Here is a 261413-nt window from a genome sequence, read left to right as displayed (position 1 = left end):
AAATGCATTAATGTTGCCATCATGTGGTATGATATAGTTAATACAGTTCATTTTCAGGTCCATAGTTCTAGACAGCAGCAACAGCAGATAGGATTTCTAAATCATAACTTAACAGTATGGGATAGACCCCAGCTAACACATTATGAACCAGCAACATAACCTATCAGGACTTTTTGTAGGCTATTGGAGTAGCTTCCCAGGTGTGTTCTTGATTGCCATTATTTATTCAACTCATTCTTCTTTTTCCGCCCAAAAATAAAATACAATAAAACACTGTTTTCCAACACATGCAACGCACTAATGATGGATTGTTCAGAGCAGAGCAGGTGATGTCACCAACTGTCATGTATGACATGTAACACAGTTCTACAAGCTGCAGTTAATGAAGACATAATTATTTGTAGTATCAACTTTTTATATAAGAAAATTTAATGACAGGATTATCAGAGAAATGCTAAACAGGAAGTCTACCTCAGCAGCTATGTAAATAGAGAGCCTAAGTCCCTCCCCTTCCGCTGTCCCCCATGGGACCTTATTTCGGAAAAAATATGTACGGTAGTCAACGGCGAGAGACAAATAATTGTTTGATCCCGTTTGAATTGTGCCATGACTTACACATATGATGTTTTGTCAATTTAAAAGATAATTTTGCAAGTCAAGAAAGTCGCAGTTTGTTGTAAAACAGTACAGTAACGTTTAGTTTTGTGTGAAACCGCTCAGTGAACTACATCTCTCGTCTCGCACAATATACGTCACCAACACCAACATGGAACGAAACATAGGAAACACACAGGCATCACGTTAACGTTAGCCCTCACTGTACTAAAACTATCCTAAACCAGTTTAAATCCATTCTTACTGTCTACCTTCCAGGTTGTTTATAATACTCCTGCTATCTGAGAGGGACTTAGCTTCAGCGGCTCTGGGTAGCTTGTGGAGAGAGGAAGTTACGTCACTTGCGCGACTTTTGGGTGTGTAGTCTTTCTAATTACGTATTTTTACAGTCTTATAGTTCAACAGTTTTACGACAAACTGCGACTTTCTTGACTTGCAAAATTATCATTTAAATTGACAAAACATCATATGTGTAATTCATGGCACAATTCAAACGGGATCAAACAATTATTTGTCTCTCGCCGTTGACTACCGTACATATTTTTTCCGAAATAAGGTCCCATGGTGGTCCACCGGAAGGGGAGGGACTTAGGCTCTCTATGGGCTTCTCAATATGAAGTTGACTGGAACAAAGCCTGGACCATTCCACACTTTCTCTTTGTTATTAAGGTCAAAGAAATCTCCTTTAAGATTAAACACAGATACTATCCTTGCAATGAGGTGATCTCTAAATATTGTGTATAGTGAAGTGTTGACCAATCACAACAGCCCCTTAGTTTTACGTCCGGACAGTATGGCGGATTTTTCCAAAAGTACCTTGCTACAGCTCATAGTTCAGCCTCAAGCAGATCATGAGCTGATGCATCAACTTTCTTTGATACTGTCCACTCATTGCACACCTTCATGGGTGGCAGTCCACAACAAGCTTGTTTCCTCGACACACAAAGGGAAAAAGTACCCTGATCGGAGACCAATGGAATTAGAGTGAGGATACAACGCGATACAAGGTGGAGGTCCAGATCGACAGCAGCATGTAAAGTGTTCACTCTTTATGACGTAATTCTAGAAGTCAGAATATGCAGAGGAGGGCACAGCCATTACTACAGCAGACAGTTATATTCCTCCTTGTACTCTTTAAAGACGAGATGAAATGAAAAATGCCTTTTTAACCCTTTTAGATCACATCCCCGGTCATATTGTGCACCTATTTAACAATATATGCCAAAAAAAATACCAAAAATCAATTTCATTGTATTCTTATATCAAAATTCAATCATGTTTTCTTCCTGTAAAACAAAATATGCCGTGTGCTTACGTAAGCATGCCCGTAACTAATTTTAACCAATAATATCATGACATCCACCCATCAATCAATCTTCAACTTTTAGCGCACAGAGCTAAGAGGCTAAGATTCATTAGTTAGCTAGCTAGCAACAGCATGGTACTTCGGTGTGTCTTCGGGTGTTATGACACACCCACTTTTCAACGTTCAATTCAAATTCCTCCCAACGTTATGTCCCGCCTGTCTTTCCTGTTTCACTCGGAAATACGTCACGATACGGAAGTTAGATACTCTCGAAATGCCGTTTCATCTCGACTTTAAAAAACTGTTCAATAAGTCAGACTTTGCGACCAAAGGCCGACAGTCCATCAACGTATCAGTGTCAGACACAGTAGATTTGAGTGAAAATCGTAAACAATCACTGATAGACAGTGGCGTAACATAATTGTGATTGGCCCTGGTGCAAATATTTTTTCTTGCTCCCCCCCCCCCCAAAAAAAACACAAGCGCGCACACACACGCACGGACACAACCACTCCAGACAAGGGGGTCGCGGATGGGCCGATACAGCTTCACTTGTGGAGCTAGATGGCAATGGTGAGCTAACGTTAGCCTCCAGCTGCAGGTCAACATTGCTAACGTTAGCATTCGATGAAGCATCTAATTTCGTCAGTTTAGCAGTACGCTCATCCTGTTCTATTTTTTCCTTCCTCTTTTGAGCGCTGCTTTTTTGTTTGGGCTTGCTAAACATTATTTATGCTGCTAACTCATCTTCTATTTGCTGAAGAACACTTGCTTCTTGCAAAAAGCTTGAACCGTTGAGAAAAAACCACGCAAGTTATCACAAATGACAGGGAGCAAGGTCATTGGACAAACAAATTAGCATTTCCCAGCCAGCCTTCTTCCTTCGTAACTTTTGAGAAGAAAACAACCAAATTAAATAAGTGGTGGGTAGAAATAATATTTATTTTTAATAAAATATGCAGTTTTGGAACATTTCAATAAGGACAAATAAAAATACATAAAAATAGGCTATTACTCAAAACCGTAAGTGTTAAACACAAGGTGGGAAGGTGGTATATATAACGTTAGCTATCACAGTCACAAGTTGTGATATCCTTGAATGGTTACTTTGAAGAATGTGTGAAATGGTATATGTGCGAGAGGGCAGGAAAGCAGCAAAAGATCGCCTTCCTACATGGCCCCTGTTTGTTGCACTGTCGATGTTTACGCCAGTGCTGATAGACATCCGCTCTACTGACGTAGGTGACAGTGGATTCGCTGCCATAAACGAATGAAGTCATGAGGGATGATGTAGCATCATCGCACAGCATAAGACCTAACTGTAAAACCCACAACTCACAACAACAAAAAAAACTCAAACATTTGTTTTAGACAAATATATTGTGATTTTTTTGTATTGTGTGCATGTGTGAGTGAATGTGTAAAGGTGTAAGAGTTCCCTAGTCCTTTAGAATTGAAATCCTAGGAAACAACAACAACAAAAAAAAGATAGAAAAATATTCCCGTCTTGAAGTGTACTTACAGGTTCTCTGGTAAGTCAGTCAGTCACGTCTGTCAGGTCACCTAGATCCACTATGGCTTTTGGTTATGACTCCCAGGTAGAAGTTTTCACTTCCTCAACAGGTGGATAGTTCTGGGATTGGCATGATCTTCTTCTAAATAAATCAAACAGATGGCAGGGCAATGCTACGCTTTACAGAGAGCTGTGAGGGACTTCACAACTTCACTCTTTATGGAGTGAGAGAACTATCAAAAAGACATGCAGACGTGCATACAGTAAATACAGTTGTTGCATACAAAATTGTGTTTTCGTACACTCTTGTACAAGTAAAGTCATACATAAAACACAAAGTCGTAAAATTGTGTGTGTTTTTTGTGAGAGTACGATTCCAAAAGCTATGACTTTAAAGATTTTAGGATATGACATGGATTTTTACGGCTACGGCTTCTTCATTATGAATACGAATCAAAAAGTGTAAAACAACTGTCAAAAATACGTCACTGGGGTCACAGGCAAAACGCATCGCGCAGAAGATACGTCGATTCCATGCTCTCGACTGCTGGTGGCAAATGGCAGACCATGCAAACACACCAATATCTCAGGTACGTTTTTATTCACCCCTGTATCATACAACATTATTTTAATCATATAAGTTTCTGGAACTTAAGCAAAGTGCACTGCCATCATATTTTTGGCAATTCGGGCCAGAGCAGCAAGTTGCAGGTAGGCTAAACGATAATTTTGACTTTTGAGTTGGCATTTAAACGGGTAACTATGGAGGCGCGGAGGTGAAATGGTGTTTGTTTTTATTTTGTTTTTAACTCGTGGGAACGAGATCTAGGTATACAGAAGATATGGTAGAAGATATGACAGAAAATATGTTCAAAGCAGTGGCATAATTGTGTCTATAACATTGAGGGGGACCAACTGAAGGTCGGGGTGCTGGGGGCCCTCCCCCAGAAAATTTTACTAATTTTAAATGCATTTCCTGCAATTCTACAGACTTTGGCATCATGTTGAGCTTTTCTTGAATACAGTAAAAGATAGACTAAATCACCTTCACCAAAAAAGGAAAACGTTTTGAACACAATTAAAACAGTTTTTTAATACCATCCTTTTCTCTATTAGTTATATATTTTTTCTTTTACAGTGTAATGTGTCTACTTGGAAAAAAGGGTAACTACATAAATCTTAACAAAGGACTAAAATAAAAAAAAATAAAAAATACATCTTAACAATGGAGTAAAGATCAACACAACCAACTATCCTACATGAAACGTGCATGACAGCACACATATTACATTCTCTTGTTTAAAGACCAATAGCATTGCATTGTGGATCTGTAGTGCTCCATTAACTTACATTTTCACATCTACCAAGTTGCATGAGAGCAAGCTAATGAAAAAGCACATTAGAATATAATCCAGAAGATAATTAATGAGAACTTGAGACTGATGCAATTCAAATTATTCAACAGAGTTTATTATTCCCACCCCACCCCACAGGTACCATAACATTGTTCGTGTGTGTGTGTGCTAAATGTTATTGAAGTGATGCATCTATTCAAACAGCAGTCACCATTAGTGTTTGGCTACAGGTGTTTATGGTCCAGCTATTAGACAGCCATCATGATCACTGATCAGTGAAAAAGATTTTAAAAAAAAAGGGCTTGGACGGTTACGCTACGGGTGCACCTGACATTGCCAAGCAACCAAAGCCAACTAGGACTTCACACACACAATTGTTGTTAGTAGTTATCTAAAATAATGGATTACCATCGCCGTAAAACTGTCGTAGTAGCTTTATTCTTGATCTACATATGGAGCAGAAAAAAATCTTGCCATGTCTGAATGCATCCCTATCTCCAAGCCCGCAAAAATACAAGAGTACGGAGAATATCACCGGTAGATCCTGGACCTACGTTTGGATGGTGAGCGATTGCTTATTTCAGGCTTTCAGGCTATGTGACATGCGGTGCGCTTGCGGCCTTCCAAAAAATTGAGATATTTTTATCTCAGGATGTGATGGTCGCGCTTGAAAAAAAAGACACCTCGCAATGCATGCGCACCGTGACCGCGCCGCTCTCACTTTTCAGTGCGTCTGCATCGCGCCCATATTGAAATTAATGGATTTGCGCGTGCAAAAGACACCACATTATGGCAAAGCACTTCCAATGACATTGACAAGTCTGTACTTATTGAAAGAGTTGCAGTCCCCTTCCAAAACCGCAGTGAAAAATACCCAGCTTCAGTCCGAGATAGAGCGCTTGGTGGGAACACTAAAAGTTTTGCCAATGAACTTCTGAACTGTACATTGCCAAATGGGCAGAAAGTTTCTAGACAATGGCTACTGTACTCACCCTCAACAGGTTGTGTGTACTGTTTTGCACGCAAACTGTTTTCCAGCAAGCTTGGTGCTTTTTCTCAGGGGTTTAGTGACTGGAATCACTCTGAAACAATAGGGGAACATGAAAGGAGTGCAGAACACAGATCATGCATGCTTGCCTTGCACCAGTGGACAAAGGGCAGTGCTATAGATGCAGATCCTATGAAGCAACTTGATGGGGAACGTAAATACTGTAGGGAGATTTTGAAAAGAGTTGTAGCAGTGATCAAGTTCTTGGGCGAAAGAGGACTTGCTTTTAGGGGAGATGATGAACGGTTTGGGTCAGCCAATAATGGTAATTTCCTTGGCATCCTAGAATTGCTCTCACAATTTGACCCATTCTTAGCTGAATATATTAAAAGTTTGGCAGAAAAGGAAGAGCACAGAGTCCTATTTGTCATCGACAATATGCGAAGAACTCATTAATGGGTCAGGAAACCCGCCACACAATAGCAGATGAGATTCAGGATGCCAAATATTTTTCAATAATTGTTGACTCCACCCCAGACCTGTCACATGTGGACCAACTGACATTCATATTCAGGTTTGTTAACAGTAGTGGGAATGTTGTGGAGCGCTTCATGGGTTTTGAGCCAATTGAGAGCCACACTGGTGAGAGTTTAGCTGAGTGTGTGACCTCTATGGTGGTGAGCCTAGGGTTGGACCTCTCAAACTGTAGAGGCCAGTCATACGATAATGCAAGCAACATGTCTGGAAAATACAATGGGCTACAGGCCCACCTGAAACAAAAAACCTTTTGATAGAGTATGTGCCTTGCGCAGCGCATTCTCTTAACTTAGTTGGTGTTAACTTAGATGGCAGTAGCCCAGAGGCTGACCAGTTTTTTGACATATTGTAGTCACTATACACATTTTGCTCTTCGTCCACACATAGATGGGGGAAAGTCTTTAGGAACACAGATGTCACTCTGACATTAAAATCCCTGTCAGGTACTCGGTGGAGTGCTCGAGCAGACTCTCAACCAAAGCACTGTGGAGACATTACACCCACATTAGAGAGGCCTTACGTGGTATGTGCAATGATGCTAACGAGAAAAGAGAGACTCCAACTGAAGCCGCTGCACTATGTGCTGAATTGGACACATTAGAGATGGCATTCATGGCACATTTCTGGGACATCATACTTGACTGTTTCCATGCTACAAGCATGCACCTACAGAAGCATGACATTGACATCTCTGTAGCGACACAGCTTTTGTCTTCATTGGGGGATTTTGTGGCGGCACAATGAGACAGCCTCCAAAGACATGTGCCCAGGGGCCTCGCGGGACCATGATCCGGCCCTGATCTTCCAGCGTATGCGTGAACTCGGGTTGTCCACAAGATCTACATAAAGCAGCTTATCTGACAGTGAATTGGATAATGCTGTATTGTCCATAAAAAATAGAATGCCAAATGCGGGATACAGAATGGTAAAAGGTTGCCTGCAAGCAGACCGACACAGAGTTCAGTGGGACCGCATCAAGGAGTCCATGCACAGAGTCGACGCTGCTGGAATTTTGGAAAGCATGACACAGCTGGGATGCATTGACAGGAGAACGTACTTTGTACAGCAGCCTTTGTCCTTAGTCCATGTGAACACAAATCACAAGCTCATGAGGTAATTGTTAATGTAGTATTTTTACAATTTACAATAACAATTACAATTTCCCATTTGGCAGACGCTTTTATCCAAAGCGACGTACATATGAGATTTTAATACAACACAAGCAAGGATCTAGTCAGGAGAGAACAACGAGAGTAAGTGCCATAATGCAGAGTGCATAGAGGCAGATAAAGAGTTGTTTTTGTTTTTTTTTTAGATTACACATTCCATCAGGTGAGAAGGTGTTCACTAAAGAGCTGGGTCTTTAGCCTTTTCTTAAAGATTGAGAGGGACTCTGCGGATCAAATGGAGTTTGGTAACTCGTTCCACCGCCGAGGAACCACAGAAGAGAAGAGAAGAGAGTGGCTAGAGACTTAGGGCCTTGTTGTGGTGGCAGCACCAGGCACCGTTCCTCGGCAGAGCGTAGTGAGCGGGAGGGAGTGTAGACCTGAATGAGGGAGTTCAGGTAGGTAGGAGCCGTTTTGGTTGCTGCTTTGTAGGCGAGCATCAAGGACTTAAACTTGATGCGGGCAGCGACTGGGAGCCAGTGGAGGGATATGAACAGCAGAGTTTTTAAGGGTATTATTACGCTAATACAGCTGGTAACACTTTCTATGCTTTTACTTTATCCATTTCCTGTCTAAACGGAAACACTTTTATTTTGAAAAGGATGTATTGTGAGTTGCAACCGGAAAATTTACTTATCTGTAACAGTCTGTCAACAGTCGTCAGTAGCAGTAGTAGAGCGCACGTTTTGATTCACGGAGAGAAATCAGTAAAACTTGTTGAAAGCATAACAAAAAATAAAGACTTGACATGGCTTTAATAGTCATTGTGACATTGTTACACTTTACTTACAGCCAGCAAACACTTTACTTACAGCCAGCAAATATTTCTCATAAGTCCTCATAATTGTGTTATAGTATCATACAATTGCTAATAACCTCATACAGTGCTGTCACTTTACTTAAAGCTTGCAGTCATGCTATAGCGTATTACTAATATTTATAACACATTATTCCATCTCAGAGACTTAGAATGTATAACCTGTTATGATACATTAGAGTAGTTCTCTATGTGTCTTTATAACTGGCAAAGGTTTGGTAGTTATAATGTGTTGTGTAACTCAGGACTCAGATTCTTCTTTCAAACACTGTTACATGCCCACCACATATAATCCTTAATATACAGTGTCATGCACGACTATTTGACTTTTGTGGACATGTTATGTGTTGTAAATATGTTGCCGCTGCAGTTTTGTTGCATACTAAAACATTATTTTTGTGTATAGATCATGTACCTGGAACCAGCAACAAATAACTTTTTTTTTTGTTTTTTTTCTGAAGGCAATGGAAAACTATGGCTAGCCCTCCAGGTAAATAGTGCTATCAGTTTGTGTTACTGTCTCTAATCCCCTTGTGCTCATTTCAGTAATGTTCAATGGAATACTTAATTTATGCTATTATGGCTATGATGGAGACTTTTTTCCCCCACACTTTCAAGGGTCAGGGGTGATGAAGGTGTGGAAAATGTTGCAATAGCTGAAACCATGTTCAGTGTTAAAGGCACTGGAAGAGGGAGCTTCATAGCCAGCAAAAGCGTACATAATCAAAGGTTACAATAATCATTTACAGATTTTAATAGTAAATAAAAAAACTTTTTTTTTGTTAATGGATTATAAAAAAACTCAGCCTATTTAAATGACAAGGTATGACTGCTGTTATTTCACTGCTTTAGAGTCGAGCGTCTGTGGCGCGATTTCTGGGCCAGTGTAACTTACCTGTACTACGAGGTTCTTCACAGCCTGGAGGAAGATGACAGATGCCCTTCACCCCTTTACAGAAAGCTGGGACAATCATACCTTACGGTCTGAAGGTGGACTCACCCCTAACCAGCTCTGGGTTTTGGGACACATGCTGAACCCTTCTGGTGACACTAAGGAAGATTTGCAGGTTTGTTTAAAATACCACTCTAAGCAGTCTAGATTGTTATACCTGTGTTCTTGGCTGTGTTTTCCAGTATTATCATATTTATTCTTACTTTAACAAACTATTTTAACTCAACTCAAACTACAGTAGCAAAAGAATAAAGACCTGACGCGTGTTAACTGTATTCCCTGCATCTGAGACGTCGCAGGCATCAGCCCAAGGATTGGTAAATGACGTCACCGTCATACCAACCCAGTCTCACGGCAGTTCGTGAAATAGTCACGTAATTTAATCTATCGATTCGTGTTCATGGACACGATTTTTCCATTTTTTTCATGACACCCAGCACGACTTTCAAACTAATGTATTTCAATTGGAAGTATCTTTCGTGCCTGCAGCACGTTTTTTTTTCTGTCAGTCGGGACTAGGGAGCACAGAAGCCGTAACATAACCTTCGATTTTAATGATATCTTTCACATTTCTCAACACAAAAACACAAAACTGTCAACCAAATTGGCAATGCAAATCAATAGATTATATTTTCCTTGATTTTCATGACTCACAACTTATTTAACAACAGAGCAATACACTCCTTTATTTAAAGGCAACAATAATTACATATTAAAGTCAACAATTTCTGTTTAAAACTATGAAGATCAAACAATCTTCATTTAACCTTTATTCCTGTAGAAAACAAGATAGCTGTTTAGCTTGGAGGAGTGAGATTGATCAAATAAAACAAAGATTCAAAGGAAAAATATTTTAACCTGTCAATCACCAATAACTGATGAAAAACAATAATTTGATTCTGTCTAGTTAAATATCTCATTCATTTCATTTTCAAAATAAAATGTCTGTTCTTGTACATGTGATGTTAAAACTCTGATCAGTTACCGTTCACATACAATCCACTCTGATCACAGTGACTGATGGATCATGTTTGTTTACAACGACATGAGCAATAAACCTATATGAAGATGCAAATGTTAATATCTCACTTTAAGGTGTGTGTGTGTGTGTTCCTGTCCAGAGTGAACTATCATTTCAGCAGCTGTCTTTGGTCACAGTGTGAGTGTTTCTCTCTCCTCTATCTGACACAGAGACACTGAGGAACCAGACCCAGACCAGAACCCAAACCCAAACCCAGGGTAGAGTGGTTCAGTGAATGTGGAGTGGAAGGTGTGGATGTGGATCAGTGTGTCAGAGGAAACTGTGTAGAAGGACAGAGAGCCAGCAGGCCAGTCCAGATACACTGCTACTCTGTTAGAGTCAGAGGAGAGGGAAGGCATGACTGTTGAGCTGTTATTGTGACAGGCAGAGTAACTGTTATCAGAGCAGAACAGACTCCAGGACTTGTCATCCCATCCAAGCTTGCAGTCAGCACCCTCTCCTCTCCTGCTGATTCCTCTGCAAGTCACTCCTATATGAACCTCTCCTTTCCTCTCGACCTCCCAGTAACAGCGACCAGTCAGACCATTCCTACACAGCAGCTGATCACAACAGTCAAATCTCTCTGGGTGATCAGGATATGGCTGCTCCTCTGTCACCTTTCTGTTGTCTTCAGACAGGAGGAGCTTTCTGTGTGCTGTGTTTGGGTCCAGTGTGAGTTCACAGGCATCTGATGGAGAGAACAAGACACAATACAGCAGCAGCTTCTCATCTAATAAACCTGTTGTGGTTATTTGTTGATTTATTGACAGTTCATTTCTTAGCAGTTTCATGACGGCACATGATGTCAGCCATCATCCTGATTCACAGTAGGATCTGAATGAATGGATGTGACATACTGTGGTGTAGATGGACTTTCCATCTCAATAGTTGAATGTGTGTTGCTTTGTTTTCATGAATCAAACTAAATACACACTTACACTTCCTCGGACCGGGTTTCAGCCACTGCTCTCCACCATGTTCCACACTGGAGAAATAAACAGGGAATAAGTCAGATCAGCAGATTCTCTTTGATGATGGAAACATGGACATTTAATAACCTTCAGTATGAAGGATTTCCACTCATATCCTCCATTAAACATGAAACAGTATTCCTCAGCTTGTCAGTGTGACAGAGAAAATGTGTGTGAGCTCTCAGCCTTCTAGCAGACGTTGCCCCTCCATACCTGAGAGAGTCTAGTCTCCAGTGTGGATCCTCCAGTCCAGCAGAGAGCAGCTTCACTCCTGAGGCTCCTGGATGATTGTAGCTCAGGTCCAGCTCTCTCAGATGGGACGGGTTGGAGCTCAGAGCTGAGGCCAGAGAAGCACAGCCTTCCTCTGTGAGCAGACAGTATGACAACCTACACACACACACACACACACACACACACACACACACACACACACACACACACTAGCGGTTTGACTGGTTTGTTTGGGGTGCTAGCCAGCCTCAGCCTGACAAAGTTTGTTTGATTCAAAGTGCATTCAAGTGAAAAAGGAAAAAAAAAAATAGTCAAATCCTACACAGGACACAGGAATAGACATCAGTAAAATAACCTTCATGTACCCTAACAAGTACCTGGGTAAAAAAAATTGGATAATGAACACTTATTCAGTCAACCACTTGATACACCAAAACAGAATAAAGAAAACACAGCACAATGAGACTTACTTTCAGCCAGGGAATTATATTGTCCCAAAAAATGTGCACAACACCGTATTTAGTTCAGTCCAGTTCCTTTAAACAAAAATAATCCAGCACAGGTTTTTCTACCATCTGGTCAGCAAGAATATAGAAAACAAAAACCAGTTAATAGTTCAGTTCATCCCAGCATCCCAGCTCTGTGACATGTTTTTAATCGTTTTTTTAATACAATGGAGTTCTATGGCTGCATTGGGGACCGGCTACATGGACGAGACTTGCTGGCAAAACAAAATCATTGCTGATTTTGTTATTTTCATAGGATTTGTTGACGGTAAGCAATGCATTACAAAAACACCAGCCTTATCCTATATATACACACACACCGGTGGGCTACTCCTGTAAAATACTTCATATCTTAATAAAAGCGAAGCCGGACTGTACGAACACAGCTGACAGACGGAGCAGCAGAGGAAGCAGGAGCCTCATTCCCGATGCAGAGCTCAGAGGCGCGTGCTTGGCTCATACCCTGGGGTGACGTCACACACAAAAAACAGCCTTTTATACGGCTCTGAGTGATTTAAAAAAAAAAAAAAAAAAAAAAAAAAAAAAAAAAAAATCGACCTCCATGATTAAAAAATACATAATTCAAAGAGTGTTGTTTGGTCTTGTGTAGTGTTGTAGGTATCTTAACAGTTTTAGAGGACTGTCTTTTGTAATGGCCGTCTATGGGAAAAACGCTTTTTGGGCCGCAGGTGAATTTTAGGCTGCAGTACCACCGATGGCCACCATGTCACCACCGATGGCCACCATGTCAAATTGGCAGCAAGGCTGAGACCTGACCCATGGGGGCTGGATACAGACGCCGAGGCCGGTCTTGCCACTTTCTCACTGGATGACGCCATTAATGTAAGGTGTGTCCACCATATAATGAAAAGGGATGGGTTTGAACGGCCAGAAATGCAGTAAAAGAGAATGGAAGAAGAATTTTCAAAGGCAACATGGTTGAAAACGTATTCATGCACCTAACCTTGGGTTATCCAGGTGTCCACAACACACACACACACACACACACACGCAAACAGCTACACAGTGTTGCATTTTCTTCCAATGATGTATAGTTTGTAGTGCTGGGTGATAAAACAATAATGATAATTATCTTGGTTAAATTTTCCTTGTTCCTCTCTTAAAGCATAATTCTAGTTATTATCAACCTGGGCCTTATTTTCCTAGTTTTTCCATCATGATGATTGATTGTGTTCAAAATTTCATTACTTAGTTCACTGTAGACCTTGACATAGCTTCAGTTAAACAGGAACGCTGCTCTCCAACAATTTCGCTCCTGCTTGTTGTCTGTTTTATTACTTTTGTACAGGTTTTCTGAAAAAGAGATCCTAGCTCTCAGTGTAAACTCCTTGTTTAAAAAGAGATGTTGGATTTTCTCATTAGTACACTGCGCTGAAATCAGTTATGATAATGCAAAAACTGTAATTGTCTCCAATGTTAACAGTTAAGGATCTGGTTTGTGATTTCATTTCAGTTCTCGACTCAATTTGTGACAAGTCCTTTACTTTTCAACGTTTCAACAGAGGGAGTAAGGAGAGGAAATAATGAAATATTCTCACAGAGGATAGAAATAAGTGATAAATGTTGGTATCTCAGCTGCTTTCAAAACTCACATCAGCAGGAAAATCCTACAGAGGTCAGGTATTTTCACTGACATTAAAAATGGTGGTCTGTTGAACAGTATTATACTGACCTGAGAGTGTCCAGTCTACAGTGTGGACTCTCCAGTCCAGCAGACAGCAGCTTCACTCCTGAATCCTGCAGGTCGTTGTGACTCAGGTCCAGCTCTCTCAGACTGGAGGACTGGGAGCTGAGAACTGAGGCCAGAGCTTCACAGCTTCTCTCTGACAGTTTACAGTCACTCAGCCTCAATGGACATGAAAAGATAAGGAAATGTTATTCTCTTATAATTTCAGTCAACCAACTCACGTAAACAGATTATAGAGAATGAATGCAAATATAGATACAGAGGTTAGTATGGTGTCTAGGCTCTGATGCTGTCACGATAGGGAACTTCCCCCCCCAAAGCCGTGTCAGATATTAGACACCAGCTAGTAATTTCCACCATGTGGCCTAACTGATATCCCAAATGCAAGCTAGCATCTTAGGATCAAGCAAGGTCATTCTAACATTATGTGGAACCTCAATGTGTGGGCCGGGCACCAGCCGCCGTGTGGCCATTCCCCTGCTAGGCACCATTGACCATCGAGGGGAATATACTATCTAGTGAACCGCAATATGTGTGCCACCCCTCTAATGGCAGCTTTCCAGTGGGATACAGTCTGCTTACCCAGCGATCCACCTGATATGCAGCAGCAGACCAAAAGTAAGCTCACACTTTCATGGGAGTGGGGTTACCGATAGGGGGCGCCACTGAGTAGAGTTGAAATGTAATATTTTCTGAAATTCTCCTGCTTCCCATTAAGATGGCTCAAATCCAACAAGAGATTGGTTTTTCCACCCTCAAATGTCAAAGTCAATTCCATGTTTACAACGTCCACTATGGGAGAAACAACAATAAAACTACAATACCCACACAGCAGGGCATTTATTGTGAAGTGCTTAACAGTGCAAACTGTAGTTTTTCCGGGTGGCCTAAGGTTACGGTTGTGGAAAGGCAAACTGCTCAATATTACAAAGATGCAATACAATCTGAACCAAAAAGTTGATGTTATAAGAGGATATAACCAAAAAAATTACAAAAATATACTTTTATTGGCGCTATTTTGCCGTGATTTCATCAGCTATGTTTTACAGCAGAAAGGGGTATGTTCAATGACGAAAACAGGTTATGCAATGTTTAGAAACAGAACGGCTGCATTCTTCTACTTAAATTATGCTTATTGTAAAGTAGAGGGTAACAATACAGTCGTTATAAAGTGCTATCTTTTATGCAGTTTATTGAGATGCCACTGAAATAACTTGTTATATAGGTTATATTTATTTATTTAGCAGGCGACATCAAACGCTAAAATGCAAGCATTTTTTTTTTTTTTTACATTTGGACTCAAAAATGATCTACAACCATATTTACGAGTTTAAAAAAAAAAAAAAAAAAATCAATATTAGCACCAAAGAGCTCAAGTAAAAGAAATGCAGCAAACTGGAATCCCTCATTTGGGTAGAGAATGTAGGCCAGACTATGTAACACCTCCATGTTCCGTGGTCTAGGAGAAAAAGTTGTAGGCATCCAGTACTGCCGTGAGAGGTTTTACCATGGAGTCTATTGAACACCCGGCGGTGTGTCCTATACAGATGCAAAAGGGAACCGTTATAGTGATGCCAAGGGATTTGACAAAGCGTCAATATAGGACGAGTTGGGAATGAGAATGGGTTTTTACTACTACTAACAGACTGTATTCATGTTACCCTTATCTAAAAGCAGAGTTTACAGTGTGCTTTACATGGTGTAGCTCACTGAGTTGAGTGTGACACTAACAATGCCAGAGATGCTGGGCTGCGGTCGAATAGTCTTTTTTGCTTAGGAAGGTTCCTAACTGAGTGAAATGACCCGGAAGTACCTAAGTGGCAGCCATGATAAGAGCTGTTCGAATTCTCTACATGCTAAGGAAAGGTGCTTCAATGCTTCCTTACTTAGCTCCTTTAGCATAGGATACACTGGACCATCCTTTACGAAAGGAAAGGAGATAATGCCGTCCCACAATTCTTTGCAGCAGCAACGACGCACCATTCGGCCGTTCACGAAAACAAACGATCATGACCGACAAGGGACGCAGATCATCAAGCAAGTTACCGTTGCTTATTAAGCATGTTCCATCTTATGCCATAACTTGCTAATATGCTTATATGTTTTGAACTGTCAACAATATGTTAAACCCATAGAGGCGAACTATGAACGTTACGCTGCTGTCGTAAAATGATCAAAGTGAAGTTAACGTTGTAGCGTAACCTATGCTCAGTTTGCATTAGTTATTTCTTCATTCTGAGCGTTGTTGTATTGCCAGCCTTTAGCAATATCATTAATTAATTTTACTTCAGTCACAGATACTGAAACCCTTGCCTTAATAAAGGCCTGAATCAGCCATAACAACTTCAAAGCACAATCAAGTCAACATTTCAAGGTGTTTACTGAGTTGTGTGGTGGTTCTTAAGCTATTATATGCATAGGCTTATAATCAGATCATAATCAGCATATTAACCATAACACAGAAGTCTGTCTTTCAAGAAAAAGGGATATGAGACGTTTTTAGCCAGATGATGTTTTTAATTCAACATGTTTGAAACTTAAGAATGATGATATGTACAGTAGTAGATTTGTAGGCCTAACAAGTTATGCCTATCTTGTATGAATTTAACAATAATTTTCATACAATCATACTAATTGGGATTCATGTCGATAAATATGAGTGGACAGGAGGGTGAGCAACCATTCTCAATGTGACAACCATTTCGTTTCACTTTTGTGACTGGTAGCCTATATTCCTTTTTTATTTCAATTACAACCTTGGTGATGAAGTAATATTTTTCACTGGGTTGTCCACGTTTATATAGCCTGCATGAAACAACACGGTAAGAAGGCACGGGGCGAAGTATCTAAGATGCGCTTTTAGTAGTCCATCTCCGGAACATTGTAGTTTCACACGGCAGACCCACATCATTAACATCCGCCGTTGCATAATTACGTAGCCTAGTGTAAGTGCAGTCGGATTCTCTTAGCACCGCGGTTGTCTTTTCCTAAGTCCTTATGAATTCTCCTTCACATCTTTCCTTGACCTCATGACGTTTTCCAACGAGGTCAAGGAAAAGTGGTTAGGAATAGGAGTTAGGACGTATTTTTTTGACTATTCGACCGCAGCCCTGGTTTGATTCCTACTGGGGTCACTCATGCCAACAATGTGTTCACACATGGTAGTGTGTGAACACTACACTAGGTGATTTGATAAATAAATCCACCAAAAGGCATATGTAAAACTAGCGATAAAAGAAAACAAAAAAATAAAGTGGATATAAATTAGGCAACACTTTAAGAAGAGGTGGTTTGATATAATAATATAAACATGAGAAACAAGATTAAGAAGGGAGGAAAGACAAAAAGCAATCACACAAAAGCAAGTCAATATGTGTTTTACAAAGAGTTTTAAAGACAATACTGAATCTGCTAGCCTAAGTCCCTCAGGAAGGCATTCCACAGTCTAGGAGCCCTGATGGCAAAATCACCTTTGTCTTGAGTCTAGACTGAGAGAAAGTCAGAAAGACCCGAACATCTCAGCTTGCTCTCAACTAATCAGGAACTAAGAGGTCCGCAGTGTAATATGGGCCATTAAATGTGAAATTTTAATATTAATTCTATATCTAACTGGTAACCAGTGGAGAGATGTTAAAATTGGGGATATGATGATGTTACCTTACCACTGGTTAAAATCCTAGTTGCTCTATTCTGAACCAGCTGGAGATGTGACAGTGAATTATGGCTGAGACAGGAATAGAGAGAGGTGCAGGAATCTAAATAAGATACCAAAGCATGAGGTTTGAGGTCAGTTGCTGTGTATATGAAGTAAAAGTCTGAAATCCTGATGTACAACTTGCAGGGTCAACCTTTACAGATACAGGAATACTGACCTGAGAGACACTGTTTTGAGAGCACAGACCTTAGTTTGGAGAAATGTGTCAAATCAACTGAGAAAAACTGTAAACTGATCTTACCTGAGAGTCTCCGGTCTACAGTGTGGACTCTCCAGTCCAGCAGACAGAAGCTTCACTCCTGAATCCTGCAGGTCGTTGTTACTCAAGTCTAGCTCTCTCAGATGGGAGGGGTTGGAGTTCAGAGCTGAGGCCAGAGAAGCACAGCAGCTCTCTGACAAGCTGCAGCCACTCAATCTGAATAAAGAATAAAGCATGTAGCTATCAAATAAAATATGCCTGAATGCTTGCAACAATCCATTGTTTCATAATCCAATTATATCTGTTCAGGTTCTAAATGTGTAGCTCAACATTGTTATGCCCTAGACAATGGACTTTACCATTTTGTTAGTGTGGATCAGCATAATATCTTAAACAAGGGAAGCTGAGTGGACCCAAAACGCAGAGATGAGGCTGGAGACAGTTGCAAGTAAACTTAAGCAGAACTGTACTGATTGACTAGTAGGCAACAGTACAAAAAGCTAGGGATTGAGGTCACAGCACTAGGCATACAAAAAAAAAACTCAAGACTAAGCAACAAATGAAAAACACCACAGCACTTAAATAGGCCACTGAGCAGGTGAAACTAATGACTAAATGATAAACAGGTGAAAACAATCAACACAAAGATCCTCTAGAGGAAAGAGTTCATGCTGCCCCCAAGCGGTCATCAGAGGCAGCAGCAGCTCTATCTGAAATCAGAAATCCATCTGAAATCAGACAGGCTGTCACACCTACGTATGTCTCACAATTGGTGCATTTTCCTTGAACACATTCTTTAACCAACCATATGGATAAATCTGGAGTTTGGGCCCTGAATGCCAAGTAGTTTCAAATAAATAAAGGTTTAGTTAAGGTCCAGAATGGATAAATCTGCTATATCTTCATTGGTGGAAAATCACGTGTGCATATTTGTTCAGCCTCAGAACCTTTACGTTTTACAGATATTTGTATGCATGTAATGTAAGGATGTAAAGAAATTTTCATTATCCTTATTAAACTCCCCCATGATGAAGTTACCATTTCAGTTATAAGCTCTGGTTTCATGTATATTTTAAGGCATCAGGAGTCATCATCAGTAGGAGCCACAGTAGCCAAAGAGCTTGAAAATGTTGCCCTACGTCTCACTGATATTCAACAGGGAGTAAATATCTTCTGGAACCTACATGAAAAGAGTCCAGTACCATTTATGGACAAGGAAAAGTTATGGGTCAAATGGCTGCATTTGCAGTCCGGCTAAACTAGGCTAAATACCTAAATAGGTTTCATACTGTCACCAAATCGTACAGTAATGTGGGAATAAGAAGAACACACATCGGATCATAAATTTGACCTACTCATGTGAATCAATGGGCTATTATGGCTCAGTATATGTATGCCAACCGGTATATGTAATGGCTGTGCGTAACAATACACTGACTGTCAAAGCTAAACTAGAAAATTTTCATTGATTTTTCATTTTAATTGCAATAATAAGCACACAATTTCTATTTAAATCAGGACAAATTAACAAAGATTCCACCATGTATTAATTACAGCTTGGTTTGTGAAGGTATAGGTGCAGAATCAAATTCATTTCTAAAATAAAAAATCCTGTCTGATTTCAGATGGAACAACTCTATACAGATGTCCTCAAATTAAGTGTCACCACAATATTCATTTAATATTGATGTCAGCACAGAAATAAAATATGCTGTCTGACCTGAGAGTCTCCAGTCTACAGTGTGGACTCTCCAGTCCAGCAGACAGCAGCTTCACTCCTGAATCCTGCAGCTTGTTGTTACTCAGGTCCAGCTCTCTCAGATGGGAGGGGTTGGACTTCAGAGCTGAGGTCAGGACTTCACAGTGAGTCTCTGAGAGTCCACAGCCAGAAAGCCTGTGATCACAGATTTAATGTAAGATTAGTTATTATGAAAGCAGAGCTGAGACTAAGCATACCAAACAAAACTACACAGCATACTACTATTACTACTACTACTACTACTAATAATAATAATAATTATGTCAATAATTTGTATTATAGAATTTGAAAAGTTTCAAAAAGTGCTGAACGTGTAATATAAGCAGAAACCAAGCAGAAAATAATACATACATGCAATTACATGACATTAATTATGTAAAAAGTGTTTAAAAAACCTGATTTAAAAAATGATAGAGATTTTAGCCTAAGCTTCACAGGCAGGTAATTTTAAATTCTGGTAAAAAAAACACAGAATTAACATGGCAATCCTATAGATTAAAAAACAACAACAACCATATCATGTAATACTAACAGTGATGTAGACACTGTCCACTGGAATATACTGCTGTCTGTTGTGATAAAATGTCAGTTTTCAAAACTTTTTAAGCACAGCCTCTTAACTCCTGAAGCTCCTTGGCTGGTTTGTATTAAGCCACCTTCATCCCAAGGAAGATAACTATAAAAACAACACTTAACTGTAAAGTCATAGCAATCATTACAGCTAAACAGATTAACTAACATGATAGCTATAAACAGCAACAACAATTTTGCAACAACAATTCACAAATATTTTTAGCTTATCACAACTGAGTTGTAATCTTTGGAATAAACAGGTGTAACACCAGTGTTGGAGTCGTTACTGGAAAAAAGTAATGAATTACACATTACTTGTTACTTTTCTTAAAAGTAATGAATTACTTTACTTATTATTCCCTGAGAAAAGTAATTAGTTACCCTACTCATTACATTGTTTTTGCGTTGCACACTAAAACGATTGTGCTAGGCTTACTTGCATTCATTGGGCCAATAAATATTGTTGACCTAAGCCACATTACCAGCAGAAGTATCTAAATGATGACAGACACAAAATCTTCTTAAGGTTTTTAGCCTACAACATTAAATTCAGACTTTCCGGGATGTATTTCCCACTCTGTTGGCTTGTTCTACTTTAATTCCAATATTTACGACATGACTTGAAGACAGGATAAGACGAGGGGAATCTTTCATAGATATTACACCAATAAAGAGGTTAAAGAGGCTAAAGATTGAAACACAAGTAACGACCGATCTGTTAGACCGGTAACTGTAATGTGATTACTGAAACTGTAACAGTAATGCCTTACTTTACTCCGTTACAGGAAAAAGTAATATGATTACAGTAACACATCAATTTGTAACGTGTTGCTCCCAACACTGCGTACCACTGCTATGTAGAACAACACTTTTATAGTGTGTATGTTTGAGGAACTATATATCTTTATTGTAATTCTTATGGCGTCAGGTATGAAGGTCGCTCTACACTGTAGATAATGTTAATATTCACATCAGGACTAACCGAGCCTTTCTGCAGTTCCTCACAGCTGGGATCAGTCTGCTTTGTCCCTCCTTTGATGTGTTGTACGCCTTCAGGTCCAACACATCCAGAACCTCCTCTGATATCTGCAGCATGTAGGCCAGAGCTGAGCAGTGGATCACAGAGAGTTTCTTCTCTGATCTGTTCTCTGACTTCAGGAACTCTTGGATCTCCTGATGTACTGAGTGGTTGTTCATCTCCATCAAACAGTGGAAGATGTTGATGCTTCTGTCAGGAGAAGTATTGGAGGTGTTCATCTTCTTCAGGTTGCTGATGGCTCTCTGGATCCTGTCTGGACTACTCTCTGTCTGACCCAGCAGGCCTCCTAAGAGACTCTGGCTGGACTCCAGTGAGAGGCCATGAAGGAAGCGGACAAAGAGGTCCAGGTGGCCATTTTTACTCTTCAGGGATTTGAACATGGCTGTCTTTAGGAAAGCATCCAGTGATTGGTCACTGCTGTCATATTTACCCCAGTCTTTTCCCAGGAATATGTCCAGTACCTTCTGATCCCTGTTTGTGAAACAGTGAAACATGTAGACTGCAGCAAGAAACTCCTGAATGCTCAGATGAACAAAGCAGTAGACCGTCCTCTGGAAGAGGACACACTCTCTTTTGAAGATCTCTGTGCACACTCCTGAGAACACCAAGGCCTCTCTGACATCAAGACCACACTCCTCCAGGTCTTCTTGGTAGAACATGAGGTTGCCTTTCTCCAGATGTTCAAACGCCAGCCTCCCCAGCTTCAGAAGAACTTCCCTATCAGTCTCCATCAGCTGCTGTTGACTCATCTCATATCTCACGTCATACTTCTGCTTCTTTCTCTTTGTCTGAACCAGCAGGAAGTGTGAGTACATCTCAGTCAGGGTCTTGGGCAGCTCTCCTCTCTGGTCTGTAGTCAACATGTGCTCCAAAACTGTAGCAGTGATCCAACAGAAGACTGGGATGTGGCACATGATGTGGAGGCTCCTGGATGCCTTGATGTGTGAGATGATTCTGCTGGACAGCTCCTCATCAGTGGATCTCCTCCTGAAGTACTCCTCCTTCTGGGGGTCAGTGTACCCTCGTACTTCTGTTACCCTGTCAACACATGTAGGAGGGATCTGATTGGCTGCTGCAGGTCGGGAAGTTATCCAGAGGAGAGCCATGGGAAGCAGATTCCCCTTGATGAGGTTTGTCAACAGCACATCTACTGATGACATCTGTGTGACATCAGACACAACTTCACTGTTGTGGAAATCCAATAAAAGTCTGCTTTCATCCAGGCCATCAAAGATGAACACAACTTTACAGACAGTGAGCTTCTCTGCTGTGACCATCTGTAATGTTGGATGGAAAACATGGAGCAGCATGAGAAGACTGTACCGCTCATCTTTGATCAAGTTCAGCTCCCGGAACGAAAGCAGAATCACAAGATTGACATCTTGATTTTCCAAGTCCTCTGCCCAGTCCAGAGTGAACTTCTGCACTGAGAAGGTTTTTCCAATGCCAGCAACACCCTTCGTCAGAACTACTCTGATGTCTGTCTTTTGGTCAGGTAAGGTTTTAAAGATGTCATGGCACTTGATTGGAGTGTCATGGAGGGTCTCCATCTTGGATGCTGTCTCGAGCTGCCACACCTCATGTCGGGTATTAACCTCTTCACTCTCTCCCTCTGTGATGTAGAGTTCAGTGTAGATCCTATTGAGGGGGGTTCCAGTTCCTGCTTCAGCAGTTCCTTCTATCACAAATTCACATCTGTTTCTCAGACTGATCTTATGCTCACCTAAAACCTCCTGCAAACCGTCGTCCGCTGGTAGAGAAGAAAGAATAAGCAGGTGTTTAACAAATATGCTATTGTTTCCTCGTTTTAGAAATGGTGACAACAGTAGACAAACCCCCCGTCTTACATTGTGCAATGCTGGTTTGACTGGGTGTCTGCAGTGTAGGTCTTGTTCTGGACCTTTTTCCACACTGGGGACAGGTGGAGTCTCCTGATGAACCAGACTGGTCCCAGTATGAGGTGATGCACTGTGTGCAGAACCAGTGTCCACAGCTGGTAGAGACTGGATCCCTCAGGACCTCCTGACACAATGCACAGCAGGACAGCTGCTGCTTCACAACACCTAGACTCCTCTTCTTCTCTCTGTGGAGATGACTGATTAGAAAACATGAAGATTTAACTAAAAAAAAAAAAAAAAAAAAAAGTTTGAACTATATTTTGTTGAAATTGTAAACTAAATATCAAGATTTTGCCCATACTATCTAAATAGATGTTCAGATAACATCATGCTGCCACAACATGTAAAGTTTATTTTCACATTTTTATCTGTTATCATAGTTGTAGTTTAATCAGTCAACACTGCACAACCATCCATTCACCCATCATGGATAAATGTCACTGTGGCGATCATGGATGAATGCAACATCCATTTGGGAACAAAGTGTATGAATATGTTGAAAACCATATAGGCTACAGTAATCTAACAGCAATGATCTTAACAGGCAGTCAGTGTTCCCGACCCTTTGCTATTGCACGAGGTACCCTCCGCACTACTGTTTGCCCTATCACTTGAGCCCTTAGCACAAAAGATACGGAATTGCCAGGAGGTGAGGCAAATAGTGGTGGGTGGTATAAGATATCCCTTTATGCAGATGATTTATTATTATTTCTTGATCATGTCCCACTCTCACTCCCAACTGTTCTGAATATTTTTAGGGACTTTGGGTCAATTTCTGGCTATGAAATTAACCTGAATAAATCTGCCTTATTATCATTGAATGCAGCCATGACCAACCTATACCTTGAATCAGAGATACCTGTACCTCAGGTACTTGGGACTTGATATATATTCTTCCCTGGATGCAATTGTTAAGAAGAACTACAAAAGGCTATCTAGGTCAGTAAAGGACGATCTGGACAAATGGACAAATCTAATGATATCCTTATCTGCCCGCATTTCTATTGTAAAGATGAATATACTCCCAAGAGTGAACTTATAATGCCAGTATGCTTCATTTACCCCCAATAGCTGTTTTTTGGGAAAAGATTCAAGGTTGGGTTTCCAACTTTATATGGACAGGCCAAAAAACAGAATACTCCAGGGTGACAAAAAATCTGGTGGTTTAGGAGTATCTAATGTTGAGCTCTATTACTTATCCTTTATGCATCGTCCCCTGACAAGATGGTTTGAGCAGGACTCTGATGTTGCCTGGGTTGAATTGGAAAAACAGATCATATCGCCATATACCTTTAAAGATATTATTTTTTCTGCTTTAATGGATACTTATTGTTGCACCCGTTTTGGACCCTTAGTCGCCCATTCAGTTTATGTTTGGCAACTTGCTGAAAAAATGGGTCAGTGGGAGACCAAATGGCATATTGACACACCAATTTTTAGGAATAACTCATTAAGAATAGGGGGAAAACCCATCCTTTTTCCGCAATGAAATAACCAAGGAGTTCACACTCTCTCAGACATTATTAGTTATTATTATTATTATTATTATTATTATTATTATTATTCTCATTATTATTATGAAGTATTTTGCTGAAAAAAACATATTTATAGTTTCTGGCTAACATAATCCAGATGAAGATCCATTTTGGTTGAACAGCTGTATTGCAGAGCAGTGAGCAGTTATTTTTCTCTTTCCAGTGTCTTTCCTTCATATCCTCACTACAAGCTTTGCTTCATGAATACAATCCTCTCATAGTGTGTAATGCAACAGTGAAGAGAAATAATTCTAAATGACAGAACAGAAAATGTTTCCTTCATTATTAATCAAGTTTTATCAGGTAGGCTTACAGTATAACCAGTCCTCTTACTTTGTGTCTGAGGGTCCAGGTTCATTACTGAACCCTAGAGGGTTTAGATCTTTAGACCAGTCACTCTTCATAGACAGACAGCTGGGTACTGGAGACTCTGCTCTCTGCCTGTGGTACTGACCTCTGGAAACAGAAATGTTTTATATCATTAGTTCTAGTAAAGACAGACAACAATGCATGTGACGTTGCATATTGTCACTGTTTCTGTCCATCTGGTTCCTCCATCTGGAGTTTTTGCTAAGGTGAACAGCTGGTTATGTTCATATCCTAATCTGCACTTTCACAATCTGCTCTGTGCCAGACTTTCGCTTGTACTGATCAGCTCTGTCCCAAAGGTTCTGGCTGATCGTGTCGGGTCCAGCACTCTGTACGGACTCTGCAGAGTCAGTCAGTCTTTCATCAAGACCGCTAACCGTGACTCGAGTGATTCAAAAGAAAAAGACAGAATCTTGGTCCTTAAGGATGTGACTGCACTGCTCCATGTTGTTTGCTTTGTAAATACAACATCCAGGTTACTGCGTCTGGTGACCTTTGACCTGTTCAGTTTGAAAAAGCCAAAAGAAATCTAAGGTGTTTACATGCCTCAATAGATGGAAAGATTGAGCAGAAATTTAGCTGTGTTAACCAGGTTCTGCTTACTCTGATTATGAACTTATTCACTAACAATTATCTTGATTCATATTTGAATTCAATTTGTATTTTCCTACAGAAACCACATGCTCATTCACATGCCAGTTGTTAATAAACCAGTGGAACAAAAACAGTGGTTGCAGATTCTCTCTCTAACCGGAGTGCATAGCCAGTTGGATACACCCATTTATTCAGCATACAAAATGCACAACCTGTTCAGTTTGAAAAAGCCAAAAGAAATCTAAGGTGTTTACATGCCTCAATAGATGGAAAGAGTGAGCAGAAATCTAGCTGTGTTAACCAGGTTCTGCTTACTCTGATTATGAACTTAGTCTGATTAAGAGAATCAGATGAAGGCCTTAACATGACACTTTCAGTCTTAGTGTTGCCTTAATTGGGCTAAGATCCAACTATTAGTGCGCATGTAAACGTACTCTATGTAGGAGCAGTTCAGTGGGTTAATCAGTGATTCCAGTAGTGAGAAGGTTTCAAGGAGGGACCACATGAAGAAATGAAATAGAATTACAGTTAAAATTAAGTTTAACTTAACAAGTGAGTTTTATTCGATTAATTAAATGGCTGTAACGGCTGATGGGTTTTCTATGGAGCCGGGAGTGGCCATCGGGAGAAAAATAATTAATGTCGTGGTCACGATTTACTGTAACATGAGCACAATATGCAATTTGAACCCTCATTTTGTTGTATTCATGCGCACAAGATACAATTCGTTCCCTCGATTTGTGCTCTTGACGTGCGCTCAACATGTAAAACGTACGCACAAGTTGCCAAATTTGAAATGTGACGTTGCCCTGGCTGTGTTGACAGTAAATCACAAGAAAAGTTACAATTGTGGGAACATAATTATTTTGTGCGCACAAATTATGAATTAGTAGGAACGAAAAAAATAAATTGAGGGAACAAAATGTATTCCGTGCTCATGAATTTAGCCAAACCGAGGGCAGGTATTAACCAAATCTAGGGAATGAAATGTATCTCATGCGCACGTTGTTCTATATCTTGGCCTGCATAAAACTTTTTTTCTCTCCCTATGGCCACTCCTGGGCTCTGTAGTTTTCAGGACAATAGTGTAGGTTATCAAATAACATTTCCTCATTACAGTATAACCAGTCCTCTTACTTTGTGTCTGAGGGTCCAGGTTCATTACTGAAGTGTAGAGGAGACCCTTTAGACCAGTCACTCTTCATAGACAGACAGCTGGGTACTGGAGACTCTGCTCTGCCCTCCTCTTCCTCCACACGAACACTCATCTTCTGGACTTCAGTCTGAGAGGTAAATCAGTAACACTGGAGACACACACACACACACACACACACACACACACATATACACACACACACACACACACACACACACACACAGACATACAGTTAGTATCACCTTGTTTTCTTTAAAATGTCTAATTAAAAACAGTGTGTATTAAACAGCCAAACAGGGTGACAACTGACTCAGACTTTTACAGTAAAATAATAATACTGTTGTAATAACACTCACCTTGTATGTTTCCTTGTTTCCCTCCTTCTGCTCTGCTCTGTGTCTCAAAATGGAGTCTGAACTAACTTGCTTCACACTTTCACTTCCACTGTTCCCTCCTCTTGTCATGTACCTCGATCACCTGATCAGTGTTGCTCCTCCCCGCTCCATTTCCTGCAAATGTCTTCTGATGCTGAAGTCACATGTGCATAACTGTGTATGTGTGTGTGTGTGTGTGTGTGTGTGTGTGTGTGTGTGTGTGTGTACTTTTTGTTGAGATTTGTTTATGAGAAACTCTCTTGTATTGAATACGACATACCTGTCAGATAAATAACAGAAAAAAAGAAATAACCCACAATATACATAACACAGTAAATAGGTACAGTATTCACCACACAACCAACATAACACAGTAGACAAGACGGTACAGTATTCACACATTCAGGGACTCAGTCTTTGTTCAGCAAAGCTCTGCTGGTGGATGAATGACCTGCTAGTATCCTGTATCTTGGGCCTTTCACGGGTCTTTCACTTTCACTCACGTGACCTAAAGAGGTGAACAGAGCTACCGACCGACCGACAAAGCGTTCCATGGAGCCACTGCTGTCCCAGGGCTAATAAAAATACTGAGTGAACATCGTCAAATCGTAGTCAGTGGGTTCAGGAAACAGGCTGCAATAGCAGGGTTCCTCCACTAGATGGTAGAAGAGCTCTCTCTCTCTCTCTCCCTCTCTCTCTCTCTCTGTCGTACATTCCTGTGTTGCCAAAGCAAGTTAAGTACACAGTAAGTCATCTGTCCTACAGATAATAAATACATACAAACAATGCATACTATTTGAACATATACATTAGGGCTGCAACTACTGATTATTTTCATTGTCGATTAATCTGTCGATTATTTTCTCCATTAATCGATTAGTTGTTTGGTCTATAAAATGTCAGAAAATGGTGAAAAATGTCGATCAGTGTTTCCCAAAGCCCAAGATGACGTCCTCAAATGTCTTGTTTTGTCCACAACCCAGAGATATTCAGTTTACTGTCATAAAAGAGTAAAGAAACCGGAAAATATTAATATTAATAAATTTAAGAAGCTGGAATCAGAGAATTTTGACTTATTTTTCTTAAAAACTTACTCAAACTGATTAATCAATTATCAAAATAGTTGGCGATTCATTTATACTGAACAAAAATATAAACGTAACACTTTTATTTTTGCTCCCATTTTTCATGAGTTGAAATAAAAGATCTAAGACTTTTTCTATGCACACAAAAGGCTTATTTCTCTCAAATTTTGTTCACAAATTTGTTTAAATCCGTGTTAGTGAGCACTTCTCCTTTGCCAAGATAATCCATCCACCTGACAGGTGTGGCATATCAAGATGCTGATTAAACAGCATGATTATTGCACAGGTGTGCCTTGGGCTGGTCACAATAAAAGGCCACTCTAAAATGTGCAGTTTTATTACACAATACAATGCCGCAGATGTCACAAGTTTTGAGGGAGCGTGCAATTGGCATGCCGACTGCAGGAATGTCCACCAGAGCTGTTGCCCATGAATTGAATGTTCATTTCATTATAAGCCGTCTCCAATGTCGTTTCCTAGAATTTGGCAGTACATCCAACCGGCCTCACAACCGCAGACCACGTGTAACCAGGCCAGCCCAGGACCTCCACATCCGGCTTCTTCACCTGCGAGATCGTCTGAGACCAGCCACCCGGACAGCTGATGCAACAGTTGGTTTGCAAAACCAAAGAATTTCTGCACAAACTGTCAGAAACCGTCTCAGGGAAGCTCATCTGCGTGCTCGTCGTCCTCACCAGGGTCTTGACCTGACTGCAGTTCGTCGTCGTAACCGACTTGAGTGGGCAAATGCTCACCTTCGATGGCGTCTGGCACTTTGGAGAAGTGTTCTCTTCACAGATGAATCCCGGTTTTCACTGTACCGGGCAGATCATGGCAGACAGCGTGTATGGCGTCGTGTGGGCAAGCGGTTTGCTGATGTCAACGTTGTGAACAGAGTGCCCCATGGTGGCGGTGGGGTTATGGTATGGGCAGGCATAAGCTACAGACAACGAACACAGGTGCATTTTATTGATGGCAATTTGAATGCACAGAGATACCGTGACGAGATCCTGAGGCCCATTGTCGTTCCATTCATCCACCGCCATCACCTCATGTTGCGGCATGATAATGCACGGCCCCATGTTGCAAGGATCTGTACACAATTCCTGGAAGCTGAAAACATCCCAGTTCTTGCACGGCCTGCATACTTACCAGACATGTCACCCATTGAGCATGTTTGGGATGCTCTGGATCGACGTGTACGACAGCGTGTTCCTATTCCTGCCAATATCCAGCAACTTGGCACAGCCATTGAAGAGGAGTGGACCGACACTCCACAGGCCACGATCAACAACCTGATCAACTCCATGCGAAGGAGATGTGTCGCACTGCATGAGGCAAATGGTGGTCACACCAGATACTGACTGGTCTTCAAAAAATGCATATCTGTAGCCCTAGTCATGTGAGATCCATAGTTCAGTGCCTAATAAATGTCTTTTTTCAAGATAAAACTGCACATTTTAGAGTGGCCTTTTATTGTGACCAGCCCAAGGCACACCTGTGCAATAATCATGCTGTTTAATCAGCATCTTGATATGCCACACCTGTCAGGTGGATGGATTATCTTGGCAAAGGAGAAGTGCTCACTAACACGGATTTAAACAAATTTGTGAACAAAATTTGAGAGAAATAAGCCTTTTGTGTGCATAGAACAAATCTTAGATCTCTCAACTCATGAAAAATGGGAGCAAAAACAAAAGTGTTGCGTTTATATTTTTGTTCAGTGTAATAGTTGACAACTAATCGATTAATCGTTGCAGCTTTAATATACATTATATCATATTAAACCACATAGAAATAGTTTTTAATAATTCTATAATATAAAGTTGTACATTGTTCCTGGTATTGTGGCAGCAGCAGACACGTTTAGCTGCTAAGTGCTGTGATCTTCCTACAGAGAAGGAAGCTTATTTTCATTTGGTAGGTCATGAAGCCTGGAATAACTTTTCTAAAGTTGTGGAAATATTTAGTCCTCATGTCTTTGTGTTTGGGACATGTACAGAGGAAATGCATTTCAGTCCTTGTGGCAATAGGTGCAGACAGAGAGGAGGCTCTGAGTCTGGTCCGCTGACTGTGTTGTTCAGTTCAGTGAACTTCACAGCCAGCCCATCTAGAGGCTGGACCTCTGGGCTGTGTTGATTGCTGAGGAGAGCTTTGTATGTTCTGCCTCATTTAGAGGGCGCGTACCATGTCGTAGCGCTCTGCCGCTCACAGTATTGTGTGCGTTGTTGTCGGCATTCATCAGCGATTGTAGTGTGTCGGTTTCGTGAGTGTTCTGTGTTCCGAATTTCTGCATTCTAGTCAGTCTGTATGGTTTTATCTCAAGCATTTTATGTTAAGAATTGGAGTTTGGAAATAGGGCCGTTGTGTCGCAAATGCCAGGGCCGTTTTTTGATCCCAGTCCGTCACTGATCATGCAGCTAGAGTTCACACGGGAGACACGCACCCCGAGCACGTGGGACCAAACTTGGGTATCTGGAGAGAGGTGAGATGACGGTGCAGCGGTGCTAAAACACACACACACGCCGACACACGCCCCCCTCCCCCCCCCCCCCCCCCATAAGAGGAAAGATTAGGAGCCCGACAGGTTAGTCATCAACCTAAACTTGGTCCTTAAACTAAAAAGGTATTTAAGGTTAATTAACTTGTGTTTAGCAACACACCGGAATGACCTGTTGCCAGCTGAAAAGTAACTGAAAGTAACTTGAAGTTATTTTCAGTTACATCCCTGTTTGTAACGAATATATAACATGTAAATAGGCCTACTTTAGTTTTGATTGATTGAATGGGTCTTGATTGTTTGGCTTCTCTTCTAAATTTGCCCTTTTTTTTTTTCTTTTTTTTTTACAGTTGAGCACCTGCCCTCCTAAAAGTCTGTGCAAGGCCCTGCTCCCAGCTACCTGGATGTATGAATGTTCTACAGTGAAGTAAGTGAAATTTAACACAATCACTAGTCACAATGGCACAGACCAAGAAAATAAGGCCCAGGTTGAAAATAACTGAAATCATCCTTCGAGAGAGAAGACAACAACATGAAGTTTCCAGGCACTTTCAGGTTTAAGTTTAGACCAGAACTCAAGTTGTCAAAACTTAAACACTTAATGGTCAAAGGTAGCCTACCATCAACTCAAAGCTCAAATCTATTGAGACATGTTACAAAACAAAATACATTCAACAGTTCAGACTGGAGAATGTCATTTTCAAGTGGGGGATGCTGCACAATTGTCTGTTTTTTTGTCACAGGACACCTCTTCAGGAGAAACCTTAATGGACAATCTGCTGTGCCTGTAGACATGGTTTAACTGAAGCAAGAAAACACAGTTGCTGCAGACGTCCAGAAGATGGGTAGAGGGTACTGTCACTCTTCAAATACCATCATCAAGAGGGTATTTTAGAGGAGGTTGGTCAGAGGGTTTTAAAGTGATGATCGCTGCCCACCTATGTTAAAGTACAGAAGTTTTGTAGGCAATGTTGCATTCTGAACATGTCTTGATGCTGGCATCAGGGTTTACATTGAACATTTTATGGTTAAATGGACACAAGATGTGGCATTAATCATCAGGGACTGTTGGTGCCAATTTACCGCTTGTTGGTTGTCGTTATTATGCTGCCTTTTGATGTAGAGAATGGGGAAATTGTGTATAGTCAAATTCTCAAATTTGTACCATCTACCCACATCTAGCTTTGTGCTGCCCAAGTTGAGAGGTGAAGGCTGCGGATGCATCAGCGATCGCATATCTTCTGGTGAGCTGGCCATCTCGTTTGCGGACAACTTTGGTCTCCTGCTTCTCTTGGACACATGCAGTCACAGTGACCTGGGTAGAGAACAAGTAAGGATTCTGAGGAGAATGCAACTGCAGTGTTTACGCCACCAAAAAGGAGCAATATGCTAGTTTTGAGACAGGTTAAAAATGCTTTCAGAGAGTTCAAGACCCCATGAAATGGCATCTTTACTTCCTTGATTTGATGCATTTCCTGGATGTTGAAACTGGATGTTGGGGTGGGACATAACAGTGAGGGATACTTTGGTGTGCATTTGTATATTTTGAACTACTTGTGCCATGTTTAATATTGATGCTGGGCTTTAAATATACTGATTCCAGTTGCAGCAATCCCACTCACCTTGTGGTTTTCTAGTGGCTGTTCCAGAACTTCCACCAGAGATGATTGGTGGAGTTGTGGAGGTGGAGAGGCATGTAGGAAAGGGAGCTGAGGAACCAGGTTGACCACTGTGTTGGGTTATACTAGACCATCCATGTCATCAGTCTGCCTTGAGGGTTTTAGAACTGGGTTGGTGATTTTGCCAGGTCTCCTAAGGGAAGTAGGGGGAACAAAAAGATTAACATAATTGCACCATGTGTGGGATATATAACAAGTTAGTATACTATATGTATTATTTCATACAATTTTAAGTCATACAACAAGCCAGATAGGATGGTATGAGAGTGTATGTAGCAAACCAAGTAAGAGGCTGTGGTGTTGGCACAATTTAATTCTTACTTCTTGCTTTCTATGGTCTTCACGACCATTGAAGACCACTATTGTTTTGTAGGAGTTGTCTGTTTGAAGGATGGCAGTGAAATATGATCTGTTGTCCCTATAGTCTTGACTGGAGACACATCATGTAGCCATAGTCACTACAACTGCTTTTGGCAGGAGGAACCCTCTGTAAGAAACAAATTATTACATTTAGGACATGTAAAATGAGAGAAATGCTGCAGGAATGGATCAGCTGAGTTTGGATTAAAGAAAGGTTATAGCTTGCTGACAGTTTACAGTTACTTACTGTTGAAAAAGACGCATGAGAAGATGAGATTTTAAGTCTGTAACAGCATCCCCAAGAGACTTAGCAGTTGAGAGGTTTAAATACTTTGCATGTGGCATGCAAGCCCCCTAGGAACAGCTCTGGGCTGTGTGGCGATTTTGGCGTAGTGGCCAAGCTCGGAATTGCAAATCACGTGACGCCATGGGGCCCAACAATACTTTTTCCCATAGAGATACATTAGAAAAGAAACGCCTGTAAAACTCCAGAAAAAGATTTCTGGGCAGTCAAAAAGGACTCTTTGAATTATTTTTTAAATCATTGGGTCCATGTTTCTTTGGAAGCTACCAAGAGCCTTCAAGCTGTATTTTCTGGTGCTCGGTGAACGCCACGGGAACGCTCCATGCGCATTCACTGCTTCTACTTTCAGAGTTGACAGCTAGCTGTTTCCACCAAACTAGATCACATTAAACTCAACCTACAAGTCCGCTGACTCTTAGGTTTAACAGGCAAGACTTACAAACAGTAACGGATGGTTTCTGTTTTCATCAATTTTCTCTGCTGATTAAATAGGTCGCTTGCAAGGTAGCTATAACATAGCTGTAGTTAGCCAGCTACATGTGGCATATGCAGTTCTGTGAACCTACTTACTATTGTATATTTATTTATATCTCGAAATTTTCAGTTTACAGACTATGCCTATGTACTTTTCTTTATCCTATTAAAGTTATGAATATATTTTGGCTTTGATGGTTGTTCTAATTTCTTTTACTGTCTATAAATTTATCTTTAGATGTCCAATTTGAGTTAACCTGCTTGAGTTAGGCTACACTGATAATGTGTATTATCTATGTAAATGGCATGGAGTCTATTTTCAACCAGGTGTGTTTCTGGGTCTGTATAGGGAGTTCAAGCATATAGAAAGAGTCTAGAATCTAGATACTAACTACTTGCAAACTCAAGTAAACCTTGGTGTTGCTGCGACACCAAACAAACCCAGAATATTCCCAATGATCATAGTTTAACAGATTTTTTTCACTAGCAAAACTTGCATTTAAGTTGCATAATGCAAACCTATCTTCACTGTTTACATAGGACTTAATTTGATCAGAGAGCGCTAATATTTATGTCATGGCCAAATGTTGTGAGTGAATAAGCCTATGTGTGTTTCAGTCAGCAGGTTCACTATAGATGTAGCCTATTCTAGAATTATAAGATGATGCTATCTATTTTTCACTGTTGTTATTATTATTATTATTATTACAAGTAATACATCCAAATTGCATGATTAGCGTTACTAGTTACATTCACTGTGTTCACAAAAAAATGACATGTTTTCAAAAGCACCAGAAGGAACAAATTCATGAGACACAGTAAATTAATAGCTGCACTTCATCCTTTTGACCACCAGGTGTCACTGACACACCATGTTGAAAAGCTTAGAGTAATGAACCCCTTTTAGATACAATTGAAAGGAAAGCCTCACTGCTTCAGAAAGCTTTGTTTCACCATCACTAGGTCTTGCTAATCTAATCTAGCTCTACTTATCGCCACTTACTGTATTATTTTCTCCGGTAACTCAACAAGTGTGAACATTGTGTTGTGTTGTTGTGAGTGGGTGTGTGCGACGACCCTCCCACTCTGCCAGCTGCTGCTCTGTGTATGTCGTGTCTGTCCTGCAGGAGCCCTGGTAGGCGGGGTCGTCATCAGTGCTGATGGAGTGCACCTGGGCCCGGTGAACTCCTTGCGCTTAAGAAGCTATTTGACAATCAGTGGCTCTCTCGCTCCTCACCTATGCACACCTCTTTTGTTCTGTTCTTTTGGTTTGATGTAGTTTGTGTTGCTTGTTTACCCTAGTTTTAGTTAATAAATTATTTTGTTATGTTTTACTTTGGTGTATGTCTCCGTCCCACATCAAAACTTCAACTTCAAGAATGTGCAAGCTTATTCATGCCATGTGATTGGCTGTTGGCATAGACCCTTTTCACAGCAGCCATTTTGACGTGTCATAGCAGGTAAACACAGGTGTAATTAATAACTAATGATGGTTCCATTCCATTTAGGTGTTCCAGTGCCAGGGCCCTGGTATTGTGCATGCTGGTTCATTGTGGAACACCTAAATGGAATGTAACCATCATTAATGTTATTAGTTACACCTGTGTTTACCTGCTATGACACGTCAAAACGGCTGCTGTGAAAGGGGTCCGTTAAAGAGTAACTGAACCCCAAACCCAAATCTGTGGTGAAGCCTGACACCTAATGGTGAAAAGAAGGGTACTGAACTGGCCATCTGCTATTGGCTGATCTTTGTGCCAGGTGATGTCAGCTTCTCTAGAGTACAACCACAGAATTTGAATGGATAGAATGGTCTTTCCACTGTTTTCTATGGTATTGCTGCTGGTACACCAAAAAATGGCGTCTATGGTTGGTTTCTATGGTGACAACGGAAGTTTGGCCATGAAGGCCATATAGAGTGTCACACTGGCTGCCACACAGCATGAGTGGGTAAGCTTTGTAACGTTACAAGATGAACGTTTTATGAATAAAATATGAATATAAGTAATATAGCGCGATTAAACCCAATCGGTCCAAAAATCCTTGAGTAGCCTCCTGCTGACAGCAAAGCAGTCGCAACGCCGGTTTTCCTCTGCTTGGTCCTCGCTGCAACTTGCCGTAAGTCGGTTTATACGGCAGCTAGGCCAACGGTACCAAGGAAGTTTTATGTAGGAACGGTACACATAAAAATGGCCGCCACTCCAACCATCCAGGAGCGTTGATTAGAATGGGAAAGACCGTTCCATCCGTTCAAATTCTGTGAGTACAACAGGTGGTGACATCACCTGGCACAAAGCCCAGCCAATAGCAGATGGCCAGTTCAGTACCCTACTTTTCAACATTAGATGTCAGGCTTCACCTCAAATTTGGGTGGGGTTCAGTTACTCTTTAAGTTTGTCTGCACCCCAGGCTATTTCTGCTGTGTGATTGGCTGTAGGCCTTGTATGTCTGTGCCTCAAGCCTATTTTTGTGGTGTGATTGGCTGTTTGCAATCCAAATATCCATGTAGATTGAGAAAAACAGACACCAAAAATTATTTTATCGGAAATAAATCCCAAACGTATATCATCATTATCATGTCAAATTTTATTGTGATAATTATTCATATAATTTTATCGCCTAGCTCAAGACTGATGCTACATTCCATTGTACTCGGAAGTCGGAGAAAAACATCTTCCAACACGGAAAAATGCAAAGAAACGGTCGTTCAAGTCGGAGTTCCCAGTCGGAAAATCGGACAAAATTATTTCCGCCCGAGTTGTCCGATATAAACTTAACTGACGTCACAGCATCAGTCTGTACTCAATAAATCATGATTTTACTTGATATGTAGTTTTTGTGTTATGAAAACGTGTTGTAACAACTTTGTAGTTTTCATTTGTAACGTAATTCAGTTAACTTCGTTACTAGATAGAAGTCTTTGCTGTATGAACTAGCCTGCTAACGTAACTAGAGCTGTCAGATAGCTACCGTTAACGTTAATGGGTAAAGGCTGTTGCATCCATGTTTTCCCGAGAAAACGCACTGGAACACATTTAGATCGGTGGTCAGTAGTTGCAACTCGGAACTACCGACCTCCGACTTCCAATGGAATGCAGCATGAATACAGAAGAACGCAAAGCATTGTGGGTATTGGAGTCTTTGTTATTATGCCAACAGAAGTTAAAATAGCTGTATTTTCTTGAAACCTGAACATATCAATATGTGGCTTGAAAGATATATTTAAAATTGATTAGTGGACAAGTGGACTGATTAATTGTACATGAGTTTACAGTCAGAAAGTTTACAGTGGAAATTTTGTGTGAATTTTAGAAAATAACTTGGCCGAAAAATGACCATCTCCACACACATTTCCCTTGGCAGCCTAGTTCATTTCCATGGCAGGAACCTGCTCTCTCCCTCCCTTCTTCGCTTTCTTCTTCCTAGAAATATCGTGGAGAGAAACATCTGCTATTAGTGATATCATTTATAATACACATGCCAAAAGAGACACTTAACAATAAAGTATAAAATAATCTTTAGCATGCACAAAGTTGTTTATTTTATCTGTAAAATACACTGGTACAACCTTACCTTTCCTTAACTAAGAAAACTATGGCAATAATCACTGACACTGTAAAAATGACTCCTCCTAGTATTCCCACAATCAATCCTGAGAGAGAGAGAACAAGCACACCGGAGATCAAAGTTGAATTAAATTCTTATTCCAAAAATTCAGATACTAAAAGTTTGATGTAAACAGAGAGTATCTAATTCTTTATATGAAATGACAGTTTATGAATTCCATACTAAACCATGAAACATGCATAAAAGTGGGTACATTTGCAATAAATCTTCAATTAAAAAAATTCAAATTAATATATACATACCCGCACTAGTTGCAACCTCGTCTGGGTTAGGCTCTGACCCTGGGGGCCCACCAAACCTGCCTGATGTGGCTGCAAAAATGGAAAACGCAGAGGATGTCATCTACTGAATAAAAACAAATGCCCTCCTTCAAAGACTTCAAATGTAATGATCAGTGTATGATCTAAGACAACTGTTTTTTTCTTCTTTTTTTTTTCAAAAGTTTCAGAGTCGTAAATAATGGGGAATTAGTCAAGTGTCAATACAGTATGCATGATGTGCTTGAATAAATTTAGCCAAAAATATCAAAAGACATTATGACCAAATGGAACAAAAAAAGTACAAACCAGAACAAGTTAGGTTTTTAGAAGAAAATCTGGTAACACTTTACAGTAAGGGTACATTAATTAAGGGTTAGTTAATGCTTAATAAGCATTAACTAACCCTTAATTAACAGTTAACTAATGTGTCTGGTAATCATTTACTAATGGTGTTCATGTTAACTAAGGTATTAATTTATACATTATTTAATAGTCATCTTTATAAACTATTAAATAATGTATAAATTAATACCTTACTTAACATGAACACCATTAGTAAATTATACATTAGTTAACTGTTAATTACTCTTATTAAGCATTAACTAACCCTTAACTTAGTGTACCCTTATTGTAAAGTGTTACCGAAAATCTTTGTTTGCTTCAATTTGAAAGGTTAATAAGTCAGTTACCAGTCTCGCTTTGCCAGAACTTTCTAGTTTGCTAAATTTGCTAGCTTGCTTCATTGATTCCCCCATTATGAGAACATTTTCAGGAATGGGAAGGGATGAGGGTTGCTTTTAAATAGCTAGGGAGGTGCCAAGCTAGTTAAAAAAAAAAAAAATGGATAGCTACTGGATGGTCCTCTGGAATTTTATGCAACCAGAATTCGACAACATGCTTTAGAAAAGAAATGAAAACAGCAACATAGCTGGCCTGCGTGTGTGGATATTGGTTTATATCATTATGTCTCAATGAAATCTCTACATAGCACATATTGGGTTCAGGATTGGTTATAAGATTTGATATCGCTTATTGCAGGTTTCAATTCATTAAAAGGAGTTAAGTCTCTTTAGAATGTATTACTTCAGCAAATGAATGAAGTAGAATAACAGCCTCAGAATTTGTATACAAAATAAAATAAGTCTCTGTTTTATGGCGACTACATTTGCTAGGTAATTATAGTGGTTGATAATAGTGGTTGTAAGGGTGTTACTAGGTGGTTACCAGCAGTTGCTAGGGTGTTACTTGGTGGTTGCTTGGTGTTTACTAATTGTTGCCAAGGTGTTACAAAATGGTTGCTAGGTAATTAACAGTGGTTACTAGACTGTAAGTACGTGGGTGGTAGGTGGCTACTAGTGGTTGGTAAGGCATTACTAGGTGGTTGCCAGGGTGTGCCTAGGTGGTTGTTAGGTGATTACTAATGGTTGCTAGGATGTTACCAGGTGGTTGCTAGGTGACTACTAATGACTTACGTTACTAGGTGGTTGCTACATAATTAACACTGGTAGCCAAGGTGCTACGAGGTCCTAGGTACGTAATTACTAGTGGTTGTTAAGGTGTTACTAGGTGGTTGCCAAGTGATTAACAATGGTTGCCAGGTGATTACTAGTGGTTGCTAAGGTGGTAGGTGGTTGCCAGATGATTACAGTAGTAATAGTAGTGCAGCAGTAGTAGTAGTAGTACTGTCGCAATAGCAGTACAGATAGTACTGGTTGAAGTAGTAGTAGCAGTAGTAATTGTTGTAGTAGTAGTAGCAGAAGTAGTAGAAGTAGTTGTAATTGTAGTAGTAGTTATACTAGTAGAAATAGTATTAGTCGTAGTAGCATTGGCAGTAGTAGCAGCAGTATTAGTGGTAGTAGTAGTACTAGTTGTAGTAGTAGCAGTCGTCCTAAAAAAATAGTAATAATAGCAACAACAACATTAGTACTTGTAGTAATATTCGTGGTAGTCATATTAGTATGTCTTGTCCACGCATCCACAATTCTTACTCCTTTTCTGTAGGAAAAAAATGCACATCTCTCTTCCGTTTTCTGTGGTGTCAACTCAAATGCAAAAAGCCAAAAAGGCAGTGAAATCGCTTTTTTAATGTTTGTACCTTCGTATCAATTGTTTTACTCATTTAAGTGCAATAAATAAAAATGCGATTTTCTCGCCTTTTGCATTTGGGTTGACACCACAGAAAAGGAAAGAGCGATGTGCATTTTTCCTTTTTGCTTTTAGTTTGGTTTGTCAATACAGAAAAGTAGCAAGTGTTGCGGAGGTGTGGACAGGACCAATCTGACTTCCAGAAGGACGAACCTCAATTTCAGAGTAAAAGCGTTAGTGTTTGTCCATTTGAACCAAGGTGTTAAACGGTAATTCACATTTCATTCCTGTCCGAACAGAGCATGGCAGAGATGAGGGAGGCAATTAAACCTGTCAGCGATTAGGTTTGATTACGTTAAAGCTACGCTATAACGTTTTTTTTAAGCTTCACAGCTTGCTTTTTAACGTAAATGTAAAAATGTACTTGAGAGACGACAGTTAGTACATCAGAATAACGTATTTTTGACTCAGCGTACCAGAAAGCAACCAATTTTTTATTTTGAATGGTTGAATTTATTTTGCATTAGTATTTGTTAGGATTTTGTTACTTTTATTTTGTTGGACCGTGATGACAATCTACTTTTCTCTTGGGATTAAAAAAGCGCGAGCACTGCCGTGACTTCTGAATTTCTGAATTACTTACTTGAATTTCAAATGTTCTTTTTCATTCATTTCCTGTTTACACTATAGACTGGATGCAGCAGTGGGGGTTGTTGACCCCTACAGTGGTCATACAGCACCCAGTACACAGGCAAAGCAATGTAATTCTCTGTATAATGTTGTGGAATTATTACATAGAGCCATAAATCAATGTTTCAAAAATACAATAAAGTTTAAAAAATAACTTGTAGCGTACCATGGACACAGCCTTCAGTAAATGTACCCTATTGATCTGTATAATTTAGGACTATGAACATATAACACACAAAGCCAAGTCACTGGCTCTGTGTTTTAACTGGCAGATCTCTGCAGACAAAGACTATAACATTTTATAACAGCAAAATCTACCTAGGTCTATAAATTACTGTTTAAACAAACATTACTGTTTCCTGGTTTCTCCTGTTGACCTTTACTTGCTAAGTTCTGGTTTCAGTTACTTCCCATGTCATCCTCATGCCATCCTCCAGAAAAGTGAAAATAAGATAAATATTATTTTTACAGACCCTATATTATCAACACAATGGAATTAATCATAAATGTCCTACAAATGAAGACATCACCGATCATGGAATTTCAGTGTAATTTATTCTGTGTTGGTTAAAAATGATGTGAATCAAAGCCATCGTTGTCTTCATCCTAACCTATTAGTTTCTTGTGCTTGTCTTGCTGCCTTGACGTCTGGTCATAATGTAACAACCATTGGTTTGTCACCTGTCTAGGCTAATGTTAGCCAGTTTACGAGCTTAAAAACATAACTTTCTTATGTAGCTTTTCTTAGTGAGGCTGCACAAGGTTGTGTCTGCATTCAAGAGCATGGAATCGCAGATGGAGAGAGACCACAGCTTCTAAAATGCTTACAGTTAGAAAACCATGGCGCTTTGAAGCACGGCTAACAGTGACATCGGTTAATCACTGCATCCCTAAATTCAACCTCTCATTCGCATTTTTTAAAAAGTAGGAGCAAATGCAAACTGTAGAACCCCGAGATGGTAATCTTAATCCTCTGTCTTCTTAAATCAAAACAAAGTGAGATAAATGGAATTATTTATAAACGGTACATACCCATACAAGTCTTTTGGCACTCCTCCCTGGTGCCAAAACGGTTGCCATTGCCTTGGCATCCACCATAGTGGAAGATACGACATTCCTTTCCATTGTAGTAGTACATTAGTACCATAGCAAAGCAGCTGCCATGGTCTACCGGTAGTTTACATACTTCATCTGTGTTGACAGAGAAAGTAGATTTGACTTTTAGTGTAGACTTGAGAGACCTTAAAACCCCACTAAGCCCCCAAATATGTGCTACTGTTTGTTCAGTTTCAGGGTTTCAGTCAAAGTTTATAGCAATGAAACAGTAGTGTCCACTTACCTGGATAAAGCTCACTGAATCTGGAGGAGCAGGTCTGCATGCACTCCCTGTCTGAGCTGAAACGATTTTCATTCCCTTCTAGCCCTTTGTAGTAGAAAGGTTGACAGATATCTGTCTCTTTGTTATAGAAATACAGCAATTTCTGTTCATCTCCACTGCCCATATTCATCTGCTCATGGCAGACAGGGTCTGAAAAAGAATGAGAAAATTAGATTCACAATACAAATGCCAAATCTACCGGAAATGTTTTCTTTTTTCTAAAGAGACATTACAAGTCTTATCCTTTTGGGACTACAATGCACAGCCAACCTAAAATAATAATCTTTACTTACTCTCAGATAAAGACAAAGAAAGCATAGTTCCAAGTGAAAGCAATCGAACAAGTTTATTTGCTGCCATTTTGATGTAAATTAGACAGGCTATGACCTCCAAAGGAAGTGTCTAAGTGTCTCTTTCAAGATCTGACGTAGGTCAGAGCGTAGGAGTGGTTGGTAGGCAATGCCCTTTAGACCCTTTGGTCCCCTTATCAAAGTCACATTGGCTTTTATGACCAAGGAGTGTCTATTTCGTTCTAACCACAGACATCATGGTTTCTGTGAAATGGAAACTAGTGACAGACAGTATCATGACAACAATTGGCAGGGTGACCTGCATTCAAGTTTAGAGGATTGGCTTACAGTGGCTGACTGACTGTGGGTCAAATGCAAATCAGCCAAGGTGACTTGAACATTGAAACTGAACCACGATTTATTATATCAGTACTTCCTCATTTATGAATAACTCATTTTGAATGAATCAGCTTCCGCTTTATGGCACCGTGTTAGTCTTGTATAACCTGTTTTCCTCTCATAGATATTACCTTAACCTTATAAAAAATGTAAAAGGAAGAAAGAAGAATGAAAATTGCCACACAAGTCAGATGAAAGTATACATTCCTGTAGCTTATCCAGAATGCTGCCGCAACATACAGACCATATCATCCCAATTTTAGCCTCTATGCACTGGTTACCTGTTATTTTTAGGGTGGATGCCACCTGAATCTTTTGAAAGAAAAAATTCTAGGCTATATCCAGGGGTGTCATTGGGGTGAATTTGATGACGGAACCCATGTTCCGGTTCTGAAAAAAATAAAAAGGGCATAGTACCGGTGTTTGCACTTGTTTTGGGCGCTTAAACAACTGGTTCGGTTCGTTTTATCACCAAAGTTTTCCGGCTGGGTGGTGTTTGGACCTTTGGGCCAATCACAGTGCTTAAAAACAGAAAACTCCATCCAACCGGGAAGCCGGGCCAGCTTAAACAAATGCACAATCAAATGACAAGCACAGACAGTTTAATCTGAGCAGCAGAGCTGACAGGCTGTTGTGAAAATGTCGAGAAAGAAGAGACTACACATTCTGTCTTATTTTCAGCCCAATGTGAGTGATAAAACAATGTGTTCAAGTGAATTTAACTTGTAGACAGACATGTCATTGTCATTTTCACATGATCCATCTTTGTAACTGAAATTACTATAAAGCAGAGAGTGAAGGAATATGTAGCTATCTATTGTTGTTTTATTGACTGTAACGTTAGATAAATATGTTGCAGTGGTGTATGGAGGATCAGTGTCAGATTAGAGGAGACAGACCAGACTAGATGATATACAAAGTTAATCAGTTAGTCAGTAGACAGAGTTTGTGTGGGTGGAAAACAGGTGAGAAGCCAACCCGCCCACTGGTGGTGCATCAAGTTAAATGTTTCAAGCGACTCTGAGTATGCCATAGATAATAGAATTTGTTGTTTGATAAACATTTGCAAAATGATGTATCTAACTAGTAATAAAAAAACGATTTAAACAACTCGTAGTGAAATCATGCAGTGGGCACGAAATGGTTTGGACCAGCCCCAGTCTGGCAGCACTCTCCTCCGGTGTTCTTTCACATACCGGTGCAGCAGCGAAATCGGAGCTTAGGGGTTTTTCTTAAGGAAATAACGGAAGGGCATTTTTAACTACTGATAAAGATAAGGGAAATACAAATTATACAAAAACAAATGAATGCAAATACAGTTTTTTCTGATTGCTTAGGCACTATCTTTGAAACTATAGGCTATTTTTGCAAAACTCTACACACTAACCACAAAACCTTACACCAAATAAGGGGGAAAAGTTTTTGTTTTTTTTTCTTACAGTAAGAAAAAAAATAAATAACTTTTTCCCCTTATTTGTATTATGTTCGGAATACACATCCATACTTTACACATTTGGATACCTGTGTGTATGTGTGTTTACTACATGTATGACAAAACTTTACAGTATTGCAAACTGCTATGCCCTGCACACAGAAAAAGCAAAAGCCACAAGTGTTTTTCATTTATACTATCAGTGCGTAGTTGGTGCTTCGTGTGCTTATTCAAATGATGGTTTGTGTGTACTGTATTGACGCAAAAACACAATTTTTTAAAAGAGTTTGAAGAGTTTTGCAAGAATTGTTTGCTTTTGCAAGAGATGTATAATGTTTTGTTGGTTTGGTGTAAGGTTTTGTGGTTAGTGTGTAGAGTTTTGCAAAAATAGCCTATAGTTTCAAAGATAGTGCCTAAGCAATCAGAAAAAACTGTAATAGCTCAGGGCTTGATATTAAGCTTTTTGAAGTACTTGTCCAAAGGACAAATGTAGGACAATAGTAATAATACTAATAATAAATATAGCCACAAGCAACGATTGTAGGGGTCCAATACGGCAATGTGACTGAAGATGATATTTAGAAGAAGACGTAGAAATTAACTGATTTGTTTATTGCTTGTTGTTTATTTGGATCCCTATTAGTTGTTAAGAAGGCAACTACGGAGCCCCTAAGGGGACATAGGGGAGGAAAAAAATACACAGAAGAAAAAAAAAATAAGTAGGGGGAGAAGAAAATGATAGAGGAGGAAAAAATGTATACTTTTGCGTTCTCTCGCAAAAGTATTGCATTCTCCCGAGAAACATTGAGTGAAGACGAGGATTGTAAATACAACGCCAGTACAACGGGCTACAGGGCAGGTGAAAGTCTCCCATTTCCTTCCTCCTTTTTCCATGAGCGATATTAAAACTCCATGTAATTTCACACATATGATTACTCACATATGTTTAGTAGACCAACAGTGTGATGAGGCGCACAGAGCTCCTGGACATGGTCTGTGGATGAACTGAAAGATTCATTGCACAACACAACATTTAGCAAATGATATTCATACTGGTTATTACCTATTATTTTATATAACCAGTATGACTATCACTTTCACCTGTCTATCAAATGCCCTTTAGCCCATTGTAACCCGTTGGGGGTGTGTTGTGTTGCAGGGAGAAAACTGCAAAAAAGTTATTTACAATTTTTTTTTTTCCCCCCCAACACTAAATGTTTCTCGGGAGAACCCAAGAGTTTTGTGAGAGAACGCAAAAGTATCTATTTTCTTTATCCTCCATCATTTTCTACATATTTTTTTCCTCACCCATGTCCCCTTGGGGCTCAGTAGGCTACAACTACTCTTCCTGGGGTCCACATTAAAAACATATGTATACACATGCTTTCACATACATGCATTACAAAAACCAAATACAATTACAACAGAACCTCACCCATTAAAAACAATATATATATAGGTAACACTTTATATGAAGGCCATGTATATAATAAGCACATCCATAATGTTATAATGCATTTATAAGGCATTATAAAACTTGCATTATAAGTGCAGCATTCATAACGCTTTATAACCCCAAAGCCAAAGTGACAACAGTGTTTGAACAAAGAATCCTGAGTCCTGAGGCCACATCCACACTAATACGTTTTTGTTTTAAAACGAAAACGATCTCCGTCCACACGAGCGTTTCAGAAATAATCTCCGTCCATACTAACACGCCTGAAAACGCATATCACATGACCATTCACATACACTGGGCATGTGCGTGCCGGTGTAAACAGGAAGCAGATTGTCTACTCTGCGGTTGGTCGCTTAGTTGCAGAAAATACTACGGAGGAAGAACAGCAATGGCGAAAAGTACGACCAGAGATTTCTTTGCTCGGACCGACGACGAGGTGGAACTGTTACTGAAAGTAACACACGAGTATAAGGCGGTTGAGGCGGACGTCGTGACTGATAAGACCCAACCAGGAAGCGAACGTGGGCGTCTGCGTCATCGTTTTCAAAAGTCTCCGTTTCCGCCCGTCCAGACTAAAACGCAATCCCGGAGTTTTCGAACTAAAACGGGGTCAGCGGCGTTTTCAAAAGTCTCCGTTTAGGGGTCCGAAAACGCCGGAGTAGTGTGGACGCTAGGCGTAAACGTAGCAAAAGTTATGCGTTTTAAAACGAAAACGTATTAGTGTGGATGTGGCCTGCACAGCACATTATAACCACCAAACCTTAGCCAGTTATAAAGACACATAGAGAACTGCTCTAATGTATCATAACAGATTATAATTTCTAAATCTGTGAAATGGATGGGATGGATGGAATAATGTGTTATAAACATTAGTAATACACTATAGCATGACTTTGCAAGCTTTAAGTTAAGTGACAGCACTGTATGAGGTTATTAGTAATTGTATGATATTATAACACAAGTATGAGGACTTATGAGCAACATTTCCTGGCTGTAAGTAAAGTGTAAGAAGAAAAATATTTTTCACAATAATGTCAAGTCTTTATTTTTCAAAATACACAATTTACTTGTTAATAAAGCAGACAATGGCACCACATCAAACACGGTGGCCAATTACTGCGACAGCACTGGGCAACAGTGTACTGGGCACAGTAAAAGTTGTAGCTGTAAAAGTTCAATCAACTTTCAACCAATAAACTTTCACCTTGACAATGGCACCACATCAAACACAGTGGCCAATAACTGGGATAGTACTGGGCACAGTGAGTGCATATAAAAAAAAAAAAGTACATGTTACTTTGTACATCTTTGAAAATAAAAAGTACATGTTTAAAAAAAAAAAAAAATTATTTTGACAACTGTAAAAGGCATACTGAGGGAGTACTGGGCAACAGTGTACTGGGCACAGTGAGTGTGAAGCAGGGTGTTGCTGTAAACGAGCATGTGTGCTCAGCCAACCTAGCCTGGGTAAGTAAAGGCTAAAACAAAAAAATAACAGAATCTCTTGACAGGGTCCAAGCAAAATGTGCTAATTTATATAAAAATGAGGAACCTAAGTTAGTAAGTAAGTAACACTATTTGTATAGCACTTTTCAAAACAAGAGTTACAAAGTGCTTTACAACAGGAAATAAAACAAGAGGCAGGTTAAAAAAACAAACAAATACATAAAACAAGGCAAAGGACAACGAAACAAACAGAGAATTAAAACATTAATAAAATGCCTGTTTAAATAAATGGGTTTTAAGAAGTGATTTAAAAAGGGAAACTGAATCTGCCAGTCTAACACATAGAGGGAGGCAATTCCATAGGGTTCAGGCAGGGGTCTCCTAGTCGTTCCTCCTACCCGTCTTATTACCAAAGGTGACCGGGCCTTTTCGGTCCGGGCCCCTCAGCTGTGGGACTCCCTGCCTGAGCATCTCAGGCAAGCAAAATCAGTGTCGTCATTCAATCAATCATTCTTAAGACTTTTTATACAAAGGCCTTCTTATAGTTTTATTGAATTTATTCCTTATCCGCACCCCTTTTAACTGTGTTTTATCTTTGTTTTATGGTTTTATTGTTTTATTGCTTCATCTTATTTGTCTCTTCTATTCATTACTTGTTGCTTGTTTTCCCTTGTCAGGTTTTTTATTGTAACTGTTACTCTTCCTATCTTTTATTTTATGGAAAGCACTTTGTAACTTTGTTTTGAAAAGTGCTATATAAATAAAGTTATTATGAGATTAAAAGACTCACAGATATTTAAAAATTCCAAGGCAAAAGAGTTGGAGGGGTCGTCCACATGGATATTAAAATCACCAACCATAATAATCCTGTCATATTTGAGAAGGACAGATGATGTAAAATCAGAGAAATCAGATAAAAAGCTACTACTGAATTTAGGAGGGCGATAGATAACAATGCAGCAGATGGGGTTGTCACAGTTGACCATACACATTAGCACTTCAAAGCTAAAAACTTTCTCCACAGTGACAGGGCTACAGTTAAGATGGTTTTTAAAAACTATTGCAAGGCCCCCACCTCGGCCAGTGAGCCTGGGGGAGTTAAAAAAGCTGTAATAGGGTGGGCACAGTTCAATAAGTGGGCAATTATCACCAGACCTGAGCCATGTCTCTGTTGAAAATAAGAAGTCTAAATTCTGGGAAATTATAAAATCATTTAACACAAAGGTCTTATTGGACAGGGATCTTACATTTAACAGGACTAGTTTAACAGGAGTGGAGAGCTCCAAAGGCTGAACTGGGTTGCAGGGAATGTAGACAAGGTTTTTTGGATTAACGGAATTACGTCTGAAAGGGGCCACTATAGAGGTGCGGGAGGAGATAATGGTGTATATAGGGGATGGATTACAACACGGCGGCCCGAGGGGGGAGCCTGTGAGAACGGCACTGGCTGAGAATTCCCGCAAAGAAGACAACTTCCGTGTAATGAGCTGAGTTGTGTCCAAACGTGCGGCGAGTGGCAAGTCATTTGCGTGGCGCTGAATGACCAAAAGTACAAAATGTTTGCAGACAGTCTCCGTGTACCCAGCATACTTGGGTGGATGCCGTCTTTACTTTTAAGGGAAAAACAAAAAACAAAAAAAAAAACATAAACAATCAAAGAAAACAAAGAATGTCACTCCTCAGCGGACAGACTCCCTTCCAAACGGTCTGGGAGTGGTCCAAGGCAGGACAAGGCACAAAACCTGCAATGGGCCAGCGCCGTCCTCTGGGCCTGGGCGCGGCTCAAAGCAAGATCTCCCTAAAACTAAAAACGTAAACTAAACGAACAAAAGGGAAGAAAGAAGGAAAAAGGAAACAAAAAAAAAAAAAAGGGGGGGTGGGGGGGGGTCGGGGGTTGGTCCTCCGCTGACCCGCACCGCCTGTCTCCCGCTGGGGCTTCCGGTTGTGTTGCTGGGGGGCCGGGTGGGGGGGCCTCTCTCCTCACTGCTGTATAAATGTAATGTTAATTATTATAATGGTCATTATTATATTATAATGTATTGTATATAATGATGATAGTGATAGTATTATTATATTATTATCATATTATTTTATTATTGTAATGATATATATGATATTATAATGATATTGCTGTTACATCATATATTTATTATCACTATAACATTAACACTATGTCTTTTTCTTTCTCTCCGCCACACATGCCACACTCCTCGCTTCAAACGCCAACCTGTAATCTCTGCTCCCGGACTCTTATCATATCATCACATACATCATCGTAACTGCTTTATGTTATTGTCTGTATGTCTGTCCATTATGTCTATCTTGTTTATCTTCTATGTCACTCTTTTTTTTTGTAATGCTATTTCACCAATAAAAAAAAAAAAAAAGGGCGAGGGCTCCCAGAAAAAATTAAAATTATCAATAAAAGTTAAGTTATGGGAGCAGCAGACTGATTGTAGCCAGGTGTGGAGACAAACTCCCGGGCCCGACCTCCTTCTCGGAAAACAGGGACGGCTGGTACCCGTATGCTGCCTGGAAGGGAGAGAGACCAGAAGAAGGAGGGAAGAGGATTTATGGCGTACTCCACCCACACTAACTTCTGGCTCCAGGTGATGGGGTTCGACGAGACAAAGCAGCGCAGCGACGTCTCCATCTCCTGGTTCATCCGCTCCGTCTGGCCATTGGACTGTGAGTGGAAGCCGGATGAGAGACTGACAGAGGCGCCCACCTGGGAACAGAACGCCTTCCAGAACTGCGATGTGAATTGCGGCCCTCGGTCGGAGACCACGGGGAAGACCGTGCAGCCGGAAGACGTGCTGGACCATCGGAAATGCACCGCCTTGGAGAACCGGTCTACCACAGACAGGATCACCGTGTTGCTGTCGGAAGGGGGTAGACCGCTCACAAAGTCCAAGGCAATGTGGGACCAGGTAGCTGATAGATAGGTAGCTGATAGGCATACAATCTACTTGGATGTCGGTAATTATACGTATATATAGCCTATAGCCTATATTTCTCGTTGGGCCATAATATTCTCGAATGCCTAATCCATCTTTTGACTAGAATGCTGATAATGTAGGCTTGGCTCCCCATGTCCATTTCAGATGCTGTAGGCTATAACGTTATAATGTTCTTTTAATAATGTTATTTTATTTACATTAGCCAACTTATGAATTTTGCCATACGATCGTCTACTATCAGTTCCTTATGTTGTAATGGAGACGGATTGGGTAATGGAGCCCTATAGGCTAGCCTACTGACGCTGCTGGAGAGCCTTCTCTTAGGCTATGAATTAAAGCCACAAACTGAAAATCATACACTCCCTTTCTTGACAATATAACAATAATATGTATAATAACGAAACAATCGGAGACGATAATATAGCCCCATGGTGTATTGACGACTGCCTTTCAACAGCTGCAGGCCTCATTGTATGGTCTAAAGTTGGTTCTTAATGCTAAGAAAACCAAATGCATGATCTTTTCCAGAGCTCGCTCCCAGATCTCTGATAATGTTGGCATTCATACCTTAGGAGGGGACTCAATTGAAAGAGTATCATCCTTCAAGTACTTGGGTATTTGGGTAGATGACAGGCTCTCTTTTAGAGTGCATATTGAGAACCTAGTGAAGAAACTGAAGGTTAGGCTGGGTTTTTATTAACGAAATAGGGCCTGCCTTAATTTAGCAGTTAGGAAAACACTTGTACAGGCTACGTTCTTAAGTGTTCTAGACTATGGGGACATTATTTACATGCATGCCGCCTCCTCTACATGTCGCTGCCTAGACTCTGTGTATCACAGTTCTCTACGTTTTATATCCAACTCATTGTCCCGGCTGCAGGGCTGCAGCTCGAACTTATGGGAGCACTGGGATAGGAAGAGGCGACAGGACGCGGGATCTAACGTTCGGGAGAAGGTAGATTAGGCTCCCGGCTGGGATGCGGCACGGCTGGAGCTGAGGGTTTGGCCGGGGCGACCGACTCACCAGTGGAGGGATGCTGTTCAGGCAGGGAGTGTATCTGGCAGGCCATTTTCTGGAGGGTGGCAGCCATCTCCTGGAGTGAGGAGTTCACCTCCAACAGTTGTCATTCGTGCCGGCCCAGGGTGGTTCCTTGAAGCTGGATGGCCTGCTGGAGGAACTGGGATTTTGCTGGGTCCATGATGGCTCAGTTGTTATGTGATGGGATGAGTGAAAGGTAGGACCCAAATGCAGATGACAAGAAGGCAGGCAGGTAGGCGGACAAAAAGCTTTATTGCCAAACAGGCAAAAAGGCAACCAGAACAACCGGCGGTAAGCAAAGCTAAAGCAAAACAACAACTGAGCACAGAGACAGGGGAGAGCACAGACTAAATACATGAGGGTAAATTACTAACAAGAGACAGCTGGGGAACTGGACAATTGACACAGGAAGTTGACAGGGAGAAAACGCACATGGGGAAACAAAAAACAAAACATGTCATGGAGTAGCTGGAGCAGGCATGACAAATTGCAGAGATGTGTAGTGTAGGGGGCGAGAGCATGTAGGCTAAGCATGTCAAAACCAACTGATGGTAATGATGTAGGTAAATTTATGATTACATATTATTGCATCTCATATAAATTACTAGTAATGGTGTATGTTTATATTTTCACTCTTTGTTTAACTTTTAGTTGTCACGCATAATAACTCCCGACTGGGATGCTGGAACTTACGAGGACTTGGAGCCGAACACCCCCGCACCCAACATATTTCCAACCTGATCTCACAGAAAAACGTGAAATGAACACGACTATAAACAGGAAGTAGTGTCACACTTAAGTAGCATGGTGGATGAGCGTATGGGGCGACCAGGGTTCGATTCCAAAGGATTTCAACCATAAGTCACATTTTAATTTTTAACTAACGTTTTCTTATTTAACCAGGACCAAACCATTTCCCTAACCTTACCCAAGTTGTTTTAGTTGCCTAACCATAACCTTAATCAAGTTGTTTTATTGCCTAAACTTAACCATAACCTTTACCCTAACCTTAACCAAAGTTGTTCAACTTGCCTAAACTTAACCAAAGTCGTATTACTTGCCTAAAGTTAACCATCCTTTGGGACGTAGTTCCATTTGTGGTGGAGGAACGTATTTAAATTTGTGGTGGAGGAACATATTGCATTTCATTGCGGGGGAACATAATTCAGTTCATGGTGGAGAAATGTTATTTTCCCATAATACGTGTCTACAGCACGTAAAACGACCCCAGCAAACATTTAGACGTTGAATGACTGTTGTTTGAACGTCCAATCAAGACGTCCCGTTATGGTTCAAAAATAGTTCCAAAATGAAAGTTGGCCGACGTCCGGACGTTACCTGGCCATCAGCTGGACGTCCTTCCTGGGCGTCCCAGCAACGTCGAAATATGTCGTTACCACAAACGGGCCTATTCAGCTATTCTGCTAAGATTTATGTACACAGTGTGCATTCAGCAGCTTTATACATCCTATATGTCCACATTAACAATTTATGCTACATGTTCTGAAATGGTCTAACCAACATCCCGTCTGACCCAGACGTCTGTTATATGTTTTAACAACGTGTAATTTACATGATAATCCTGATATACTCATAACCACTTTTGGCCAGGGACTGATGTTTGCTGGGTTATTTATATACACACATACTAAACAATCATGCAACAACTCTGTCATCGCCATTAATGCATAAACCTTAATTATTAAGACGTCCCACCCCGACGCCAAGATCCACTTTAAAATCAGTCCCAAAATGATCCAATTAACGTCCTAGTCAGAACTGGACGTCTATATAACATCTTAACAATGTATCCTCTGGACCTGGGACTACTGGAATCATGACTTTTTTCTTATAATAAGAAACAAAAATATTAATCCTGACTTTTGGACAATATTTTATTTTTATTACAAACTTGCCAACAACAGCAACAGCTATGAACACAGTACCAAACTCCTTTTATGCCCACCACCCCCAGCTCTTCCTGGAGCATGTTTCAGGTGTTCCCCAATGGCTGCATCTATGTCATGCTCTGTGGCACTGGAGTTCCACCTCTTCACAGCATCTGAAGGAAGAGAAAATAAACATGTTAATACAAAACAAAAGTGAAAAAGCAAAAACAAAAAAATGTGGTTATTTGCATGTGTGAGGGTACGTAATAACGTACGCTCAAGTCTGCATATTAGTTTTTTTCGGAACCAATTAAAGTCAATGATAGGAAATTTTGATTGAAAACACAATACGTTAAAAGTAATCTATGCATAATGAAGACAAACATCCACTGCATGTGCATAGATCTGAGAGTCTTTCAAAACGACTGCTAACGGAGCATTAGCCTGCAAGCTAATGTTAGCCAAATTCAAATCCCCATTAAGTTGCATGGCGGAAATGTTACACCGTGAAAGTTAACTAACGTTACAACTCTGGCATGTACATCAGAAACTTGTTGGCCAATTAATTTCTATTGAGTCGGTTGAATCTCACAAAATCATACACACACACCTACGCGCCCACCATGTTCTCTCATCTTTTTGAGTCTTGAGCGCGAGGCGAGGTGACACAAGAGGTCTCGCGAGATATGATGGTCATATCGCGTGTGTACGTTGTGTATCGCGCGATCAAAGACAGACTTGGCTCTTACAAACACCACAGGCTTAAAACAATGAGACAGGAATATACTTTATATGTATATATACATAAATGGCATAAACATGTTTTTTATATTTAAAAAATGGGCGTCAAGTAATACTAGTCTTTGTACGTGGAGTGGACGTCACAGTGTGGCAGTCTGATCACAACCATTTCACAACCAAATAAATTGTCAATCAAATGTCGTCGTATTCAACAAAAAAACAGAGGGTCTGACTGGACCATTATTGGACATGGAAACAACGTCACCATCTGGCCGTCTGCCTCATAACCACGTTTTTGGCGTCCGACCGGAACCATTTTTGGCCAGGGACACGACGTCGCCGTCCGAACAATGTTTGCTGGGACGTTTTAGAGTTAGTGTTCATTTCACATATTTGTGTGAGATCATGTTGTAAGATATTTCTTTACATGTTTTGCATTTGTTTTTTTATCTGATGATAAGAAAATGTAATTTTCAACTAAAAACTTTATGAATATGTTAGTTCATTTTGTTTTTCCCAAAGACAACAGCTCCTCTACGTTTCAGTTAGGATGGAAATGGTTTGTTGGCTTGGAAGGTGCTGAATCAACATGGCTAATGGTAATCTTCAAATTTACGATTTGAATTCAAAACATAGAATTGTGTGAGTTCATTTTACACAAATATTATTTTATTATCATTTGGTTACAAGATGATCTGGTTTAGCTCACATTTATGACTAGCAAACTTAACCTATCACTACGTTAAGTGGTGGCAAATTTAACGTTAGCTTATGTCAGGTAGGCAGGCATCGCAACACTACCAATCCACTAGCTAGCCACAGCTGGCTAACCGCATCAACCTGTAATTAGCTAACAGTTAGCAGATAATGAACAGTTAGCTTACATGAAAAGCCTTTGCATGCTAAGCGCGTATTTTGCACAAGTGCAGGTAATATATTTTTCGTAGATAATCTAACAAACTAAATAATTTCCCTCAAAAGTTATATCCATTATCTAGCTAACAATCCTGTTTTATTTTATTGCTTAACATTTTCTTGTATAACCCATTTTCAGTGCTTCATGGCTGCAACAAGGAGGTTTGCTGTGGAGCAGTGGAGTGATTGTGGAAAACTTAGTGAAGTGAGGTATGATGACACGCGGATGGACGACGAGGGGAATCCTGTTGACGACTACTGTGCCACGATTGAGTAGCATCAAGGGAAGAAACAATGTGGAGGTTGGCCATGCTGGCCATCAACTCTATTAGCAATAACTGTGGCCCCATAGTGAATCCAATACTGTGTTCAGACAGAAGACAAATCCTGTATGTTTTTTAATGTAAAGTCGGATTAGACTGACTGTCCACATTGTATATTTACGTGACCAGATCAGTATGCTGATATACTGGTATATTTATATTGGTTATCATTGTAATGACGCTGGCATGCTCAAGCTAACTAGTAGCATGTTTTCAGCCATGAGCTAATCCCCTTACTCAAGCCTTCAACCATCAAGCATTTCCAACCAGTATGCTAAAAAAATAACAAAAAACATTATTGCATTTCTCTCTGGAAATCTGGGCCATATGTGAACCTAATAATTTTTCCTTTATTCACAGATAATTACTTTGAGACAACTCGAAAACTGAACTGACAAAAGCGCCTCAAATGGGTAAGAGGGAGTCGGTTCCACCCAAAAAATATGATGACGACTCAGATGACTCAACTGATGCTGAAATGGAGCATTTGCAGGTAAAGTTGATTTACTGGACTGGAGATCATAAAGTAGGTGCACATGTATCCAGTTCATTATTTTTACTCAGCTGCATTATCATAGATTTGATATAATAACTTGTGATTATGTTTTTACTTAAGTTAGTACATTCAGCATTGTTATGAATTATTTAGAGGTGACAGGAGCCACCGCAAATATTAGAAAATAGTAAGTTTATGGATCATTATAGTAAAATCTGTGGACATGTCAGCTTCAATATTTGGACATCTCTGTAAAATTGTATCCCGTCTGAATGCGTGTCTGGAAAACAAAGAGGTTGTGTGTGTGTGTATGTATGTGTATGACTTACGGAAGAAAGAAATCACACAAATATGAAAATGTGAAATGGCTTGCTCGGAGGAAAAAAAGATTTGAAGAGCCCAAAAGGGCTCAGCACATTTATGTGATTTTAACCTTAGCTTTGCAAGTACAATTGTCCTGTTATGATTACAAGTCACCATTTTATATTAATATTCATAAAATTATTGACGGGAGTCAATATTAACGGGGCACCACCCTGGAATCAGGGACCAATAACCGAACCTTTAATGTAGTCTCAAAATGGCTGTTCACCAACTGTGAAGATAGTGACAAACATTATGGCAATGCAGATACAGGTGACGTATAAACTGCATTAATTCACACAGAAAGAGGAAAAAAAGCACAATTTCCACATTCAACTAGTGTGGCTGGGAAAACTATATTTTGTGCCCTCTTGAAATGGGGGTGAAATTGAATCTGCAGGAGGAGAGGAATAAGAAAATGTATAGATATTAAGAAACCTATTGTTATTGTCTTACTTCTTGTATCAAGAGCTCTATCATTGAATTTCACGAAAATAGCCTGAAAACTTACATTTAACACGTTTGTGAACAGATTCAACAACAGATCCCGCTCTTACTTTTTAGAACGTCATTTTGGCAAATCGCATTTTTATTGATAGAAGAGAACATACTGCAGGGATAATATTTAGGAGAGATAGTTCCTGTTTCGGAGACTGGATCTTTTATTTTTAAATACTAGTGTAAAGCAAGGCTAGAAATGCAAAATGACAAAGAACCCAAGATTGCTTTATTGTCTTAAAAGCAGGATCTGTTGTTGAATCTGTTCACCAATGTGTTAAATGTCAGTTTTCAGGCTATTTTTGTGGCCTCATTCAAATTAATGTAAAAAATCAGAACGCTACAAACTCGTCCAGCTGCATCTAATCTTGGTGATTAGTTTATATTCTGGTTTTCATAGTGGTCAAGTGCCGAATAACCCCCATGTTAAAACTAAGTGGAGTATTGCTTTAAGTGTAATCTATAGTGTAAGTGGTATCTACAATATCTCCCTATCTGTGATAAGTTCACTTTTTGTGTCATGTTACCAAAGATGGAAATTCTGTAGACCTGTTCTCTGATGTTATTGCAGTGGAGGTGGACTTTGTACACAGAGAGAATGAGACAAGAAAAAGCAGAAAATGTGTGTGTGTGTGTGTGTGTGTGTGTGTGTGTGTGTGTGTGTGTGGGTGTGTGTGTGTGTGTGTGAGCGTGTGTGAGCGAGCACCTTAAGCAGCTCCCTGGGCCATGATTGGAGACTGATGACTTTGTAAAGCCCTGCCCAGGTGACCAACCTGCTGGAGTACTGAGCTGCCTTGACAAACTCACAACACTATTAGAGGGAGTGATAGATTAAGAATTTCTTTGGATTTTGGGATTTAAAGACTACATGGTGGTCTCTGTTGCTCCCTTGAACTGAATCATTGGCTATTCCTTCACTGAGGATCTCTGATTACCAGCTACTACTCTATTTTACACCGCTAGACCTCACAGACAATTCATCTAAAGTCTGAAACAAGAGTCACCTTCCAGACCACATTGCTGCGATGATGCTGAAGATCTTCACCCTCCTTTTCCTCCATGATGTGTTGCTGAATGCCTCCTGCTCATCCTCCTCCTCAGAGGAAAGTGGGGAGCTGGACAGTGGGGAGAAGAATAATAACAGTGAGTTGTGATTAGCAGTTAACATGATAGCTCTTTATTAAGTTCCTGATGTTATTTAAATGCTGCGTCAAGCTGGATAAACTCAAGGTCAGTGCAGAAAAGAATAACTTCAGTATGTTGACTAGATTAGCATTTATTTTGCCACAAACCCAACAGCAAGAAATGCAACTAAGAAGGACTTATTATAAGTAATATTATTAATTAATGAATCACTACTTTGTCAAGATAACTACTCATCACATACATTTCTGAGCCTGTTGAAAGAGCCAGAACTTAAAACATATTTAAGTTGGTAAAGAATGATTAAAACAAAGAAAAACTGTTTAGACAGATTTTTGTCAGCTTGTGGTGATTCTAATTAGCTTTGATTTCCTCTTGGCTTTATGGCCATGTATGTTGCAAGAACTTAAGTTTTATATTAAAAAGGAGATTAATTTAATTGCCTTCTTATGTATGAGTGGTGCCACACTGCCTCCCAAACAGAATGAAACAATCCTCTTAAATCCATACCTAGGATTACATAATATTTTGACTCTTTAAGGGTAGTCATTTCTTAATTTGTTTAAAGTAATGCAGTACAATTTTAACAGACTTCTGTGTACCTGCCAAAGGTCGAATTTTGGCAGTTTTTGAAAAGTTAAAGGAAAAATTCACCCTAAAACATTTTAACACTAAACAGTGATTGGAAATGTACCTTGCAATTTTGGGCCTATTTTGTTGTTTGGTGGTATATGTTTGGTTTGGTGGTATATTTTTATTATTCTGGTGACTAACTGGCCAAACGTGGACAATGGGACAACAGCTCCCAGTTTAACTGGATGATTATGAAGCAGGGCATAGATGAAAAAGAGCATGCATGGTGAGGAAATCTTACTCGGATTAATAATGATTTAAAAAATATCACAAGCATGCAGATCTCCCATTTTGTCTCTCTTTGATCTGTTGCTCTGAATCTCTTACCCATAAGCTTTTAACACTACCAGTTAATTCCTTAGTATTGCATAATATGTGCATTGGGCCCAACTACAAATAAACTTAACTTTGTGGTGTCAGATCTAGGTGGTGGAATACCACTTGCATTATTGCGGTGAAAGTGACCTAAAATTCAAGTCTATTCAGACACTGTCCTCCCTGTCTCCTCAAAGTCCGAGGCTTAGGGCCCAATGAATAACTCCCACTGTAAATCCAGTGAATGCTGCCTTGTAAGAGCAAAATAAGCCAGGGTCAAGATCTTAAGACCTTTGTGTCCCCTCGATACCTGGCCAATTCTTCCTGAGCCCCTTGGCAGTGTAATGGGTACATTTACACAATGCCATGCACATGGGGGTTGATTAGGCACCATGTGACTTTGCAAATGTCTGCTGCTTTCAGATTACTTTAGCTTGCTGTTGCCAAGATGCAGTTCACTGCCACCCAAAATTACCAATGAAATACTTTACAAACTGGTGGATTCTGGGGCATGATGAATACTTAATATAAAGGATAATAATTCTGTTTATTTTACCGGTTATAATTCCGTATTTATTGCACTTGAGGTAACTTTTAGCTGGTACTGTACTGCATCACCTGAATTTGTATTCTCTTTTATTTATTTTTTTTATATTGTTTGTTTTAATCGTGATGCACTTTGTGACTTCTAGTCTGAAAAGTTCTATATAAATAAAGCTTTACTTACTCACTATTTCCAACCTGGGCCTACTTTCATAGTTTTTGCGATCATGATGATTGATTCTGCTGAAAATGTCATCACTTACTTCACTGTAGAGCGTTAGAGGTTTGGCCCTATGTATGTGTGTTGGACAGCAGCGTTCCAGGCGACCTGGAGGTATGTAAAGCTCTACAGTGAAGGAGTGGTGAAATGTTGAACACAAGGAATTGTCATGATGGCAAAAGCTAGGAAAATAAGGCCCAGCCAAGCTGAAAATAACTGGAATTATCCTTTAAGGAAATTCCACACATCAACACATGTCCAAGTCTTTGCCTGAAGCTTGATGCATGTCGAAAATGTTATGGTCAGACATTTCATTCATATTTGACTCTGGCAGGACAGACCTGATGATTACCATTTGGGTCAAAATACAAGATAATTATAACAGAAGGGTTATTAAATATTTTATTAAATATGTCTTATTTTTATTCTTATTCTTAAGTTTTTTTTCTAATAGCATATAATGATAATGCTGATTATTGAGAATAAAACACAAATGATACATTTGCCTGTTACTTTTGTTATGAATATTATGCATTCAAATAGCTATTCTCATTTTTCTGGAAGATGCACTAATTATTTCTCTGTTTGTCAATCATAGGTTCATCTAATGAGCACTGGGGATATGAAGGTAATTATGATGGGATGATTAATGATTTATATGATAGTTTATATCTTTTAGTTGACATTGTCCACATACCCTACAGTTATTGTTACATAACATCGGTGTTAGATTTTATTTGTTGTTTATTTGATGTTCTTTTATAATGGACACTCTGCAGATTACAATCTCTGTATTTTCTTCTTTGTCACATACAAAAAGAAGAACATTACAGTTACACTGTAACGGTGTTTCTCTGAATGAAGACGCTATCTCTCCACTTTCATATTCCATATGCACGGGGATGAACCCTCCTGGGTCAGATAACGTGGATATTTTTTTAAGACACACCAACCTGGTCGGCCACGCCTTTGTTACTAATCTATAAAGCAACTATGTTGCTGTGGAATCACTGATTGTTTTCGAGTCTCCGAGTGGCCTAGAGCTGGAGAGAAGTTCTCTTTTGTATCTTGACTATTTCTCTACACTGTTACATATTCCATATACGGAGAACTCTGTAAGACACACTGCAAGGAGACGGTGCAGTCCAGAGCATGACCCCAAATCAGTGAACAACTCACAAGAAGAACTTAGCGCTGATGCCGCGACAGTATTTAACAATAATCTTCCAAATATTTGCATTCTTTAAATAATGAACATGTAAAAAACATGCTACACAACAAACGTACTTACAGGCATATATATTCCAAAGCCCTGTAGATAAAAGTGGTAGCTGCTGACTTGCTCTGTACTGTGAAAGAAATGTGAAAGGAACTAAGAACTACGGCAACATAAATGTAGTATACATGCAATCCCCACTAGGTGGCCACAATACACACTAACAGTGGCCAGTACAGGGACAGCCAAAGGTGGCGTCACACTGTCCAAGACATCGCCATGGCTTTGCCTGCCGCCTCTGCCTGTTCCTTCATTACAATAGGAAGCAAAGCAGAAACCTGCTGGATTTCCTCTGTCAAATCAAAATCCTCCTGCTCATTGTGCAACCTATGCGACAACTGACATAGGTACAATGAGAGGATGCCACCCATCGCGGCCAGTTGTGTCTGGCCCACCATGGCCTTGTGCATTTTGATAAGCAGGCCATCCATGACTCTGTCACTTAACCTCCTGTGTAGGGCGAGGAGGCGGGGAGAGAGGATGGCAATGGGCCTATCTTGTGCGAATGGTCATAATTCGACAGTCCATGCATGAAGCTGGATCTTCCCTGGCCCTCGATGCATAATTATACCCTAGGCACAAAACACACTTATCATGGCCACCTTCCACAGGCATTTTAATTGAGCACGTCACACAATAATGGCTCGCCATACCGACGGGAGACACGTGGTGGGAGGAGTAAGAGAAATGTGGAAGTGCTACATGTACAGGCTACATGTAGATGTATTCCTTACAGTTTGAGATGGACTCTATGCTTCATGTCGTGCATGTGATTAATTAAGATACAGCTATTAATTTGCCCAGCTGTTTCAACTGGCTCTGTACTGCAGACTACAGTGCTGCTCAGATATGATGAGTTGCTCTTGCAATGAATCTTTAGGCTTTCCATTTGTTCTCATTGTCACCATCCAATGCATCCTTGACTGGCAAGTAAACTTCCAGGATCTTTATCCATCCTCCACCCTCTCATTCTTTTGTTTTGGAATCGTGCTTTGGAATGCAGCTCTTGCCTTCACTCATCTGTGTTAAGTCACATTTTAAACAATGCAAACAAAAAACATTTTTCCATATATTTTTCAAGCATGAACACACTCAGTCTCAGGACCACAGTTACCATGACTAGAGTATCTTTTTAACTTTATCTAAATTATTCAAATTATCTTTTTACCTAAGTTACAACATGAAATCTAAATTATATGATATATTTTTAACTTTTAAACGTATCTATTTTTGTTGCCATATGAACTAGGCTGTTACAGAGATAATATAAACACTTTACCAGCTTATCAGCACAAATATATGAATGTAATAGTAACTAACTTAAATACCAACTACGACAAGGTAAACAGTCGGACTCTACGGCGGGACCACGAGGTCTCCGACAGCTAGCTTATACATCGACGGAGTTAGCCTGAAACTTTCAACAATATATCAACAAAACATGTATCTTACTTTCATATAAAACAACAGTAACATGAGAAAAACTATTACTAATGTGTGCTCATACATTTATAGTATATTGTGGACAGTAATTACCTTAAACAGGGGAATAGTAACAGGAGAAGGATGAAGAAACACGCAGCTCTCGCCTTCACTCATCTGTATTAAAGGTCCCATATTATGCTCTTTTTAGCTGTTTAAAACATTTCTCAGTGCTCTTTAAAATAAGGTTATGAATTCTGTTGCAAAAAAACACGCAAATCCAGGCTCTGTGGGGCCTCTCCATCCTCTCTGTTTCTCCCCTCATTAACTATGCGCTGTTCTGAGTGGGCGGGGATGCTCTGATAATGAGGCGCTGCTCTGATTGGCCGCCTGATCGGCTGGGTGAGGGCGGAGGGTGTAGACCAGTTTAATACATCCATGGTGCAGACGCGGAAAAACCCCAAAACCAATATGGCAGCGCCTTGTAGACGAAAACTCTGTGACAGAACATGTAAAACCGTACATTTTTGAGGCGGAATCTGTCAACCGAACAAGAGGAGGCAGGTGCCGAAGTTACAGACACGGTTACAGCAGGATGTCTCTGAACGGTAGGTTGAAATTTCAGTGTGTTTTTCGTACTTTCTCACCGTGCGTGTGTATGTGGTTGCGTCAGCTATGTGGTCTTTCTGGATAGCCATAGCAGACAAATTTGTATCCCATAAAAAGGATATCTAACGTTACCTGCTGGAGTGTCTCGCATGGTAACTGTACCGTATGGTTTGTTTGATTCATTTTCAGCCTGACGTTCACCGGTGCCGGTGGTTTGAGGCTGTCTAGTAAGCTCGTCAACACAGTAACGTTAGGTGTCGGTAGCTTTTAGCTGGCTACTTGGATAGCTGCTGTAATGTTTTTCCATGAAGTGTCTTACAATTGCCGTTGTACTGGCTAGCGATAGGAAACAAATCCACAGCAGACATTATGTAGTTATTACGTTCAAATACATCAAATTGATGTGAAAACGCAAAAGAAGGAACGTTATTGTAAAAAGAATCTTTTTATCTTCCGATGATGGGAGGCAATGTAGAGCTTTGTGTCCAACAACGGAACATTTAGCATGTTTTGCTCTTACTTTTGATATCTTCTAAGCTGTAGTAGCGAAGTAAAACAATGGCGGCCGAAAGCGCACAGAGGAGCAGAGGGGAGTGGGAGTGGTTATCCACCTTGGAGGTCGGCGTATGCAAATTGCTCCCCTTGGGACGTCACAAGGGGAGCCAAATCAAAACGGCTTGTAGAAGCACATGTTTTCCCAGGAAGGAGGCTGGGGCAACAATGCAGAGGCATTCACTTCTCACATTCTGTGGGTTGTTTGGTCGAAGGATGACTAAAGTATATGTGTATGGGCAAGGAAAAACGTGTTTTTCATAATATGGGACCTTTAAGTGAGGGAGAGATGCGCGATCCCTCTACTGGAGCCCAGAGACATTACCAACAGATCGACGAACAATTAACCCTAACAGACAAGATCTGCATCATTGATCTGCATTCCTCTTTTTGTCACTGGCTGCAGTCTTAACAGTGACCAGTACTAATATACATCTGAAACCAATAATGAAATTACATGTGCTGATAATAGAATACTGTAATAACTGTAATAAGACAAGAATGAAATTAGTATTTCAAATGTAATACTTTTGTCTGAAAATTAATTATTCTTATCTGTCACATACTACTTGTCACAAAACCACACCAACATAGGTGCTTTATAGGTTAGTAACCTAAGCACGGCCAGCCAGGCCGCTGTATCTTAAAGAAATATCCATGTTAGACCTAGGAGGGGTTCATCCTACCTGTACATGTGGAATCTGTAATGAAGTAAAATATGAAGACATATTTCTACCACCTTGCCTGATGGCAAATGATCTTGTGTGTAGTTCACTTCACCATTAACCTCTCGCTCAGTTTCACCGGTATTGTCAAACTCATACAAGTTGACTTGACTAAAATGTTGTGTATAAAGGATTTGAGTTTATGAGCTTTACGTGAGGAATATTATATTTTATGATTTACCTAGTCAATCTGTTGTGATGTTGACACAAACAGATCAGGAGGCCTGGTCCACAGCCTTCCAGCAGTGCAGTGGAAAATCACAATCACCAATCAACATTGACACCAAGGCGGCCATCTATGACCACAGTCTGCCCCTTATTACACTGGATGGTTATGATCTGACTGATGGCCCTGGACTCACCTTGTTGAACAATGGACACACCTGTAAGTGGTCAGGTCCCTGGAACTAGCTGTAGTTACTAATCAGAAGAAAAAAAAAAGTATTTTCAAAGTAAGATGCTTAAGTTTTTTCTAGATGGGTGTGATGACTGGTGAGGTAGTTTCATGTGAGATTTCTATGTATGTTATATAAAATATTGTGATAATGTTTGTGTCTGTGATCACGCTAAAAAGGATGCCCCTGTAAACCCATGTAAAAATATAAATACTAAACTTCTGATGAACAAGGTTTGTGTTGACGTGTCATGCTGTTTTCTAGTGCAGCTGATCCTCCCTAGCACCATGCGCATCATCACTGGGTTTGACACAGTTTACCATGCTGCCCAGCTGCATTTCCACTGGGGGACTGTTGAGGTTCCCGGGTCTGAACATACTGTAGACAGCGTCCATTTCCCTGCCGAGGTGAGTGAAGAGAGGGGCCCGGTACATAGCATCAAGATCATACAGTATATATATATGTAAATATATATAAAAAAGTCCCTTTAAAAACTATATGGTTTTTATAGGGACTTTTTTTTTTAGCTAAAATGTTAGTAGAAATCAAGTTCCCCTTTTCTTTCCAGATCCACGTGGTTCATTACAACTCTAAATATGCAGGCGCTTCAGAGGCAGCCAGCAAGCCAGATGGATTAGTTGTACTTGGAGGTTTCATTGGGGTAAGCAAAGATAGTTTCAGAACAGTTAAATACATCATAGCTTACACTTACTTCAGTGTCTTGACAGATTGATGTGGCAGAGATCTAATCAGTGTTAAATGTTAATTGTTAATTGACCATTTGCATCCTTTCATGATGTGATGAGATAAGCAAGCTTCTGAACATGACTTTTTCAATTCAAAAGGTTGGCCTTCATGAGAATGACAACTATGAGAAAATCCTGTCTGGACTTACTGATGTTAGTATTGAAGGTAAGCAATAGATAAGCCATTAGTCAATGGTCCTTTTACCCCAATAATACTTCCTTGTTAAAATCTTCTTCCTGCAGCATTAGACTGGTTCAGCTCTCAGATTGTGTGTTCAATATGTAATACATCTTCTTCCTCCCAATATGTGACAAGGCTCTATTCCAGGCCCCCAATTTATTCTCCTTGTACGTGCTCCCCCTCAGTCATATTATGCACAAGCATAATCTGTCCTTCCACTGCTATGCGGATGACACCTCTCTTTAAAGCCGAGTGACTGTCTGCATGTCAAGCCTCATGTTTTTAATGTAGTTGTAGAAACTATGCTGAAACTCTCATGCATTAATGTTGTCACTTGTATTTGTTCAGGATTTTTTTCAGCTTTGCTGTGACCTGTGATGCGGTGATGTTTGGGCAAACATATAAGACTTATACCTATAATAAATCTGATCTATCTATCTATCTATCTATCTATCTATCTACCGAAACTATGTTACATATCATTTGGTAAGTGATATTTCAAAAGCAGATCCTTTTATTTTCCAACTATCACTGGAGAGGCAGAGTCTGTAGATTATGGAAGAAATCAATTGCAGTCCCAGTGGCAAAAAAACACAAACACCTAAGACACTAAATGATTATCGCTTGTCAAGGTGGCCTGCCCCATCCAGGTGAAGAGGGAGCAGCTGCCCCAAGTGGAGGAGTTCAGGTATATTGGACGTCCTATTCATGAGTGAGGGCAAGAAGGTTCATGAGATTGGCCGCTGGTTAGGTGCATTGGCTGCAAAAATGGGGGCATTTTCTCGGACCATGGTGGTGAAGATCTCCATCCCAACCCTCACCTATAGTCACGAGCTTTGGGTAGCTTTGGGAGTAAAAGAATTTTGGATACAAGTGGCCGAGATGAGACTCCTTTGGCAGGGTGGCTGGCCTCACTCTTTGTGATAGGATGAGGAGTTTAGTGATCCGAGAGGACCTTGGTATCAAGCCACTGCTCCTCCACATTAAGAAGAGCCAGCGGAGGTGGTTTCAGCACCTGGTAAGAATGCCCTCCGGGCGCCTCCCTTAGAAGGTATTCTGGACACGACCAACTGGGAGGAGATCTCAGGGTAGACCCAGGACACGCTGGAGGGACTACATCTCCCTGCTGGCCTGGGAGCACTTGGGGAGGAAGTTGCTGGTGAAAAGAACATCTGGGCTGCTCTGCTCACCCTTTTGCCACCACAACCTTGACCCGGATAAAATGGATTAATGGACCTCATGGAATCGACACTAATTCTGAGTTGCCCTCATTAGGTGACATTGTTGCTGTATTTATTTATTTTATTTATTTATTGTGTGCTTACTGTTGAATGTGTATATTAATTATGTGATCTCTTTTGTTGGACTACTGGCTGCGAAGCACACAGGGACGTTAAAGACTGTACTATGTTAATCATCCCTCTGTGGGGATGATTAGAGTGTATTAATCAACAGCAACAGCAAAGACTTTAGAAGGTTGATCATCAAATACATATATACAGTATGTTTCTGTGGTGATATGATGCAAATATGACTAACAGTGTATTTCCACAGTGTATTTTTGTGAAATCTGGACACCAGACTCAACACTGAAATTATTATCTGATATGTCCGGGGCTTCGCTCAAAAGTCTTTGTAATACCTACAGCTTATCCAGAAGGCTGCCGCAATAGTTCTGTCTAGTAAAAAATGTAGAGACCACATCGGCACAATTTTAGCCTCCCTGCACTGGCTGCCTGTTAGTTTTAGAGTCGATTTTAAGATTTTATTGATGGCCCACTGACTAATTTTACGTTAATTAGTTCTAAGAGATGCCTAAATGATTGTAGACTTCTAGGCTACAGTTAGGTTACATGGGGTTTAAAAGTGAACGTTTAGTAGACGTCTATGTCTTAGACTATGTCTTCTGGGGTATATGACATAAATAAATAATTATCTTGTACATATGGACTTCTTTGCATTGTGCATTGTTTAAATATGTAATAATGTATTTATTGGTTGGTCTAAAACTGGGCTTTACATAGTCAAAACGATCCTGGGCTATATGAGCACTAAAGCATAGACATGTCTAGTCTAGAGAAATCACATCTAGTGCTCAGTGGGTACTTTCAAAGCACAGAATAGTTTATCTCTTAGCTACATTACTGACATTCAACTTTGTGCAAGCCTGAGCACCTTGAGATCCTTGTAAAATTTGTTGTTGAAAAGCTCTTATACCAATAAAGATTACTATTATTACTTTCTTCATGACATTGGAAGGGTTATTTGTGGAAAAAAAAACATGCAAATAAAATCAAAACATTTTTCATTTTTTCAGAGTCTAACACTGAGATCCTGGGATTTAACATCCGCCATCTGCTCCCCAAAAATCTGGACAAGTTCTACAGATATACCGGGTCTCTGACTACCCCCCCCTGTTACCAAACAGTCAACTGGACCATGTTCAATGACACCATCACTGTGTCCAGGAGACAGGTAAGTCAAAACTTCCTTTGAGTTGGGTTACATCGCTAATGTAATGTATACCTTACGTATGAGTTCAATATCACTGGCATATTGTGCTGGGGGTTTTTTTTGTCTTCTGACATTGGGCTACATTTTTGTGTGGATTCAAAAAGCATTTTCTGTAAATATGGCTTCTAAACACATCATATTACAATTAACAGCAACACAATATTATAGAGAGGGAAACTAAGGGAGGGAAACTATCAATATTATCAACCAGGTTAATAATCTGTTTGGTCTGGCTCAATGCTTTTACATGCAAGGCAAATTCCTGTAAAAGGCTAAATAATTGAAATCTGAATCTGAAATCTGAACCATAAAAATTGAATAGTCCATACTGCAAGGAGAATTAAATAATCTTTTTTCTGAAGCGTTACTCTAGGCTAATTAAGGGGCTCATTACAATTCTTCATTATGAAATTAAACGATGTCCACGTGGCAATGTAAAGCCCAAGTCTAAACTCGAATTAAGGTGTGTTCACACAAGCATGTTTAGAGTGGTTTATTTGAACTGTGGAGCATTTCCTCCTTTAGTTTGGTTCATTTGGAGAACTGCGGTGTGGTTCATTACGAGTGAGAACACAATCAATCGACTGCAGGAAACAACCCAAAACACAAGGGATTACGGGTAGAAGAGACAGATGTTGACAAGTGATAGCCAGCAGTTTGTCATGCTTGAAAAAGCCTAGTATAACAAAATGAACTGAGGGCAAACTGCAGTCTGGACTGATGCTCATATTCAGCTATTTCTTCATGGTTTCCTAACTGCTGTGAACACTAGAAAAGGTCAATTACAGCAAAGAGCGCAGACAAGTGCTAAACTTGCTAAACTAAAAGTTACAGGGACTGGAATCAGATTTGTTTTGAGTCCCCCTAATCGAAGACAAACAGCAGAATTGTCAATAAGAGAACACCTGCAGAAAGAATTATTCATGGATCTTCATGTTATCTTTATTCATTTTGAGGGTGTTTGGTGTTTCACAGTTGGCGGCTCTTGAGGACACTCTGAAAGTCGGCCAGCTTCAACACCTCAACAAGAATTTCAGAGCCCCACAGCTCCTTCATGGAAGGACGGTCCTTGCCTCTTTTACTGCATCGCCCATCCTAGGAGGTAAATAACATCTTAAATACCGTGTGTCCCACTTTAGACTACCTGCCTCTGTACTCATTATCTTTAACTTCGTTGGACTAGTGCCCCAAGAAATATATGGCTCGTCCATTAGTGTGAAAGGATCAATAGTAAGCTTACCCCGCAAAACAACCCTGGCCAGATTAGGTTTGGACCCTGGACAAACTCTGCTGCACATGATGTCAAAGTTAAATGTTTTACCTGTGTTGTAGGGCCACAACTCCTTGGCTTGTTCTTCTAGCACACAAATGTGAAGTACAGTGTTAATACATGCATGAAGCTTTCCTTGGGTGATTAAGTGAGTTTCCAGAACAATGTCTCAAGGGTCATATTGTCTGCCGTGTTGAACACAGAATGTAACACAACCTGCATTTGATGATGCCCATAGAGTTATGACAATAAGGAAGTACACTTGTGTAAATGGGCCTGTCCCAGGTCTGTATAGTGACACAACACATTCCCATGTATTCCCATGAGGATCAGTATGAATTGCCTCCTGCAATCAGCATCAGCATAATGGAGCATTGCATTAGTTCAGGCACGCATTGCTAGTCATCTATCAGCTGACCCCTACGCACACCAATCATAATCTATTCTCATAACAAGGCGGACTATTTAAATTACCTCCTCTTACACTGATTGTTGCTACACCAACTGCTGCACCCACTCTGCTGCTTGGTAAGTAAGTAAGTAACTTTATTTATATAGCACCTTTCGAGAGCAGAGACGTCACAAAGTGCTTCACAGAGAAATAAAGCATAAACATAGATACGGACATAAAACACAATAAAAACAAAAGTAAATAGAAAATTACACAAAGGCAAGTCTAAACAAATGGGTCTTGAGCTGCTTTTTAAAGGTGTCCACAGATCTTTAAGTCGAGATGAAACGGCATTTCGAGAGTATCTACCTTCCGTATCGTGACGTATTTCCGAGTGAAACAGGAAAGACAGGCGGGACGTAACGTTGGGAGGAATTTGATTTGAACGTTGAAAAGTGGGCGTGTCCTAACACCCGAAGACACACCGAAGTACCATGCTGTTGCTAGCTAGCTAACTAATGAATCTTAGCTCTGTGCGCTAAAAGTTGAAGATTGATTGATGGGTGAATGTCATGATATTATTGGTTGAAATTGGTTATGGGCATGCTTACGTAAGCACACGGCATATTTTGTTTTACAGGAAGAAAACATGATTGAATTTTGATATAAGAATACAAAGAAATTGATTTTTTGTATTTTTTTTGGCATATATTGTTAAATAGGTGCACAATATGACCGGGGATGTGATAAAAAGGCATTTTTCATTTCATCTCGACTTTAAGTCCAGAGGGAGAGAGTTCCAAAGTTTAGGAGCCACAACCTCAAAAGCACAGTCACCTTTAGTTTTTTGGTAAAGCTTTACCTCCACCTCCCCAGCCTCCAGTTGAGCCTACGGTGGCTTTTAAAGTGATAACGGCACAGTATTGACCTCATTCACATGGCGGCCATTACTAACTAGCTAGTAAGCTATATATAACTGTGAAATTAAAAAAGTCGTTGTGGTTGTTCTCAAGATTGCTAGCTATTTGGTAACTGTTAGGTTTATCTGTATTTTGTCCTCACTTATGTTTAAATAATGCTACTTTTACATATACAGTATATGCCAATCTTCCAGGTAAAGTTTCCCACCCCAAGTGTTCAAAATGGCCGCTGCGTGAATAAGGTCCATTGCTGCTCTGGCTCTGTTCTGTGTCACACATGGGGGGATTTGCATTGCACCCCCACTACACCTTCAGCATGCTTGCTGGGTAAGCAGGGAGCAGCTTAGTGCAGAGCCATAACCGCCAAAAATAACTATTACCATTTGTTGCTATAAATGGTTTTATCTTGTGACTAGAGTGTTCCTGACTGAACTGTAATATTCATAGGTTGTGTATGTGAAAGGGGTATTAGAAAGTAAATCAGACCAAGATGGTGGTCTTAGAGCCATGGTTGTATTATTTATGCAATCCATAAATTTCAATGGTTTACCCAAGAACAAAAAAAAAGATAACTTGTCAGTGATTGAGGGATTGGTAACCTTTAGTCTTAAACTATACTTTACAATTTTTAGTAAATCCAAAAGCACATACTTCAAATGTCACATGGTCTCATGCATGTGCCCTTGTCAAGTGCCTTATCTCATTAGGTAAACGAGGCAATGCTTAAGCCAGGGGTATGGCATGATAACATTCAACCTTTGGCCTCAGTCCAACAGAAAATGTGTAAATAACTACGAGGTGTCTCCATACTATTTACAAAGCATATTAGTGGTTCAAAGGTTTAAATGTGACCTTCAGATCATAATAATGCTTCTTATACCATTTATTCCAGTCAGTGTTACAAAGACCTACACACGTGATATAGTGATGGAATAGACTATTTCCACATTTCAGGTCGTGGAGGTCTTTCTGTATCCAATATTGCAGAGACGGACTCTTCAAAGAATCACCTCTCATCCAGCGGAGGACAAGGTAAGCACCACGGATTCACACACACCTGATATTCCACCCTGCAAAGCTTTATATCAGATGTAATCCTTGTTATATCAAAAATTGGATTATTTGACAGATTTTAAAATATACATACGGTGATAGCCCTAAAGCCTCAGCAGAAATAACTCCATGACTTTATTGTATCATACTTGACAATTGTGTTTCATGTGTTTTAGCTTGTACTGTCCAATATTTTAACCTCAGATGTCTATTTTGATAAGGCCTGGTACCGCGTGGCAGCTGTGCACTCTTTATCTCAATATTTCCATTTTATGTGTTCTTAGCGCTGTTTGTACATACAGTTAATTGAAGTTGTGCGTATTTGACCTCTTGACTTTTGAAAACTCAGTTCGTGTGCCAGCCCTTTGATTTCATGCTGTTATCAGTAGCCGGTGGCGCACGCTAGTGTTGATCGCACATATCACACATTAAACAAGAGCCTGCTGTGTTTCATCTCAGTGCCACTGGCTGGCTGTGCTATATGCAGGACATGCAGGACATGTAGGACAAGTATGGGTGTTTTCTAATTTGGTCATATTAACTAACATGTCTTTCTCTCTGTTTTTTATGTACCACAGAGGGTTTGTCAAAAGGTAGGCTGCATTAAACTCATAAATCATGAAACTACATTTATTTTTTGAGTCAAGAATTTATAAACTCATACAATTGCAAATATGTACAACTAGAAACATGGGTTTGTACTGAAATAATCTCAACCATAACTTTCCAACCAATTATTTATTTGGCAGGCGATATCTTGGCCATAGCTTTCGGAGTTCTCTTCGCTGCCACCTTGCTGTTTTTTGCCATATATCGCTACCAACAAAGGACAAAGTACTCCAGGTACAGACACATCTATCTCTTCTCATTACTGGTTACATTGTCTCCACTAATTTCCAAAAATGGGGACAGCATTTTATTACACAGTTGCACCATGAAAGGAAATGCCCATTATTTACCTGGATCCTTTCAATTAATGGAGTAATTCCTGTGTGGAATCCTGTCAAAAGATAGGTGTGCTTAAAGCAATATCCCACTTAGTTTTAACATAGGGGTTATTTGGCACCTGGCCACCATGAAAACCATAAACTAATCACCAAGATTGGATGCAGCTGGACGAGTTTGTAGCGTTCGGATTTGTACTTCCCATTCATTTGAATGAGGCCACGAAAATAGCCTGTGTTTGTGTTAAAATGTACGTTTTCATGGTGGTCAAGTGCCAAATAACCCCCATGTTAAAATTAGGTGGAATATTGCTTTAACTGAAGAACAAATTTATCAAAAATTGGATGGAGACGAATGAAGTAAACCCCTCAAAGTATTGCCTGGTGAAGTCATGTTCCCAGATATGTGACCTCCTGGACTGACTACAAAGCACATGAAATCTGCCAGTATTGACTCATTTTAGATTGCTAATTTCAAAGCAGGACCTGCTATGGGTTACACATATTCATGTTGATGACTCTCATTATACTGTATATCTCTTTCATCTCTCCAGTGTCAGAAAGGTGTCCAGGCAGAATGTGATCTATATGCAAGCAAACAAGGAGGAGATATAGATGTCTCTGGGATGGAGCCTGATCATAATCATCTTTTTTTTTTCCACGAAAGCACAAATATCAATAAGCACCTTGACAAGAACTTGAACCTGTACAAGCACAGGTCTTTCGTATTTATTTTGGGAATGTAAATGTATGCCATTTAATAAATTCATTATGGCAACATGTCATGTTTGATGTCTGATCATTAATATTGCGGTGAAATTTTTTGAAGAATGTCTGTCTTTCCTGTTGTGCAGCTAGATCTGAGTAAGTTGCAGGTGAAAATGTGCTTTGTGATTTCATGCCAGTAGTGTTTTCTATGAGTATTGTACATTTTTAATGGTTTGCTGTTGTTTTTAGTGAAGTTGTGTGTGGTGTATTCTTGCCATTATCCTCGGAAATAATATTTTGTAGTTACCTCTCACCTGTAGTAATAATATATTATGAATCACAATTTTACCTTGCAGTATTGAATCTGTTAAGTTGTTGTAAAGTATTTTCTCCCATTAATTAAAGACCTTAAGCAAGACATTGAAAGGTGGTCTGATTTGAAGATTTATTGAATAGGTAGAATAAACCTGTTCAAGATGATGTGGCTGCCAAAATTTCTATTACCCCACCAAAATCTTTTTTTAAAGAAGTGAACTCACTTATTTCTTCGTTTATTTGGTCTAACAAAGCTCACAGATTAAGGAGAAAATTATTGCATTATCCTCGAGAGGAGGGAGGCCTAAACCTTCCTAATTTGGAGCTTTATCATAACGCAGCTCAAATGTTTTATATCGACCATATAATTAACAATACAAATGAGGAACCGTGGATAGATATTGAAAATCATCAGTTACAGCCTAATAGTTTTCTTCTAGCTCTTTTCTCCAAGCAAAAAATCCAAACAGTAAATTTTGTAATTAATAGTACATTAAATGCTTGAAAAAAAAAAAAAAAAATACTAGGTCAAGAAATAGAAATCCCCAAACATATACAAATTTGGAATAACCCATCAATAACTATTCAAAACGCCCAACTACACTGGGAGACGTGGATAAACTGTGGAATTCAGAAATTATCGGATATTATAAACCATAACTCTGTACTCTCATTTCAGGAACTAAAGAATAAATATAAACTAAAAGACATAGAATTTTTTAAGTATTTGCAATTGAAAAACTGGATAACAGATAACTTTAGAAATAGAATTTCAACTGAGATAGGGGGAATTCTAAATAAAAGGGATAAAAAGAGACGATTAGTAGGTGCTGTATACAATATTCTTGATGAATAGCTTTGTTTATACAACTGTTGTATAAAAGCAATATCACACTAGAGGGAGTGCTGTTGTACTGTATTATCAGCACGGCTGTGATTCGGTCGTAGGCACGAGGCCGCAGGCCGATTGCTGAAGATAGCAGGCAGGCTCAAAACAATATGCAGGCAAGTGGTCTAGCTGGAAAAGCAGTCAGGAAACTGCAAAAACATTACCAGGTCCGGCAGACTGAAATCACAAGTCCAGTAAACAGACAGAATTCAGGTAATCAGGATACAGGTAATACAGGAAACAATGCTGGGACGACCTTGGAAAGCTCACAAGACGATCTGGCAAAGACAGGGTGAAACAAACAGTCTTATATAGGGAGTGGCTGATTGGGAAATGGATAGCACCTGGTGACTGGCAGGAAACAGTGAGCGAGAGAGAGAGAGAGAGAGAGAGAGAAGAACTGGACTGGATGATGACTGGAGTGGGCAAAGGACAGGGAATCAGGACTGGATCAGGTGCTTGAGCTGGAAGTGACAGCACTCGTGACAGGAACCCCCCTCCTACAGACGCCTCCAGGCGTCCTAGCCAGCTGGCCAGGATTGCAACGATGAAAGTCCCTAATGAGGGAAGGGTCCAAAATGTCTCTGGCCGGGACCCAACACCTCTCCTCAGGTCCATACCCTTCCCAGTCCACCAGGTACTGAAGTCCCCTACCTCGGCGATTGATTTGATTTTGATTTTATTTGGATCTCTTTTAGCCTATTGGCTAATCTTCCAAGAGTCCACATTAAAAACATTTAAGCATACAATAATTCATATTATACAACACATAATTATTGACACACATATATCATATACATACATGCATGACACCTATAACCTACATACATTGACACTTATCCCGTATGGACCTACATATATACACATATTAATCTACATGTGTTCACTCTACAAACCTACTGACAGTGCAATACAATAGTGTGATGATAACTACATTTAAATCTTGAAATCTTGCAATCAACAATCCAGCTGCCGTACTGTTCTTGCGATGGATTTCTAAGAGGAGTTTCACCGTGTAGGCGTTGGAGCCGTCAATGAGACGGGGAGGTGGAGGGGGCTTGGTGGGAGGGGAAAGTGGGGTTTGGATAACAGGTTTGATCCGGGAGACATGGAAGGTAGGGTGGACCCAACTAAGGGTACGGGGAAGCTGAAGACGAACAGCGGATGGACTAACTACCTTGAAGATGGGGAAGGGACCAGTGAACCGAGGGCCCAGCTGGTCTGGTCTAGGTCAGAGGAGGCAAGGTAGAGCCAGGAAACAAAAGCTGCTTTCAGAATGGTTCACTCGTTCACTCACTCACTATTCCCTATGCAGTGTTTGTCATATAGTGAACTATATGGGCAACGACCAAACAATGTTTCGGACACTACATTAAAGGAATAGTTCGGTATTTTGAACCCTGGGCCCAAATAACATGTTTTCCGTCATGATCCCTATTAGTAGAAACCATAACTTCGCTAGCTGCCTCCGGGATGCCCCCTCCCACTCTACTGCAATAGAAACCTAGGCATATGCGACAGTCTTTGAAAACTATGATAAACATTGTTTTGCAAAACACGACGCTCACAGTATAATCATACCGGTGTCAGTATGTTATCTTGAAAAAATTGTAAAAAACCGAGCTTTCTGTCAATAGTTGTGTTCTATTTGGATAAGAACATTTTTTCTTATCACACTACCTTATAAGCCGGTGTAAGCGTCCACGAGAGCCAGAAGAATCCAAAAATAACTGCTGACAGAAAGCTCAGTTTTTTACAATTTTTCTGAAAGGGTCTCAGAAACTATGCTTGAAAGAGGCTGGAGCCAGACAGGTGAAAATTAAACTTTGCTGTAGGACAAACTTGAAGACATATTTGGAAAGGCCTTGACCTGGAGAGTAACAGATGTCAATATAAAGAACATGGGTGGTTCCTGCACTGCAATATTGCCCTTTGAACTCTGACCCAAGGCCACTTTTGAAGGCTTATTATGCAGCAACAGAACAGCTCTTGGGCAGCATGGGGTCAACTTCTCTAGAAAGCTATTGAGCTGTACTTTCATGGGAGTGGGGTTACTGATGGCGGGCGGCACTGAGTTGGGTTGAAATGCAATATTTTCTGCTTCCCATTAAGATGGCTCAAATCTGACAAAATATTTGTTTTTTTCCACCCTCAAATACCCCAGTAACAATGTCAATTCCATGTTTACAACGTCTACTATGGGAGAAACAACAATAAAACTACAAAACCCACACAGCAGGGCATTTATTTTGAAGTGCTAAACAGCGCAAACTGTAGTTTTTCCGAGTGCAATGTTATGGTGTGAAAAGGCAAACTGGTCAATATTACAAAGATGCAATACAATCTGAACCAAAAGGTTGATGTTATAAGAGGACATAATAAAAAAAATTACAAAAATATACTTTTGTTGGTGCTATTTTGCCGCGATTTCATCAGCTGTGTTTCACGGGCAGAAAGAGGTATGTTCAATGACGAAATGGATTATGCAACGTTTAAAAACAGAACTCCTGGTTGCGTTCTTCTATGTAAATTATGCTTATTGTAAAGTAGAGGTAACAATACAGTCGTTATAAAGTGCTATATTTTATGCAGTTTATTGAGATGCCACTAAAATAACTTGTTATATGAGCCAGATTTAATTAGCAGATGACATCAAATGCTAAAATGCAAGTGTTTTTTTGTTTTTTTTACATTCGGCCTTGAAATTGCTCTACAATCATATTAACCAATTTTTAAAAATCAATATTAGCACCAAGGAGCTCAAGCAAAGTAATGCAGCAAACCAGAATCCCTTATTTGGGCAGAAAATGTAGGCTAGACTCTGTAACGCTTCCGTGTTCCGTGGTCTAGGAGAGAACGTTGTAGGCGTCCAATACTGCCGCAAGAGGTTTTACCATGGAGTCTATTGAACACCTGGTGCGTCCTATACAGGTGCGCTCTGTGACCTTTCGTCACAGACCGTCCTAAGTCAGAGCGTCCTAACGTTGTGCGTGCTTGTGCCGGTAATGTTCTGGCATTGTTCACACATACAGTCAATACGAAACTTTACTAGTAATGTTACAACTTCTTGAGCAGTGAAATTGGCAGAACTGATTGTCATGAACCGTGCCATTAAATTTACGGAACAGGCTACATGTGTGAAAGGGGCCGTACTGTATCACTGTAGGCCTGTACAGACTGCTGAAGTGTTTACTATGCTGCTTCATTTACACCCATCTATGTTCATGTCAAATTGATGCATTTTGATGCATTCTGCTGTTGAAATTTTTAAGAATTTCTCCCAGGGGAGGATACCCCTGGCCCCCTAGTATGGTTCTGTAGCTTCCTCTGGGCTGAGCCCCTGGTACCTACCCCCCGATTCTGAAGTCGCCCCTGTGTTTATAGCAAAAACTGACTGTGATCCCACGCGTCATACCTGAATTAGTAAACAGACAAAAAAATTCTTGAAAACTGAGCATAAGGTCGAAATGTGCAGCAGCAAATAGTTTGATAAATTGAGAATGTGACATGTTCAATATCGTTTGATCAGTCTTTATCAGACAAATGATCTCTGTACTCTCAAGATGATGTCTGTAAAGTCATGTTTAAATTGATTAATGGAGGGCACTAATACAGTTATAATATTCTTTCTGATGGTGTATTTCCCCACTTTAGAATACAAAAGTGGAAGCTGGCAGAGTGCTTTAGGTACAGGTCTTTGGAGCACAAGGTTGTTGAGTTGAAGTCCCTGATGTATTGTGATTATTTTCAGTTTCATGAAAAGTAAATCAACACTAAATCACATAGTGCAGAAAACCCTCTAAACTCAAAGCAGGTGTTTGGCATCATCTGCCATAGGCAAAATACCGGATTTGACATCACTGATTGGGGTGTGGCCAGAAGTTTCAACCCATAGAGAGCAGTGCAGCAGCAATTTTCTAACCCATGTGATTTAGTATTGATTTATTAATTAATGGAGAGCACTATAAAGTTGTATGTGGTTAAGTGGTTAGCACTGTCAATCATAGGCTGCAGTATCACAATACTTCTCCTGTTAGTTTCTCCTCAGCAAAGCCATAACAGGAGTTTAGCTCAGTAGGTGAAACATCAGCCTCATATGTGCAAGATTGTGAGTTCAAATCCAGGTTTGTCTCTTCCAAAGTAATAAACTACCAAGAACAAGGGTCATGTTTTCCAAAAGTTAAGCCATTGTAAATAACTTGAACAATATGACCGCAATTAAAGCTGGGGTAGGCAACTTTGGAGAAATGAGCAAGAATTTGTAAGTATGTATCAAAAAAATCCTCCCTCCAAACGAGGCTCAGGCGGCAACCTTAATCAACTCTAAGTTGATTAAGGTTGACTTACTGACCTGAATGTGGCTTCTTCCTGATGCACAGCTCTTGTGCAGTGGGGAAAATAACTGGCTTCCGTACACAAGTTTATTCTAGTCCCAGTATTCAGTTTGGATTCTGGCTGTTTCACCTCATCTCTTCTGTGGATATAGTAGTTTTCTCTCTGCAGTTTGCAGGGCAGGCAGGACTCTTACAATACACGTTTTGCCCCATTTGGCTTGCCATAGCCTAGACCTCACAGAGAGCTCACCTGATTGGTTGAGGCCTACCGGGAGCGGTGAGGTTTTGGAGAGCCTGAAAACAGAGGTAGGGGGCGATCACAGAGGCCTGATCTTCTCTCAGACCATTTGAGTTACTCATAGCTGAAAAGGTGTTATGACAGTTTTAGCTATGATTTTCAGTTATGAAGTTGCCTACCCCAGCTTTAAATGAGAAACTTGACAAAAGTCACAGGCTAACACACATTTGTCATAACTAATTGACTGCGTGTCCAATCTTCACAAAACTTGTCTGTCTACCTTCCATAATGTTTTGCCTGTCTATCTTTGTCTGTCTTTGTAAAGTCCTTTGAGACATGCTTCTGTGATGAAGGGCTATATAAATAAATCTGACTTGACTTCAATACCACTCAGGAATCCCAGGACCAAAGTCTTATGACAGGCCTACCTATAATACCAAAGCTTCTTAAGTATTGTATCAAAAGTATTGCTCATGCATCAAAATTCATAGTACATACAGACACCAGCTTTTGTTAATTAACAGTTCATTTTATGTATTATTCAATGTGGTATCATGACACAATTTGGTATCATTACACTTGACCTGGTATATCATAGGGTTAAATTGTGGCAGCATAAAAGTTCAGTCTATTCCTGGGTTTTGCATCTGACATCATTCACTCTTCATGTCACCTTCACATTCTCAGACATGACTCACAAGTCATGCACTGAAGTAATTCAGTTGTACGAGTGAACAAATGCATCGCTGTGTGGACACTGACATGAAACAATAATTAGCAAGCGAACGTTTAGATGGCGAAACACATACCAAAGCTAAACATGTAAAACAATGCGATTAACTTGGGGGGGGGGAGACATTTCAATAAAACCGCCAGAAAAGGATAATCAGATAATCTTACAATAATGCTATCCAAAAATATAAAAAATAGAGAATTACACATTTTCCACTATAATTTCTAGTTCACTTTTGTATAGCTGTGATTTTGTTAAAAATGTTATCATTATCAGGAAACGATTTGCACGATTATGACCTAGAACTCAGTCATGTCTTTGGAATATGGAATGGGAAGGAAGGGAGAGACAATTTTATCACAGTCACACACACATACACACACACACACACACACACACACACACATAATGTGAAGTCACTCAATACTGCTCTCTGAGTCATCCATTTAGCATTCTCTAGCGGTCTCTAGTGTATTGCTCATTAACAAATGCTGCAAGTAAGCTCTCAATGTAGATCATTGAGGATTTTAAGGCAGTCCCATCACAGGTCCTATTTCAGCACTTCTGTGTGTCCTCACTGACAGCTCATCTTGGTCTCCGTCCCAGCAACGACGCCTTCTCGCTGACCGGCCTTTACCTCACGCGTCCCTTCATAGCGAGGTCTCGTTGGTGCGCGGGCAGGCGTTCTCCTCCTCCAGCAGGGCGATGCGTTGCTTCAGCATACGAACCTGCGTGTCGTGACGCTCCACCACAGCCATCATCTGGCCCTCCAACTTCTTCAGCTTGCTCTGGTGCTTTTTCTTGGCCTTCTCGTAGGCAGCTACCAAGTTACTGCATGGGAAGAGAAGGGGGGGGGGCGGCGAATCAGGTCACGTGAGTTACCCTGTCATGCTGCTTTCAAGGTTACCGTGTAAGTTTCCGGGTACAGAAATCATAAAGACTTGACGCTCATTCAAGTGCTTTTGGTTGGAAATTATAACCAAATTTACCAGGTAACACAAGTAGTTTTTTTTGAAGGCTGTTGTTTTAATTTAGAAATAAAGCAGCACAGAGTTACTTTGTGCTTCAGCATGTAATGAAGAGGAAAAAATGTGCATCAGGCAAAGATCATCCTCCAATTCATTTTGATAGCATAAAAGTTTGTTAGTAGAAAAATTAGAAAATTGGTTTAGTCTATGTGTAGCTTTGTGAAGAGAGATTCATTTGAAGAGCTGAATTTTTCTCTCTTGTCCCCGAGTCAAGCAGAGAAAGAATGTGGATTGCTGTACTCCATAAACCTGTGGATTCATTTGCTTTGCTTGCTGGTGTGGGTCTTGGTTAGGCAAGGATCGGTCGGTGTCTAAAGTTAACTGGTGATAATCGGCAGTAACATACTGTGATGTGCAGCTTGGGCAATGTGATACCCCCCATGCACGATGCGTTTCCTTTCACTGCACTCTTGCTTTGCCTTTGCGTTGCCGTTTGTGCATATTGTGCAGCTTGTCAAGTTCTTGCCAGTTCCTATTCGCGCACGCTTTGAGTTGCGCTTTACAGGTTAATTATTTACCGATAGCCGATATATTCGTCCTATCGCCCAACCCTAGTACACATCATATCTAAATCATGTTTGATATCGTTTTTTCAGAACGAGTGCGACAGTATCAGTACCACTGAAGTATTCCCCTACTATTTTATCCAGTGAAAGGATAACAAGAATGTTGGACATCCACACTGTTTGGGTTCCTGATCATTCAGGAGAGGAAACTGACTTATCCTGATTCTGGAAAGGAAGAGAGGACCCAATCTCCAATTTTGGGGGTGTAACAAAGAGTAATGTAATGAGTAGCGTAACGAATTACTGATCCCAGGGAGTAATAAGTAATGATATTACTTCAAAATGAGTAAGTTATAATTAGTAATACATTACTCTTTTTTGAGTAACAAGCCCCCGATACTGAGACTACCAGCCCTTTCTTGCTTCCAACCCTGTTCTTGTCCCAATCGCATGCCTGTTAGTGTTGCCATGGTTACCTGTTGGCCCGCTTGAGGTCGTTGACAAACTCTGCGCTTTGCTGGTTGCGGACGTCATTGCTCTTTGTCAGGCGGTCCAATGCTGCCGCCAGCTCCTGGACACGAGACTTCAGCTTCTTTTCCCTGAGACACGCACACAGACTTTTTTTAGAAATTACAATGGAGTGCATACAAGAGGATAATCAATCAAGAACGTAAAAGACAATAGCACACCAACAGAAATGTCACACACCACAAAAAGGTATATTGATATTATTCACACACCAACACTGTCTTAAGAGACTTCTCTGTCACTCTGTTGCATTACATCAGAGCAAATGTATGGACCCAACTTTATTTGTTGAGCACTTTTTGAATAAGTTACAAAGTGCTGTACAGTCAATAAAACAGTAACAAATAAAAGCACTTATTAAAACAGAGTTTACAAAACAAACCAACAGGAGATAAGTGCAGGGAAGCTAAAATATGGGTAATATGATCCCGTCACATGCATTTCCATCTTTCTCAATAGCATGCCATGGCTTGTGGATTGAGACAGGACAGCAGACATGAGGCATTTCAGCAGTCAGGCAAGATGATATAAAAGCCTGTGTGAGTCTCTCAGAGTGGTTTGAAGAAAGAAAATGAGCTACGAATAGTTGCATTGTTCCTCAACCTGCTTATTCACATGTTTAGAAAAGTGTAAACATGAGTCATAGGTGACCCTTTAAATTACATGGCATTAATTGTGCAATAATGATAATGACCGGAAATAAGTTATATATACATATACAGTATATATACACATGTATATAATAAGGATAATGACCAGAAATAATGACCGGAGTTATATAGTAATATCCAAGTAAAATAGATGTAATAACTAGTTATAGCATTAGAATGACTGGTAATTACTGAGTAATATACAAGTAAAAAAGGTGCTTTTACCAGTCATTGTATTAGATAATGGCACTACCCCACAAGAGACACACTGTCGCCATTGATTTAGAGACTACACCTGTGCATAAACAATGTTTTTTCATAAGGTTTTCATTTGCTTATAATGTAGAATGCATGCAATAATATATTATATATTTTAGAAAAGACATACAAGTACAATATTCACATAGTATAGGTATACAAACCTTACAATCCATAGTAACTCTACGAAAATAACAGAAAACAGGAACCTTTTTTTACTGCTATATTACTCAGTAGTTACCAATCATTTTAATGCTATAATTAGTTATTACATCTATTACATCTATATGGATGCACACACCTACACACACCTACACACACACACACACACACGTCCTACCGTCTGAACGCATTGGTGAGTTCTGCAGCCAGGTCGCTGTTGTCATTCACAGTCCTGAGGTCGGACAAGCTGGCGGCTGGCGAGTCTCCGAAGTCCTGACCCGCAACACAACACAACACAACACAACACAACACAACACAACACAACACAACACAACACAACACAACACAACACAACATCCAGATCAGCGATCACACAGATTTATGACAAGAAATCTGAAAAGCAACACAGTCAAAAACAACAGATTTCAAACAGATTTCAAAACGGCTACATTCAGCCATTACAATTATTATGAGTTTGAAAATATAACAAATCCTATAAAATCCAAACTTCCATTTTTATTTATTTTGTTTATCTGTGTTTTGAGACCAAAAGCAATGTTGAACATAGCCAATGTTGAATACATCAAACCACAACATCTGCTGGACAAAAATGACATTGCCAGCAATGATGAGCATATTATACTGGGAGCATCCCAGTAAGGCTGTTATATTGTTACAACATTGGATTTACTGGTAGCCTTCGTTAGCCATCAAACAAGTTGATACCAGTTTGACGTGCACTACCACCTCCACTAACAAATTTGGGTAATACTTTATTTTCCAGGTCCGCAATTTCTTAATAATTTCCTAGAAAGGAACTGTTAATTTCTTAGGAAGTTTCCTGGAAAAAAACATGAACTTATGTTCTAATTACAGGGAAAACAGAGAAAGAGTTCAATAGTAGTTGGTTGGTAAGTTCCTCCAATTTCTTCTGTTGTTTCCAAGACAGAACCACGAAATTATGAAGCAGTTATATAGAAAATTAGAACTAAAATTAACTATTATACAATTATATGAATAATGACTTCTGATTATTAACCTCTGCCTATTATTTTTCCAATAAATAGTTTATAGTTTTGCAGTGCTTTCCAGGAAACTCTTTTAGAAATTGACAGTATCTTATCGACTCCTCCAGACTGCTGACATTTTCTATATAACTACTACATCATTTCATGGTTCTTTCCAGGAAACTTCCTAAGAAATTAACAGTTCCTTTCTAGGAAATGATTAGGAAATTGTGGACCCGGATAATAAAGCATTACCGAAATTTCCTGTGGGAAACCCTGATATACATACACAACTAAAAACTGATGTGTGTATTTATGGAGATGATCCTCCCCCCCTATACTCCCACCTTGGCCCCGGCGGTCTTGTCTTTGCTCGGCCCTTGCTGCTCCTCCACCTCGGCCTTCAGGTGCTCGATGTGCACCAGGTAGGCGTGCTCCCGCGCCTCCCGCGCACTCAGACGGACCTCCACTGCCTTCTTCTCTTTCTCCAGGAGGTACAGCTGGGCCTTCAGCTCTGCCATTTCCTCCTAGAATTATAATAATAATAACAACAATGATAATAGTAATAACCTTTATTTATAGAGCACTTATCAAAACACAGTGCTCTACAAGTTAAGTAAAAATATAAGATAAAGAAGAATTACATGATTAGACCAACAATCCAATCTATTACTATTTCCCCCCCCCAAAAAAAAAATATATGTATATATATATATATATATATATATATGTATATATATATATATATATATATATATATATTTATTTATTTATTGATTTTTTTAAAATATATATATATGTATTTTTTTTTATTTGTATTTTTTTTATCAGTATACATATTGATATGTGTAGATATATATATATACATATATATAGGTGTGTGTATACGTGTGCATGTACAGTATATATGTGGAAATATCTTTGCTCATATTTTGGTGCAGTTTTTTTACCTGGCTATGTGCTGAAATGTCTTGTCTTTTTATTTCACAATGTTTTGCTAATTTATTATGCGACTATTATTCTTCTCGTTTTCATCATGGTGTGTACATTTTAAACTAAACACTATTGTGATGCTCACGTATTTCAGATGACTTGTCAGCTGCCATGTGAGTACTAGTAATAGTGAGTGAGTACCAAGTAATAATCTTAAACTTAACTAAACATGTTGGAATGATTACAAACCAAAACGTATTCATTTCTGCCAGTGTGTTAAAAAGGGAAAACTAAAAACCTTGGTTACGTAAGTGTGCACACACACCCCCTCATAAGATTTAACTAATCACATTACAAAGCATGCACAAAGCTAATTTGCCTACTCCTGGAATCAAGTACATTTACTCAAGTACTGTACTTAAGTACAATTTTGAGGTACTGGCACTTTACTTGATTATTTCCATTCTGTGAGACTTTCTACTTTTCCTCCACTACATTTCAGAGGGAAATCTTGTACTTTTTCCTCCACTACATTTATCTGCTGGCTGGAGTTACTAGTTACTTTGCAGAATAAGGTTTTACATGCAAAACATACGATAAGCTCATAAAATATGTTGCATTGTTAGAGTTTAAACTCCCCAACAGTATATGGAGCAGTTACACCGACAACATTAAAATACTTCCTACAGATTCATGCTTCAATAATTTATCACTCTGAAAGGGACCGTTCTTTGAAATGATTACTTTTACTTTTGATACTTAAGTACATTTTACTGCTAATACTTCTATAATTTTACATAAGTAAACTTTTGAATGGAGGGCTTTTACTTTTAATGGAGTATTTTTCCATTATGCTATTGCTACTTTTACTTAAGTAAAGGCTTTTTCCACCACTCTGGATAAGTAAGTAAAAGTATCTGTTTTCCTCTGTCTTCCCCTCTACCTTCATAGCCATAAGCTCCTGCATAAGGACAGCGTTTTCCAGGTCCAGCCTGTGCACGTCGCCCCGAGGCTTCACGTCCACGCTCAAGGGGTCCACGTGCACGCTCTCCAACTCCAGCACGGTCAGCTTGACGGCGGCGCGGTCATTCTTCAGCTGTCGGGCGTAGTCCCTCAGTCGCTGTTCGTCCTCCTTGGTAAAGTCCATATCGCATGAGCTGGCTGTGGAGCTGGTGGTGCTATAATAATAATAATAATGATGATAATATGAATAAGAATAATAAACGGCAACACATTAAGCTTTGAGAATGTGTTGGCTGACACACTCTCTCGTGGTGTCTGAAGTTCAGATCATTCTTGCATCAAACATTGCATGTTTGTTCTTTTTTGTGTGCCTGTCTCTCTCTCTCTCTCTCCCTCACTCTCCTGTCATCTGCCGCAGGTCTCACCACCATTGGTCGCTTCATCTGCCTTACAGGTCTCCATCTGATTGGTCCACGCTTCTGAAGCAGCGCTGTACAATCCCTGCCTAATGCCGCAGTCACACCAGAATTGGCTGGGGCGAAATGTGGTGAAAAATCCGGTCCTACCGGAAATAAGATTTCAAAATTTGCAAATCTCAAGTCTTCTTCTCCTCTCACCTGGTGTGGCTGTTAGAGGACAGGCTCTCCCAAGGCTGGACACTACACCCGCTGACAGCTATAGCAGCTCCACAGCTACCGTCCAGTCGGGTCAGCAGGTCCTTGGCTGCGTTCTCGGCGGTCTTTCTGCTGTCGTGGGCCCGCTTCAGGATCTGGCCGATGCTCTCCTCGCTGTACTGATCCCCTGTGCACGCAGAAGGCAATAAGAGTCTATAAACAATCATGTTGTATACACATAAGCATGATAAAAGTTTTTTTATTCGGCTTGTGAAACCTGCTCTCACTGGTGTTATTGAGTCTTCTACTGTGAGAAGCTTTTAAACTTTTTTGAGAATACAGATGGTATTAGAAAAGAAAATCACTACTCCTGTTTCCTTTGTTATTTTGTCAGTCAGGACTGTATCAGTCTCAGCAGGTTTGGATCCTCTTTAGGTAGGTGGGGATTATCTGAATCACTGTGTGATCAGAGCAGCCGAGTGCATCTGATTATCCATTAAAAATAAGAGCTTTAAAAAAAAAGTAAGGTTAGTATCATGGGTTTATAAGGGATTTATTCATGGGTTGTTACACAGAGACACTAGTAATTAAGGTATTGTGTGCATGGTTTACAGGGTTATTAAGTGGAAATTAATGGAAAAGTTCCTGTCTCCCTGAACTTTTCATTCAATTAGAAAGTAAGGAGTCAAGATTAAGGGGGTTTAGATGGGATCTCCTCCATTAACGACTCCCTTAATTAATTTTATGGGGATTTTGCATGACTTAAGAGTTGAAATAATGTAAATGAATGAAAATGTAAGGTTAATTTAAGGCATTACTGGTTCGCAGAGAGGCATGGCAGTTGATCAGTGTCTCTAGATCTGCAGGATGTGGCTAACACTAGAATATCTGTGCACCAAATTATATTGATGCAAAAACATAAACCTTTTCCCTTCCTAGTACCAATCAGTACCGAATAGCTTTTTCTGTTGCTCTCCTCCACAAGGAGGTCAGAGGTCAGGATCAGCTACAGAACAGCACTCCTGGAGCTGGGAGTGACTCAGTGTCTTGCTAAAGGGCACTAAGGCAGGCCAGATGCTTGCCGACACGTGGGGGCCCTGAGTGAAGGATTGCATGTGCAAAGGGATATATATACTACCAGTCAAAGTTTGGACACACCACATTTTTCTTCATTTTTACTATTTTCCACATATAATTATTATTATTCCAGAATAATAGTAAGGACATCAAAACTATGAAATAACACAAATGGAATTATGCAGTGACCAAAAGAAAACAAATCAAAACTATCTTATATTTTAGATTCTTTAAAGTAGCCGCCCTTTGCCTTGATGGAAAGGCAAAGGCTTTGGAAAGAAATTCATACATAGGCATCAACCTCACTATTTATTTCAAGCATTTAAGCATAAGCATTTCGCTTAAAATGGCTTTAAGAGAATGAAAAACATAGTACATTCAATCAGGTGTGTCCAAACTTTTGACTGGTAGTGTATATATATACACATGTGGACAAGTGTCATATAGTATCTTCCTTACCTATGGTGCCGACTCCGGCAGCTCTGAACTGTTCCAGGACCAGACTTTGTTCACTCTCAGCCAGGGCCAACAGCAGCTCGTATGCCTCAATACACTGCTCACTGGAGGAGAGAGAGAAAACACACACGCATACACACACACACACACAAATGTGAATTTAAATTCAGTAATTTGCATGTCCCTCAAGGACCCCTGGTGGTTCCCGGACCCCACGTTGAGAACCACTGGCTTATTGTTTAAGTACATATGTCTGTGCATGTGAGCGTGCACGTGTATATACCTGTACTGCAGTGCCAGTCGGAGTGCCGTGGCGTTGGACTCGTACTTGCCAACCAACATACTCATCCTCTCAGCGTTGCCCTTACACTCCTCTAGAGTGATTGTCAGAAGGTCATTCTGGGACTTCAGGTGTTCAATGCGGCTGGAGGACACACACACACACACACACACACACACACTCTTTCATTATTCTGTGCATTTACAGGTATTCATGATGAGATGACAGATAATGAAAGCACTATTACTGCAGTTATTATGATCACATCCCCACTATCACTGTTACTGTTACTTTAAAATTCATGAGTCTCTGTCACCATAAGCTTAGTCGCCATCTTGTTTTTTACATAAAGTACCACTGTGTGATGGGGAGGGAAACCTATCATGTTGCAAATGCAGTGAGAAAAAGCTTGACCTGTTTAATAAACATTAAAGCACACAGAATGAAACATGCTACTAATTCCTTTTGCATATAACAACAATACTGTTTCATTTATTATAATTACTTGTGGACTACTAAAGGAAGTTTTTACAGTGTTTTACAGCAATGATGAACCTTGCTGTAGGATACAGTTTATAACCTTGTCTATTCAGAGAGAACTTCTCTGGTAAAGTTCATGCAGTTAATTATAAAAAATATAATGCTAAACAATTTTCTATTTTGCTTTGGAAAAATGTGGATTGTTTTAGCCTTGGGCTAACCATGAAATGCACGAGGCAATAAATGAAGTGAAGCCTGCAAAGCTAGTTAGACAAGTGAAGTATTACGCAGTATTACCCTAGATCATTCATTCATTCATGCTTTCTCTTTACCCAATCAGAGTTGGCAAACACTCTCTCTCTTTTTTCCAGAGAACCAATCAGAGTTAGCCGTCACTTCCCTCTCTTTTTCAGAGAGCCAGTCGTCTAAGTGACGGGAGTATAAACACGTCACCTACTATGCTATTGTGCTACTCACAGATCTATGCTGTATGCTGCTGTCATTCCAGTCGCTGTGCTTACCTTCGTCCCTCCACCACCCCATCACCACCAATGTCCAGGCTCCAGAGGAACTCCCCAGGGGGACATCCTAATTCCTACGTCCATCCCGGATGTATTCCTAACTTCACGAATGGGAGGAGTTCCTCCATGGAGCTTACGCCAAAGTTTCCATCACGTTTCATGTCATGAATAAAGTTTTTCATTTGAGCGTTCATCCTAGTCTCTCCTGATTGAACTGCAATGAGCTATTTGCAAGTTTATTTAAGCACTCTCTCTCGCATTGCCCATGCTGCTGCTACGCTGCTCAGACTGCAGATCACTGCTGCTCACCATACCAACGTTTCATCATCCCCACCTCCACCCAGCGAAACGTTGTTGCGAGTCAAAATTTTGCGTAACACTCACCTGTTCAGCCTCTCGGTTTCAACCTCGAACTCACGGATCTTGTTCTCGGAGACCGCTGAGCCGTGGGAGTACAATGTCTGGAAGATCTCCTGAATGTTGGAGGAGTCCTGAAGTGAATGGGCCAAATGCTCAGCCACGTTACCCGACACCTGCCAAAAAACACCACAAGAGAGGGCTTTCAGGTGACGTAAGGCACCCTCTGGTGGCCATGTTGGGAAGTCCACTCTTGGGCAACAATGACTGAGAACAACTGATTGCATTTCTAAACTTACGACTTGGCCATTTCAACAGAACTCAATACACATATTTCTATGGAAGCCTCAATAAAATATAAAATGACTCAATTGTGAGTTTTTTTCTCGCAGTTTCTCTCAGAATTCTTTTTCTCGCAAAAAAAAAAAGAAGTCTGAATTCCGAGATATAAACTCAAAATTGGGAGATACTGCAGTGCCCGTTCAAAACATGACTGTTCGGAACGGGCCGATTGCTTGGCCTCCGGTATCGCTGCTTGCAGCTTTCTCGAGAACCGCTCATCCAAACAACTTCACACTCGACACTGCGCTTCCAGTCGCTTGCTTTGAGCCCCCGCTGCTGCACAGAGCGCTGTTCGCTTGTTTATTCAAAGTTTATTAATATTGAACGTGTCGCGTGTCCAATCCGACACTGCACATCCTTGGGTCCCCAGCAATACACCCGCCAAGTGTGAAGTAGATCGGACGAACGGTTCTCGAGATATGCGAAGGACACACATACAGACAGAGATTCCTTGCTTTATAGTATGATAAAGTCAGAATTCTGAGAAATAAAGTCACAATTGAATCGTTTATTTCATTGAGAGGCGGGAATGGGCTTCCATATATTGTATTTCAATGCTGTTTTTGACTGAGGACTAATCATTTCATCAATTATACACAATTTGCCTAGTTACTAATGTTATGTAGTTTATAGCTAGTAGTTGCTGTTAGTTGGATGTTAATGTTAACATTAGTTGCTTTTCTAAATTAACTGGGTACCAACTGGGCTTTGCTAAGTCAGTCTTATCTTAAGTTGGTCGTAATGATGACCAATTTTCAGAACGGACTTGACGGCCATTGCACCAACCTAAACTAAGCCTGGTCACAGCTAAGGCCAACGTTGGTAATGCGTGTCCATGTGAATGCACAAGCAACAATGAAAGTGCTCGCAACAGAACGTACAGAACAGCTGCAAAGAAAAGAACATTTTACTGATACAGAAATCAGAAAACTTTTAGAATTATGTAGCAAATACAAATCAAATTCAAAACGTATGGCAAAGCACTACAACACAATTACTTATCACACCAAACAATGCTGGAATGCTTGATTACAGATTCTCTCAATGACTGCTCAGACAAGGCAAAAAAGGATGTTTCCCTCAAAACAATCTTCCAACAGGTGGGGGTCCTCTCCCCAAAGTTTTAGTAACATTATATATGACATGTTTGAAGGAAATTCCCCGGCCTTCATTGGATTGGTTGGGACAGATAAGAGCAACCGGATGGCAGGATATAAAATGAATTGGTCAAAATCTATAATAATGCCATTTAATAAAGGGGATTCTGCACCTCTTAGGGATCTTAACCTTACGGTGGTGAGTCACTTTAAATATTTAGGTGATGACGTATTCTCCTCCCTGCTTTCGACAGCTGTCATGACCGGCATATCAAACACTAAGTACCTAGAAACTAGGCTACCTTAAGGACGAGCCCCCAATTTGTCTTGACCGTCTCCAGGCAATGGCAAATAACGGTAGAGACATGAGAAATTAAAGCAACATAATTTCAACTTAAAATTGAAAATAAATGGCACGCAGACACAGTCAATATTTCATAATCATGATATCCTAGTAAGGCCACCCTACTGTTTTCAGGGCAGTTTTCATCTTACAGGACATCTTGGGACAAGATGGTCTTCTTACTTCTCAAGATTTACAATTAAAATGTAACCTCCCTAGTTCCTCTTTATTTTTCTACTTGCAATTACGTACCGCACAGATTGGGGCAGATTGGGAATTCATCCACTCACTAAAATCCACAAGCATGCCGCTAAAGGAGTGGTCTCAAATCTTTATAAGTTAATTTTAAAACATAAACAATTACCCCTTTCCCTAAATAACTTGTGGACACTTTATATTAGGTATTAATTGCCAGATAGTATGATCAAATAGCATTCTTTCATCAAGGAATCTCAATCACCAAATCATTCATTATAAGTTCATACACAGATTCTATCTTTCTCCTAGGAGACTTTCCCAAATCAAAATACTTCAAACAAACGAATTGTTCTTTTTGCCCTTAAGGTAAGCCAGGGACCTACAGTATATTCACATGATATGGGAATGTACAAAAATGATGGACTTCTGGAAAACTGTCCGTGAGACACTTTTTACCATTGTGTCCCTTGCTTCCACAAGTGCTGCTACTTAATGATAGCTCTAACTTGGAATTCCCCTTGTTCCCCTAGCTGGTCTTACAGCAGCAACAAAAGTGTTTCAGCTAGAAACACTCCCTTTTGTTCAACATTAGCTTTTCTCATGTGTTTGCCCTTTTCTTATATGAGGCCTTAGTCTAGAACATCCACAGTGACTAATGGGAAATAATGTTTGAAGTAATCATCATTGTACAGTCAGTTATTACCCAAACAATGTATCGATCAATTCTTATCTAAAATGTTTTCTAATTACTTATTTACCTATTTACCATGTAAAAGAAGACAGCTGATGATAGATAATAGATCTAAAATGCAATGTAATGTAAAGAATTAGGCTGCATGTGTGTGTATGTGCGCATGCTTGAACTGTCAGGAATGATATTATTCCTCTTATATGGGCTAAGATGAGAAAGGCTCTCACTGCTGTCACTACAAAACTACACAAAAATACAACCAAGAGAGTCAGATTCACTCATGTATTGATCGTGCATACATGAAGAGCAGTTGAGTTAGCTAGCATAGTAGGAGAGAAATGTATCCATAGTCCATAATGGGCTATAGGCCCTTTTCACAAACATGGCTGCCGTACTTCCGTAGGATATAGCTCGGTTCTCATCATTGGCAGCAATGTTGAAAAGCCAACTTTCTGTCGCCCATAACTCTGTCTGTGATAACTTATTTTGTGTTTCAACATAGTTTATAACACAATACAGGTGTTGTCATTGACATATCTTTCTGTTTCTGACGACTGATAATAACATAAGTTGTACAGGATAATGTTGTGACCACACACACACACACACAAACACACACACACAGCCTTACCCCTATGCTGGTGATCTCAGAGCCCAGTACCGGCCTCTCAGTGGAGGAGGTGGTGGACTCATTGCGTGTTTTGGACAGCTTCACCCTCTCTGCCACCTGCCGATCACATCAAACAAAACATTACTCAAAAAAAAAATAAAAAAATAAAAAATGACACTGTCAAAGAGATGGGGGGGGGGAGAGAGAGAGACAGAAAGAGAGACCTTGGTCAAACTAATGAAGTTAAACCTCATCCAGCTGAACAACACAAGAGATATTTACTTTTACATTTTATATCTTATCCAGATTACATTTACATTTTAGGCATTTAGCTGATACTCTTATCCAGTGACAAATGACTGCAACTGCCAAACATTACTCTCCCTATGATATTTGACAGATTTATTGCATAATTTCTTTATTGACAAAAACTGTGTCATAACAAGGATATTTAATTGAAATGTATCATACGGTTTGGGTTTTGCAGGTATGTAATCTGTTTGTCTGTTCTGGTGATGTCACCGCCTGTTGTACTCTATAGAAGGTGACATCACCTGGCACAAAGACCAGCCAATAGCAGATTGCCAGTTCAGTACCCTACTTTTCACCATTAGGCTCAGGCTTCACCACAGATTTGGGTTTAGTTACATATCTATTAAACCAGGGCAAGATGTAACTAATTAGTTAGACTGACTGAAAAAGACATTCGGGGGAGGTGTGGTTGTGGCATGTGTGTGTGTGTGTGTGTGTGTGTGTGTGTGTCTCCCTACCTTGGCTACAGGGATGTCGTTGCTGCTGCTGCTGGTGCTGAGCTCTCCGGTGCTGGGATTGATGGGACGCGAAGCGGCCGTCAGACGCCCTGAACTGGATCCTCCGCCTCCCTGGGATGTCTGGAGGCGAGTTTGCAGCTCCCGCACCTGACCAAGGAGTCACACACACACACACACACACACACACACAGACACACACACACACAAATAGGTAAGGGTTCCTCAGTGAATTAACAAGAACGAATGTTACAAGCCCTACACACATTTTTGCAACCGCTAGAATGTATAAGTGGTTTTATTTCTGTTCAGTATGAAATATAAAATACAGACTGTAATCCTTACACATGAACTATACTGTGCTTTTAATACATAAAAGCTGGGCAGGAGGAGTGCATTTCCCTATAGGACCCTGCCTTATACATGCATAGCAGATCTTTTTAAGGAGACACACGTTATGGAAGCAACATCATTCTTTTATCAAATTTGTCTGCAAAACTGAGCAATTGCATTAGACCAGTTCAGCGAACAGGGAGACATTGCACAACTGTTTTTGTCCTGATGCATGTGAGACCTAATTGCATTGCAAAGTTGAATTGAATTGAATTATATGCGTAACCAGATTAAGCCTGCCCAGCTCCTTCTGGTAATGTAACTCAAAGGCCTTCTCTCTTCACTAAGTCTACATATACAGAGTATATATATATATATATATATATATATATATATGTGTCTGGAAGTAGGGCTGCAACTACCCATTATATTGATACGATGAACGATTATTTGTTTATTCTGCTGATTATTACAATGAATATTCTGACGATTATTCTGACGATCAATCAGTTTTTCTGACAATTAATTGGCTCATTTATTTTAATTTAATATTTATTTAATTTTTTATAAAATAGGGCTAAAATATTTTTTCCCCCCACTGTTTAATAGTTGTATGCTGTCAACAAAATGAGAGAAAAAAATGAGAAAGTACCCTCTTTATTGATAGGATTCTTACCGGTAATTTCTTTAAAATTTTTCAAGTTATTTATTTCAAGTTATTTTTTGGCTTTTTTTTTCTAATATGGTATCATAGGCCCCCAAAACTCATGCTCCACCACTGTTATCTTTGGGCATGCAGAGCAGACCCGTCCTTGAGGATTACAAAAACATGAAATCAGACTAAATTATGTTATTGGACAGCAGTGTCAAACTTTCCTGATCATGTGAATTCTGGTAATGATAGTAATAGCAGAATGGTTATGTGCCCATCTGTCTGTCAGTGGCCTAGATAAACACCAGAGAATATACTGGAACTGCCCCACAATCCTTTGATTCTGACTGGTAAGCAAGAGCATAATTACATTCTCTGTAAGGAGATTGCTTTGAGGTTGAGACTGGAACTGCTTTATGTTGGGCCGTACACATTGAGGGATTTGTTAAGACTTCAATTAAACCATCATTAAAATTGCTCAGCTTACATTCACATTTAGGCATCTAGCAGATGCTCTTATCCAGAGTGACGTACAATGAGTCTAACAGTAGAATAACCTTAAATTCCTAGATCACCTAAAATTTCAAGGAACCACAAATGAGAAGTACATAGGCCGAGCCTGAGAGGATTTACAATATTCTTGCAACCGTATAACTATCTAAGTGCTAGGAAAAGAAATAGAACAAGAGCTAAGGTCAGCGATAGAAGGGATTATAAGGACAGAAGGGAGAACATAATTAAAATAGGCGTAAAAATTGTAGAGTTATCAGCAAAGTAGCCTACCGCTTCCTTAAAAATATCTAGAGATGTATCACCAAAGTCGTATTATCACTATGAAACCAAACCCCTTAATTTTATCCCTGAAATGTCCTTAATTTCGCATTACATAAACATTAATTATCCATTAAAAATAACATAGCTTTAAAAAAGTAAGGCTAGTATCATGGATTTATAAGGGATATATTCATGGGTTGATTTGTGGAAACATTAGAAATTAAGGGATTTTTCATGCCTTTTGTGCATGGTTTACAGGGTTATTAATGAGTTATTAATGAACATTTTTTGTCTCCCTGAATTTTACACATTAAGGGGGTGTTTAAGGTGTTTTTTATGAGGTCTCCTCCATTAATAAGTCCCTTAATACATTTTAAGGGGGTTTTGCATTAATTAAGGGGTGAATTAATGTAAATGTAAGGCTTCCATTGAACCCCAAAAGTATACGCAACAAATCACGCCCTCGGGTCACACACCCGCCGTCGCAACCGGTCGCGCTCCTCCCTGATGGCGTTCATGGCGGCCTTGGTGCGGTTGAGGTCCTCTTCTTTACTGCACAGGATCGCCGTGAGACTCGCATTTTCTTCCCTGAGGCCGGCGAGCTCTTTCTCCCAGCGGACCCTCTCTTCAGACAGGCTGGGGTAGAAGTCCCTGCCCAGGGCGCCCTCGATCTCCTCTACAGTCTGGGCGACGAGACAGAGAGAGATGGGAGGAGAATGTCATTAAAAGGAATAGTGGCCAAACCTTGGATTGTTCAATGAAGTTCCCTGCCAAAAGGCAAGTGACGAGCAAAATATTTGAATATAGAAAATTTCATAAATAACATCACACACGCATATCGCACATCTAAAGTCAATGAGTCTTGAGCCCAAATAACAAATATAAAGCATAAACACTTTGATGCATTTGATTGGGTGACAGTGTCTTCAAGCAGACAACATCATATTTTTCTATATATTCTACATCCTAACCACTGCTGACATCTCCTATTGTTTTTATCTTGCTGCTTAAAGGTGAATGGCGCCCATGTTCAATAGTAAAACATTGTACCATAGGAATGAATGGACTTTTTATTGGCCCAATACACATAGAACCAAGCAGATAACCAACTTGTTACACCCCCAATGCCCCTCATCCTGGCCAAGGTATCGCATTTCTTCCACTCTGACAAAGTTGCCCATATACCAAAGAGGATGTCACACATTTAGATAAACGTCACACACAGGCAACCCGAGTTCCACAGGGAATGCCATCGAGGCTGTGATCAGTTGATCACGGTGTCTGTTCCTTTCCGAAAGACCTCCCATTGGTGTCAAGAGGACGGCATTTTGCAACTGGAATAGTCAGATAAAAATGGCAGCAACAGATATTTGCTGATGGCGGGACAATAGAAGTATAAAGTGGCGGGACAGATTTAGAAACTATATGTACAATTCTGCAAATAATCAAATAACCACAAGTAGCATGTAACCGGGATTTAAAGGAATTGCCAAGTCATGTAAATATCTTAATCAGAGTAATACCTTACTCTGATTATTGGCAACAATCGCATTATTATTATTACGCATTATTAGTTTTGACTTGACACTTAATGCCTCTAGTTTGCCTGCAGCCATTGAGAACAATAGGTGCATTTGCTGACGCTAGCATCTAATGCTTTCTATCTGTCCAGGGCTGTAAAGATAGGTCTGCCTAATGCCACTTCTACTCCTTCTAATGCCTCCTCATGCTCATTAAAGCTAGTACTGCTCATTGTCAGGTCTTTAGCCAATAAGTCAGTGATGTCATTTGCAAGAACAAACCTGACTCTACTTACAGAGACTTAGTTAGACCAGACAGGTGATAAAGAACTCATTGCAACTTCACCTCCTAATTTTAACTTTTTCCACACTTTTAGGCAAAAGCCTCAAAGCCCTCCATATTGTCTGAGGTGCAAGGTCCCACCTTAATAGCCAGGTTGCAGTGCTCGCTGGCGGTGGTCAGTTGCTCGATGTGGCGGTCGACCTCAGCTACTGACAGGCTGCACGCGCTCTTCTTCCTGCCACACAGCACGCTCTCCAGCCCTGTCAGCACCCGCTGCAGCTCAGAGTTCAGGTCACTGCAGTTGTCTATGGGGGGAAATCAAGAAGGAGGGAGGGAGGTTATGAATAAAGCTTGACAAGGATAAGAGATAAAATGTGTGGGTGTTGTGGTCCGTTGTCTACTCTACTAGGCATAACCAACTGTCTGTAGGTAACTGACCATTTGAGGCTTCCTTTCCATTTTACTTTACTATGAAACTTCAATGATCCCTATGGGGACACTGGGTCATTATAGCAGCAGATAATAGGATACAGCAAAAATAGAATATAAATAATAGAGCAAATTGGGGATATTAAACATGATACAACCAACAATTTTGATACTAAAAAGTATTTTAACATATGAAAAATATATGAATTTACAGCATATATGTAGGGTGTACAAAATGACAACAGTGGAACATACTGAGACATAAAATTAATGGAAGGTATGAACAAGTAAATTATGTATATATATATATATATATATTTAGTCTTAGATATTAAGACTAAATAGATATTATAAAAAAGTAATTTAAGTATTTTAAATGCAAGAAATCTCCACCCAAAAGCATCTTGATACAAATACATTTCGGGTTATTTTCACTCAGGTCAAATACAAAGTACAAAATACTCAAAAGTAATTCAAATATGTATTTCAAATACATACACACAATACTGCCCATCTCTGGCTATCGTGATAGTTATTGCTCTATCCACCTACATTTAAAACCAACGGCTGGATGCAACGTGTTAGTTCTCTGGAGGTCGGTGAAAGGCTTTCTGGGAAATGTAGGAAATCACTAACTGAAGTAGAAGTAAACAAGGCAGCTTGAGGGAAAGTGAGAAGTAAATTACAACACATCCCAAAATAACTCCTGGAATGCATTGAACATCACACACACTGGTGATATATAAAATTGAAAGAGTATCCAAGGGTGGATTTTTTAAACTTGCTAAGCCAAAGTGCAGTAAGCCCTCCGAAGTTTCCGCCTACCCTACTCTCAGTGGTGTAGTCTAGTTTATTGTAGTGGGTATACTCAGGGGTTAAAGTGGGATTTGGCGGGGGGGGTAGATACATAATTGGCGGGGGGGTCTGGGGGTCCTCCCCCAGAAAAAAAATAGTAATTTAAAACAAATTTCCTGCATTTCTACACCACTTAACCTCTTGGATTAAGTTAAGAAACAGCATCTGTATAATGTTAACTGTCGAGCCGGGGAAATGACCGTCAAGCAACTGTGTTCGTTGGTAGATGACGTCAGGTCTAGGTCACGGGCCACGGCCAAACTCAAAGCCCCTCCTATATGAGAAGCCACCACGTTCCAAGCTTCGTAACACAGACAGAGTGCACATTTAATATTTACTTTTGGACAGCTTCACCAAAAGTGAAGCTGTCGGTGAGGTCACACACACGCATGTATTTATGTTAGAACTGGTTCTTCGGATCACGTCGGAAATCAAGTGTGTTTGTGTTTATGGTTGTACTAAACGCCACTCTGGAAGGCGGAGTGAAAAGGCAACTGGTGGAGACGTGATGTCGTTTAAATACGGGATAATGGCGCCCAACTCCAATTGCCACTTGCTATTCGCGCACACTTTGAATTGCGCTTTACAGGTTAATTATTTACCATTAAATTAGACCATTAAATTAGCAAAATAAAATGACAAAAATCGCCCCAAAAAATCAACCGGCGATGGACTCAGCCAATCGGCGATAGTCGATATATTCGTCCTATCGCCCAGCCCTATTTCTTAGTGGGTATACGGCGTATACCTGCGTATCACGTAGACTACACCACTGCCTACTCTAGCTGATGCACCAGGTTGCTCCTTACCCATATCAGCAGTGACCAGTGTGGAGTGGTTTTCAGGCAGGGAAGATGGCGGCCTCTCCTGGTCCACGCTACGCGTGTCTTCGCTGGCCTCCTGCTGGCTTTGGCTGAGTTCCGAAAACTCATCCTCCTCCCTAAAGGGGGGGTGTTAGAGGGTACATATAGGTCAAGCAGGGATCAAAAACTTGACTAATTTTGCATTGACTGTTAATCTTACAGCCTTGTTTGTAACCAGAATGAGCAATAATGATAGAAACAAGCATTTTAGGCTCCAAGACAATGGTAGTAATGACGCACATTTTTGGATGGGCTGAGACGTGAATTTGAATTATGTGTTCTGAATTTGTAAGTAATGTGTATACCTTCATATCAACTGTATTACTCATTTAAGTGCAATAAATAAAAAAGCAGTTTCACTGCCTTTTGCTTTTTGCGTTTGAGTTGCTTTTAGTTTGTCAATACAGAAAAGGAGAAAGTAGCCTATTGCGGAGGTGTGGACAGGACAGGTTCTCACTTCCAAACAGGACAAACCTCCATTTCAGAGTAAAGGCGTTAGTGTTTGTTCGTTTGAACCAAGTTGTTAAACGGTAACATCTTTCTTCCTGTCCGAACAGAGCATGGCAGAGATGAGGGAGGCAATTAAACCTGTCGGCCGGTAGGTTTGAATAAGTAATGTTAAAGCTACACTATAAAGTTTTTTAAGCTTCACAGCTTGCTTTTTAATGTAAATGTAAAAATGTAGCCCACTTGAGAGACCACAGTTACATTACAATGATGTTTTTTTGAAACATTTTTTTGTGAAAAACATTTTTTTTGTGTCCCGAGTCCCAACAAATATCTGTAAAACACTAAAATGTCCCGGTTTTCAACATTCACTACCAAATTGTCCCGTTCAAAATTAATGTTATATGCAGTTCAAATTCGCAAACTGTATTAAATCTTTCAAAGCCACAATTTCAAATTCAACCCTCAAAAAGCTTTCAGATTGTGCCAACATCCAGGTACTTAGGAAAAGTAGTAACTGCGGATCCCTAGGAGGGGCTAGCTTGAGGTGTGTTTGGTGCGGTAGGTTGCTAGCTAAACTGGTAAGCTGTTGAATTCTTTATAATAGCCTTGTTCAATCGATTTTGTGTTTCCTAATATAGCCTCTGCTGACTCTGTGCAGTAATGCTACAGCGGCTAGTGTCAACAGCTAAATACATTGGCTGCTATTAGCCCTCAATGTTTCAGCTAATACTGTTATCATGTAAATTTACAGATCAATAGAATAGATAGATTCGATATAAATGCATGTGTGTGAACTGCTTTTGAATGTATTTAAGCTGAAACATTTGTAATAGATCATTTCTAATAGACCTTGTAAGTCTGACGTCACCATGGCCAAATGGACTTACAGTTCCACAGCGATTTCTCTATGGGGGAAATGAATAGGGTTTTCACATAATCGTCCCCGTCACAGTCTGCGTTTAATACAGCCTTTTCAAACTTGCTACATTTTTACCTACGTATATTTATCTGTGTGTGTGTGTGTGTGTGTGTGTGTGTTTATGTGCACATTCATGTATACCTGATGGTGTTGTTCTGTAGCAGCTCAATCTTCTTGTTTAGCTCAGCAATGATTCCATGGAGCTCAGTGATGCGCTCCTCATAGCGCATAGCGGTCAGGTCCTGATCACACTGTGTATACAAACACAACAACACACACACATGCACACATTAAGTAAGTATAGAGGGCCCGACAATACAAGAATAAAGCCGCAAGCAGCGATTGAAGGTCCAAGCACAATTTGAAAAGACAAATAGAACATTACAGAAGGTAGAAAAGGTAGACAGACACACACACACAGATCGGACAAGCAGACTATTAGTTATGGCTAATTTTTTGTTGGCCTGTGACCTCTGTCAAGTTTATCATTTCATCGGATAGAGGGGTCATAAGTATGACATTTTTCAGAAATGTACTGAATATAGCTTGATGAAACCAACCATAAGTCTATTCTGGATTTCTGAGACATTGCTCAATTATACTACCTATATTCTTGTTTATCTGGATTTTAAGAATGCAATGCATCTGCTATAGAGGATTTGTCACACAAAAAGGAATTAACTTTAGGTACTCTTTGGGTTAGTATTGGAAGAAAGCGGTCTAATGAGTCATCCGGAGCCTCATTAGCCCCCCCCTCAAAAAAAAAAAAATTCAAAGAGAGTTGTATTTGTTCCATGTGGGTCCCATATACATTACATATGACATATAATGAGATGGATGAGTTATCCAATTTTAATATTATGTTCAGTCAAATAAAAAAAAAGGATATGTGCAAACAATGAGAGAGAGAGAGAGAGAGAGAGAGAGAGAGAGAGAGAGAGAGAGAGAACAAAAAAAAAAAGTATATACATATATATATATATATATATAACATACACTGGGTTGGCAAGTATACTGGAAGGTTATCACCTGAAGAACTTCACCAAGCAATGTAGTGTGTAACCTTCAATAATTCCAACCACAATATGTCAATGAATAAGACAATAAGGCAAAAATGTCAATGTAATACATCATGTTATCATAAAGTCTTGGTAGTAAATGTATTAATATGGTTTGTTATTATATGCAAATCCCACTGCAATGGTCTCAACCAATGGACTGCACTCAAAGCCTTTTACCAGTGAGCAAGGCTCGAGGCAGAGATGCCCACTTTCACCCAAGCTTTTTTCTCACTCAAGCAATTGGCCCAAACAATAAGGCAAAATGAAATCTGCACAATCAAAATTAAGTCATCAATCTAATTTTTTGCAGATGACATTTTGCTGTACATTTCCACTTGAAGAATTTATTCTGAACATTCTGAAAGTCTTCAACAAATTTGGCACTCTACGGTTATAAAAACAATTAGAAGAAACATTTGTTTTTACTAAACAACAGAGCAAGTACCCCATCCATGTACAGTACAATACCAACTCAATCACAAATCACATATTTGGGTATCAATATTCACACCTCACTGCACAACATTGTTAAAGACAACTATGAGAAAACTCTCGAAAACATGGTCTGCTCTTTCAGCATGATTACAGTCTAGGATTTCTGCCATCAAAATGAATGTTTTACCCCAAATTAATTTCCTTACTGCAATGATTCCTTTACCTCCACCAATGACCCTTTGGAAAAGACTTGGTTATCTTACTCACAAGTATATATGGAATTGCAAACAGCAGAGGTTGAAATTCAGTACTTTACAACACACTAAATGTAATGGAGGCCCTGGGCTGCCCAATATAAAAACTGTATAATATGTGCTTTCAATTACGTTTCATTAAAGTGTGGATTGACCCTAAATCTACTCTTCAATGGAGAGAAACAGAACAGCAACTGATTGGAGCACAAAGATTACAACATGTATTTTCAGGTCTCAGTCGAAAGAAGTGTATGCTAGCCTTTGGTCCCATCATAACCAATACAGTGTCTAATTAAACTCTAGACCACATTTGTGGGTTTGCGGTTTGAGAGAGAGAGAGAGAGAGAGAGAGAGAGAACTACCACCATCAGTCCTCTCATGGTATTAGTCATCAGTAACTCTTACCTTTTTCTTCTCTGCTCTTCACATTTCTCCACTCCTTCATTTGCCTCAACATTCCTTTTTGCAACTGTCCGTTCACCCGTACAAACGAAATGGCTCTTCCTTGAGAAATGCAACTGTTACAAGCAAGTTTATACAACTAAAACTTGTACTGTTCTTTAGTCTTATTAGTGTTAGTCCTCTATGTTGGTCTGGCTGTGACTCTGTGCTTTCTGTTTCTATTTCTTTTGTTGTTTGAAGCATCGCCCTTTTCCTTCCTGTCCAAATAGCGTGTGTGTGTGTGTATGTGTGTGTGTGTGCGTGTGTGTGTGCGTGTGTGTGTGGTGATTGCAAGCAGAGAATCACTTCCAGATTATATTGTGGAATTAACAACAAAAAAACAACCCTGATTTTCAATCATTGAGCGCACTTCAAATGTGCTTTTCATACATTAATAGATAAGTGATGACAAAGTTTAAGGATCTCAATCAAGGGTCTCAGTTCAAAGGGTGTCAAAATTCCACCCTTGGATCCTCTTACACTGATATATACCATCAATCTGTGATTCCAGGAGTGATGTAATTTTGGTGTACTCACTTTCCCTCAACCTGCGTCACCTACTCTCGACTTCAGTTAGTGATTTCCTACATTTCCCAGAATGCCTTTCGACAACCCCCCCCCAAGGACATGCCTGAATTTGTTGTGTTCAGCTGTGTGTCGTACACATAATACAGCGATTCCATGGTTGAACAGCGAGTAAGAGTTCCACCCCTTACTCAAAACACAACATATCTTGCCGCTGCATTGCATTCTGGTCTATTGAGGCTGCTGTCGAGAACTTGTGTGTGTGTATAACTGTGGAGAAATTGGTCTCTCTCCACTTCTACGATGGATTTCTCCCTGTATGACTGTTGAGAACTGCTGAGAGAACAGTAGGCCAAAATATATTTACAATGCCCTCATAATTAGTATAACATAATTATACTAATTGTGAGGGCAACATCTGTATTTATTACAAGACTTAAAATGATCCATCCATTGTTTTAAAATCTTTGTTTATTTTTAGTACTTTTACTCTATTATTTTTATTATTACTGTGTACTGTGTTTCCTATTCTTATCTTGTCTTTGTATATTTTACTCTTTTTAAGCACTTAAAATAAATTCTGTTTCATATAATTGCTATATTAATAAAGCTTATTATTAGTATTATTATTGGGAATCGATAAGCAGAATCAGTATTGAAACTGATAACAATCCAAATTATTTTCCAACCCTAAAATGTGGTGCACACGCACGCACACGCACACACGCACGCACACACACACACACACACACACACACACACACACACACACAACCCCACCCCCACTGTCCAGAGCAGGGTCTGGAATGTGGATTCAGAGGAAGAGAAGTGTCTGAGGAAGTGTGTGTTTGTGTATGCATTAACGCTGCAGAACTATGACGTCTTCCTCTAACATGAAAACAATTCAACACCACCATCATATTCTCCCAGATTTATACGATAATGAATTACTCCTCCATGTGCATGATAACATCACATACCAATATAAGTGTGCTAGTGCTTTTTAGGTGCTCAGGGGGTCTGCATTAGAGCAGCAGTAAAAATGCACATGCTCACATTACCGATCTTAAGGTCATCTAGTGTCTCATTGGGGCTAATCCTGTTACATCTTCACAGACGCACCACAGACTCCACCACCCTGAAGACAACTCCAATGTATTCCACTTAAAGGTCCCATATTCTACACTTTCCTGTGTTTTATTTTGTGTCTTGAGGTCCATTCAAAGCTGTGTGTGTGGTGTCATGAACCAAAAACACTCTCAATCCATTTTTACATGTTCATTTTCCAGCATCTCTCTGAGCCTTACCAAGAACCGGCTGTTTCTGTCGCTGTGTCTTTCATTAATATTAACGACCCATCTGTTCCGTTTGAAGAGTGAAAAATGAGACGCCGCAGCCCGGCGGCTACAGGTAGGGAAAACTCTCCGGTAATAAACGATGACAACCGCTCAACTGCTTTGAAAAAAACACTTTGTGAGTTTATTATTTCTTACAGAAATGATAATGAGCGAACCTTTGTGACGCCACAAAGTTACGGAAGTCCAAACGGCTCGTTTAGAGGCTCGCTTTTCTAATATGGATTGTGTGGATTTAGTTGGCGACCGTGCGTTTTGATACTTTCACCATGTTTAGATAGACCATCCAACTCCTTTATCATCACAGAGGCAAGGGGAATCCCGTTTTCCACAATATGGGACCTTTAAGACCTTTTAATTAGGGGTGGGAATCATCAGAGGCCCCACAATATGATATTATCACGATACTTGAGCCACGATACAATATTATTGCGATTTTTAACGATTTGCGATATGCTGAGTATTGCGATAATATATATTGCGATATATTGCGATTTATTACCTTTTTTTCGACTGCAAATTATGTCCCCAAAGGAAAACTTGGTCAAATCTGTTTATCTAATAAGATAAAGATTTCACTCTGTTCACCTCACTTCAATCATTTTTATTGCAGCAAAATGGGATTGTCAAGCAGACTGACTGAACAACACTGTCATAAAAATCAATGAATTACATTAAATTTTGCAACTGGGGAATTTGAAAAAATAAATTATTGTTAAATTGAAATTGAAATAAATAAAACATGTACTCTTAAATTAAAATAAATAAAATGTGCTAGTTTGCCGCTGGCCTTGGGACTAAAAAGTTCAAACGCATTTGGACAGTGAAGGAACATCAGCATTCTTGCCAAATAAATACAGTGGGATATTATCACGCAGTCTGAGGGGAGAGTATATGTATTGTTTGTACATGGATGTGAGGCGGCAGCAGCTGTCATCAAATAAAAAAATCACTGCATACTTTGTTAAGATCGGATCAGAAGAAGAAACCTGTACCCAGCAGAGGTGCCCAAAACTGCTACTCCTGCAGAAAATACCAAAACTGTAACACACAGGTCCATTGAAGCTGAGAGAGCAAGGCGGCGGGCTAAATTTAGCAGGGAGGGCCTAACTTGCTATCAGGGTCACACACATACAGAGAAAGAGAGAGAGAGAGAGAGAGAGAGAGAGAGTCAGAGAGAGAGAGAGAAAGAGAGAGAGAGAGAGAGAGAGAGAGATTGACTGACTGACCCATCAGAGCACCAATAAGCAATTCAATGTTCTTCAGCATTCTTAATGCTCTTTCTAATGTATTGTAAATAGTTAGATATAGTTAAAAATTAGTTGAAGACTGAATCTGTGTGTCCTCTTTGGGACAACATTCATTTGTGTTACTTTTCAACAGAGCATTTGTTAATAACTATGTTGTGTTAAAATGCATTGTCATTAACATATATTGTGTACGTATATATTGTGTATATATTGTGTAACACAAATGTGTGAAGACACACAGATGTGTTAAAAATGCTACATCCTTTTTTTTTTAGAGCATATGTATTTATGTATATATCATATTTTATTGTGTTATTTATTTTATTGTGTTATTTATTGTGTTGTGTTATTTATATTTATGATTTGATTTTATCTATTTTGTTTTTGAAGTTTATTTTCATAAAAACATTAAAAAAAATTCTGAGGAGAACCCTGTATACATAAATTGTGGCCTCTCTCTTCAACCACATGACTCCGAAGTCCAAACCATAAAACAACACAAGAGACCATAAACTATTGGTTGCTAATTGCTGGGAAAACCGACAAAGAATTTCTATAGCTGCAGTTGGGGACTACTTTTTACCATAATTTTTACCAGCGGCATTTGGACAGGAAGTAAACACTTAGAAGAAGACCGCAGCCCTTCTCTTCCCCCCAGACTTCCTATGGGAAGTTGACCCCGTCCATTGTGTGTAGAGCTTATGGCTGTCCTAGAATAATTGCAATACATTTACACACAAATGACCTCAAAACAGAGCACATGCCATATCCTTGGAGGCAAATCAAAGACCAAAGTCAAGCTAATGCTTTTTGGAGGATGTTCTTTCTCTCTTTTGAGAGGAAATTATAACTATGAAATATGTTTGAATTTAAACCTTTAAAAAGCTAAACGTCATTTATAAAAATAATTTACAAAAATCCACTACTGAAATCTGAAAATCAAAACACCTAAACGGAAAAGGAAGAGGGAAATGGTAGTCTAATGCAGAGAGACTGAGGAGGAAACCCCTGCTGTCCTCCCTAATTTAACGGGTTTCATTTTCTTCCCTGTAGGCCTGTGATTGGCCAATAATATGTAATATATCACCTCAGCAGAGGATATCCTCCCTTACCAATCAACCACCAGAATATAACGCTGCTTTGGCTTGTAGACGTAACAATGGAGAGGTGCTCGTTGCAAAACGGGGTACACATGAAGGATTATCCAAAACGAAAAAACATCCAAGGCACACTCAACTATGTACAAAAATTAAAAAGCCTTTATTAATGTGGCTAATGCATGGCGAGAATTAAACAACGCGTTACGGCATGTAAACATGTGAACATGTCACCCTACATGTTCACAGGTAGGGTGAGAGAGAGAAAGAAGGGGGGGGGGGGAGATAAAAAGATGGAAAGAGAAAGAAACAACCCTATCCTATATGTAATGTAAAGGTACGGGTAGTACGGGTCCTTTGGTTGGAGAAATATCTAATTGTACAGTTATTTGGGACCACAACACTATTGATTATGAATGTTGCTACTGTTCCTGTTATTGTATGTCAATGTGACAATATCACTCAGTTACTTGTAATTGTTGTACTTTCCCCCGTTTGTGGGAATGTCAGAATTCACTTATCTGTAATTGATGCTGAATTAACCTCTGTCAGAATGATGGCTCTCTAAATAGAGCTGTGCTAGAGAATTTATTGGCCAGTCAAGGTGGAACATATGCTGTGATTGGTTCAGAATGTTGTACATACTGTATATTCTACACTACAATAATGTCACAATACCTCATATCATTGATCATCTTAATGACATTTACAAAGAAGTCCACTCAATTTTTCAGTTTTTAACTAATATGGATACCAGCAGATTATTAGTGATACAGTGTGCAGTTGGAGAGTGTGTAATTTCAATTCTGCCTGAGAATACCACAGACTTTAGATTGGAATGACGATTTCTGTTCCAATAGGCCAATGACCTTAAGCTTACAGCCAAATCAACAATGGAATGGCTTCAGAACAACAATGTGAAAGTCCTTGAGTTGCCCAGCCAAAGCCCAGACTTGACTCCCATTGAAATTCTAGGAAATTACTTGAAGACCGCTTTTCAGGCGCTCCCCATCCAACTTGACCAAACTTGAGCAAATCTGCAAGTTGGAATGGGAGAAATCGCAAAATCCTGATGTGCCCAGCTGATCCAAACATATCCAAGAAGCCTGGAAGCTGGAATTACAAAGTATTGATGTTGTATGTTTCCATTCAACAAAAAGTACATTATGAGCGACAGAATGTCACAGAAAGTAAAATGTGAATCAGGTGCATATTGACCAGCTGGGTCCTTGAATTGAACAAATTGAACGAATTGACAACGAAATGTACTTGGCAATTTTCTAATGAAACAACTAATGGTCATACAATCATGATAGAAACTTACATGTGAGAAACAACATGTATGATATTCTAATGTACCAAATGATGGTCATACAATCATGATAGAAACTTACACGTGAGAAACAACATGTATGATATTCTAATGTACCAACTGATGCTCATACAACTACAATGGAGACTTATGCATGTATGACATTTCTGGGTCGTCATGGTGGAGACATTTTACAGATAACATTTAAGAACATCCAAAGCCACTTTTGAAGTGGTGCGCAACAAGACTGACCCACTCTACATGATTATTTATTCAACAATTATGTTTCTATCGCTATTTATTGCATAATTTATTAACTGACGAAAAACTGTGAAAAGTGGGGGTTTTTTTACATTTAAATTTGCTGTTTCCATTCAGCTTTTCTAATCCAATACATCATAATTTGCAAAAAAAGAAACTTGGATGGAACACCCAGCTCATGTGTAGCACTCTATAACCACCAGCATTTGCCTAATCTCACCTACTCCCTCCCTTTCTTTTTCCCTGTTGAGGAAGAGATATTTCGTTTGAACCTAACTACCCTCCAGCTGGTTTTAATATGTCCCTGATGACTTAGCTGTTGTGAAAACTCCTTGAAACTCAGTGAGCTGTAAGCTTCCCTTGTGGAGGGTGAAGGTGTTTACTGGGGGTTAAAGACAGACTACTTGGACTGAAATGTTGACAAAAAACAGAAAACTTGTATTTTTTGTGCAAGTTTCCAACCATCTAGAAACCTTTTAGGATCGTTTTATAGCAAATCAATACACTAGAAGCATGCCCCCAGTTCCATCTCTCTATTTTTTTAAAACTATTTCTAGCACTTTACATGATTGTTATATGATCATAGGAATACTGTATGGACAGTATAAGACTCTGTTGCATGACTAGTCACACTGGATAAGAGGCTAAATGCCTAAAATGTAAAAATGTAAATGTAAACTTTACAGTCTTACCTCGCTACCCTCATTCTGGGAGTCATTCCCTGACTCCACAGCCGCTACAGAAAAGTTCATGATTCCCAGCGCTCCCAAACTGGATTAACATTCCAGAGCGCTCTCCACGCAGCGGAGTGGAGAAGAAAGTAATGGAGGAAGGAAAAAGAGGTTGTGAATTGAAAAACGCAGCGGCTCAGTCCTTCCAGCTTCCAGCTCCACCGACTGCGTTTGTCAGCCATTTCCAACTCGAGCGTAATCCCATTATTCCACACGGTGAAAATACGGCAACAACACACACACACATTCACACCTTAACCGTTGGCCCTGTCATCTCCATACGCTTCCTCCACGGCTGGAGTGTGTTTGGAGAGAATTCCCCAGGGCTAGTCTCTCTGTGTGTGTGTGTGTGTGTGCGTGTGTGTGTGTTCAGTAATGTTTTCTTCTCCGGTTTCCCCACTCTCCATGCCTCTCCAATAGTATGTTTTTTCTGTACACTCCACTTCTTGTCTCACTCTGCTTCTCTTTTTCTGTCACACAATAGTTCTCCATCCATCTATCTATCTATCCTGCCCTCTAATTGTTCCCCCTTCTCTCTCTCTTTCTCTATTGTATAAAGTTTTTCTTTCACTTTTTTATTTTGCTTTTACTTACGAACTACGGTCTGTTTTTTTCATTCTTATCTAAATTATTCTGCATTTGTTGTTCACATTTTTACTTATCTTGTAAAGCAATTTGAAACTGTTTTGATAAGCGCTCTATCAATACAGGGCATTTTTGTAGGAAATCCAATTATTATTATTATTCTTTTTTCTCCGCTGTTTGGGTCCAATAACTTGGCGACACATTGGTAACTTTTTTCGTAATTTGGCACATAGATAGTCCTGTTCACTCGCTACTTGGACACAAAGAATGGTACTGATTGGGCCATAGGGGGCGCTGTAGTAAGCCCTCAAAGTTTAAGACTCAGCCCTGCTGTGCTGTTAATCGTAGAGATGTGAAAATTGGTACAGATATGTATCTGGACATACTGAGCATTTTTGCCTCTAGTACCCATAATGTCGTCTATAATTTTTGGCTGCCATTTAGGATTTTTTGAAAAGCCTTTAAAAATCTTCTTCTCATGAACCGCTGGTCAGAATGACATGAGCTACACAGAAATTATACGAACAGACAATCACCCAACAAACATAAACTTGGGGCACAGACATACAAGGCCTACAGCCAATCACACAGAAAGGTGCATACAAACATAAAACAACAGCAAATCACATGGCATGAATAACGTTGTTGAGGTACTCTCCCACTCAACAACAACAACACAACAGAGTGTCCATACTGGAGAGGATAATACAGTAAGTGGTAGAGCTAAGTAGAGCTAAGATTAGATTAGCAAGACGTAAAACTGAGCAGTGTGGAGAAGAAAAGCAACAGTGATAGTGACAACGAAGATGGAGTAGTGTCACACAACTTCTATCATGTGGAAATGATTTGGCTGTCACGTCTGATAAACCACCAGCAGCACTGTATGTAAAATATGCAGACTAACTGTGTTAATCACGACGGGAAACACTGGCAACCTGTTCCATCAAATTAAAGTACTGTCCCACACAGAGCACACACAAAGACTGAGTTTGCAGTAGCTGTCATGCTAACTTCATTCATCCCACTAGCCAACCTGTTAGCAGTGCCTCATGTTGCTTTAATAAATCAGGCACCTGAGTCTGGGGTCTACTCACTGTGTTGGCAAGCTCCAGGTAGTTTCCTTCCATGGGTACCCAAGCACTTCTCTGGGCCAGGAGCTTGTGGAGGACAGACCCAGGTTGTTCTAGAAACTTCTGGAGCAGGATGGACTGCTGAGGCTGGACATCTGGGCTTTGGAGGTCCCGTGCTCCAGAGTCATACTCCCAACTTTCTCTGGGTCCTGATAAAGTGCCTAAAGATACAAGTTGTAGGTGGCTTAAGTATTGGATGGGTATATTTACATTTCAATTTTAGGTATTTTGCTAACACTTTTATCCAGAGCGACTTCCCATGAGTAGGATAAGCTAAATTCAGAGATCTCCAAAAATTACAAGCAAGCAACAATAAGGAGTGCAAAAGTCATTCCCTTACATTATTCCACTGGCCATAGAACATTCATGTAAGGGCAAAGTGCATGGAAAAGAAATGGAATGAGAGCTAAAATAGATGTAGAAAGGATTTTTTTTAAAGAACATGTAGGCTTAACAGGTAGGAGGCTGGAATGCTTCTTAGCTTCTACTGGGATTTGGTGATCTTTGGATAAAAAAGGCTCCTCTGGTAATTATGTGGAAAAATTAGAGATCCAAGGCACTCCAAAAATCACACTAAAGGCCAATTAAAAGCCAAAACAAAGTTAAAATTAATAGCATTTATTCTATTTGCCTAGTAATAATTAGTAAAAAAAACAAACAAACACGTCAATTGGCCTTATGGTAACGCTATAACAAGCAACTTTACATCGTAGAGACAAAATTTCCCCTGGATTCCTTGGGTTATTACGCATCTATCCATATAGGCCACGCCCATTTTCCGCCATTTTTTTCCAAAACTGTTTTTTCACTACCTTCCTACAAATTTTGTCCAATCTTCACCAAATTTGCCACACAACCTATTTGGACTGTCCTGCACAAAAGTTATAATGAATGGATTTTTGATATTCCTTACTGTTTGGCCACAATTGGTTGCCAAAGTTCACAAAAATGTTGCAAATGTGGCCTATTTTACAAAAATGTCCATAACTCATGGATGCTTTAAGATATCATAACCAAATTTGGTGGACATGTGCAGGCAGCAGCTCTGAGTGAACCATGCAAAATGTGGTGGCTCACAATAATATCATTAATAGTATGGTCCACTAATCATAATGTCTTTCTCATCTTTGGACAAAGTAACATGTGCTTGTACCCCGTTCATTGCCGCATGTGTCTATATTTTTAACTTGTATTTTCTTGTATGTTTGTTTATATTGTTGACTTTTTTGTTGACTCATGTTTGCTTTTGCATTTTGTGCGTAGTCATGTTTTACAGGTCATGACATGGTGCTCTGAGATGAGAGTGATACCATTTACTCATTGTGCACTTCTATAGGCTGATGAAGGCCATGTCCCAGGATTCAGTGTGCATTAAGGCCACTTTCACGTCTCTTCTGTGAATATATTTGTTTTTTCTCTCTATAGTTTGCAGGGTGGTCAAGGACGAGACTGAGCTGTGCATTGTGATTGACAGACAGTAGGCACGCCTCCTCGCAGAGAGCTCGTCTGATTGGTTGAGGCCTACCGGGAGCAGTGAGATTTTGGAGAGCCTGAAAACAGAGGCAGGGGCGATCACAGAGGCCTGATCTTCTCTCAGACAATTCAAATTACTCATGGCTGAAAAGGTGTTATGAAATTTTCACCAAATAATACAAAAAGAAATTTGCCTACCCTAGCTTTAAGATCTTGTTCTCTGAAGTGCAGCAGCAGTAAGAATGTTATTTTCAGTTTCTATTGCCTGATGTGATGATGAAGCGCCATTGCACTGTTTACATGTCTTCTTGGGCTGATTAATCAATGAATTGTTTGAATAGCCATTGATTAATCACTCAAATAATTGTCAGATTATCGTTTGTTACAGTCCTGAAACCTACATGACATTTAGGCCTGTAACTATTGTCTAAAGGCAGTGATTCTCAACCTTTTTCATATCAAGGACCCTAAATTAGTAAACATTAGAACCACGGACCCCCATTTGATGAGATTTTGTCTCTCGAACCCAAATCTGAGAATATTTTTATTGTTAAATATGATTTTGTCCAGAATTCCTTTACTATCTGTACTGCAGGTAGAGAGATAACAGTGAAACTATGACGAAAATAGTTATTCTTCTACATTCTCTATTTGTGTTAACTTCTTGTAAATGAAATAATGGTGAAGTTTAACAATTCATCAATTTGCCTGGGACCCCCTCGAACCCGCTCAAGGACCCCCGGTGGTCCCCGGACCCCACGTTGAGAAGGTGACACCCACCCAGGCTGTTGTCGCTGCTGGTCGGTAAGGAGGAGACGCACTGCTGGAGCTTCCTGCCGTCCGAGTCGCAGGCCTGCTGATACAGCTTGTCCTCCTCCTTCCTGATCTCCTGGAGGAGCTGCATGCGGCAGCGGCTGAACTCCTCAAAGGAGATCCGGCCTCGCTCATCGGCACCGAGCTGGTTCATGATCTCCGCCACCGACTCCTCCATGTTGAGCTGGCGACACATCATCAGCAGGTCGTTCCTGGAGGTGGAGAGACAAGAAGTGTTTGTAGGATGGGTTTGGTTGCTTTAACATTACATGTTTGGAAAGGTTGAACAGATTTAAGAGGGACAGATCCAAGACTAGTTGGGTTTCCATCCACGTATTTTTATGTAGATATGAATACATCAAATTAGAAAAGTTGAACAGAACAAATACATTTTGAGAAAATTTCCTAAGTACAAAAAAATTCTACTCTCATTTGAAGTGGAAAAGCTTTTTGTAAAATTATGCGATAAATTCATAAAATTAAATGAATTTTGCCACGTGCATGTCTTTGTTTTGGTCCAATACTAATAACTTCTTTGAAGACATTTACTGTTTTCAGATGGATGCGTTTTTCTCTGATGTTGACAAAGCCTTTTTATTGCGTTGTGTTATTTTTTCTGATATTTCTAAAGTTTGTTTGAAATTCACTTGACAGGCTAGATGGAAACAGAGCTACTGTCTCACTAAAGCTGAATTTCATATTGTCACACTTAATAATTCTGTTTCATTTCTGAATAGGTTCAGCATTAGATATGTGATTTAATCTACAACTCAGCTTTGAGAGTCAAGGTCATTATAAATACTTGGAACTGACTAAGAAAACACAGTTTTCACCTCACTACCAAACCAAAACCCTTAATTTTATCCCTGAAATGTCCTGAATTTCTCCATTACCTAAACATTAATTATCCATTAAAAATAACATAGCTTTAAATAAGTAAGGTCAGTGTTTATAAGGGATTTATTCATTATTGAAATTTTGTATTCTACTCCGCGGTGTAAAAAATGCTTATAGTCCCCAAGCCACGTACTTTACTGCCAGGAGGAATAGTGTTCTGATACAGGCGTCTTTAGCACAAAAAATGACGCAACGTTCAGAAACGTTATTTTAAAAAAGCAGCAGTCTGTCTTCCCAAGTGAAGCTGCGGCTGAGGTGACAGGAAACAAGCCTTCTGCCTTTAGAAAACGCATCTTCGGAGTCACACTGGTATTTCAAGCTCTAGGCCTACCAACCTAGGTGTAGCCTGTCTAATCGAAGAGCATGCTGTGCAAACTAGCGATAGGAGAAAGCAATATATGTTGAAATGTGACCAGTTACAAGTTATTTTTTACATGAATAAATATGATTAGCATAAGAAGCTAGAGGAACTATGATGCTATAACTTCGCTGCGCTGTTAACGCCTGCTGCTTTGGGTGGCTAGAAGAAAAAAAGTTGGAGCACCACGGCCTGTATTAAATACCAACAGATTCACATATGCTCATACATGTAGATGTTCTACGGCCCAGATATGTTAAGTCCAGCCGACAATAGCATGTCGGGGAGTGGACCCAAAAGTTTGGAAATTTGTTCCAAGTCCGCTGCCAGTGTCAAGCCCGCCACAATAACAAACAGTACTTCCGGTCAGTAGTTTCCAAATAAAACCCTTATTGGCGAACATCAGTTTCCTGAGCGATACTAAGTGCCAAAGTGAAAATAATGATCATAGGTAACAAAGAATCTATAGTGAATTACAATAAAATTGTAGTTTTCTTTTTTTTTTTTAAATGTCCTTTACACGGGTTGTTTGTTCTGTACACACCTCAATTCTTCCTTAAAGGATAATTCCTATTATTTTCAACCTGGGCCTTATTTTCCTATAGCATTGGCCATCATGCTGATTGATTTTGATCAAAATTGCATCGCTTACCTCACTGTAGAGCTACCTACCTCTCAGTTTGCCAGGAGCACTGCACTTCTATAGAGCTATTTACATAGTCTACTGTGGTTCACCAAGTGATTTTCCCCATGTTAGCCACCTGTCCAACTTCATTCTTCATTCTATTGTTGATTGCATTGTCGTTATTTTATCCCTAAAATGTCCTTAATTTCTCATTACACAATTATCCATTAAAAATAACATAGTTTTAAAAAGGTAATGTTGGTATCATGGGTTTATAAGGGATTTACTCATGGGTTGATTAATGGAGACACTAATTAAGGGATTTTTCATGCCTTTTATGCATGGTTTACAGGGTTATTAATGAGTGGGACTCAACATGTAAAGCAAAGTCAAGACTCAACAGCACCATCTTGAGGCCATGGAGCTACAACTGTAAACAAGGAAGTGTGTGAGCAATGCCATAAAGTATCAAATGGACTGACAGAACATGGTAATTGTTCATATATTGTTGATAATTCTTGAAAATAACCGGAATTATCCTTTAATCCCGTTTCCCAAATGTGACACGTTTTGCGCTTTTATTTTGAAGACATTATTGCTTCACTTCCGATCATAGTCTGGCTAATTGTGGCGCAACGCAGTTCGCTGCTTTTAGGTCTACTGTACACAGCCAGAGAGAAAACAGCCTCGTCTCTACATAAGGAAGAATAGAGTGAGTAGAGTAGAGATTAAATAATGTTACCGGTTGAGAAAGCCGTCTCCGTCTCCGTCGCAGGTCTTAAACAACCGCCTTATCTTCTCCTCCTCCCCGGTATTGGAGGTATCACTGCTACCGCTGCTCACACTCTGCGCTGCAGCCGCCATGATCCTGCTGTAGTCCACTACGTTAAAATGTAGTCCATTATGCGAGTCTGTAGTTAAACTCAAGCACCTCAAATCCACTACGTTAACGTGTAGGCCGAGTCCAATATGCCGAATTTCTCTCATTTAAATTTTCCTTATTAATGCGCTAAATGACATAGCAATAAAGTCTGTCTACTGTAAAACCATTACTAATATTGTTTGCCATATTTCAGTTTTGTTTATCTGTGTTATGGTGTTTCTGATTGGATATTTTCTATTGTAGATACTGAATTGTTTGATAGCCTACTATTTTGTAGGTCTACTTGGAAGGAAATAGCCTATAGGAAATAAAACTGATATTGTGGTGGACTCTATAGACATTATTCACCATAATCTGTGGTTTGGGTATATTTAACACACGCAGTTATATTGTGTGCTTCTCAGGGTTAAGGAGACACGGTCCCTTTAAGAAAGTCTGGTTTTCTGAGTCTCAGCTCGACGTAATGTTGTGTTTTAGAGCGCGAGGTAAATTGTCTTTTCTCTGTGGGTTAAAAAATAAATGACACACGAGTTGGTGTAGTCAACGAGAGGAGTTGTCCGTCTCTGCATTCCTGCCACTTCTACAATATAATTTCTCATATAGGATGCAAACATGTTTCTTATGTAGGCAAAATTTGGATCATATTTTGCTCGTAGGATAGTGAGATTAATTCAGAATACAGCCCTTTGATTTATTAAAACTAGTAAAAGTAAAGCAAAATCAGCAACACATGATGATAAAACCACAGATATATGAGTCACATCTGGGTATTACAGAAAATATTTTTTCCTTGCTGTCTTCTATTGAAAATTGCGGGGAAGTGTGTGTGTGTGTGTGTGTGTGTGTGTGTGGGTGTGTGTGTGTGAGTGACTGAAGGTCATTTGAAGTTCTTCACTTAGAACAGTTAGAATTCTCATTTGGGTCTGTCCTTTAGTTCTGTGGCTTTGTTAACTGAAAAGAGCTGCCTCTGTGCCTCCAAATAGTTTTTGTTCACTAGCTATGATTGCGTTAGGCAAAATGGAGAAGGGCCTCACACATTGGTCTTTGCCTGGGGCCTCCAAATCACTAAAACCGCCCCTGACCATATGTGCATTGCTTCAATCACCAACTTCCATGTCAGTTGAGGAGGCAGCTGAAGTTTTCCATATCTTGCAGTCTCTACGAACCAGTAATCCCTTAAAATAACCTTACATGTTCATTCATTGACATTAATTCACCCCTTCATTCATGCAAAATCCCCTTAAAATTAATGAAGGGAGTTATTAATGGAGGAGATCCCGTCGAAACCTTCCTTAAACACCCCCTTAATCTTGACTCCTTACTTTTCTAATTTAATGAAAAATTAAGGGAGACAGGAACTTTTCCATTAATTTCCTCTTAACGCTGTAAACCATGAACAAAAGGCATGAAAAATCCCTTAATTACTAGTGTCTCTGTGCATCAACCCATGAATAAATCCCTTATAAACCCATGATAGCCTACTAACCTTACCTTACCTTTTTTTTTAAAGCTATGTTATTTTTAATGGATAATTAATGTTTATGTAATGGAGAAAATAAGGACATTTCAGGGATAAAAGTAAGGGGTTTGGAGTAGTAGCCTAGTGTTGTGCTCTATAAATTCTCCTTTGCACAATTATACGGCTTAGCTCACCTGATCAAGAGGGTTTGATCTCTTACAGCCCCCAACCGCATGCTACAAGCCGAGAACATGGACTTGTATAGGCTACTGCTGTAACACTTGTTAACAGTCCATCGGAATGCATTGGGCAAGGCAATGAGACAGAATTTTCTGCGTTATGGAACACGTGCACCAGCCACGTAAGAGAAAGCATGTTGTAAACCAGCCATCTCATTGGTGCACGGGCAGCCTTGGGCACGGAGGCCGAGGAGAGAACTTTATGGATATAGCTAGCTAAACTAAAACCTCTACTGGAGCTAACAGGTACTAAACTGGTTGAATGTTGAGTATATCACGAGTGAAAGTGAACAAACATGGAACGGTTTCACTTCATGTTATTGAAACAGTGCTGTTATAGAAGCTGTTTCAATCGATATTTGATAATTTTTATGTTAGCTTTAGCGTCAAACTAACTTCAGCGCAATCTCGCCTTCAAAATAAAAGCACCAAAATTGACAGTCTTGACAATAGGAATTTTAATATCTATTATTCAGGGAACAAATGATTTAAGACTAAATTGAAAATTGAGTTGTGAGGCTGAGATAGTGTTACAGTTTTCTCATTGCTTTAATGTACAAAAATAAGAACATCAAGGCCATTGATCCACAGTTTACTGCATAATTATCAGGAAACTTCATAGTAAAGATCTAACTTCTCAATATGTTCTGGATCACTATGTTTTTTAAATCAAGAAACCTTTTTTTTAATTGAATAAGTTGCAAATCTACAAACAAAAAGGAAAACATCAAAAATACTTGCTGAGCACCACGAAAATTGTTTAATAAAGACAGAACAAAGTACAAATAGCCTACATAAAAAAATACTGAAAAAAGGGGGAAACCAGGTGCGAGTCTAGCACATAGGAGGGACTGTATCTTATTCAAAATTATAATCTTCAAGGATTCATTTTAAAATACAAGCCTTTTTTTCTTTCGTTAGAGCAAGGGCTTTATGTTTAAAATCTAAGTTGTTTTGTGTTAACAAATGGAAAATTTAAGCTTGAAACTGTCAATAGCCAGAACAAATCCTGTGCCCCTCTGAAACTGCGTTCCTCGGGGCACGTTCAAATGCCCCAAAAAGAACTGGAAGTTTAAAAGGAAACGGTAGTGCATTGAACGTCCTGTTGCAAAGTGTTTGTTATTACGGGGTGTTAGTGGCTGAGACCATAGGCTGAGACACGATTCAGGCGTGACGGGCGTTTGTACATAGCCAATGAAAATGTCACCCTGAACGGGGTCAAACCGGTGCAAAACGTTTCACACCTGTTGGGAGTAAACGTTTTGCACCGTAGCAAAACGGTGCAAACTTTGAACGTGCCCCAGCTGGAAGGCGCAATGTATGGCACTCGCAGAAGGTGGCGGTAATGCACTTATATCGCTGGTTGCCAACCGCCGTTAAAAGACAAGAAGAAGAAGAAGGAGGTAGTGGACCAAGTAGGTTAGTGGACAGCCAAGAGGTTTTGGGTTTGGCTTGTTGGCGAGCACTGCAGGAGCCATTTGGTACAGGTATTGTTACTGCATTTCTACTCTGTTGCAAGGTTGGATGTGAAACAATTATAATACTAATTTCAGTGTCTAACTTACTTAGGATATCGGTGGATAGGAAAACACGACCCGTTTGTTGTCAAGGCTTCTTTACAAACCGAAACCATGCTAACGCTAGTCGCTAATTTATACTAACTCTAGCTGGCTGAAATCAATATAATCTACTCAGTGCTAGCTGTAAGTTAAGGCAAGCTAACTCTCTTTACAGATATGTCAGCTACTTACGCTTGGTTCAGACTAGCCCCGTTGAGACTGGCACTACACTGCGTATGGGTGCCAGTCTCGCGGCGTTCTATTAAAACACCGTGTTTATAGAATCTTTGCGGCACTTGGACTTAATTTAGGCAATGTTTCCAGACCGAAATGTGCCAATCTGACAATCTTTCTGAAGTCCTCGAACCCTTTTCTGTTACCCGAGTAAATCGTATTGTTTTAGTATTTGCAATAAAGTATAGAATGTCACCTGTGTGTGGCTTGTCCTAGTTGTTTTCATATGCATGTCACTTTCAAATGCTGCCACTCTTCTTCTACGCCTCTTCCCTGTGAGCCTTTTGGGAACAGGGAAGAAGCGTAGAAGAAGAGTAACGGCTATGTTTAAGACATACCTACATATAAAAACAACGGGGAGAAGGCACACAAAGGTGAGATTTTATACTTTATTGCAAATATTTTCACATAATATGTTTTACTTGTGTAACAGAAAAGGGTTCAAGGATTTCAGAAAGCTTATTAGATTGGCAAATTTCGGTATGGAAACCTTGCCTGCATGAAGTCAAAGTGACGGAAAGATTCGACCAACACAGTTTTTTAATGGAACTCCTCGGGACTGGCACCCACGCAGTGTAGTGCCAGTCCCAACGGGGCTAGTTCACATGCAGCTTTAAATGTGCGGCACATCCCCAGTGAATCTTTTGAATGCACAGTATTTTTATTAAATGAATCACTTTTATTCAATGAATCTTACATGATACATTTAAAATTGTCCAAAATGTGGATTTTTTTTGTTCCAAATGGTGTTGCAAAGATATGGAGCCACTTCAAAAAAGTTTTGCCAGTTTTGCTGTACTGTGGGTGATGTGGGCACATTTGCACGGGAGGTCCGTGGATTACTACGTTGCCCCAGTAAATTATCTTACCATCCAGCTGACTGACTGAAATTTCCGATATGGATATGGATCTACCTCTACTTATCCCCCCCTCAGAAACACATCAGCGCATTTCTGCATGTCTTAAAGACATCAGTGCTTGGATGTCTGTGCACCACCTCAAGCTCAGTCTTGACAAGACGGAGCTACTCTTTCTCCCAGGGCAAGACTGTCCTCACACAGACCTCCATCACCATTGAGAACACCACTGTGTTGCCCTCTCTAACTGCCGAGAACCTAGGGGTGATCCGGGACAACCAGCTGTCCTGCTTGTGTAACCCGCCTCTATAGGTTCTCTTTCTACAACATCCGCAAAATACACGTTCCTTACGAGGGAAGATGTGCGTGTGTTCACTCTGACTTCCTTACGAGGGAAGCGCCACAACTCCTGGTCCAGGCACTTGTCATCTCCCGCCTGGGCTACTGCAATGCTCTTGTGGCCGGGCGACCCTCTGCCATCAGACCTTTACAGCGCATTCAGAACACTGCAGCCTATCTGGTGTTCAACCAACCAAAACTGTCTCAAGTCACTCCCCTCTTCCGGTCGCTTCACTGGCTTCCCATCTCTACTCGCATCAAATTTAAATCACTGGTACTCGCCTACAGGGCAGTACATTGAACCACCCTTCTGTATCTACAATCTCTGGTCAGGTTCCAAACCCCGCCCCGTTCCCTCCGCTCCTCCACCCTCGCAGGTCACCTCGCCCCTCCATCGCTACGTGGGCTCAGAAGCCGCTCATCCCGGTTGCGAGTCTTCTTATACCTGGCACCACAATGGTGGAACGAGCTCCCCCCATCTTTCGCCGGAGACTGAAAACTCATCTCTGGACCCCACTTGAATTAACCTATCATGTGACAATCTTCTTCCCCTTCTTCCCCTTTCTAAAAGAAACAAAAAAACCTCTGATTCTACAAATGCTACTTATTCCTATTGAAAGCTTAGCTAATGAAGACTGTGATATACAGTAGGTTTGACAACTGTTGACAAAATGCAGTTTGGACAAGTGGCTAGAATTGCCTGAATATGGATGGTCAGCTGATTGAAATAAACAGCTAGACTTAAAAGAATACTTCATGTATATGTGCCAGATATGGTTTTGTCCCTGAGTTTACCTCAACATGCCTACATATTATGTTGCTGACTATGCTATTATTATGAGGCTACAATTTCACAGTATGTCCACCTCCTTAGACTAGACTACACCACTGCTAGGTGTGCATTATACCAGTGGTTCTCAACGTGGGGTCCGGGGACCACCAGGGATCCTTGAGGGGGTTCCAGGGGGTCCCCAGCAAATTGATGAATTGTTAAACTTCAGCATTATTTCATTTACAAGAAGTTAACATGATTAGAGGATGTAGAAGAATAACTATTTTCGTCATAGTTTCACTGTTATCTCTCTACCTGCAGTACAGATAGTAAAGGAATTCTGGACAAAATCATATTTAACAATAAAAATATTCTCAGATTTGGGTTCGAGAGACAAAATCTCATCAAATGGGGGTCCGTGGTTCTAATGTTTACTAATTTAGGGTCCTTGATATGAAAAAGGTTGAGAATCACTGCATTATACCATCTTAAGTGCAGCAACAAGGGAATTAATTGGTTGCTTGTGTTCAAGGCTTAAAACAATTAATCTGAGTATAAAATGTTAACATTTCTATAGGTAATTAACGTAAAAACTGAATCAGCATGTGTTTTTAGCCAGCACTGGGTGGACACACTGCTGTCACACTGGTAAGTTAAACCATTTCTGTCTTGCAGTGCGTCATGTCACATCACGGTACAGCCTCGCATAGACCGCCTAAAGGCCAGAGCAGATCGTCTGGGGTCTCCATTTCCAAAGGACTCAAAGACATCTGCATAGATGAAGAAGTCAAGATAGGTGTGACCCTGTCTCTGGAGAGGTTTCAGTACAGTGAGCAGAAAGGTACTTGAGAGTGAACAGGGCTTTTTTGTTGTTGTTGTTTTTGTAATGATGCTCAAATCTCAAATGTTCTTTTATATTTAACCCTTCCTCCCCTGATTGAGCAGAAATGGAGTTTCCCTCCTCCCTGTCCAGCACTGAACGGGCCTTCATTCATCGCATGGCACAGTCTTTGGGTTACATCTCCAAGAGCAGAGGGTAGGTTCTTCCGTCAGATCAAGTTTAGCCAGTGCCAATTTTTTCTGTGGTTAAGGTTTGCCTCAGAGCCAGAAGACTTTAGTGATCTAAATTTACTTTAGATGAACGAGTGGCTCTGATTTGCAGTCTTCATCTTTCTTAGTACCGTGCAAACATTTGTTTCAGGAAAGGATCAAGCCGGTTCCTCACCATCAGGAAGAAGGACGGTTCGGAGAAACCCCGGCCTGCCATGCCGCTCACACTCTCCCACAATTCAGTGTACGCCATGCGCAGCCTGCTTCAGAAGGTTCCCGTCACCAATAAGGAACGCGCAGACCTGCAGCCCCACACTGAGAGTCGCATGTCTGTGACCGCGGAAGCTAGTGAGTGTGTGTTTGTGTGTGTAAATGAACAAAAACTAGGGAATCTGTGTCATACTTAAATACCTCAAATACCAGTGCTCATCTGAATACAGTGTTATTAGACTTAGGGCTGCAACAAACGGTTATTTTGATTGGCAGCCATTCAACTGATTATTCTTGTGAGTAATCATTTTGTTGGCCCAAGGGGAAAAAGTGCCATGGCATCCTCATCATGCCAGTTGATAGAAACTGAAACTAATGTTGTTACCACCGCTGCACTTTAGAAAACATAAGCTTGAAATAGCACTGTGCTTGTACTTGGTTAGAGCTCTGCAGCGCAAAACAATATTCTTTTGGTTAAATGGTAAGGATGTTTTCTTACCTTGTCATAATAAAAATATTGCATATTGTTTGTAGAGTACTAGAGTTATCTCATGCTACGAACACACACAATCAGATACAATCAGATAGTCACACAAATGTCCTACATAGCATAGCATATTTTTTATAATTGATAGGCCTACATGGTTATGGTATGTATCAAAACATTAAGTGAAACAAACTTGGCATATAATCTTTTTTTTATTGTAAATGTTTAATGTACTTTCTTGAGTCAGGCAATTTTTAATTGTAGGAAATAAGTAGGCCTAAACAAAAATATTATAACACATAGTATCTAAAAAAGAAGTCACAAATGATAAATATAAGAACAAAGTGAAAATTTTAGTCTTCTCAGTGCAAGACCTTGAGGCTAAGTTTTGTTAGCCAATTTATTGGTCTCAAAGATCTAGTCTAAATGAAGAATGATAGGCTTGGTCCGGATATGAAATGACAACAACGTAATTAACAGTTAAGCATTAATTTATGATGGATATATGAGGCCAGTTTATGAAGGCATATATATTGAAAACGGGGGCCTCACACCAGCATGAAACAGCTTAGCCATATCTAAGCTGCAGGGAGACATCAAATAACCAGTGTAGGCTGGAAAACCAAAGTATCTAATCCACCCATTCTAAGATTAAGATGCACTTTATTGATTGATTATTCTAGACTCATTCACTCCTCAAGACTGTAAAGAAAATACACCGGCCATTAATTGTATCCACATCACATTTGATTTTTCTATTTCTGATGTTTATTAAAATTCAGAAGATCACATTTGACATTTGCCAAACTTTCTTGTAACACAAGCTAGTCCAGCTTTGGCATGTTTCTGTCCTTGTCAATACAAGGGCCTCTGTTGGTGTATCTTTGAGGGTTAAAATGTTTCACATTAGGAGATGCACACATTTTCATGACAGTACGTGAAATGGGACATGAAATATGATTGTTCAAATTCCAGCCACTTTTGCCATTTCTAATTAAACACATTTATTAAATCTGGTGTTATATAAATGCTCTCTATCACCTTTTAAATACAATGGTTGCATGTAGCATAAAAGATCCACCAGTAAACCTAATCCTGGGTGAAGTAGATCATCTCTCCTTTAATATATTGGTCATATTGGTGAACAACTATGATCTGTAAGTCTGTAAATATACCTCCTATTTTGCCTTTGCTCAAATCTAGCTGAAAGAGAAACAATGTATTTGTTAGGTTTATATAGATTAACAGGATATTACATTCAAAATATGAATTCATTTTCTTGAAATTCTACTACGCTTGCCAATTTAGAAAAAAAAAATAAAGGTCAGCTTGACATGACAGAGTTTCAACCTTGATCATTTTTTCTACTTTAATCCCTGTACACAAGAGTTAATACATAGCAAGCATAATGTGGTACTATAATTGAAAACAGAATAAAAAAGATACAAATTCAATGAACAATATGCAGTACCGTGATAACATTTATATACAAATACCAAGGTGTACGGTAATATCAGGACACTGACCAATCCTGAAATGGAAATCGTCGTCAAGCGTGTTGTGCTTCTGCAACAAAAAAATCGGAGAAAGCCAGTCATGAAGTGTTTGATGTCCAGTCTTTTCACCGTCTTGTAGTATGTCCCCGGCTTTACCCCCGTCGTCCTTCTCGTCACTCAGATAACAGCCGGGACAAGAACAGGGCAAGCGGGTGTCTGAACAACGGCATTCCCCAGGTGCCCCAGAGGAGGAGTCCGTCAGAGCTGGATGGCTTCCGCCGCTCCTTGCCCGTGAATGAATGCCAGGAGGAGATCGTCCAGCTCATCAGGGACAACAAGGTGGTCCTGTTGGTGGGAGAGACCGGCTCTGGGAAAACCACCCAGGTAGGAAATTGAGGGGACTTCACGACACTAACGAGATGTTAATTATGTAATGTGTATGTACCGTAAAACTTCAAGTAATAGCCCGGGCTTTTATTTGCTTCAAACACTGAACTCAACCGGCCTATATTTGGGACAGGCGTCTATATGGGACAGGCCTTTCATTCCTAAAACTCTTGCTCAGCAAAGATGGGAAATACAATCAAATTTTTTATTTACTGGTAAACCAGTATGAATATTACTTGTAACATATCAATTACGAATCATTAATTTGATCTCGCAGAGAGAGAGAGAGAGAGAGAACACCCGGTCAGTAAAAGGTTTAAAAACGGTGTCAAACGTAGCTTGAAATGAACTAAACAAAGATGACCAGAATATGAAGACATGGATGTGACAAAGGTTGTAAAGCCACATGTTTTTGAGGGACACTTACATTTCTCCCTGTGGGTGAAAACAGGTTAATAACGATAAAACTGAGAAACTTTGACTAAACCAAATTAAGGCTTTATGTTAACGGGGCTATTTTCAAGTCTGTGGAAGTGTTTTTTCATATTGTACAAATATGAAATAATATAGGAATTAGGAATAATGTAAAGTAAAGGGGCAACTTAGATAAGTATGAACATATTAAGGAAATCCATAAGAATGAAAAGTATGAAAATATATGAATAGGAGCATCTACATGGTGTGCAAAATGATCGTTGTGGAACATACTGAGACCAAGAAAAATACATTCTGTACTATATGAAAATCTATGAAATACATAATATATACAGTATAAAAATATAGAGCTGTATGGAATACATGACAAATGAGAAAACATAAACTGTGAGAACTGTGTGTGTGAAAAATGTGAAATTACAGCATTAATGCAAAATGTGCAAAATCTGCTTGGAAAGACAATATCATACATATGTCATCATACATATGTATACATGTTTGCCAATGTGAAGATCTATTTTTCGTGTTTTGTTTTTTTTACACAACAAAATAAATGAATTTCATATGCTGTCCCAATTCTTTTACCACCAAGTGTAGAGTTCATATTTGTTATTGCATTAATTATGCTGCTGATGTGATAGTGAACACATAAGCTTCATCGCTGAATAGAAACTACCTGTTGACTTGAGTCAAATTTGTGGTCTTCAGATCCCACAGTTCCTGCTGGATGACTGCAGTAGGATTGGGACCCCCTGCCGGATCTTCTGCACTCAGCCCAGGCGCCTGGCCGCCATCGCCGTGGCCGAGAGGGTAGCGGCCGAGCGCGGCGAGAGCGTTGGCCAGACCGTCGGCTATCAGATCAGACTAGAGAGCAGGTAAACTAGACCAGAGAGACCCTTACCAGAAACTCCCACAACGCAGCCAATATGCTCAGGATTGCTCCTGTCGTGGAAAACCTGCAAAGAAGGTGCAAAGAAGGTAGCTGATGCACATTCTCACGTTGTCGAAAACAAATAGGACGGAGCTCATCACAGCTCAGTATCCCATGCTTTTGCAACCAACAGTTTCTCCCATTTACTACTGAAAGCAAAGGCTTTACCTTTTCCCCTCATAATTATCCTTTCTAACAAATAGTGATGTTTGAGGAAGGAAATAAATGAGTAAGTAATACAATTGTATTCATTAAGGTATTCTCCCCATCGTGAATTATTTCCTTTTCTTTGTCGATCTAAAAATCCAATACAGTTACTGTAAACAGGTTGGCCCCAGATATCCAGATATCACTAGGTCGGCAGGCTGGTATTTGGACATAGTTTCAGTATTCGGATGCTTTGCTTTTTTTTTTTTTTTTTGTGTATTTTCAGCACCTAGAAACACTTGTTCTAACAGTCCTCAGTGCACAGCAGCAGCTTAGCCTACCAAGCCTACTATTTCGGCCAAAAATAAAATAATTTTGAAAATATTTAGCATGGCGCATCATGATCTTACCGTGGCGGCCCGCCACAGTACAATACATATGAGATTGAGTCCACTCCAATGCGCACTTGTTAACTTTGTTCACCTGATCACCATCCGCCGTTCCAATTCAATCTTTGCAAGCCCGGAACATACAACTCTCGAATTCCCTGATATGGAAATTGCTCTGGTAACTGTTAACTTTGAATCCCACAGGGTCTCTCCTAAGACACTTCTGACCTTCTGCACCAGCGGAGTGTTCCTCAGAACCCTTATGGCTGGAGATGCCAGCTTGTCAACTGTCACACATGTCATTGTGGTGAGCACCCCGACCAGTGGCATATGTATAGGACATGCAATCTCTAATAACTGGGTTGGCTTTGTCCCAATGACAGGATTTCACTTGTTGTGTCAATTGCTTTACCCGCCGATGGAAGTCCCTTTGTTTCTAACGAGACGATCCCTCACCTATATCATTCTGTTGCAGAAGCATTGCATTGCCCTGGAGGTATCGCATGTACTGGATGGTTTTCTGCTTATGCATCAATAATGCATGCGTGAACTAATATTGTTCTGCTGCAACGATAATTGTTATGCTGTTACAACAAATAATGATGTCTAACCAGTTTCATCTCAATATGTTTGAGTCACAGGATCTTTGCATAGAACTCCTGCAGCAACAGATTAAAGAGTAACTTATCCCAAAACCCAAATTTGTGGTGAAGCCTGACATCTAAAGGTGAAAAGTAGGGTACGTAACTGGCCGTCTGCTATTGGCTGGTCTTTGGTGCCAGGTGCTGTCACCACCTGTTGTACTCTATGGAAGGTGACACCACCTGGCACCAAAGATCAGCCAATAGCAGAAGGCCAGTTCAGTACCCTACTTTTCACCATTAGATGTCAGGCTTCACCACAAATTTGGGTTTGGGGTTTAGTTACTCTTTAAGTATGATTCCAGCGATAGACTGGTAAAATCTCACGGACCTGAAGTATTTCAGCTGGGAATCTAATTTGAATCTGCCCCAGTCCAAACCTAGGGCTTTATCAGTTTTGAGAAAATCTTAGTGGGACTTTTGTTTGCACTCAATGAAAAGAGATTAAATGCGTCATTTTAAAGTCACTCGCTTGGTGTTCAACCAGGACGAGGTGCATGAGCGAGATGGTCTCACTGACTTCCTGCTGACCAAGATGCGGGATGTGCTGCAGAAGATCCCCACTCTGAAGCTCATCCTCTCCAGTGCTGCAATGGATGTGGACCTCTTCCTTCGCTACTTCGGTTCCTGCCCCGTTATCCACAGTAAGGCCCAGTAACCCTGATTCGCGTGAAATTTATTGCCGTACCAACTGTTACTGTTTTAGGAATTTACATCAATAATATCAAGTGAAAACTAGCTTAGTCTTAGTTGACAAGCAATGGAATAATTGTGTTTTTTATGAGAGCCAACACCTCTAATCTTAGCAACACTTGTTTTATTGAGACAACAAAGGGTTTGGAGTAAAAAATATGTTACATGTCATTAGTTTAAAGTCTTGCAAACCTAACCAGACCAGTCTATTTTTGACCCATGACTATGCCTATCTATTGAAAAAACAGAAAGCATTGCTGACATATTCAATTGCTTACCTCATCAGATAGTTGACTTACAATGTGCTTACAATCTCTAAAATATAAAAAAAATTCAAAGCACATTCGCACGATTTCAACTACCACTGTTACTAGTGGACTCAAGCCTACTTGAATAAAAAAATAGAATGTCTAGTCACAACCAACAAACATGTTTCACTGCTTTTACTTTGATTGCAAAATTGCCATACTTCCGGTCTTATCCGTCTTGACGCGGTTTAGGAACAGAAACTTAAGTAGCCAATCCCAAGGAGTTTATGTAACACTACCCAGAATTCATTGCAGAAATCACACATGGAATGAAGATGATGACGCTTCATTTTTACCATGAAATCACGCAAATAAAACGCCAAATATCGAAAGACATTGTACCATCCGTGTACAACAGAAAACTACCATAAGTGTATAATGGTAGTTTTTTTCAAAGCAGTTGAGCGGTTGTCATTGTTTATTACCGGAGAGTTTTCCCTACCTGTAGCTACTGGCTCTGCGGTGTCTCACCTTTCACTCTTGAAACGGTTAGCCAATCAGAACAGAGGGTCGTTAATATTAATGAGCCTTAAAGACACAGCGACAGAAACAGCCTGTTCTTGGTAAGGCTCAGAGAGATGCTGGAAAATGAACGTGTCAAAATGGATTGAGAGTGTTTTTGCTACATGACACCACACACACAACTTTTAAGACATAAAATAAAACACTGGAAAGTGGAGAATATGGGACCTTTTAAAGTGAAAAACAAACTAATACTTAAAGTTAGTGTAGTTGATGGTTACTTTGTAATTCATTCAGTCTCATTCAAATTTGGTCATGGAAATTTGAAAAGGGGCCATGGAGAAGTCATGGAAAAAAGTTTGGCATTTCATAGGCGAAAAGGTGTAGGAACCCTTTGTATGGTTACATGATTATCGAGACTTGCTTATATTAAGAGTCAGTGTTTTTTTCCATTGTTTAATATAGTCAAAGGAAGACTGTTTGAGGTGAAGCAGCTCTTTCTGGAGGACATCCTGAGGCTGACAGGCTATACCAATAAGGACATGAGGAAATACAAGGAGGAGATGCAGAGAAGTATGTAGCCTTTATCCATCAATCCTGTATTTGTCTTGTTGCTTAAAATCATTCTGGGCAGTGAGGTGCAATGAACAAAAGCATCATATTTAAATTGCATTGTCAAAATAAGTTTTGTTTGTGCATGTGCATCCCATCTGCTCTGGTGCTCAGAGGAGAAGAAGCAGAAATCTCTGACTGAGTGGTGTAAGGCCGTGGAGGACGATTCTCCCCAGGAACAGCAGAGGAGCAAGACGTCGGCGTCTGGCGTCTCCCAGAACAGCCACCTGGAAGGGGGAGGGGACGGCGTCTTCAATGAGTCGGTAAAGCAACACAACTCCCGTGATGCTTGATTCAAGCGGATCTGTTGAATTCCATCATCAGTTTTGGCGTTATGTACTGTATGTAGAGAGAGAGCTTTCAGGTAGCGCAACACGCGCTCTGGCAGCCATGTTGGAGGTGTACTGCTCATGGACAGCAGTCAAGAAGAGCTGATTGCATTTCCAAACTTGGAGGGAAAAAAATATATTTGCATACTTCTCTACATGCAAAAAAGATGAGGTTTTATTAGTCGTTTCAGCTTCAGCAGGGTACAAATGACATTGTCTGAGCCACAGGACTTTTAAGTAGGTTAGGACACCATGTCACATGTTTAGGCAGCCTATCATTTAGGAGGAATTTTTTACATAAACATCAGCATCAATCAATAATAGACCTTGCATTGGAAAATGTTTTAATAAACAATTTTGTCATTTTGCGGTTATATGAGCAGAAAAATATTACTTTAATAGAAAAACTATACCTAGGGATCCCCAATAAGATGCATAGTATAAAGATTCAGAAAACTGCTCGAAAAATATTTTAAAACCTTAGAAGTACACTATCAGATTACACAATGACATCACAAGGACAATGAAACGCTATATACACAACCATCTCTTTTCAAAAAATAGAAACTTTGTCTTTTATTAGGGAGTTACTCCATTTTTTAGAGGAAAGGTTGGAGAAATGCCATGAATTTGTATTTCCTAATATGGTAAATGGAATTCCAAAAAAGTATCTACCTACAGTAAGTGTCTTATCAAGGCTTTTAAGTGTATTTATTTTACCTATTTATAACCTATTCTTTGATATTAGTAAATCAGTAGTAAATATGCTTGTAATGCTAACAATTATTTTAAATTATAAGACTGTTATTAATAGTTTTGAAGACATCTGCTAATGTGTGATTTAAGAGCTTATAAGTGCCCTATTATTTCTTGAGAAATCCATTTTTACATCATTATTATTATTATTATATTATAAAGCGTTAGCCGTTCCAGTCAGGTTGAGCCAGTATGCTGTCTTTTGGTCACAGAGTGAGAACGAGAGGGCGCACCTGGACCCGTGGCTACTGAAGGAGATGGACACCTGCATCTCCAACGTTTTCCTCAACCAAGACGCCGACACATTCATTCAGCTCTTCAACCTCATCCTCAACGAAAATGTTAACGGTATGTCTTCCGTCCAATAGGCCTGTCATACTGGCATAGCTTTTATGTATGTTTAGGGTCATTGCCCTGCTGGAAAATGAATCCTCTTTCACACAACTTTAAACCAGAATGGATGGCATGCCTCTGCAGAATAGAATGGTACTTCTCAACCAACTCCGGAATAGGCGAAACATCCCCACATCTGAATATTTCCGCCACCATGTTTTGTACATTTTATGCACTGTTGCATTAATCTCTCTTATGGCTGTCTCCTCACATGAGCTCTCCGATTGCAAACGTAAAGTCCAAACTTTTATTAATCTGTAAAAAAGACTTTCTTCCGGTCTTCACATTGGAATTTTGGTGGTGTTTTTGGAATTATTTGGCCCATGCTAAATGCTATAAAAATGTCAAGCAAATGAAAGATATGTTATTGTGCCAAGTAGGAATACAATGTATTATACAAGTAGGAAGACAATGGGCCTCATGCAAGAACATTTTCGTATTCTTATCTTAAATTTCTCGTACTTTTTTCGTGAGTTGGACTCGTACGAGTGTGCCACGTCAGATTCACCAAACGCTCGTATCTTCAGAAAACTGTCGTAAATGACCTGCGTAAACATGATGAATTCCACCTGTTCTAAATGAACGCGCGTTCATGAGAATTGTGAATTTGCATAATTGATGCCCCAATAATGCCATATAAGGTTAGGCGTCCGGCCCATATGTCGGCAAGCTTCATTCATAAAAATGACACGGAAGACTAAGAAGAAGTCTACCAGCTCTGAGACCGAAGTCATACTATCAGAAATAAATCAACCAAAGCATATAATATTTAATATAATTCAATAGTGGAATCAAAGGCCCTGCTAAAGCCAAGGAATGGGAGAAAATAACTTGTGCTGTTAATGCAGTGTCGTCTGTTGTGCGTTCCCTTACGAAAATCAACTATAGTATTCCTGTACATTTTAGATGAATACTAAATAAATATCCCAACAAAGCTATAATTCCCTATAGGAATATTATAGTGATACTACAGAAGACAAAAATACCATGATAAGTTCACTATAAACTCACTATTGAGTACCACAGACACTCTTAAGTCCCTATCGAAGTATTATAGGAATATTATAGGACTATAGTGATTTGTCGTTAGGGCACCCTCACAGAAATAAAAAAAAAAAAGAAATGGCTTGACATGAAATTGCAAAAAGCAAGGCGATCCATGACTGCAACAGGAGGGGGCCAGGAGGAATTCTCCGTTACACAGACAGATGAAAGAATAGGCCTATACCTGCCATAATTGGCGATATAGCTGTCAGGTGTCCAGCGATGTCGCCCTGGACAGCGACTTGCACCTCAACCTGGTAAGACCTAAAGCCATTTCTCTTTTTAAAGTTTAGATTCACTTGCACCCACATTAACATTATCAACTGGAGTAACATAGCCTATAAATCAGATTTATCTCCCTCTATATTGTATTTCCACCAATACAATCTAACCTTGCCTTTGTCTCATCTGAGTGTTTGTCAAATAACCTGGCAATTATTAGTGTTTTTTGTTTTGTCTTTGTATTGAGTGCACTTATAGGCCACTAACCCACATGGATACTTATGAGATTTTATCAGGGGTGGGTACTAACGCATCACAAGTAACGCACATGAGTAAAAAAGTCGGGTTTTTTTTAAGGAACGAGTACTTTTAGTTCTTTTTTTTTAAACTGTACTTCTACTCTGTACTCAAGTATATTTTTGAGCCAGTAATCTACTTTTTACTTCACTACATTTGCCATTTATACCTTTGTTACAACTAGTCTGCTCTAAATGTGGGGATTGAGTGTAAGGGGGGGGGAGAGCGTGTGAGGAGCATCTCTACTGCAGACCTCTACTGCAGAAAAATAAGCACCACCTGTCTTTTGACCACGATGCGATGATGACGGAGCAAAACCCAGAACCAGAGGCAGCTTCCAACAAATGGGTATCCCCAAATGAAAAATGTGAATGGAAAGAAGTTTTCATTCTCTAGTTGATTGACTGAGGTCTTGGTACAGGGAGTAATACTACAGAACAGAAAATCTGAGTTTTAATTAATTGTATTGTATTCGGTATCTACTGCATTTTGGGGCTGTAATAGGTTTGGTTACTTTGATAATGTCTGTAAATACTAGAGTTAAACAGACTTATATTCTGTTTTATAAAGGGCTAAGAAAGTTTTATCAACAAGTGCTGTTTTTTCATTATTTTGCACTGGCCCGCACACCCTAAAAAATATTAAAATGGAAAGTAACTTGTACTTTGAGTAATTTATTAACCAGGTACTTTTTTACTTTTACTTGAGTAGGTTTCTCAAATAGTAATGGTACTTTTACTTGAGTCATTTTTTGTGGGAGTAATTGTACTTTTACTTGAGTATAGATTTTCAGTACTCTACCCACCACTGGATTTTATGCGGCTCTGGTAAAATAAATTACGCACTACCTTCTTTTGAAAAAGCCATCAGTGCTCCCTTGCTATTTTTCCGATGACTATAACCACTGTACTGGTTAATCTCAACATGATTATACATTACTTTACAGAATCATTTATATATTCAAACTCAAAATGTCTTCAAAGTGACAGAGATACAATCCATTAGTCAACAACAAAGTTTTTGTTTTTGCTTTGGAGAACGGCAGGTTGATTGTACGTGACTCGTACGACAGGTCTGGACCACTCGTACATTTTGTTCGTACCTAAGAGAAAATTCGAAATACGAGAAAATTGGTGAATGCGGCAAGTTCTCTTAAATCGCTCGTACGAGTGATTTAAGAACGAATCTGTTCGTACGAGTGGTTCTTGCATGAGGCCCAATGTATTCACCTGTTACTCATATGTCATTTCTAGATTATATTTAGTGTTTGTGTATTTAGTGTTTAGTGTGTATGTAGGCTGTACTGAGTTGTACTTGTATACTTCTACTCAGTGGACTACATGCACAGTGAGACGAGTGCCACACCTCTGATGGTGGCGGCAGGTCGAGGGTTCCTCAGTCAGATGGAGCAGCTGCTCAACATGGGGGCCAGCATCAACATCAAGGCATCAAATGGCTGGTAGGGCGTCCATTATATTTCACACAAAAATTCACAATCGGTAATGAATCGCATTCATCCTGTACTGTTTCCTTGTTTGAAAGGGTTCGCCAAATCCGAACACTTTTTTTCATTTCATGCAAGCTCAGATTTTAACACTTTCGGGTGCCTTTATAAAAAGCTGTAGGTATTGCAAGTCTCTTCATTTTCCACTTACAAGCCAGTATCACTACCCACTAGATCTTTATTTAAAAAATCTCCTCAGATATAGAACAACAAGTGCGACCTCTCTGATTGCATTGGGCAACAGTGTCTTCATGTAGCCTGCCTAGTTTCCCTTAAAAGCCTGGAAACCGCATCAAAGTGTGTGTCCGGTTTGGCCAAGGGTGTAAATAAAGAAAGTGTTTTTGTTTCAGGACTGCTTTCGACTGGGCCAAGCACTTCCAGCAGACGGAGGCTGTGGATCTATTGGAATCCTACATGTAAGAGTGCTAGTTATCACTACAATGCACAGAACATGTCATTTATGTAATGTGGATGGACTTCTCTAAATCTTATCTCTTAAAAAGGTGCCTCACATTTACCTTCCCACTGAATGATTTGCCCCTCTCATTCTGCTTTCTCTTTTCCTCTCTTTCCCTTTCGCTCTTTCATGATCATTCTACAGTCGCAGGAATATTGTAAGGGCACTAAAGCCCTTTAATCTACTGCTGTAGTCATTGGAATTTGCTCTTGATAAAAACATCAGCCAAATGTCCAATATGTAAAATGAATCATGAGCAGATTATCAATATTTTAACCCTTCCTCCTACCCTCCAGCCCCTTGCAAGAATTGGGCAAAGCAGACGAGGCGGCACTGGTGCAGTCTGGGAGTGCAGAGCTGAGCGCCGAAGACCAGGAGCTGCTGCAGTTCTACCACCACAGCTTCGACGACGATCGGGTGGACCTAGACCTCATCATGCATCTGCTGCACAACATCTGCTCAACCTCCAGCGACGGTGAGGGCCAGGAATCATCTGCACATTTACAATGCAGCCTCATTATTGAGCAGTAAACTGCAAGGCTGCAACAAAAGATTTTGATAATTGATCAATCTGACGGCTATTATAGCAATTGATCAGTTCAAGAAGAAACCTAAATATTCCATGGCATCATAAAGCATCTGAAACGGAAACTGTCGCTCATTGCTACCAGTTAGCATTTTGCGACAGTAATAATCACAGTAATAATCTGTTTAAAAGCAGCGCTCACCCCCTTCCATTCCTGAAAAAAATTCTCGTAAAGGCGGAATCGATGAAGTGAGCAAGTAAACTTGTTAAACTAGTAAACTTGTTAAACTAGTAAACTTGCTACCTGCCTCTTCACTTGTCATTGTGGGACATGTGACCTTCAGCGGGAGAAAATTCAGCAGTCCAGCAGCTTTGCTGTGCTTTATTTACAAATGTGTTGCGGTTTCTGTCACCCTCTAGTGGTTGGAAAATCGCTTATTGCAGCTTTAAATGTGCGCTGCTCAATCCTGTCATTGTCCTTCATGATTGGAAAAATGTTTTAAAGGCTCTGGAAACCCACACAGGTGCTTTTAGTTATTTTAGCTGATTAGATCTCTCTGAGGTTGAAGTTAGGTGGAGCTATACTGGGAATTTCAGTGAGTCAGCAAGGAGTCAGCAAACTCCTTCTACTAATAAGAATCATAAAGAGATAAGTTGTCTCACCCTAACGGGTGCAGCAAAACCAGCAGGAGGGTCACAGAGATGTCAATCAAGCAAGGATGTCTGTACATGCCCAGACAGTCCTGAGAAGAGGTCTAATCAGCAAATGAACTGAAAACACTTGTGTGTGGGTTTCCAGAGCCGTTAATGTGTCCCCAGCTTTAGTTGTAGTTGCTGACAAGGTTGCAGTCAATTTCAGTTTCAATTTAAATGAGCTTTATTGACATTAAATACTACAGTATCTGTTGCCAAAGCAAAACAGTGATAATCAAAAAAGTAGCAATAATAACAATAAAAAATATTTGAACAATAGAAAATTGCTATTATTATTTGTGCAGTCTTTCTGCACTATTGTTCAGTTTAGCAATAGAACCATATGCAGTGGCTGTCAGAACACATCCTGATACTAGAGGAATCAAAATAGGGGACTCTGAGAACAGGATTGCCCTCTCTGCGGATGATATGGTGCTTCTATACATCTAATCTGGCAAAGTCAATCCCAGCACTATCATGTCTTACTAAAACCTATGGAGTAATCTCTGGGTATAAAGTAAACAATGGCAAGTCATTTACAATTATCATTACATTCCAAATGCAATATAGTAAATGACCTTATCATTTCATGCTCTCTATGCCAAAGCTTATAAGGTGGTAACTCAGTAGTCATGATGTTATCCACTGTAAACCAATGACTTGCAACATATTTTCTTTGCTGTCTCAACAAGTGGTGTTGCTAAACGATTAGAGCTGTTGTCTGTATCCCCAACTGTCATAGATAAACCCTTGCACAAAACACTCGCAGCTGACAAGCATGTGCAGTAGCAGCTGATAAGCTAGTTGTTTCCCAGAGTATAGCATGTATATTGTACTGAATATATGTGAATTTGAATATCTGATGCATTGAAACAGATTTTGAGTCTACTGAGACATTGCCTTAGAGCAGGTGGAAGTTGCAGCAAAGGTCGAAGTTAGTTTTGACCCAAGAGAAACGGGCCTTTTTCTTTTTGATGTTGCAATGCTTTGTGCCATAATCTTAGGTAAGCATTCATACAGAAGCTCAATTCATATGTCAGAAATAATGATGTACTTGCGCTTATCCCTAAATCCCAATATTACTGAATCACTTCTAAACTCAGGATTGCTTTTGACGACAACAGGCTAATGGGACAGCTGACACCGCTGGCTTGGAACGTCCCGCTCGGCATTAAAGAAACCAAATTGTATCAACAATTACAGGCCAAATTATAGGCTGATTCTGTTCCAGTTGATTTTATGTTTAACTTGATTTTTAATTTAAGAATTTTTGCATCAACATTCAATTTTCAGTGCAACCGAAAGCCGCTTTTTTAAAAGACCCAAGTAAAAAAGTATTAATTTCTGTATTGGCCCCTTTCGCCAATTCATTGAGAAACAGGGGAGCCATAAGGTGGTTAAGGTTGGGAACCATTTGCCCAATGAACATGGCATTTAACTCAGCCAGAGTTAACAGTATATTGATGATATTTCATATTGATTAGAATGTGATTTTTTTATTTTTTTTTTTCCTCTTGGCCTTAAGGTGGAGTTCTGGTTTTCCTGCCTGGATACGATGAGATTGTCTCACTCAGGGACCGCATCCTCTATGACGATAAGAGATTTGCCGACCACTCTGAAAGGTAAATGTGAACAAGAGGTTAAGGATCTCCTCATATGTGGATAACGGAGTTAGCTGGATAGGTTTGTTGACAGTTTGACAAAAGCCCTGGATTTTCTGTTCCTTCAAGCAAGCTTAAAGGGTGAGTCAAGTACATTTTCATAATGAAAAGAGTTAAATACTGTATACACTCAAAAATGAACATTGACGCTGGTGGTATTAAGACTAATCTTTCAATTGATTTTCCAACTCACAACACTTTCAAATACACACTTTCACTTTCCCAATACTGTCCTGCATAATGAATTCAACTGCTTCAAGTTTTGACTCAGTGACTCAACACAAATTCGTTTTCTAACAAATTCTCTCACACACACACACACACACACACACACACACATTCTACCAACTCATTGCCTTGCTCACTTCCCCCTATGATTTCATTTCCTGCATTAGAGCTATTTTAATTATTTTTCATGTTTTATTCCCTTGTCATTTTATGGATCATCTTGTTGATCAACTTCAACTTGTCCACCATGTTGTGTTTTATTGTCATTTAGATTGTTTTTGCTGTTTTTTTTGTTGTTGTTGTTTTGTTTCTTTCATTCTTAATTTTGATTGTTTCCCTTTTTTTTTTTATATATCTCACCTGCACAAATTGTAATTGCATCTCTTGTTCCTGTGCTTTTAGCATTTTTACTATCGTGTTTCCTTATCACTTCACCTTCTGTGATTTATTACTACTATACACTAAATTAAACAAAGCCACATTATAGGAGCAGCATAACATGTCTAAGTGGGTATCTCAAGGATGTATGTTGCCTGCAGGTATCAGGTGTTCACCCTCCACTCAAACATGCAGACACTGGACCAGAAGAAAGTGATGAAGAATGCTCCACCTGGTGTCAGGAAAATAGTGAGTCTTCTCCCTTAACTTCTCACTTAACTCTTCTCACTCATGATATCATTTACCCTTTCCATGTGTCTTCTCGGTACCAAAACACATTCCAAATGTTAGGCAAGTCGCAGTCTATATAAGGTTAAGAGGCAACTATGGTTGGTTTTGCGGGGATCAGGTGTGGCCTTCGCTTGTAGCTATTTGTAGCCACATCAGATGGTGGTAATACTAATAATAATAATAATAATAATAAACTTTATTTGTATAGCACCTTTCATACAAGAAATGCAGCTCAAAGTGCTTTACAACAGAGAAATTACATGCACCAAGTGCTTCACATAAAACTTGATAATGATAGTGAGAATAAGATAAAGAGGAGAATAGAATACATAAAATGCATCTTCACATGAAAATAGACATAGAATGAGCATAACATAAGATGGAAAATAAAACCCACTGAATAATAATAGTAAAAATATGAGGAATGCATAACATAAGCTGGAAAATAAAACCCACTGAATAATAATAGTAAAAATATGAGGAATGCATAACATAAGATGGAAAATAAAATCCACTGTAAAATAATAGTAAAAATATGAGGAATGCATAACATAAGCTGGAAAATAAAACCCACTGAATAATAATAGTAAAAATATGAGGAATGCATAACATAAGATGGAAAGTAAAATCCACTGTAAAATAATAATAAAAATAAAGTTAAAAAATAGAGTACATAGGATGCATAAAATCAAGTAAAATACAAATTAAATTAAAAGAAGTGCAGCAGTACATAAGTGCGAAGCAAAGTGAGAAAAAAAAATAAAAAAGAGTTTAAGGCCTGTATCGGGGAAAGTCATAGCTAGTTAAAGGCTAAAGTGAAGAGATAAGTTTTTAGCTTTCTTTTAAAAATATTTAGCGAGCTGGCTTCCCTGATATCTATAGGTAGTGTGTTCCATAGCTTTGGGGCGTAACTGACAAAGGCTGCATCCCCGATTTTCCTTCGGCTGTTGCTGGGAACCTCCAATAAACCAGCAGCAGATGATCGCACTCTATATTGGTAGAGTGTTCCACTTCTATGGAAAAAATAGATGAAATGTATAAACTTTTCTCAAGACACTCAAAGATACTGTTAGTCATTATTTAATGTTTTCCATTGGTCTGGAAAAAAAACTACTTGCTTCAAATAATGACTAGTGTCTTTTCCAGCCCAATGGAAAATACTATTTGTCTAATTCAGAAGCCAAGTAAAATTGAAAATATTGTCCATGACATTTTAAAGACAATTTATTTTGTTATTTATGTGGTCAGAAAGAAGCTCTTAAAGGTAATAGATGCTAAAAGATTGAAAATTCGTTGAAATCTTTCACATTAAAGCAACATTCCACTTAACATGGGGGTTATTTGTCACTTGACTGCCATGAAAGCCAGAATATAAACTAATCACCAAGATCAGATGCAGTTGGACGAGTTTGTAGCATTAGGATTTTTACTTCCCATTCATTTGAATGAAGCCACGAAAATAGCTTGTGTACTACTATCACAAACTATGTAATAGTTTGTGAACATATTCATATGACTGGAAAAAAGGAAATGACTGGTTGCTCTATATTGTCAAGCTGGGATCAAAAATGTATCGGGTGCTCTTGGAAACGGGGAAAAAAAAGTGTGCTACAAACCGAAGGACAATCCAGGCACTCCAAATATATAATCACGAGGAAGAAAAAATGATTTAGCCACTACAATAAAGGCTTTTTAAGTATTTTTTCTTCCTCGTGATTATATATTTGGAGTGCCTGGATTGTCCTTCGGTTTGTAATATTCATATGACTACTCACCCCTGCTACCTTAGACATGCCATCGTGTGATATAGAACTCCTATCTTAGAAGATAGATTTCCATATATTGTCCCAATCAACTTTTTTTTTGTCTGCGATCTGAGTCATTTAATATCAAGTATTTCCTGAAAACCGAGTCCTGATCCGTTTTTTTTTTTTCTTTTTAAACAAACAGCTGTGTACTACAAGCATCACTCTTATCAATCTGAAATCGGTAAAAACAAACCAAGCAAGGAAAGATAAGATTAATACTCAGTTAATACTCAACAACTGCATTAAGCCTAAATAGCCTACAGCAGGGCTGCATTTCTTTTATCTTTGATAGTCTTTGTCATTGGGTTACTATGTTAAAAAACTAAAGTATAAAAATGAACACCTTTCCATTACGCTAAGACACTAGCAGCTCTGTTGCTGCCACCCCTTGAAATAATTGCAAGCATTACACACAGCTGTTGGGCTACTTTCTGTCTGCAATTTTGAAATAATTCCACTGTGATGGTGCGACTTGCCTCCTTCCACAGTCTGTGCTTCCATACCATGCACCTCACTGCCATAAGTGGTGGTGGGTAACACTTGTTTATGGCACATACATGTTGTTATGACAGTTGGTGTAAATGGAGCAGAGGTTTCCAACCCCACTGCTCCAACTCTGCTGCCCACTCATCATACCTAAGCATTTTCCTTAGTCTACCAGTGTGGTGCGCTAAAACGAAGTCTTCATTTTTGCCCTGTGAACTGAATTTAGATCTTTAATGGTGTGTGACTGGTGATTTTCCTTCTCCTTTCAGATCCTTTCCACTAACATTGCTGAGACGAGCATCACTGTCAATGATGTGGTCTTTGTTGTCGACGCAGGAAAGGTCAAAGAGGTACGATCCCTTTTTAGTGGGTATATAAAAAGATATGTGCAATAAAGGATGAATAATAAAGGCTAGCATCTCTCAAAGGTGGTGAATGAATCAACTAATAAACTGTAATGATTTCCCTGTTGTAGAAGTCCTTTGATGCCCTCAATCATGTAACCATGCTAAAGATGGTTTGGATCTCGAAAGCCAGCGCTCTGCAGAGGAAGGGAAGGTGATGTCCAATGTCCATATTCTCACTCTTCCATCTCATCAACAGATTTCCTTCGATTGGTAGTGAACGCGGAATTTTCCGACTGAAAGGGATCTTCATGTTATCCTCTACATATGATTCAGTACAGATTCATAGACACATTTCTGGATGTATGCTACTTCCATCTATAACTATGTTCTGATAATGAAAACAGACAGCAATGCATGTGTCTACACTCGTCACTTTTTCTACACGTTATCTCCATCTGGAATTTAAGGTGAACAGCTAGTAATGCGCGTTCTGTACGTTATCTACATCTGTAAATTGAATGTATTTGATAAAATTAAGATTTTTTTACAATGCATATCTATTACCAGAATGGTTCTAAACAAAACTGCCTACCCCAGCTTTCATCTAACTCATCATCATCAAGTACATCTCATCAAGTACATGTGTCCACAGAGCTGGGCGATGCAGGCCAGGGATTTGCTTCCACCTCTTCAGTCGTCTCCGGTTCAAAAACATGATGGAGTTCCAGGTCCCACAACTGCTGCGAATGCCACTGCAGGTACACAACACACACACACACACACATGCACATAGATGGTGCATGGTTTACTGAAATATTCCCTTTTCTTGTTCTTCGAAGTTGGCTCAACATTATATTGGAGTTGCAAAGAGCTTTACTGGTATTAAAAGCAATAACAAAATATAGCCACAAGTGGCGATTGTGGGGTCCAAGCACACTTTGAAATAGGGCTGGGCGATTAATATTTTTTTATCTGTCGATATCGATATATATCACAATATAAGCTAAGTAATTTTTGTCAGGCTTAAAAATGACCTTTTGAATGAAAGCTGAAGATACCAATGTTATTTGGAGGCTTTTTATTGTTTTCAATCAGAAGAGAACATGAAAATGAGATCTACTGTTAAGTGCCTGCCAAAAAACAAATGCAAGGTAGTACAATTTAAGTCATCGTATATTATTGCTGATGGGTTGCACAAATCCCCTTAAGGGCATTTCCTTTCCTTAAATGTTAAGGGGCCTCCCCTAGTCTCTGAAGTATTTGTGCCATTTTCATATTGCTATTATTTTCAAATTCATTAATATTACAGTCAAAGTCAAGAAAAAAATTTATGTTTGCACACCTAAAGGTCTTAAGATGACAGGTGTGTAGGACCACAACCAAAAAGCTAGATACTGAGAGAGGAATAGAATCCCGCACACTTTCTGTACTTGCAAGATAATTTAATATGATGTTTCGGTCATCATAGCCAAAAATCCTTCATGTGCAATGACTTATGAAAGTCATACACTTGTCTCTAAAGTATTCTGAGGCAGAATGACTACATGGGGTGAAAAACAACTAGTAAAGTGTCTGAGTTACCAATCCAACTTTAACTCGTCATGTTTCTGTTGTGAAGCTACAGGATTGAGATGTAATTTTTTTTAGCAAAGGGCATCAATGGCCCCATCACTGGAAAGCATCACAAGGATACTGAATTACATATATCTCAAAACACAGGTCAAATACAGTTGGGGAATAACATGCACAGAATACCTTTTTACTCGAGCAACTAATAGTGGCCAACAACACTAACATTATGATGATAAGAAACCCGGTATTGTCAAAGAGAGATTCATAAGAGAAGATATCACCTTCTCCAATCTGGTGGCCATAACCTTAGTAAACACCTTATATTTCAAGCATAGTAGAATGATGGGCCTGTAAGATCTGTGAAGATCTGGATCCTTGCCTCATTTTGTGTCTGAAAGTGTTCCATTTCAAGGTTTCTAATCTCAGATTCTAGTGTCTTTGTTTTTAGAAGGTATTGTTTTAATAACCTTACTTTTATTTTGTTACATTTTACTTCCCTTTTGTTATCCAATTTAGTTGTGTTGTCTGTCATGTTGAGGTGAGATGTTTCTCTAAGCGTGTTTTTTTTTGTTTTGTTTTGTTTTTAAATGTCACCTGCACATTTTGTTCTTTCTGCATTTTACCATTTCTATATGAAACTAAACTAAACATACATACCCAATCAAAATATCAAAGTGTAATAGTGTTAATATTTGTGGTCATGTTTTCTGCGTCAGGAACTGTGTCTCCACACCAAACTGCTGGCTCCCATCACCTGTCCCATCGCTGAATACCTGTCCAAAGCTCCAGAACCACCTCCCATCCATGTAGTCAGGAACGCTGTGCAGATGCTCAAGGTAAGAACCTCTTTGCTCTTGCTTTCATACCTTATGTTGACATCGTGCCAGAGTTGACGATGATGCTGCTATAGCGCCACCTATTAGCAAAATGCCACCAAATTTTGCAAGATCACTTGGAGTTAGCAGTTTTTGTAAAATAGGCCCCACGCACAAAACTTTGAAAAATATTATGACCAAACGGAAAAGAATATCAAAAATCTTTTTACACTTCAAGTCTTTTTTTTGTGGTCTACGCGCGTCAACGTGCCATGTAAAACCCATTGCATAGGCTTTTTAACCATTGTAATACCAGTATTTTGGTGTATTTTTTCTATAGACAGGACATGGGCTGGCGTTGAGGTTTTACATTTACATTTCTGAAACACTGGAAATACTTTGGTCTCATCCTTCCATTACTTTTTCCAAATATTTGGGCTTTAAATACCTGCGTTTTCACAATTTAAAAAAAAACGAGGATTGTAAATAAATTTTTTGCAATTTTCTTCCTGCAACCCCCAACTTACAGCAGTACAACGGGCTACAGGGCGTTGATAGACAGGTGAAAGTCTCTCTCCCTCTCCAGACGCATGAAACTGTGTAGATTGAAGCCCAAGCAACCACTGTACCGTTACACACAGCCATTATGCGCACAGCTATATATTGTGAGCCATAATGGCCTGATTGATCACACTCGTAGGTCTAATATATGATCGATTCTTTCATGTTCCTGGTTACAATCAAATGAGCATCAAAGAATACACAGTAGTGGTCGGAAACGGAGACATTAGATACTGATACATTGTCAATCGTTAACCCTTTCGTCACAACCAGGTCGAGTGTGTTACCATGTTGGTGTTTAGCCTCAGTGACATGTTGAGTTAGTTCTACACTGTCCAGTAGGTTGATGAATTCCATAGCCTTCGAATCAGACATATTATTTATGTGAATGTTTAGATCACCATTCAAAATTATTCTATCATATCTGGTGATAATAAGCGATGCCAATTCAGAGAATTCTGGGAGAAAAAATGGTAGTTGCCTAGGTGGCCGATAGAGTGTTAAAATAAGTACTGGAGCTTCAGCCTTGAGGACAAAGGCCAGATATTCAAAAGACGAAAACTCTCCTAGGTCAACCTTTGTACAGTTAAACTGATCTGAGTAGATTGCAGCTATTCCACCCCCTCGTCTGCCCTGTCTAACTGACTGATAGAAGTTGTAATTTGGAGGACATGCTTCAATAAGTGTAGCATTGCTATTTTCATCTAACCAAGTTTCCGTTAAAAAGATGAAATCAAGTTTAAAATTAACAATAAGATCATTAATTAAAAATGATTTGTTTGTTAGTGACCTAACATTTAGTAAAGCTAATTTTGAAGTTTTGACAGGGCCTGAACCCGATTTTGAGTGATGATGGACACATATCCAATTGTCAAGTTGTTTCACACTTATCAAATTTGATAAGTTTGCAGCATGGAGAGGGTACGTCTTGCTTATTCTACTGCTAGTCAAAACAGGAATGGGGAAAGTTACAGGCACTGACGTAAAAACTCTTGGTGGTGGTTGTGATCCAGCAATACGTGTATTGGGTCCCAGCTTGATATGGGAAATTTCACGAGTACCAGCTACACTGTAGCAGGGACCCCAAGGCCATCAGTTGTTTGCTTCTCCGGTGTTGATATCAGTAACGTTGGTGTGACACAGTGCGCTTGGTGCCTCCAGGATGGATGAAGGTCGAGGGGGGGCAGGGAGGGGGAGGACATCTGGGAGTTGAAGAGGGGGGGCATGGGCGAGGGGGACGAGGGGGGAGAATTGAAGAGCGGGGCTTTGGGGGTGGTGGAGCCTGAGGGCTGGCTAGAATGGTGCGGGGAAGGGGTCGAGGGGTGAGTTTAAGTCCGGCATTCACCAGTTCTTCCATCTTATCTGTGAATCCTAACAGAGGGGAGGCGAGGGAGGGGGAGGGGGAGGGGGAGGGTGATCTGGAGGAACAGAGAGCTCCAGGCTGAGGCTGGGACTGGGGCTGCGGTGAGAGTGACTGGTCATCTATGGGTTGCTCTTGAAGTTGGGACAGAAGTGTGTCATAGTTGAGTGCATCCGGGAGGGGGGCAGATGGGTGATGAAGGAAGTAGAGGAGATTGTCCGTTAGTAGTTTCACTCCGGACCCGTTTAGATGGCGGCCATCTGCTCTGAAAAGGTCTCTACGCTCCCAGAACAGGTTAAAGTTATCAATGAAGTTCATTGGCAATTTTTAACTTAAAACATGCTTTGTGTTTGTGTTGACGTCCACCGCTCCCTCCAGACGATAGACGCCATGGACCCATTTGAAGACCTGACTGATCTGGGGTATCACCTGGCTGACTTGCCTGTGGAGCCCCACCTAGGCAAGATGGTGCTGTGCGCCGTGGTGCTCAAGTGCCTGGACCCCATCCTAACCATTGCCTGCACACTGGCCTACCGTGACCCCTTCGTCCTTCCCACCCAGGCCTCGCAGAAGAGGGCGGCTTTACTCTGCCGCAAGCGTTTCACTGCCACCACCTTCAGTGACCACATGGCCTTGCTGCGAGCCTTCCAGGTAGGTGGGGTGGTTTCGCATTAGGTGTCAATTTGGGGATAAATATGGGCCTTGATTTTACCATCTCCATTTCCCATAGCAATATTCAAATATTCAAAGCGGTTAACCGAACTACACCAAAAAAAGCTGTTGACAGGAAATGTAACCCCATGAATACCCACATCATTTCAAATATTCAAATAACCGTGCCCATTCCTAGTTGTAGTAGTAGCTGTGTGTTTATTGTTTGTTTATTGTTTATTTAGATCCCCATTAGCTGTTGCAATAGCAGTAGCTACTATTCCTGGGGTCCACATAAATATTATTGACAATACTTTTGTGAATTGATACATATAACATACACCTATACATACACATACATACATACATACTGTATATATACATATACATACATATACACATATACATACATACATACTTAAACATACACATAAACTACACTTGTGCAAAACTTTACAATCAAGTAACTAAAGAAAGAAAATAAAGATATGCTGTAATTTACAAGAGAGCTAATTTACAAGAGAGGGAAATAATACATTATGAGAAAATAAGATTATAGTAATGATAAGAATAAGAATAATTTGTGTCAACATAATTATCAATTTGTACCAGTTAAATATAGTCCAACATCTTTCCACGATTGAGTCATAAATTTGTATTTGTTTGTTTTTGTATATTTGCATCATCATGCTGGCTATGAATTATAGTTAGCCTATCCATTTAAATGTTATGTTATGTTATGGCCCGTTTCATCCAGCTGTCTTACCAGTTTTGAGCAAGTTCTAACCTTTTGAAATGTTAAATAAAAAGTAAAATGCATATAAGGTAAGTTTCCATAAGCTGAGTTGAAGCGAATCAAAATGACGCCTGCACAGAAAAAAAACACATCCATGAGATTGGCCGGTGCATCCCTGGTTGGTCACAGACTTCCAATCAATTCAGTTACAGAATTAGTATTTCTGGACTGCAATCAAGGTCTATACAGGTAATATATAGTTGAAAGAAACCAATAAGGGAATTGCCAAGGAATCTGATCGTTAAGGAGTCATTAAGGAATCGACATTGATAAAACTGATAAAAATGAATAAAAAACATTGATAAAATTAATTGCCAACCCTACATAGAACCATGACAGAGACTTTTACATGGAAGAAACAATACAAATGACATTCTAATGTTTCAGCTAATGGCCATGCAACCACCACAGTGCCTTATACATGGCCATGAACAAACCTGTTTGTATCACTATTAATAGCCTATTTTTAATTTGGCACCTCATAATTTGCATAAAAATATTTGGATGGAAATCCAGCTGATGTCATTTTTCCTCTGACACTGTTTCTCTTGTCCGGTGTTAGGCATGGCAGAAGGCCCGCAGTGATGGTTGGGAGAGGTCCTTCTGTGAGAAGAACTTCCTGTCCCAGGCCACCATGGACATGATCATTGGCATGAGGACGCAGCTGTTGGGACAGCTCCGTGCCATTGGTCAGTTACAGTTGACTCCTGTTTCCTATTTTCCATTCCTTTTTTCCCCCCCTCACTCTGTGGACTATCCAAGTGTGTAATACTACCCAAGATCACCAAATCGCATGCTATAATTGGCGTTTTGGTTTTACCTAATGTCATCAAATTTATGTGACAATTCCAACAGCGTCCAGTAATGTCACCTATCACATAAACATGATTGCTCTTCGGTTAGATCAGTACATTCTGAAACTAATTCAGCGGTCGCATCCAGGGCCGGATTAAATGGACAGATTACACTAGGCAGACTGTATTTTTCGCCCCCCCCCCCCCCCCCCCCCCACGCACATTTTGATATTTGGTAAACAAACAAAATGACTTTTAACCGCCACTCACCACTATACGTTTTAAAATGTTGCGCCAGTATGCTCACTCAGATTCCACTTGCTGTACTAAATTTGAATCTATTTGTGTAATTTTTATTTCCAAACGATGCCTCCGCCCTGCTCCTCCGCAGCGGAGGGTCTTGCAGTTGCAGCCGGTAATTGAGGCTGGCTTGTGGGCTTTGAAGGGCCCGAGAGAAACTTGTGTGAAGCCCCTCTCTGTTGTTTTCTTTCTTCCTCTTCATTTTTCTTTTTTTTTTGCGCTTTGCTGCACCTGAAAGCATACCGAAAAGCTGCTAACAGTTAGCCTATATGTCGCTGCTGCTAACATACAGTGATGATCTCCACTGAACCGGAAATACTTTTTCCCGCACATTTGGCGCTAACGTAACGTTGTGTACGTTTAAAAAATATATATATATATATAAACATTGAAATAAAGTTTTAGATCGGATTTTTATATTTTTAAAATATTTTAAAATAAATATGTGTTAAACATTATTTAATGTAGGCAGTTGATGTCCTAGTGGCAAGGAGGCCCTAGGCATGTGCCTAGAATGCCTGTGCGTAGATCCGGCCCTGGTCGCATCTCCAAAGCTTAGCGGACTCGACTCACTGACTTGATTCGACACAAATGCTGATGTAACTGACAGAAAACTCAGTAACACTTTAAAATAATGAATGTTTAGAAGCCCTTAATAAACAATGAGTTTTTGATGAATTAATGATCAGTTAATGTGCAGTTAATGATTCATTAATCGTTATAAATGATTTACAAATGATATCTTAATAATTTATAACAAGTACATCAATACATTAGTACATTAGTACAAGCATTACTCACTATCAGATAATTGTGTAATTTAGTGTCAGTGATCACTGTTCAAGATCAGTGTTGCAATGTATTAGCAAAAGTATTCTTGACTTGTAAATCAAATACAAAGATTTATTACACATTTAACCATTAATATATTGTAATGTTCTAGATTGTAAGATGTGATATGACCCCTTTGAAATGGAATGCAGCCTGAGGTTATATTGCAGCAGATTCATAATCGATCGTTCCCCAGGTTTCGTGCGGGCACGTGGGGGCAGCGACATCCGTGATGTGAACCTGAACTCGGAGAACTGGGCAGTGGTGAAGGCAGCCCTGATGGCCGGCATGTATCCCAACCTGATCCATGTCAACCGAGAAATCTCCTTCCTGTCCAGTTACAAGGAGAAGAAGGTCCGGTTCCATCCAACCTCCATCCTTAACCAGTCCCAGTTCAAGAAGGTAAGGAAACATGTCATACTGTTTACATGTAATGCTGTCTTCACATTGTGGCCTTACAAAAAAGTACCTTTGTCACCTAGTACCTCCCCCTCCCCCATCTTCCCTGTCTCTCTTCACTGTAGACAATTTGATAAAGGCAAAAATGATCTTCAGAAAAGCCATAGCAAACGTCTTGTGTCTTCTCAGTGATTTTGACTAACATGAGGTCCAACCATTCCAAGTACTCTAATACAATAAAAAACTGCAGAAATTTTTGAAATAGAATTCTCACTGTTGAATAGAAAGCCAAGGCATGGAATTAAAATAGTATAGCCAAACTAAAATTGAATGGTACATCATTTTCTCCCAGAAAAGCTTTTACAAACTCTAAAATGTTCAGTCAAAAGAAGAAAGCTCTTGCACTACTCAACACTACTTCATCTACATTGAAAGACAAGACTAAAATAGCTGGTGCACACAGGTATGTAGGTGCATTTTGACAGATACTGTATTTTAACATATCCGGTTTGGGTTATATTACTATTACTATGACTAACATAGGTATCTTAAGGACATGCGTGGGCAGGTTTACCTCGGCTGTTAACTAAAAAAGCAAAACAAAAGATGGTATTCCCATTACTTTGAATCTATCCCAGTCAAGGATGCAAAGAACATTATTGTCTGTTGTAAACTTTGTGTGTGCAGCAAAACGCTTTCCACAGAGAAAAACACAACATCCAATTCATCAAAGCATCTAATATGGCAACACAGCAATGTGAAACTCAGGGAAAAGCAACCCGCCGGCACCGACAAAACGGCCTCTACTGCCAACAAAACGGAAAGTAATGTATGAGTAATATAACTAATTACTGTTCCTGTTGAGTAATTAGTAAAGTAATGTGATTACTATTTAAATTAGTAATAAGTAAAGAGTAATTGATTACATTTTCTGAGTAACTTGCCCAACACACTTCAGCATCTTTCGAACATAATCGCGCAAGGACCGTTCTCTCAAACGTAACATCTCAAAGTCATTAGCATAAACTCACCAAACCCGACCAACTAAGCTTTTTCCATCAAATTGATCACTGACTGGAGATCATACATGTAGTTTACCCTCCTATTTCTTTCTAACATTGTTATTTCCTAGTCACAGGACAAAAGTGCTGCACATGAAATACATGTTTTTTTCTGTTTAGAGCCCCCCAGCCAAGGAACAAATGTCATCCATCCAAGCCCTCCCCACAGATTGGTTGATCTACGATGAGATGACCCGGGGCCATAGGATAGCTAGTGTTCGCTGTTGCTCCATGGTCTCGCCTATCACTGTGGCCATATTTGGGGGCGGCGCGAAACTACCCAGCTCTGCCTTGCAGGAGCCTGCTATCCAAAAAGGTACTTGTAACCTGGTCCATGCTACATGTAAAATTGGTGGGTGTTTGCTTGAGCCGAGAGCTGTAACAATGCACATTTTTCCACATTGTAAATTTTTTTTTTTTCATAGTCTCATATTTTGTGTATCTATAATGTATCTTAATTTATTTTCATGGTGCATATTTCCCATTTATTTTTCTTCTTAGTATGTTCTACTGCTGTCATTTTTCACACTCAGAATATATGCTATAAAATCATATATTGCTGTTGTTGGGTGACTATAAGTTTATCTAATTGGTTTTCAAAAAGTTTCATAAACCCAAGGGTTGAACAATTTTCTGTAAAGGAGCCTGGTTAACACTTTATATTAGGGAAAACATATTGGTTCATCATTACAAACCATTTATTGGCACCTTATTCTGCAATATTGTATTCTATAAGTATATCTTTTGATAATGTATTGTAAACCAATAGAAATGTTCAAATGATTCATATGAATCAAAGCATACTAAGAGGCCAATTAATGTGCAACAACTTCCTTTCTGACTGCTATAAGCACTAATTGGGATGCTACTGAGGGAAAACCCATAGTTAATGTGATATACGTATATATGTAGAATACATTAGTGCAGAATAAGGTGCTAATAAGTTGTTTGTAATGATGAACCAATACACTACTAATATGCATGTTATTATTATTATTATTATTATTATTATTATTATGTTAATAAGCAACTTATTAATAGTTAATATGTGTTCGCTAATATAAAGTGTTACCTCCAATAATCCTTAATTTGATGTTAAAACATAAAAATCACCCAAATTGGAGTTACAAGGTTTTCACCCGACAGTGGCAATATATTTTCATGTATTTTCATTCATATATTTATACTCAACATGTGCTGAAGGCTCCTTTTGACTGTCCTCAGTTTTGACATGAGACTAAAGGTGATTTTAGGTTGGAATTTAGGGTGCAAAATTTTTATAGACTTGCTTTAATGTCATATTTTGTTTGTTTGTTTTTGTTTTTTTATCTTTTTCTAATGTTTCCTTTTATTTTTAAGCAATTTTTTCTTTTGAATTTCCTATTTTTCCTATTTTTATTAAGGATTCAGTTAACTCTGTTAACAAAGTTCATTATTATTTTTCCTGCTCAACAGTACAAAATATCCTACTTTATGTCTGTCCCGTCTGCTTTAGAAGCCTATAAATGCAACTGAAAAAAAGCCTCTTAACTGGAAGACACACTCTTTGTCTTTGTCTTTATTTGTACTGGTCTTTCCTTTAGACAGTGCACCGATTGACAGTAGTGACAGTGAGATAGAGGACCTAGCTCAGATAAAGATCGACGACTGGCTCAACTTCCAATTGGACAGAGAGGTGAGATCACTGTTAACGCTGATATGTTATTAGCTATGTTTCCATCAGATCTGACTGTCGAGCTAATTTTAAGCAAACCTCTGTAAGGTCTCAAAAGGTAAATGTGATAGATATCTTTCCATCAGCTGCGCTGAAGCAAATACACGGGATACCTGAACATAGATCTGTCAGAAAAACACAATGATGAAGCAAATGAACACACATCACTAGCTAACTAGCTAATCATCACTAGCTAACTAGCTAGTGATGTGTGGCATGAAATTGGCTCCCCTGTAAGAAACACAAAATAACACTCAACAAACAAACACAAGTGGGGCACAAATCAGAAATGCAGAGTTGAGGCTGTGATCTAGCGAACCTGTCTATCTTTACCAAAGTTAACTTGCCTAACGTTAACTGCTAGCTGATTCCATTATGTTATGCTAACGTTATTACCAATGTTAAGCTTAGCTCAGTTTTATCCAGATTGAAACACTTCATCTGATTTAGAATTTATACAAATGAAGCCAATGTTATGTGGAGCAACATCCAACAATTAGACTAAATGTTAAATTGTTCTTGAATAAATCATGGTAGTTTTAGCTGAATCCTTTAGGCCAACGATGGTTTCCTTGAAGAGCTAACTAGTTGGCCAGCTGTATTGCAGCAGCAGCCAGAGGGAGCCAGAACCAAAGCAGCCTGCCGGCGCTCATGAACGCGCTGTTGTAACGGTCATTACGAGAACACGACTAGGCTCGTTCACGTGGGCCAGGTGGGGCCAAGGAAAGACCCTCATGCGCATGTAGTTTGGGCCCAGAAGCAGGAGCTATAGAAAGATTTTTGGCATGTGCGCTGGGTGAATAACTTTCATTGGAATGAATGGGCCGCCATTTTTGTGTACCTCATCCAGAATTTAATATATCCGTGGTAGAGAGCTGGTTCTTAGACGGTCTTAAAAATGCATTGTTCAGCGCACTGTTTTTTTTCCCAGAGAGAAAATTCATACAGAACTATATTCTAATAGGGTTACAGTGGTTTTCATGTTAATTTCATTGGTGAAATTGGTCTCATATGTCTAACTGGCATCAAAAAGGTCCCAAAAAGTCTTGTGTGTAACTGTAATATCACAGAGTTATCTATAGAGGAAATACAGCATTGCCATTGCCATAAGTTCTGTATCTTCTTGTCAGGCGGCAGGACTGGTGTTTCAACTGAGGCAGAAGTGGCACAGCTTGTTCCTCAGGAGGATCCGTTGTCCTTCAAAGCCCTGGTCTCAGCAGGATGAGGCCACAATCCGCACCTTGGTCACTGTAAGTCAAGTTTCAACTTTTATTTGTCCCAATGGGTAATTCATTTTGCAGTAAATATTAAAAGCATAACATAAAAACGTAATACTGACAGGCACCAATGTAAGGTGTCGAGATTAGGGCAAGCAGCCAAAGACAATTGTCATCATTTTCATCATCACAACCACCTCCATCACCATCCATATCATCAAAACACGTTTGTGTGTATAGATAATGCTTGAAGCAGATTGATATTGAATCTGATCACCCAGGAGGTGTAAAGGGGGTCACACTACCTTCCCCAGGTGCTTGCAGCAGAGGAGAAAGCAGCAGGCCTGCAGCAGCCCACAGGCATTGGCCAGCGGCCCCGGCCCATGTCATCAGAGGAGGGCCCCCAGACCTCTTCAAAGAACACCAAGAGCACCCCTCAACTGCCCACCTCCACAAATACCAGCTATGACAGGTACCCTAGTAGTACAAGGAATATTATCATCGCCATGTAATGCATCATGTTGTTGTCTTGAATTGTGTTGTATTTGGTATTGGTATTTGGTTCTTATAGCAGGGCGAACTCAACTGTGTATGTTTACAGGGTTTCTCGCAGGAAATCTAAATAAAGAGCATGCACAATTTACTTTATATACGATACGATACAACTTTATTGTCAGTTTACACTGAAATTCGTTTTGCATCCTTAGGCAATTCCGTTCAAGAGACTAACACACAGATTAAACATAGTTACACATATGACACTTTTCATAGACGTACAAAACACATGAAACTATCATGATAATCATGCATAAGGTCCCTACCCGGGGATGCGCGCGCCATAACTCCGCGCAGACTTGCCAAAAATGCGCATAAACAGCATAAATTTGGGAAAATGGAAAAATCAGCTTCGTCAGTCCCTGCCTATGCCAATGCTCAATGCCCATGTGCAGCTTCAGATTGATTGGCCAACCCATGAGGAGCAAAATGGATGCAGACAGACAGACAGGGTTTTCCTCATTTTATAGTAGGATGCAAAGGAAATAAACTCAATTCATTTCACTGTTTTTCTTCATATTCAAATTTTTCTCTGATTTCTTATATAATGCATATTTATATTTTTGTAATTTTTCACTCTTGTCATTTTGCAACACATCTCATATCTTTTGGTGTATCCTCATATTGTGCATATTTTCCATTTGTAATTGATTTCTTTCAAGTGAGACAAAGAAAGGAAGTATTTGACAAGGCTTGGCTGTAAATTACCGACATTACTGACGCCCAGAAATGGTCCACTTTCCCTCAGGCCGTCTAGGATGTCACCAGCCTCGGCCCCGCTCCACACAAAGCCCTACAGCAGAGATGAGGCCTCGCTGCACATTAGCCACCACTCGGACGACCCGCAGTCCTCCAGCAATTCCTCAGGCTCAGTCGGCCTCAACAGCCCCTCCAGCAGTCCCTCCCCCACCTCTTCAGCAAAGGTATTCAGTACCTTCCAAGCATCGTTAACTGACTGAATGTAGTTATCAAAAGCTTGTGTCAGTAAATGTGAGAATTGGCTTGCTTATGTATACACTACCAGTCAAAAGTTTGGACACACCTGATTGAATGTTCTATGTTTTTCATTCTCTTAAAGCCATTTTGATGTAAAGGCTTCTGCTTAAATGCTTGAAATGTGTTTCTTAGACAAATATAAATAGTGAAGTTGATCCTATGTATGAATTTCTTTCCAAAGCCTTTGCCTTTCCATCAAGGCAAAGGGCGGCTACTTTAAAGAATCTAAAATATAGAGATAGTTTGGATTTGTTTAACACTTTTTTGGTCACTGCATAGTTCCATTTGTGTTATTTCATAGTTTGTAAGTCTTTACTATTATTCTAAAATGTGGAAAATAGTAAAAATAAAGAAAAATGTGGTGTGTCCAAACTTTTGACTGGTAGTGTATATGTAATAAATTCTCATTCATATTCTCATATTATAGTTTATCATTTATTATATACTGCATAGCCTACATTTAGATATTTTCATATTGGTTATATTTTTTATTCATGCTAATGTTCTCACGATATGTTGGATACTTTACATTTACTTTCATATTTTTTATTCATATCTGGGCTCACCAACTGTCCCAAAACTGTCCCAAAGTCTATTTTCAGCCGTCCCATATTTTGGATATTTTTTTATTTTATTTTTTAACATTGTGAAAAATGCTATTGCTTAGGAGTGTCATCATCATCATCATCATGTCACCATTGCTGATGCTGACGACAAAAGCAACTAACTAATAATATGGTGAATGAAATCATCGATAAGATGCATCTAGAATGGTCATCTGTTCAGATTGTTGCTGCAATGCCATATACAGTAGTAGGTGGTTGAAACACATAAAACGTTGTACAATGCAATTACAATACATCAATTAAATAAGGGACTGAAAATTTAGTAAATGTATCATTATCAGTTGGCCCAGCATTCATCGAATAATCAAGAACGCATATCAGCATTCAGGGGTGATGACGTTAAGTTTTTCTTTCCGTTTGATTCGCAGAAAAAGTGTGTCATAAAATTCGTCCCATCAAATGTCTAAGACAATTAAGATATAAGATAATTTAGTGCGTCCCCTATAAATTTTGTATTGTCCCCGGGATGTCGGGGACAGTGTCATTATCTACTCACCCTCATGTCAGTTGAAATAATAATATAAACTTTGTATGTCAATATAACACACAGCAAGTTAGAACAGCTTTAGCAGCCTTCTCCAAAACAACTGTGAGTGAATGGAGACAGTTTCTTTCCAAAAAGGACCATAGACAGTATAATCCTAGTGTTCTGAAGCCAAACGATTGCACTGTGGGTCCACAAGTCCAATATTTACCTCATCTCCTAGATCTAACGCATTTTAACTACAGTTGCAAGCAGATGTTGCCTTCAAATGCTGTCGGAAATATTGTAATTACAGGTAGAGCACACTTGAATGAGCCAATAAAGTGATAAAGACAAATTGGAAAGTTGAACTTTACAACTTTTCGCCAATAAACTTCTAAAATAGTCACTAAAAAAAATACTTTTGCTACCATTTGCTCTATTTGTATTTCTATTTTTTGTTTCTTTGCTGCTGCAATGAGCCATTTTCCCCACGGGCATCATGAAAGTTGAATCTAATTGAGTGATGATTTTCTTATTCAGTTGCTTCTCTCTCCTCTTCCCAGCAGTGCTTCAAGCCGCCATCCCCACAACCAGCCTTTTCATCGGTACGGTACTTTGTCATGAAGAGCAGCAACCTCCGGAACATTGAAATTTCCCAGCAGAGAGGTATCTGGTCCACCACGCCCAGCAACGAGCTCAAGCTCAACAAAGCCTTTCTGGAGAACAGCATCATCTTCCTCATCTTCTCCGTCCAGGGTTCCGGACACTTCCAGGTAACACACCTACAACTGATATACATATATATACAGGCTTGAAAATGGATAGATATGCTTTACACAAGTCTTGAATGCTGTTGCAGACATGCTTGATGATCTTTGCTAAACATGTGGAACAAGTTTTGTATTGTTCGGAAAAACATTCAGTGAGTTATGGCGGGTTTTTCTGTTAGTGAATTGTAAAGTTCATTGGTTGCTGGCGGTCATGTTGTTTATCCGATTTTGCTGGAAAATTGTTACAAAATGTATCTAATTAGGAATTTGACTGGATAGTAAAATATCTTTTAAGACCCATGGAGAACACCTCCTATTATTGTATGATGCCTACTGCAACTACTAACCCTAAAACTATGCACAAGGAGATGACACATATTCAATATGGTCACGTGCCGATAAGCTATGGTAGACACACAAAGCATAATGAATTGTGAGGAAAAAGTTCAACAGTTTGTTGAGGTTGTTGGTTTGTTGTCTGTCTTGTCAGAGTTCAGTGTCCTGATTGAAGTCACTGACAGAAATGAAAAAATGTGAGGGGAGAGCGCAATTAAAATATTTAAAATAAACATGCATGGCTCACCCAAGTATGGGTGAATAAACCCTGAAGAAAAACATGGCAAACAAATAAAAGTCCGCCTGGATTCCGTAGAGTTTTTGACTCTAGGGCATATAGCACTGTCATTCTATATAAATAAAGATGATTCTAATGATGTATTTTGTCTTTTTCTCAGGGCTATGCTCGCATGGCATCAGTCATCAGTCGGGAGCACTGCCAGGACTGGGGGTTCATGGGGCTAGGAGGGGTTTTCAGTGTGGAATGGATCCAGAAGGAGAGTCTTCCCTTCCAGTGCACTCACCACCTCCTCAACCCATGGAATGACAACAAGAAAGTCCAGATCAGCAGGGATGGACAGGTGAGAAGATGTCACATGCTCATTTATTTATGCATTTTATTTCTCCTTTATTTAACCAGGTGAGTCCCATTGAGATGCCCATCTCTTTTGCAAGGGAGCTCTGGCCAAGAGAGCAACAGGCAGATATTACATAACATAAAATACAATGCAGAACCACAATACAACAAGTTACACATTATACATCCATTATACAGTCTGCAGTAGACTTTTATAATCACCCAGAGGGATGAAGTGTTCCAGTTTTGCGTGTTTCCGGAGCTGATTCCAGGAAAAAGCATAACGACTAAAAGCCATCTTCCCAAATCCTGTGGAAGGGCGAGGGACAGTGAAAAGTGGGAAGTTCTGAGAACGGAGGTAATAAGAACTTGTGTTCTAATTGAAAAGGCGATTTGAATCGTCAGGGAGTTGCCCTGCGACGGCAGTAGGGAGGCTGGTTAATCAGGTGTCCACATAAAAGCTTTGCTCCGCTGCCTCCTGCGCCTCTTTATTTGTCTCCTTTGTCTCCAACCCTCATGCTTTATCTTGTGGTGTTCCCCAAGGCTCAATTTCGGGGCCAATGTTATTTCGCCTTTACATGCTTCCTCTTGCCGATATCATTAAGAATTAGAACATTTGCTAACATCAATTTGCTGACAACACACAGTTATACCCATCTATAGCACCTGATGCTCACAAGTCTATTAACTCCCTGCTGCAGTGTATAGATCATGTCAACTTGTGGATGTCTCAGAACTTCTTGCAACTAAACCAAGACAAAACAGAGGTTCTCATCATTGGTAATGAAGCACAGAGATATGATGTTTTGCTTCATCTTGACTTCCTATTCCTGAAGGCCAAGGATCATAAATCACAAATAAAGTTTATTATTATTATTATTATATATATTGCACAGCAGGGGCTGCTTGTGGTGCCGAAAGGTAGAACTTGCCACTCGCATGCAGCAGGGATTCCCTCTCTCTTCATGTTCCGCCACAGAAACCTAAGCAAGGGTGGATCTTCAGGCACTCGTCTGACGTGATGAAACGAACCTTTTATGTCCCGCTGATGGCGAGAGGATGCTGTGGAAAGATGAGGAGGTCTCCTAGTAAGGAGGGGCTGAGAGTAGGACCTGGCAAAAAAAGCTTGATTGTTGAGGCACATGTCCTGGGACCTGAATGAACAGTTGAACACCAACCATCATGCAATCGTATATTATTTGCTTACTGGTCTTTTCCTTCTCTCTTAAAAGGAAATTCCATATTCTAGTTCAATGGACGGGTGAGGTTGTTGCAGTATTGTAATACCTAAGCTGACAGAAATCCCAGGATTCATAGCTCTGAAAGTGAAGCACTGAAACCTTGTGAAGAGTGTGTAGTAGCTTCACATGTAAAAATGGTGTCATTTCATTACACTTAACCATTAATTAGACCAATACAAATATTAAGTTACAAGCACTCACAAAAAATTGCTTACATCTGTGCACTCTAGAGTCCTTACAATGGTCAGCTACACCTTTTTGTTATTAACTTTATGTATTAAACTTTTTTTTTTTTTTTTTTTTTGGCAACATAAGCCTCTGTTTGGACAATCTTATGTTTTTTCCAGATAGCACACGGATTCGGGTAAAGAAAGTTTGGCAGTATCAAGGATTTGTAAACAATTTTCTTTACAAAACTGCAAAATCACCTCCAACTTCAACTGATTAGTAGGAAACAGGTACAGGTAATTCATATTCTATGTCTGCAGGTGTTGAAAAAATATTTTAAATCCACCAAAATTAGACAGAGGTTTGCTTCGTGGAGAAATATTAGGTTCTCTGACTGAGCTGTTTTTACTGTTGAGCAACAGCAAAGTGGTCTCCCCACTTCAAAAGTCATTGTCAATTGCTTTTGGAAGGGAGAGGGGAAAAAAAGTTTACCAGTGTAATTACTGCATTTTAAACAATTTCCCCATCTCTTCTTTGTCCCATCTAGGAGTTAGAACCCCAAGCCGGTGGCCAACTGCTTTTGCTTTGGGAGCGAAACTCTGGGAGTCAAGGTCAATAAAGAGGTACAACGTTGCCACTGTCAACAGATAGACCATCTATAACAAGTATTCAAGTCCACCTTGACTTTTTCCACATTTTCTCACAGTATTCTTGCGCTACTAAAATTGGCTCAAAATACATTTGGGATTTTTGGTGTAAAATGTAACTGTTTCCTATCAAGGTGGAGAGGAAATTAGAGAAATTTGATGTGAAAGTGTAAAATTCTAATAACAGAAAAAGTTATTTGAATGAAATGTAGGGGGTTTGTGGCCTAATATGGGGCTCTTTGGGGTTCTGGGACGTAAAAACAATTGAGAATCCCTGAGAAAATTCTGCTATTGAGCTTATGAAAGGCCTTCAAACCACCATTGGATAAATTCTGAAAAAAAGGCTGTTTAATAATTAGTAATTTGATGTTTTATTTCTCTTTAGCCATAAAGACTAGAAGGACCTTACTATCTGCTACTGTCAAGCCAGCAAGATAATGGAAGGACTGAAGTATGTGAAATACTCATGAAGCTCAATTCCCAATGATCTTCAATTCTCTTCATTTCCTCACTTTTTTTTGTCACCGCTCTACAACTAGGTACTCACAAAGGTTTTGTTTTTTTCTTAACATGAATTTCTGAAAGTTTCCATTCAAGAAAGTATTCACCTGTTCAGATGCAATAATGTTATGTTCACGTTCCAATGTAAACCGAATGAGCTGAAATGGAAAGAGAATATTTACATGAAGATTTTTTAATTTTCTATCACTGTTTTTTTTTCCAATGTTTTTTCAACATTTCAATGAAATGTTTCAAAGCTTATATTCTGGATGTGATAAACTTGAGTTTTTAAAAAATGACCAGAGATTTGGATTAGAATGGATAAAAGATATATGTAGATATGGCAATTTTGCTACTTTTTTGGTTCCATAAGTACAGGAGCAATTACAATTAATTACTACCGTTTTTCATGCTGACGTTATGGCATAGTTGTTTTTTATGACTGGGTTCATTTAATTCATTGTTATGGTATGTGTACAGTATATACATTACATAAAGAAAACATTTTGCAAATGCTTCCTAGATGAAGAAAAAAAGAAAGCCTTTATTTATGTAGTTAGCATTTGGACAATGAGTTTTGAATTTTGAGTAAGTTCATTTAAGCCATCTTTACGACTGTGTTGTTGTAATGAGAATAAACTGAGATTTCATCTTGATGCTGTGTTGCTTGGCTTGTTTTTAAGGAATGGGCAATTTGATCAATGATTACAATAGCAGTGATGACTCGGGATAATATTCATTATAATAAATGCTTACATCAGAAAGGATTATACCATCTTTATGATAACTCCTGCTGCTAACAGTTAATGCTTGCAATCAGACAACACTGAAGTTTAAGTGTGAGCAATAATAAAAATCAACCTTTCTTTGGATCCCTTTTCAGCAAATAACAAAAGTTTTTGTTTTCTGTAAAATAGAACTCTTTGTTCAACTACTTGGTTGTTTGTTCCTTTCTCATTTTGCTTACACCTGAATGCATTTCTAAAGCTAGCCTATTTATACTCTGGAACTACCTGTAGTACCTGTAGATATTTAGATATTTATTTTATTTTTTCCTCTAATACTGATTTCCACAGCTTCCCGTCAGGCTCCAACAGAGGACCATATGCATACTGTATAGATAGATCCTATTTATACTTTAGTTTTATATACCGTTTAGGTTTATGTACTGTGTATACATATTAGGGCTGTGAAAATGAACATGTTAGAGTTAGAGTCGTAGACTTTGCAGGCAATAGGCAATTTTTTCCAAATGTTCCAAGATTAAACTTTCAGTAGTGACAGAACATTGTTATCACTTGTATGCATCCAAGTTTGGGATTACAGTGCAGTGAAGTTAATACGTGCAAACAAAAGGACAGATTTGAGCCCAGGACCCTCTAGGGAGACAACACTGTAAACCATTGAGCTGCTGTGCCACTAACAGCATTTGTAGCACATTCAGGAGATACAACTTAGCATAAAATGTTATCTAGCCAAACGGCATATGGAAATTGTGAAAATGTTGGAAGAGAATTAAAAACATAAATACAGCTTGTAAGCCAATTAAGTTGGGGCTACTCTGCATTGTGTTATGCAACAGCGCTAAGCATCGAGCCCTCTGAAAGGTTTGGCTAACTGGGAGGAAGTTCACCAGTAGTCAAAGGAGGACAACAGCAGTAAACGGAGGAAAAGTCTTTGATGCATAATTCAGTAACGCTTTAGATTCCAGCCCACTAATTACGGAGCAACTAGTTTGTAATTATGGGATACTAATAAAATAATTATGGGTACAATGCTGTGTTACAGCAGAGTAACAAAACAGTAAGTGCAGGAATTAAGGGGGTAACAATTTTATAATTATGAGACTTATGTGGTAGCTATAAGTCTTTCAGTAACACTTTAAAATAATGAATTTTTATAAGCCCTTAATAAACAATGATTTATTGGTGAATTAATGAGTTAATGATCAATTCATTATTGTATATGATTTGCATTACCAAATCTTAAATATACTGTGAAGTAGGCCTGCATATCCAAGTAATTTAACTGTTTAACTAGACATGCGTAGTGTATTGAAATGGCATTTATATTTTACTGTAAGGAAACATGAAAATAAAATAACTTTTAACCATTTATGAGGTAGAATTAATTATATATGTATATATGTGTATATACTGTATACATTAATAATAATAATCTAATAACAATAATGTTGGTTGTGACTGTAGCTCTTGACAGCTTTCTGAGCGACTGTCATGCCATGTGGTCAAAGCAGAACCTCTCGACTAGAGACAAACTATGTAGTTAGTTAGTCTTGAGACTCTGGTGAATTTAACTTCCATTCAGTCCAATATGCGCCGTGCGTCTCCAGCAGCACCGGGTCAAGACGCACGACACCCTGCTGTGCTGCAGCACCGAGTCGTGGATCCCTCCTCACCAGCAGGAAACCACATGTAGGAGGCTTAGGCTGGCGTCACAGATTAATTGAATGTTTATGGTGTGTTATTGTTAACAATTTAAATAGGGAAATGCGTTTGGAGACGGTGCTTTGATGCACACAGGCAATTGCTCCTATGATATTTGGCAGGCCAACAATAGTATTAAATCTTTTTATTTGAGTCTGTTCTAGTCCACAAGGTCGGTCCTCAAGGCCACTCCAGTAACAGCAAAAGCACTCATGGGTCTTTGTATCATAATTTATCACTTAGATCAATCAGCTAAACCTGTTTCCAATTGAATAGAATTCCCTATGAATTTGTTCATATAGGCCCAGCATCTGTTATTTTGGGGAAGGCAATGACAGAAAAAAGAAACAAAGCTACAAGATACTCACTTTATTAACATTCACCTTGAAAGTCATAACACTCCACTGAAGCCAAATCACAACTTGAGATCACCAACTATACAATCAATGACAAACAACTCTCACCGACTTCAATGTGTGACCTTAACAAACATCACAGTTACTTACAGAGATTTCAAGTCAAGACTTTGTCGTCTTACATTTTAACAGACGCATGTATGCGACATTCCCTTGAGAAAATGATCTTTGCTAGATAGTGGGTGGATTGGGCGACCGGATTTTCTTAAAACAGCGATTCAATTATTAAATTTGCCTGTGTTCAAAAAGATTAAGAGCCATGGAGTCTAAAACGGTGTTCAACTGCAATGACTAGACATCCCTACAATGGCTCCTTTGTTATGGGCCCTTACGTTATGTTCAGGGTAGTCTAATGCAGCGGTTCTCAACCATGGCCCATGGAGGTCTAGGCTTCTGCGGGTTTTCATTCCAACCACACACTACCAGCAGCTGATTTCGCCGATTAGTCCCTCCTCTCTTGTTGAAGGCGCCGATTAGTAAAACGAGCTGCTCTAAATGGTTCGGTCGGAATGAAAACCTGTAGACTCGAGAGTCGGGATGGAACATGGTTGAGAACCACAGAAGGAATCTCAATCGCGAGAGGCGCTTAACCCTGTAAACCCCGCGATTTGCATTTAGCGACAGCCTCGCATCACCCGACTCTGCTGCAAACCGCAGACGGACAAACGCGCTGAGTGGGAGGCGGATCGGCTTTGGAGACAAACCAGAACATTGCGGACACAACTGCAACGCGGGTTCAACATCGTGACATTATAACTGCAAAGACCGATGCTTGCTCCGTTCTCAAGTTCATGTTCTGTTACATTCTACATTCCTGAGTAAAATCTCTAGTACTTTTTAGGAATAAAGCATAGAACATCGTACAGTGCTAATAACTATCCTCGCTTCAGCTCTCGCAAGCTGCCCCAAGAAATTCTGCTCAGCTGGAAGAATAGAGAAAATGACTAATGCTGCGACTGCAAAGTCCTTAAAATTGATACATAATAAACAATCGGACCTGAATTTTCTGCTAGAGCCAATTCATAAAATCCATGCCGTTTGATCTTTTCGCCTTTAAAAGACTTGATACTTGAACTGTGTAAACCTGAATCTCAACTTTGGGTCCATGCACATTTTCCATGTCGATCTCAAGCATATGATTTGCTGTATTCAAAAGACAAAGCGATAGGATTCAGCCTTAGACAAACGAAAGACAGTGCCATTAAGTTGATTTCTCATAACTGAATAAAAAAATACCGCCTCTGAAAGAAGACCGAGAGGTTTACAGGACTTTAACACTTATGAACACTAAGAGAAGCGTGTTGTGACCAGTTGGGAGTATTGCCTGGATCAGGTTAAAAAACATTGGGGCGTGAAAAATACGAATGCTCTCCCGTTCGGAAAAATTCGATCATTGAGGTACCCTTGAGCAAGGCACTTGACCCCCAATTCCTCCAGTGGAGCTGAGTCTGATGTGCTCAACGGCTCGACAGTAGAAGACTGTGGTTGAAATGGGCAGCTCCCAGGTGAAAATGTGTGTTGTTGTATAAACGAGGAGGGCAATGCTGGGAAAAAAGGCATGTTCAGCAAAAGCCTTACCTGGATAAAAAGGTAAAAAAAACATAAAGTCTCTGAGGCCGAGAGGCTAGCATGATGTTACAGAAGAGGTGCAGCGCTTCGTCGGCCATATCAGGAGTCGAAACATTTCATGATGGCTTCCCTGTCGAATTTGAAATTCAGGAAGGACCTGGAGGACAGCAGGTGCTCACAGTCTCTGTTGTGGCCATTGGTGGAGCTGCATGGCGCTGCATCTGTGGGAAGGTAATATAAACATATCCAATGTATGATTTTTTTTTATTCTAGCCTATAATCTTCTCAGTAGGTCTAAAGATATGGTGGATGGATGATCTTCATTCCCCATTTGGTTTGTTGTTGTCCCCTGTATTCAGCTGGATGTATGTTACCTGGGCTGTGAAAATGCTCCTACCCTTTAGCTGGAAGCCCTCCCACCCCTTCTAACTGTAGTGTAACAAGCACACACAGTGGCATAGTGCAGCAGTACTGCAGAGAGGAGGCAAGTGAATGATCCTGGTTGTGTGTTGTCTGTTGACACTGCCATGCCTCTAATGGCCACTAGGTGGCAGACAGGCTAACCCTGAGTGAGTGAACGAATGAATGAATGAATGAATGAATGAATGAATGAATGAATGAATATGTGAGTGAGTTACTTTCTGGATCCATGAGGTGCTTCACATCTAACAACATGGTGGAGGAGCAGCCAGTCGCAAGGCCGAAATACCAGGGTATGCCTGTACAGACAAATAATGTAATAACTACCGATAATGTAACAAAACTAATCACAATAAAGTTGATAATGTAAAAAATTTTTATAATAAATGAATAAATAAATAAATAATAATAAAAATAATAATACCTTGAATCAATAATGTAATACAATTGTTAATAATGTATTATTACATGTTATATCATATTATTACATTATTATTACATTATCATATTATTACATTATTGGCTTAACCATTTTTTGGGGGCAGAATAATGTAATAACTTAAACCAATAATGTAATGCCACTCTGAAATCTCTTCAAATGTCTTTTAATCCTTGCAAATTAAGTGAAATGAGTATAAAAGTATTGATTAACCTTCCCAGTAATAATCCTTTGGACTGAAGTTTCATTTTGATAACAATTAATTAACCTGAAATTCATTGTTGTGGTCAGACTAGTATGCAATCATATACAATTATGTAGCAAGACCAAGGTATAGACCCATTTCCACATGGTTTGCCCATTCTGGTGCCAACCTGTCCCGGACACACACTCTCACTAGTTAAGAGTGGAATAGCAACAAGTCTTTAATAAATAGTTACTAGTAAGTAATGAATAATAACTGGTAAACTTGGTTTAGAGACTAGTGCTAATTAAAATATTGACCAGTGTGTAATGAAAAACATACTAGTAAAAATGTTTTAATCATGTTGATATCTTTTTTAATTTGCCCGAAAAGATTTTGGGGCAAAAAAATGGGGCCACCGATCGAGCCACCAATCATGTTGAAAATAGTAAATATAAGTAATTTAAAACTACTAGTAAAGATTATTTGTCACTAGTATCTAAATTAGAACTACTATTTATTGTATAGCAACTAGTAAAATAACAATGACTAGTAGTTGGCAGAATACTCACTAATGACACCTGTGTTCGTTGTCTGTAGCTTATGCCTGCCCATACCATAACCCCACCGCCACCATGGGGCACTCTGTTCACAACGTTGACATCAGCAAACCGCTCGCCCACACGACGCCATACACGCTGTCTGCCATCTGCCCGGTACAGTACAAACACTTCTCCAAAGTGCCAGACGCCATCGAAGGTGAGCATTTGCCCACTCAAGTCGGTTACGACGACGAACTGCAGTCAGGTGAGGACGACGAGCACGCAGATGAGCTTCCCTAAGACGGTTTCTGACAGTTTGTGCAGAAATTCTTTGGTTTTGCAAACCAACTGTTGCATCAGCTGTCCGGGTGGCCGGTCTCAGACGATCTCGCAGGTGAAGAACCCGGATGTGGAGGTCCTGGGCTGGCGTGGTTACACGTGGTCTGCGGTTGTGAGGCCGGTTGGATGTACTGCCAAATTCTCGGAAACGACATTTGAGACGGCTTATGTGACGGCTTATAGTGAAATGAACATTCAATTCACGGGCAACAGCTCTGGTGGACATTCCTGCAGTCAGCATGCCAATTGCACGCTCCCTCAAAACTTGTGACATCTGCGGCATTGTATTGTGTAATAAAACTGCACATTTTAGAGTGGCTTTTTATTGTGACCAGCCCAAGGCACACCTGTGCAATAATCATGCCGTTTAATCAGCATCTTGATATGCCACACCTGTCAGGTGGATGGATTATCTTGGCAAAGGAGAAGTGCTCACTAACACGGATTTAAACAAATTTGTGAACAAAATTTGAGAGAAATGAGCCTTTTGTGTGCATAGAAAAAGTCTTAGATCTTTTATTTCAACTCATGAAAAATGGGAGCAAAAACAAAAGTGTTGCATTTATATTTTTGTTCAGTATAAAACATTTGAAGAGATTTCAGCGTGTTATTGCAATATTGGCTGAAGTTATTATATTATTCATTACTGGCTTTATTACAGTATCTGCCGTTATTACATTATCGGTAGTTATTACATTATTGGGCTCTACAGTGCCATCCCACATTGCCTTTGATAGAGCAAGGTGAATAACAATTATAAACATTGGTATTGCTATTGAAAGGAGGTCTTAAACAGCTAAGCGAAATTTACTTTAGCTAACATTTGGACTACTGCTATCAGGAGAACTAGTCTAGCCCTACTAATTAGATCTACCACCTCATTTGCAGTGCTTGGAATCAGGCCGTGCAGAGTTGTGCATGTCTGAGCCTGACAAAGCTAAAACCCAGTTGGTTTGTTATGTGTTTCAATTATATATAAAGCTAATGAGGCTAATGTTATGTTTGTTGCTATGCTGTGCTGCTGTAGTGGCAGTATGCTGCTAACCTTACAAGCTGTTCGTCTGTTGTGCAAACTGTGGCAAAATTTAGGACTTAAGACTTGCTGATGCAAAGAACAAGTACTGGGAATATTTCCTATAATTAATAAAAGGCATTTTATTTCTATGGCATGATATACTGACTACTAATCCTCTCAACCCTGGTATTGTTTGTTTACGGTAATTATAGCAACCATACCTTTCTCAAAATTGTCCTGCAGTCTTCTGGGTTGAAGTCTTTTCTCCTCTTTCTGTGGGAGTAGCACAGAGTACATTGCTTAAATGAAATATCATATCTACTTAAAGAGCACCCGCATCATCAGTCTACATAAATTACAGCAAACCGTTTCAGGAAGGTCAAAAATTCTGCTTGCAGAGTAATCACAATGGGAGTTCCATGCAGAGACAACACAAAAATCTATCTTAAATCAATTTGCCATACTATAAAACAAATAAATATATGAAATTGGTGTAGATAAAAGCATTAAGTTTTAATAAATTACATTTGTCACATTACATAAATTACATTCACAGCACAGCATTGTTCAAGTTTTACTTAATAAGCCAAAATCTTAAGCTAATTTGAGTCTTACATGCCAATTCAGACCTGCAGTCAGCACCTTAGGAAATTGGATAATTACTGGGAGTCTCCTATGACAGAAGTCATTGAGCTTTTCAGTACGAGCCATTCTACTGCCAATGTTTGTCTATGGAGATTGCATGGCTCTGCACTAGATTTTATTGTATTTACTTGTCAAGAATGGGTGTGCCTGGGTGTCCTGGTAGCTCAGTGGTCTAAGGCATGTACCATATAATCAGAATCAGAATCAGAATTCTTTTATTATGCCGAGTATGTTTGCACATACAAGGAAAGTGACTTGGTGTGGTTGGTGCATAGGTACATAAATATAGCAAATACAAGAAATATCAAAATATTAACAAAATATTAACAACATATATACAAGCATTGTATATATATGAGAGGTAGAGAGTCAATGAGAGGCAGGGGGCTTGTTTGTGAGCCCCACTGCCATGGGGAAGAAACTGTTCAGGTGGAGTGAGGTTTTGGTCTTGATAGACCGGAACCTTTTGCCGGATGGAAGTCTTTGGAAGAGGTGGTGACCGGGATGGAAAGGATCAGCGATGATCTTTCCCGCTCTCTTCCTGGTCCTGGAGTTGTACAGGTCCAGTAGAGACGGCAGGTTGCAGCCGATGATCTTCTCGGCTGACCGGATGATCCGCTGCAGTCTGCCTCTGTCCTTGGCGGTGGAGGCAGTGTACCAGACGATGATCGATGAGGTGAGGATGGACTCAATGATGGCCGTGTAGAACTGGACCATCGTTTTCTGCGGCATTTTGAGTTTCTTCACCTGCCGCAGGAAGAACATCCTCTGTTGGGCCTTCTTGGTGGTGGCAGTGATGTTCTCCTCCCACCTGAGGTCCTGGGAGATTATTGTTCCCAGGAATCTGAATGACTCCACAGTGTTAACTGGGGAGTCACACATGGTGAGGGGGGCGGTTGGGGCTGGGCTCCTCCTGAAGTCTGCAACCATCTCTACAGTTTTCAGAGCATTCAGCTCCAGGTTGTTCTGGCTGCACCAGGAAGCCAGTTGGTCAACTTCCTTCCTGTAGGCGGACTCATCCCCGTTGGTGATTAATCCAATGAGGGTTGTGTCGTCCGCAAACTTCAGGAGTTTTACAGAAGGGTGGCTAGAGGTGCAGTTGTTGGTGTAGAGGGAGAAGAGTAGAGGAGAGAGCACACAGCCTTGTGGGGAGGAAGTCAGTGATCCACCTGCAGGTGGGCTCAGGCACGTTCAGCTGGGATAGTTTGTCCTGGAGAAGAGCTGGGGCGATGGTATTGAATGCGGAGCTGAAGTCCACAAACAGGATCCTGGCGTAGGTGCCGGGGGAGTCTAGGTGCTGGAGGATGAAGTGGAGTCCCATGTTGACTGCGTCGTCTACAGACCTGTTGGCTCTGTAGGCAAACTGCAGTGGGTCGAGGAGGGGGTCGGTGATGGCCTTGAGGTGGGCCAGCACGAGGCGCTCGAAGGTCTTCATTACCACAGAGGTCAGGGCTACTGGTCTGTAGTCATTAAGGCCTGTGATCCTTGGCTTTTTGGGAACGGGGATGATGGTCGATGTTTTGAAGCAGGCAGGTACCATGCATTCGTCCAGTGAGGTGTTAAAGATGTCCGTGAACACTGGAGCCAGCTGGTCTACACAGTGCTTCAGTGTGGAGGGTGAGACAGCATCCGGTCCAACAAAATGCCCAAAAAACATGATCTTGGAAAAAAAAAAAAAAAGAAGGGGTGTCCGCATACTACATGCCATTTAGTGTAGTAGTTCATCGTTAAGACCCTTGGGTGGCAGTGTATTAAGTGTATGGATCCAGAAGGTTTCTCGTCTCTTAAGGAGGAAGTCAATATTGCCTCCCCTCGGCGGTAAAGAATCTTTTTCAATGCCCATACATAGGGATACATGTAGAAGGCCTATAGGAGTAGATTTTTCCCCCCCGAAATTATTCTATTCCATTCTATTAAATAGAACAGAAACCTTGATAAAGGCCCTCATTGTTGAATATCTTTACGTTGTCTAAATTAGCTAGCTTACGAATAAAAAAGGTTCTGCATTGATTGAATTGCTTTTTCATCCACTGTATTACAGTCAGAAGTCAACAAACGATTTTGAGAGAGACAAATTTTCATCTTTAGGCTATTTGCCAAATAAATAAGGTAAAAAAATATTTAGAAGTAGGCTAAAACTTACTGGAAGTTATTGTTGTATTTAAAGTGTTTTCAATCAAATGCAAACTCAGCCCTGCTTGACCATTCCCGTCCGGTAGTTTTGCCCTCGGTTGATGTCGAAATCCCCTGATTTAGTCTAAGAGCTATAACTTGCTTACTTTTATTGCCATGAAGATTTCAGACATTTTAATAATCAAGTAGCCCAAAGAAATATGAAAGGAAATACGAATGGTGAATTGGCAACATCTGCGCTTTTTCGGCTGAGAACTTTCATATTTTTACAGACCAATTATTAAGGCAGGATAGGCTATTATAGGAATAATTCACCCTAAAATGAAAATTTGGTCATTATATACTCACCCTGATGTCAGTGGAAACACTAGTATGTTCACATAACATAGGCCTACGGTTTAGAGTTCCAAAAAGGGCAAAAATGACCATAAAAAGTACACGTGCAGCTCTTACAGTATAATCCAAGTGTTTTGAATTTTGAATCCAAATGATGGCACTGTGGATGAAAAAGTCCAATATTCACCTCATTATCTCCAAGATTTCACACACTCTATGCTGCCTTCATGTGCTCCTTGTAAACTCTTAACATTGATACACTTTTACTTATTAAGCCACAATCTTAAGCTAATTTAAAAGGGTCTGTGTGCAATTTCTGGTCCAATGCTGGCCTCTATCGTTCAGCGTTATCATTGCAACAACACTCTGCCCTCCGTAGAGTGAGACCATCATCAGAATAGTGGCACCAGTTGGACCGTTTCAGAATCAACAACAATTTGCCTCCTCCTTACTCTGCCACCCAAGGGTCTTAACTATGAACTACTACTTCATGTATGCTTTGACTCTCTTGCTTGGGGGGTAGATAAAATGTTCCATCCCCCTGTTGTTTTTTTTTTTAGATTTGATGAAAGCTATTTATTGCATTGGTTATTTAGTGTTTCTGTTTTTCCATCTAGGGAGGTTTTTGAGTCTCATATTGGTTATTTCCTTGTAGGCTTATGACTATTTCTAAAGGTTTGGAGACAACATGCTTTTTGTTGTTGTATATTTATATACTCTTATATTTGCCCTTATCGTTTTTGTATGGATTGGATTAATGCTTTATATTGTACTTTGTATTTAGGCTCTTTTTCATTACCCTTTGATTATTGAATGGTTACATTGTAATTGAAATGCTTAGTATTACTATTTTAAGATAATATGTGGATCTGATTGTAACTGATATATACTGTTGTGATTTTGCCTTCATGTGACCTTTAACAGCCCTTCTGGGTCATGTGTTCAGTTACTCACTATGACTGGCAAACAATATGTTTGACAGGTGTTTTTTTGTATACCTGAGGAAGGTCTTATAACCGGAAACGTATGCATTTTTTTTGGAATAAAGTAATTCTTGCAAGGCAGTGTGTAGGACTTATTTATCCAAAATTCAGAATCATGTTTGACCTCCCTGTACTTACTACGAATTGCCATATGAAACCAAAATGACTGCACTTACTGTTATGGTTTTCACCTGCTGGTTGCTGACTCCATTGCCATTGGCCCCTTTCTTCACGTTAGGAGAATCCTGACATTTCCTCCCACTGGCCTTCACATGTGGGTTCTACAGAACGAAGTACATAAATTACAATGTAACCATGGTCCTATGAGTGAGGCAACTATTTCTCTAGCCAGTTACATATTCCATATGAATAGGGAGTTTGCCCACCAGGCTAGGTGACATGGATAATTCTTAAGACATGCCAACTGTGTGCTGGCACCCTACACAGCTGGAACACACATATCATATATAAGGAACAGGCTCATGTGGAATTATTTACTATTGGGACATGTTCCAATTCCAGATTATAAAGTAGATACAGCCACACAACTAATATTAACTCATTCTGCTACTTGGTATGGTTGGACGTTAGTATCCACTCCATTGTCTTTTGATTTATGGTCAACTGAAACCATTACTGTCCTATCTAAATACAATCCACAGTTGGCTGCTATTCTACTTCAGATGAAACCACTGGCTAATCATTATGTAACAGCTGCATATTTCAACACCTCTTTTCCAGAGTCACATGTTAATCTTGCAGTGATTCAATCTTTGCTTGACCAAAAGCCCTTGTAATACACCAACGTTGCCCATTCCTGGAACCAGGTAGGCAAAATGATTTGTGCAAGACTTGAGAGAAGTCAAAAAGATAGTTCAACCAATTACACCTGTTGTCCCAGACACAAACTCTGTCCTGTCAGCACTCCCTGCAAATTCAACTCATTACACCGTTGTTGATCTGTGCTCCGCTTTCTTTTCAATACCACTGCATCTGGACAGTCGGTATCTCTTTGCTTTCACTTATGAAGGTCAGCAATAGACCTGGACAAGGCTGCCTCAAGGCTACACAGAGTCCTGCTATAGCCTATGCCGCTGCTGTCAAGTCAGACTTGGACTGCCTCACTCCATGTGGCAGTACCCTCATCCAGTATGCTGATGATCTCCTCTTAAGTTAGCTTCCCCTAGTGAAGAAGCATGTCGGGAAGACTGTTGCTTTACTCTCCCACCTTGCTGAACAGGGTCATGTTGCTTCCCTCACTAAGCTGCAATACTGTCAGCCCAAAGTGACTTATTTGGGACATGTGCTGGAAAAGGGTAGCAGGAGGTTGTCTCCAGAACGATTCAAGGCAATACTGGCTCTGCCTCCTCCTCAAACCAGAGATGAAATGGCTACCTTCTTGGGAATGACTGGCTTCTGCAGGCACTGGATCTTCAATTACAGACTCCTACCTGTATCAAAAGTGTCTGCTCCAACAGAGATCCACTGGACTCCTGATATGTATGCAGCTTTTGATAAGCTAAAGATGGTTCTCTCCACTGCCCCTGCCTGACCACACTTTGCCTTTTCACCTTTATGTGGCAGAAAAGGGGGGCTCGCATCTGGCGTCCTTGTGCAGAAACAAAACTACCATCCTACAGCCTATTACTCTCTTCTCAACTGCCACCTGTGGTCCAGGGCATGCCTTCTTGTCTCAGGTCCGTTGCTGCCACAGCCATGATGGTTGACAAGTCAACTCCCATTGTTCTAAATCATCCTTGTACTGTCCATGTTCCCCATGCAGTGCTACTGCTCTTGAACTCGGCAGCTACACAACAGTTTTCACAGTCTCGCTGTACAGGCTATGAAGTCATCTTGCTGTCCAATTATAACCTTAACATTGTCAGGGCACCCCCTGTACATGCAGCACATGCAGCACCCCCTATACATTCCTACCATTGAATGATGCTGACAGTGACACATGTGACCATGATTGTGTTATGGTTGTTGAGTAGGCCACCTCTCCTCGTCCTGACCCACTGCAAACTCCCCGATGCCCAAAATCCATGTTACCTAATCTCCCGCGTACAGTTTCTCTGAATGATGTCGTTGTCACTCAAAAAAATTCTGATGAACATGAGAAATCCATATGGCTAAAGAAAGGTTGCGCGACTTCTGAGTCAGGCTTGTGGCTCCACCCTGATGGAAGAGTTGTATGTCCCAAATCTCTCTTCCATGTGTTGGTCCATTTGGCCCACAGCCCCACACGTAGGAAAAGGGGAGATCAATCACATGTTACAATCTCAATTGTTCGACCAAGGAATCACAGTTGTAACAGAGCATTTTGTAAATAGATGCTTGATTTGTGCTCAAAACAGTCAAGGAAAGGGACAAGGTAGACTGTCAATGCAGATTGATTTTGTACATATGCCCGCTAGTCAAGGGTCCAAATATCGACTTTGTGTTGATATGTCTTCAAAATGGGTTGAAGCTTTTCCCACGACAGATGCAAACACTGTTGTGAAATGCCTCATGAAAAACATAATCCCACGATTTGGTATACCACAAGGCATCAACAGTGACAGAGGCATACATTTTGTAAATCATTGCCAAGTACATATTCCATATAATCCAACATCCTCAGGACAGGCTCAAAGAAGAATGGTACAATCAAAGAAAAACTTACAAAGACGTGCCAGAGCACAGGACTCAAGTGGCCTGATCTCTATCCCTGGTCCTATTTGCTATCAGAAGTTCTCCAAACAAAACAACAGGTCTGTCTCACCATGAAGTCCTAATGGGAAGGAGCAAGCCCACCACTAACAGCCCACAGAGCTGACCTGGTTTGGACTCATGAGCAAACTTTACCTTATGCTCTAGAATTAGGCAAATTGTTGAGACAACACCATAAGAGAGTGCAAGATTGCTTACCCATCCCTGGTGAGGAAAACACTCATCCCTTCCAACCAGGAGACATGGTGTTTATGAAATCACCAGAAAAAGTGTGTCTCTCCCCTAGGTGGAGTAGACCATTCCAGGTGTTGCTGACCACCAGAACTGCAGTAAAGGCTGTCAGTAAAGCAGAATGGATCTATGCCACAAGATGTCGGTGCGCCCCTGACGCTCCAGACAATGCCTCAGTTGCTGCTCAACATCATAGCAATGCTGTGTCATCCTGACCACCCTCCTGGTGATGACAGCATTCTGCATCCTCATTTTCCTGGGTGACCGGAGCAGTACCCCAGAAGCAGATGTCCCTACAGCACCATCTACTGTATCTGCAACTACACCTCCTGATCGCACAAGCTCATCTACTCCCAACACCGACACGCACACTGATAATTACACCACACCCTCTTCTGTTGCAGGTGGCAGAAGGAACCGCCACATCTCCACTCATGACCTCTCCGTCTTACCCCCTGAAACATTGAACCCCTGGTATATCCTTGCATTACTACATGTTACTGTGCAGAATGTGTCTGATGGCTGTTGGGCTTGTTCACATGCACCACTATCAGCTTCAATAATATGACGTGAGTGCGGTCCGCGCAGCCTTTTTTGTCAGCCATGGCCAATAGGAATGGAGATGAGTACTCTACTCTCAAAATTACATCCTTTCTGTGTTTGTTGAGAACCGGGTGTTCTTAGCTCTGGCATTATCGCATTACCAAACCTCGCAAGGCCACCGTGGCTGCACAAGGTTTGTGTGTGCGACAGTGCGTGACCTCCATCTCGTGAGGTGTGGTAATGCAGAAGCTAAATACAATGGAGGAAGACTCGATTTGCTTTAAATAATGGATACAATTTTGTTTTTTTCCACTCAGAGCGATCGTATGGCATCAGAAGACTTACATAACTCTGCATGAGCTGTACGGAGTAATTTTATGGTTATTTTGGTTTTTTTTTTGGAACTCTAAAGATCGGTCCTGAAAGACTTCGGTTGTTTTGGAGACAAACATTTGTCATGGGAGGAACACACTTAATAACCTCAAAGACAAACCTGCACTCACATACTCAACCTGGTAACATTTAGATTAGCTGACTAGTGGAAGGTGCTGCTTGTTTGATGGTCCTGTAGATCTATAATGGACCAGTCTGATGGCCTCTACAATAAACATTTATGGGTTAGCCAATGTGGGAATCAAGATGTCAATGTTTCCACACAAGCCCTGCTATATAGCGCGTGTGAGCTGTCAGCTTGCCTGACACAGCTCAGGTTAAGATGTCATACATATGGTATATGAAGATGGCTAGACAGAGACATTACCAATACAGTATAGAATGCATTTGTAGGCACAAAATTATGTCTATAGTATGTTGTCTTAAAATCAAGATGAAGCAAGCTAAATGGATGGAGAAACTTTTGGTGATCTTCCTGAAGATGTATTCTAACTTCAAATTCATGATTTGTTTGTTTGTGATACATTTATGCTATCAAGGCTGCTGGTCACTTATAGGCAGATCCAGATTATAAAACAACAAAGCAATTCAGTGAGTCAATGTAAGATCACAATTCAGGCATTGCTTTACTCAGTCTAGCCAATACATGTAACAATTAACTATTCGTATAGTATAACTGTGAGATCAGCAAATTCAATTTGCAGCAATGTAAATTCTCAAATGTTATGACCTGGTTGAGCTCATATTGGGTCAGCTGTCCAAGGGCCTTCTGTTGCTTGTGCTTCCCCCAGTTGTCTCCTGGAGATGCTTCAATACCCTGGGAGCGCCTATATTTTGACCTACATGAGGGAAAAGAAATACATTGTAGAACATTTTCTATTGTATAGTGTGGATGTTCTGTTGTTGACTTAGAAAGTAACATCTTAACATTACACTGAAGGGTTAAGACAATGCAATGCCTACCACAGTTATACAAAATATCATCACTGATATCCAACTCTTGACACTATAACTTGCATGCATTCTTCTCAACAACAACACAGCATGAGAGCATCAAACTGTACTCTGATGAAGGCTCTATGCCGAAACGCGCTAGCCTGATGATGCCAAAAATAAAAAAAATGGTAAACTGAGACCAAGTCTTGCTGTGTTCTGGATTTTTGGAGTGCCGCTATCTCATATACCTAAAAACTGTCCCAACCCCCTCTGTAGCTTCATCATTACTAACCACCTGCCTTGAGGAGATAAGGGCCTAGATGGAACAACTTCCTGCAGCTAAACAGCTCCAAAACTAAGGCTATTTTAGTTGGTACCCCACACCAGGTCCAGCTTTCTCCCATAACTCACATCACCTTTTCTGGCCAAGACATTCCCCTCTCCTCACCAGTCTCCAACCTGGGCGTTCGGTTCCACCCTTGACCTTTGATGCCCACATCAAACATCTGTGCAAAACCTCCTTCTACCACTTCAGGAACATCTCCAACAAAGAAAACGTATTATTATTCTTATTATTATTATATATTTGCAGCCCTCCTAGTCTCTCTAGTCTCTCTTCAACCTGCTCCATTGTCTTCACTATTGGCATACATTAACCGGAAACAGGTAGGAGGAAATACGAAGCAGGCCATTTTTAAAACTAGGCAAAATACTTCTTTGTTCTGCACTGCCTATGCAACTTGATCTTTATTCTCTTTTTATACATTTTAATTCTTTATTTATTCTCTCTTCTTATAAACTTTATTATTACTTTTTATGTTTTTCCTGTGTTTCTTATTAATGTCTTATATACTGTAGCTTGTGTAAAGCACTTTGAATTGCCTTTGTGTACGAAATGTACAATATAAATAAACTTGCCTTCATGTGTGTGGCACACTTTTTGAGTAGTTTCAAGGTATATGAATCTCTGCATATAACAAATTTAAGACTGTTGCTTTACTGTTGTCTGAAAAGGCAGTGGGAGAGCCTAAAGCAGGAACAAACGAGCACCCGAGTAAGGAAAACATGCAAGGGGTTTCTCAGTTAGACTAAGGTATCTAATAAAGTCCGTGCGACGGAAATTACCGAGCATTGTCCAAAGGTTTGCCTGGAGTGCTGCCATTGTTCGCAAAGTCCTCATCACTGTCTGTGGACTCGCCCTTCAGCCTGGCAATCCATTCACGGAGTGGTCTGTATGGGTGGAGCAGATTTTTTGCAATTAATAATAGTGAATTATTAAAGTGAAATTCAACCCTTAAACACATTTTTCAAGCTGTAAACTTGTTTACTGAGACAAGTATCAATCCTGGACACGAGTTCAACAATTCCCAGACGATATCATTATCACTGCCCCCTATTGGTTGAAAATGAACATAGCACAGGTTAAACTCAGTGTCGTAGGCACACACAAGCCGTTTTCACATTGCACATTCTAAGCCTAGCCCTAGGCTAAGAATAGACACCAGGTTATCTTGGCGCCTTTTTACACAGATCAAAATTTTGCTCAGGGCTTACCCAGGCTAACTTGTGTTTTAGCCCTGAACTAACAAACATTGCAAACTGAAAAGTGGGATCACCCTGACTTTAGCCCAAGGCTAGCTGACCCCACTCCAGAGCAGGGTTATCCCCAACTTTTCAGGGTTATCCCCAATAAATCATTTAAAAACAGGGTTATCTGTTGGCTGTGTGAAAAGGGTTAGAAGACTTAAAATCACTTGTGTGTTGTCCAATCAAATAACTTCTCCTTCACAATGTTTCTAAGCAACGCTGCGTGGCATCCCTAGGCTCAAGTGTTTTCATTACCACCAATTATTATCATAACATTATACTATTGTAACAGCAGTAAAAACCAAAAAGAAGAAACAGAAAATAAATAAAAAGGAAAAAGAAAACATGTCAAAGAGATCAGTGACATAAATAACAGCATCTTGGAGGCTTGCCACCGGTGGAAAAGGTAAATCCGTTCTTTTCAAAATCTCCACTCAGGATTATGATAACCCTAGGCTATTATGCTTAGCCCATGGCTAAGAGCAGGTTTAGAATATTCTTAATCCCAGGCTAAGATAGCCGTTAGCCTGGGGCTAAAGGCCCTGACACACCGACCGTCGGCAATGTCGGGCCGTCGGTAAGCATCGGTGTCCCTAGTTTTTGCGGTGTGTCCCGCACCGTTGGCACTAGTCGGACCCCTGTCGGCGGCTTTTCGGCCGATTGAGCATGTTGAATCGGCGGCGGAGCCCGTCGGTGAGAGAGATCACTCTGATTGGTAGTTCGTGTTTTGCCTCTGGATGATTGGACTGATAAATTCCTTCAACATGTGGAACTGAACAGGAAAGAGCCGAGCGAAATTTTTAAAATCGGAGGTTTCATTTATCTCCAGCTCTCGACACAGGTTTCGGGAAAGCCCCTTGAGCCTGTCGCTGGAGTAACGTTATTCATGATTTCACCCATTTAGTGCGGTTTCTCCTTATTTTTCGCCTCCGCCTCTTCCTTTCTTCTTCCACAACCAAAAGACCAAGGGCTGACAACGCCAGTGCCATTTGCAACTTCTTATCAGACATAAGGTATGGAGAGTTATTTCCCCTCACGCAGGCGCAGAACGTACGTGCTAGTTGGCCGTCGGCTGTAGTCTTTGCGGTGTGTTCAAGTGCAACTTTTTGGACCAGACGCAGGCGACGTGAGGCGACGCAACAGTCGGCCTTCGTCGCCGCTGGTTCTTTGATGTCGGTTTGGTGTGTCAGGGCCTTTAGAAGGCTTTCACACGAGCAACATTTTCAAACATTCCAAAGTGGGTTAACCCAGACTTTAGACCTGGGCTAGCTGGCCATGGTCAACAGCAGGGTCAGCCCCGACTTTTCGGGGTTACACCCAGAAACACTTGGTACGACACTCTAGAATATTTGAACAAGTTGCGTAAACAGTAGACCTGGGGTTGACAATAATCAAGTGTGAATCACTTAGTCATAGGCTTAGGATAGACTTGGGCTAAATTTTATCTGTGTGAAAAGGGGCCGAGATTACCCAGTGTCTATTCTTAGCCTTGGGCTAAGAATGTGTAATGTGAAAAGGGCTTAATGTAAGGTTTACTTGTGTTAGCATAAGCACAGTAAATGTCCAGTTACTAAAGAAGCTGTGATTTGGCAAAGTTGAAAATGATCTATGTTTATGTCTATATCTATTTGTATTTAAAACAATGCTGTACACAGAAGTGAAGAAATTAGTTGCTGTTTGAGTGCAACACATTAGACTTTTGTTGGTTGGTCCTTATTCTACACTCACCTTACAAATGGAATGGCCATGAAAAACCTGTTGGGGGCAAGTCCCAGTTTAGACTTCGGAGTCATGTCATTCCTGTGACATGGCAGCTTCTCAATAGGGAACCACTCAATGTTCTACAAGAAAAACAGAACAAGAAAATGAAAACACACGTTTTTGTCCATTACAACAGGCTGTAAATCAAAATGTTTAAGTGGAAATGTGAAAAAAGGAGTAACTGTACCCTGATCTCTTTCCTTGTTTTGGGGTTAAACTTGGTATCCTTTGACACTCCTGTTATGATGTATAGCCGGGCCAACTGGTCAGTGATTTTCTGCTCGATGTACATATCTTTGCAGATGCGATCCTTGATGTCAAAGCCCGTCTCCTCCAAAACCTAGGATGCAGATTTCGAAGGAACCAAAAGCTTTAATTGATTGTACACCGCTATAAATGGTTTTGATCGGTCAAAAGTTTTTCATTTAAGTTGAATAGCAATGGGGATTTTACTCACTTCTCGAACTGCACAGTCATGAGGAGCTTCATCCTCATTAACTTTTCCCTTTGGAAAGCCCCACCCTGACTTTGCAAGATAGCCCTGAACAAGCAATACCTGAGTGGAAACAATATATCATGGGTACTGTACACAAGTTAACTGCACCAGCTACTATGGCTTTCTTTCCATAACGCTATATATCAACTTTGGAAAAGAAATGTTACCCGATATGGTATACTTGATATTAGAAATGTTACTACTTTGAAAATAAAGGATAGCCAATGATTTGAAAGATATTTTCAAAATGGTGGATCTCTCATTTAAAAATGAAACTATTAATCCTAAATTTATATAAGATATATCAAATGTTACTGCTACATATCACTGTACACAAATTACTCACATTTTCTACTGCTTCGTCCAGAATAATTGCACCGTAGGTAGGGACCCCCATCTTGTATTCCTTCCACTGTTCTATAACTTTCTGCACATCCTCCCCATGGGGCAACAGGAATGGACAGTGATGGAAAAGTTCCAAGCCATCAAGGACAATAAACAGCTATAAAAGGGCAACAGCAGTTCACATTGGTAATTACCAATCTGAGTCTGATCAACATGATGCCTAGTAAAGTGGTCTATATGGTTGGTTCACATGTAAGGATATCAGCTTTGGCGAAATCCCTTATCCCGCACTGAGGTAAGCCTGGTGTGTTCTGCATGCTGAAGTCCAAGTAGAACCAGTGGGCCAGCTCGATCTGGAAGCACACCCGAATGGCGTTGTCCCTTTCCTCACTGGGGATGTGGAGGATGAACCGACTGGGGGGGAAAACAGAGAGATGTAACGTTGTCCATGCTGAATGAACTGAAGGTGCTGAACCGTTGGCGTTTCCAGTATAAGCCAACGTTCATTCTGAGTTGTGTATTGGCTTGACAGCATCGTACAACACAGTAGCTCGGGCCTAGGCTATATCTGTCGCATCACCTGAGCCAAGCAGTCAAGACAATCGCGCGCACAAGCAGCTAAAGTCGTGCCTTGCAGGAAAAACTAGTTTTGGAGTAATGCGTCACGAGAACGAAATAATTACGGTACATTTCCGCTTACCTGCAGAGGTCGTCCAGTACGCCGGAGGGGATATCCACTCTTTTTGTTTCCATGTTGGTTAAAAACACCCCGACATCGCAGAACAATTAGGAGGAAAAGCCATGAGAGCAGAGCTTAGCTAGCAAGCTAGTTACTCATTTCTCAGCTCATCCTCAAACTTCAGTTCAGGTAGTCATGCCCAACTAAGTGGACAACTACCTTTAAATTCCAAAAATGAATATAAATAAAAAACTAAATGTAGGAAGGGGTTTTGGCTAGGTAAAAACTATCCCTCGTAACGGAGTCTAGTGGTGTTTACTTTGTGTGTAGAGCGGCGCTTGTGTTCCTTCAGCAGCTTGTTTTCCGCCAGCCTGAATAAGAATAAGACTTCCGGTCTGTTTTTTCTTTTCAGAATAAAAGCGTAATTTCTATACTCAATTCTGCACTCAATTTTGACTTTGAAAAAAAACAAAAAATTAGGTAACAAAATGCCATTATACAATCTGTAAAATGTTTTTCTATGATGAGAATTGTTGTAATCATTTAGCTGAAGGTTCCCCTCTACATTTAAACAGAGATTTGTCATTTTTGGACTACATAGGTTACACAGATTAAACACTACACAGGTCACCTTTCATTGCTACTTCACAAGTTCTATGTCTGACTTTTCTTCAACAGTTTGGGCCTAAATGTTAGTGTAGTGAGTACAGGTCTGTAAGATATTTTGACATATTGTGCAGCAATGAAAGGTAAACTGTACAATGATTGAAACAAAAGTCCAAGGCACCCTTCTTTGAAAAAATAAAAAAGCCTTTATTTCATGGGCTCATCTAGGAACATTAAAAACACTTACAAAACTCAAACACGTTTCAGCATTGGCCTTCATCAGGGAGCTCCAAACAATTCATGTTAACATTTTTGAAGAAGAGTGCCTTGAAATTTTGAAGAAGAGTGCCTTGAAATTTTGAAGAAGAGTGCCTTGTCTCTGTCCTTTATTTTGGACCCCAAACCAAAGAGCACCTTTTTGGAAGTTTTTTGATACTGTGTACCATTTTTGTAGCGCACTCTGTTTTTCTTCTTTGTTGTACAGAAGGTCTGTACAAAAAGGTCTGTCCTGGAAGTGTAAATACCGACAGGGAACGTTCTCTAATGGTTCCGTAGTTATTTTTTTAATGCCTCCACAGAACCTCTGGAGAACGTTCCTTGAAGGTTCCCGTGTGGTGAGAAAGCTACAGAAACTTAAAAACATTCACAAGGAATGTTCTGGGAAGGTTTTTTTTTTTCCTTAGGTTAGGACAGAGGTTATGCATGCAATGGTGCTGTGTGCTGTATCCCAAACAGACACCCCCTTATTGTTCTTTCTTTAATTTTGCTTGGGATGTATGGCTACACAAGGCAGTTCATAACCTTTGGAACGCAGGCAGGCAAATCAAGACTACTTATGGGTGGACAGGCTGTTACAGCAGTTCTCTTATTGTATATGGCAAATATGCAAATTGAGCTTTTTGGCTGATTTTAACTTGCAGTTTCTTAAAAATGACACAGTAAAATTTCTTCAAATTTGACGTGGGCACAGAAATGAATGTACAAAAAAGGATCCATTCCATTTCTAACTAATTATTGGACACAGGTTTTTTTATGCAAGGTCAAAGTTGAGATTTTTTACCACATAATTGACAGACATGCAGGATGCTACTAATGAATTTCTCCAAAATGCTGCAGTTAAATAAATTAATGTTTATAGTGCACATGGTTTGAGACTTCTTGAAGAAGAATGCAGTGGATTTCAGGACTATGTGGACAGGCTGTTGCAGCTATTGTGTCATTGTATATGGCTTTTCGGCTTTTTTAAGTTGCAATTTCTCTAAAATAATGTGTATATTTGGCATGGGCACATAAATGTGCATGTACAGAAGAGGATTCCATTGGATCACTGAACTAAATATTGAAACTAAGTTTTTCATGAAAGATCATATTTGAGAAATTTTACTAAGTAACTAAGACTAATTCAGGCTCTTTGTAAGTACATTTCTCCTCAATGCTGCAGTGAAATCACTTCAGTTTACTGATGCACATACTTTGAGACTTACCAAAGAAGAATGTTTTGGATTTCAACACTATTTATGAATAGATAGGCTGTTGCAGCAGTTCTTTAGTTGTATATGGCGAATATGCAAATTGAGCTTTTTGTCTCATTTTAAGTTGCACTTTCTTCAGAATGACTGTAAAATGTCTTCATATTTGACATGGGCAAAGAAATTGATGTACAGAAGAGGATTCCCTTAGATTTCTGAACTAATTATTTATTATTTAGTTTGGGAAAATGGCAATTGGAAATTTTATCAAGTAGCCTAATTGATAGACATGCAGGATGTTACTATTGTTATGACTGATTTTTTCCAAAATGCTTCAAGGAAATCACTTCATGTTTATAGTGCACATACTGTAGTTTGAGACTTACTGAAGAAGACTGCTGGATTTCAGGACTATTTATGGGTTGACAGGCTGTTACAGCAGTTCTGTTATTGTATATGGTTAATATGCAAATTGATATTTCAGCAGATTTTAAGTTGCAATTTCTTCAAAATGACAGTAAAATGTTTTCATATGTCATGTAAATAAATGGAATCCACTGGATTTATGAACTAATTGTTGAAAGTACATTTTTTATGAAAGATCAAAGTAGAGAAAGTTTACCAAGTAATGAAGGGGCTTTATTAGTAAATTTCTCCAAAATGTTGCAGTGAAATCACTTCAGTTTGATGATGCACAGACTCAATGAAGACAAATACGTTGGATTTCAGGTCTACTTATGTTGTGATGTTATAGCAGTTCTTTAATTGCATATAGCAAATATGCAAATTGTGCTGAATTTAAATTGTAATTTGTTACAAATGGTACAGTAAAATGTTCTCATATTCACACACTGGCACAGAAATGGATGGACAGAAAATGATTCTCTTTGATTTCTGGACTAACTATTGAAAATATGTTTTTTATGAAAGGTCAAAGTTGAAATATTTCACCAAGTAAAAGTGAAAAGGTTGGAGGATTATTATTGTTTGATATGGAGCCCCTAAGGGGACATGGGGGAGGAAAAAAATACAAGGAAGAAAAAAAAATAAGTAGGGGAGAAAAAAAATGATGGAGGAGAAAAAAAAACTTTTACATTCTCTTGCAAAAGTAAAATATACTTTTATATTTTTTGTGGCAATTCAACAACAGATCCAATTTTCAAAAGGTAAGTGATAATTCAAAAACAGAGATCATCATCCTATAATGTGTTGCATTTCAAATTTAATCAACAACAGGGAAGACACTGGTAGGTTGATCATTGAATATATTGTGGCAAAAACTCAGTCTGAGGCAACTGGTGTGTGAGAACAGTTAGAACATTAATAATGTGGGGGGAAAAGGGAAAGATGACAACAAAACTGAAGTTCTTCCGCTACTACTTGCTTTTAAGGTTAAACAAACCCCTCTAATGGTGTAAAATATCGTCAGCATAACATTACACAGATAGCTACAACACTTATCCTGACTGAATTAACGACAGGATACCAACCCGGCGAAGAGGTTTGAAACTCTCTCACACATTCCACAATTAACGACCTTTATCTTTCAGCCATCAGGAGGAGAAGGACTCAAGAACTCAGGAATACTAATGAACTATACAATCACACATCCATACTTCTCACACATCTGAATATAGTGAATCACCCCCCTTCCTTCTTTTGGAGTACCAGACTGTTCTGATTAATCAAAAGGGACAGTCACCATTGGGTGAGGACGGGGCTGTTGACACTTTCCAGAGTCTCATCACTACTCCCTCCCTGAAGCAGGACAGTCATAAATCTTTCCCCTTTTTACATTCCTTTAAAACCTATTTTCAACTATATTTTCCAAATGTCTTTAATGAATCTATTATGTAGTTTGACGTATACTAGATGTGTTAACTATAGGCCCATATATATGTTGAAGATATTTAATCAATAGCTAAGTTACATGCATAGACAATGATGCGTTAAATGATTGGAGTGTATCAGATATTCACCCTGAGACACTCTCCCATTTTCATGGTACTACACTGCCACCTTGTGGTCATTTATAGCAACGACATGTCAGTAGAAAATGTCAGTGCGTTCGAATGTATTAAATGATTAAATTGTCTTTTGATATTAATCACGCAGTTAGAAACACAAGTTACATATATGAGTTAACTTGGTGAAGACTTCATAGCCACAGACTTGACCAGGAAGGTTTATTTGATGTCTTTATATTGATGTGCTAGCTATATAAGTTTGAATGTAAGTTCACAGGTTTTTATTATTTCGATCAATTGACAACAGTAATCGGTGGAGATGTAAAATACCGACGTATTATTTTAAAATAAATCTTTATTAAGATCACTTAGTAATGGATCCCAAAATAAAATAGACTAGAGGAATGATTCCTCTTGCATTCCTTTCCCCCCTCCCTCTCGGTTCGGAGCGAAATCTTCTCAAACAAAGAAATTAATTAGTAAACAGAAAAAGAGCGCTAAGCGTGATTTGCATGGCAAAACCACGCCTGAAAATTCAAAGAGCTATAAAACTTTCTTATCTGGTTTTTCAGCTAGTTCAACATTCCGCCCTCGCCAAGAAACCTGCTGAAGCCAAGACCAACAATTTAGCTGCAATTCGACTTTAGCTGAAACTTACAGTTTGAACCTGGAGTTAGAGACGTCTTCTCCAGATGAACTTAAGGACGGCTTGCAAGAAGTTTGAATCTCGCGTCTAATAGTCAAGAAGTTATCAACGCTCGGCCAAGCGAAGATCATTTTCGAAGATCATTTTCGAAGCTATTTAGGAACGAGATCATTTAGTCTTAGTATATGATTATCCACGTCTTTACTGCTGAGAGTTGATGCAAAAGCTTAGATTCAAATTACTTAAATAGATCAGGAAAAGTTAGGCTTTTATAGTCTAGTTGCCCCGTAGCTTTCTGCCTCGTTTCTCTGGTTGATTGATCCATACATACCTCCATTTACTGCTGCCAATTCTTATTCCCACATTTCATTATCATTTCCCTTTCATTCTTATTTTGTTTCATTGCATTTCATGTCTATTTTTAGTCTATAGTTTCCGTGCTTCATTCTGGTGATCAATATACGTACCTTATATTGCGTATCTCATTGAATATTGTTTTGCTTGACTAGTTAAATAAATATTCCCATTTATTACAGAGAAGTTATGTGTTTCCTTACCTGCAGAGTAAAGTAATCCCTGAACTGAAAAGATCTCATGATCTTTAGACTGATGACTGATTAGTATAAGTAAAGGTCCTTCATCTACGAAGGTGGTGCCCCTTTCGAGTGTAAATTGATATCTTTATCAAAGTTTCATATTTTCATACCTTTACTAAATTCTAGATTTGATAATTTCGACTCTACACTCTACAGTAGGGACATTAAGACGGGGGTGTGGGTGTTCTCACCCAGAAGATTATTTGCTCACTATGTACAATTTCATACATTTTTACATTATTTGGCATGGCTCGTGGCACCTATTAGGCTATTTAAGATCTTTTTAGGGATCCAAGTAATTTTATGTATATATACCATATGACAAATACTGTGATAACGTGAAGTATTATGATAATTTGACCTTTGACCTTATTACCCTCAAATACAGCTTTTCATGAAAACACTGCACATATCGCTGTACAGTTGTTAACCTGAATCTTAAATAGATAAAATTAAAGAGCGTATAACATACTGTACCTCTGTATTATATTTGAATGAAATTCTTCTATATAATTATTAGAATTTGATGGAAGATTTCCATCACACTTAGCACTAACAGCTACATACAGCTACAATGGGAAGAAACGGGAACTCTACAGGCATGATGGGATTCATCTCAACAGACAAGGAGCATCTGTGTTGTCAAATAACATGAGGTGGGTCCTGCAGAACTGATGGTCCAATAACAACCCAGGCCCTGAGCAGGTAATCTTTATTCCATCTATTGGCAAGGCTGTTCGCAAATCTCGAAGCTCCCACAGACTGAATGGTGTTAACTTGAATACTGTTAGGACTTTACCTTGTAGCTCTAATTCTCACTGTAGCCAGGGACCTGGGTTGCATCAAGGGTCCTGCGGGCCTACAATCCTGGATTCTCAGGCAGACTTTGTATAGCAAAAAGGTTTTGGACTTATTCATATGAATCCATGCGCAGCCTGGCATCAAAGCTGGATTATATTAAAGTTTGGGCTCAACAAACAAAAGCTGTTAATTTTGTATTTTCAGAAACTTGGTTGTTTTTTGTCGGACCCTAACCCTAAACCTAACCCTAAACATAACCCTAACCCTAACATAGTGAGGACATAGGGTTCATATTCTAACAAAATAGCTGAAGGGAAAATGAAAAAAATAAATTAGATTTAAACAAAATCAGATAAACAATAAAAGGAAAAATACAAGTGCAGAATGAAAATACTTTCAAGGAAAAACACTTATTTTTTACTTAGAACATGAAAGTGAGGACATATCTCTGACACTGAGGGTTCATAGTTTATGATATTGAGTTTCAACTGATAACAAAATCAAGCATTTGCAAGCACTTCATTCAAAAATTGAATGATAAAATGTGACTGGTCGCTTGAATGCAGAGAATGCTCGCTAGTTAGAGCATTCTCTGCTAACAAGTGCATGGCATGGTCAACTTAAAGTTGGACAACTTATGGATAAAAAGAAGAATACCAAAAGTTGCACCAGCCTGCAAACAAGCTGAACGTTTCGCACATGCACAATGTGCTTCCTCAAACTTCATTCCTCTTCCTCTTTAGCATTTTATGGCTGTTGGTTCCTCAAACATCAGTTTGAGCAATAGCAATTTAAACAAATTTACCACAATATCCTACTTTTGATGTGCACCTTTTATACATTTAAAGCCATTTATGATATGTTTAAGCATTTTTAGATATATAATAATTTCTTAATCCCATTGGCTAAAAGTGGGCTACACATAACCTAACCAAGACAAACAGATTCTGACAAAAATAAAGCATTATCTTGTACATATGGACTTCTCTTGTGCATATTTTGGATATTTAAAGATGTTTATGCATTGTTTAAATATGTAATAATGTTGAAACTACATTGAAATCACGCCCTGTGCTCAGTGGGTTGTTCTTGAATAAATTATAGGGTCAGACCTGGATAGCCCATAACTCGAATGATGGTTTCCCCGAAGAGCCGGAGTGTGCAGCAGCAAAAGTAAACCAAAACCAAAGAAGGCTGCTAGCGTTCATGAACGCGCTGTCGTCACGGTTGCTACGAGAACGCGACTAGGCTCATTCATGTGGGCCAGGTGGGGCCAAGAAAGACACTAATACGCATGTACGTTGGGCCACGAAAGTAGGAGTCGTAGAAACTTTTTCGACGTATGCGCTGGGTGAGCAACTTTCATTGGAACGAATGGGCGGCCATCTTTGAATACCTCATCCCAGAGGTGGCATCACACCTCCAAAAGACATTCATGCTAACAGGCATCATGTCCCTGTGAGGAATATTTGCAAGATATTTCATGGATATAAGTGTATTTCAAATACTTAAAGCATGCCATAGTTGATTTTTTTGAATCGTGCAAGACCAAGATACTTCCTCTGCAACTTAAAGGAATAGTTCACCCAAAAATGAAAATTCAGTCATTACCTACTCACTCCCATGCGAGTTGAAACTCTGGTGAAGTTTGTTAGTCCATATAACACTCCCGGAGGTTCCCAGCACAACTCTATAGCAGCTCTATAACAAAAAATAACTGTAAAATTACTCCATACAGTAGTCCAAGTCTTCTGACGCCATACGATTGCTCTGTTAGTGGAAAAAACGTAACTTTTATCCATTATTTCATACAAATAGAGTCTTTTCTCCATTGGATTTTGCTGCCGCATTACACATGTTGCTGCCACATGCAACAACATACATAATACAACACTATTTGGTGTGCTCTAGAACACACCAAAAGGGTCTCTCCTTTTGCTGCTTTTCATTACGAAAACATCGTTTAAAGTCTATAGCTGCACTTTTATTTGTGTGTGTGGAGGATGGCAATGCTGTTCAGTCTCTGTGTTTTAGTAGTGGAATGCAAGTATGTTTGTAGTCTCCTCAAGCTTGGGAAGGACCTCTCAGCTGTTGCAGATGATGCTGGGATGACAAGAAAGGAGAATAAGTTTGCCAACTTCACTGTACAGTTGGTGAGCTGTGACATCGTCAAAGTCTTGCTGGCACCATCCATCGAAGGTTCTTCATAGACTGATAGAGTTGGAATGTCTTCTGATCAAACCTCACCTCAATCTGTGTAATCAGTACATCAATCATTTCATAATAGCTCTGTCTGTAGAACTGAAGTCCAAGTCCAAGTCCAAGTTCATCGGCAAATAAGTAAATAAAGCTGCAAGGTTATGTTGAAATTAAGCATGGTTTATTCTTCTGTCTTAACAAAGCCAAATGGGTGGGACTGGGAGTAAAAAGCCTATCACAGGCAGCGCATGTACGTCTTTGTGCATCATCTCTGCAGTCTATTCCTTTGTTATTAAATAGCACTGACTGGCTGGCTAAGTGCCTTTTTATTCTTGTATTCTCTTATATTGTCAATATATAGGCTATTATCAATAAAGGATCCCATTACCTGAATGACTGAAAAATTATCTGATGTACTCCATTTTAAATAATTCCATTTGTCAAACAAATAACTAACCTGTATATATCTAAAATGCTCCATTTCAAGTACTTTGTGTCAAAGATAACATAACTTAAAAATATAAACAGTGCTACACTGTTCTGTTTGTTGATTGCTTTTGTCTACGAGGTACAGAAGAATAGAAATAAGACCCTTTTACAGAGAAATCTGCTTTTCTGCCCCTCTGCCCTGCTGCATCTCTCTGTGCTGTCAGTCTCACCTGTATCTGCATCATTACATTACAGCCTTTAACATTGTTACATTATCTACTCTGTTTTACTGCTCAGCAGCTCCTCTGGTCCAGACTGTCCTGCTCCTCCTCAGGACGAGTCCTTTTCCTTCTTTGAAAATATTTTTCAATATTAATCCGGATTGAGGGAGCAAACATTCAGAGTCAGAATTAAAAAGTTAATATTAACATTATCAGTCCAGTCAGTGGAATAACGAGTTATAAAGTAACGCGTTACTGTAATTCAACTACTTTTGGCAGTAACTAGTAATGTAACTAATTACTTTTTCAAATTAAATAGCGCAATTACAATTACTGAAATTTAAATGGGCTCGTTACTCGTTACTGGATTGTCCGGTTTAGATCATCCGACTTTACGGTGGGGCAAGTGAATCAAAAGACTACCAACCTCCCTGGCGACTTTATTTCTCAAAAGCGACTAGCGACAAATCTGGCGACTTTTTCTGACCATGGGAAGCAATGTTAATGTGTTGAATCCCAAAGCATTTGGCCATAAATTGGTACGGCTGATGCCGGTTTTCTCTACTTGCCTGTCTAATCCAGAGAGGTCTGATGATCACACCGTTTCCCACACACAGCGTAGCCCCCTCCCTCCGCTGCAAGCAGGGACTGTAGGATAGGGTCCACATGTAATTGTTACTGACGTACGCCGAAACTGGCCGGTGGGCGGAGTCAGCATTTATATTAAAACGGGCTACGCCGCGGCGTGCATAACAAGTGCAGCATTATATATTGATATGCAAATTATCATATGACATCATCTGGCGACTTCTAGCGACTTTCTGAGCCAATCGCTACTTTCCTTGGAAAAGAGTTGGCAACACTGCTACCGGTCCAGTAATTTAGCCCACACAGTGTACTAATGCTTGATTTGAAGGCCTGTCGAGGCTACAATAAATACGCCTATCAAAATATATCTATTGTGTTTTATTGTTCCACTACTTATTTTTCATCATAGTGATAATGGGTACAATGATAGATAAAATTTGACAGTTGTCTTGTCCCACACTGTGCCACAGCAACACTAAAATAATATAGCTATGTGTAATAAGAGAATTTAAGCAGACATTTAAAAGTAACGCAAAAGTTACTTTCCCTAGTAACTAATTACTTTTATTATGCAGTAATTGGTAAAGTAATTCAATTACTTTTTGAGAGAAGTAACTAGTAACTGTAACTAATTACTAATTTTCAGTAACTTGCCCAACACTGGTCAGTGGATACTAGTACCTATATACAGCTAATCTGCTAATCTCTGAAACCCAGCTGTATTCCGAGTAACGTTAACTGTTAGTTCTTCTTTTCTGGAATTCAGCCGGCCGTATTCTTGGCATGGAAAAAAAATATCCCTCACGCCTGCGTGTAATGGGAGGCGAACAGACGGGTCCGGTGAGAGAGCGAGAGAGAGACAGAGGCCGAGCGACAAAGAGAGAGAGATAGAGAGAGAGAGAGAGCGAGCAAGAGAGAGCGAGAGCGCGGAGCAAGTAGGGGCTGAGCGAATCAATGCGCTACACGCAGCTCTACAATCAAATTGTGAAAAAAACCATTGTGGTGGTCAGTGCTGATATTGTGGCGGGCTGCCAATGTGTGGGAAAACATGGGAACATTTTTATTGTAATTCTTATTTGGTGTTGGGGAGGATGGAGTGAGGCCAGAGAAAAATTGCTGGCAGGCTGGATTTGGCCCGCGGGCCGCTAATTGATAATCCCTGCAAGTGACACAAAATATCATTTCTCAAGGCTCAAGGTGCAATAGAGATGTAGTGCAAGTCAACAAGATAATAATAATGATAAGGATCATCAGCCCTAAGGAAGTTGTGGAGGAGTTCCTCAAAGAGAGCCACAGTGACAATCTTAGGGGCCAGGCTTTAAGCGCACACCCGAAGGTCGGCAGAACTGAAATTCCTGAGGAAGAGCTTGACACCAGTGAACCAACATGGAGAGAAGTCCAAGACATTGTACAGAAAGCCCGATCAGCATCTGCCCCAGGACCAAGTGGTATACCTTATAAAGTATACAAGAGATGCCCGATGCTACTCTGCAGGATGGAAACTACTAGCAACTAAACTATGGAAACTTTTGCGGAGTGTATGGACAAAAGGCATCATCCCATCGTCCTGGAAAAGAGCAGAGGGCTGTTTCGTACCGAAGGAAATGGACTCCTCTGAGATTAGCCAGTTCCGAACCATTTCTTTCCTGAGCGTCGAAGGCAAGATCTTCTTCTCTGTCCTGGCCAAAAGGATGACTACCTACATGGTGAAGAACAAGTACGTTGATACAGCAATCCAGAAGGGCGGCCTCCCAGGCTTCTCTGGGTGTTTGGAACACACGGGTGTCCTCAACCAGCTGATCCGGGAGGCCAAGGAGAGCAAAGGCAATCTAACAGTTGTCTGGCTCGACTTGGCCAACGCGTATGGATCAATCCCTCACAACCTCATCAATGCAGCTATGGAACACTACCATATCCCCCACCACATCAGGGGAACGATCACCAGCTACTTTGGAGGATTCAAGTTACGGTTCAAGACTGCCCATTTCACAACCCAGTGACAGGACCTGGAAAAGGGAATCGTAACGGCTGAGGCTGAGGCGTAAAGGCTGCACTATCTCCCCCATCTTGTTTATCATGGGAATGAATCTGCTCATAACAGCGGCAGGGAAGGAATCCAGAGGGCCGATAATGGAGTCCGACACCCGCCAACCTCCAATAAGAGGCTTTATGGATGACCTAACCATAACAACTTCATCCCATGTACAAGCAAGGTGGATCCTGAAGGCACTTGATGATGTGGCAACATGGGCAAGAATGAAGTTCAAACCAAGGAAGTCAAGAAGCATGGTGATAAGAAATGGGAAAGTGACCAGCAAGTTCCAGCTCCAAGTCTAGGGGGAGGTTATACCATCAATTGAGGAAAACCCAATAAAATGCCTAGGGAAGTGGTATGATGCCTCTCTCACTGACAGAAGCAATGTATCCAGGACAGAGAAACAGGCAGACGAGTGGCTGAGAAAGATAGAGGGATCAGGCTAACCAGGAAAGTTCAAGGCCTGGCTCTTCTAGCATGGTCTGCTACCAAGACTTATGTGGCTACTGACAATCTACGTAGTGCCTATGACATCAGTGGAAGGAGTCGAGAGGCGAGTGAACAAACACCTCCGCAGGTGGTTTGGAATTCCACCAAGCTTCACATCAGTAGGGCTATACATTAGGTCTGGTCAGTTACAGCTACCCCTATCATCAGTGGTCGAAGAGTTCAAGGTGGCAAAGTGCAGGGCTGTGATGATGTACAGAGACTCTAGCGATGAAAAGGTCAGAGGTGCAGGCGTCACCACAAGATCAGGACGCAAGTGGGCAGCTGACACATCAGTGGCACAGGCAGAAAGCATGCTGAAGTTGAAGAACATCATCAGGAACCTGTGCATGGGGAGACAAGGACTTGGATCCACCCACTTCCAGCAATGGGGGAAAGCAGACCCAAGGCAGAGGAGAGACATGATCCAAGCCGAGGTCTGACACCTGGAGGAGGAAGGGCGAAGGTCAAGGGCCGTGGAACTTGGATCACAAGGAGCCTGGACAAAGTGGGACCTGCCAAAGCGGAAGATCATGTGGCCTGAACTTTGGAGACTGGAGCCCTTTCACATCTCTTTCCTGCTCCGATCAGTGTACGACACTCTTCCAACACCGACAAACCTGCACAGGTGGGGAATGAGGGAGGACCCACTGTGCAAGTTATGTGGAGGGAGAGGCACATTGGCGCACATACTGGCAGGGTGCAAGACTGCACTTAGCCAGGGGAGATACAGATGGCGTCATGACAAGGTCCTCAGAGCACTGGCTGACATCTTGGAGCAGGAGAGACGGAAAAAGCGTCAGACCCACGTGAGACCAGCCCCGTCCATCCAGTTCATCAGGGAGGGGGAGAAGCCACCGTCCTCCAAGAAGACCAAGAAGAGCCTCCTGCAGGCAGCACAATCGTGGGAGATGAGGGTGGACCTGGGAAGAAAACTACACTTTCCCCAGGTCGTCCAAACATCCCTGAGGCCTGACATGGTCATATGGTCTGAGGAGGCGAAGAGGATCATCCTGGTTGAACTGACGGTCCCGTGGGAAGACGGATGCGAAGAGGCCTCGGAGAGGAAAGCCACCAAGTACCAGGACCTGATCCAACAATGTAGGGACAAAGGGTTGCAGGCCTGGCTATTTCCAGTTGAGGTTGGCTGCAGGGGTTTCCCGGCGCAGTCTGTGTGGAAGATGCTCACAGCTCTGGGAATAGCAGGAAGGGAGAGGAAGACAGCTGCTCGCAGGTTGGGGGAGGCAGCGGAAAGAGCCTCTTGTTGGCTCTGGAACAGGCGGGAGGAGTTGAGCTGGAAGCCAGGAGAAGATGGGCAGTGACTGGCCATCACTGCCGACCCGCCAACTGGAGGATGTTGTGGTTCAGGGTCAAAACGTCCGAGGAAAGTTGGACGCCACCTGACGACATCTTCTCCTGGCCGAAAGCTACAGTCATAAGAAAGTGACTGAAGGTGTTAGCATCTAGATGTATCTAATAGTAAATAAAGATAATAAACAAATAATAAATAAAAAAAAGAATAAAACAATATTGCACAGACAATATAATGTTCAGACTCAGATAGAACAATAAGAACAATAATACTAATCATAAATATAGTGCAAGAATATCCAACAGTAATAAAAACTTCAATGGCAACATGATAGCAGCACTCTACAGTTCTCTATAGACATTACAGACCTTTTACAGTGTGTAGGGCCTCACTCCTAATGTAGGCAGGTGGTGGGGAGTGGGGATGGAGAGGAGTTTGTGGGCAGGGTTCTTTATTCAGGGTGGGCATGAATATTTGGGGGACCCAGGGAGTTTAGGAGCCTAACAGCCTGGGGGAAGAAGTTCTTGCTCAGCCTGGCTGTTCTGGCTTGGAGGCTGCAGAACCTCCTTCCCGACGGCAGCGGGATAAAGAGGCTGTGGGAAGGGTGGGAGGTGTCCTTGACAATACTGGAGGCTTTCCGGATGCAGCTATTACGGAAAATGTCCTGAATCGAGGGGAGAGCGGTTCCAATGATTCTTTCTGCTGTCCTCACTATTCGCTGCACGGACTTGCGGTCTAGATTGTTACAGGTCCAGTACCACACAGTGATGCAGTGAGTCAGTACGCTCTCAATGGTGCCCCTCTAGAATGTAGTCAGGATAGGGGGTGGGAGTCTTGCCCTCCTCAGTCGCCGCAGGAAGTGGACACGCTGCTGAGCTTTCTTTACTATGGAGGTGGAATTATGGGTCCAGGTAAGGTCATCTGTGAGATGCACCCCAAGAAACTTGGTGGTCCTGACTCTTTCCATGATGGAACCGCTAATATGCAGTGGGGTGTGGTCAGGACGGGCCTTCCTGAAGTCCATGATCATCTCTTTCGTTTGAACTGGATCTTCCTGTACAGTCATATGCCAGCAGTGTAAACAGCAATGGACCTGATACACCTGGTCGCCTGCTCAGGGACTGTGCAGACCAACTGGCAACATCTCAACATCTTCAACATCTCCAGCCAGGCGATTGTCCCAGAGTGCTTCAAAACTGCCACCATCATACCAGTGCCAAAGAAGACAAATGTGTCCTGTCTCAATGCCTACCGCCCTGTGGCACTCACACCCGTTATAATGAAGTGCTTTGAGCGGCTAGTCATGGGTAAAATCCAATGTCTCTGCCTCTTTAGATCCCTTCCAGTTTGCATACCGGTCAAACCGGTCCATGGACGATGCCATATCCCTTGCTCTGCACAACACCCTGTCACACCTGGATAAAAAAAGACACCTACGTTAGGATGCTGTTCATTGATTTCAGTTCAGCATTCAACACAGTCATTCCACAGAAGCTGATACGGAAGCTATCCTGGCTGGGCCTCAACATTGCTAGATCTTCCCAATCAACATCAAGCCAAAGAAAAACCTGAAGCTTGAGAGCACTTCATGTAGTCCACTTGCCTTATGTCCAGCATCAGTTTTCTCTGAGGAGCAAATACTCACATATTTTCACTGTTTTGTAGTGGTGCATTAGTGCTCTCGCTGCCTCCACACGTCCTGCCCACCTAGTTGGGTCAAGCATACTGAGCTTTCCAGAGGCAACTGAACAATCCTCCTCATCCTCTGTCATCAACGCCTGCTGAGCTTGATTGAAAGCAGCCTCCCGCTTTGCTGTGTCATGAATCCACTTACAGTATTTCTTTGATGTATTCAATGGCATCCCTCCCTATTGAAACAGACCGCACAGAATCTTGTACAGCCAAATTAAGTGAGTGTGCAGTGCAATGGACAAACATGGCTTTCGGCTGCTCAGCCATGATGCAGGCTTGGACTCCACTGGCACAGCCAGCCATGGTGGCGGCTCCATCGTAGCACTGGCCATATAGATCTGAGAGTTCTAGATTAAACCGAATGAAAGCATCCTTAATCAGTGATACAATAGTGGCTGCATCTTGAGCAGGGTTTTCATAGAACCCCATGAAATCCTCATGAACAACAAAGTCATGTGAAACATGTGATCACACACATTTAGTTCTTTTGTGGAAATATCAGTTGTACTGTGTCTACTATCAGACTAAAAAAAACTGTTGTTTCTAATGTCTGCAGATAGCTCTCTTGTAACCTCTGAGGACATTATTTCAAGAATTTAATTCTGTATCTCATGACAGCAGTATTTATCTCCCCTCTGTAACCAAGATTTCAACACTGCACTGTCCCTTGCTCATAGTCTCAATAATGTGAAAAACAAGCTTTCGTCATCTGTGCTGTGCCTGAATGAAAGGCCCTGTTCAGCAAGAAACTGAATGGTTTCAAGGAATTTTATAAATGCCTTGTTTGCTTGTGCTTGCTCTTTTTGTTTTGCTGACTGTATCTGTGCGGTCACGGATGTTCTTCTTGTATAGTGAAGCCATTTTATAGTGGCCTCCTTATGGGCTGAAGATGCCTCATGACCCCTGAATCTTTCTGGTCCATGCTTCCAATTTGAAAGGCCTTTAGTGGTGAAAGCATCACTGTTTCATTTTGAGAATGTTATCATTTTCAGTTCCATTGCTACTCTGCATGTGTGACAAAATGCCTTTCCATTATTCCACTCTAACCAGGTCCATATTTTGAACCATGAAGGTTTGAACACTCTCGTTCCCTTCTCCTTTGGGCCTGGCAGGTCTGCACTGGCATTGACTGATCTTCTGATTCAGCTCCTCCTGTCCTCTCTTTCAGATTCTGTTCTGTCCTTCCTGTCATCTATTCTGGCTTCTGTTCTGTCCTGTGCCATTTCTCTCTCTCTACAAAATAATATTGTAAAATTGTTACACTGTAAACTCTGAAAAATTCCATTAGGCATACGTAAATATTCTCCAACACATATATCTATTTGTATGTTATTTTGATATCACAGGTAGACTTTCAGTAACAAAATCCACAGTAGACCACAGTAGACTCGAGTCTGACTTGACTCAAGTCCCCACCTCTGGTTGAAACTCAGTATCATAAACTATGAACCCTCAATGTCAGAGATTTGTCCTCACTTTTCATTTCAAGTAAAAAATAAGTGTTTTTCTTTTGGAAGGTTTTACATTCTGCACTTGTATTTTTTGTTTTATTGTTTATCTAACTGTATTTTTTTGTTTTTTTTAAATCATTTTCCGTTAGCTATTTTGTTTGAATATGAACCCTATGTCTTCACAATTTGTTAATATTTTAAGTAAAAAAACAACAACAATTGACCCCAACACTGTGTGCAAATCACGTGGAAACGCCAAAGCTAGGATGTAGCCGTCTATACTATGAAACCAATCCCCTTAATTTTATCCCTGAAATATCCTTAATTTATCATTACATAAACATTAATTATCCATTAAAAGTAACATAGCTTTAAAAAAGTAAGGTTAGTATCATGAGTTTATAAGGTATTTATTCATGGGTTGATTCACAGAGACACCTGTTAATTAAGGTGCCTTTTGTGCATGGTTTACAGGGTTATTATGTGGAAATTAATGGAAAAGCTCCTGTCTCCCCGAATTTTTCATTAAATTATAAAGTAAGGAGTCAAGATTACGGGGGTGTTTAAGGGGGTTTTGATGGGATCTCCTCCATTAATAACTCCCTTAATTTTAAGGGGATTTTGCATTAAGGGGCGAATTAATGTAAATTAAGGTTATTTTAAAGGATTACTGGTTCTGAGCTTTCACTTTTCAACCCCATTTAAAATTTAGCCTAGATATGACCATTTAGATGTGTTTTAAACGGCTAATCAACCTAAAATTGCTCAGTGGGAAGACTTGCTGTTGTCTCAGTTAAGGAAGCGAAGAGGTCCTATAATTAAATGTCACATGGCCGTTGTCCGCCCAAAATTATCATTATGCTATCGTAATTCATGACGGCGTCTATCTTTGTTTCACGGTTTGACAAGGCGCGTGTCCAACAGAGAAACAGACGCTGGCTACCAGCCAGCGGTTGGCTATATTCTAAGATGTTTACAAGATTTGCTAAGCAATATATTTTGCAATGTCATCAAGCAAAGAAGGGCGCGGCTGCGGGGATATAGAAGTGACGTTCAGCAAGAGACTCTCGATGCTGCTAGCCTGCTACCACCAGCGGAACACCAGTTGCGTCAAGGTAGCTAGAGTTAGATAGAACGAGACCGGACGTACGGCCACGTGCCGTCAAAATAAAAGCGTAAAATCGCCGCTTCTGGAAATATACTTAGGGTGTGCAGAATAACAAAACTGTATCGTGATATTCATTGGAGTCATTAAATATGGAGTGAAAGGCTAGCTGTTAGATGTTTTTAAAATATATTTAACAGCATACATTAATAACCATACTACGCAAGATACAGGGCTGCCAAAAATAGAAAGATATTATTAAAGACCAAATTTAGACAGCAACCGGAAAATTCTAAAGGGGGGATAATATCTTAGAAATGTCAGTCTTTGTCTCCCAATTGTTTCTAAAGGCTATAGAGCCAGTTGTTGGTGATTCTGCACGACCACCGAAATGCTAGATGGCATGTGGTATTATTACACATAAGTAATAACTAAGTAATAACTGACTGAGAATCATTATGAGTCATAATTATGACCGATTCCTTTAAATGCATTCTTAATTTCCATTCATTGTTTACTTTACTCCACAAAACGTTGAAACGTGTCAGCCAAAGGGGCCTTTATTTTGAAGGCTGTGACCGGAAGCCGTATCCTGTACCCTGGCTAGCTTGACATTGGCGTGAACAGCTGGGGTTGCTTTGCAGGGGTGTCGCAGTTTTATAGACAACTTCATCATACAGCACCATTGTTCAAGAAGGAAGCGTAGCCATGGCGCAGGGCATAAAAGAAAGATTTGAGAAGTTTCTACACGAAAAGAATCTTATGACAGACGTTCTGGCGAAGATCGAGGCAAAAACTGGAGTAAACAGGACCCTAATCGCAGTCGGTAAGTCTCGGTAGCGGGATATGTGAAAAGAGGAAAAAGCAGAAAGGCTTGTTTCGTAAAGGAAATGATGGGCACGGTGTAAAACCAGAGCACTAACTCGTGGCAGAGAGAGAACCCCGTTTACCTCTAGCTATAGCCATTCTCCAGCAGCTAAGGGTCGCATTGATTTTTGAACGGTTATAGCTATCCACCATAACAACCAATACAGGCCGTTATTGTGTAGATGCTTTTTACAACCGTGTCGTAACCATCTTGTATCCTTTGTTCCAGCTGTCATTGGTATTATCGCAATTTACTTGGTGTTCGGGTATGGAGCCTCCCTACTGTGCAACCTCATTGGATTTCTTTATCCAGCCTACATATCGTAAGTTATTATTACACCAGTTTTAAGTATGGCGAGCCCATGCCCCACACCCAACACACACACACACACACACGAGTGAATGAATTTAAACCAACTGATCAGCTATTGATCAACACACTATCACTGAGTATATAAGTCATACCAGTATGACTTATTTAGATCATATTCTCTGTGAAGCGCATGTGTATCTTATTATGTTGTACGTATATGTATATGTATTATGTTGCTTCAGTCATGATGAGGCAGTTACAGTAGCCAAGTGAAATGACATATCCATATTGATGTTAAGAGGAAGACAATAGTTTTGATACAGTTGCCTAACAGTCTCTGACTTTCATTCTCCTGTTATTCTTAAGTTGTTCAAACGGGGGGGGGGAAAGAGAAAATGTCTTATGCAGTGGTAACCGTTATGTTTTATGTTTCTTCCTGTGGAGACTCAAACACACACACAGGTGCGATGCTCTAACAGTACTTGATGATGATATCAAATGACTTGTTTGTCTAATGGGAGGGAGTAGCTGGGACTAGGGAGTGGACTAGAGCCATGCTTTTGTTTAAGGCAGAAGATCACTGGGTGAGTCTGTGGCAAAGAGAGGAAAAGCTCCATGTCTAACTACAGAAGACCTGTTTCAGTGAGGCTTCCGTCCCCGCTGCAGCGAGCACGACACTTCTGGGTTAACTGAAAGGAGCAGCTGAATGTATTTTCATTTGTTTAGATGCCATTTTGTGAGTATGGAGAGGCAGCGGACGGTGCGAGCCTGTTGTCAGATCAGAGCGGAAGGCTTCACTCCCTCATTTGGCATGCAAAACACACTGACACATGGAAATACTCGAGTTTACAATTTACCTTCATAGCCAGGCCGGTTATTATTAGGCATGGGGAGATGTGTATTTTCAGGGTAGAATTACCTTTAATGAAAATACCTTGGTAAATTGTGGTTTAAATGGCATTTGTTGTAACTGCATGAACACATTTTACTAAATGTTTGACATTTGTGTTAGGATATACTAAGGAGCTATACAATTTCCACCCAAAAAATGAAATAAGATTTTTAAAAAAAGTGCATGCTGAAACTATTTCTGATACCAATTTTCAATATTTGCTGTGCAATAAAGTTGGAACAGTGAAGATCACACATACCCTTCAGCTTAGGTTTTAGCTGTATTTCCTGTATATGGCTGTGGTGTAATCGACCATTTCAGACCTGTGGTTTTCTATGGAAGCTACGCCAACCCCCACCCTGAAGCTGGTACAGAAGGAAACCCAGCCAATATGAAACACAGGTTAAGTAACTTTAGACTTTAGCCTATGACGGTTCGTGGCTTTCTTCTCTCTGATGTCACAACGAATTACAAACAAAATAATCACCTGCGCACCTGTGCTGACATGTCTGGGTGCAGCACTGGGGAGGTTTTATAGTGATCTTTGGTGCATGTGAGGACACAAAGAAGATGGAGAAAAATAACTTTTTCATCAAGTTATCGTGACGGTACCATGTACTGTCTGTACAGCTTCTGTCTCCCTCGTAGCAGTTCTCTTCAGACAGTCAGGCCACTCAGCCAATTACATAAGTTTGTGAAAGGGAGTCAGGTGCAAAGTGAACAAGGACCAATAGAAATGCATTTTTTCCCACGGCGCAGCCAAGGGCAACACAAGGCAAATTCAGATCGGTCAGGCAGACAGTCAGTCTTCTATATCTTTGCCATCTATATCCTTATCTTCTATGTCGTCATCCTCCGTATCTTTATCTTCTATATCTTCATCCTCTATATCTTTATCTTCTGTATCTTTATCCTTTATATGTTTATCTTCTGTATATTCACCCTCTATATCTTTATCCTCTATATCTTTATCTTCTATATCTTTATCCTCTATATCTTGACCTTCTATATCTTTATCTTCTATATCTTTATCCTCTATATCTTGACCTTCTGTATCTTCACCTTCTCTTCATCCTCTATATCTTTATCTTCTGTATCTTTATCCTTTATATGTTTATCTTCTGTATATTCACCCTCTATATCTTTATCCTCTATATCTTTATCTTCTATATCTTCACCCTCTATATCTTTATCCTTTATGTTTATCTTCTGTATATTCACCCTCTATATCTTTATCCTCTATATCTTTATCTTCTATATCTTTATCTTCTATATCTTTATCCTCTATATCTTGACCTTCTGTGGCTTTATCTTCTGTATCTTTATCTTCTATATCTTCACACTCTATATCTTTATCCTCTTTATCTTCATCCTCTATCTTTATCCTCTTGATCTTCATCCTCTACTCTTTCATCCTCTTTATCTTCATCCTCTATATCTTTATCTTCTATATCTTCACATCTATATCCTTATCTTCTATATCTTTATCCTTTATGTTTATCTTCTATATCTTCACCTTCTATATCTTCATCGTCTATATCTTTATCTTCTATATGCCTCTTTCTCAATATTCCTTCTTGTGTTCTCCGTGACACGTTCTACATACTCTCTAACCGCCACAGTACTATTACAAAGTAATATTCCAAAATGAAAAGATTTGGATTTGGGAATCAGACTTAATTCTCTATATCTTCATCCTCTACTGTATATCTTCATCTCCGTTATTCATTGTAAAATTATCCATTGAACTCTACATTGAAACCCAGGAAAAAAAAATATTATTAATAATAATAATAATAATAATAATAATAATAATAATAATAATAATACTAAGAAGAAGAAGAAGAATGACAATAATGCATACTTGTGTGGAAGCTGATCAAAATGTCTTAAAATCAATTCAAGCTACCATCTTCCCATAGACAACCAGTGTCGTATTGATCAACGCTACAAGAAATATGTAATCAGACTGCATCATATCCATCATATCAGAGGTGGATGACACTGAGTGGACTAGATATGATTTTTAAGGACAATATTAACCTCATGTATCCAACTGATAAATCAGCCGAATCCTGGCACATACTATACAATCACTGAAATGCTCTTTCTCTTTATGGTTCCTCTTCCTCCAGGATCAAGGCCATTGAAAGTGCAACCAAAGACGATGACACAAAATGGCTGACCTACTGGGTGGTGTATGGAGTCTTCAGTGTGGCTGAGTTCTTTGCTGACATCTTCCTCTCCTGGTTCCCCTTCTACTATATAGGAAAGGTAATGCAGCTGACTTCTGTCGCATGATTTATTGTGTTTGTATGTTTGTCCTTGGTCAACATCTCCCCAAAGATGACTGACAGTTCCTTTGGTTTTATGCTAACAGTTTATTTGGCACATTACTGTGCAATTAAACATGTGGTTTAACTGTGTTTTACAGGAGCTTGGTGGTAGTTCAACTAAATTCAAAATTGGATAGTAGTGTAGTAACTTGCCAACTGCAAAATTTGCCTATAAAAGAAAGGACGGGAATTGCATTTTTTCATTCTAAGATTTTCAGTGTGGAAAGTGTGGAAATTGGAGTCGGCATTCCTTAACTTTATTTCAAATAAATGCTGCTTTTGTTAACATCCTTATCAGAGGTATTTTGTGCAGTCATGTGATTTTGTATTGTATGACATTACAAATATGATCAGTTTTACAAAGCAATTTGAACTACATTTTCTAACATACTGTTACTAAAAGCTATTTCTCTTGTAGCTGTGCTGTAGTTGAACTTGATCCAATGTGAAGTAACTGCTAGCTTGTAAAACTAGACTTTCAAAGTAGCATCAACAGCACTGATCAGTAGAGCCCTCTGTGTGGCTTTAATTCTGCCTGACTAGATTCCTGGAAGTGGTGTGGTGAGAAAAAGCTCTTGTTTTTTTTCTCTCTAGTGTGGTTTCTTGGTGTGGTGCATGGCTCCCACTCCCTCTAACGGATCGGTCCAGATCTACACCCGGATCATTCGGCCCTTTTTCCTCAAGAACGAAGCCAAGATCGACGATGTGGTGAAGAACCTCAAGGACAAGGCGTCAGAAGCTGCCGACAAGTTCAAAGATGAGGGTAAGCACATGAAGAAATGAGTTTAATGTTTACTGTAAATAAGTATGAGGCAGTTGAAATTTTAACTCGACGAGGCCTCAGTCAGGAATGGGCCAAAAAACACTGTTGTCTTTACAGAAAAGCTGCAAGGTGTGTGACATGCACTCATAAAAATTTGTCTGTACCAGTTCTTTAACTTCAAGGGTGTTATCACACACCCTTGCCACTTACCAAAGATTAAAATAAGAATTGATTGTTCATATTTTCTTAGAGTTAAATGTTATTTGGGCCTTGTTGTCAGCTAACCTTGAGAAAATAGTTCTTTTTCTGTTGCTGCCTAGTAGTTTACACAAACACAAGTTGTGTGAGTAGTTTGTCAATCAGGAAGATGCCGTTTATTAGTGTTGTGTATGAATTCAAAATAAAGAGTTGTTAATGTACATAACCATAAGGTATCCCAAAGTTATATACAATTAAGATGCACACAAACGTTATGCCTGAAACAGCCGGAAATTATTTTTCTCCTCACTGAAGGGTTTTTGACTCATATCTTAGTGAATTTACTGCACAAGGGGCTCTTCTGTTGATAAAATCTGACTATAATTATGTTCCATCACTGCTTTTTTTTTAAATACTTTTTCTTTTTACTGCCACAGCTTCAAATGCTGTTTAATCAATTTTTTCCTTTAAACTTTTTGAAAAACGGTCATTTTTTGTGTGCTATTTGTATAGCCTTGTAAAGAATAGTCTCAGTTGGCTTCAAGTGGAAACCCACTAAATTGAATAATCCATATGATTACAACAGGAATAGACAACACACCAAAGTATGGAGTGAAAGTCAGAACCTGTGTTTTCATGTTGCATTACCACTGAAAAGTTTGGAATATATTAAGAGAATACTGATAAATCCTCCTTTTAAAGTTCCTCTTGCTCAGGTATCCTTGCAGCCAAAGATGCTGCTCTGCTTTTCCCTCATTAACTTTCAGCGGATGCTTTTAACAAGTGACTCCAGATAGCAAATACAGCCATCCGCTTTGCATCTGTGTGAGTGATTGTCTCCAGGTTTGACGACAGATTTCTCCCATTGTTTAATCTGTCCACAGCCAAGAAAGCCACAGCAAACATCATGTTCGAGGAGAAGAAGAGCTCCTAAGGAAGACGTTGCCTTTCCGACAGTATAATCTCTGGAGCTGACTGTGTTACAGTTGAAGAAAATGTTGCCTTGAAAATGCTTTTTATTTTATAAATTATCCTGAAGTTAGTAACTATTGTCTTCATCCATAAAAGCTGTAGTAGATGGTAATGTTCTATACCTATAAAGCAAGCAATTTCCCAAGACGATTTACATATTTAACTTGGCATATCTTAAGGCTGTGAAATAACTGTGTTGCCCCTGATATGTTTTACGAACCGAATAAAAAAATTACTTGCTGACTTGCTGTTTTCTGATTTTCCCTAGTTTCTTTAACTCCATTGTGTGTTAAAAGGTAGGCAGAGACAAATGATATTGTTGTAGTACAGTAAAGTATATATTATATGCATTACGGTTGTGCACATCATGTGGATATGTATAAATGTTTATGAAGTATGTATGGGGTCTAATCATGTATATATGTGTATACAAGCAACTATGTGTAACTGTACTGTGAAGGCACAAAATGTTGAATCTCTCTTATCTCTTCATATCAGGTTTATATAACAGTAATTTTGTATATGCATCTAATTTTTTACCAGCCTAAACTCTGACCATGCATTCATAGTGCCAAGGTCATACTCTAAAATGAAAGTGTTGTAAATATTAAGAGAGATTCATCATTGTGTACCTTCACCATGTAATTTGTCTTGCGTAAATCAGATTGACAGTCCGTTAGGTTGGATTGTGGAGACAGAAGATGCAGGGGTTGGTCCAGCCTGCAGAGAGACCCTCCTTACAAGACACGCCCCCACAGAGTGCCAGGACAAACGCCCCCTTTAGTATACGTCAGAACAAAAAACGCCCCCTTGAGTCCACGTCAGTATAAGACACGCCCCCTGCGACTATGGTGGCCGAAATGGGTCATTGGTGTCCGCAAATAGTCAAGTAGTGGCACTTTTCAGGTCCGTGAAACCAGCCACAATTCCGGTTCACAATTTCCGGTTTTGTCGCCGAAGTGCATTTTGTTTTCAAAATAAAAGCCTAATAATTGATAAGGTAGCAAAATGTTAAGAGGATGTCCACAAATCAAGTTAATGTTGAGCTGACATAACAAATAGAAAGGTAGGGTGCATACTGTAGAGTTTGTAATTAATAGTATAATTTCCATTTCACTTTAATGTAACACATTGTACTTTGCATAGAACTTATAAATAACAATGTAGAACGACAAAACCAGTTTCTTTAGTTTCAAAACTCTTAGTTTACAGTTGGATTAAGGATAATCCTAAAGAATGAAATAACCCCACCACCGAAAACCACAAATTGTGATTGAAATGATTTTAATTTTAAATTCACTGATAGAGCTCTTGATACAAGAAGTAAGAATATACAAAGGCCCCCACACTTACAATGACAATAGGTTTCTTAATATCTATACATTTTCCTATTCCACTCCTGCAGATTCAAGTTCACCCCCATTTCAAGGGGGCATAATTTGTAGTTTTCCCAGCCATAGTTGAATGTGGAAATTAGTGCTTTTCCCCCCCTCTTTCTGTGTGAATTAAGGCAGTTTATACGTCACCCCTGTCTGCACTGGTGTAAAGTTTGTCACTATCTTCACTGTGTTTTTGGAGTGGGTGTTGTGACATTTTACAGTTCTGTGATTAACATGTTTTTATTTATTATCAACAAGAGAAATACCATTTTGTTAAAACATCGGGACTTTTATTTTGAAGGCTGAGAACAAAATGGTACCGGAAGTGAGTTTCCTTATGATATAATAATAATAATAATAATAATAATAATAATAAAGTTTATTTGTATAGCATTTATCAAAAACGGAGTTACAAAGTGCTTCACATAAAAAGCAAAAGTAAAATCAGTATACAAGATAAAACATATGGTAAAACGAAGCTTGACATAAATTTAAATGAAAGTGCAATGAAAAATAAGACAATAAGGGAATAAAACACAATTAAGAAAACAAACGAATAAAAGGCCTTTCGAAAGAAGAATGTTTTAAGCGATTTAAAAGATACTGACTTAGCAAGCCTGAGCTCCTCAGGCAGGTCATTCCAGAGCCGAGAGGCCCTGACAGCAAATGCACAGTCACCCTTTGTCTTCAACCTCGAGTCAGGGACAGCCAGCAGGTTCCTGCCTGAGGACTCCAGGCTGCGCACTGGTTCGTAGGGGGATAGTAACTATAAAAGGTCATCAGGAGCCTGGCCATGTAGAGCCTTAAAAGTAATCAGTAAAATCTTAAAATCAATCCTAAAAACAGACAGGCAACCAGTATAGGGATATTAAAATAGGAGTAATATGTTCCTGTCTCTGTCTTATAGTTAAAAGACCATTGCAGTAGTCAAGGCACAAGGAAATAAAAGCATGCATGATAATTTCAGTGTCCTTAAAATTGATCTAATTCTAGAAATATTCCTAAAATGATAAAAACAAGTCTGAATGAGCTTATTAACGTGGCTCTCAAAGTTAAGGTTTGTATCAAATAAGACACCTACATTTTTTGCAGTTGACTTAATGTTGTTGGACAAAGGACCAAGTGCTGACTGGATTTGAGATTGCAAATGATGATTGTTTTCAACTTTATTTACCAGCCTATGCCACATTAAAAAAAACAGTTAATCACTAAAACATTTCTGAAAAAATAACTAAAAGATATTTTTTCTTTACAGGCCTGTAGCCTAAGCCATTTTTTGTTAAATGAAATACAATATTAAAAAAACTCTATAAACGTATATGGTGTAGTCTAGGCTGAAGAATATGCTAATTACCAATTAACAAATGAAAAAAAAAAAATCACTGCATTAGGGAGTCAAAGGACAAAATAAACTTAGTAATCATCATAAGCTACAATCCATTAACCTACTCAGACAAAACAAAGTTACAGAATCAACTACAAGGTGCTGGCGTGTTGGGAACTGGAGGCCCTCTGGACTGGTGGCAGCAGCTATATATCCAGGGAGCAGCCATCGGGAACCAATCACCAGCCAGGACATACCTACACAAATCACACTCACCAACCAATCGTAGCACACCACCTGTTTCTCATCAAACACACCCACACTCTTAACAGAGAAAGCAAAGCACCAGCACAGAAAGACAATTCACATAACGACCATGGGTCATAACACCTCCCCTCCTAAAGATCAAACATCTCTCCCCTAAAGAAATGTTGTGGTCCTAAGAACGAGATAAAGCGTTGGCCATAACATTATCTTTCCCTCTCTTATAAAAAATTTCTATACTGAACTCCTACAATAGCAAGTACCACCACATGAGTCGCTGGTTGTTGTTGCGCAGCTGTCAGTGGCGCCGGCAGGATTCTGTTTCATAGTACGCACAAGAACCGCCCGCCTGCTTGTAGGCCACCTTTAACGTCTCGGTTCCCATGAGCACACATACGCAGTCTACTCAGCGAGCGAGTGAGCGAGCAAGAGAGAGAGAGAGATTGATTCATGTTTTTTTGCACTAACGTTACCGATACAACACCACCATAAAACTCTGATTAGCCTACCGCACGCATTTCAAAGACCAGCCAACAGGCCTGAAAAACAACAGCCAGCTAAATAATACAAATAGCCCAGAGAAACGTGCAATAAAAGTCGGCATTAAGCGCAAAAGCAACGGATTCCCTCATTTAGCAGCATCATCATAAGAACAGTTAGGCCTAAAGATAGTAACAACAATATGCAACAGCAAGACCAAACCAAGCTGCTACAATAAACAATCCGAAAAGCCAGATGAGAAAATGAAATGAAATAGTATTCCTACCTATTTGAAGTTCATTCTGCGTCTCCCCGTTGCATCAAACTCTTGCAGAACGGCCTCCGCATCAATTCCAATATCATGATGGATGTTCATCAGTGCAAGTCCACTCAGTCGGTTGTCAGTCATCGTATTCCTGAGATACGTCTTCAAGCGACGTAAACAGCTGAAGGAGCACTCAGCACTGGCAGTGGACACAGGCATCGTTAGGAGAATCTTCATGACAGTGTTTTATGTTTGGGTAGAAGTCTGCAGACAATCTCAAAACCTGGCAGATGTCACTAATGGCCTATTGTGCTGCCTCCATAGTTCAAGCTCCACATCTGCAGTGTCAACATTGGGCATCAAAGCACCATACTCCTCCTTTATCTCCTGCCATAAACTGTCCGTCAACAGTGGCAATTTGTCGGGTAGAAGGTACTGGGCTTTAAGACGTGGCAGTGCAAGGCATACTCTGTCCCTCACCTCTGTGGTCAGGTGGTCGATGAACGGCAAGAAAATGTTTCTTTTCCAGTACTCTTGTGGGTTTGCAGCAGGTGTGTTAGACCTTTGGGTTTGTGTTTTGGCGATGCGAGGCAATGATGGAGTGACTTCAACACTCGCAGCCAGAGAGCATGCTTTTTCCCACATTTCACTGTATGTAGAGTTATCTCGTTTGCTCTCAAGCACTGTCACGAGATCCCTAGCCATCTGAGCGGCTATCGGTAATTCACAGTTCGGGTTCTGTAAGCCATTGCTCAGTGGCGTTAGATGGTGAAGCAGCTCCTGAGTAATAATTAAACAGACGATGAATTCAAACGAGTCCATAGCTCGAGTGAGCGAGGATGCTGTATGATGACTGCATTTGGCGTCTCCGTCTGTTTTCAGCTCAACCAAGGTCGTTAACACGTCAGCATAGTTTTCAATAACAGTAGACAGGCACATATCATGCTGAGACCAGCGGGTATCAGAGAACTTTTGGAGGCGTTTCTTGCTGCTACTGTTGCTCAATAAGCACTGTAAGCGCTTTGGGGAGGCTGTAATGAAGCTCACTATTTCTTGAACAGTGTTCAGGGTGTTGCGAACGACAGGGATCTTAGTGGAATGCACAATTGCTAGGTGTAACGCGTGATTTCTACAGTGCACGTAAACTGCAGCAGGGTACTGTACTCTGATGTGCATCTGAACACCTCGTACCTTTCCACTGACATTCCCAGCACCATCATACCCCTGTCCAACTATATGAGCAGGATCTAAATCCAGTTCTCTTAATCTGTTCAACAAAAGTTGGGTTAAGGTCTCTCCTGTAGTGTCAGCTGTAGAAAAAAATCCTCTTGCACTGAGTAGCTGCCAGAACAGTCCACATACCGAACTACAAGGGCCACTTGCTCAACGTTACTAATATCAGCCGTCTCATCAGCCAATAGGGAAAACCACTTGGCATCCCTGCATTTGCTGAGAATTTTGTCTTGAATCTGTTTTCCACATATCTCAATCAGCTCGTTCTGAATTTGATGACTACAGTATTTTGCGTTAGCTGGTGCATTTTCAACATACTGTTTCAGCAACTCATCTCCCTCAGCACGATATTTCAGAAGCGCCTGAAAATTACTACGCTCATCCGTGTGGCCCCGAATGGGTATGTTTTGCCGGATGACGCGACACGGATGACGCGAAATTCGCCTCAGCCGCGTATTCGCGAGGTGGGACTGGAAAACCCATTAGGGGAGCGACCACATCAGCAAAGTTTCTACAAAAACCACGATAATAGCCACTCATCCCCAGAAAACGGCGAAGTTCACGCCTAGTTTGCGGCACTGGAAAATCTATTATCTATTCCAAACTCACACTTGGCCAAATTCATTGTGAGGGAAGCTTCTCGCAAACGATCAAATATTTCAGACGTTTCAATATGATCTGACCAGGAAGAAGAGTATGCTACAACGTCGTCCAGATATGCCTCACAGTTTCTGACACCAGACAAAACCTTATTCATCAGTTGTTGGAATGTGGCTGGGGCATTCCGGAGACCAAAAGGCATGATGGTATATTGTAAAAGTGGTCTGGAGTGACAAAAGCCGAAATGTCTGAGGCATGAGGAGTCAGGGGCACTTGCCAGTATCCCTTAAGTAAGTCAAGTTTAGTTACATACATAGCGGAACCTACACAATCCACACAATCCTCCATTGGAAGAGGGAAGGAGTCTGGCTTCGTGATGGCATTCACCTTTCTGGAATCATTACAGAAATTAGGTGTCTGGTCAGACTTTGGAATGAGGAGCAAAGGTGAGCTCCATGGACTGGAGCTGGGAACTGCAAAATGCTGGAGGAGGTAATCAACTTCCTGCTTTATTGTAGCCCTTTTTGCAGGATTGATGCGGTATATAAGCAGGATGTTGTTTTATGGGCTGATGATCACCTACATCTATATCATGGCTAAGGACAGTTGTCTGAGTGGGGTTGTCATGGAACAAAGCTAAATGGCTTTTAATAAGCATACATTGTCACCTCGGGCCGAATCAGGCAGATGAGACAAGTGAGCATCTAGATTCGAGAGAATTTCTCAATTTTTCAAACGTGCGCAGGGCACCGAACCACGTTTGTGGCACAGCCCATCCTCCTCAGGGCTGTACACCGGCTGCGGGGGCCACTAAAGGGGGTGAGGCGTCGGGACTGTCACAAGCAAAATAACTCTTAAGCATATTTACGTGACAGGACTTCTTTGCACGATCAGGCATTTTAATTTCACAATCAATGATGACATGCTCAAAGGTTCTCCAATGACAGGAATTGGATTTAACGGAGCAGGCGGAATTACTTGATTGGGTTTACCCACTATTTGGCAGCTGTGGCATGAGCATCAGAATTTGGCAACATCTGATTTTAACCCTGGCCAAGAGAAATAGCGGAGATGGTACGTCTTTCTGATTCCCAGGTGGCCAGACAGACGGTGGTCGTGAGTCAAACTGAACACTTGGGATCGCATTTCAAACCAGATCCAGGAGACAATTTACACTTGAGGACAACATCATCCAACCAGTAAGTAACAGGGTTTTCACCATCTGTCTGTGCTAGGGCAGTAGACAAACAAGTAGCCAGAGTGCTGTCAGACTGCTGGGCCTGAATAAGTTGGGCTTTATCCACTGATAAAGTCAATTCTGCATCCGCATCCATTAATCTCGGGCTAACAGAAACACACTTCTTAGAATTGTTTGACATAGGTGTACCGTCTGAAAAGGTAGCGGGTGGATCATCCATAAACAAATCTTTGAGATCCACTACATCATCGAGTTTCACATAACAGCTTGTGCAGGAAAGATAGGTGCGAGTTACGCACAGTGGGGGCAACATCACACACATCCAAAATAGGATTTTCGATCACCTTGGGGGGGAAGAAACACCTTTCCTCCTGCCGGATCATTCCCGAGGATAAGATTCACACCTGATATGGGTAACTGAGGGCACACGCCAACTCACTCGGCCTGACACGAGGGAGGAAGAAAGATAGGGCGAAAATGGTAAAACACCACCATAGATAAGAGTATTTTGCACCGGTATCCCGCAGGATAGTAATTGGCACTCGGTCAGCCTCATTGTCAGTCAGAGACAGAAATCCCTCAGAGATGAATGGTTTGAACTCATCATCTATCTTATCAGCTTCTCCCCGAACCCAATTCATGTTTCCCTGCTCCCAAGAACAACCAGCAAACAAGTACAGCCCCAAACTTTTTAATATTTACTTTTTAATATCTACACAGCCAAAATAATAAACAAAATTAAACTAAGCCCAATCAACCTATACTTACCTATCAGAAATAAAACAAATTACAAGACTTTTTGTTCATTTAGATACAAGACAATTTTATCAGGCACCCGGTTTTTAAATTCCTCCAGTAGGATAAGCGCCTGCATCTGTGCAAAGTCTATGGCCATTTATCAAAAAGTATCCCCTTCTCCCGCGCAAACTCAACATAGGTCTGGTTGGCAGTTTTTTCACAATTCTGTCGATAAGCCTCAGGAACTAACTCATAGGCACGTAGCACAGTGGCTTTTACAGTGTAATAATTTAAACTCTGCTCAATGGAAAGGCTAGCACACAATTTCTGTGCTTTATCCACTAGTTTACACTGCAACAAAAGAGGCCAAACATTTGGCCAATGCAAAGTGGCTGCAATATGTTCAAAGGCGTTTAAGTAGGAATCCACCTCAGACTCCCTGAACGGTCAAAAAGTGCAATATGCCGGCTTACATCAAAACTGTCCTGAGGGGTGGGGAGAGGTGATTGGTGGTGACTGACGGATGGGTTGATCCCGCTGCTTTTATAAATGGGGAGCCAATACAATCTGTTACAGATTACAAGTACCTTGGTATTGTGCTCCACCATAAGCTTAAATGGGACCTGTGGACTGACCTCATAAGTACTAAGACACAACAAAGAATGTACTTTCTAAAGAAATTGCTATCTTTTAATGTCCACAACAAAATGCTCCAAATGTTTTACTGTGCTTTTATTGAAAGTGTTTAACCTTCTGCATCATCTGCTGGTTTGGCAATGCTACTGAGGCACAGAAAAAGACAGTCAGAAAAACTGTAACAATGGCCAGTAAACTGTTAGGGATTACATTACCAAGTATGGAATGCATCTACAGAGATAGAATGTTAAAGAAGGCAAACAACATTGTGGGTGACCAGAGGAACCCCCTTGCCTCCTCATTTGAACTGTTGCCATCTGGGCGACGATATTGCCTCCCTCTATTCACTAAAAATAGATCCAAGTTTTCATTTGTTCCACAAGCCATTACATTTTTAAACAGGTAATTCACCAGCACCGTATCCCCCATGCATTTTGGCCACTCCTTCCTGGTCACAAAAGATGTCCAGCTGGTCTGGCCTGTCCCCCTCCTCCTGGTATGTGTATGGGTATATGTACGAGTATGTCTATTATGTCTACGAGTAGTCTACTGATGACTTTGCATGTCTATTTGTGAGTATTATGATATGGGTATGTTCAAGTATGTCTACTGGTGATTTTGTGATGTTGTGATGAAATGCCTTGTGATTCTGCCGCAAACCAATTTCCCCACGGGGACAAATAAAGTATCTATCTATCTATCTATCTATCTATCTATCTATCTATCTATCTATCTATCTATCTATCTATCTATCTATCTATCTATCTATCTATCTATCTATCTATCTATCTATCTATCTATCTATCTATCTATCTATCTATCTATCTATCTATCTATCTATCTATCTATCTATCTATCTATCTATCTAGCTCTAGAGCCCTCACCCGCAGGTGCATTGTCTCTGTTTCCAGTTCTCGGTTTCTTTGATACAAAGCACCAACCTGAGCTCCTCAGCAGTCATGCTTGGATAACTCAGGGGGTCTATGTGAGGTGATGGAATGGTTTCCTCCTAATGGTGCTTCACTTCACCACCTACAGCCATTGGCGATAAAGAGAGCAAACCCCTCTCCCCCAGCCGCTCACAGAGGGTCAGTTTTATTTCAGCCTTCTTTGCATTCAAAGGGACTTGCACATCAAAAACATTAGCAATTATCAGCAGATCGGCTTTTCTACATCTATCCAACTTCTCCACAGTGGGATTTGTAGTAACATCGTCTAACTGAAACTACCCCACCCACAAAAAAAACTGCCAACCATAAGCAAAAACGCAGAAACATACATTACCATCTCAAACAAACTTACCGAACGAGCTACCACCAGAAACGGACGAGCCTCCAATTCATGTTAATTCATGTTGGGTGCTGGAAATAAGAGAGGCCCCTCTGGACTGGTGGCAGCAGCTTTATATCCTGGGAGCAGCCACTGGGAACCAATCACCAGCCAGGACACACCTACACAAATCACACTCACCAACCAATCGTAGCACACCACCTGTTTCACATCAAATACACCCACACTCTAACAGAGAAGAGAGAGAAGGAGAGAGAGGAACACAACACAAAGCAAAGCACTAGCAAAGAAAGACAATTTGACCATGGTCATAACAGGGTCATAACAGGGCCTGGGCCATGCTTGTAGGCAGGTGAAGACAGCTCCTAGTGATATCATCAGCCCGGTTACTGGCAGAGTCCACATACCTCCAGCTCTGCAGATTGCTCAACTCCTGGATCTCGGTGACCCTGGTACTGACAAAGACCTTGTACCAGGTTCAGCAGCATGGCTCGAGGTTGGTCATATAATGTGAATGCCTCTGATTCGCCAGTGCACTTAACGAGCTCATTTGCTGTTTAGAGCATTGGTTTAGAGCAGTTTTAAGTAAGAAAAACTTGATTTTGACACTGTGGGAGTAGCCTATTAAAAGGAATGCAGCAATTGCGACTTTTCAGGATTACCATATCGCCGTGGCCGTAATCGTAATCTCGATTAATATATGATTACTTGTGCAGCCCTAAGGGCTACTATCAAAATGTGTAGCTACGTTATGATGCTCGAAGCTGTTTCTTGTCCTGTAGGTGAGTGTAAACTGCTGAGTCTTGACCTGAAGGGTTCGCTCTTCTAAGCTGTGCAATGTGTTTGTTGAGAAGCTGTTTAGTCTCACCAATGTACAAGTCTGTGCACCCCTCACTGCACCTGACAGCATAGACAATGTTGCTCCGTTGGTGTTTTGGTATGCAGTCCTTCGGATGAACCAGGTTCTTTCTCAGCGTGTTGCCAGGTTTGAAAAACACCGGGATATTGTGTTTGGTAAAAATCCTCCAGAACTTCTCAGAAACTCCAGCTACATACAGGATGACAACATGGCCCCGTCTCATGTTGTGTTCCATTTTCCTTGTAGCTCTGATGTTGTTTTTGGATCTAGTTGCTGTTTTGATTAAAGCCCAGTCAGGGTAACCACAGGTTTTCAAAGCCTGTTTGATGTGATTTTGTTCCCTGTCTTTGGACTCTGTGCTTGTAGACACAGTCTCTGCCTGGTAAAGGCCCTGACACAGGCCGACCGTCGGCCGACCGTCGGTTTGGTGTGTCAGGGCCTAAGGTCCGGATTTCTCCCAGCTTGTGTTCCAGGGGATGGTGTGAATCAAAAAGGAGGTGCTGGTCTGTGTGAGTGGGTTTTTTCTCGACACCTCAAAGTCACGTTTACCCCCTTACCCCCCTTTTAAGGAGACTGCACCAGCACAGAACAGCGAACACTTCGGGTCAAGACTCAGCGGTTTACACTCACCTACAGGACAAGAAACAGCTTCAAGGATCATAATGTACATATTTTAGATAGAGAATACAGATGGTTTAAAAGAGGCTTTAAAGTCGAGATGAAACGGCATTTCGAGAGTATCTAACTTCCGTATCGTGACGTATTTCCGAGTGAAACAGGAAAGACAGGCGGGACGTAACGTTGGGAGGAATTTGATTTGAACGTTGAAAAGTGGGCGTGTCATAACACCCGAAGACACACCGAAGTACCGTGCTGTTGCTAGCTAGCTAACTAATGAATCTTAGCCTCTTAGCTCTGTGCGCTAAAAGTTGAAGGTTGATTGATGGGTGGATGTCATGATATTATTGGTTGAAATTAGTTACGGGCATGCTTACGGAAGCACACGGCATATTTTGTTTTACAGGAAGAAAACATGATTGAATTTTGATATAAGAATACAATGAAATTGATTTTTGGTAATTTTTTTGGCATATATTGTTAAATAGGTGCACCGTATGACCGGGGATGTGATCTAAAAGGGTTAAAAAGGCATTTTTCATTTCATCTCGTCTTTAAGGAGGCCATTCAAGTCAAACTGGAGCGACCCCCACTAAACAGAGAAGGGGGGGGGGGGGCTGCCACATCACTTGTTCGCACCCACGCAGTGTAGTGCTAGACTAAGAATAGCCTAGTAATACAGGTGAAAAACAAACTACCTTACTATTTCCTATGAAAGTGTTATTTTTTCCAACTTTATTTACCAGCCTATACCACATTACTAAAAAAAAGTTCGAGTATTTCTGAAAAAATAACAACAAAAAAAAATTATTTACAGGCCTGTAGCCTAAGCCTTGTTTTGTTAGAATGAATTGAATGATGTTTGAAATTACAATACTGTGGCGTGTTCAGCCCCACTGCATATTTAACTGGCTTGTGATGTGGTTAAATGACGTGTAGACAGGCGACTTAGAACTTGAGCTGGTAACCGCGCTTTTATTACCCTGTTCAATATAGGGGTTGGGAGTGGTGGGTTGGGAGATTGCCAAAACAAACAAAGACGCAGCTAACTCTCGACTAGGTGTGTCACGCTCCATTCCCTCGTCAACTTCCCCCACCTTTTGTTCCCCTTTCCTCTCTACACCACTACATCATGTCACTACATCATGTTTTAGTTATTTTTTTCAGAAATGCTTTGATTAAGGAAGGTATATCATGTAAATGTACAGCTAAATAACCAAAAATCTGCAGTCCCATTGTAATTTCAGACATTCAATTTATTTAACAAAAAAAAAACATTTTTTTCATAGGAAATAATATGGTAAAATAATTTGTTTTTCACCTGTATTGCTAGGCTATTCTCTGCAAATTACCACTCTTTGCGGATTCCAATGACCCATTTCGGCCACCATAGCCTAAGGGGGTGAGTCTTGTACTGACTAGCACCGAGGGGCGTGTCTTGTACCGGATTTTTTTTTTGTATTTGGACAAATGATATTGTTCTTGTTTGGCATGGGATGTACAGTATTAATCTGAGAAATAAAGACATACCAATTAGCTTGATGGATTTACTTTCCCCAACAGCTTCTTCAGAGGTTGATCACACTCTTAAGATTGTTTGAAATGTGATGTTATGATGGAAGGAGTAGTTACTATGACACCTTTCAAGAGTCTAGTCAGTATTATGTCTAGAGGGCATGAGCATTTCATTTGAGATGAGATTGCAGTATGTGTTGCTGCTGATATTGCCTCGAGGCTTGATTGTTGGATAATATTCAAATAATGGGTCAAAAACTTAACACATTCTTCAGGAGAGCTCTTACAAGTGAGTACAGTGATTGAGTTTAATGGCTTCATAAACAACTATATAAAACAATTCTTAAAAATTCATGCATTTTCAGTGTAAATTCATTTTGAAATATAGAGGAAATTATGTACAACAGTGTGAACTGTAACAGCGGCTTCACTCAATTGGGCTGTTCACCAGAAATATACTTGGCTGCATAGAACATTGACATTATTGCCTACATAGAAAACAAAATGAAAGGTAAAGAAAAATGAGTTATGTAAAAAGTCTACTTTTATTCAAGATCTAACAGGTGCTTCTATTTGAAAGACACTTGGTTTTGTTAGACCATGATTTAGAAAAATTCAGTTCTTTCCAATTAATTGATTTAGACACACAGAGGAAACTAGAACTGACCGCTAGCAAATAAAACCAAGGAGTACAGCTAAGAAAGAATTATTTCCCATTACCAAAAAGTTACATTCTGGATAGCATTATCATTAAGAACTATCGTACGGAAACTCATTGATATAACTGACAAAAAAGCCTGAGTTGATGGGGAAAGGTAGTCATAACAAATCCAAAAAGCCTGAGAGGAAAAAGACCACTGATTTACTATGTTACAAAAATTTACAATTGTATTATTCATGGAAAAAGTGATATAAGTTGCTCACAAAAAAAAATCCAGGTTATTTTTTACAGCTAAGACAGATAATTAAATAATTCACGCATGATGAAGAAAAAAAAAAGAAAAAAGAAACTGATCAGGAAATGACAAATGCTGTAAATGAGGTACTTTAGATGGTGAGCCCAGGCTGCTTTTGACCAGACACCCTTATATCAACTCTTATCATGATAAATGTGACAAACACATAATTATTAACTTTTCTTATTGATTTAACACATAATTAAATAAAATTGAGAACCACATTAAGCATGAGAGAGACAGAGAAACAGATAAACAGTCAAATACAGGATCCAGTGTCATGGGTCGGTGACAAGGTCAGCACTCAAGGTAAATTGTGTCCGTTTTCAGAGTTAAAAAAAAAAAGTTCAACTTTATAAAAATAATAAAAGAAACTATGCTGCATGCTGTTACGCGTACAGAACAGTGCAGCTTTAAACTCTTTTAAATACAAAAATATGCATTTTTAATTGCTGCCTTGTTTGACCCCGCTCCCTGGCCTTCCATCCCCCAGGTTCCCGAGATACGTTGCTTTTGAAGCGTGGACACCGCAGCCACACTGAGCCGACTGATACACAGTGCTTAATACAACTTTAGGCTTTTGTCCACAGTCCCCATAAGGCATTTCCTGTGTTTGTGAGTCTATGGCTGCTACCACCAGGCCCCGGGTAGGTCCTGTTATGTCTTGCGGCTACTCCAGATCTGCTCGGGCGTGCTCTTGTGGTCTGATGAATATTCGAAAGGCGACCGGTGTCCCATGGGCGAGCGCGAGTCATAGGGCGAGCGCTGGTCTCGGGGTGAGCGAGGTCCGCTGGCTGAGGCCCGCTGGTCCGTCTGCCAGTCCGAGTGGTAGCGGTAGGAAGAGCGGTGGTCCGAGTGGGAATGATCCTTCATGTCCAGCCGATGGTCTCTGTTGGAGCGAAACTCGTCCAGCTTCCTGTGCTTACTGTCACTGTAGTATCTGGGAAGACAGACCAAATCAGCATGACTGGACTGGGCAATCAAATCTGGTATCTTTTCATACGCCAACCAAACCATTACAACACTATTAAGTTGCTACCAATGTTAGAATATTCTGTCAACTTCCAGTACTTTGTGATCTTTGATTTGTATTAAAAAAATCAATATTTTTTGGGCACTTTTGCTTTATTTTGACAGTTGCCAGTAGAAAAAAAAGAACAAGAAAGATGGGAAAGAGGGGGGGGGTGATGTAACAAAGGTCCCAGGCTGGATTAGAATCCGAATACATAGTATGACCCTTGGCCAATTGACCCTTGCTGCTAATTTTATGCTCTTTTTGGAAGTCTAAACAACCAGACCCATTTCAATTCAACAGTCTGTTAGAAAGCAATGATAGCACTGCAGTAGCGAACTCGCTGTGTTTGGTAGATGTACAAACATAAATGGAGTTTCCACTGACATGGGGAGAGTACATATTGACATGTTAATTTTGGGGTGAACTGCTCCTTTAAGCGGCATCGAGGCAGTCTTCCGCCCTCACCTGTCTTGTCGGTCTCTGTCCCTGCTGTCAGGCCTGTAGTGGTCTCGGTCTCGGTCTCGGTGGTCTTTGCCATTGCTGAAGGAGGAGTACGGTCTTTTCCTGGACTCTCCTCCGGTCTTCCTGTGGGAGTCGGAGGTGTGTCGGTCCTTACTGCTGCTGCGTTCGTGGTACCGGCTTTGCGGTTGATGCCTCTCCGAGCTGTAGCTGTCCCTGCTGCTGTCATCCTGGTGAGAGTTGTCCTTTAGCTTCTCGATGTCTGAGGACCAAGACAGAAGATGAAGAGTTACTACTCAGCTAGCAGTACACAATGACAACTTGGACACGGATGCAATTATTATTTTCCATGTACAAGGGAGGGGAAATGATTGTACCTGCATGTTTAAAGCCATGGGTATTTACACTGCTAGTGTTCTGGTCCACTGCCTGTAGGAATGGAATGGAAACACCATCATCATTGAACTGTCCAATAATGTCATCATTACGGGATTTCATAACATGATCTGAAGTCACAACTACAACAGAGTCTTACATACCTGGGCATTCTCTTGCCTTTTCTTGATTGCGTGCTTATACAATTTATGCAGTTTTCTTGCATCAAATTCAGTGAATTTGGAAACGAATATCCACAGATTTCTGTAAAAAAAAAAACCAAAAAAACACAGTTGATTTAATGTATGAACAAGTAACGTAAGCCAACGTCAGTAAAGCGGACACACAAGTATAGTAGCGCCTATCCTTATACATTACTTTGAGATTTATAAAGCTCGCCAAACTGCCTGTATTCTAGACTTAACAAAGTTGAAGAAGTATTCCAGTGTTTCTTCTCAGTACGTCAACTGCATCGCAACTGCAAGCCTCTTTATCGGGAGTCATAAGTAGTATAGATATACTAACTTTCTCCACTGTTTGATCTGGTCGGGGTTTGAATACTCCTTGAGACACTCGGTGATGTGATCTCCAATCTTTATGAGGCACTGTCTTGTGTGTTCCAGCTGCTCGCGCTCCGACAGCCCTTTTTCCGGTCTGTCCAACTGCTTCAGAGCCGCTTTCACTGGTCGCATCCTCTCTTTGCACTGCAACATTGAAAACGAAAAACCATTACACTCAACATGCTGTCTTGTGGTCCTCCTAACCTGGCTACATAATTGTAGATTATGGATGGGAGTTTTCATTTTTTTCCATGAATCCTATAGTGACACGAATTTTAGAGTCAGGTCTGCTGCCAAGATGGGCTAGCAAACTTCAAAATTGACTATTTTACAAGTAAATTAATACAGAAAAATAAATACACCTATTTTTCCTGCCACTCTGACTGACTGATATAGTGTTAATGGAAAAAATATTCCAACCAAAACCCAGGTGGCTGTTGGCATGTTCTATTCAGCCTCAAGAATAAGTCATTTTTGCAGTATATGTATATACAAGATCAATTTTCTATCACCTCAAAAATTTATAGGCTTTCTGTCTAAATCAGGTGCTGAGAAACTGGAGCATGTCTTTGTCACAAGCAGACTTGACTATTGCGATGGTCTCTTCTCTGGACTCCCCCCAAAAAACTATTACACGACTACAGCTAAAACAGAATGCATTCTATCAAGGAATTGCTTGTGCCATATCAACCAACAAGAAGCTTTAAAACAAGTAGACTTAAAACACTTCTTTTTACTGCTGTTTTTAACTCGCTCTTTTGACTTAACACACTAATGTTGTTGTTTTTAGAGCAAATGTCTGCTGCTGTTTTACCTGAATTTACTTTAAATTGTCTATGTCCTCTGCATGTGTGCATGTGTATGTATGTATGTTTTTATGTATGATGACATGTATGTTCTTATTCTGTTTTATTATACATGTATTGCTCTTGGCCTTGTGAAGCACATTGTGTTGCTTTTTGTATGAAATGTGCTATACAAATAAAATTTGACTTGACTATGTGGTAAAGTGATTTTACGAAGTTTCAGCACTACGCAATTCTTCAACTAAGTTGAAATAAATACTGTGATAACAGCACTTACCAGGCTACTTTTGGTCATGATTGTACTACAAAAACAACCCATGTAGTAGTATAGTGTGAGCTCTGATGTTGCTCAGTAAAACCTACCACACTAAAGGTCTTCTGGTCCAGTTCCTCAGACTCCTCAGAGATTGGCACATTCTCTCCACTTGCTGTTATATGGACCGGCGTATCGGAGGCTTTCTTTGTCTTCTCTCGTGTCTCAGCCTTCACTTCGTTCTGTTGAAAAGGACAGGACAATGAGTCATGACACAAAATTATAGTCTTTTTCCTCCTCAATCAACTTTCTACAGTGACATCCTTCAGCATCGTAATTTTACCTTTTCCAAGATTTCTTCTTGTTTATGTATTGGCTCAAGAGGCTTGGCTTCTTTCTTCTCTTTTGGCTCCTTTTTCTCCTTCGTGTCCCGACTTTCCTCTTTCTTCTCCTTTTTGCACTCCTTCTTGATTTCCCTGTCTTTGACCTCCCTCTCCTCTGGTGAAGGGACCTCCTCCTGGTCAGGCTCCTCCTCCTCCTCCTTCACCACCACCACCCTCTCTGCCCGGGCTCTTCTGGGTGGCGGCTTCACCGGCGTCACCTCCTGAAAGGGTGAAGCCACATTATAGACCGACTCAACGTTGTGCACATCCTGGATCTGCAAATGGCTGCGGTTTACCAGTTTTCATTTTGAGTTGCAGAGTGAGTGCTGAGTGGCCAGATTCGATCCCGTGCCGCTGCAACAAGGACTTAGCCTTAATGGTACAAGCTCTACCGATTTAGCCATTGGTCAATTTTGAGATGTAATATTATTTTGCTTCTATAACTACTGTAGTTCTATAAAATATACAAAACAATTATCAAAAATAAGATTAAACAGTTAATTTATGTGCTTTTGTACCAACAACATCAAGTACACCAAGTCCAAAATTAGCTTTAAAAAACAAAAAAAAACAAAGAATTAGTTAGTTCCGAGTTACCAACTATTTAGTAAAACAGGAATATGCACCAACTTCATCCTCAGAAAAAAACGTATTCTGATATGCCAAGTAGCATATTTTTAACATTGGCTACTTTCAATATGCTACTACGAAAACGTGTATTTGCGTCGCTATTCAACAAATAAAATGACATTCTGATAGGATGAAAGGATTCTTTCGCTCTGTTCACTAGTGGAGGGTGATTTTTTTTCCAGTGTTTCAGGAGTATACGCATAGCTGTTGTGATGGCCAGGATAATCCACCTCATTTCAAAAGGAGGAGACCAGAGTGCATGTTGTTGAACCCAGCATAAACAACTTCACAGTGATTGTGAATTGTCTCTTAACAACTTTGAATATAACTTGTTGGATATTATTCCACCAGTTGCTTAGTACTGTACATAACCAGAGTATATGCAGAATAGAAGCAACATCACCTTTACATCACCAACAACAGTCCTCTGGTATTAGTTTCCACTTATGTAACTTTTGTGAAAAGCTTAGGAATTGTTTAGTACTGCCTCCTGCCACTGCTTCCAATAAACAGTTCTCCCTTAGCTTATTAATATTTTTTATTATCCTTACTTATTTTTAGCCATCTTTCTTTTTTAATGTCATTTTACTAAACAAATTATATATTTTTTTTATGAGAAGCACATTGCCTTGTGTATAGCATGTGCTATATAAATAAAGTTTGCCTTGCCTTGTTCTGCTGGCTTTCGTTCGAAATTAGGAGGTGCGCTCGTTTTACTTTCACTTCCCTCAAGTTTCACATCTCTACCTACATAAACAAACGCACATGGGTGCTACTTGTAAAGCAGCCCTACCCACGTCTTTTCAGCAGTTTTGCAACTAATGACCAACTGTTTGACATTAAGACTGTAAAATGTAAATACGTCCGCATGGCTAATGTTCAACCAAATATTGCTTGCATCCAGCCTTTCTGCCTCATCCGGTACCTTTGCGCAGATTTTTACCAGTGTGTCGGTTCTACCGGTATACTGCCCACCACTACTATTCATCTGTAGTGTCTCCCCTTAAAGGTGTACAACATATACAGTATATGCCTACAGTAATATACAGTAGTTTGATTTACCTTTTCCTCCTCAATCTCGTCTTCATCCTCTGACCTCTTGTCTGATGGGGGATCTGAGGATGGACTCTTTATCACCTCATCCATCTTGGTCGGCTTCACAGTTTTGTTCTTCTTACTCCTTGGTTTCCTCTTCCGTGAATTGGCCTGCATGCATCAAAAGAGGCATGATTGTGACAGATGGAATGAGTCGACTGCAGATAACAGCTTATGGTCAGTTTCCATAGGCTAACTGTCTTTTGTTTAACTGCTTCAAACTTACTTCATACAGAGTGTTTTAAAAATGGGACACTCCCCTGCTGCAAAATCAGCCTATAGCCTGAATCAAAGGTTGCTATTGTACTCGTTAGTGGTAGTATATGCGGGCCTTAGACCTCTACAGTGGCAGCCAAATTGCACAAATAAAAGGGAGTCCATCTTCCAAGGCCAAAACACTCCTTTTCCACTGTGCACTTCTATCTCAACATGTTTGTGTTCATTTTACCTGCTGTGCTTCCCATCATTTCTGATGACGTGACTATCCACTTTGTCACTGCACTGTATCTATCCATATCACTCCCATTAGGTCTTCTTGCATTATTGTTGAGAATTGTGTTCCTATACAGACACATGGCACCCTCTAGAGGCTTATTAAAGATGTGTGGATGACTGTTTGACTACTTCCCTGACCTGAAAATGCCTTGTGATGCCGCCGTGAGAAAACAAGCACAGATCCTGTACAGGCCCATGGCGTGTGTGTGTTAAATTACTTGATTATACTAACTTTATTGAAATACCACAAGGTAATAACCAACATAACATACCTTTAAAATTGTTGGGCAACAGAAGACGTATTATCAGGTTACGGTTTACAAATCCCATTACTAACACATGCGAGTTCAGAGCAAATTGTGGAATTTTAAGTTTCACTTTCACAACGGGAGGCTCTGTCAGGTTGAGTATAATGCTACTGGTCTACGGGTCTGTACATCCCCAAATGACACACATGATGTGATGTGCACATCAGGCGCACACACTGTAATGGTCTGATAGCGGTACAGAGGAACCACAGGTTAACTAACTTGATGAGTGGGACATACAGGTTATAAAACAAACGCTTAGTTAGACTTACTGTCCCTGTTTGCCTCTGTGCTTCTTTTTTGGCCAGATCCTTGCTTAGTAATTTGATGAGGTAGTCTGCTCTTGTTTGCAGCTGTTTGGCCTGTGGTTTCTTGTCAGGGTCATCTGGTAGGAGCTGATCGACAAAGAACACACACAAAAAAAACAACAACAAAACATTAGGACAGTAGCACATTTTTTTTTTCTTCTTCCATTGTCAAATTCCTGGTAATCTGATTTATTATGCACATATCACAACTCTGCAAGTAGTCTTGCATTAAGTAATTGGGTTTGAGAGTTAATGAGTTTAAATGAATGAGTACTCTGAGTAATGTCATCCATGTATTCCATCCATGTGGAGCTGAATATAGCTCAGTAAAATTATGACAATAAAAAAACAATGCAAGACCTAAAGCATCACAGAGGGACACTGCTTGGAAAACATGCTGTTGTTTTATATACTTAATACAGTGAATATGCATGTACAGTATACTATTCAAAACAATGCATTATAACTACGTATCTAATCCACTAAAGATCACATCAAAACTTTCTTTGAATTTCAGTTACACCAAATGCTTGGACAAAATAGATTTAAAATGCATTATGGCTGAAATGTGCATCTGAATTTACCTTGTGTGTGAGATTGAGGTCAGGGTCCATCTTGATCATCTCCCAGCTGCCATACCCATACTCATAGATTCCTATGAGGAGACTGGAGTCGTCCTCCTTCCCCCACTCAATGTCGAAGTGCGCTGCCTTTGAGTGGCATGGAATCATATACCTGTAGAAATACAGTGAATTATTTTCAATGTATAGAAATACATTTGGGCCGTACAATACTGTGAAGTGAAAGGATGGCTGTTTTATGGACATCACACGCTTTCATTTTTTTTCTTCACCTTGCATCACAAGATGACAAGCCTGTGCTACTGCAGCACACAACCAAAACCCACATGGAAGTGGAGCATTTTTCTTTTCACATTTCCTGTATATTTTCCTTCTCTTGTGCTTAACTCTCGTTTCTGTTTTCTGTCTCCAGTCAGATTTGAGTGGCTGACAAACTCACATGACAGGAGTTGCGTCAAGACTTGCCCAAATCTAAGTCATAAAAACCAAATATGTTAGAAATAATGGTGGTGTCCCAACAGGATTGGGAGACAGAGATTAAAACACCTCCCATATTACAAAATTAACTAGCTCCCATCATGTAAAATCAGTCATGATGCCAAGTCATGGCTATGATTGGCCTAACAGCCATGTAGTGTGTCCCCAGTCTTACTTCTTTCTCTCCTCAGGGTCAGCAGGAATGGCCTTGTGGAGTGGAGCCAGCTCTTCCTCGTGGGAGATGACGAGCTTAGCATTCACCTGGACCCCAGAGATTCTGAACGTGGGGCCTTTCACCTTCCCTCTTCTGCCTCCTGATGATGAAACACAAGTGTAAAGACAGAGTATCTGTAGGTTTCAGGAGGCCAAATTTCATACTTTAAGACCACAAAGCTGCCAAAACCAGCAGAAAGTTTTGAAACTATAATGGGCAGAATAAGACAAAAAAGACACTAAGAAATTCATTGTTAAGGGACATGAAGTCCAACTATGTTAAGCAAAGCATATAGGATGCATATTGTACCACGAACCCTGTTCAGGAGACGTTTTATTACCTGAGGTCTTCTCCGGTCCACAGGGGTTTTCCCGGAGAGTTCTCACACAGCCGTTGTGAACCGTCTCTGCTAACCGCTTCAGGTCATGTTCAGACTTATCCACGAGCTCAGCATCACGAGCAATAGCGTCCAACCTGAGGAAAGAAGAAAGGTGGTTTTTAGCAACCAGGTAATCAGACTGCATGGCATGTTGCTGACGATTCTGATAAATAAAAACAGTGTGTTACAACTTACCTTTCAAGTGGTCCTCCAAACTTTTTGTAACTCTTGACAAATCTGTAAGTAGTCGAAATGTTAATTAGAAAACGTGAGGTGAAGTCAATAAGATGTGATTCAGTTATCACACAGAATACAGAAATATCCCGTTTGTCAAATCACTACCTCCGGATTTCAGCGTCGCTGAAGCCCTTGATGTTTTCTCGTGGAATAGTCCGAGGCCGTCCTCGTTTCTTCGGCCTCTTGCGGTCCGAGGTGGAGTCGCTGTCGGAGCCAGAGTATCGCCTGTTCCTGCTCCGCCGGCCGTCATTACCGTTAAAGCTGATCTGTTAACAAAAACCGACCAAAATTACATGGAGACCGATCAGGAAGACAACAAAGCTCAACAGTCTGTCATTACAAATTAATGGGTGTGTGCCCAGAAAACGTTAAATCTTGGGTAAAACAATAATCTTTGGTTCTCTGAACCAAACCGGACTTTATCTTTGAAGTATTTTTGGTAACCTAGAGCTAAATCCATCCGGGTTTGACTCCGCTTGGAAGTATGTAACCAGAACCCTGACCGGAACTATGCACATAACCATTCTGTCCCCGTAGTTTTGAGCCTGGTTAGAGCTCGAGAGAGTTGTTAGCAATTTCCGAACACAAGGTAAGGAAATAGTCTTCAGAAAAACGCAAGTTTCATCTCTATGTAGCCCAACAACTCAGACCCATGAAATAATATGCAAGCTACGCCTCCCATGGGGTGTGACCATGGAAGTATTATTTTACTGCAACTGCGCTGCGAGTAAGCGCAGTGTACAGGGTTTGAATTTCAGCTTCCATGTGAGAGATGCAGAAACCATATTTCCATACCATTTCCAACCATATTTTACCAACTTTGAATCAGTTCCAAAACGGAACCGGCTAATGGAACCCAAACCTATTCAACACTTAAGTGAAGGCTGGATAAAGCTGGGCTACATACTTTTCCTTAATTTCCCCAAGGGGATTAATAAAATGCTATCTGATCTATTTTATACTGATTTTGTGAGATTAACTTTGAAGTAACTAAGTCACAATTACAAAGGCAGCTACACAGGCAAGTCATTAAGTTAAATGCCAATTAGCAGTATGTGCCAGCTTTTAAAGAGCTCTGACAATCACCACTTATATATGCAAGTTTTCAAAGTAACATAAGGCAACTAACATAGGTCCGAAGAGGACAAATAGTCGGTGCCTGATTTGTCGGAACAATTTGTGACTGCATTGAATTGCAATCACAAAAATTACAAAATAATTTAATGTGGTAAGGGAAACAGTCTGGAAAGTCATGATAACGTGCCAAACAGACAAACTGCATTTGCAAAGAGTAACGGTAGTAGCAAGTCAAAGCTCACTGACGGGGATAGACTGACGCATGACAAGATACAGTAGTTTCAAGAGTTGCTAAATACCACAAAACTACAGACTCAAAAACTGTACTGAGCTTCACAAAGCTGGTGTTGGCAGGGCTGCCATTCAGGAACCACTTGTATCAAATATGCATAATCTTGTGTAAGGATCACAAAAATGACAGTCCTGAGCAATGGAAAAAAGTAATCTGGTCTGACGAGTTTCAGCCCATTTCCTCCACCCAGACGGGTTCACATCTGGAGAAAGCCAAAGAATGCCTTCAACCCACAAGGTCTGTTGCCAACTGGTAAACATGGTGGTGGATCTGTCACAGCATGACAGCATCCACTGGGAGTCGTTCTAACGGTTGCTCTGCATGGTCATGTAACAGCCAAGGAATATGAGGCCCTTTTACAGGATCGATGGCACCCTAGGGGGCACACACTGTTCCCTCATGATGTTCCCATATTCCAAGAGGATGATGCCGCCAAACACAATGCTAAACAAATTCCAGAGTGGTTTCATGAAAACCAGGATGAAATCAAACTCCTTCCATAGTCTCCCCAGTCAGCAGATCTAAACGTTCACTGAACCTTTATGGGCAGTGGATTTCCACCTCCTTCATCCCTCCAAGAAATGGAGGCTTTCCTTGTTGAAGACAGGTCCAATATCCCATTTCACACAGTTGAGGATGCAGTATGACAGCAGGACAAGAAGGACTTAAGCTGTTCTGATGGCAGACGGTGGCCCTACTCCTCATTAGATACAGATATTCATATTTTGGTAGGTGTTTCCATGTTTTTGTCCACCTCCTGTACACTATTCTTCTGATATTCACAGAACATTTGAGTATGACCGCATCTATACCTGTTTGGCACAATTCCTCATGCGAGGCAGCAGGTAGATCTCCTCCAGCTCCTTTTGCCTCTCCTCCTCCTCCATTCTCCTCCTTTGCTCCTCGGGTATGATGTCGTCCCAACTCCGCTGGCTGCGCTCAGAGTCTATGTCGATTTCCTCCTCTTCCATCATGGAGAAGTTGGCCACCTGTACGGGTCAGAGAAGCAAATGGGTTGAGTGGCAAGTCAAACAAAGTGGCGCTAAGAGGGAATGTTCAAGAATGAATGCAATTTGCAACACAAACCCCCCCCCAAAAAACAAACAAGCAAACTTGTAAATACCAAGCAAGTGAAGAATAGAGCATTGATTTCCTGTATGGATATTGCTCAAACATAGTTGCTTAAATGAGTTATTGTTCAGTGTGGGACCGTGGGACATGACTGTATTTACCTTGAACTGAGATAGCAGCTCTTCTCCCACTGTGGAAGGTCCAGGGTCATTCTCCCTGGTCTCAGCTCTTTTGAGGATCTCATCGATGTCCATTTCCTACAGAGCATAATAGGTCATGAGATGTTACGCCAATACATTTCATAATAAAAGTGTTTTGCTATATTATATATTATGTATTTGTTATAATATATACTGCATACCTGAGGCTCTTGCTCCTCGCCCTCCTGCTCTTTGAAAAGCTCCTCAGCACCAAACTTCAGGATAGCAGACAATTCTTCCTTGTTGAATGGAGCTGAACTGCATGTAACAAAACGAGTATAAAGTAAGAATATGGAAGAGTATGCACTCCACAGCTGAAATCTCTTGGTTTGATATCTTTGGGTGACAAACTGTTGGTCAGTGGATGAAGGCCATGTACCCGAAAACATTTGGTGATTAAAGCACAGAGCAAAAAACGGAGAAGAGTTGTGTGACTTGAATTCCGAGGAAAACTGTTTGTGTTTGAGTCAAGCAAGGGAAAAAAAATTGCATTTGTTGCTTGCCTTGAAGGAGCAGCACCAGTGTGGAGCACAGTCTTTCCTGTGGTGTCCATCCTCTGAATGACCAGGTGGTCCAGCACCATCTTCTTCTTGGCCCGCTCAATGATGTCCTCCTCCACTGAGCTCTTTGTCACCAGACGGTAGATGTTCACCTGAGAGAGCACAAGCAAACATAAGTCATTTGTTACAAAGTGGGTTTGTTGCAGTGGGCGGTGTTCCCGGTGGCATACGGTCTGACTTTGATAGCGCTTTGACCACCCCCAAAAGGCAGTATAACCATATGACTGGGGTACAAAAATTGTACCACGACACTCTACTTCAAAGTAAAGTTGAATAATTTGCGGCTAATTACAGACACTATTATCAATACTAGAGATACATGTTCCATTCCAAAACAGCATACCTTTCCCAGACCGTGATTTATTGACTATTTGTAAAGCTTGGTTGGATTCCAATATGACCCGTGCTGACAGTGATTGTGCAATATGACTGTCAAGTAGGCCATGTCACTCAATAGCTGAAGATTATTCTTGACAACAAATACGATATATGAAATGACAGTAGGATTACAACAGTATAAAATCGAATGTGTATTTGGATTTAACAGTGTTTTCCCATACAGCCCTGTCTGGCGGGATTCTTGCCAATCCAGCTAACACATGCTCACATACTGGCAAATAAAGCTGTCCCAATATTGATACTTAAATTAAATGTGCTTTGGTAAAATAAAAATATGGAATATAAAATGTTTTCATTCTCTACAAACTCCCCCATAAATATATACTTTTGTGTAACTGAAAAAATATTGCAACGGTTCGCCAATAAGGGCTTTATTTTAAAAGCATTGACTAGAAGTCCTATTAGTTATTCTGGCTGTCAAAGCAGCATGTGAAAATCCTGAAATACTGCTTTTTGTGACTTTATGCTCACATTCAAGTAGGCCCAGGCCAGTAACTCGTTTCATTACATTGGCCTGGTAAGTCATTTTATGATGCACAAGTTCATGCATAGAACTTACTGTTTACATGAGGATCCTATTCAGGCTAAATTCCAATCTGTTTTACTATGCATAACCTAGAGCTGTGCTTTAACTGTTAGCCTATTCTGAATAAGCTCTGTACTTAAGAGTCCATCATTAAGCTGTGTTTTACCAGTGTAAAAAATAATCTAATACTCAAAACAAAATATACCCTCTAAGTAATGTAGCTTATTTTGTATTGTATTCTTATTACTTAACATTATTTTCTTTTACTTGATTTAGGATTATTGTTAGGGTCAGTGTACAGTTTAATGAATAAACAAATGATGAATGAATGCAACTGATGCACTTGTTTCTGTAATGGTTTTGCAATAGGCCAATACTAGATGGCATGCATGACTGTTAATTGAGAAGCACTTGGATCAGTGCTTGTAGTAGCTGATCGTCTTAAAAGACCCTGTACTCGTATTGGTTCTGAAAAATTGCTGTTAATGCACCTGTAATTGATACTCCAGTGACAATGCAAAGATGCAAGGTTTTAAAATGAGACCGTTGTTTTCTTAATAGTTTCCAATGTTAAAAAATATGACATTTGTTGTGTACCTGTCTCTTCTGTCCAATCCTATGGGCTCTGGCCTGGGCCTGCAGGTCATTCTGGGGGTTCCAGTCTGAGTCGAAAATGACTACTGTGTCAGCCGACGCCAGATTGATACCCAGACCACCCGCACGCGTTGATAACAGGAAGCAGAAATCCTGGGTACAGAAGTAGAGGTATTTATAACAAATCTGGCAGAATGCACTTATTCAAATGAGGCACAAATTACATGTACTGTATCAAGTGCATAGCACTTACCTCTGAGCCCTCAGCGTTAAAATGATCCAGCGCCTGCTTCCTCATCTCTCCCTTGATGGAGCCGTCTAATCTCTAAACAAAGCCAAATCAAATAGATACATCTGTAAATTGCATTACAAACTGTCACGGCTATTGCTTAATGCCTGGTACTGTTTTGGCCTTTTCCAGTCCTGTACAGGGATGGCATCACTTTCCTTTTCTTACCCAACTATTTGTTGACAAGATGCCAATCTGAGCTATGGCACTGCCCACTAATACCAAAGCTCAGGAAGTGAGAAAATAGAAGTAACTGTGACTGCAAATTTCTTGTCCCAATGTTGCTTAAGCAGATGTGCCTGTCTGACTGCAGTAAGCTGGCATCAAATTGACTTTGTATACTTAAATGTGTGTATATCATGACAAGAATTGACATATGCATTGGCAAACATAATTACTGCAGAGTGAAGGTTGTTAAAATTCTAAATTCTATATGAAAAAGGAAAAAAGCGTGCAAAACAGGGTTGTGTACGATAAAGGACATCATACTGCAAAGTGTCTGATAATGGAGGCATTGACTTTGATTTCTGCAACGTGGCAGACTGTCTAATGATCATATGATAACAGTGTGTATATACCTGAAAGAGGAACTGTCGGTTCCTCAGGTAGTCAGCCAGGATGTCCAGCATCCGGACCATCTGGGAGAAGATGAGGACTCGGTGGCCACGCTCCTTCAGACGCACCAGAAGCTTGTCCAACAGAACCAGCTTCCCACTGCTGCGGATCAAGTGCTGTGGTAGGAAAACAGTGGCTATTAGTTAGTGGTCCATCTTCACAAAACTCAATTCATACTAGACATGAGTCAGTATTAAAGTTTCATTCTAAAAAATTATGGCCAAAATTACTATCAGGGTATAGCGTAGCAAACCCCATTTTATTCCCCCCCATTTCACATTCCAAAAGAATTGTACAACATGTTCAGCTTGCTATTACATCTATATGTAAATATCTTAGTCTTCATGTAATTCGTGATAAGCTGCGACCAGCTTGGTGCTTTCAGAGGGTGTGGCGGTCATGTTACTTTAGGCTACATATTCATTTACCCACCTGCCGTAGCAACCCCCTATCTTAGCAACCACCTACCAACACCCCAAGTCTTTAGTCTTGGCTCAAAAACGTGTGTGAAGGTCAACGACGTGATATATAATGCTAGACTGTCAACAGTGCATTACCAACCACGAAACTGTGGTTGGTAATGCACAGGTTTGCCACGCCAGAGATCCTGGTCCACAGGACTCTGATGACAATTGGTTGACAGGAGGATATACACTATCCTAGCTGGTGGTGGACATCTGACGGGACAAGGAGCCCTTGACTCTAGCCATCAGCCAGGTGTACAGTCCCATTAGGATTAGGACAGCAGATTGAATTGGACACTGAATACTGATGCCTTATAATAAGAGGATAGAGCAGAGAATTCATCTTGAGAAGGCTCAGGTCTTTCAACGTGTGCAGTAGACTGCTAGCCGTGTTCACTCCGACTACTGTGGCCTGTGTCGTTCTCTATGATATTTTGTGCCGAGCAGGCAACATCAGGGGTTAACACTGGCTGGACAAGTTGGTGAGAAAGGGTTGCTTTGTTATTCAGGGAATAGGTTTCACAAAGACACATGTAAGACTTTAAGACCTTTTAAATGCTACCTGGAGTTGAATTTAATAGGAATTTTTATATGTAATAGGACTGGTACTTATGACTGTCTGATTGAGAGACTACCTATCCAATAATCTCTGTTTATGCATCTAGATACAAAAGAGAGACAGACCTGTAAGGCTTCCGCTCTGTTGTAGAACTCATTGTCTTCCGGTGGCTTGATAAGGTAGCAGTGGTTACAACACTTCTTCAGCTCCATCATGATGTTAAGGAAGCCTGAGGTGCTGCCCTTGGTGCCTTTACTCAGAGCCTTGTAGTTCCTGGTCAGGATCCATCTGATCACGGCCACACACACGCACACATGCAGGATTGTTAGGAAGAAATAAGTATGTAGCCTCAACTAGTGATGTCATGATGCCCTTTTTTTTTACTTTGGTACCAATAGTAGACAAAGCAGACATATTCTTTCATCTGGTTCATATATTTATCAATCATGTTGCCAATGAGGGCAGACGGTCTCAGTTCAAATGTTTGGCTTGCTCCATCTTCCTGGCTGGTAGAAACGGCTAATTATTCCTAATTATTAACGTAAATGAAAGGCATTCTCCTGCTCTTACTTGTAGTACTGTTTCTGGATAGCGCTCATCTCCACTCGGAGGATCTGCTCCACTTTGGCAGGAAGAGATTTCTCCACATCCTTCTTGACTCGGCGCAGTAGGAAAGGCTCCAGCTCCTTGTGCAGACTGGTGTATCCCGAGTCCCTGCCTTTACCATGGTCCTCCTCAAACAGCTCCCATGAGTGAAACCTGGACACACGAGACAAAGAACACTTTTTTAGTGTGCCACTATTACTGAACAATCTCCAGGCCTAGGACTAGAGCTGCAGAGAAAAGAGGTCAAGTCGACAAACTTATCCTTTAAATCAATTTGACAATTTCAGTGTCGCCTTGTGTCATCCTCAATCAACTATAACCAACTATAACTACCTTTTTTTGCTGTATCCTATTACTATTTGCTGTTACAACAACCCAATCTTCCCATGGGGATCATTCGTGTTTCATCTTATCTTACTTATATTTGTTGTGACAAGCTGAGAGCAGTGACAATTTCTTTCCAAGTTAATATGTAATTGAATTTCTTTGTTTTGACACACATATCTAGAGGCAGTGTGCCAAGCAGACACATTCACTCTCACACATGCGAGCATCACTGTGATATGGCCTACTTCTCGGGCATGATGAAGTGCAGCAGGGACCAGAGCTCTTTGAGGGAGTTCTGCAGCGGGGTTCCTGTAATGAGAAGCCTGTGATTGGACTTGAAGTCGATCATCGTCTTGTAGAGCAGCGAGTCGTCGTTCTTCAGCCGGTGGGCCTCATCCACGCCAATGAAGGCCCAGTTAACGCTGCCCAGGAATGACTGGAGACACACACATACCAGCATTTGTTACAGCTTTATCATAAGAGCAGAGAGGCAAAGCAACAACAGCAAAACAAACAAAAAAAAAGACTTCAAACAACTTGTCATGAATGGGAGTAGCTGCTGACCTTGTCTTTGAGGAGGATTTCGTATGTCGTGAGCAGGATGTTAAATTTAAGTCTCTTGTTCTGGACATGCATCCACTCGTGTGTTCGGATCTAAAAACAACAGGGGAGAGGAAAAACAACAAAAATTTTAAATACTAAAGCAGTCATTTGAGAAATTGCAATCTCTGTTACTTGTATCCATACTTTCTGTAACATTCAATAACAGGAAAAAAGGTCAAGAAAAACCATAAAAAGGAGGAAATCACATCAAATTTGTAAAGGGCTAAATGCTGTTATGAACAAACTAGAATGAGAGAATGTATAAATCTACTTTTTATTTAACCCAATTCATCTACTTTAAGACTAACTTCTATTCTGTAAGACCAACCTCATTCAAAATGTAGTGCATACATGGGGTGGACATTTGTGTCGCATGTCATCCCCCTATCTCTTTCCTAATATTTCCTGTCTCTCTCTTTCACCTCTGAAATATGCCACAAAAAAAAATAGTGCATATGAGATAGCAGCAGCCTAACTAATAGCGGTATTAACTGTAGCCTAGACCAGAGGTCCATGAGTCTGTATGTTTTCATTACAACCAATCACTACAGCAGCTCCTCCTCTCTGGTTCAAGGTGTGTTAAACAGTGAAATGAGCTGCTGTAGTGTTTGGTTGGAATGAAAACCTGCAGACTCCTTGGCTTCCATGGACCATGGTACAGGACTAGGGTTGCAAAGGGTTGGAAACTTTTCAGTAAATTCCCGGAAACTTGGGAAATTTTACCAAATTTCAATAGAAAACTTGTGTTTTTTGTTGTTCACTGAAAGAATCCAATGTAAAGAGTCAATTCATTTGCAATTACAATTACCCATTCGGGAGACGCTTTTATCCAAAGCGATGAGATACACATGAGATTTTAATACAACACAAGTAAGGATCTAGTCAGGAGAGAACGAGAGTAAGTGCCATAAAGCTAAGTTCTAGTCCGACAGGACATGGGTGCCACGAGGCAGTGCATAGAGGCAGATAAAGACATTTTTTTTTAGCAATTACACAGTCCATCAGGTGAGAAGGTGTTCGCTAAAGAGCTGGGTCTTTAGCCTTTTCTTAAAGATTGACAGGGACTCTGCGGATCAAATGGATTTTTAATTTATTTTAATTTATTTAATTAAAGTTCAACTCATAACTACATTGTCGATTTTTGATTTCTATTAGAAGGGTTTGCATTTATGTCTGCTTCCCTGCCGGGAATCAAACTCAGGTCTCCTGATTAAGAGTCTGCAGTCTGACTCCCTGTGGCACACTTTCATCCACATGACCATAAAGTGGTGAACAGAGTGACCGATTGACCGGCATTGCGACCCATAGAGCCCCTGCTGTCGCGGGGCTAAAAAGTGTTCTTGATTATAGATTTGAATATTTGATGTAAGATTGGTTAGATTATTTAAAAAATAAAATAATGCATAACTACTTTCCCTACTGTGCTGCACCAAGTGTTGTAACATACCATGTTCCTGCTGCTGATGTCTCCCAGGTAGACCACAATGTTCATCTGAGGGGCCCAGAGCTGGATCTCTCTCTGCCAGGAGGTCAACGTAGAGAGAGGCACCACCAGCAAGAAGGGCCCATACAGTTGGTGCTCATGAAACAGGTGGTTAAGGAAGCAGATAGTCTGGATGGTCTTCCCCAAGCCCATCTCATCAGCAAGGATGCAGCTGTTGCCTCTATGGTTGGGGGCAGGAGTGGAAATAGATAGGAAGGAATTTCAGGCCTGCCAACACATTTGCTTTGCACACAGCATGAAACATTCAACAAATAACCATCATGTATACCAATCGCAAGAAAAGGAAGGAATTTGATAGAACAATCCAGTATATATGGATCCAACACTAAAGGTATACTTCTGTCAAGAAAGATTAGTCAGAATGTTCATCAACTGAGACAGAAATTCTCATTTAACACCTTAATTTTAACAGAGGGAACTTTTAAATATCTATGATATCAAAAATTTTACCTCAAAAATTACGTCTAAATACATCCTTTACAATACAAGAAACTTATTTTATAGTCAAATTATTTTAGTACAAGAAAGACTTTTATATTTATATATTATATTAGATGCCGAGGCACAATGATACGGAACTTCCTAATCCTATTATAACAGAATTAGAGACAGCCTGATAAATTACTAGGGTGTCGCATCCCCATTAAAAAAAATCTATGATCATCTACACATCAACATCTTGCCATCTTGGAAGTATTTCAATTTAACATCAATCACCAACCTCTGGGAATCAGCCGTATATGTTAATAAATCAGGAAGGAAAAAGACAACACAAGTATTATGTCAATGGCATTCAGGATTGATTGACCCGTACTTGCACCAGGAGTGGGCCATCCAGTTCAAACTGTCCAACTGGTAGTCTCGGAGCTCCAGTCCATCGCCTCCTATGTAGGACGGCTGCTTCTTCATGGGCAAGAACCTCGGTCTCTGCTTCAGCACCTAGGAGGAAAGACGGCAGTCGGTGACGTCCTTGTTCAAAACAAAACCCACACTTCAGTTTACTTCTCAATGTGTAGAGGAGATACAGAAGAGATTGCACCAGGCTAGACCAAGATGAAAACATTCCTGTAGGCCACTCAACAGAACTGAAAAGATTTACTGAAACAAAGTATAGCACTCTCAAAAAGAGCCAAACACAGGGAATCTGCAGGTCTCAGAAAGACAAATTTTAGACTTTTTAAGACCTTTTTAATGCTACCTGCAAATACATTTAAGACCAATTTATAAAACAAAAAGAAGAAACAAAGCTAGCAAAACCATCCTATTTCTCACTGAACATAGCCAATGTAGTTGTTAAACGTGACTGTCATTTGCGCTTACAACTTAGACTTATTAACATGGAAGAAAGAAGACCTTTGGCCCAGTTCTGCTGTTCTTTTTTTCATGATAAGCACCAATTACACCTGGATGCATACACAATCCTGCTGCAACACCGTCAGAGAAGGCGTAGGCTAGTTCTCCAATTACAAGTTTTGTAACATAGGCCCATGTGAGTGTGTTTTGTGCTTTACTCAATACATGCACATATACCATGAAAGTGAGCTCATCACAGTGACCCTCCTCCAATCAGATGTTGTCTCCTCTCCAAATGTTTTGATTTCATTTAATGATACACATGTAAACCGCTACAGTGTGAATAGTTAGGATAACAGGCACACTCACACCCCATCATGAGTGGGCTAGCGTACATGAAAAACACTACAAAACTCTACTGTGACTTAATGCACTAGGTAATAAGTAAATACATACAATAAGAAATTATGTTTCTGTAAGTTGGTTATTTTACAGGCTATTGGAATTTTATGGAGTTGCCTCAAACTCATTTACAATGAGTCATTTACTTTTTTACTTGCATTATTTTTTATTATTTAACTAAAATAAATTTTTCATTAATTACTTGGATTGGTCTTTTTCATTTTTGCCTGCTTAAAGCTAGGGTAGGCAAAAAAAAATTTTTCAATTTTTTTTCGAAGCATTTTGGTTATATTTGTTGAAATTCTCTTTACATCCCGACGACTATCAATAAATCAAATGCTCTGAGATAAAACAAGCACAGATCCTGTACAGACCCACGTCCTTTGGACAAAAGCCAAGGACTTAGAAGTGAGTTACCTTGCAGTCTCTGAAGGGAATGGTCTTTGACTGGTTTCTGCTCATGTAGTCATCTATGCATTTCTGGAACTTCCTGGCGATCAGGGCGCCGTCCTCCCAGCTACACTCTGAGTATGGCAGGCCCTGCCACTTGCACAGGTAGTCTGGGTAGCCAGCTGCCGACTTCTGGTTTGAATGCCCTGCTCAAAGGGATTCATATGCCAATTTAGTTATATGAACCCAACAGCATAAAATCTACTCGGTGTCAATTGCTTCATACAAAAAAACACAAATGACAAGGCACATATCAGAAAGCGCACCTATGATTCGCTCTACAAGTTGGTACTGAGAGTGTAGATCGTCCATCAGCTCTTCTTGACAGTTGAAATACTCTATATCCTCCGGTGATGCTGCCTTCAACCTGGCGAGAGAAGAATATGATAAAGTGAGTGAGAAACCACATTCCTTTCCAGAAGCTACCTAATGATGCACAAAGTAAAAAAAAAATGTAATAGATTTTGGCAACAACTACTGTCAAAGTGCCCTTGAACAAGACTCTGAACCCCCAGCTGCTCCAGTGGAGCTGCTCAGCGATCAGCAGTAGAAGACTGTGGTACTGGACAGCTCCCACTGTGACTGTGAAGCATGCTGTTACTGGAAAATGGCATGGAGCACTGTGGCCGATCCCTGGATAAAGGAAAGTTAAGAGAGTAACTAGTCTTTTCTGCTACAGTTCCAGGCCTCACCATTTCTTTTTCTCCTGCTCCTTCTTCTTGAAGTTATCCAGTTTCTTCATCCCCTTGACATTCTGGAGTTTGAGGGTGTCCTCTGTCTCCCAGGTGTTGTGGATGTGGGACCAGTTCTTCCACTTGATCAGATATTGGGTGTCACCAGCCTCTTTGTTGGGGTTGAAGGTGCCGTTTGGGTCCCCGTCTGCTTCTACAGCATATACTGTGGTGGTGCCTCCCGTTGCTGTGAGACAAATATTGCAAAACTGTGCTACATATTATTTTTTCCTCATTTTTCCTGTAGAAGGGATATAAAGGATGATTTATCCTTGAAATGTAATTTAGGTACTCTGTAATCTGAGATTGAGGTCTCTCAAGAGAGACCTGAGAACAGAAAACATTCAAGTAAATAACAAAGAAAATACACAATAAGACAGTCATAAGGGGGGGGGGGGGGCTTTGAAATTCAAATTTCAGTCTGCTCCATTTATACGGTGGATAGTAGCAGAAACCATCTAATTACCTAAACTAACGAATCATGTGATCTGGTGGCTTAATTACTGGCTCTATAGACAGTAGAGATGCAAGGTGCATGGGAAGCTGCAACAGTAGAGTTTATAGATAAATATAGTGCAATGTATTCCACTCTTCGTTGTTAAAGAAGACCAGATGACTCTTGGATCTAATGGCTTCAAAGTAGCAGGGGCAACATGTGAATACAAATTGTCTATAATCAAATACAGACATGACTGTGGAATGTACAATGTCTTTCCCTGTATGGAATACACATCTCAAAATTCCATGATACTCCGAAATTCCATGACCAGCAGGAATCCTGTTTACTGTACCCATTAAATAGTGTGGATGACAACATCAGTCTCAGTAGCGTGTTCCTCACCTCCTCTCCTTCCTATCCTGCTCTCCATCACTCTCTCCAGGGTTTCAAACTCATCTTCCTCCGGCTGGGGAACGTCTTCACCCAGCACCTCCACAAGATCGTCCGAGTCCGTCTTCAGCTCCTCGTCCTCCTTGTAGCTGACGTTCACGGTGGCCTGCCGCCGTGGCCCTGCCGAAACCACCTTCTTGTAGTGGTCGTCCTCGTCGTCAGAAGACGAACACTTCTGGGCCTTCTTTCTCTGGATGCTGCTTTTCTTTCCATTTCGGGCGTTCATCCTAAGAGGCGATAAGAAGAGGTGAAGCCAATGCAGGTTTAAAATTGAAGACACTCTGTATATTCTTTTAGAGAACACAGGACAAATGATTAACACCCAAGGTAACTGGCTGAAGTGACTGACCACCAGGAAGGGAATTTGATCTGAAGAATCAACACCTATCTTTCCATGCAGGACGAATTCTGTTCTTACTCAGGTAACCTGGTTTTGGGTAAATGCATGTAAACATCACAACCATAGACAAATAACCCAGGTAAGCTCATACTCTCATACTTATGAGAAACCTGGTTAAAATACCTGGCTAAATCCCATATTAAACAGGTTACTGTGGCATGGAAACATCTTACTCCTTTCACTTTTGGTTTTTGCCATCTGCGCAAACTCAGACTCGCACAGCAATACGGGCACATTTTGTTGTCCACAAAAAACGTGGCAGCGAGCAATCCTTTTTTGGGGGGGCTGATTCGATTAGCAATTTTGTGAGATTGTCCAATCATCGATCTGAATATCAATTGAAATGACGCATTTTACCATGACTTTCTGCTAACAACTGCTTGTGTAAAACTACTAAAAATGCACGGCAAGCATTAACAGTAAGATTTCAATCAGGCACTGTGTTTAACACACTATACTTATGGCTACATGACATTGCTGGACTAACCTAAATTACAGTACGTCATTTAGTAGACGCTTTTGTCCAAAGCTACTTACAATAATTGCATTTTGTAAACAGTAGTCAAACCAACTGTATATCACAGTCTTCATCAGGCTAATTCAAGTGGGATCCAAGTGTAATCTGAAATGATGCGTCTTCAGTCTCCGGTAAAAGATGGGTAATGATTCAGCCATTCTGACAGAAGCATTGTGGTGCCAGGAATGAGAAGACTCGCAACTGGGATGAGCAACATCTGAGCAACGTCTGAGCCCATGTAGTGATGGAGGGGCTAGGTGACCTGGAAGGGTGGAGGAGTTTGGAACCTGACCAGTGAAGACCTAACCATCAGGACCAAGCAGTGATCTAACCATGAGGAAATAAAGTTTTTATCCAAACATAGTTATTACATGTTAGTGTGTGCTTAATGCTGCCATTGGCACAGTAAAAGAGTTGTGTCCAATAAATTAAACTTTTTCTAATCATATGGGCTTTGACATTCATAACACCATGTCAGAAATGAATATACACTTGATATCCTTTATAAGGAGCACCTAGATAGTACTAGGTAGGATCCCTTTTTGTCTCCAGAACAGCCTGAATTCTTGAAGGCCTGGATTGAACAATGTGATGGAAATATTCCACAGGGATTTTGGTCCATGTTGACTTCATAACATCTGAACGTGTCTGCAGATTTTTCAGCAGCACATCCCATTTCACCTCATCCCAAACGCATTCCATTAGGTTGAGATCTGGGGAAAGTGCAGGCCATTGCAGGCCATCAGCATGTCACAACAGAAACCAGGATTAGTCAGATAAGGTGGTGTTTTGGTGATCACATGCCCACTGAAGCTTGGTCTTCCGCTGCTGTAGTCCATCCAGTTAAGGTTGCAAGATGCCCCTCTGCACCTCACTGTTGTACAGAGCTGGTATTTGCATACTTGTGGCCAGCTTGTTAACTTGAACAAGTTTTGCTATTCTCTTCTGACCTCTCTCATCAACAAGGTGTTCCACCCCCAGGACTGCAGCTGACATGATGGGTTTTGTTACTTGTACCATTCTCCATTAACTCAACAATGTAATGTAGAACATCCCAGGTGGTCATCCGTTTTTGAGATGATGGAACCTGCGTGTCTGGCACGAGCAATTATACCAGTTTCAGTGTATCAATGTATGCCTAAAATGTGACCAGGCAGTTGAAGCAATGCTCGACTAATCACCAAAGATCTATTTACAACATCCATCAGTGCATTCCTATTACCATCACTGTTGAGATCATTATTTCTTAAAAGTAAGCTACTACTGTGCTATCAAAGAGGGCAGGGGAATATTCTGTTAACTGGTTTATTTATAGCAATAGGGAGACTTAAGGGTATCAAGGGTTAATGTAAACAGATTAACCTGAATAGGATCTTGACCGGAGTATGGACAGAAGCTGGGTTACTCAGGCATGTAAACATAGCCAGTGTCTTGGGAGACCATACTGAAATCTTGGTGGCTTGCTCTGATATACAGCTAACCAGCTATAAAAGGCCAACTATCTACTTACTTGGTTGGAGGCTTTCTGCTTTTGACTTTGTGACTGGGTTCATAGTCGGATGCAGTCTCATCACTGTTGTCCTCTGCTGATGAGTCAGATCCAGAACCACTCCCAGATCCAGAACCAGATCCAGAGTCTGAAGAGCCTGAATTTCTTCTCCTCTTGGATCCACTTGATGAGTCTGAATCATCGCTACTTGATGAGTCCTATAAAAGATTATCATCAAGGTTCAGTGTTGGGATGTTCATGAATAACCAGCGTGTGACCATCAGGTGGGCACCTCCCATTACAGATGTTTCATTAAATTAGGCTCAGGACACCTCCAGAAGGCGTAAATTATGTTGTCTTGTTGTAGGTCAGGTAGAGAAATGACTGTACATAATGACTAAATATATAATAACCAGGCTAGATGAAGAGATATCAGAAAAAGACATACTGGAAAAGTTGTGGCGTGGGTGTAGATCCATTCAGTAACAATATAAGTAAAAGCGAATAGTCCAATAAGTTAGATTTGTTTCCAAATTTAGGTTACTGTGACACAGTAAACTATCCTGTCTTTAGCCCTAGTCTCTACTCAAAAACACTCTGAGTTGTAGCTTCAGAAGAGTCAGCTCAGTTAACCTGAAAAAACTGTTGGTTCTTGGCTTTGCCAAGTAAATAATTAGCCAGCAGGCGAATTTAGAAAAGAAACCAATGTTGATGTTAACATGCAAGTAGCCACTACTAGAAGTAGCTTCTCCTAGATTATGTTAGCTATAGTGCAAATCAGATGTGTTAACTAAAACACAGTAATAGTTAGCTAGTTAACCAGATACTCTGGTTAGCTAGCTAACAAGCTGATCTAAACACAAAATTGATCAGATGCACCAGCAGCAAAATGATCACTTCCCAGTCAAACAGCACAGAAATTAACCAAGTCTACTCAATTCTAATGAGACGGGTGAGTTGCAAGTTGAGAAAAGCAATCAGCTGTTCACAGCCATTGCAGCCCAAGAGCTGAGGACCTCCAATATGGCTGACAAAGGGTGCGTTACCTCGCACTACCTGCTGTCAGCACCGATCAGACCTATATTACATTTCACTACAATGACACCAACATTTAGTAACACTTAGCCCACAACAGTTCACTCAATGATTTCTAACTTTACCATCAATCTTAAGAATACTAGGCTAAAGTGATTCCTTACCCTTCTGTCTAGACAGGGCCCACTTAGGAATTCAGAAACCAGACTGTACCAACAATCATAAGCCAAAAGTTGGCTGACCCTGTTGACTTGAAATAGCCCACTCAGCAATTAAGAAACTGCATTAAACATACACGTAGGCTACAATGTCAACTATCGTTATGTAGCAAACAGACATATTGATAGAAAACAATTTTCATGTTAAAAACAAATGATGAAAAAATTCTGATGCCTTGTGAATAACATTTCTTTTAAACAAATATTACACACTTTGGATCAGTGCTCTGATTTGATTATACTCACAAGTGTGATTACTCCAATGAACATTTTAATGTTAATCCTTATCTGGACCGGATTCATTTTACTGGGGAGGGAGGAGTAATGCAGTCTTTAACGGAGCAAGTCAATTCAACCCCCGATTTCACAAACTGTACGCATCCAAGTCGGCGTCTTTTACCTATCGTTAAGAGCATAATGAATTTTGACAACAGGATTGTGATCCTGCTTTTTGTTGTTGTTCAACACATGAACGTAAACTGCAAGCTTTATACAGTGGTTTAGTTACCATTTTTTCATTTATCCTAGAGTCATAATCATGGTGGTTTGCGCACAAGGCAATGGCAGGAATTGTGCTGCTTATTGAGTTGCAAGGCTTAATTTTCATCCTAGCTCATTACAGAAGTGTGAAACTGCTCAGCACTCCATGACAGTGATTCCATTTCCACATAAAAACAATTTACTTCATTGATTCTAATTACTTGAGGGCTGCCAAAAACACAGTCAAATCAGCTGTAACATCTTATAAACTTTTTTTGAAAGTTCATTAAGTCGTGCCTGAGGTTGACGTTTCCTCCTCCAAAATCCTAAAGGTGTTTACCAATTATACAAAACCAAATTTAGACTGGCACTGACATACTTACCCCACTGTACTTAAAACATACCAAACCATGAATCCAAAACAGTATACTAAATCATTAGATCTGTGAATCATTCTACACCGATTCATTATATTCTCGAATTAGACTTTCGAAATAGGTGTGACCATTCTGCTCCAACATATCCATAAGTCCAAGTTAGTCAAATGTTTCATTAATAGAGTTAGACTGGAATGAGTGGAATTTTGAGGGGGTGTGGGGGTAGATACTTATTGTTTTGCTAGGTCACTGAATTCAAGTGACTCTGGAAAATATTTTAAATGTGCATTTCTACTTCAGATGTTCAAATGGCAATGGATGTATCACCAATACTCGATAACAAATAACAAAAACATATTTTCTCAAAAGCAAAAATGGGAAAAGCCGAACGACTGAAAGATAAAATGCCTTACAACTACCTGCTACAGATATCCTTGTGGTTTTTATGTATTGAGGATCAATGTTAAACAACCAAAGAGCTACTAACCTCGTCAGATCCACTATTTGAAGAGCTTTGTCGCTGATGCTGGAGTTGCTGTTTCCTGAGCATAGCTGACCTTTGCACTGCTAGGATACTTGGGTTGGACTTCCAGAACTGCAATCAATATAGTGCAAGGTTAGGGAAAGTTAAATGAATAGTTTACAGTCAATAGCCTACATATCATTGTACAAATGTTTTGATTTCATTTTCTCTAAAACAAAAGTCCAGGTGTATAAAGATGGCAGCTTCTGTAATCCTTTCAGTCCAATCAAACGGGCAGTGTGCAAGCAGTGTTAAAATGTTGCCATTTTAATACTTTGCATCATGCAATAATGGAAGTTGCTATCTTTATGTACCTGTTTTATTGTGGAGCATTAGTTTAATAACACATTTCTCTACCTCAGCTCCATCAATTTTTGACTTATTTGGTGGTTCAATTTTCTCCTTGGATTTCTCTGAGTCAGAATCTGACTGGCTGCCCGAGTCTGAGCCACTTCCTGAGTTGCTGCTCCCTGATTGGCTGCTGCTGCTGCTGCTGCTGGAACTGGAGCCTGAGCCTGTCCCAGACGCAGAGCCCGATCCAGAACCGGACTCATCATCAGAGTTACTGTGGACATGTAAAGACACACAAGCACATGTATTAAAATACTTGGAGTCTTCCAACAATAGCAGCAATTCATGTCATGAAGAGCATGGTTCTCAATGTTTACCATAATGAAACTGTGTCACATGAAAATGACAGATGGCACAACGAGGTTTCAAAGTACTGAGAAAGCTTCATCAGTTTAAATGACTCAGGAGGATCTGCACAGGTGAGAATTATGAGGTACTGTATTTCATTGATCCTAAAAACAATACAAAGTAGGCCTACATCTGGTGCCCATAAAAGAGATAGGGGCCCTCTACAGTATTCAGGGAATCAGCAGATTTTCTGATTCAGAGAGCCAAATGTAAGACTTTTAATGCTACCTGCAATTTAATTTAAGACCAACATAAAAAACTAAATAAAGAAACAAAGCTGTCAAAATCATGGCTAATGAATGTTAGGAACTTTTAATGGGCAGTACAAGAAAAGGGACACTCGGAAATTAATTGTTAAGAGACATGAAGTCCAACTGTGTTTAGTAAAGCAAATAAGATAGGATGCATATTGTACTACTAACCCTGTTCTGTTTAATCTTAGTGGACACGCAGCACAAAGAAGAGCCGTCATTGCGTGGTGAAAAAAAAAAAGACCTCTAATAACTGGATTTAGGACATTTGATATTTTTGAGGCCATACATTTAAATAATTTATTCTAAGAGGTTTTCAGAGTTTTTAAGGACTTGCACACACTCTATTGACCTTTTACTTGCCATCACACAACACAAATAGACTCATTTTCATATTGTTAAACAGTAATCTTCATTTCAAGTTTCATTCAGATGGCTCATTTCTTTAACTACTACCATGCATGAACATAGGTTGCTCACAGATCATAGTAATACTAGTAAATCACTGTCTTCTGGGCTTAATACTGGGAAATATTTTTGATAAAATACCCACTGCATCAGCTTGTAAATCATCTATCACCTAATGTGAAGAATCCTATCGTGTCAATAACCTGACTGTGGCAATGTTTAACAAACTCTTTTCCTTATTCCATTAAAGCTCAAAATAAAGGTAATCTCAATGTTCTTCATTACGTTTTGTGTGTGATCCAAGTACAAATAAAACAGTTCAGATATCCAACTACTGAGCATGCAAGCTTAGATTTGAGCTGACAGTTGAAATAAAAAACAAAAGATTCCTGAGATAAAGTTTGATTACCTTGATTCTCCACTGCTGTTGCTTACACTTTCGTCCTCACTGCGCCCAGCCATGTTTAAATCCAAAATATATACGTCCCAACAATAAATAATCTATAATGAGTCTTATGCTCCACACAGTTAACCTGTAAAAGAGAATACACATTACATGAGAAATAACATCCCATAAATACCATCAGTCAGTTTTTCCATCAAAGTTTTCATTTAACTTAAATTATGGTTTCCAAGCTGTCTATATGACCATAAACAGTGGAGTTGATAGAAATGGCTAACTTGTTAAAATCAACTAAAACGAGCAAAATAACACACTGTTTAGGTGCAAGCCATCTGAAAGATAATTACATTTTCGGTTCAGTAAAGGTCTTCTCTGGCCAATTATGACCTGTTCATCAAAACTGAACAATTTACTTGAAAACTATGTTTTTCAAGCAGTCAATACAATTTCACGTTAAATTTTCTTCAATTGTGTAAATTCTTAAACACATCAGTTCTGCTTTGGTCCATATTTCAGTTCTGAGATAGATTAACTTTATCTACGGAATCTTAAAACACGTTATTGTTGTGGACATAATACTATTAAAGCAGCGTACAGCGAAGTGAGTGGATAACTATACATGCAGTCGTATTTATTCCCTGGCCGCAGAGGCCTGATGAGGCCTGCACAGCAGGAACGTGTTTTCAGTTCCAAACAAAGCTCCACAGCCGCTCTCAATACTAACATTACCACATCCGCATTAACTTATTCAACACGGGCCCCAAAAACCTGCCAAAATGAACAGTCTTATGTCAACCACGGTCTACTTGCTTCAGGTTGACATCCAGATTTACAAGTGTGGCTAATGTTTGTCCTGTAGCTTGCTCGCTAATACCAGCTAACGACGCAAGCTACTGGCTATTGGCGGGGTAGCTGTAATATATGCAGACACAACCAGCGCGGTCGTTAGCCGGCCAGCGACTTAGTTCAATCACAGGCCAGATGGACAATAATATCCTCCAACAAACGAGGGTAACACATTACTAGCAGAAGCTAGGTTACTTTACTGCTGATGTATAAAAGTTTGGCGTCTCTTTGCTGTGGTTAGTGTTTGCTAGCCTGTGTGTTCAAGCTAGAAAACCGTAACACTGTGTTAAAAAAAATACACCGTTGGCATAATTCCACAGCACTTGCCAAAAAGATATGGAGTATACGTTAAGTCAAATGCTGTATGAATTGTTTTTACTTTTACATTAGCCTTCTGAGCTAAGTACAGTAAACACGAGTTGACAGGGATGCTAGCCCAACGTTAACTGAGCAGGTCAAGCAAGGAAAGGTTTGCAGCGTGAGGCTAGCACGGCAGCTAACGAAATGATAAAACTTTAAGTGATTTTTAACAGTAAACCATCGGAGTGTTCACTTTCCAGTTGCAATACTCAGCTTTAAATAGTCACCGATACGTCGTGCAAGTACCTTTACAAACAGTTGACCACAGCCTGTAGGTGCTCAACTCGTTTAATATTCATTATTTTCCCCGCAAACGCAAACTAGCTAACCCTCTTCCTTCTTGTTTTCATCAGCCGCTCACTTTCCACGGCTGTTTTACGGTGTCAACACGTAACGTTAGCTTGCTTGCTCTCTGAGCTAGGGGGCTAGGTAATTATAAGTTGTTCATGTTACCTTGTGTTATTCTAGGTTACCTTGGAACTCCGATGAACTGCCTGTCTGAATCTGCCGTCCGACTTCAGCGGTCCTTTTTTCCTTTATTTTCTTTGGCTAGCAGCTACTGATAGCCACCTAGCTAGCTAACTCCCAGCCAGGGAGAGCAGCCCCGAACGATTCAGCTCGGTTGAATTGATGCAGTGTTTCTTGATTTCGCCCCCCCAAAAAAATCGCTAAGTATGGTCCCCTTTGGTTTCCCCTGATGTAAACAAAGTCTAGCGTTCGTCGTTCAATCCCGATTGTAGAATGCTGGCATTTCAACAGCGGGTACTCCGACAACCGGCCTCCGCCATGACGCCGTCGGGTTCACTTCACTAGGAAACCCCGGGCAGTGACGTAACAACGATGCTTTGCTCTACACTACAACACCACGGAACATCTCGTTTTATTTTTAGACAAGTATTATATTCATAAATGCAAATTTGCCTTACCAACCCCCTACTACAGATTTCAACAAAGAAATTGAATAATACTTTAAAACGACAATTTACCCCAAAACCAAGAAGGGTGGAAAACCTGTAACACCGCGTGCTTCGTTTTTTATGGCATTTCTGTTATTTTTTCCCCCTACAGGCCTACCCCTGGCATATTTTCTGTTCCTGTTCAACAGAGTTGACCCCATATTTTGTATTCTGATGTTTATTCTATGAATATGTTTTGGATTACACTTGCAGTAAAGAGAAACAACAACACATGACTAAATCCTGTGTGAAGGCTATATAGCCTAAAATCAACAGTAAAAGCATATTATTATAAAATTATCAAAGTATATATTTATATATTTATAAAAGTACAACAACAATACACAAGAACAAGAGAATTGGCTGGAGTTATATAACTCCACATTAAAAACATACAGGAACCTGGCCAGAAAATCACAGGCATGGCAAGTAATATCCGAAAGGATGGGGATATCAGGTTAGGAAAATTATATTGCATTATTTACATATTCCACATTCTTCAAAATTTCAGATTCAAAAGAAGCTTAGATATCAACATTGTTGAATTATTTAAGCTGCTTTGTGTGATGTTAAGACCTGAAAGCATTAATTTAGCACATTGTTCAGGTCATTAGTAAATCTATCTACACCATTTAAAACAAACTATTTATAGAAAACTAACCCATAGGCTATTGAAATTGTTTAATAAATTGCTGGTGACCCCGCTAGTCCATATCCATTCATGTTCACATTTCTGGAAAGGTGAAAACGTGTTTCTGCAGCCTACCGAGATTCCATTTACAAAGTTATGGTATCCTGGCCAGTAATGTTGAATTATACTTTTCTGAGTGTTTAAGTTTAGTTTTAGTTGTTCAGTGAATTCTAGTTATAACCTAGTTTAATTTTAGTTATTTAAATTAATTCTTTTTTATTTGTATTACTATTAATAAAGGTCAATAGGTGGTGAAGAAAATATGTGTCAGAAAACATGAGCTTCATCTGACAACAGGAGACAATAAAAATCGACCAAGAATTTATTCCAGTCACAAGAATGAGGTCCTGATCCAAACTGAAAATAATCCATGGTCATTTTGAATTTCAGTTAGTTTTGCCATGGTGCATTACACTTTGAGATTAGTTTTTTTTCTGTAAATTTAGTTATTTTTATTTTAGTTAACTAATATTTCATTTTTAGATTAAGAAGATTGCTGATTGCGTTCATCCTGTTTTAGATGAGGAGTGTAAAAAGCGATGGAAGAATTTGAGGGACAGTTTCATCAAGGAGAGAAAGTTAGAAAAGGAAAAGAAGAGTGGCTCAGCAGGAGGAGAGGGGAAGCGATGGAGATTTAGCTCCATCATGACTTTCATTGAGCCCTGTGTGAGGGAAAGACCAACATCAAGCAATATGGCAGGTGATGAGGAATAGATAACATAAGATAAACTTTATTGTCCCTCAAGGGGAAAATCATCACACATAGAGCACACTGCCTACCAGTGTGCTCTATAACGTTAAAAACAGTACAGTACAACATACAGGATAGAGCAGTACAAGCAACAAGAGCAGTACAGACAACAGAGCAAAACAGACAAGAGCAAATGGAGACAACAAAAGCACTGCAGACAGCAAGAACAATACAGATAACAAGAGCATATAGACAACAATACAAACAACAAGACTAATACAGGCGACAAGATGGCATGCTAAGTGCTTCTGTGTGCAATGCAGTGCGAGACCGTAGTCTATCGTGGTGACTTAATTCAGCTCCTCCCAGAGTTTAGAGCTCTAATGGAGATGGGGATGAAAGATAGTTTGTATTGGTTGTGTTTGTGCCGTGGGACTCTCTACTTACGTCCTGATGGTAGGAGCTGGTACTCACCATGCAGGATGTGTGATGGATCGGAGGCTATCTTCTGAGCTAGTCTGATTACAGACGGCTCATATGTTGCTTGGAGGGAGGGGTACTGGCGGACGCCTATGGTTTTCATGGCCACATTCACTAGGCGATTGACTATGGCCCTAAGATGTGCAGACAAACTACCAAACCAGGCACAAATTCCATATCTGATAACACTTTCAATGACAGAGTGGTAGAAGATAAGCATGATGACGCTTTGTCCGACACCAAAGAGTCTCAGCCTACGGAGAAAATGCATTATCTGCTGGACTCTGGAGCAGATGTAGTCCACATGAACATTCCAACTTAATGAGGAGTCAATAAAGACACCCAAGTATTTGTAGGAGTTGACCTGACTAATACTAGTGTTGTGTATCACTACAGGGCTGTGGTCTCCCACAGACTTGGGGTCGAATATTATTTCTTCTGTCTTTTTGGTGTTCAGAATAAGATGATGTCTATCATACCACTCTGTGAATATGTGTATCTCTGAGTGATATGCAGATGCTGATTTCCCCTTATTCAGAAGCCCAAGAATGGCTGTGTCATCAAAGAATTTAATAAAGTATATGTCCTGGTTGCTGCGTATACATTTGTGTATATTGAAAAAAGGACTGGAGAGCTCACGCAGCCCTGTGGGGCTCCTGTATTAGTGTGTATGATATCTGAGAGAGAACTGTTGACTCTGACCTGTTGTGTAAGGAAAGAGTGATGCCAGTTAATGATGAAAGGACACCCATGTTCTTAAGTTTGTGAACCAGAAGATGGGGCTGCAGGGTGTTAAACGCTGAACTAAAGTCAACAAACAGAAGATGTGCATAAGACTCAGGGTCCTCCAGATGCTTGGTAATAAGGTGAACAACAGTAGTGATGGCATCGTCTGTACCACGTCTCTGTCATGGGTCTAACTGGGTGTTGACTTCTTTACATAGCAGCGATAACATGCAACATAAACCTTTCAAAACATTTCATTATAATTGAAGTTGGAGCAATTGGTCTAAAATCATTGTATTCCTTTGAACATGTTTTTTTAGGAACAGGAACAACAATAGACTTCTTCCACAGAGCTGGAACAGTATGACAATCAACTGACCTTTGGAAAATTGGACACCAAGCTGGAGTGAGCTCCTCTGCTTTGACCTCTAGTCAAGAAGTCTGACCTATGTTGTGTTGCAAATGGTCACAACCTCCCCCAGTGACATTGGAATCCCAGCCCCCCCTGGTGGTTCAAGGGCATGCAGCTCCCCAGCCATCAGCCATTTTGGTTGGTACACAGTTACTGGCCTCTCACTATCAGAACCAGGCCTCCCAGCCTGTGACACAAGAATCCCAGCCTCACCTGGTTGTTCAAGGGCCTGTAATTCCCCAGGCACCAGCCATTTTGGCTAGTACACAGTCACTGGCCTCCCTGCCTCAACCTTCTTTCCTTCCCACTGACCAAGCCAACGCCACTCAAGTTGTCCAGTCCTCACTAGTGTCTCCTGTGTCTGCACAGCCATCAGGTGTCCGTAGGTCAGGGGCTAAAAAGTGCAGTCAAGGTAATGACCCATTTGAGGATAATGTCCTGTCAGCTCTCAAGAAAAAACAAGGTACCGGAAGAACTGTTCCTTTTGAGCCTCGCCCCCATACTGAGTATTCCCTTTGAGGAGAAATTGGGAGTTCAAATAGAACTCATGAATGTACTTCACAGAGCAAGTAACATTTAAAGCATTTAAAGCAACCTATACCTTTATAACTAAAGGTATAATTCTTGTTCAAAATGTTAACATTAGAAATGTTTGTAATGTTAGAGTAAGTTAGGTAAAGCTTTTTTCTATTAACTTCATCTATTCAAACTCTTATACACATGTGATCTCTTCAAGAATGTCCGTTAATGGAGCACCCCTAATTATCAATATTGTTTTATATCCCCTGTTTTAACTTACTTGGCATCAGAATGGCTGTACGTGTTATGTTTAATAGGGTCATACACTGACATAACATGTGATGTAGACCTTTCTCATTCTTATTGATAACAACAACACTGAACACAGATAAGGCAAGAAATAGCAGGGCAGTAGTAGGAGGGGCCAGTGTAAGTTTTATCAGCTGGAATGTAAAAGAACTGAATGGGCCAGTAAAGAGGGCTAGGATAGTTAATCAACTTAAATATTTAAATTGCGAAATTGCTTTTTGTTGCAAGAAACACATTTGTTGATTAAAGACCAGATCAGGTTAAGGAAGTCCTGGGTAGGCCAAGTCTTTCATTCAAATTTCAATTCCAAAACCCGAGGCACTGCAATCTTGGTGCATAAAAAAGTACAGTTCCATCCAACAAATATTATCTCAGATCCACAAGGTCGCTTTATTATGGTATCCAGCTCTCTTTATCATAAACCTATCTTATTAGTTAACATATATGCCCCAAATTGGGATGATGACAAATTTATAGAAAAGGTTATTTCTTCTCTCCCAGACTTAAATACATGTCAGCTAATACTTGGTGGTGACTTAAATTGTGCAATTAACCCTGCTTTGGACTGCTCTAACCCCAAAACAACAACTCCAACAAAAATGGCAACAGCTTTGTCATCATTTATGGAACAAACAGGCTGCATTGACCCATGGCGCTATCTCTTCGCTCAACAAAAAGCATTTTCTTTCTTCTCTCATAGGCACCACTCCTATAGCAGAATTGACTATTTTTTCATTGATATGGACCTCCTTCCAATTCTTATGAAAACAGAATATCTAACCATAGTTGAATCAGACCATGCTCCTATATTATTAGACCTCTCCTTCCCTCTCAACTATTCAGAATGCCCTCCTTGGAAACTAGACGTTACTATCTGATGACGAGTTCTGTAATAGGATATCAAAATCTATCAATAATTATCTAGAACTCAACAAATCAGACGACGTACCACCATCATTACTCTGGGAAACCCTCAAAGCTGTCATTAGAGGTGAAATTATATCATCTAACATTACACTGACAAAGGCAAAAAAATACAAACAGGAACAACTTATCCGTTCAATACAGGAAATAGATCAACAGTATGCTGACTTTCCCTCACCCAAACTTTACAAGAAAAGGTTAGATCTCCAGACAAAATATAATTTGTTATCAACGGACAAGACTGAACGGCTTTCATTTAAGTCGCGTGGAGTTTTTTTATGAGCATGGGGATAAAGCTGGTCGCCTCCTGTGCTAACATAGCCATTTTTGGTGTAACTGATCAGCCATTTTTAAGGAAGTATAAAGACATTGGCTCGCAGGAGAATTTTGTTACAATGGAATTCTCCAAATTCCCCCAAACCCTCATTATGGATGAGCGACCTGATGTTGTTTCTGAAGTTGGAGAAAATAAAATATGCTCTAAGAGGGTCTGGAAGCAACTTTTATGCCATATGAGATCCAGTGCTTTCATATATGATCAAACTTAAGACTCTACCTGACAATTATGATGAAATTCGCACCTTGAACAATACTGGTACTCCACCCCTGTGTCAGTAACATGAATCTTACACCTGCCTTTACCCAGCTTAGAATGTAGTGAAATGATAGATGTCAGCCATTCTGTATGTCAATTTATTTCCTTTTGTGATTATGATTATTTATTTATTTATAACAAGATTTGTTTTTATTATTACTGTAATTATTTCTCATATTGTTCCCTTTTTTTTTTTTTTTTTTTTTCTCTTGGGGTGCAGGGAGAGGGAGGGAGGGAGTGGGTGGATGGGAGATGAGGTGGGGGGGTGGGGGGTAAAACAACAAAACTTCGAGAAATTGAACAGTAACTGTAATAATTGTAACTGTATGATTGATGTCTGTACCCTTACCACAATCTTCAAATAAAAAAAAGGAAATGCAAAAAAAAAAGTAATTACAATTATTTTGTAGAATATTGCCATTGTGATTTACATTGCAATATTTTTTGACAGGTTTTTCTCTATATTTGCTTTTTCAGAATTTTGAACTTGGAAAATGTTAAGTGCTTTAGTTAAAACATGAGTTGTTTTGGATTTGCTGATTTTGACAATGCAAAAGCTGTTCCCCAATGTGGTTATTGATTCCTAAGCCAGCCCTAGTGTCTGATATTCTGGCACGGAGATTAGCAGATGTGGGAGACGTCAGACAGCGGGAGTCACTGTTGAGAGGTTAAAATGGGTGGGAAGAATGAGTTGCAAACAGGTAGTATGATGGAAATGGCATTCCGGTGCCGAAAGCCAGACTGAAGAGGGCGATTGCTGCGGCTGATAGGTAGCGGCGGGGGCTGGCATCCCGGTGCCGAGAGCCCCAGATGAACAGGGCAGCTGCTGCCCTGCTGCCGGTAGGTAGGTAGCAACTGGGACTGGAATCTCAGTGCTGAGGGATTTGGTAGCAGGAGGATGAATTTGGGGTGATTGCTGGCAACGGTGGGAGCTGGGAGGGATAATGTTGGTGACCCATGTTCCAAGGTGGTGGAAACTGAGTTGTTTGAGGCCAATTATTTGATGGAACTGGATTGACTTGTAGAGCAGTGTCCATATTTATTTATTTATTTATTTATTTATTTCTCCTTTATTTTTAAGGACTGGCTGATGAGAAATGGAGAAAATGATATTAGTGGCATCTGCATTTGAAAATTAGAGGTGAAGAGGACCAGAAACTGAGAGTATCAGAGAAAGAGAAGGGAGGGGATAAATAGTCAGCCAGACAGAAAGGCAGAAGAATTACAAAAGGACAGAGAAAGATGGAGAAAACGGGTTGTGGAGGCGAAAATAAAACAAATAGGAGACATGACTGAGGGGGGCCAGGGCCAGGAAAAGACATCAGAAAAGGCGTTTAAGAGAAATTAAGTCTTTGAAAAACAAGCTGCTGAGATTGAAGAGACAGAGGGATCGGCTTAAAAAAATAGTTAAGTGAGCAAAGCATGCATCCAAAAGTGTCATGAACTCTCCACAAACCATGACTGAGAAAATGGTTAGCGGAAGTGACTTGAGAAATCCCTCAATTAAAAGGAGCTTAATTCTTTTCACCATGCTCTGGTAAATGAGCTCTCCACAAACAAACACAAAACTCTACCCAGGAAACGAGCATTGACTTCTGAAAAAATACCGCATTCTCCACAAGATCCAACAGTTTGGAATATCTTAAAAGTCTCTTTACAAAAAACAAACCAAGCCAAAAAAAAAAGCAAGATTCCTCCAGGTCATCACCAAAGACTTTCAAGAGTTCTTAAAGCTTTTGTAGCTTAACTTTAGTTATAAGTTTGGATGTTTACTAGCCTATGGTTTCCCTTTCTTTGTCATGTAGTCCTTTTATTTATTTATTATTATCCCCGCAACAACAGGGGCTTTATGGTTCGCATTGTCGGCCATTCGGTCGGTCGCTCTTTTCACTACTTTTGGTCACATGGGTGAAAGTGTCCTGCAGGGAGTTAGATTGCAGACTCTCAGAGACCCGTGTTCGATTCATAACAGGGAAGCTTCTACAAAATGCCATGTCACAGGGTTGATAGACTCTTAGTCTTATTTAAATAATAGGTAGGCTACAGCCTGGTTCTATTTTTGTAATTACTGCATACTTAAAAAAATTATTAGGCTACAGGGTATAGTAATGCAACGTAATTACGGGGGACAAAACAAATGTTATTGGTGCTCTCTGTAGTTATGGAGTAAACACAAGGTGTGCAGGCTGTAAAATAAAGCAATGCTAGTGATCAAGTTGTCAAGCTAATGGACATAGATAATTGCTGAACATGTGGAAAGCTATGTACAATGTGGTGATGCTCAGTATCTACAGAAAATAGAGATTGATGAGTTAACCATGACATGCATTGTGTCTGGAATCTACAACGTACATAAAGGGATCTAAATGATCCCATTGAGTTTTCACACTTTGATATGTTAACAGGAAGTGATGTCATAACCAGGTAACACTGGATCCAGTTTGCGCCAGTCCTCTGTTAGTCGGTTCGTAGAGGAATTTGCACACAATGAATGTGCAAAGAAGAACAAAGAATATAAGCTGTTTAATGAAAATTAAATTTTTGATTATAAGGGTAAGTTAACATTTGCTAAGATAGCAAGCTGGCTACATAGCATATCAAGCTAGCATACGCTACCTAAATCTTATCAATACAGTGATGTTTTTTAATGAATGAAAAGTTTTTTTTCTTTTGAGGGATGATTGTAATGCCATATTATTTAATAACTGTATCTACAGGTGGCAATAGCTTAAGAGGGGGAGGACTTTGCAATCCCCAAGTTCACAGCTGGGACAACATTAAAAGACTATTGTGCTTAGTTGAGGACTCTTGTCCAGGCTGCCCTGAACTAGCCTGGTAAGACCATCCTGATCACGTGACCTCACATTCTGTTTCGCTCCATGGATCAGTCTGGACTTCCAGCCGCCCACATCGATTTCAGTGGGCGGGAGTACTTGCCTTGACAGACAAACTCCTTCAGCCAATCAGCGAATCCAAATTCAAATCCAGTCGGAAGAACGGCGAAAACGTCTTTTCCGCCGAGAAACTCCGCTAGTGCATACTCTTGTTCTTGTTTAATTGTTGTTATTGAGTCTATTTCTGCAATAACTGCACTTATGTCTGTGTTTACTCTACTAACGTTAACGTTACCGCTCGGGAGACGCCATTACTGTTTTGCCAGCGTGTATTTCACGTTATCAACTACGACGCAGTCCCTGATTGGCCTGGTTACATTGTAATTTCAGGAAATCGATGTGGGCGGCTAGAAGTCCAGACTGATCCGTGGAGCGAAACAGAATGTGAGGTCACGTGATCAGGATGGTCTTACCAGGCTAGCCCTGAACTGCAAGAGAAGATGGAATTTAGACCCTAAATTTAAAGTTCTTCTTGGCCACAAAGGAAAAGCATTGTTTGTTTCTAAAGTAACACCTTAGTTTCAACTTCAGTTTCTGTACAATTTGTTTAATATGAGGTTTGAACGACAGATTGTCATCAATCAAAATCAGTGGTCAACAGGGTCAAAATTCATTCTTGTAACCTCGATGTCACACGAACAGACAAATTTGAGCAATATTTTTCACGCAGTTTGCTACTCTGAATCTTTTATTACGCATTCACAAAACTGCATTTGTTTGCTCTGATTTTTTAAATCATTTGTCTACAACTTTTTATTTACACATTCACAGCACAGTATGTTGTTTACAACTACAAATCTTTTCTACACATTTACAAATTATTTTTGTTTGCTTAAATCTTTTTTACACGTTCACACTCAAACACATTCATGCAAAATTGTTTCACATGTTTACAAATGGTGATCTACAACTGCAAGTCTCAAATTATTTGCAAAAATCTTTTCACAAGCTTAGAATCTTTTTTACAAGCTCAAAATCTTTTTCACCGTTTATTGAGTTCATAGCAAAAGGCAGGACACATGAACCCAACACAACTGAGACAAATGCAGACTATAAATGACGTGATTACAATCCACCAGTGTTGGGCAAGCTACTTGGAAAATGTAGTGAGCTAAGCTACCAGTTACTCTACATTAAATGAGGCTCCACTACATTGAAGCTATCCCCCAGAGAAATGTAGCTCGCTAAGCTACGAGCAACATGGCAAAAGTAGTTTGCTACATCAAAGCTACTTCTTTTTTTTTATTTTTTACATTGAACCAACTTCATGCCAAATCAATGTTATCTCAGTGATCAAGAAAAACTGTCAGTCAAACAAATAGGCAGGCAAAAAAATGTTCAGTTCAATTGTTTATTATAAAACAAGCTGTGCCTTTGCGAGCAACTGCTCTTATAACAATACCAATTTGGCAACAAAAACAAACAAACAAAAAAACGTGCTAATAACATAAAGCAAAGTGTTAAAAGTGTGTGTATGTTCATCTATGTTTGTTTGCATGTGTGTGTGTGTGTGTGTACACCTGCACCAGAGACGTCGTAGGCATCAGCCCAAGGATTGGTAAGTGATGTCACCGTTATACCAATCTCGGAACCCATCGTCTATCGGTCTGACGATGATTAGACTCTGTGGGCGACGGCCGATATTTCAGGGTTTGTGGAGTAGCCAGCGGACATCCAGGCCAAGACTTCCTCTTCCGTGTGCCGGTCATTGTTTACAGTTGTTATTAGCAACTTGAGACGCGAGAATGGTGTTGGAGTTGAGTACAACACACAAACATCGATACTTTTTGTAGGTGTTTTAGGTCCAGACGACATTTCGGCTAATCTCTATAAACAGATATCTGCATATGAGACGTCGTCTCTCAACTCAGCTACTGAGAAATGTAGTTAAACTAGTCCTGCAATCCGCACACACTGGACAGAAGGCATGTCGGTGTGATGGTTTCTTTCCCTTACCCAAATGCAAAGGCAAATGCATCTGTGCCCCACTCTCTGTCGGCAGCCGGCTATGTACCAACAAGTGAAGCTAATTTGCTATAGGTTAGGTTATATAGCTTAGTAGCTGTACAGGTAGCTGACTACATAAATAAACAATGCCATTACACATAACCACAGATATAACCCACGCTGGTCCTAAAAAAAACAGTTCAGTAACACAATTTGATACCCTTATTGGTATTTCACTTGCATGTCTAGGAGAAAGAAAGCCAGCTCTGTGTTGGTATTAAACTGCTTAAGCTCCCGGAGCTCTCCGACAAGTGAACGCCCGGTCGTGGTTAACTCTGGTCTGACCCGGTGCTATGTCACTCGCCTTCTTAGCTCTTTTAGCCTCTTGTAGAACTAGTGCTCCATGCCAATGGGTCCATGGGGCTCCCGGGGGCTAGGGGTTCTGTGTACCAGGGGGCCGGGGGACGGGTACTAAAATCCAATCGTCCGTGGGGCTCCTGGGGCACTGCCCCTTCCTTTCCTTCTTAGCTCTTTTAGCCTCTTCTGGTCAAGGCTTCTTGTTTTGTTTTGTTGCAGAGGGTCCAGCAGTTGGAGTCCTGTCTTCCATGTTACCACCATCTGCCATATTGATTAGCTTCACACTGTTCAGTCTAAACTTCAACTAGCCTGCATTCAAACTGCGTCTGCTGTCTTCCTGGTTTGGTTGAGGCGCCTCCTTTCTGCTGTAAGTCAGTACAGCACTTTTCGTGCCAAATCGTACCCGTGGGATACAGAGAATGAACAGACTAAGTTTTGTGGCGCTTTTGAGCTTGTGTAGCAGGTTAATAAAAAGAATGTAACAGGTTAATATAAACATAGCTTATGAGTTTCACCAAATCATTCCCATTTATTATTTTTGTTCTCTTAGGTCTGCATCTCCATGTGTGTCATTTGTGTGTGTGCATGTGTTCAGGGTAGCTACGTAGGTGCATGTGCGCACACACGGGTCAAAACTTTTTCCAACTGAACAAGAGGTAGGCTGCGCCGAAGTGAGAAACGTTTATAAAATTTGTTAGATGTGATACTAACGTGATCTAATGGTTGTATCTTGTTCTATGTCATATCCGTTTCATTCCATGTACCACTGATCAAAAATATAAATGCAACACTTTTATTTTTGCTCCCATTTTTCATGAGTTGAATTATATTTTCTCAGATTTTGCCCACAAATTTGTGTACATCCCTGGGATCCCTAGGGTGTCTCCTTTGCCAAGATAATCCATCTACTGCACAGGTGTGGCATATCAAGATGCTGATTAAAAAGCATGATCACAACACAGGTGTTCCTTATGATGGGGTCAATAAAAGGCTGGTGGAGAAAATGTTGAGTTTTGGAGTAATAAATGTTCAATTTATTACTCCATAAGCCACCTCCAGTGTTGTTTAAGAGATTTTGGGAGTTCGTCCAACCGGCCTCTCAACCACAGACCACGTGTAACCACGCCAGCCCAGGACCGCCACATCCAACTTCTTCACCTGCGGGATCGTCTGAGACCAGCCACACGGACGGCTGACGAAACAGTTGGTTTACACAACCAAAGAATTTCTGCACAAACTGTCAGAAATCTCCCCAGGGTCTTGATTTGACCGCAGTTCGGTGTCAAAACCGACGTGAGTGGGCAAGAGTTCACCTTCGATGGCCACTGGCACGCTGGAGAAGGGTCCTCTTCACTGATGAATCCTGGTTTCAACTGTACAGGGCAGGCAGCGTGTATGGCGTCGCGTGGGCGAGCGGTTTGCTGATGTCAACGTTGTGAACAGAGTTGCCCATGCTGGTGATGGGGTGTGCTACGGGCAACAAACTCAAGTGTATTTTATGGATGGCAATTTGAATGCACAGAGATACTGTGATGAGATGTTGTGCCATTCATCCACCGCCATCACCTCATGTTTCAAGCATGACAATGCAAGGCCCCATGTCGCAAGGATGTGTACACAACTCCTGGAAGGGAAAAATGTCCCAGTTCTTCCCATGGCCTGCATACTCACCAGACATGTCACCCATTGAGCATGTTTGGGATGCTCTGGAACAACGCATACGACAGTGTGTTCCACCAATATCCAACAACTTCACACAGCTATTGAAGAGGAGTGGGACAGCGTTTCACAGGCTACAATCAACAAGCTGATCAATTCTGTGGTCACACAAGATACTGATTGGTATTCTGTTCTGTGGTGCATTACTTCCTTGGCTTTTTGGGGTATCTGTAACCAACAGATGCATATCTGTATCCCCAATCACGTGAAATCGATAGATAAGTGCCTAATGAATCTATTTAGGTTGACTGATTTCCATTTATTAACTTTTAACTCAATACAATCTTTGAAATTGTTGAGTGTTGCGTTTATATTTTTGTTCAGTATAAATCCTGTCAATATTTGAGATAGCTAGCCAAAGTTTTTAATGAATTTCCTTTTGGAGTGAATGGGCTTATATTAGAGTGCCGAGTTTGTTGCCTAGCTAGCTTAACAATCCTGCTGCTCCTTGCGGACTATTCGTTCTGTTCTTTCTATCAGGGGAGCCAAGCAGTCACACACACACACACACACACACACACACACACATACACATCTGAT

General features: G+C 40.2%; 7 protein-coding genes across 18 annotated transcripts; 3 read left to right on the top strand and 4 right to left on the bottom strand.

Annotated features, from left to right (window-relative positions):
* Positions 1–9827: 9827 nt before the first annotated feature.
* On the bottom strand, positions 9828–27368 carry LOC139917061 (protein NLRC3-like). 4 transcript variants are annotated; one of them, XM_078286640.1, is made up of 11 exons: positions 26880–27368; positions 26505–26671; positions 24738–24860; positions 22819–23066; positions 20915–22721; positions 19321–19494; positions 17643–17816; positions 13672–13845; positions 11455–11628; positions 11209–11255; positions 9828–10958 (listed from the first exon to the last, which is right to left on the bottom strand). In XM_078286640.1, the coding sequence occupies exons 2-11, from the start codon at positions 26633–26635 to the stop codon at positions 10402–10404; spliced, it is 3609 nt and encodes a 1202-aa protein (XP_078142766.1). In that variant the 5' UTR covers positions 26636–26671; positions 26880–27368; the 3' UTR covers positions 9828–10401. The 4 variants fall into 4 exon arrangements, with proteins under 4 accessions (XP_078142766.1, XP_078142769.1, XP_078142774.1 ...); XM_078286643.1 differs by having other exon boundaries at positions 22819–23054; XM_078286648.1 differs by lacking the exon at positions 17643–17816.
* Positions 27369–56614: 29246 nt separating this feature from the next.
* On the top strand, positions 56615–72056 carry ca9 (carbonic anhydrase IX). The gene is made up of 11 exons (XM_071906071.2): positions 56615–56732; positions 63242–63412; positions 63687–63829; positions 63991–64083; positions 64268–64334; positions 66667–66824; positions 67839–67965; positions 70399–70476; positions 71076–71090; positions 71247–71340; positions 71996–72056. The coding sequence occupies exons 1-11, from the start codon at positions 56615–56617 to the stop codon at positions 72054–72056; spliced, it is 1125 nt and encodes a 374-aa protein (XP_071762172.1).
* A 5628-nt stretch (positions 72057–77684) lies between these two features.
* Positions 77685–115076, bottom strand: mcc (MCC regulator of WNT signaling pathway). Its single transcript, XM_078287164.1, has 18 exons — positions 114950–115076; positions 112295–112539; positions 110006–110202; positions 99746–99855; positions 98182–98312; positions 96230–96393; positions 94762–94968; positions 92530–92676; positions 91781–91876; positions 88506–88654; positions 87124–87264; positions 86844–86944; positions 85311–85494; positions 84674–84908; positions 83145–83324; positions 81969–82063; positions 80669–80791; positions 77685–79489 (listed from the first exon to the last, which is right to left on the bottom strand). Exons 1-18 carry the CDS (start codon positions 115069–115071, stop codon positions 79309–79311), a joined length of 2808 nt encoding a protein of 935 aa, XP_078143290.1. The 5' UTR covers positions 115072–115076; the 3' UTR covers positions 77685–79308.
* A 3140-nt stretch (positions 115077–118216) lies between these two features.
* ythdc2 (YTH domain containing 2) lies at positions 118217–159805 on the top strand. Of its 3 annotated transcripts, none has more exons than XM_078287157.1 (32): positions 118217–118275; positions 121225–121390; positions 121495–121585; positions 121751–121947; positions 123974–124176; positions 125323–125489; positions 126286–126388; positions 127210–127366; positions 128651–128758; positions 128912–129060; positions 130095–130230; positions 133171–133297; positions 133693–133758; positions 134096–134274; positions 136544–136640; positions 137447–137534; positions 140140–140220; positions 140346–140428; positions 140870–140975; positions 142506–142625; positions 144904–145176; positions 146535–146661; positions 148094–148299; positions 149478–149673; positions 150941–151032; positions 152202–152321; positions 152603–152760; positions 153592–153766; positions 155495–155704; positions 156436–156618; positions 158571–158646; positions 159056–159805. In XM_078287157.1, exons 2-31 carry the CDS (start codon positions 121231–121233, stop codon positions 158640–158642), a joined length of 4230 nt encoding a protein of 1409 aa, XP_078143283.1. In that variant the 5' UTR covers positions 118217–118275; positions 121225–121230; the 3' UTR covers positions 158643–158646; positions 159056–159805. The 3 variants fall into 3 exon arrangements, with proteins under 3 accessions (XP_078143283.1, XP_071762179.2, XP_071762178.2); XM_071906078.2 differs by having other exon boundaries at positions 153571–153766; positions 155498–155704; XM_071906077.2 differs by having other exon boundaries at positions 153571–153766.
* A 2182-nt stretch (positions 159806–161987) lies between these two features.
* Positions 161988–180683, bottom strand: dcp2 (decapping mRNA 2). Of its 7 annotated transcripts, XR_013507244.1 has the most exons (13): positions 180344–180683; positions 179906–180057; positions 179645–179772; positions 179260–179358; positions 178990–179142; positions 178770–178882; positions 176580–176684; positions 175249–175357; positions 170816–170920; positions 166764–166815; positions 164242–164322; positions 163566–163824; positions 161988–163532 (listed from the first exon to the last, which is right to left on the bottom strand). XR_013507244.1 is itself a non-coding variant. In XM_071906079.2 (12 exons), exons 1-12 carry the CDS (start codon positions 180394–180396, stop codon positions 163703–163705), a joined length of 1272 nt encoding a protein of 423 aa, XP_071762180.1. In that variant the 5' UTR covers positions 180397–180683; the 3' UTR covers positions 161988–163702. The 7 variants fall into 7 exon arrangements, 6 of the variants coding, with proteins under 6 accessions (XP_071762180.1, XP_071762181.1, XP_071762182.1 ...); XM_071906079.2 differs by having other exon boundaries at positions 161988–163824; XM_071906080.2 differs by having other exon boundaries at positions 161988–163824; positions 170831–170920.
* Positions 180684–198547: 17864 nt separating this feature from the next.
* On the top strand, positions 198548–204509 carry reep5 (receptor accessory protein 5). Its single transcript, XM_071906076.2, has 5 exons — positions 198548–198751; positions 199022–199115; positions 202133–202271; positions 202928–203096; positions 204179–204509. Exons 1-5 carry the CDS (start codon positions 198634–198636, stop codon positions 204226–204228), a joined length of 570 nt encoding a protein of 189 aa, XP_071762177.1. The 5' UTR covers positions 198548–198633; the 3' UTR covers positions 204229–204509.
* A 12439-nt stretch (positions 204510–216948) lies between these two features.
* On the bottom strand, positions 216949–248426 carry chd1 (chromodomain helicase DNA binding protein 1). The gene is made up of 36 exons (XM_071906074.2): positions 248107–248426; positions 246454–246577; positions 245044–245251; positions 244651–244758; positions 242075–242271; positions 239600–239874; positions 238720–238945; positions 238294–238394; positions 237995–238173; positions 236697–236821; positions 235826–236042; positions 234340–234429; positions 234021–234211; positions 233413–233601; positions 232968–233130; positions 231783–231935; positions 231169–231240; positions 230919–231068; positions 229340–229488; positions 228998–229094; positions 228798–228893; positions 228378–228554; positions 226302–226462; positions 226155–226196; positions 225921–226054; positions 225542–225680; positions 224893–225043; positions 224273–224395; positions 223165–223308; positions 221433–221693; positions 221200–221331; positions 219996–220174; positions 219635–219734; positions 219473–219524; positions 219102–219357; positions 216949–218561 (listed from the first exon to the last, which is right to left on the bottom strand). The coding sequence occupies exons 2-36, from the start codon at positions 246504–246506 to the stop codon at positions 218279–218281; spliced, it is 5373 nt and encodes a 1790-aa protein (XP_071762175.1). The 5' UTR covers positions 246507–246577; positions 248107–248426; the 3' UTR covers positions 216949–218278.
* Positions 248427–261413: the final 12987 nt, after the last annotated feature.

The sequence above is a fragment of the Centroberyx gerrardi genome, chromosome 2, assembly GCF_048128805.1.
Source record: "Centroberyx gerrardi isolate f3 chromosome 2, fCenGer3.hap1.cur.20231027, whole genome shotgun sequence".
Lineage (NCBI taxonomy): Eukaryota > Metazoa > Chordata > Actinopteri > Beryciformes > Berycidae > Centroberyx > Centroberyx gerrardi.
Note: the sequence above shows the minus strand (reverse complement) of the source record. Positions and strands in the feature narration are given on the sequence as shown.

Coding starts and splice junctions, on each gene's coding strand:
- ca9 (XM_071906071.2), top strand. CDS start 56,615: ATGATGCTGAAGATCTTCACCCTCCTTTTCCTCCATGATGTGTTGCTG. Junction 64,335..66,666: donor TACTGATGTTAGTATTGAAG/GTAAGCAATAGA, acceptor TCATTTTTTCAG/AGTCTAACACTGAGATCCTG. Junction 71,341..71,995: donor CAAAGGACAAAGTACTCCAG/GTACAGACACAT, acceptor TCATCTCTCCAG/TGTCAGAAAGGTGTCCAGGC.
- chd1 (XM_071906074.2), bottom strand. CDS start 246,506: ATGGCTGGGCGCAGTGAGGACGAAAGTGTAAGCAACAGCAGTGGAGAA. Junction 236,043..236,696: donor ATGGCCCACTCCTGGTGCAA/GTACGGGTCAAT, acceptor CCCCAACCATAG/AGGCAACAGCTGCATCCTTG. Junction 225,681..225,920: donor TGGACCGGAGAAGACCTCAG/GTAATAAAACGT, acceptor TTTCATCATCAG/GAGGCAGAAGAGGGAAGGTG.
- mcc (XM_078287164.1), bottom strand. CDS start 115,071: ATGGCGGCTGCAGCGCAGAGTGTGAGCAGCGGTAGCAGTGATACCTCC. Junction 88,655..91,780: donor CTGAGATCACCAGCATAGGG/GTAAGGCTGTGT, acceptor GTTTTTTGGCAG/GTGTCGGGTAACGTGGCTGA. Junction 83,325..84,673: donor AGGAGCTTATGGCTATGAAG/GTAGAGGGGAAG, acceptor TTATAATTCTAG/GAGGAAATGGCAGAGCTGAA.
- reep5 (XM_071906076.2), top strand. CDS start 198,634: ATGGCGCAGGGCATAAAAGAAAGATTTGAGAAGTTTCTACACGAAAAG. Junction 198,752..199,021: donor CAGGACCCTAATCGCAGTCG/GTAAGTCTCGGT, acceptor CCTTTGTTCCAG/CTGTCATTGGTATTATCGCA. Junction 202,272..202,927: donor CCTTCTACTATATAGGAAAG/GTAATGCAGCTG, acceptor TTTTCTCTCTAG/TGTGGTTTCTTGGTGTGGTG.
- ythdc2 (XM_071906077.2), top strand. CDS start 121,231: ATGTCACATCACGGTACAGCCTCGCATAGACCGCCTAAAGGCCAGAGC. Junction 127,367..128,650: donor TTCCTGCCCCGTTATCCACA/GTAAGGCCCAGT, acceptor TGTTTAATATAG/TCAAAGGAAGACTGTTTGAG. Junction 128,759..128,911: donor CAAGGAGGAGATGCAGAGAA/GTATGTAGCCTT, acceptor TCTGGTGCTCAG/AGGAGAAGAAGCAGAAATCT.
- dcp2 (XM_071906079.2), bottom strand. CDS start 180,396: ATGGAAACAAAAAGAGTGGATATCCCCTCCGGCGTACTGGACGACCTC. Junction 179,359..179,644: donor TGGACGAAGCAGTAGAAAAT/GTGAGTAATTTG, acceptor GTTTCCACTCAG/GTATTGCTTGTTCAGGGCTA. Junction 178,883..178,989: donor AAACAAGGAAAGAGATCAGG/GTACAGTTACTC, acceptor TTTTTCTTGTAG/AACATTGAGTGGTTCCCTAT.
- LOC139917061 (XM_078286640.1), bottom strand. CDS start 26,635: ATGAGTGTTCGTGTGGAGGAAGAGGAGGGCAGAGCAGAGTCTCCAGTA. Junction 22,722..22,818: donor TCAAACCAGCATTGCACAAT/GTAAGACGGGGG, acceptor CTTCTCTACCAG/CGGACGACGGTTTGCAGGAG. Junction 19,495..20,914: donor AGGAACTGCAGAAAGGCTCG/GTTAGTCCTGAT, acceptor CTGTGATCACAG/GCTTTCTGGCTGTGGACTCT.